The sequence below is a fragment of the Coregonus clupeaformis genome, chromosome 34, assembly GCF_020615455.1.
Source record: "Coregonus clupeaformis isolate EN_2021a chromosome 34, ASM2061545v1, whole genome shotgun sequence".
In the NCBI taxonomy this organism is placed as follows: Eukaryota; Metazoa; Chordata; class Actinopteri; order Salmoniformes; family Salmonidae; genus Coregonus; species Coregonus clupeaformis.
In genome coordinates this window covers 35,432,852-35,721,209 of record NC_059225.1, presented here as the reverse complement: position 1 = coordinate 35,721,209, position 288,358 = coordinate 35,432,852, and the positions used below count along the sequence as shown (strand labels likewise).

The window sequence follows — 288,358 nt, the reverse complement described above, 5'->3', positions numbered from 1 at the left end:
TTTTATAGGGTAGGGAAGCTCTAACCAACATCTCCAATCTCGTCTCATTGATTGGACTCCAGGTTAGCTAACTCCTGACTCCAATTAGCTTATGGAGAAGTCATTAGCCTAGGGTTTCACATACTTTTTCCAACCTAGACTGTGAATATTTAAATTATGTATTCAATATAGACAAGAAAAATAAAATAATGTGTGTGTTATTAGTTTAAGCACACTGTGTTTGATTATTGTTGTGACCAAAGACACGGCGGTTGGAACCAAAAATCTCAAATTTGGACTCATCAGACCAAAGGACAGATTTCCACCAGTCTAATGTCCATTGGCCGTGTTTTTTGGCCCAAGCAAGTCTCTTCTTATTATTGGTGTCCTTTAGTAGTGGTTTCATTGCAGCAATTGGACCATGAAGGTCTGATTCACGCTGTCTCCTCTGAACAGTTGATGTTGAGATGCGTCTGTTACTTGAACTCTGTGAAGCACTTATTTGGGCTGCAATCTGAGGTGCAGTTAACTCTAATGAACTTAACCTCTGCAGCAGAGATAACTCTGGGTCTTCCTTTCCTGTGGTCATCCTCATGAGAACCAGTTTCATCATAGCACTTGATGGTTTTTGCGACTGCACTTTGTCTTGACACACAGTTCTTGACATTTTCCGGATTGACTGACCTTCATGTCTTAAAGTAATGATGGACTGTTGTTTCGCTTTGCTTATTTGAGCTGTTCTTGCCATTAAATATGGACTTAGTCTTTTACCAAATAGGGCTATCTTCTGTGTACCACCCCTACCATGTCACAACACAACTGATTGGCTCAAACGCATTAAGAAGGAAAGAAATTCCACAAATTAACTTTTAACAAGGCACACCTGTTAATTGAAATGCATTCCAGGTGACTACCTCATGAAGCTGGTTGAGAGAATTTCAAGCGTGTGCAAAGCTATCATCAAGGCAAAGGGTGGCTACTTTGAAGAATCTCAGATATAAAATATATTTTGATTTGTTTAACACTTTTTTGGTTACTACATGATTCCATATGTGTTATTTCATAGTTCCGATGTCTTCACTATTATTCTACAATGTAGAAAATAGTAAAAATAAAGAAAAACCCTTGAATGAGTAGGTGTGTCCAAAGTTTTGACTGGTACTGTATATATATATATATACACTGCTCAAAAAAATAAAGTGAACACTAAAATAACACATCCTAGATCTGAATGAATGAAATAATCTTATTAAATACTTTTTTCTTTACATAGTTGAATGTGCTGACAACAAAATCACACAAAAATTATCAATGGAAATCAAATGTATCAACCCATGGAGGTCTGGATTTGGAGTCACCCTCAAAATTAAAGTGGAAAACCACACTACAGGCTGATCCAACTTTGATGTAATGTCCTTAAAACAAGTCAAAATGAGGCTCAGTAGTGTGTGTGGCCTCCACGTGCCTGTATGACCTCCCTACAACGCCTGGGCCTGTTCCTGATGAGGTGGCGGATGGTCTCCTGAGGGATCTCCTCCCAGACCTGGACTAAAGCATCCGCCAACTCCTGGACAGTCTGTGGTGCAACGTGGCGTTGGTGGATGGAGCGAGACATGATGTCCCAGATGTGCTCAATTGGATTCAGGTCTGGGGAACGGGCGGCCAGTCCATAGCATCAATGCCTTCCTCTTGCAGGAACTGCTGACACACTCCAGCCACATGAGGTCTAGCATTGTCTTGCATTAGGAGGAACCCAGGGCCAACCGCACCAGCATATGGTCTCACAAGGGGTCTGAGGATCTCATCTCGGTACCTAATGGCAGTCAGGCTACCTCTGGAGAGCACATGGAGGGCTGTGCGGCCCCCCAAAGAAATGCCACCCCACACCATGACTGACCCACCGCCAAACCGGTCATGCTGGAGGATGTTGCAGGCAGCAGAACGTTCTCCACGGCGTCTCCAGACTCTGTCACGTCTGTCACGTGCTCAGTGTGAACCTGCTTTCATCTGTGAAGAGCACAGGACGCCAGTGGCGAATTTGCCAATCTTGGTGTTCTCTGGCAAATGCCAAACGTCCTGCACGGTGTTGGGCTGTAAGCACAACCCCCACCTGTGGACGTCGGGCCCTCATACCACCCTCACGGAGTCTGTTTCTGACAGTTTGAGCAGACACATGCACATTTGTGGCCTGCTGGAGGTCATTTTGCAGGGCTCTGGCAGTGCTCCTCCTGCTCCTCCTTGCACAAAGGCGGAGGTAGCAGTCCTGCTGCTGGGTTGTTGCCCTCCTACGGCCTCCTCCACGTCTCCTGATGTACTGGCCTGTCTCCTGGTAGCGCCTCCATGCTCTGGACACTACACTGACAGACACAGCAAACCTTCTTGCCACAGCTCGCATTGATGTGCCATCCTGGATGAGCTGCACTACCTGAGCCACTTGTGTGGGTTGTAGACTCCGTCTCATGCTACCACTAGAGTGAAAGCACCGCCAGCATTCAAAAGTGACCAAAACATCAGCCAGGAAGCATAGGAACTGAGAAGTGGTCTGTGGTCACCACCTGCAAAACCAGTCCTTTATTGGGGGTGTCTTGCTAATTGCCTATAATTTCCACCTGTTGTCTATTCCATTTTCGCAACAGCATGTGAAATGTATTGTCAATCAGTGTTGCTTCCTAAGTGGACAGTTTGATTTCACAGAAGTGTGATTGACTTGGAGTTACATTGTGTTGTTTAAGTGTTCCCTTAATTTTTTTGAGCAGTGTATATATGTATATATATATATATATATATATATATATATATATACACATATATATAATAATAATAATAATAATATGCCATTTAGCAGACTCTTTTATCCAAAGCGACTTACAGTCATGCGTGCATACATTTTTGTGTATGGGTGGTCCCGGGGATCGAACCCACTACCTTGGTGTTACAAGCGCCGTACTCTACCAGCTGAGCTACAGAGGACCACCATATGTATGTATGTATGTATGTGTTTGTGTGTGTGATGGGATGTGTAGACATTATGGACACTGTTGATAGAATATGTAGTATATATGTAGAATACATAGGATAGAGTAGTATATGCACAGCAATAGTTGAATAGGATGGCCTTGACTACAATACAGTATTATTCATATGAAATGAGTAATACAGTATGTAACATTATTAAAGTGACCAGTTGTCACGATCGTCTTGAGAAGAAGCGGGCCAAGGCGCAGCGTGATATGCGTACATAATATTTATTGAATGTACAACACAACGAACAAAACAACAAACGATACGAAACGTAAAGTCCTACGGTTACACAAACCAAACGGAACAAGATACCACACCAAAACAATGCCAAACGGCTACCTAAGTATGGCTCCCAATCAGAGACAACGAGCTACAGCCGTCTCTGATTGGAACCACCCTGGCCAACATAGAAATACCAAACTAGAAAACAAAACAATGAAAACTCACACCCTGGCTCAACATACAAGAGTCCCCAGAGCCAGGGCGTGACAGTACCCCTCCCCAAAGGCGCGGACTCCGACCGCGCCAACCACACACAACAGGGGAGGGGCCGGGTGGGCACTCCGCCTCGGCGGAGGATCCGGCTCCGGGCATGACCCCCACTCCCTCTCTAACCCCCCAAAGCGTCCCTGGTCCGGTCTGGCCCTGCTGGCCGGAGCTGGACTGAACACTGGTGGAGCGGATTGCTCTAGCTCCGGAGTGGAGCAGCTGACCGGTGCCGGACCAGGCACCGGTGGAACAGGCACGGGCTGTGCCAGACTGAAGACGCGCACCACAGGCTTGGTGCGGGGAGCAGGGACGGGCCAGACCGGGCTGACGATGCGCACCATTGGCTTGGTGCGGGGAGCAGGGACGGGCCGAACTGGGCTGACAAAGCGCACCCCTGGCTTGGTGCAGGGAGCAGGAACAGGCCGGACCGGGCTGACGACGCGCACCATTGGCTTGGTGTGGGGAGCAGGGACGGGCCGAACCGGGCTGACGAAGCGCACCACTGGCTTGGTGCGGGGAGCAGGAACAGGCCGGACCGGGCTGACGACGCGCACCACAGGCTTGGTGCGGGGAGCAGGGACGGGCCGAGCCGGGCTGACGAAGCGCACCACTGGCTTGGTGCGGGGAGCAGGAACGGACCAAAACGGGCTGACGACGCGCACCACTGGCTTGGTGCGGGAAGCAGGAACGGGCCGGACCGGGCTGGCGACGCGCACCACTGGTTTGGTGCGAGGGGCAGGAACATGCCGGACCGGGCTGGCGATGCGCACCACAGGCTCGGTGCGAGGGACAGGAACAAGCCGGACCGTACTGGGGACACACACCATGGGCCCTACGCGGGGATCAGGAACGGGCCGGACCGGACTGGCAACACACCCCAGTACCTCTCGCCGTGCCTCTACATTCTCCTTCCCCCTGGTGACCAGTGACTCCCGTAACCTGGCGGCCTCCTTTGCCAACCCGCTGAACCACTCTATCCCGGCCTCATGCTGCCCCGTTGTCCACGGCGTGAGCCCCCCCCCCCTAAAACATTTCTGGGCGTCTCACCTCCCTGTAGGCCAGGCCTCCATGGCTCTCGCCAGACTCTCGCTCCTCTGCCCCCAAGTCCAGCCTCTCTCCTCCTCACGCTGCTTGACCCAGTCGAGGTGGTATCTTCTGTCACGATCGTCTTGAGAAGAAGCGGGCCAAGGCGCAGCGTGATATGCGTACATAATATTTATTGAATGTACAACACAACGAACAAAACAACAAACGATACGAAACGTGAAGTCCTACGGTTACACAAACCAAACGGAACAAGATATCACACCAAAACAATGCCAAACGGCTACCTAAGTATGACTCCCAATCAGAGACAACGAGCTACAGCCGTCTCTGATTGGGAACCGCCCTGGCCAACATAGAAATACCAAACTAGAACACAAAACAATGAAAACTCACACCTTGGCTCAACATACAAGAGTCCTCAGAGCCAGGGCGTGACACCAGTGTTCCATGTCTATGTACATAGGGCAGCAGCATCTAAGGTGCAGGGTTGAGTAACCGGGTGGTAGCTGGCTAGTGACAGTGACTAAGTTCAGGGCAGGGAAATGGGTGGAGGCCGGCTAGTGACGGCTATTTAACAGTCTGATGGCCTTGAGATAGAAGCTGTTTTTCAGTCTCTCGGTCCCAGCGTTGATGCACTTGTACTGACCTCGCTTTCTGGATGATAGCAGAGTGAACAGGCCGTGGCTCGGGTGGCTGCAGTCCTTGATTATCTTTTTGGCGTTCCTGTGAAATTGGGTGCTGTAGATGTACTGGAGGGCAGGCAATGTGCCCACGTTGATGCGTTAGGCAGACTGCACCACCCTCTGGAGAGCCCTGCGGTTGCGGACGGTGCAGTTGCTGTACCAGGTGGTGATACAGCCCGACAGGATGCACTCAATGGTGCGTCTGTAATAGTTTGTTAGGGTCTTAAGGGCCAAGCAACATTTCTTCAGCCTCCTGAGGTTGAAAAGGCACTGTTGCACCTTCTTCACCACACTGTCTGTGTGGGTGGACCATTTCAGATTGTCAGTGATGTGTGTGGCGAGATATTTGAAGCCTTTCACCTTATCAACTGTCGCCCCGTCGATATGGATGGGGGCGTGCTCCCTCTGCTGTCTCCTGAAGTCCATGATCAGCTCTTTAGTTTAGTTTTGTTGATGTTGAGGGAGAGGTTATTTTCCTGGCACCACTCCGCCAGGGCCCTCACCTCCTCCCTGTAGGCTGTTTCGTCATTGTTGGTAATCAGGCCTACTACTGTTGTGTCGTCTGCAAACTTGATGATTGAGTTGGAGGCGTGCGTGGCCACGCAGTCATCGGTGAACAGGGAGTACATGAGGGGGCTGAGCACGCACCCTTGTGGGGTCCCTGTGTTGAGGATCAGCGTAGTGGAGGTGTTGTTTCCAAACTTGACCAACTGGGGGCGGCACGTCAGAAAGTCCAGGACCCAGTTGCACAGGTCGGGATTCAGACCCAGGGCCCCGAGCTTAATGATGAGCTTGGAGGGTACTATTGTATTGAAGGCTGAGCTGTAGTCAATGAACAGCATTCTTACATAGGTATTCTTCTTGTGCAGATGGGATAGGGCAGTGTGCAGTGCTATGCAAATTGCAGTGGGTCTAGGGTGTCGGGTAAGGTGGAGTTGATGTGATCCTTAACTAGCATCTCAAAGCACTTCATGATGACAGAAGTGAGTGCAACGGGGCAATAGTAATTTAGTTCAGTTACCTTTGCTTTCTTTGGTACAGGAACAATGGTGGACATATTGAAGCAAGTGGGGACAGCAGACTGGGATAGGGAGAGATTGAATATGTCCGAAAAACACACCAGCCAGCTGGTCTGTGTACGTGCTCTGAGGACACGGTTAGGGATGCCGTCTGGGCTGGCAGCCTTGCAAGGCCACGGAGAATGAGAGCCCACAGTCCTCGGGAGTGGCCCTCGTCGGTGGCACTGTGTTATTCTCAAAGCGGGCGAAGAAGGTGTTTAGCTTGTCTGGGAGCAAGACGTCGGTGTCCGCAACGTGGCTGGTTTTCCTTTTGTAATCCGTGATTGTCTGGACTCCCTGCCACATACGTCTCATGTCTGAGCCGTTGAATTGCGTCTCCAATTTGTCTCTGTACTGACGTTTTTCCTATTTGATTGCCTTACGTAGGGAATAACTACACTGTTTGTATTCAACCATATTCCTAGTCACCTTTCCATGGTTAAATGCGGTGATTCACGCTTTCAGTTTTGCACGAATGCTTTCATCAATCCACAGTTTTTGGTTTGGGTAGGTTTTAATCGTCACAGTGGGAACAACATCCCCCCTGAATTCAGTCACCATGTCAGTGTATACGTCAATGTTATTCTCAGAGGCAACCCGGAACATATCCCAGTCCGCGTGATCAAAATAATCTTGAAGCATGGATTCCGATTGGTCAGACCAGTGTTGAATAGACCTTAGCACAGGTACTTCCTGTTTAAGTTTCTGCCTATAGGAAGGGAGGAGCAGAAATGAGTTGTGATCTGATTTGCCGAAGGGAGAGCGGGGGAGGGCCTTGTAGCCATCCCGGAAGGGAGAGTAACAATGGTCGAGAGTTTTTGAAGGGCGAGTACTACAGGCAATGTGTTGATAGAACTTCGGTAGCGTTTTCCTCAGATTTGCTTTGTTAAAGTCCCCAGCTACAATACATGCGGCCTCAGGATATGCGGTTTCCAGTTTGCACAACGTCCAGCGTAGTTCCTTGACAGCCGTTGTGGTGTCGGCTTGAGGGGGAATATACACGGCTGTGACGATAACTGAAGAGAATTCTCTTGAGAGGTAATGTGGTCGGCATTTGGTTGTGAGGTATTCTAGGTTGGGTGAACGAAAGGACTTGAATTCCTGTACGTTACCACAATCACAAAATGAGTAGTTTATCATGAAACATACTCCTCCGCCTTTCTTCTTCTGGAGAGTTCTTTATTCCTGTCTTTTTTAAATTTTATTTAACCTTTATTTAACCAGGAAGGGCTCATTGAGATTTAAAATCTCTTTTTCAAGAGCGTCCTGGCCAAGATAGGCAGCACCAAGTCATTACAAAAAATTACAGACAGACAACATGAAAAACTACAAGTAATCTAGTAAAAACCATTCATGAATTCACAAGAGTATAACAATATCAAAAACAGCAAATTAAAGACATTGACAGGTCAGGGAATCAGCCTCAAAATCCTTCATCAGAGATTTAAAAACACCAATCGGGACAAGTTCTTCCAGTTTAAAATTATTTTGTAAGGTGTTCCAAGACGATGGCGCAGAGTACATAAAAGACCTTTTACCAAATTCAGTTCGGACATTTGGAACAGTTAGCAGGATAAAGTCCAGTGAACGAAGAGAGAACCCACCACATTTCTGAACAATAAAAATGCCCAAATAAAAGGTAGTAAACCCAAAATGGCTTTGTAAATAAAAGTATACCAGTGACTGAGCCTACGAGTGACTAGAGAAGGCCAGCCAACCCTGGTATACAAAGTACAGTGGTGCGTAAGGGTTTTGCAGTTTAAAATAAATCTCAAAGTACCATGATAAAGAGTGTCAATTGACCTCAAACACTGAGCGGAAGCATTCATATATAAAATATCCCCATAGTCTAGTAAAGGCATAAATGTAGCTGATACTAGCCTCCTTCTGGCTTCAAAAGAAAAACAGGCCTTATTCCTAAAATAAAATCCCAATTTCAGCTTCAATTTTTTTGTAAGTTGTTGAATATGCAATTTAAAAGAGAGGCCGTCATCAATTAGAATTCCAAGATATTTATATGAGGTTACAACCTCAATCTCCTTGCCCTGACAGGTAGTAACAGGTGAAAGGTTCAGAGGTCTATTTCTTGCATTATGTACTGTCTGCACAATGTACTGAGAACCCAGCTGGCTGTATGGATGGGAACAGTATATCTGGAGAGAGCCATGATTACGTGAAACAGAGTATGTTATAGTCCCTGATGTCTCTCTCGAAGGAGTTTACTTTATTGTCCAGGGACTGAACATAAGTGAGTAATATACTCGGAAGCGGTGGATGGTGTGCACGCCTCCTGAGTCAGACTAAAATTCAGCTCCGAATACCTCTTCTCCGCCGGCATCTTGGAACAGCCTCTGGGATAAGTTCAATCGCCTTGGGGGGCACAAACAAAGGATTCAATTCAGGAAAGTCGTATTTCTGGTCGAAATGCTGGTGAGTTACCGCCGCTCTGATATCCAAAAGTGTTTGTAATAACGCAAAAAAATATTCTGGGATAATAATGTGAGAAATAAAATAAAAAATACTGCAAAGTTGCTTAGGAGCTATAAACAGAGCTGGCATGTCTATCGGTGCTATCTTCTTAAAATGTACACACACATTTTAGCATGTAGAGGGACCCCCCTTCAAGCTAATGAGCAGTCCTTCTGACTGCAACATTCTAAAAGTGTAATTAATACATTTCATACATGCTATCAGTAAAATAATAATTTGGTTATGTTCATGAAGGTGTTAGGTAACATTAGAATATGTTTTTTTAAATGTTTTATAACAAAATAGCATTTTCATTAGTTTATGTTACTGTATCCTATATTTAAAAGTGTTCAATAAATTGTATTCATGCAGTGCCTTTGTTACAACTATGAAACAGAAATCAAATGTGTTGGAACACAGTAACAGCTTCTTTTTATAATGATTTTTTATCAAATACAAAATACCCTAACCACAAAGACAGCAAGACGCGGTCAAATGATGAAAACCGTAGCCTAAACATCTTTATAAGTGCCAAGTGTGCTTGATAAATAGAGTCTCCTCCCTGGGAGCTGTGCACAATTTGGCTTGGGCAAAGGCTCGCGTGGAATCTTTGCTGCTGCCTTGGCCCTCATATGTCTCTCACATAGCCCCGTATGCCAGACTCATGATGAAGTCTCTCCTGGGCATGGTTTTGTTCATGCACTGCTTGAACAACACATGTGCGTTGATAGCAGCCAAGTCAAGCATGTTGTAGAATACAGCAACAGGCCAGCGTTACATCTGATCCAAAACATCCACACCAACCTATGGAACAGAATAGAGTAAAAACCATTATGATTATTTTCCCATAGGAAAAACAACACGTGTTATACAGAAGAGCATAATGCATTGCATAAGATTATCTATACTGAACAAAAATATAAATGCAACATGCAACAATTTCAAGATTTGACTGAGTTACAGCTCATATGAGGAAATCATAAATTCATTAGGCCCTAATCTATGGATTTCACATGACTGGGAATACAGATATGCCTCTGTTGGTCAATGATACTTTACAAAAAATGGGCCTCACAATGGGCCTCAGGATCTCGTCACAGTGTTTCTGTGCATTCAAATTGCCCATACCATAACCTCACCGCCACCATGGGGCACTCTGTTCACAATGTTGACATCAGCAAACCGATCGCCGACAAGACGCCATACACGTGGTCTGCTGTTGTGAGGCCGGTTGGACATACTGACAAATTCTCTGAAATGACGTTGGAGGCGGCTAATGGTAGAGAAATTAACATTCAATTATCTGGCAACAGCTCTGGTGGACATTCCTGAAGTCAGCATGCCAACTGCACACTCCCTAAAAACTTGAGACATCTGTGGCATTGTGTTGTGTGACAAAACTGCACATTTTAGAGTGGCCTTTTATTGTCACCTGCACAAGGTGCACATGTGTAATGATCATGCTGTTTAATCAGCTTCTTGATATGCCACACCTGTCAGGTGGATGGATTATCTTGGCAAAGGATAAATGCTCACTAATAGGAATGTAAACAAATTTGTGCACAAAATTTGAGAGAAATACGCTTTTTGTGCATATGGAAGATTTCTGGGATCTTTTATTTCAGCTCATGAAACATGGGACTAGCACTTTACATGTTGCGTGTATATTTCTGTTCAGTGTATATATGGCAATGCGTATTATGTAATATTGACATACCTTTATTTTGTTGTAGTGTGTAATACTATCTGTTTTTCTTTTTATTGTGTCCCCTTCGATGGCAACTGTCGGATGCGTGGTGCTCATGACAGAAACATAATTTCTTGCCTTGCATTGGTGTAGTGTGAGTGTTGTCTTGTCATTCTTCAACACCATTGTGGAGTACAACGACTGTGCAGGTGCCTTATTTTACGCATGGGGATGGAGCTCCCGTCTCGTTTTGTACATGGTGCCAACTATTTTTTTTATTTGCAAGCAACTTGTTCGCCAATGACAGTGAAGTGAAGAAGTTGTCCATGGTGACATCTCTCCCCTTGCCAACATAAGTTTCATCACCACATTCTCCAGCTCTCGCTCACCTGCTGCCCGATGTGGATATTTTCCCAGATATGGAAAGCAGTTCAGCATGTACTTGCAACCTGTACTTGGTGTCGACATCAGCGGCTAATGACAACCTAATTCCAAACTTGTCGGGTTTCCTCACAATATATTGCGTAAAGCCGTGATGAGCTTTTGTTGGGAACAATTGTTCATCAACAGGGATGTTCTCTCCTGGTTTGTAACGTGCAATGCTATTCTGTACAAACTTGTTCCAAATGTCTTCTTTGCCACCAAAACAGAGGTAACGCATGATCTCTCTGAAGCGATCTCGTGACATGGTTTCTCCAAAGAAAGTTATCCCATACGTCTGACCAGAAGATCTCCATATACACGCTCTTTCCACTGAATGCTCCACTGACATACAGAATTGAAATGAATGCTTCCAGCTCATCAACAAACAGATCCCAGGCAGTGTCTCCTTGCTTCCTGTGCGCCTCAGCCACAATACAGTCCCCGATGTGCTATAGCATGTCCATGTCACATAAACAATGAAAGCTGGTGAGTACGTTGCTGATGTAGATTTTTGCCTGAGATGTAGGGCCTGCTCTCTCAGTGATGACATTTTGTGCTGATAATTGACCCGTAGCATTGTCGCCGGCTTGTTCTATCCAAACGGTGCCTTCCCTTCCACTCTCCTGTCTCACCATTTCATTTGGTGGTGTCGCATGCACCTTCTCGGTGCGCATCGTTCTGGCTTTTTTTAGCTAAGGCCTTGGAGGTGTAGGTTCAGTCTGAGGCTCAGAATCAGAAGAATAATCATCAGAGATGTCATGATTAATTTCTTCCCCACCATCTGAGTCTTTTTCATTCAGATCGTGTAGCAGCGCTAACGCAGCATGTACATCCATTTGTCTTGGTCTTCTTGCCATTGTAAATTATGCACGCTCTCACTGTGTACTCCAGGTAGGCCAGAGTAGACTGATAAAACTGCTTGGATTTGGTGGACTGATATAGGGTACATACCATTTTGAGATTATAATTAGAATATACCAATACAATAGAATGGCCCGCCCTGTTCTTCATTCACAATCGGTGATTACATAATTATATTTCGTTTGCTGCCCCTCGCTCATCAACTCACCCATTCTCCCCCATCATACTTTACTTCATTTATTTAATCTGTTGTTATATGTGTGAAATTGGTTTCGGTATAGTTTAGGTTCAGTTTCGAGACAATTATCGGGGTGATTATCAACTGGGCACTGCACCTTCCAATGTTGGGAGAATGAGCGGAGCAGGCCCTACTGTCAGGAGAAAGAGGGGCAACAGGGGGGAAAACCATTCAAATAATGACATTCCCTCCTAAAACTGATTGCAACTCCAATTCTGTTTGTGATATTATGATTCTAACAATGGCATGCGTTTTAAATACTTATTTAGGAAAAGTAAAGGACGGAGGGGTGCATGACTTTAAAAGTGACTGCGCTTCCGGATTTTCGTGAACCCGAAAGTTCTGTGGCTAAACATACAGAGATTTCTGCGCATGTGAGAGATTTATTTTTACGTAGCTGCTGCTCACTCCAATACCTACGTAGCTGCTGCTCAGTGCTCTGCTGCTGCTTGCACCCTCTCCTTGATCAGCAATTAATGTTGTACACAAAAGACATGGTCGACATGTTCAAACTATTGCATTCCATGCCTCAGCAGGCTATTAAGCATAAGTGCAATTTCATGTTCTTTTTTCAGTAGGGGAGTTAGGCTTCACACAGCTATTTACATGTTATACACAAAAGACATGATCAACATTTTTATACAAACTTTGATGTCTGTTGTAATAGTATTGCAACGACACAAACAGTCTAGCAAGTTCATGTTCTTCTTAGCTGCAGAATTACATGCAACTGTTTAGGCAAGCATATCAAACATATGCGAGTGGCGCAGCAGTCTAAGACACTGCATCTCAGTACTTGAGGCGTCACTACAGACCCCTGGTTCGATTCCAGGCTGTATCACAACCGGCCGTGATTGGGAGTCCCATAGGGCGGCGCACAATTGGCCCAGCATCGTCCGGGTTTGGCCGGTGTAGGCCGTCATTGTAAATGAGAATTTGTTCTTAACTGACTTGCATAGTTAAATATAGGTTAAAAAAACATAAAATAAAAACATAAACAAGACACAGACAGTGTCACGACTTCCGCCAAGGCTGCCTCCCCTCCTTGTTTGGGCAGGTTTCGTCGTCACCGGCTTACTAGCTACTGCCGCTCCCATTCTCATCACTCCACTTGACTTGTCTTGTCAATCACATACACCTGGTGCTCATCCCCTAATTAGTCCTTCTTCCCCCTTGTCTTTGTGAGTGATTGTTCTATGTGGGAGGAGAGTAGCTCGGTTGAGATACTCTCGCATTCATTTTGCCAGGGTTGATTTTCCCCGGTGTCATTACATTTATTGTATTTTCTGAGACTGTGTTTGGTCAGGGAGGATTGTTTCCCCTGTACCTGTTTCAATTGCCGTTGTAGGCGCATTGTAAGTCTGGAAGGAAACAATCTGCATCTGGTTATTTTACCCCTGCGCTTGACTCCGTCCATCATTCACCACAGAATCACTCACCCGCTGATATGGAGTCAGCAGAAGAAGGCCGCATGCCTGGAGTCGAGGCAAGGGTCCAGGAGCATTCCACGATGCTGGCCAGCTTGGGGGAAGCGATGGATCGGGTTCTTCAGGTCGTCCAACGCCTGGAGAGGAGAGGACCCGATCTGTCGAGACCAGCTGGCCAACCGGATCCAGCCACCTACACCCCAGCACCCGGAGGGATCCAGATATCCCGGCCACCAGCGTTTGATGGGACGGCAGCGCGCTGTAAAGGATCCCTTCTCCAACTGGAGCTGTATTTCTCCAGCATCAGGCCGGCGCCATTGGAGCGTGAGAAGGTATCCGTCGTTTCCTGCCTCTGTGGGAAAGCCTCTTTCAGGTGGTTTTCGATCACCCGCCCGAGGGTCGAGAGGCGGGCAAGCGGCTGGTCCAGCTGAGGCAGGGGACGAGGACCGCACAGGACTACACGCTGGTGTTCCGGACGCTGGCAGCGGGGTCCACCTACAGGAAGACGTCCGACGGGAGCTAGTCTGCCGGGATGCATGCTATCGTTCTCCCAAATGGTGGACATGGCCATCCGGCTGGACAATCTGCTGGCAGCCAGAGGACTTCCTGGTAGGGGTCTGCCCGTTCCCACCCCGGACGACTCGGATCCCGAGCAGATGGAGCTGGGTGGAGCCGCCGGTCGAGAGAGCGGAGGAGGACAGTGACAGGGCAATTCTGGTGGCACGAAGGCACAATACACCTCACATCGCAGTCAACGTTCTTTTGGGTCTGGAGGCGGTAGGCAGGGCACTCACGCATCACCCCAGGTATCGAACACCCACACTTGTTTAGAGCCCTTTGCGGCGCACTGTACCCTATCTATCTCCTTTCCCGATCACATGGTAGTTCCCCAGTGTAAGGCGCTAGTCGATTCAGGCGCAGCTGGGAACTTTATGGACAGGGCATTTGCACGCCGTCAAGGCATTTCATTGGTTCCCCTATCCATTCCACTCCCCATCAGAGCCCTTGATAGTCGACCACTAGGGTCCGGGTTAGTTAAGGAGGTTACTGTACCAGTCACCATGATCACCCAGGAGACTCATTTTGTGCAGATCAGCATTTTGATTATTGAATCTCCTGCTTACCCTGTAGTATTAGGTATCCCGTGGTTAGCTCTTCACAACCCCAATTTCTCATGGCCGCAGAGGGTTCTTACGGGGTGGTCGTGAGAGTGTCCGGGTAGGTGCCTAGGTGTTTCCGTTGGTGCAACCACGGTGGAAAGTCCAGACGGTACCCCCACCGTGCGCATTCCCCCCGAATACCATGATCTGGCGCTCGCATTTTCCAAGACGCAGGCAACTAAATTACCACCTCACTGGGAGGGGGATTGCGCAATAAACCTTCGGGTAGACGCTGCACCTCCCAGGAGTCATGTGTATCCCCTGTCGCAGGCTGAAACGGAGGCTATGGAGACATACGTCCCCGAGTCCCTGGGCCAGGGGTATATACGTCTCTCCACTTCACCTGCTTCCTCAAGTTTCTTCTTTGTGAAGAAGAAAGATGGCGGTTTACGCCTGTGCATTGATTATCAAACACTGAACAAGGTGACGATACGATTGAGTTATCCTCTTCCCCTCATTCCTTCAGTGATTGAGTCAATGCATGGGGCCCGCTTCTTCACCAAATTAGATCTCAGGAGTGCCTACAACCTGGTGTGTATTCGGGAAGGGGATGAGTGGAAAACAACATTCAGCACAACCTCGGGGCATTATGAATACCTGGTGATGCCCTACGGTTTGATGAATGCTCCATCCGTCTTCCAGGCCATTGTGAATGAGGTGTTTCGGGACATGCTTGGTCGCAGTGTGGTTGTCTACATCGATGACATCCTGGTGTATTCCACTACACGCACCGAGCATGTGTCCCTGGTTCACAAGGTACTGGTCCGACTGCTGGAGAATGACCTTTATGCCAAGGCAGAAAAGTGTGAGTTTTTCCAGCAGTCAGTCTCCTTCCTCAGATACCGCAATACTACCTCAGGTGTGGAGATGGAGGGAGATCGCATTTCAGCCGTGCGTAATTGGCCGACTCCAACCACGGTTAAGGAGGTGCAGCGCTTCCTTGGCTTTGCCAACTACTATCGGAGGTTTATCCGGGGCTTTACATTTACATTTACATTTTAGTCATTTAGCAGACGCTCTTATCCAGAGTGACTTACAGTTAGTGAATACATTTTTTTATTATTATTATTTTTTTATATACTGGCCCCCCGTGGGAATCGGACCCACAACCCTGGCGTTGCAAATGCCATGCTCTATCAACTGAGCTACATCCCTGCCGGCCATTCCCTCCCCTACCCTGGACGACGCTGGGCCAATTGTGCGCCGCCCATGAGTCTGCCGGTCGCGGCCGGCTGCGACAGAGCCTGGATTCCAACCAGGATCTCTAGTGGCACACTTAGCACTGCGATGCAGTGCCTTAGACCACTGCGCCACTCAGGAGGCAGCTTTGGCAAGGTCGCAGCTCCCATTACCTCCTTGTTGAAGGGTGAGCTGTCCCAGCTCCGCTGGTCTGCTGAGGCTGACCTGGCCTTCAGTAGACTGCGGGGTCTGTTCACCTCAGCCCCGGTACTGGCTTACCCCGATCCATCACTACCGTTCGTAGTGGAGGTGGATGCGTCCAAGGTAGGGATAGGCGCTGTCCTGTCTCAACACTCAGGCACGCCACCCAAGCTCCGCCCCTTTGCCTTCTTTTCTAAGAAGCTCAGCTCGGAGGAGCAGAACTACGGCGTTGGTGATCGGGAGCTGCTGGCTGTTGTCCGAGCTTTGACCGTGTGGAGGCATTGGCTCGAAGGGGCGAAACACCCTTTCCTCGTCTGGACAGACCACCGTAACCTGAAGTACATCCGGGCAGCGAGAAGGCTGAATCCTCGCCAGGCCAGGTGGGCCCTCTTCTTCACCCGGTTTGATTTCACACTATCATACATTCTGGGTACGAAGACCATGAAGGCAGACGCACTGTCCCGGCTGTATGACACAGAGGAGAGGCCCAGAGACAACACCCCCATACTCCCGGCCTCCTGCATCGTGGCGCCGGTAGTGTGGGCGATGGACGCGGATATAGAGCGGGCATTACGCACAGATCCATTTCCACCTCAGTGTCCAGCTGGGCTGCGGTACGTGCCTGCTCTTATCCGTGATCGTTTGATCTACTGGGCACACACGTCACCCTCCTCTGGTCACCCAGGTATCGGTCGTACAGTGCGCTGCCTGACCGATAAATACTGGTAGCCTACCTTGGCTAAGGACGTGAGGGTATACGTCTCCTCCTGCTCGGTGTGCGCCCAGAGTAAGGCACCTAGGCACCTCCCAGCGGGTAAGTTGCAACCATTACCAGTTCCACAACGACCATGGTCTCATCTAAGTATTGATTTTCTTACTGATCTTCCCCTCTCCCAAGGTAACACCACCATCCTGGTCGTTGTGGACCGGTTTTTTAAGTCCTGCCGCCTCCTTCCTCTGCCCGGTCTCCCCACGGCCCTACAAACTGTGGAGGCCCTGTTTACTCACGTCTTCCGGCACTACGGGGTACCAGAGGATATAGTGTCCGACCGAGGTCCCCAGTTCACGTCTAGGGTCTGGGGACCTCGGTCAGCCTGACCTCTGGATTCCACCCCGAGAGTAATGGGCAGGTGGAAAGGGTTAATTCATCAAGATGGGGTAGGTTCCTGCGGACCTACTGCCAGGACCGGCCGGGGAAGTGGTTGGTGTTCTTGCCATGGGCAGAATATGCCCAGATCTCTCTCCGCCACTCCTCCACTAACCTAACGTGTTTTAGGTTACCAACCGGTTCTGGCACCGTGGCACCAGAGCCAGACCGAGGCACCTGCGGTGGATGACTGGTTTCAGCACGCGGAGGAGACTTGGGACGCTGCCCACGTTCACCTCCAGCGTGCCATGCGTCGTCAGAAGGCCAACGCTGACCGCCACTGCAGGGAGGCCACGGTCTTCGGGGATCGGGTCTGGCCCTCGACCCGAGTTCAAACAGGTGTAGTTAATACAGGTAATGAGTGGAGAACAGGAGGGCTTCTTAAAGAAAAACTAACAGCTCTGTGAGAGACAGAATTCTTACTCGTTGGTAGGTGATCAAATACTTATGTCATGCAATAAAATGCAAACTAATTACTTAAAAATCATACAATGTGATTTTCTGGATTTTTGTTTTAGATTCCGTCTCTCACAGTTGAAGTGTACCTATGATAAAAATTACAGACCTGCTTTGTAAGTAGGAAAACCTGCAAAATCGGCATTGTATCAAATACTTGTTCTCCTCACTTCATTGGCCACATATCTAAAATACATGGAAGAAATATTCAAAAGCACACAAAATAAATAGTAATTAGACACAGTGCCTGAGGAAGGCCCGCAGCATCATCAAGGAACCAGCACACCCCAGCCATGTTCACTCCCTTACCGGCGAAAACATATTTACATAAGTATTCAGACCCTTTGCTATGAGACTTGAAATTGAGCTCATGTGCATCCTGTTTCCATTGATCATCTTTGAGATGTTTCTACAACTTGATTGGAGTCCACCTGTGATATATTCAATCGCTTGGACATGATTTGGAAAGGCACACACCTGTCTATATAAGGTCCCACAGTTGTCAGAGCAAAAACCAAGCCATGAGGTTGAAGGAATTGTCCGTAGAGCTTCTAGACAGGATTGTGTCGAGGCACAAAGGTACCAAATAATTATTCAGCACTGGAGGTCCCCGAGAACACAGTGACCTTCATCATTCTTAAATGGAAGAAGTTTGGAACCACCAAGAATCTTCCTAGAGCTGGCCACCAGGCCAAACTGAGCAATCAGGGGAGAAGAGCCTTGGTCAGAGGTGACCAAGAACCCGATGGTCACTCTGACAGAGCTCCAGTGTTCCTCTGTGGAGATGGGAGAGCCTTCCAGAAGGACAACCATCTCTGCAGCACTCCACCATTCAGGCCTTTATGGTAGAGTGGCCAGACGGATGCCACTCCTCAGTAAAAAACACATGACAGCCTGCTTGGAGTTTGCCAAAAGGCACCTAAAGGACTCTCAGACCATGAGAAACAAGATTCTCTGGTCTGATGAAACCAAGATTGAACTCTTTGGCCTGAATGCCAAGCGTAACGTTCCCTACGGTGAAGCATCGTGGTGGCAGCATCATGCTGTGGGGATTTTTTAGCGGCAGGGACTGGGAGACTAGTCAGGATCGAGGGAAAGATGAACGGAGCAAAGTACAGAGAGATCCTTGATGAAAACCTGCTCCAGAGCACTCAGGACCTCAGACTGTGGGTTCACCTTCCAACAGGACAACGACCCTAATGCCACAGCCAAGACAACACAGGAGTGGCTTCGGAACAAGTCTCTGAATGTCCTTGGTGGCCCAACCAGAGCCCGGACTTGAACCCAATTGAACATCTCTGGAGAGACCTGAAAATAGCTGTGCAGCGACGCTCCCCATCCAACCTGACAGAGCTTGAGAGGATCTTTAGAGAAGAATGGGAGAAACCACCCAAATACAGGTGTGCCAAGCTTGTAGCGTCATACCCAAGAAGACTCAAGGCTGTAATCGCTGCCAAAGGTGCTTCAACAAAGTATTGAGTAAAGGGTCTGAATACTTATGTAAATGTAATATTTCCATTTTGTATTTTTTATAAATACTTTTTTTTTAAACGTCTTACTAATCCATTTTAGAATAAGGCTGTAAAGTAACAAAATGTCGAAAAAGTCTGAGGGTGTGAATGCACTGTATACCATATAACCACTTTTTGTTCAGTGGGCACTGCATATACTCACTTCTTAATCCACACAATGGTACAGTTGAAGTCGGAAGTTTACATACACCTTAGCCAAATACTTTTAAACTCAGTTTTTTACAATTCCTGACATTTAATCCTAGTAAAAATTCCCTGTCTTAGGTCAGTTAGGATCACCACTTTATTTTAAGAATGTGAAATGTCAGAATAATAGTAGAGAGAATTATTTATTTCAGCTTTTATTTATTTCATCACATTCCCAGTGGGTCAGAAGTTTACATACACTCAATTATTATTTGGTAACATTGCCTTTAAAATGTTTAACTTGGGTCAAATGTTTCGGGAAGCCTTTCACAAGCTTCCCACAATAAGTTGGGTGAATTTTGGCCCATTCCTCCTGACAGAGCTGGTGTAATTGAATCAGGTTTGTGGGCCTCTTTGCTCGCACACGCTTTTTCAGTTCTGCCCACAAATCTTCTATAGAATTGAGGTCAGGGCTTTGTGATGGCCACTCCAATATCTTGACTTTGTTGTCCTTAAGCCATTTTGCCACAACTTTGGAAGTATGCTTGGGGTCATTGTCCATTTGGAAGACCCATTTGCGAACAAGCTTTAACTTCCTGACTGATTTCTTGAGATGTTGCTTCAATATATCCACATCATTTTCCTTCCTCATGATGCCATCTATTTTGTGAAGTGCACCAGTCCCTCCTGAGGACATTTCTCCAAAAAGTACAATCTTTGTCCCCATGTGCAGTTGCAAACCGTAGTCTGGCTTTTTTATGGCGGTTTTGGAGCAGTGGCTTCCTTGCTGAGCGGCCTTTCAGGTTATGTCGAAATAGGACTTGTTTTACTGTGGATATAGATACTTTTGTACCCGTTTCCTCCAGCATCTTCACAAGGTCCTTTGCTGTTGTTCTGGGATTGATTTGCACTTTTCGCACCAAAGTACGTTCATATCTAGGAGACAGAACGCGTCTCCTTCCTGAGCGTTATGACGGCTGTGTGGTCCCATGGTGTTTATACTTGCATACTATTGTTTGTACAGATGAACGTGGAACCTTCAGGCATTTGGAAATTGCTCCCAAGGATGAACCAAACTTGCGGAGGTCTACAATTATTCTTCTAAGGTATTGGCTGATTTCTTTTGATTTTCCCATGATGTCAAGCAAAGAGGCACTGAGTTTGAAGGTAGGCCTTGAAATACATCCACAGGTACACCTCCAATTGACTCAAATGATGTCAATTAGCCTATCAGAAGCTTCTAAAGCCATGACATCATTTTCTGGAATTTTCCAAGTAGTATAAAGGCACAGTCAACTTAGTGTATGTAAACTTCTGACCCACTGGAATTGTGATACAGTGAATTATAAGTGAAATAATCTGTCTGTAAACAATTGTTGGAAAAATTACTTGTGTCATGCACAAAGTAGATGTCCTAACCGACTTGCCAAAACGATAGTTTGTTAAAAATACATTTGTGGAGTGGTTGAAAAACAGGTTTTAATGACTCCAACCTAAGTGTATGTAAACTTCCGACTTCAACTGTATATAGGCCTACGCCATATCAATTAATAAGGCTGAATAGATCAGAATATTTAGCTTAAAATATCGATAAACTACAATTTTCACATTTTAAGCGCAGCAATGTGCACACGGCGGTAGGCCTACGCGCGAATGTTCCAAAATGCAATTTGCCAGAAAACACTGTTCTAAAATGCGCACTGCACATGCGAGCGGTTTCAGGGACAGAGATGGAAATATCCGTTAGAAATTTAGAAAGAGGGGAGATCTAAATATGCAACAACTTTCATGGGTTGCTAATATGACTAGGATAATGCCTTTGGCTGCTAGACAATGAAACAAAGTTAAAAGAAAACCAATAGAACAGGAGAGCACATACACACACACACACGTTCCGTTATTCTATCCTCGTGGGGACCTAAAATGTATTTCCATTCAAAATCCTATTTCCCTAACCGCTAATCCTTACCATAACCCTAACCTTTACCCTAGCCCTAACCCTGCAACCCAAACCCTAAACCTAACCCATAAGTAGACCCAAACGGAATCCACGCCAGCAGAATTCTGACGAAAATGTCAAATATAATGCATAGGATTCTAAAGCTAAAAATAATCTACCAGCTGATAGCAAAGTTAAATCAAATTAACTTGTTATTGAATTTAAGTTTTCCCTCTGTTTTCATTTATGTATTTCAATCACCGAAAAGTGTAGCCAGAGGTGTAGCCCACTCTCCCCACCATAGCCCCTCCCCTGTGTGAGTGAGAGGTGCAGGGTGCAGACAGCTCCGTGAATTAATGACAGCTGTCTGAGGAGAGAAGCATCTAACAAAAAATGCCCCAATTTACAGCAGAGGAGCTACATACAGTGAGGGAAAAAAGTATTTGATCCTCTGCTGATTTTGTACGTTTGCCCACTGACAAAGAAATGATCAGTCTATAATTTTTATGGTAGGTTTATTTGAACAGTGAGAGACAGAATAACAACCAAAAAATCCAGAAAAGCGCATGTCAAAAATGTTATAAATTGATTTGCATTTTAATGAGGGAAATAAGTATTTGACCCCCTCTCAATCAGAAAGATTTCTGGCTCCCATGTGTATTTTATACAGGTAACGAGCTGAGATTAGGAGCACACTCTTAAAGGGAGTGCTCCTAATCTCAGCTTGTTACCTGTATGAAAGAAACCTGTCCACAGAAGCAATCAGTCAATCAGATTCCAAACTCTCCACCATGGCCAAGACCAAAGAGCTCTCCAAGGATGTCAGTGACAAGATTGTAGACCTACACAAGGCTGGAATGGGCTACAAGACCATCGCCAAGCAGCTTGGTGAGAAGGTGACAACAGTTGGTGCGATTATTCGCATATGGAAGAAACTGTTAATCTCCCTTGGCCTGGGGCTCCATGCAAGATCTCACCTCGTGGAGTTGCAATGATCATGAGAACGGTGAGGAATCAGCCCAGAACTACACAGGAGGATCTTGTCAATGATCTCAAGGCAGCTGGGACCATAGTCACCAAGAATAAAATTGGTAACACACTACGCCGTGAAGGACTGAAATCCTGCAGCGCCCGCAAGGTCCCCCTGCTCAAGAAAGCACATATACAGGCCCGTCTGAAGTTTGCCAATGAACATCTGAATGATTCAGAGGAGAACTGGGTGAAAGTGTTGTGGTCAGACGAGACCAAAATCGAGGTCTTTGGCATCAACTCAACTCGCCGTGTTTGGAGGAGTAGGCATGCTGCCTATGACCCCAAGAACACCATCCCCACCATCAAACATGGAGGTGGAAACATTATGCTTTGGGGGTGTTTTTCTGCTAAGGGGACAGGACAACTTCACCGCATCAAAGGGACGATGGACGGGGCCATGTACCGTCAAATCTTGGGTGAGAACCTCCTTCCCTCAGCCAGGACATTGAAAATGGGTCGTGGATGGGTATTCCAGCATGACAATGACCCAAAACACACGGCCAAGGCAACAAAGGAGTGGCTCAAGAAGAAGCACATTAAGGTCCTGGAGTGGCCTAGCCAGCCTACATACCTTAATCCCATAGAAAATCTGTGGAGGGAGCTGAAGGTTCGAGTTGCCAAACGTCAGCCTCGAAACCATAATGACTTGGAGAAGATCTGCAAAGAGGAGTGGGACAAAATCCCTCCTGAGATGTGTGCAAACCTGGTGGCCAACTACAAGAAACATCTGACCTCTGTGATTGCAAGTACTAAGTCATGTTTTGCAGAGGGGTCAAATACTTATTTCCCTCATTAAAATGCAAATCAATTAATACCATTTTTAACATGCGATTTTCTGGATTTTGTTGTTGTTATTCTGTCTCTCACTGTTCAAATAAACCTACCATTAAAATTATAGACTGATCATGTCTTTGTCAGTGGGCAAACGTACAAAATCAGCAGGGGATCAAATACTTTTTTCCCTCACTGTATATATATATATATATATATATATATATATATATATATATATATATATAAACATGGGGGATTGGAAGTGATGCAGACAATTATATTGATGGAAGTTACAAACCATCTGTAATATTAAGCTGATCAACCCCCCAAAAAAAAAAATATATATATAGATATATATTTATTAAGCACATTGTTTATCTTTACAACAGGAGTATAGCCTACCTGGCCGGTATGAAAATGAACCACGGGAAAAGCGTCCTGCATTCGCTATTTAAGTGCATAGATTACATGTATTTTTTCATTCTAAATCAAAACAAATCTCACACATATATTATTTAGTATATGTAAAGACAAGATTAAATCAAGAGTAGTCTGATGGGTGACAATATTAGCCTTTAACTTGTGAATGATGCCCACCATAAGAAACAGCCTTTTTATTGTGCGACTTTTTCGAATCATAGTCGCACACCTCATGTAGGCTAGCCCATAGGCCTATATGTTTTGATAAGGTTAGTATCACAACTAAAGTTGCCAAATAACTTCTTAAAATTAAGCACATTAATGCACTTTACAAGGGCTTTAGAGCCTAACTGGCATACATAAGAGTTTCAAGTTTGGGGAAGATAATTTTCACCATAAAAATGCACCTTTATAATAATAGCATTACATGCATAATCACATGTGGTCACTTTTGATAATGGTGTTTTCCCGCTAATGGAACATTCGTGCTTATAGCCTACTGCAATGTGCGCATTGCTGTGCTTATAATTTGAAGAAATAGCATAATAGTTTATCAACATTTTAAACTAAATGTTCTGATCTGTTGCGTCTGCCACATTGCGTAAAAAAGTTGTTTTGATGCTAGTGGTTGTATTAATTTGCGATCTATTGCATCCCACAACTATGTTTGGAATATTTATTTCTTGCACAGAATATAATAGGTTGACTGTTGTACTATGGGGGATAGTAGATTGACATAGGCTACAGCTTTTGCTGTTCGTTAGGCCTATTTATCTTGTTGGCTGACGAAAAGTAAACGTGGACAGTTCTTCCAATATCTTCAATATGCACCTTGGAATTGGATAAGGACGTGTGCAGTTGTGTCCCTGATGTGTCTGTCTTCACTTGTAGCCTGTGAGAAAGACCCGATCATGTGATGGAGAGCCATGTGAGTAAGAGCTGCTTAGGAGCGCACAACATTCAGGGAGAAGGGCACAACGCAGCACTCCGGGCCAAGGGCACAACGGCCACTGGCCGCAAAAGTTACATTAATAACTCTAAATTAAGCATATAGGAGTACCTATTTCTTTGTTAACCTCTCAACACAGAATAGCCGTATGTGCGCACTCCCTCAAATCGTTTGGAGAAAATATTTATATTTTATTCAGCTTTGTTCAACTGTATTCTTCATACTGTAAAATAATATAAAATAATGCCACGGAATTCTAAGCAAATGTTGTCTGCTAAATGAACTAATGTAGCCCACAGCCATTTGGCATAGCCAGATCAGGACCTAACATATGGACAACTCAGAGCATGCTATTCTGTTCTTCTGAAATAGACTACATTTTCTTCATATCATGCTTCTTTAGACCTGTATAAAATAAATAATGGATTTATTGTGAATGTGTAGACTACATTACGTGGTCCTCTGTAGCTCAGCTGGTAGAGCACGGCGCTTGTAACGCCAAGGTAGTGGGTTCGATCCCCGGGACCACCCATACACAAAAATGTATGCACGCATGACTGTAAGTCGCTTTGGATAAAAGCGTCTGCTAAATGGCATATTATATTATTATTATATTATATTACATGGATTTATTAGACTTTTTTAAATGTAGATGTTCCAATGGTCTGCATCAGTGACTTGTAGGCTATGTGACGACCGGAGATGGTAAATGTTTATGTTAATTAGTGGTCAATTACCGTGAGACCTTCAGTTATTTGCTTGACAATCACCGGCTGACCACCACAGCCCTAGCCTCTTTCCCAACTCCGGACACGTCACCTGCTTTGCCCATCTCCTAAGCCTGGTGCTGGAGGTTTTTCCAGAGGTGTTTGAGGACGTGAACAGGCTGTGTGCTCTGGTGAATAAGGTGTTTTGTCAGGCACCCCAGCATCGTCTGGAGCGGAGATCATTCATGCTGGAAAATGGCCATTGTCCTATACTGTGCAGACCAGGTGGGGCTCCTGGACACGTGCTGAGCAGTACCTGGCAGAGTACATGAATGTGCTCACCGATTTCACTACATCCTTACCAACAAAGGCAAACTGTGTGCAGGACCTTAGTGAGCTGCTGAGGGAACACAAGGCCTAGCTGAAGGCCCAGGCAGTGTTCATAGTGTGGAGATAGTGGCTAAACTGACAAAGCTGGAGGAGACCTCTGTGCCGACAGCCCACAACATCGGCAGCAAGCTGGAGGACCTACAAATGCAGTTTGAGTATGGCAGAACAGCTGGGGCTGACGACTGGCGCCCTCATACAACTGAGCTGCTGGGGCAGCTTCTAGAGGAAGACAGGCTCTCCTCCACTGAGTTGTTCAAGTCTGCCATGGCAGCATGCTCAATCAAGCTGCAGACTGTGCTAGAGAAGCACCCCTGCCTTCACCTGTTAAAGTCACTAACTGTTCTAGATCCAACCCAGGTGGTAGGCATAAGAAAGGACATTAAGGACTATGTCCATGCCATCCCTACTCTGAGCCAGGTGTCTGCAGAGGAGTGGCGCAGATACATGGGCATTGACAAGGCAGACGCTATGGAAGTGAGTGCAATCGACTGGTGGGCAGCTAGGCAGGACAGGATGGCAGCCTTAGCTCACATTGTGGCGATACATCTGTGCCTCCACACTACCTCAGTGGATGTAGAGAGACTTTTCTCAAGTTATCAGATGCTACTTAATCAGCGTAGAAGGAGCCTCACAGAGAACATTTTTTAAAATGTTGTTGATTGCAAAGTATAATAGCATTGAGCACTAAAAAGCATGTCAGTCACACACACCCCCACACCCACCAACTCTACCACTCTTTCTGTGTTTTGGTTTGAAGCAATTTGATAATAGTTCATGAATAGTTACATGGTGAACGGAATGAAGAGACATAATTGTTAATCTAATCTATTTGGTGTTTATGAACAGTACCAGTTAAAAGTTTGGACACACCTGCTCATTCGTAATTTTTTAATTTTTTATTTTTTTTATTTTTTCTACATTGTAGAATAATAGTGAAGACATAAAAACTATGAAATCATCAGAGTCATGTAGTAACCAAAAAAGTATTAAACAAATCAAAATGTGTTTTAGATTCTTCAAAGTAGCCACCCTTTGCCTTGATGACAGCTTTGCACAATCTTGGCATTTTCTCAACCAGCTTCATGAGGAATGCTTTTCAAACAGTCTTGAAGGAGTTCCCACATATGCTGAGCACTTGTTGGCTGCTTTTCCTTCACTCTGCGGTCCAACTCATCCCATACCATCTCAATTGGGTTGAGGTCGGGTGATTATGGAGGCCAGGTCATCTGATGCAGTACCATCACTCTCCTTCTTGGTTAAATAGCCCTTACACAGCCTGGAAGGGTGTTTTGGGTCATTGTCCTGTTGAAAAACAAATGTAAGTCACACTAAGTGCAAACCAGATGGGATGGCGTATCGCTGCAGAATGCTGTGGTAGCCATGCTGGTTAAGTGTGCCTTAAATTCTAAATAAATCACTGACAGTGTCACAAGCAAAGCACCCGCACACCATGACACCTCCTCCTCGATGCTTCACGGTGGGAACCACACATGCAGAGATCATCCGTTCACCTACTCTGCATCTCACAAAGACACAGCAGTTGGAACCAAAAATCTCAAATTTGGACTCATCAGACCAAAGGATAGATTTCCACCGGTCTAACGTCTAATGTTCGTGTTTCTTGGCCCAAGTAAGTCTCTTCTTCTTATTGGTGTTTCTTTGCAGCAATTCTACCACGAAGGCCTGATTCACACAGTCTCCTCTGAACAGTTGATGTTGAGATTAGTCTGTTACTTGAACTCTGTGAAGCATTTATTTGGGCTGTAATCTGAGGTGCAGTTAATTGCCAATTTCTGAGGCTGGTAACTCTAATGAACTTATCCTCTGCAGCAGAGGTAACTCTGGGTCTTCCTGTCCTGTGGCGGTCCTCATGAGAGCCAGTTTCATCATAGCGCTTGATGGTTTTTGCTGCTGCACTTGAAGAAACTTAAAAAATTCTTGAAATGTTCCAGATTGACTGACCTTCATGTCTTCAAGTAATGATGGACTGTCGTTTCTCTTTGCTTATTTGAGCTGTTCTTGCCATAATATGGACTTGGTATTTTACCAAAAAGGGCTATCTTCTGTATACCCCCCCTACCTTGTCACAACACAACTGATTGGCTCAAACGCATTAAGAAGGAATGAAATTCCACAAATTAACTTTTAACAAGGCACACCTGTTAATTGAAATGCATTCCAGGTGACTATCTCATGAAGCTGGTTGAGAGATTGCCAAGAGTGTGCAAAGCTGTTGTCACGACTTCCTCCGAAGCTGCCTCCTCTCCTTGTTCGGACAGGCTTCGGCGTTCATCGTCACCGATCTTCTAGCCACTGCCGCTCCTCATCTCATCATTCCATTTGTTTAGTCTTGTTTATTACACACACCTGGTTCATATCCCCTCATCAGTACCTGTATAAGTATTCCCTCTGCCCCCTTGTCTTTGTGTGTGATTGTTTATTATAGAGGATATTATAGCTCGGTGGAGCTAGATTATATTGTGTATCGCCGGGATATTCACCCATGTGCCTTGTTTTCCCCAGTGCTCTGTTTTACCGCACTGGTGTGTATTACGCATTGCTGCGTACCGCTGTTTATCGCCTGACTCCGTCCTAAACACCCGCTACAGCTGTCATCAAGGCAAAGGGTGGCTACTTTGAAGAATCTAAAATATAACATATATTTTGATTTGTTTAACACTTTTTTGGTTACTACATGATTCTATATGTATTATTTCATAGTTTTGATGTCTTCACTATTATTCTACAATGTAGAAAATAGTACAAATCAAGAAAAAACGTTGAATGAGTAGGTGTGTCCAAACTTTTGACTGGTACTGTATTTAAAGATGGATTCATCAATGTATTATTTGTATTTATATCACTTTGTTGATGACACTCTATTTATTTATCTATCATGTTTTTCCATAAGGAAACGTTTACGATAAAAGGACCATATAAAGGTTGAGTCTGTGTAGAAGTTATCTTTGACTGAGCTTTAGTAGAAGGATAACCGTAGGTTCATTGTCATCTAATACACAGAATTAAGCATTTATTTACATAAAACCATGTTCCCAATGTTATTAAATTATGTTACTACACTAGAGGCAGATTTTCAGCAGAAATCGCTGCAGAAAATATAAAAAATCCCTGCAGATTCCGTTTGGGTTTGCCCATAAACTTAAAATAGCCTTTGTCCTCATGGGGACGTGAGAAATGTCCCCACAAGGGAGAATTTCTTCAAAGCTATATGGAAATATTTTAAGATTTTGAATTTTAAGACCCCTTGAAGTATCAAAAAAATATAAAAACAAATATTAGATTAAACATTTTATTTGGCTTTGCTGCTTCTGAGATATTTAAGAACGCAAATATTTTTGGCACTAAAGTCTCCATATATACTTTTATTCATTTTTTCAACTGGTAAAGGGACCTTCAGACGAGTGTTGTGAGGCCTGTGGGCATGTACGTGTTTGTGAGAGTCTCACCTTTCCACAGATGGGTCATATGAGTGTTTATCCCAAACTGTTTGGACGCTACAGACGAGTCCCAAGATGCTTGTTGGAGTCGTAGATCAAAATGGAGAACACCATCGTGTTCGTGAGAGTCTCATCTTTCCATAGAGGGGTCATAACAGTTTTGACGCTACAGACGATTTAGTGAGAAGACCGATTTTCGGGATGTCTCATGGTCTGACAAACAGCGCTCTAGCTCTGTCACCTTTCACCGCAGATGCGGTGGATTGAGACGCATCCAACACATCCAATATCTCTATCTTAAACTGACAGATTTTTATTGGGATTTTTTTATTCCGCTAATTTGATCTGCGTGTGCTCGGAGTTCTGTCACTATTGTCACGTTACCAAGAGATTTGCAAGCTTGTCGAAAGTTGTGTGCGTTTGTAGAAAGAGATTCACATGTAAAAAGTGGTTTGAGCAGCACTGGGGGCAGGACCTTTTACTGTTGACCAATCAGCCAAAACCACAGCCGCCTATTACTGTAACCATTGGCTGGATCGTTCCATCAATCAAATCTCAGGAAGTAGCTTGAAGAGGAGACGATAATTCATTTCTATAAAGGTCAGCGCTATTCTGGATCCTTGGGACATCCCTACCCCTAACTTTAACCCCTACCCTTACCCTAATCCTAACCTTAACCATGACCCTTACCTAACCCTAACCTTAACCATTTTACATTTCAACTTCAATGGGGTAGGGATGTCCCAAGGATACTGGATTGCACTGACCTTTCTACAAAGTAACGTTATTAACGTTACTCCTCGGCCTGATGTACTAGAATAAAATGATCTACTTGAAGGTAATCGTCTTTTTTATGTGTACATTGCTCTTTTTTTGTAATAAGGCATGACAGTAGTTTGTTAAATAATGTTAAACATTTCAGATGAACTCAACTGACAGCAGCTAACGTTAGCTAGCTAGCTGTCTTCTCAAATTCATCCTAGATTTACTATCAACTGGCTAGCTTCATCAGGCAGCTTTAGATGTAAGGGGAAAACAAATATACTATTTTCTAAAGTAACACAATAAAGTTGAACATAACAGCATGCCAGTGGAGGCAGTATCAGGTGACCCAACTGTGGTTTGTGACTACTATGATTTCCCATTTTATCCAATTCAATTACAGAAATTCCGTTTCTGATTTGTTGGGTTTTCAAGACACAAGCAATGTTTCTTAAACTTACAAACTTACACAAATGTATTTTAAACTAAATATGTGTTGATATGAGTTGTTACTTCAACATGAATGTGTTTTGATGTATTTGTAATATCTTTGAAGACTTTTGCTGCTAGATGTCTTCTAAGACCCCTTTTCCATCTGTTTGACAAGATATCAAAGCCATTGTTTATTCCTCATTTTTAGGATGGAAAATGTTTGAAAGATGAATATATGCCTTAATTTCCCAAAAATATAGACTCTTTGCTTTTATTTTAAACCTAATTTGACATGCTCTTATGAACTTCACATGCTCAAAGGGATATTCAAGGTCTGTTTTTTTTTACCCATTTACCAATAGGTGCCCTTCTTTGCAAGGCATTCGAAAACATCCCTGGTCGTTGTGGTTGAATCGGTGTTTGAAATTCACTGCACGACTGAGGGACCTTACAGATAATTGTATGTGTGGGGTTCAGAGATGAGGTAGTCATTCAAAAATCATGTTAAACAGTATTATTGCACACAGAGTGAGTTCATGCAACTTATTATGTGAGTTGTTAAGCACGTTTCTCCTGAACTTAATTAGGCTTGCCATAACAAAGGGGTTGAATACTTATTGACTCAAGACATTTCAGCTTTTCATTTTTATTTTATTTGTTAAAAAAATCGAAAAACATAATTCCACTTTGACAATATGGGGTATTGTGTGTAGTGACATAAAAATCTTTATTTAATCTATTTTAAATTCAGGCTGTAACACAACAAAATGTGGAAAAGGTCAAGTGTGAATAGTTTCTGAAGCCGCTGTATGTTGATGTTGGGGTGGTGCTGGAGATGATGAAAATGAAGTTGAAAAGAGTTTCCTTTAACATAACCTAGATTGGGTAATCTCTCCCTCTCTCCCTGTGTGTGTGTGTTTATGTCTTTAACCTGTTTGTGGATGCTGAGTTTCTCACAGCATCCAAACTCTCTACAAATGAACTGGCAGGATAAGACATGCAGGGACAAAAGGAATTAGGATGAATATAGATGGTGAGAGAGTGTATCGTGGGTTTAAATGAGGACTAACATTTCTCAATATTGAAATTAGCTAGCTGAAGTTAGCTAACATTACAGTAACTTTAACTAGCTAGCTAAATTTAGCTAAAACGTACCAATAATTACCAGCTAACATTACAGGCTATGTAGCTTGGCTAGCTGATGTAAAACGAAGAGTACATTACATTATGTATAAAAAAATTTAAATAAATTATTAGTAGTTTGATGAATTATTATCTTAGCTAGCGAATAGCTAACGTTTACTCACTTTTCACGTCGATCCGTTGCAAGTCATCTCTCACCTGTCACATCTCTAACCATCTGCATGCATCCCGCTTCCAGTGGATCTTTGACCAACGGTCTCATTAGAATTTTACACACACATTACTTTTACTTACTGGTTCCAAAGTTGTGCTTTAATGTCAACGGCATCATGAACTTTACCAAGAACCAGGACATGTTAGTCAAAAACTTGGTTGCTTCTGCCAGCAGGCTGAAACTTGGCCGCAACTGGATCATCCAGCAAGACAATGACCTCATTCAAATCTACAAATAAATGTGTAACGATCCCGGCAGTCTGAGTCGGGTCCTGTCTATGGACTAGTTTTTCTGCTTGTGATCTCCAGTTTCCCGAGGGTTCTGGAACGCTCCGGGGAGCTCTCTTGATTTCCGCACCTGCATCCCATCAGCAATCTGCACACCTGGTCCTGATCATCACCCTTCTTAGGCTCTGGCCTAACATCCATTCCCTGCCGGATCGTTAGCCATGACCATCACTCGTCCGGAACCTTCATCCAACCTCTGCCTGGTGGTCGGCGGCTGCCGAGCCATGATCGGATCAACCACTGCACCCCCAACAACTAATCAACGCCGCCCGCTCTGTTCCCTGGATTACTCAGCATCACTCTTGAATTTGTAAATAAACACTCACCTTCGGTTCAACTTACCTTGTCCTGGTCTGCTTCTGGGTTCTGGCTTTGTAACTCGTGACAGAACGATCCGGCCAGTAATGAACCCAGCGGACCTGGACTCTGTTCGCCATGCCATTACCCATCAGGAGAAGATGTTGGGCCATCATAGCACGGAGCTACAGGAGATCGCGTTGGCAGTTCGGAACCTTTCTACCGGTCTGACGGAGGTCCAGAACCAGCGCCAGTTTCCGGTGGAGGATCCACTACCGGTTTCACCCATCTCGCCTGCCGCGTCTGGAGCGGTGTCCTTCCGTGAGCCCAAGGTTCCGACGCCGGATAAATATGAGGGGAGCTGGGAAGATGCCGTTCTTTCCTTATGCAGTGTGGGTTAGTGTTCGATCTACAGCCCTACTCTTATGCCACAGACAAGGCTAGGATAGCCTTTGTGATTGAGTTGCTGCGTGGTCGAGCGCTGGAGTGGGCTTCAGCCGTTTGGGAACGACAAGACCCCTGCATGGCTTCATACCAGGGGTTCACGGCCGAGCTGAGGAAGCTTTTCGACCATTCCGTCCGAGGGAGGGACGCAGCTAGGCGCCTGTTTTCGCTTCACCAAGGAACTCGCAGCGTGGCCGACTTCGTGATCGAGTTCAAGACGTTGGTTGTGGAGAGTGGGTGGAATGAGGAGTCTCTGCAAGCGGCCTTTTACCAGGGTCTGTCGGAGCAGCTCAAGGATGAGTTGATCTCCTATCCGGAGCCTAGTGACCTGGACAGCTTGGTAGCCTTGTCTATTCGGGTGGATAATCGAGTCCGAGAGCGAAGGAGGGAGAAGCAATGGGGTCCGTCCAATCGATCAGCTTCTCAGGTTCCAGTCGGGTCGGGATTGGACCAGAATACGTCGATCATCGTCCACCACACAGGATTAGTGGAGAGGTCCTGTCTCCGATTCGGAACCAATGCAAGTAGGGCGGCACGGGTTAACCAAGGAGGAACGCCAACTCAGACGTAGGACTAACTGTTGCCTCTACTGTGGTGGTTCGGGACATTACCTCGCCACCTGTTCCCGGCGGTCGTCAAACTGCGCGGCTCGCTAAAGTTGGGAGGACTTTTAGCGAGCCAGTTTCGACCTCTCAATACCTCTGTCAGACCCCGTTTCCCGGCTACCCTTGTGAACAGGAATCAGAGCTTAGCGATTAACGCTTTTATCGATTCAGGTGCCGATGGAAGCTTTCTTGATGCCGAGTTGGTGGAACAGCTGGGGCTTTCCAAGGAGCAATTGCCGGAAGCCATTGAAGCGACCACTCTGAACGGCAGTAGTCTGGCACGTATCACGATGAGGACTGAACCGGTTAAGATGCTGTTGTCGGGGAATCATTCGGAGATGATTTCATTCTTCATTCTGCCGTCTTCCCATGTTCCTCTGGTCCTTGGATACCCCTGGCTGAAGGAACACAATCCCACGTTCGATTGGGTGACGGGCAAGGTAACGAGTTGGAGCCTTGATTGTCATGCTAACTGTCTCAAGACTGCCTGTCCCCATTCGGTTCCCAGTCAGGTGATTGAGGCTAAACCCCCAGATTTGTCCCTGGTTCCCGAGACATATCACGATTTGGGGAAGTGTTCAGTAAGCAGAAGGCTCTGTCACTCCCTCCCCACCGACCATATGATTGTGCCATCAACCTGTTCCCTGGAGCTGTCTACCCCAAGGGAAGGTTATACAGTATCTCCCGCCCTGAACGTGAGGCTTTGGAGACCTACATCAAGGAGTCCCTAGCTGCTGGTCTCGTTCGTCCCTCGTCATCACCCCTGGGGGCAGGATTCTTCTTTGTGGGTAAGAAGGATGGCTCTCTTCGACCGTGTATTGATTATCGGGGGTTGAATGACATCACGGTCAAGAACAAGTATCCCCTGCCCTTGATGAGTTCTGCCTTCGACTCCTTACAGGGTGCTACGGTGTTCACCAAGCTAGACCTACGCAATGCGTATCACATGGTCCGGATCAGAGAGGGAGACGAGTGGTTGACGGGTTTCAATACACCGATGGGTCACTTCGAGTATCAGGTGATGCCGTTTGGACTGACCAATGCTCCAGCGGTATTCCAGAGTATGGTGAACGACGTCCTGAGAGATATGATCGGTCTCTTTGTGTTTGTTTATCTGGATGACATTCTGATCTTCTCGAAGGAACCTTCCGACCACGTCCAGCATGTCCGGCAGGTTCTGCAGCGATTGTTGGAGAATCGCCTGTTCGTGAAGGCCGAGAAGTGCGAGTTTCACGCCCACACGACATCCTTTCTCGGGTACATCATCTCCAGGGGAGAGATTAGGATGGACCAGGAGAAGGTTAGAGCGGTCCTGGAATGGGCCCAGCCCGGTACGAGATTGCAGCTCCAGAGATTTTTGGGGTTTGCGAATTTCTACCGCAGATTCATCCGGGATTACAGCCGTGTGGCCGCTCCGTTAACTGCCTTGACTTCCAGTATCAGGAGCTTCAAGTGGAATCCGGAGGCGGATCGAGCGTTTCTGGATTTGAAGAGGCGATTCACCAACGCACCGATTCTCTCTCAACCGGACACGGCCCGTCAGTTCGTCGTTGAAGTGGACGCGTCTGATGTGGGAGTTGGCGCCATCCTGTCGCAGCGATGCTCCACGGACAGTAAACTCCATCCCTGCGCCTACTACTCTCGTCGCCTTTCGCCTGCGGAGAGGAATTACGATGTGGGTAACCGGGAGCTTCTCGCGGTGAAACTTGCCTTGGAGGAGTGGCGCCACTGGTTGGAGGGGGCGGAGCAACCGTTTATTGTCTGGACTGACCACAAGAATCTTGCTTACGTGCAATCGGCTAGACGTCTCAACTCCCGTCAGGCCAGGTGGTCGTTGTTTTTCGGACGATTCAATTTTTTCCCTGACGTTCCGACCTGGATCTAAGAACGGCAAGGCGGACGCCTTGTCTCGGATGTTCTCCAAGACGGAGGAGAGTGGGTCCAAGACCGAGACTATTCTCCCCGGAACTGCGTCGTGGGAGCTGTTAGGTGGAAGATTGAGGAGGAGGTGATGGCGGCCCTTCGGACGCAGCCCGGTCCCGGTAACGGTCCACCCGGTCGGTTGTTTGTGCCTGAGTCGGTTCGTCCTGCGGTCCTCAAATGGTCCCACGCCAGCAAGATGGCTTGTCACCCTGGCGTGGCTCGGACGATGGCGTTTCTTCGCAGACGTTTTTGGTGGCCTGCCATGGCCGAGGATACTCGGGGTTATGTTGCTGCCTGTCCAGTGTGTGCGCAGAATAAGAGTACCAATCGGCCCAGCTCTGGACTACTTCACCCCCTTCCTATTCCCCGGCGACCATGGTCGCATCTGGCCCTGGACTTTGTCACTGGGTTGCCCGCTTCTGAGGGGAACACGGTCGTTCTGACTATCGTGGACAGATTCAGCAAGTTCGCCCACTTTGTGCCAATTGCCAAGCTTCCCTCTGCCTCGGAGACGTCCGAGATCCTGGTTAGGGAGGTTTTCAGGGTCCACGGTTTGCCCAGTGATATCGTTTCCGACCGTGGCCCTCAGTTTACCTCTGCTGTCTGGAAGTCCTTCTGTTTGGCCATTGGAGCTACAGTCAGTCTCACATCTGGTTTTCACCCCCAATCTAATGGTCAGGCGGAGAGAGCCAACCAGAAGATGGAATCCACGCTACGCTGCCTGGCCTCTTCCAACCCCACCTCCTGGGTCTCTCAGTTGCCTTGGGTTGAGTATGCCCACAATACTCTCCCTACATCTGCCACTGGGATGTCTCCCTTCCAGTGCCTGTATGGCTACCAACCTCCCTTGTTCCCTTCTCAGGAGAAGGAGCTCTCAGTGCCTTCTGTTCAGGCCCATATTCGTCGTTGCCACCGGACCTGGCATCGGGCCAGAAAGGCACTCCTTAGAGTTTCGGACCGGTATCAGCTCCAGGCGAATCGTCGCCGGATCCCCGCTCCCACCTATACCATCGGAGATAGGGTCTGGTTGGCCACACGGGATCTTCCTTTACGGACTGAGTCTAGGAAGTTGTTACCGAAGTTCATTGGCCCGTTTGTGGTGGAGAGGGTGATCAATCCGGTGGCAGTTCGACTCAAACTCCCGAGGACGCTCAGAGTCCATCCCACCTTTCATGTCTCCTGCCTCAAGCCTGTTTTCCTCAGTCCTCTGTTGCCTCCTCCGCCTCCTCCTCCTCCTCCTCGGATGATCGGAGGTGGTCCTGCCTACACGGTGCGACGCATCATGGATTCCAGACGGCGGGGCCGGGGTTTCCAGTATCTCGTGGACTGGGAGGGGTATGGTCCTGAAGAGAGGAGTTGGATTCCGCGGCGACAGATCCTAGATGCTGACCTCATCCGTGACTTCTACCGCCTCCATCCTGGCGCTCCGGGAGTCCGCCCGGTGGCGTTCGTCGGAGGGGGGTACTGTAACGATCCCGGCAGTCTGAGTCGGGTCCTGTCTATGGACTAGTTTTTCTGCTCGTGATCTCCAGTTTCCCGAGGGTTCTGGAACGCTCCGGGGAGCTCTCTTGATTTCCGCACCTGCATCCCATCAGCAATCTGCACACCTGGTCCTGATCATCACCCTTCTTAGGCTCTGGCCTAACATCCATTCCCTGCCGGATCGTTAGCCATGACCATCACTCGTCCGGAACCTTCATCCAACCTCTGCCTGGTGGTCGGCGGCTGCCGAGCCATGATCGGATCAACCACTGCACCCCCAACAACTAATCAACGCCGCCCGCTCTGTTCCCTGGATTACTCAGCATCACTCTTGAATTTGTAAATAAACACTCACCTTCGGTTCAACTTACCTTGTCCTGGTCTGCTTCTGGGTTCTGGCTTTGTAACTCGTGACAAAATGTTTAATTGACCACAAAATCAACATTTTGCAATGGCGAACTCAGTCTCCGGACCCCATTGAAAAGCTGTGGTTTGAATTGAGGAGGGAAGTCCATAAGCACAGACCGAAGGATATCAATTGGTCTATTTGTCAATAACAGCTGCTGCATGATGTCTAATATTGAGGTAGTCTCGAGGTATTGAAAAACTATATATACTTTATGTTTTTTTACCCCATATGTAACTCTGTGTTGTTTTTATCGCACTGCTTTGCTTTATCTTGGCCAGGTCGCAGTTGTAAATGAGAACTTGTTCTCAACTGGCTTACCTGGTTAAATAAAGGTGAAATAAAATAGAAAATAAAAATAAAAATAAAAATTGCTCGCCTGAGGTAGAGTACGTCATCATAAGCTGTAGACCACACTATCTACCAAGAGAGTTTTCATCTATATTTTTCGTAGCCGTCTATTTACCACCACAAATTGACGCTGGCACTAAGACCTCACTCAACGAGCTGTATAAGGCCATAAGCAAATAAGAAAATGCTCATCCAGAAGCGGCGCTCCTAGTGGCCGGGGACTTTAACGCAGGCAAACCTCAATCCATTTTACCTCATTTCTACCAGCATGTCACATGTGCAACCAGAGGAAAAAAAACTCTAGACCACCTTTACTCCACACACAGTGATGCATACTAAGCTCTCCCCAGCCCTCCATTTGGAAAATCTGACCATAATTCTATCCTCCTGATTCCTACTTACAAGCAAAAATTAAAGCAGGAAGTGCCAGTGACTCGCGCAATACGGAAGTGATCAGATGACGCGGATGGTACGCTACAGGACTGTTTTGCTAGCACAGACTGGAATATGTTCCGGGATTCATCCAATGGCATTGAGGAGTATATCACCTCAGTCACCGGCTTCATCAATAAGTGCATCGATGACGTCGTCCCAACAGTGACCGTATGTACATATCCCAACCAGAAGCCATGGATTACAGGCAACATCCAACACCGAGCTAAAGAGCTGCCGCTTTCAAGGACCAAGACACTAATCCAGATGCTTATAGGAAATCCCGCTATGCCCTCAGATGAACCATCAAACAGGCAAAGCGTCAAAACAGGACTAAGATTGAATCTTACTACACTGGCTCTGATGCTTGTCGGATGTGGCAGGGCTTGCAAACTATTACGGACTACAAAGGGAAACCCAGCCATGAGCTGCCCAGTGATGCGAAACTACCAGACGGGCTAATTGCCTTTTATGCTTGCTTCGAGGCAAGCAACACTGAAGCATGCATGAGAGCACCAGCTGTTCCGGACGACTGTGTGATCACGCTCTCCGTAGCCGATGTGAGCAAGACCTTTAAACAGGTCAACATTCACAAGTCTGCGGGGCCAGACGGATTACCAGGATGTGCACTCAGAGCATGCACGGACGAAATGGCAAGTGTCTTAACTGACATTTTCAACCTCTCCCTGACAGAATCTGTCATACCTACATGTTTCAAGCAGACCACCATAGTCCCTGTGCCCAAGAAAGCGAAGGCAACCTGCCTAAATTACTACTGCCCCATAGCACTCACATCGGTAGCGATGAAGTGCTTTGAAAGGCTGGTCATGGCTCACATCAACACCATCATCCCAGAAACCCTAGACCCACTCCAATCGCATACCGCCCCAACACATCCACAGATGACGCAATCTTAATCACACTTCACACTGCCCTTTCCCACCTGGACAAAACAAACACCTATGTGAGAATGCTGTTCATTGTCTACAGCTCAGAATTCAACACCATAGTGCCCAAAAAGCTCATCACTAAGCTAAGGACCCTGGGACTAAACACCTCCCTCTGCAACTCGATCCTGGACTTCCTGTCGGGCTGTCCCCAGGTGGTAAGGGTAGGCAACAACACATCTCCACGCTGATCCTCAACACGGGGGCCCCTCAGGGGTGGTGCTTAGTCCTCTCCTGTACTCCCTGTTCACCCACGACTGCGTGGCCAAGCACGACTCCAACACCATCATAAGTTTGCTAACGACACAACGGTGGTAGGCCTGATCACCGACAACGATGTGACAGCCTATAGGGATGAGGTCAGAGACCTGGCAGTGTGATGCCAGCACAAACAACTTCTCCCTCAACGTGAGCAAGACAAAGGAGATGATCATGGACTACAGGAAAAGGAGGGCTGAACACGATGGGGCTGTAGTGGAGTTGGTCGAGAGTTTCAAGTTCCTTGGTGTCCACATCACCAACAAACTATCATGGTCCAAAAGGCTCCTTAACAGCTTCTACCCCCAAGCCATAAGACTGCTGAACAATTTATCAAATCGCCACCCAGACTATTTGCATTGACCCCCCCCTTTGTTTTTACACTGCTGCTACTCACTGTTTATTATCCATGCATAGTCACTTCACCCCTACCTACATGTACAAATTAACTTGACTAACCTGTACCCCCGCACATTGACTCGGTACCGGTACCCCCTGTACATAGCCTCATCATTGTTATTTTATTGTGTTACTTTATTATTTTTAAATGTTTTAGTAAAATGTTCTTAACTCTATTTTCTTAAAACTGCATTGTTGGTTAAGGGCTTGTAAGTAAGCATTTCATGGTAAGGTCTACCTACACCTGTTGTATTCGGCGCATGTGACAAATAACATTTTTCCCAACCTTTTTCGGTTACTGTACCACCAACTTAATTTTGCTCTGCCCAGAGTACCCCTGAAGTACCTATGTTGAATGCACCAATTTGTAAGTCGCTCTGGATAAGAGCATCTGCTAAATGACTTAAATGTAAATGTAAAGTACCCCCTTGTGCATTTTACCAGTAGGCCTATGATCTAATGAGTCTTCTCAAGTACCCCCTGTGGATAGGCCAAGTACCCCTGGTTGGGAACCACTGGTCTAAGATGCTTCCCAATGTGTTCTTAAATCTCATAAAACATTTTAGAAAAAGTCTAAGTGCTGTTATCCTCGCAAGGGGAGGGTGCTCAAAGTATTGAAAACAGGGTTGCCAATAATTTTGACACCTGGGCAATTCCACGATAACAGAGTGATGCTGAGACTCAGATTTTTCACTTTAAAATGTATACCAAACAAACCATACAACTCTATGCACAAGGACTACTTTTAACAATGTCCACAGAACATTTTATAAAAACACATTTACTTGAAGAACAGTGCTGATGAAAGTTTGGTAACAGAATGATGGTTTGTGCTGTTTACCAAACTTTGCATCTGCACTGTTCTTCAAGTAAATGTGTTTTTGACCCTTCGCTAAGTCCCGCCCCCTTTGGCTACTGTTGCAACCTCATACAACATTTTCCCAGGAAGCCCAATTCCCCATTCAACCACTTATTAGGCTTGGTGGGGACTCAGGTGCAGAGACGGACACACGGACAACAGAGGGTGAATTAGGATGTCGTTTATTCAGCGTGAATTGGCAGAGAGAAACAGTTCAGGGTGGAATAGCTTCAGACCGGGGTAGGAGCTGAGTGGGGGGGAGAGCCAGTAGTCCGGAGAGCTGGAGGACGAGGATAACAGACAACAGATGAGCAGGTTGCGGCGTGGGAATGGCAGGTAGGCAGGCAGCAGGAACAGACGGGATCTGGTCGAAGGAGAGACAGGTTACAAAACGTGGCAGAAACAACTATAATGCTGAGATAGTAACAACTAGACTGAGATTGCTGTACGGGGCCAAGTTACCACAGGTAGTGTAGGAACGAACTGGCGCTGGAGAGGTGTCCAGCCCGGGTAGATGACTGCTGGTTGATTGGTGACAATGAGCCGCAGCTGGAGGTAACTGAGCATGAGAGAGAATGGCCACGCCCCCCTGACCTAGATCCTCTGCCTGGGCTGCACAGCAGGGGGAGACAGACACAGACAACACACACAGGGGAAAAAAGGAAAAGGGAAACAAGCGGGGCAGGACCAACAGTGCCGGATCGTAACAGTACCCCCCCCCCTCAACGGGCGCCACCCGGCGACCCACCCGGCTTGTCAGGGTGGTCCCTATGGAAATCCGCCACCAGCTGAGGATCCAGTATAAATCGTCGGGGAATCCAGGACCTCTCCTCGGGACCGTATCCCTCCCAGTCCACCAGGTACTGAAGCCCTCTACCACGCCTCCGGACGTCCAGCAGTCTCCGCACCGTGTAGGCTGGATGGTCGTCACAATACGCGGTGGCGGAGGGGGATCCACAGGCGGACACAAAGGGCTGGAGGAGACCAGCTTCAGCTGGGACACGTGAAATGTAGGATGGACTCTCATGGCCTGGGGAAGCTTCAACCGAACAGCCGAAGGGTTGATGATGGAATCGATCTTGAAAGGACCCAAATACCGGGGCGACAGCTTACGGGAGTCAGTGCGCAGGGGGATGTTGCTGGAGGAGAGCCAGACTCGCTGACCAGGCTGGAACTGGGGAGCGACTACCCTGTGCCTGTCCGCCACTCTCTTGTTCCGCTCTGCTGTCCGTAGAAGGGCCTCACGGGTGTCCACCCACACCTTGCGGCAGCGACGAAGGTTATCCTGAACTGACGGGATGGCTAACTCCCTTTCCTGAGACGGGAACAATGGCGGTTGGTACCCCAAAGCCGCCTCAAATGGTGAGAGGCCGGTGGCAGAGGAGGTGAGGGAATTGTGGGCATATTCGACCCACGGGAGATGTTTGGCCCAGGTGGACGGGTTCTGGGATGTCACACAGCGTAGAGCAGCCTCCAGGTCCTGATTGGTCCTCTCAGTCTGGCCATTGGACTGGGGATGAAAACCTGATGAGAGACTGACAGAGGCACCCAGAGCAGAACAAAACTCCTTCCATACCCGAGAAATGAACTGTGGGCCTCTATCGGACACTATGTCCACAGGTATTCCATGGGGACGGAATACATGTAGGACAAAAAGGTCGGCTGTCTCACTGGCAGATGGTAATTTTGGTAATGCAACAAAATGGGCAGATTTAGAGAATCTGTCCACGATGGTGAGTATGGTGTCATTACCCTCAGACATAGGAAGTCCAGTGACGAAGTCCAAGCCCACGTGAGACCAAGGACGACTCGGGACTGGGAGAGGCCGCAGCAGGCCCGAAGGAGCCCTGTGGGACGCCTTGTTTTGGGCACAGATGGAACAGGCCGCCACGTACTCCCGGACGTCTGCCTCGGCGGATGGCCACCAAAAGTGCCTCTTAAGTAGCGACAGTGTACGGTTCATACCAGGGTGGCAGGAGAATCGTGAGGTGTGGATCCAGTTGAGCACTTGCGGCCGCACGGCTGCGGGAACATAGAGAAGGTCGGGGGGGCCATCGGCCGGTCCAGGTTCCAACTCTTGTGCCGATCGGACGAGGGACTCGATTTCCCAGTGAACAGCCGCCACCAAACAGGAAGCGGGCAGAACAGGTTCAGGATTGCTGAAGTCTTCATTGTCTGTAAACTGGCGAGAGAGAGCATCAGGCTTGACATTACGTGTACCAGGACGATATGTTAAAATAAACTTGAACCTGCTGAAGAACAGAGCCCATCTGGCCTGACGGGAGTTCAGCCTCTTGGATGACTGGATGTAAGCCAGGTTCTTGTGGTCTGTCCAGACTATGAAGGGTTGCTCTGCTCCGTCTAGCCAGTGCCTCCACTCCTCCAACGCCAACTTGACAGCAAGCAACTCCCGGTTACCCACGTCGTAGTTCTTCTCAGCAGGGGTCAATCTCCTGGAGAAAAAGGCCACAGGATGGAGCTTCTGGTCCGTGGGGGAACGTTGTGACAGGACTGCCCCCACCCCCGAATCAGAGGCGTCCACTTCCACAATAAACTGCAAACTAGTGTCTGGATGAATAAGAACAGGTGAGGTGGTGAACAGTTCCTTCAATGTACTCACAGCTGACTCGGCCTCAGGCGTCCACAGGAATGGCACCTTAGGGGAGGTGAGCTTGGTCAGGGGGCAACCACTCGGCTGAAACCCCTGATGAAGCGGCGGTAGAAGTTGGCGAAGCCCAGGAAGCGTTGTAGCTGCTTCCGAGACGTGGGTGTGGGCCACTCCACAACCGCTCTGATCTTGTCAGGGTCTGGTGACACTTGTCCCCGCTCGATAATAAAGCCCAAAAAGGGGACGGACTGCCGGTGGAACTCACATTTTTCTGCTTTCACATACAGTTTATTTTCCATGAGGCGTTGGAGAACCAGACGGACGTGGGAGACGTGTTCATCCTGTGACTTAGAGAATATTAGAATGTCATCCAAATAGACAAACACAAAACGGTGTAGAAAATCCCTCAACACATCGTTAATCATGGCCTGAAACACTGCTGGGGCGTTAGTGAGACCGAATGGCATGACTAGGTATTCAAAGTGTCCGAGAGGGGTATTGAACCCAGTCTTCCATTCGTCTCCCGGCCTGATCCTAACGAGGTGGTAAGCGTTACGTAGGTCGAGTTTGGTAAACACGGTGGCACCATGAAGGGGTTCAAATGCTGAGTTGATGAGAGGCAGGGGGTACGTATTTCTGACTGTGATGTTATTAAGTCCTCTGTAGTCAATGCAGGGGCGTAATGTTTTGTCCTTCTTCTCTACAAAAAAGAACCCAGCACCAACAGCGGAAGATGAGGGACGAATGATGCCAGAGGCTAGGGAGTCGCCTATGTAGGTTTCCATAGCTTCTCTCTCAGGACGGGACAGATTGAAAAGCCGACTGGACGGCAAAGGAGCTCCAGGCAGTAACTCAATAGCGCAATCGTATGGCCTATGAGGTGGTAATGAAAGTGCCTTGGATTTACTGAATACCTCGGCCAGGTCCAGGTACTCCTCAGGGACTGAAGAGAGGTCTGGGGTTTTGACAGGGGAAGCAGGGGAACCTACCGAGGGCGGAATAGCCGACCCAAGGCAAACAGAATGGCAGTGAGTGCTCCAACTGTGTATTTTGTGGTTTTGCCAGTCAATATGGGGGTTGTGAATGCTAAGCCAAGGGAAACCGAGGATAAGGGGGAGGCCGAGGAGGAGACTACTTTAAACTGGATGGTTTCCTTGTGATTGCCGGACAGCATGAGAGAAACGGGGACCGTTTGATGGGTGATGTTGGCAAACTGATGGCCGTCAATAGCGGTTACTGTTATAGGCTTAGGCAGGGGCTTAACAGGGATCTCAGCCTGAGTGACCAGGTTAACGTCAAGGAAACTATCCTCAGCACCAGAGTCGATGAGAGCAGCTAGTGGGAGAGATAGATTCCTGAACTGGACAGTAGCTGGGATAACTAGACGGGGTGCTGTGGGCATTGAGTCAGGTGTAGCACTCGCAAGTATGCCCACTTTTACCTGCGAGCTTGGTCTTTTGGGCGAACCGGACAGTTAACCAGGAAATGAGTGCGGTCCCCACAGTACATGCACTCACCAGCCCGCATGCGCCGTTCCTTTTCGGCAGGGGACAGACGAGCACGACCCAGCTGCATGGGCTCGTCTAGTTCCGTGGAGGGATCCGCTGCGGTGTGGACTCGACCGCCCCTCTCCTGTCTCCTCTCCCGTAGCCTGTTGTCTATTCGTGTAGCAAGGGAAACGAGAACATGAAGGTTAGCAGGCTCATCACGAACAGCTAGTTCATTCTTAATCGTGTCACTTAGACCGTTAACAAACGCTCCCTGAAGAGCTTCGTCATTCCACTTGGAATCGGCTGCCAAGGTCCAAAAATCAATGGCGTATTCAGCCACGCTACCCGTGCCCTGTCGTAGCTTCAATAGTCTCTTTGTGGCGGTCCCGGCATGGTCCGGGTGATCAAACACAACTTTCAATTGAGAGGAAAAATCGTCAAACGACAGGCTGGCAATCTGCTGAGTAGAACAAGCCGCTTCTGCCCAAATCAAAGCTTTGCCCCTCATTAACCCCAGTGCGTAATGTACCTTTGAGGATTCCGTGGAGAAAGACAGGGGCTTCTGTTGGAACACCAAGCGGCACTGAAGCAGGAAACCACGGCATTTGTTCAGGTCCCCGGTGAAAGGTTCGGGTGAGGTTGTAGGGGGTTCCCGAAGGGCAGGAGCGGAAGCCGAGCCTGGAGCCACTGTAGGAAGAACAGGCGGAGGAGAAGCAGAGGGAGGAAGGGTAGTGAGTGTTACCAGGTTAGCTACCTGAGAGGTGAGATGAGATACTTGATCCAACAACTGCTGGTTGTTATCCACAAGAGTCCGGATGAGTTGGTCGTGTTGTCCCAATAACATTCCCTGTGAATGGAGGGCGCGTTGTACGCCATCACCCGTTGTTTCATGTGGCATCTCTGCTGAGTCCATGTTTGGCCAGTTCGTTCTATTAGGCTTGGTGGGGACTCAGGTGCAGAGACGGACACACGGACAACAGAGGGTGAATTAGGATGTCGTTTATTCAGCGTGAATTGGCAGAGAGAAACAGTTCAGGGTGGAATAGCTTCAGACCGGGGTAGGAGCTGAGTGGGGGGGAGAGCCAGTAGTCCGGAGAGCTGGAGGACGAGGATAACAGACAACAGATGAGCAGGTTGCGGCGTGGGAATGGCAGGTAGGCAGGCAGCAGGAACAGACGGGATCTGGTCGAAGGAGAGACAGGTTACAAAACGTGGCAGAAACAACTATAATGCTGAGATAGTAACAACTAGACTGAGATTGCTGTACGGGGCCAAGTTACCACAGGTAGTGTAGGAACGAACTGGCGCTGGAGAGGTGTCCAGCCCGGGTAGATGACTGCTGGTTGATTGGTGACAATGAGCCGCAGCTGGAGGTAACTGAGCATGAGAGAGAATGGCCACGCCCCCTGACCTAGATCCTCTGCCTGGGCTGCACAGCAGGGGGAGACAGACACAGACAACACACACAGGGGAAAAAAGGAAAAGGGAAACAAGCGGGGCAGGACCAACAGTGCCGGATCGTAACACCACTGGCGAAATCCCCTCACAATGATTTCCAACTGTGTTTCTAATACACAATTAAATTAAACACAGACTCTCCCTTGCTAATCAGGAAACTCTTGGGTAAGTTTTGGTGGACTGTCGTTACAATTGCTTCATGGGAACGTGGTAAAATTATGTTTGTAGTGTAGCTAGCCATTGAATGGCTCTGAATTCACTGTCAGCATGCAGTCAAAGCTATAACCACATTTGGAGCTAACTAGTGTTCTCAAATCGTATCCTGATGTAGACAGCAGATGGGAGTTGTAATTCAGTTTTGCCATTGCCATCACTGGCTTTCATGCGATTTGTCCGAGGTGTCGGACTCGATGACAGTTACTATCCATTAGAGCGCTGTGATTGGTTGCCCAAAATTCTGGGGCGGGGCTTAGCAAAGGGTAAATTTGCTAATTTGCTAATTTGCTAATATAATTTCCCTTTTTTTTTGGAGCATACAATCTAGCTCAGTATTTGTATTGTTTAATTTATTGTATTTTTTGCTCATCTTTATCAAGAGTGCCAATAATTTCAGAGGTGGCTATGTGTGTGAGTGTGTGTGCGTGCGTGCGCCTACATACGAGAGAGAGAAAGAAAAAGAGAGAGTGAAGAGAGACAGTGAGAAAGAAGCATAGGCGTTGGCTTTGTCATTACAGTGTCTTCTCCCGTGGGGAAAAGATGTGTGTGTGTTCACATGCTCCAGTGATCAGGCTGAAAAACGCTGCAGAGGTCTGTTGCATTTAATCTCACAGAGGGATGGTCCTCATGGTTGCCTGCTTGGCAAAGAGCATGTCACCCCCCTTATCCCCTCATCTACCTTCCCCTCCGTCTCCTCCCTCCTCCCTCCTTCCTCCTTCCTCCTTCCTCCCAAAGCATCCCCAGCAACTGTGCACTGTTTGCTTGAACAAATTGGAGTGATTCTGGCCACCATGTTGCAGGGAAACAAAAAAGGCCTCTCATTCTAATTGTAAGAGAAGCTGGAACAAAAATACATTTACCAACCGGAGCCAACAACGCAGGTGGAGTCATCCACACAAAAGCCCTGTGGGATTGGGATTTGACCTTCCTGTGGTTCCAGAATCAACACCCCCTGAAATAAGTGGAGAAAGGAAGTGAATAAGTGTTTGGGAGATCACTCTGAGAGGCCCAATTAACCGATGACAAAACCTGAACGGAGAGGGATCCTGTCTCACATAGACATAGCGGACATAGAGTCCTCAGGAATTACCACACAGGAATTATCAGGAAATATTACAGACACACGCACACACAGACAGACAGACACACACACACAGTACGGTACAAACAAGGCATATACAAGAGGATCATTCCAAATGAAACATGGCTGCTCATTAATTCTGAGGTCTTCTGTTTTCATTTACATGTTTTTTTTCTGAATCAATCAGAGAGAGAGAGATCGAGACGGGGGGATTTTTACATCCAATTTTCTTTTATCCTTTAGCCTGGTTAGTCATCTAAATTGGTTATATGATCATAAAGGAAGAAACAATTTCCAAAAGTAATAAACAACAAGAAAACAGAGAATACGCTGAAAGTGATTGATAATTTTATATTGAGGCTAAGCGATAATATAAATAGACATAATTGGAATAATGGACATGTTTATAGTCGACTGTGGAAACATTTATTATATTTAGATTGCTTTATATTATAGTTTTGCCTCTGGTTCAATTGTGAAGGAAAAATTAAGCTTAATGACAATTTTGTTAGACAACTGTACTGTGTGCTTTACACCTATTATCCAAGTTGGACTATAACAAGACAAATCTGGATTTGAGGAAGGGGAGTATGAAACGTGGCAATCACAGTGCATTCGGAAAGTATTCAGACCCCTTCACTTTTTCCACATTTTGTTACATTACAGCCTTATTCTAAAATGGATTAAATTGTTTTTTTCCTCTCATCAATCTACACACAATACCCCATAATGACAAAGGAAAAAGGTTTGTGAGAGTGTCGTGAGAGTCTATGAAGATATAAGAAAGCTCATGAACTATATATACACTATATATATTTTTGTACACATATTTAACCCCTTAATTTTGTTGGCACAAAACTACCTCCATACTTCCATTCATTTGTATGGGTTACATTTAGACGAGTCCCGTGACATTTGTGGGGGTTGTAGAGCAAAACGGAGAACACCATTGTGTTCGTGAGAGTCATATTAATTTGCAGCCCAAATGGTCCGGAGAGCGTTACCGACTTCAGACGAGTCCTTGAGAAGACCAATTGTTCGGGACTTCTCCTTGACTGAGAAGCAGATGCGGAAGGGTGACAGAGGCAGATGCGGTGGATTGAGACACAGCCCATGCAAAATAACATATCTCTTGCTTAAACTGACAGATTTGATGGGGTGCGTCAATAGACTCTAGGGAGTTTGACAAGAAATCAAAGCATTTGCTTATTCCTCATTTTTGTTGAAGCACCTTTGGCAGCGATTACAGCCTCAAATCTTCTTGGGTATGACGCTACAAGCTTGGCACACCTGTATTTGGGGAGTTTCTCCCATTCTTCTCTGCAGATCCTCTCAAGCTCTGTCAGGTTGGATGGGGAGCGTCGCTGCACAGCTATTTTCAGGTCTCTACAGAGATGTTCGATCGGGTTAATGTTCGGGCTCTGGCTGGGCCACTCAAGGACATTCAGAGACCTGTCCCGAAGCCACTCCTGCGTTGTCTTCAACTCAAATCAAATGTTATTGGTCACATACACGTGTTTTAGCAGATGTTATTGCGGGTGTAGCGAAATGCTTGTGCTTCTAGCTCCAACAGTGCAGTAATATCTAACAAGTAATATCTAACCATTTCACAACATATACCCCATACACACAAATCTAAGTAAGGAATGAATTAAGAATTTATACATATATGGACGAGCGATGTCAGAGCGGCATGGACTAAGATACAGTAGAATAGTATAGAATACAGGATATACATATGAGATGAGTAATGCAAGATATGTAAACATGATTAAAGTGGCTAGTGTTCCACTTCTTAAATTGGCCAGTGATTTCTAGTCTGGGCTGTGTGTTTAGGGTCGTTGTCCTGTTGGAAGGTGAACCTTCGCACCAGTCTGAGGTCCTGAGCGCTCTGGAGCAGGTTTTCATCAAGGATCTCTCTGTACTTTGCTCTGTGAATCTTTTCCTCGACCCTGACTAGTCTCCCAGTCCCTGCCGCTGAAAAACATCCCCACAGCATGATGCTGCCACCACCATGCTTCACCGTAGGGATGGTGCCAGGTTTCCTCCAGAAGTGACGCTTGGCATTCAGGCCAAAGAGTTCAATCTTGGTTTCATCAGACCAGAGAATCTTGTTTCTCATGGTCTGAGAGTACTTTAGGTGCCTTTTAGGCAAACTCCAAGTGGGCTGTCGTGCCTTTTACTGAGGAGTGGCTTCTGTCTGGCCACTGCCATAATGGCCTGATTGGTGGAGTGCTGCAGAGATGGTTGTGCTTCTGGATGGTTCTCCCATCTCCACATCTATAGCTCTGTCAGAGTGACCATCGGGTTCTTGGTCACCTCCCTGACCAAGGCCCTTCTCTCCCGATTGCTCAGTTTGGCCTGACGGCCAGCTCTAGGAAGAGTGGTTCCAAACTTCTTCCATTTAAGAATGATGGAAGCCACTGTGTTCTTGGGGACCTTCAATGCTGCAGACATTTTTTGGCACCTTTCCCCAGATCTGCGCCTCGACACAATCCTGTCTCGGAGCTAAACGGACAATTCCTTCGACCTCATGGCTTGGTTTTTGCTTTGACATGCCCTGTCAACTGTGGGACCTTATATAGACAGGTGTGTGTCTTTGCAAATCATGTCCAATCAATTGAATTTACCACAGGTGGACATCGCTAGGGTAACAGGATGCACCTGAGCTGATAGCAAAAAGTCTCATAGCAAAGGAATTTCAGTTTTTTATTTGTAACAAATTGGCAACATTTTCTAAAAAACTGTATTCGCTTTTTGTCATTATGGGGTATTGTGTGTAAATTGCTGAGGAAAATATCTTATTTATTCAATTTTAGAATAAGGCTGTAACCTAATAAATAACGGAAAAGTGGTGCGTGCATATGTATTCACCCCCTTTGCTATGAAGCCCCTAAATAAGATCTGGTGCAACCAATTACCTTCAGAAGTCACATAATTAGTTAAATTAAGTCCATCTGTGTGCAATCTAAGTGTCACATGATCTCATTATATATACACCTGTTCTGAAAGGCCCCAGAGTCTGCAACACCATTAAGCAAGGGGCACCACCAAGCAAGCGGCACCATGAAGAGCAAGGAGCTCTCCAAACAGGTCAGGAACAAAGTTGTGGAGAAGTACAGATCAGGGTTGGGTATTAAAAAAATATCAGAAACTTTGAACATCCCACAGAGCACCATTAAATCCATTATTAAAAAATGGAAAGAAAATGGCACCACAACAAACCTGCCAAGAGAGGGCCGCCCACCAAAACTCACTGACCAGGCAAGGAGGGCATTAATCAGAGAGGCAACAAAGAGACCAAAGATAACCCTGAAGGAGCTGTAAAGCTCCACAGCAGAGATTGGAGTATTTGTCCATAGGACTGCTTTAAGCCGTACACTCCACAGAGCTTGGCTTTACGGAGGAGTGGCCAGAAAAAAGCCATTGCTTAAAGAAAAAAATAAGCAAGCACATTTGGTGTTCACCAAAAGGCATGTGGGAGACTCCCCAAACATATGGAAGAAGGCACTCTGGTCAGATGAGACTAACATTGAGCTTTTTGGCCATCAAGGAAAACACTATGTCTGGCGCAAACTCAACACCTCTCATCACCCCGAGAACAACATCCCCACAGTGAAGCATGGTGGTGGCAGCATCATGCTGTGGGGATGTTTTTCATCGGCAGGGACTGGGAAACAGGTCAGAATTGAAGGAATGATGGATGGTGCTAAATACAGGGAAATTCTTGAGTGAAACTTGTTTCAGTCTTCCAGAGATTAGTGACTGGGACGGAGGTTCACCTTCCAGCAGGACAATGACCCTAAGCATACTGCTAATGCAACACTCTAGTGGTTTAAGGGGAAACATTTAAATGTCTTGGAATGGCCTAATCAAAACCCAGACCTCAATCCAATTGAGAATCTGTGGTATGACTTAAAGATTGCTATACACCAGCGGAACCTATCCAACTTGAAGGAGCTGGAGCAGTTTTGCCTTGAAGAATGGGCAAAAATCCCAGTGGCTAGATGTGCCAAGCTTATAGAGACATACCCCAAGAGACTTGCAGCTGTAATTGCTGCAAAAGGTGGCTCTACAAAGTATTGACTTTGGGGGGGGTGAATAGTTATGCATGCTCAAGTTTTCTGTTCTTTTGTCTTATTTCTTGTTTGTTTCACAAGAAAAAATATTTTGCATCTTCAAAGTGGTAGGCATGTTGTGTAAATCAAATGAAACAAACCCCCCCAAAATCAATTTTAATTCCAGGTTGTAAGGCAACAAAATAGGAAAAATGCCAAGGGGAGTGAATACTTTCGCAAGCCACTGTATATTAATTAACTTGTTCATTAGGTAGGAAGCCTAAGGTCAATTGACTCCTGAATTGGAATCTAAGGAAATTGATTCTGGATTATTGGAACATAAGGACATTTGTTCCAGGGTTAGGAAGCATAACGTTTATTGGCTGCTACATTGGAATCTAAGGAAATTGATTCTGGATTATGACATTTGAAGGTTATAGTAAGTAGGCTGATAGCAGAGAGTTAGAATGGGTAAAACAAAGGGAATAATGTATATGTTCTGAAAGAAAGTGAATAACTGTATTCAATAGTAATATTCCCATATGGACTGATAATCCATTCCTATACTTGATAGTTAGGAATAATGGGAAATAAAAATTGTTCCTCCAGGATACCACCCGACACCCCAGTGGGAAAAATACAGGCTGCGTTAGGAAACCCCAGTATAGATGTAATACGGTGGTCCAAGCGCATGCATAAAAAATGTCCTGCATGGCCAGCTGAAGGGTCTGTAAGAGAGGGAGATATAAAGCCTTAGAGAAACACAACTCAGATTTGAAAGGCTTCACATCTCTGGACTACTTATTAGTAGATATATTCAGTGCAAAATGTGAAGAAAATAAACGTAAGCGTAGGGAAGAGGAACTCAGACAGGAACTAAACCTACAGAAAAAGAAAGACTCTGTGCCAAAAATGTATCAGGCTGTCAACTCCCCCCCCCCCCCCCACAGCACCCCCTGACTATTCTCCCCCAGCAACAGAGGATCTTATGGCAAGCCAGTGATCTTGTTCCAATAGGGATCCCAGACTACAGCAAACCATTGTTGTTATACTGTCATGAGCAGAAGGGTTTTGCAAAAGCAGTGTTAGTTTAGGATCATGGTGGTAGGAATCGCCCCATGGCATACTACTCTCACAAGTTGGACCCAGTTGCGATGGCTCTACCAGGCTGTTTAAAAGCCTGTGTAGTAGCATCCTTTGCAGTGAAAGCCTCGGCTGCATTGGTGATAGGTAACCCTTTAACGGTGCTCGTTCCCCACGCTGTCGACGCTCTCATCACCAGACATAAGACGCAACTGGTAACTTCTGCTAGAATACAACCTGGGAAATCAATCTCATGTACAGCGATATTGTCATTAAACGATGCTCCTCTCTGAAACCCGCCACGTTACTACCGACGGGTGAGGGTAACCCACATGAGTTAGCCTTAAGTGTAGTAAGTCTGCTACGACAGGATTTAAAAGAGGCTGAAATCCATAATGCAGACTTAGTGTTGTATACAGACGGCTCTGTAACTGTAGTAGATGGCAAACGTTTCTCTGGCTATGCTGTTTGCACTGATTTTGGTATAATTGAAACTGAACCCTTAGGTGAACACTGCTCTGCACAAGTTGCTAAGCTAGTTACTCTCACTAAAGCCTGTACTCACTCCCAAGACAAAATTACAAACATTAATACTGACTCCTGCAATGCTTGGGGAGTCTGTAAAGATTTTGGTATGATTTGGAAGGAGAGAGGTTTCCTTACCAGTTCAGGGTCAAAATTAGCAAACGCACAGTGTATTATGCAATTACTAGAAAGCATTCAGTTACCCAGAGAACTAGCTATAATCAAATGTAAAGCTCACACATCTGGTCAGGATGTTTTTTCATTAGGTAACGCATGTGTGGATGCAGCGGCCAAAGCTGCTGCCCTGATTTCCTCTGAGGGTTTCCCTGCCCAGATGGTCTGTAACTCTCCTCCTGAGCTGCCCACTCTTGACCTGAGCTGCCCACTCTTGATGACGTTGCACACATGCAATCTGACACCCCTGAAAAGGTACAGTGGTGGTGGATGGAGGCGGGTTGCAAACTACATGATGATGGTCTCTGGCATCACCAGAGCGGCCGCCTGGTTGCGCCACCACACCTATCTTGGACGCATGTTTCATGGAATTACTCGTGTCCAAAACAGGGATGGTAAGATTATGCAATCAAGAATGGTTCGCACCAAAATGTTCATCATTAGCAACACAAATTTGTGCAAACTGTTTAATATGCCAAAAACATAATACTGGAAAACCTGTGCCAACCACTCGATCAACCTTACAAACCCCATGGGGCCCATTTGTAAATATTCAGATTGATTTTGTACATATGTCTCCTACATGAAAATGAAATAGAGTGCATTCGGAAAGTATTCAGATCCCTTCACTTTTTCCACATTTTGCTACGTTACAGCCTTGTTCTATTTTTTTTTTTTTTTATCCTCATCAATCTACACACTATACCCCATAATGACAAAGAGAAAACAGGTTTTTATAAATGTTTGCTAATTTAAAAAATGTACAAAACAGAAATACCTTATTTACATAAGTATTCAGACTCTTTGCTATGACTCGAAATTGAGCTCAGGTGCATCCTGTTTCCATTGATCATCCTTGAGATGTTTCTACAACTTGATTGGAGTTCACCTGTGGTACATTCAATTGATTAGACATGATTTGGAAAGGCACACACCGGTCTATATAAGGTCCCACAGTTGACAGTGCATGTCAGAGCAAAAACCAAGTCAAAGGAATTGTCCATAGAGCTCCGAGACAGGATTGTGTCGAGGCACAGATCAGGGGAAGGGTACCAAAACATTTCTACAGCATTGAAGGTCCCCAATAACACAGTGGCCTCCATCATTCATAAAATGGAAGAAGTTTGGAACCACCAAGACTCTTGCTAGAGCTGGCCGCCTGGCCAAACTGAGCAATCGGGGGAGAAGGGCCTTGGTCAGGGAGGTGACCAAGAACCCAAAGGTCACTGACAGAGCTCCACATTTCCTCTGTGGAGATGGGAGAACCTTCCAGAAGGACAACAATCTCTGCAGCACTCCACCAATCAGGCCTTTATGGTAGAGTGGCCAGACGGAAGCCACTCCTCAGTAAAAGGCACATAACAGCCCGTTTGGAGTTTGCCTATAGGCACCTAAAGGACTCTCAGACCATGAGAAACAAGATTCTCTGGTCTGACGAAACCAAGATTGAACTCTTTGGCCAGGCACCGCTCATCACCTGGCCAATACCATCCCTACAGTGAAGCATGGTGGTGGCAGCATCATGCTGTGGGGATGTTTTTCAGCAGCAGGGACTTGGAAACTAGTCAGGATCGAGGGAAAGATTAATGGCATAAAGTACAGAGATATCCTTGATGAAAACCTGCTCCAGAGCACTCAGGACCTCAGACTTGGGTGAAGGTTCACCTTCTCTAAATTATTCAAACTACAGGTAGTAGCAGCCCAGATCCCTCCAGGAGACCAGCCACACCATTCCTTGGAACCGGGTGACTGGGTCTTGATCAAGCAGCACGTTTGAGACGGGCCCTTGGACACCAGGTGGAAGGGACCGTTCCAGATCCTCCTGACCACCTACTGCAGTGAAGTACCAGGGCCAAAATGCTTGGATCCATGTCTCGCACTGCAAGAAAGTCCCAGAGCTGGAGGAACCCGAGACGACTGCTGCTGGAAGACGGTAAAGGCACTGCAGTAATTCTGTGCCTGGTATCATGCCTGGCCCTGTTTATATTACTGGAGTCTTAGCCACTCCTCCGGTGGGAAATTGTGGGCTCCCCAGGGAAGGGAGCTCAGAAGAAGGCGATTATGTACCCATCCCCACAGCTACACACTCGTTTTTCACTTACGCTGATACAGCTTTTTCTCCACCAATCCAAAACAGTTCACGAGAGAGAGCAAGCACCACAGAAGAAGAGACATTGATGCTCACCTGCATCAAGATGGACATTATTGCATAAATAACTTTTTGTCCCTTTCTTTAAAATATGCCAAAGCGTAAATCAGTCTTCCTGCACACACATTCCTTTCACTACAAAAGGGGGAATACCTTTGGTTGTTGTACCATTTGGTAGGGTAGATTATTTGGATATGTGTGACTGGATGAGTGAATGGCTGAAACAGACAAAAGGTGGAAAGATTGACCTATATTTGGACTTGGTCTGTGCATATGCTGATGTAATTTTCAAAAACGGCAAGTTAGAGAATACAGCTATGACATTTAACAATAGTTATTTCCCAGTTTTCAATAGCTCCTGTAACCCTCCTACGTTAATAATGACCAACCCCCGTATAGGAGCATTGTGCATGTTAAGGGAGAGACAGTCTGATTATTTTATGGGACACAGCATGTGTAAGTACATCATTAACATGACACAGCCATATTCCTATTATAGTAATAACTTTACGCAGCGTATTGGTGCAATAAATGGCACCTGGTTCATCTGTGGTTACCACAACAATGGACAGGATCTTGTTATATTGGGTATGTAATTCCCCACATGAGATGGTTAAAAACTTCCCCATTTGCTCCTAGAAGCAAGAGAGCTATTACTGAGGCTGAGGTTCTTTGCAATTGCATTTCCAGGGTATGGGGTGGCAAAATCGGCCAGAGAATCTATAAATATGGCAGCCTCCATGGAACAACTGGCTAATGAAACTGCGGAAGGCCTTACTAGTCTCAACTCTGAAATGGTAGCAATCAGAACTGTGGCTATGCAGAATCGTGTCACTCTGGACTACCTTTTGGCTGCCTAGGGAGGTACATGTGCTGTCATTGGAACTCAGTGCTGCACATACATACCTGATGAATCAGAACATGTTGACAAAGGCTTTAATGCCTTTCTCCTCCTCCCCTAACCATGACCTACCAGAAGGGAGACTTCCCTGTCCGTTCGTATGTTTCTATAGAGGATATAAATGCTTATGGTGTAGCAATAGTTTTTCCAAGACAACGAATGGTCATTACTACCATGTTGACCCATATGATTGTGCCCTTTGCAAAGGTAAACCCTGTACTCCCTTATTTATTTTTTATTTTATTTTATTTCACCTTTATTTAACCAGGTAAGCCAGTTGAGAACAAGTTCTCATTTACAACGGCGACCTGGCCAAGATAAAGCAAAGCAGTGCGATAAAAACAACAACAACACAGAGTTACATATGGGATAAAACAAAACATACAGTCAATAACATAATAGAAAATCTATATACAGTGTGTGCAAATGTAGTAAGTTATGGAGGTAAGGCAATAAATAGGCCATAGTGCAAAATAATTACAATTTAGTATTAACACTGGAGTGATAGATGTGCAGAAGATGATGTGCAAATAGAGATACTGGGGTGCAAATGAGGAAAATAAATAACAATGTAAATAACAATATGGGGATGAGGTAGTTGGGTGGGCTAATTACAGATGGGCTGTGTACAGGTGCAGTGATCGGTAAGCTGCTCTGACAACTGATGCTTAAAGTTAGTGAGGGAGATAAGTGTCTCCAGCTTCAGAGATTTTTTGCAGTTCGTTCCAGTCATTTGTAGCAGAGAACTGGAAGGAATGGTGGCCAAAGGAGGTGTTGGCTTTGGGGATGACCAGTGACATATACCTGCTGGAACGCATACTACGGGTGGGTGTTGCTATGGTGACCAATAATCTAAGATAAGGCGGGGATTTGCCTAGAAGTGATTTATAGATGACCTGGAGCCAGTGGGTTTGGCGACGAATATGTAGTGAGGGCCAGCCAACAAGAGAGTACAGGTCACAATGGTGGGTAGTATATGGGGCTTTGGTGACAAAACGGATGGCACTGTGATATACTATATCCAATTTGCTGAGTAGAGTGTTGGAAGCTATTTTGTAAATGTCATCGCCGAAGTCAAGGATCGGTAGGATAGTCAGTTTTACGAGGGCATGTTTAGCAGCATGAGTGAAGGAGGCTTTGTTGCGAAATAGGAAGCCGATTCTATATTTAACTTTGGATTGGAGATGCTTAAGTCTGGAAGGAGAGTTTACGGTCTAACCAGACACCTAGGTATTTGTAGTTGTCCACATATTCTAAGTCAGACTCGCCGAGAGTAGTGATTCTAGTCGGGCAGGCGGGTGCCAGCAGCGTTTGATTGAAGAGCATGCATTTAGTTTTACTAGCATTTAAGAGCAGTTGGAGGCCACGGAAGGAGTGTTGTATGGCATTGAAGCTCGTTTGGAGGTTTGTTAACACAGTGTCCAATGAAGGGCCAGATGTATACAAAATGGTGTTGTCTGCGTAGAGGTGGATCTGAGAACACCAGCAGCAAGAGCGACATCATTGATATACACAGAGAATAGAGTCGGCCTGAGAATTGAACTCTGTGGCACTCGCATAGAGACTGCCAGAGGTCCAGACAACAGGCCCTCCGATTTGACACATTGAACTCTATCTGAAAAGTAGTTGGTGAACCAGGCGAGGCAGTCATTTGAGAAACCAAGGCTATTTAGTCTGCCAATAAGAATGCGGTGATTGACCGAGTCGAAAGCCTCGGCCAGGTCAATGAAGACGGCTGCACAGTACTGTCTTTTATCAATCGCGGTTATTTTATCGTTTAGGACCTTGAGCGTGGCTGAGGTGCACCCATGACCAGCTCGGAAACCAGATTGCATAGCGGAGAAGGTACGGTGGGATTCGAAATGGTCGGTGATCTGTTTGTTAACTTGGCTTTCAAATACTTTCAAAAGGCAGGGCAGGGTGGATATAGGTCTGTAACAGTTTGGATCTAGAGTGTCACCCCCTTTCAAGAGGGGGATGACTGCGGCAGCTTTCCAATCTCTGGGGATCTCAGACGATACGAAAGAGAGGTTGAACAGGCTAGTAATATGGGTTGCGACAATTTCGGCGGCTAATTTTAGAAAGAAAGGGTCCAGGTTGTCTAGCCCAGTTGATTTGTAGGGGTCCAGATTTAGCAGCTCTTTCAGGACATCAGCTATCTGAATTTGGGTGAAGGAGAAGCGGGGGGCATGGGCAAGTTGCAGCGGAGGGTGCAGAACTGGTGGCCGGGGTAGGGGTAGCCAGGTGGAAAGCATGACCAGCCGTAGCAAAATGCTTATTGAAATTCTCGATTATCGTAGATTTATCAGTGGTGACAGTGTTTCCTAGCCTTAATGCAGTTGGTAGCTGGGTTGAGGTGCTATTATTCCCCCTCCTTGGAGTTAGTGCTACAGGATGCACATTTCTGTTTGTAAAAGCGAGCCTTTGCTTTCCTAACTGATTGTGTATATTGGTTCTTGACTTCCCTGAAAAGTTGCATATCGCGGGGTCTGTTCAATGCTAATGCAGTATGCCACAGGATGTTTTTGTGCTGGTCAAGGGCAGTCAAGTCTGGGGTGAACCAGAGGCTATATCTGTTCTTAGTTCTGAATTTTTTGAATGGGGCATGCTTATTTAAGATGGAGAGGAAAGCACTTTTGAAGAACATCCAGGCATCCTCTACTGACGGAATGAGGTCAATATCCATCCAGGATACCCGTGCCAGGTCAATTAGAAAGGCCTGCTCACTGAAGTGTTTTAGGGAGCGTTTGACAGTGATGAGGGGTGGTCGTTTGACCGCGGACCCATTACGGACACAGGCAATGAGGCAGTGATTGCTGAGATCCTGGTTGAAGACAGCGGAGGTATATTTAGAGGGTAAATTAGTCAGGATGATATCTATGAGGGTGCCCATGTTTACGGATTTAGGGTTGTACCTGGTAGGTTCCTTGATAATTTGTATGTGATTGAGGGCATCTAGTTTAGATTGTAGGATGGCCAGGCTGTTAACCATATCCCAGTTTAGGTCACCAAGCAGTACGAACTCTGAGGATAGATGGGGGGCAAGCAATTCATATATGGTGTCCAGGGCACAACTGGGGGTTGAGGGGGGTCTGTAGCAAGCGGCAACAGTGAGAGACTTATTTCTGGAAAGGTGGATTTTTAGAAGTAGAAGCTCAAACTGTTTGGGCACAGACCTGGATAGTATGATAGAGCTCTACAGTAGATTGCAACTCCGCCCCCTTTGGTAGATCTAGACGGAAAATGTTGTAGTTGGGGATGGACATTTCTGAATTTTTGGTGGCCTTCCTAAGACAAGATTCAGACACTGCTAGAACATCAGGGTTGGCAGAGTGTGCTAACGCAGTGAATAACTCAAACTTGGGGAGGAGGCTTCTGATGTTAACATGCAAGAAACCAAGGCTTTTACGGTTACAGAAGTCAACAAATGATAGCGCCTGGGGGGTAGGAGTGATAGTGGGGGCTACAGTGCCTGGATTAACCTCTACATCACCAGAGGAACAGAGGAGGAATAGAATAAGGATACGGCTAAAGTCTTTAAGAACTGGTCTTCTATTGCGTTGGGTACAGAAAATAAAAGGGGCAGATTTCCGGGCATTGTAAAATAGATTCAGGGCATTACGTACAGACAAGGATATGGAAAGATATGAGTACAGTGGAGGTACACCTAAGCATTGAGTAACTATGAAAGAGATAGCATCACTGGAGGTACCGATTGAGCGTGTATGGGGGGTGGGACAAAGGAGCTCTCTGAGGCTAGTTGAGTGTAACTTGGGGCTCTACAGTGAAATTGTATAATAAGAACTAACCCAAACAGCAATAGGCTAGGCATATTGACATGGGAGAGAGGCATAATGCAATCACAGGTGTTATTCGAGAGGGCTAAGACAACAACTGGTAATTACGACGAAAGTTTGGTCTGAGGCTAAACAGATAAACAGGATGGGGTACCGTGTAAAGGAAAGGTCCAGCAGGCATTAGCTGTGTAGCTGAGTGATCATAAGGTCCAGTGAACAGCACTAAGTACGTCCGGTAGCAGATCGTAGGCTGCTACAGCACAGGCGAGCAGGAGGCACGGCTGTTGATTGTGCATGCTAGCGGGCTGGGGCTAGCAGATGGATCTTTGTGGTCATCACAACAGGAAGCTGTTGAAACCACATCAGATGATTACGTCGGCAGACCAGTCGTGATGGATCGGCGGGGCTCCGTGTCGACACTAGGAGGTCCCGTCCGGTTGACAGAGAGGTAGATAGCCGGGAGATGGGCCTGGCTCGAGGCTAGCTCAAGGCTAACTGGTACGCCAGGAAGTGGTGATTAGCCAACAACAGCCATTCGGTTGCAGCTAGCTAGTTGCGATGGTCCGGTGTTAAGGTCCAGTGATTCAGTGATTCCGGCAGAAAATCCGATATGCTCTGGGTCGATAGCACGCTGGAGCAGGCCACGGACAGTGGTGAAGACCGCTAACGGTGGCTAATAGCAAGTAGCTAGTTAGCTGTCTAGCTGGCTAGTTTCAACCATAGGTTCTTGATAAAAATAAAGAAATAATAGAATCCGTTCCACATTGGGTGAGGTGGGTCGCAAGAAAGTATATTTAGTTAAAGGATGGAAAGTGAGATAGAGAAATATATACAAATAAGTAAGTAAGTAAGTAGCCAACACGCTCTCACACACACACACACACACACACACACACACACACACACACACACACACACACACACACCATAGCACAAAAGGGGGAATTGTGAAGGAAAAATGTATCTTATCTTTTTTTGACAACTGTAGTGTGTACTTTAAAGCTATTATCCAAGTTGATCATCTGGATTTGAGGAAGTGGAGTATGAAACGTGGCAATCCCACATGTGTTATACATTGAAGAGATGGGGGTGGTGGTTGTATATCACTTGGATACCTATATGTATGTCTTATATAAATAGATAAGCTTGTCAAGAAAACTCAGCAGAAAAGAGAATTCTGATCTAAACCAGATGTTCCTTGCCTATATTAGCTAAAATGTATTTGTGTTTAAGGGAGTCCAATGCTGGCTGCGTCCAGAAAAGGTCTCCACTGCGCAGGTCACTATTGAATAAACCCTGGGTGAATGCTTAACAGTTTTCTTGACTACAAGAGCAGATTTTTCTACAACACAGTCATGGTTCTTCAGAGGTAATGGCTTTAAAAAGCTTATTCATCTTGAGGGGAAAAGACTGTTAAAAAAATATTTTCAATTACTTTGGCTCTTTGGACCATTTGGCATATTTATTTAATACATTTACTTTTGTTCGATGATGGAATGGGTGAGGTAAAATAGTGATATAGCCATATAACTACCAAATTTGTTAAAACGGAACTGATGGCATTGCAGGATAGCGAAAAGCACAACATGTGTTTCTCATGTATTGGATATCAGATTCACACATTAGTTTGTGTGTGTGTGTGTGTGTGTGTGTGTGTGTGTGTGTGTGTGTGTGTGGGGGGTGTGTGTGTGTGTGTGTGTGTGTGTGTGTGTGTGTGTGTGTGTGTGTGTGTGTGTGTGTGTGTGTGTGTGTGTGTGTGTGTTTGTGTGTGTGCATGAGTGTGTGTGTGCCAAAAAGGTACATACCACTCTGAAGAATATTCTGAAGGAGGATTGTGACAACAAATCATTAGTGCACATTCCTTGATGAATGGATGCAATCAGAGCATAAAAACAAGATTGGTCATTGCCATGTAAAAGGACCCATGAGCACCAACATGTGAAGTTCATAGGATCATGTGAAATTGGGTGTCAAATGAAAGCTGAGTCTATATTTTTGAGAAATTAAGGCATATATACATATTTCAAAAATGTTCCCGCAAAAAGATCAAAACCAATGTGCCTGATATGATTCGGGTCCGTAGCGCTCATGAAAAGTGCCAATGTGAAGTGCCACTATGACACAAAACACAGTCATTTCAAGCAAATGTATCCCGAAAACACAGAGGTGAGAACGAGAAAAATAAATCAGCTCAAAGCCCAATATGCGAGGTCCACCAAAGTTCTTGTGCATTCCCTGACAGCTCAAGAACGTGCAATGGAGTGCTCACTGAGAATAGCTTGGGTTTTGGGAAAATGCAAAAAGCCATTTACTGATACAGAGATGGTTAAAGAATGCATGAGTGAAGTTGCTGAGACCTTGCTTGATGGTAAACAAAAAAGATGAGCTGAAGGAAAAGATCCAACAGATCCCACTGTCAGATTCCACAGCATTGAGAAGAACTGAATTATTAGATGTGATTTCACAACTTTTTTGGTAAGTCGCTTTGGATAAAAGTGTCTGCTAAATGGCATTATTATTATTATTATTATTATTATTACATGATTCCATATGTAGAAAATAGTAAAAATAAAGAAAAACCCTTGAATGAGTAGGTGTGTCCAAGTTTTTCACTGGTACTCTATATATATATTTCATGAGCTTTCTTAAATCTTCATAGACTCTCACGAGACTCTCACGAACACGTACATGTCGGTTGTTTTGCTCAAGGCATCACAAAACTCGTCTGAAGGTCCCCCGGTACCAGTTGAAAAAATGAATGGAAATATACAGTGCATTAGGAAAGTATTCAGACCCCTTGACTTTTTCCGCATTTTGTTACGTTACAGCCTTATTCTAAAATGTATTACATTCATTTTTCCGTCATCAATCTACACACAATACACCATAATGACAAAGCGAAAACAGGTTGTAAGACATTTTTGCCAATGAGCTCCAGAGTTCCTCTGTGAAGATGTGATAGCCTTCCAGAAGGACAACCATCTCTGCAGCACTCCACCAATCAGGCCTTTATGGTAGAGTGGCCAGAAGGAAGCCACTCCTCAGTAAAAGGCACATGACAGCCCGCTTGGAGTTTGCCAAAAGGCACCTATGGACTGAATGCCAAGCGTCACGTCTGGAGGAAACCTGGCACCATCCCTACGGTGAAGCATGGTGGTGGCAGCATCATGCTGTGGGGATGTTTTTCAGCGGCAGGGACTGGGAGACTAGTCCGGATCGAGGGAAAGATGAACAGAGCAAAGTACAGAGAGATCCTTAATGAAAACCTGTTCCAGAGTGCTTAGGACCTCAGACTGGGGCAAAGGTTCACCTTCCAACAGGACAACAACCCTAAGCACACAGGCAAGATAATGCAGGAGTGGCTTCGGGAGAAGTCTCTGAATGTCCTTGAGTTGCCCAGCCAGAGCCCGGACTTGAACCCGATCGAACATCTCTGGAGAGACCTGAAAATAGCTGTGCAGCGACGCTCCCCATCCAACCTGACAGAGCTTGAGAGGATCTGCAGAGAAGAATGGGAGAAACTCCCCAAATACAGGTGTGCCAAGCTTATAGCGTCATACCCAAGAAGACTCAAGGCTGTAATCGCTGCCAAAGGTGCTTCAACAAAGTACTAAGTAAAGGGTCTGAATACTTTATTTTATCATATTTCCGTTTTTTATTTGTAATACATTTGCAAACATTTCTAAAAACCTATTTTTGCTTTGTCATTATGGGGTATTGTGTGTAGATTGATGAGGGGGAAAAAAACAATTTAATCCATTTTAGAATAGGGCTGTAATGTAACAAAATGTGGAAAAAGTGAAGGGGTCTGAATATTTTCCGAATGCACTGTATATGGAGTGTGTTTAGTGCCAAAAATAAGGGGTTATATATATTTCTCAGATATAGGACAGACACTTCAGAACAAAATCATTCATTTAGATTTTTTTGGGTGTAGCTGTTCCATATAGTGAATCTGTTATTCAATGCATTTGGCTAATAGTCCCCCCTCCTCCAGCTTAGACAGGGCTTAGACTCTTATGGGTTAAGAATTCATTACACTTTGGATGGTGGATCAATACACCCAGTCACTACAAAGATACAGGCGTCCTTCCTAACTCAGTTAGTGGAGAGGAAGGAAACCGCTCAGGGATTTCACCATGAGGCAATAGTGACTGTAAAACAGTTACAGAGTTTAATGGCTGTGATAGGACAAACTGATTTACTCCACAATACTAACTGACAGAGTGAAAAGAAGGGAGCCTGTACATATTTATTTCTTCTCCAAAACTTGCATCCTGTTTGCAACAAGGTACTAAAGTAATACTGCAAATACAAAGTGTTATGTTTGGGTCAAATCCAATATAACACATTAGTGAGTACCACTCTCCATATTTTCAAGCATAGTGGTGGATGCATCATGTTATGGGTATGCTTGTAATCGTTAAGGACTGGGGAGTTTTTCAGGATAAAAAATTAACGGAATGGAGTTAAGCACAGGCAAATCCTAGATGAAAACCTGGTTCAGTCTGCTTTCCACCAACCACTGAGAGATTAATTCACCCCTCTGCAGGACAATAACCTAAAACAGGCCAAATCTACACTGGAGTTACTTACCAAGAAGACAGTGAATGTTCCTGAGTGGCCAAGTTTTATGCATGGATAAAAGTGATAATGCCCTCGAAGCCGGTGTTTGGAGGATATATTGGCACGACTTTGTCTGGGGCCTAACAACACCCGTGCCAATATATCCTCTAAACACCGGCTTCTCGGGCACTATCACTTAAATATCACTTTGATACTGACAGACGTGGTCAGCAGTCATGTATGGGACTAAAACATTAGTTTGCAACCATGGTCTTTGGGTGATGAATACAGTGTGATGCAGTAACTCATCTAAAAAGTATGTTTAATTCTAAATTGGAGGAAATCAAGTGGGGGCCCTAAGCGAGATTTGGTTGGCCCCAAATTTCATGCAATTCTACTCATTTTGCCATGGGGCAGAGAGTCAAATGTTGCAGTTTGACAGTTTTAATGATATCTGAGAGAGAGTGACTAACAAAATCAATGGGGGCCCCCTGGAGGTCAGGGCCCCTGGGCACGTGCCCTGAGGGCCTGGTTGGTATTCGGCAAGTTTAGATAGCTGGATAGACTAATATACCAATCAGAAAATTGTTAGCTGACATGACTAATTGAGTGACTGTCAGTGACTGACATAACAAGTGAAAAATTGCTGCTGCACAACCAAATTTCGAACTTGCACCTTGTGTATTCTACTATTCTAATTCTCAACACTAAGTTGGGACCCCAACTGAGTTTCTACTATTTTAACTCTCAACACTAAGTTGGGACCCCAAATGAGTTTCTACTATTCTAACTCTCAACAGTAAGTTGAGACTCCGACTGAGTTCCTTAAAAAAATGATATATACACTACATGACCAATAGTATGTGGACACCTGCTCGTCGAACATCTCATTCCAAAATCATCAAATCAAATCGGCTAGTTGAGGTAGTTGAGGTAATATGTACATGTGGGTAGAGTTGAAGTGACTATGCATAAATAATTAACAGAGTAGCAGCAGCGTAAAAAGATGGGGTGGGGGTGCAAATAGGGCATTAATATGGAGTTGGTCCCCCCTTTGCTGTTATAACAGCCTCCTCTCTTCTGGGAAGGCTTTCCACTAGATGTTGGAACATTGCTGCGGGGACTTGCTTCCATTCAGCCACAAGAGCATTAGTGAAGTTGGATGATTAGGCCTGGCATGCAGTCAGCGTTCCAATTTATTCCAAAGGTGTTCGATGGGGTTGAGGTCAGGGCTCTGTGCAGGCCAGTCAAGTTCTTCCACACCGATCTCGACAAACCATTTCTGTATGGACCCCGCTTTGTGCACAGGGGCATTGTCATGCTGAAACAGGAAAGGGCTTTCCCCAAACTGTTGCCACAAAGTTGGAAGCACAGAATCGTCTAGAATGTCATTTTATTTTATGCTGAGCTTGTGTGGCCTACCACTTCACGGCTGAGCCGTTGTTGCTCCTAGACGTGTCCACTTCACAACAACAGCACTTACAGTTGACTGGGGCATCTCTAGCAGGGCAGAAATTTGACAAACTGACTTGTTGGAAAGGTGGCATCCTATGAAGGGCCCACGTTGAAAGTCACTGAGCTCTTCAGTAAGGCCATTCTACTGCCAATGTTTGTGTATGGAGATTGCATGGCTGTGTGCTTGATTGTATACACCTGTCAGCAACTAGTGTTGCTGAAATAGCCGAATCCACTAATTTGAAGTGGTGTCCACATAATTTTGTATATATAGTGTATTTTATTTGGGGGGTGGGCTTATCCCTGGAGCTGACCCTGCACAGTGTTCTCCTGGACCAGCTGACTAGGGCTTACAAACCGTGCCCAAATTGTTCAAAGTCCTAGCACTCTGGAAACCAAGTCCGGAGTTTGCAATTCAGCAGGTTTTCCAGCTCTCTCGCTCTCTTCATATTTAATGTACTACCCCCAGGGAAAAGGAGAGAGGGAGGCGAAATTAGTTTAATCTGAATGAGGAATGCCTGAATATGGTGGTTCGGGGAGTGTTATTGTATCTGTCTGTAACTACTGTCTTTGCTCCCAATGACAGTGAGGATATGACCACCCTAATCAATATGCTGAATCCACAGTGATTAGGTCAACTTGTTCACTTGATCCTTTACTCCTCATACATTGCGTCTGATGAAAAATGAGGTCAGCGTTCAACACTCGCCCTATGATGATTAGTTGAGGTAATTGTAATGCAATTTTATGTAAATCGGTTTGCTCTCTGTTTTTGTCATGGTGGCGCATATCTTCTACAGGGGAGAAGAGTCGCTGGCCTTGTCTCTAGAAGATCAAGGCCCCAGTTCCCCTCTGAGTCATTCATGCACATGAGCTCTGTGCGATGAGACGCTTGTGAGATGCTAGAACGCTCAGATAGAGTAACATGGAGTCACAGTGGGCAAGGCCCCTCTGCAGCCTTATTAGCCTGACACAAAGCCTCCTCTGACGTGTCCCTTTCTGAATAAAAAAAACAATTAGGTGCTCTTTGGTTCATCTGTGCACTGGCATCTGTGCAATTAGAACAGAGAAGGATTCCTTCATGAATAACCATGAGTTGGTCTTGAGTTGGTTCAGATCAATCACTAGCATGGTGGGTGGGAAATGTAATGGTTTCTGGATTGATGGAGGACTTTTCTTTAACTGTGTTGACTACTAGTATTGAGGCCGATATTTTTTACACGAGTGATGGAAAAAGTAGAAGTCAATAATCTTTTCAGTGCATCTTAGATTTTCTGTCCAAGTATCTCAAAATCATCTCCTATGATGGTTGCCAATGACAACTTGCGCTTCCCTTTGTGCTATCTGTTTACTCTTTGTGACAATCGAAAGGATAGCATAAATAAACAACTGGCAGTTATTACGTTGTACAGCACAGCCAAATGTTGATGTGACCCTTACAGAAAAAACACATGAAATTTGATTTTAATCATGAGAATCATTTACATTTTAGTAGAGGCTCTTATCCAGAGCAACTTACAGGAGCAATTAGAGTTAAATGCCTTGCTCAAGGGCACATCGGGGATTCAAACCAGCAACCTTTCGGTTACTGGCCCAACACTCTTGACCGCTAGGCTAACTGCCGCCCATGTGGTTTTGGAACACTTCACATATTTTTTATTTTAACCTTATTTTACCTGGTAAGTTGACTGAGAATGGAGTATTTAGGCCAGAGGAAAGAGTGCCTTATACTGGCCCTCCAACACCACTTCCAGCAGCATCTGGTCTCCCGTCCAGGGACCGACCAGGACCAACCCTGCTTAGCTTCAGAGGTGGGATGCAGGGCGGTATTTCGCATGAAGTTTCACATGTGAAATCATGTAGTTTTGTAACACTTCATGTGATGATATTTCAACTGAAGTTTCACGTGGATATTTCACAGATGATGTCCTGAGAACAGAAATGAGTCATTAGGATGTCCCCGGAACATCATGCAGTCACAGTGTTTTCAGCTTACATATTTGATACAATTGGACATACATGATTACATTGTGTATGTATATTTATACAGTAACTATTATTTAACATGTCCTCACCTGGGATTTGAACACACAACCTCTTGGTTCACAGCGTTCTGATCTTCCTGCTACGCCACCATGTCTGTGTCAATAACTACCTTCACATGTATTCCTACACTTTGTAGTTCAAAGTAAAGTTGATAACGCTTCCTTTTAAGGGGTCCTTATCACAGTGTATTTACATGTATAATTACATTGTAAGAAGTATTGTAGTTAACTGTAATGACTCATAGTTACAAATTAATAACATTAAGTACCTGGTAGTAATTGCGGTGTGTAATTACAGAAGTGTAACAACAAATGCTTGTTACCATGCTTGTTACAAATGGGCAAGTTTCCACTAAATTTACCAACTTATAGTTTTGTTTCTTCTCAGCTGCATACGATTCATTAACAACTGTGACAAAGGTTGGGATCCCTTGTGGATGCGCTGGGTGTCTGAGAGATAATAGCCTATGCTCAATAGGCTCTAATTACTTAACCATGAATGTGCACTGTTCAAAATATATCTCCAGTCAATGTTGTTGCTAGCACATGCCCCCAAAATAAAACGTACCATCTGGGTTAACTTGGTTGATCTTATGAAAACAGATTTAATACAAGTGTCATCCCAGATGAGGAATAAGACACTATTTCAAAGCACATGTAATATGTACAATGTAATTACTAGTTGTTACATAGGATTTAGCTAGTTAAAATGAAGTGTATCTTGAGGGGTACTTACTTGTAACTAATGTGTGCTTATACAGTACATTACCCATCCTGACAACCTGGCCCTCATTTTAAAGCTTCTGGAAGTGCGATCCAAGTTGGATAATAAACACACTAGTACATCATAGAGTACATGTAATATTCACATAAGTACAATGTATTTAACTACTACAGGCCTCCTGTAGCTCAGTTGATAGAGCATGGCGCTTGTAACGCCAGGGTTGTGGGTTCGATTCCCACGGGGGGCCAGTATGAAAAAATGTATGAAAAATGTATTAAAAATGTATGCACTCACTAACTGTAAGTCGCTCTGGATAAGATAAAATTTTTTGGGATGTTACACAGCTTTTTGCTAATTCAAATGAAGTGTATCTTGTGGAGTATTTACTTGTAACTAATGTGTACTTATACAGTATATTACCCATCCTGACAATCTGGCCCTCAATTTAAAGGTTGGGAGAATAAATACACTAGTACACCACAGAGTACATGTAATATCTGGATAAGTACAGTATAATTACTAGGTGTTACTAGGTGTTACACAGGATTTGGCTAGTTATAGTGAAGTTGATAATGAGGGGTACTTGTAATTACAGTGTACCGATAACCAGTGGTGGAAAAAGTACCCAATTGTCATACAGTACTTGAGTAAAAATACCTTAATAGAAAATGACTGAAGTAAAAGTGAAAGTCACCCAGTAAAATACTCCTTGAGTAAAACTCTAAAAGTATTTGGTTTAAAATATACTTAAGAATCAAAAGTAAAAATATAATTAATTTCACATTCCTTATATAAAAAAAAACAAGATGGCACAATATTATGGATAGCCAGCGGCACACTCCAACACTCAGACATCATTTACAAACAAAGCCTTTGTGTTTAGTGAGTCCGCCAGGTCTGAGGCAGTAGGGATGACCAGGGATGTTCTCTTGATAAGTATGTGTATTTGACCATTTTCCTGTCCTGCTAAGCATTTGAAATCTTGTGTGTCAGGGAAAATGTATTGAGTAAAAAGTACATTATATTAATTAGAACTGTAGTGGAGGAAAAGTAGTAAAGTACAGATACCCCAAAAAACTACTTAAGTAGTACTTTAAAGTATTCATACTTAAAGATGCACTCTCAAACTTTTGTATAATTTCAGCCAGTAGTTTCATTAAATTGTGTACTACATCATCCATTTCGTATGATATGTTACGTCCTGCAAAAAAATGTGTTCAATTCCTATGATATGTTACGAATCCAATTCGTACTATATGTTACAAATTTGTTGTGCTTAACATCTTGAAGTGCATCTTTAAGTACCGGTACTATAGTTTACACCACTGCCAATAGCATCCCAACACACCATATTTTAGCCTGCACAAACCCTGTGATATGTGTTAGCCAACTGAGAAACGATCTCCTCATTGACACAATTCTGTTTAGATCGCCAGGTAGTAACTTTGGTTGTTTTGTTTAGTAGTTTAACGAGCTGGCTAACGCTGTTGCTGCTGGCAATTACTGAGCTAGCCTAGCTAGCTAGTTGGCTAATAATGTTAAGTATACATACCTTCGTAATCGGTTAAATAGTATGACACCTTAAAGCCCTTCTCTAATTTGCTTTTCGGCACTGACGTTGTAGCCAGGGCAATTCTGTGGACATTGTTTATGGTCAACTTCGGCAACTCCTGAAGGCACCGAGAGAAAACCGCACTGAGCAACAACTTCCGGCTGCGCCAGAAATAGTGGGTACAGTTTACTAAATACGGAAGTAACGTTCCCTATAAAGGGCACTGTAGTCTGATTCCCAGACCCAGGTCAACCTTTTGTTTCAAATTCATGGAAGCTTATGGGTGCAATGGCAAAAGTGGGTTCACAAACGGTTCACATAAAACATTTTTTAATTGTTAAATCATTTAATGGTGACAATGGTTCAATTGCTTTAACCATCAATTAAACATTTTTAGACACATTAATAAACAGTTATGGTTAAAATTAGTCATTTGTGCTTGCCAAATTGTAAGCTGGGTTGAATAATGGTTTATAAATGCACTTAAAATGGTCATAAGACAAACTCGTATTCCCTCATGTAACCTTCCACTGTTAAATAACATTCTCACTTTGGATGTGATGCATTGGTGCAATAATTTATTTATCCAAGGAGTTAAGGCATGTCAAGGAATTAAGGCTTAATGTCTGCCCATTTACGCAACATACTCAAAATAACGATGACCTCGAACGTGTCCCTTTGTAAAAGAACGGGGTCAAGAAGGTCAGTGTGCAAAATCCAGACATGATAGATTGCCGCAAAAAAATAATGATAATCTAGACGAGACAAAAACGTCAAGACAGGAGAGAGAAAGTACGTTTTCCATGCAACTTGTTTATTTTAGGGATACATTAATTCTGCTGGACGATTTAGCTATCTAGCTAGCTTTTACCAGCTACCCAACCACGTCGTGTTGGCTAGCTATCTAGCTAATTGCAGAGCCATATATGGCTCTGGCTAACTGTAGCTAGCTACCAACTGTTACACCTACCAACTAGATAACTAGTTAGCATAGCACATTCTACAGAACGCAATATGTTGAGTTTTGTTTTTATTAGCTTTCACGCCAGCTAGCTAATTTCTTTAGTAATTTAGCAGATGCCCTTATCCAGAGCGACTTACAGTTAGTGAGTGCATACATTTTTCATACTGCCCCCCCCCGTGGGAATCGAACCCACAGCCCTGGCGTTGCAAGCGCCATGCTCTACCAACTGAGCTACAGGAGGCCCTTGACTAGCTAGCTAAGTTATCTAATCTAAAGCTGGCAAATAGCTATGCTATGGTCGCTACTTGCTAGCAAGCTAGCTGGGCTCACCTTTGTGTGAAGCTAGCCACAATAACAATTAGCTACAACAGTGGAATATACGGTTCGCCTTCATAATAAAAGTCCCCCATTGAAAGTGATGCAAACGGAGCACACCCAGCATGTTTACATTTACATTTACATTTAAGTCATTTAGCAGACGCTCTTATCCAGAGCGACTTACAAATTGGTGCATTCACCCTATAGCCAGTGGGTTAACCACTTTACAACCCTTTTTTTTTTTTTGGGGGCGCTAGAAGGATTACTTCATCCTATCCCAGGTATTCCTTAAAGAGGTGGGGTTTCAAATGTCTCCGGAAGGTGGTGAGTGACTCCGCTGTCCTGGCGTCGTGAGGGAGCTTGTTCCACCATTGGGGTGCCAGAGCAGCGAACAGTTTTGACTGGGCTGAGCGGGAACTATGCTTCCGCAGAGGAAGGGGAGCCAGCAGGCCAGAGGTGGATGAACGCAATGCCCTCGTTTGGGTGTAGGGACTGATCAGAGCCTGAAGGTACGGAGGTGCCGTTCCCCTCACTGCTCCATAGGCAAGCACCATGGTCTTGTAACGGATGCGAGCTTCAACTGGAAGCCAGTGGAGTGTGCGGAGGAGGGGGGTGACGTGAGAGAACTTGGGAAGGTTGAACACCAGACGGGCTGCGGCATTCTGGATGAGTTGTAGGGGTTTAATGGCACAGGCAGGGAGCCCAGCCAACAGCGAGTTGCAGTAATCCAGACGGGAGATGACAAGTGCCTGGATTAGGACCTGTGCCGCTTCCTGTGTAAGGCAGGGTCGTACTCTCCGAATGTTGTAGAGCATGAACCTGCAGGATCGGGTCACCGCCTTGATGTTAGCGGAGAATGACAGGGTGTTGTCCAGGGTCACGCCAAGGCTCTTCGCACTCTGGGAGGAGGACACAACGGAGTTGTCAACCGTGATGGCGAGATCATGGAACGGGCAGTCCTTCCCCGGGAGGAAAAGCAGCTCCGTCTTGCCAGGGTTCAGCTTGAGGTGGTGATCCGTCATCCATACTGATATGTCGGCCAGACATGCAGAGATGCGATTCGCCACCTGGTTATCAGAAGGGGGAAAGGAGAAGATTAGTTGTGATGTTAACGTTAGCTAACTACGTGTGTCAACCCACACTATGAGTAACATTAGATCCTTTTCAATGTAGCTAGCTAATCACTATCTAACTTATTAATGTTAGCACAGATGGCCCAGATGTTTCACCGGAAGTATAAATATGAAGCATCCGGTTGGCGTTTCCTCTCGTCGACTGCCGAAGCTGAACTGAACACAGCTGCGCATGGCCACCCGGGTCGAGAAGATGGCGGAGGCGGATGTTTTGTTTGAAACTGATGGCGTGTCAAGAGGAGACGAGAGTGAGAAGGAATGGATTACAGGGGCGAATAAAAAAGGAAACAAGAGAAGTAAAGTGGTCATGGAGTCTAGTAAATACAAGCCTAGTTCTGACTCTTCTTTAGTCAGAGTGAGGGTTTTGGATCGATTGAGATACCTGGGAGATCCGTTTGAAGTCTCGATGAAAATCATAGATGCGTTAGATGAGGTGGCATCAGTGAAAATAACAAGAAATGGGTTTCATTTGTTTTTTTGTATGTCCGAGGAGTAGAAGGAGCGTGCTTTGCATCTGAGAAAGATATCAGATTGGAATGTGTCATGTGTGAATCTGCGAAGTAGGGCACCTATCAAGGGGGTTATCTCTGGAGTGGCGCTAGAAGTGAGTGCAAAGGATGTAACTGAAGAAGTAGATGTAGTGGTTGGTGCACGCCGACTGACATGTGTCAAGTGTATGTAGAAGGGACGAGTATCGTATGCCAGTTGAGGTGAAATGCTGCAATTGGGGTGGCGAGCATGCACCAGAATTCATGAAGTGCCCTGTTAGGGTGAAGGAAACCGAGGTGGCAAGAATAAGGGCTGTCCAGCATGTCTCCTATCCGGAGGCGGTGAGAATAGTGGAAGAAGGGAGTAATGTTGAAGAAACCATGGTAGTTGGATTAGCGATATCAGTAAATGTTACTCGCCAACAGGATCCTGACATGTTGCATGTTAAAAAGGTGTACTTTGTATTGTTTATTGCATTTGTTATAAACAGCGCAAACAAAGAAGAAATCTGAGAAAATAGGCATCGTTGTGAGTACGGCTGAACGTTTTTTGGGATTCAGGGATTTTACAGCAGAGGCATTACAACGAATCCTGTCGATGAATCTTCCGTCCACCAAGGCACTTGAACCTGTGTAGGGATGTGATTTGGATTATCACGGAAGGAGTGGGGTGGAGATTTTTATTTTTTATTATTGTATACGATTATTTTATGAACAGAGTGGACTTCCTTTGCCAAATGCCAAAAAATTGCGATGTTTAGAACAAGAGCGAATTGAGTTATTGCACATGCACACTTCACAGACTAGGCGTTACCTCACGGAACTATGCAAATACATGCTAGAACGAGCCAATAGGATCTTGCTAGCTCTTGCTTGGCTCTGCCCACCTCCCTGCTTGTTCTGCCCACTCAACTCACTAGCTTCCAATTGGAAACAAAAGGGTGTGGTCTATCTTGAGTTAGTTATAAAAATATTTGGTGTTAGCATGCACTTTTATAACTAGCTTGATAACAAAATAACTAGCTAGGTAGATAGCTAGGCCTAGCTAGCTATAGGCCTAAACTATAGAAAGCATGTTGATGATAACTAGTATAGGGTATCGTAGTGTCTAATGCTAAATTGTCATACATTCTTCTTCTCTACCACAGATTTCCACAAGGTTTCAGGCTCCAGGATGGGAAAATGCTTACAAGAAAGAAACATATGAAGACAGAGTTGTTGATTTCCATTGTTACTTGTAATGTTAAAAATGGGTGAAAAAGACAATCCCATTTTTCTAAATTAGCTATCTAGTCTACAGATTTGAGTCACCACTAGAATCTTTGTTTGATCTAATTAATCAAATGATTAATCTATCAATACAAATCCTTATTATTTTGTCAGAAATGTAAGGTATTTTTACTTGTTGCAATTGACTAAAGTAGAAGCTCATTATTGTTTGTAGATATTTTCACTTGGTAATGAGTAGTAGGCCTAAATAATTATATAGAAATGGCTAAATCCTGTGTAACACCTAGTAACTACATTGTACTTATGCAGATATTACATGTACTCTGTGCTGTACTAGTGTGTTTATTCTCCCACTTGAATGGCACTTCCAGAAACAAAAAATATGAGGGTCAGGATGGGTAATATACATTAGTTACAAGTAAGTACCACGCAAGGTACACTTCATTTTAACTAGCTAAATCCTGTGTTACAACTAGTAATTACATTGTACTTAGGCAAACATTACATGTACTATGCTTTGAAATAGTGTCTTATTCCTCATCTGTGATGACAATTGTATTAGATCTGTTTGTAAACTCAACTAAGTTAACACAGATGGTATGTTTTATTTTGGGGGCAAGCGCTAGCAACAACGTTGACTGGAGATATTTTGAACAGTGCACATTCATGGTTAAATAATTAGAGCCTATTGAGCATAGACTTTTATCTCTCAGACACCCAGCGCATCCGCAAGGGATCCCAACCTTTGTCACAACCCCCTAGAGTCGTTGTCCATGCCCCAGCGGAAATCGAATTAGCATAATAATAAAATCCCCATAACAATCTGTCAGTTTAAGCTAGAGATATCTGTTTTTTTGCATTAGATGCTACTCAATCCACCACATCCGCCTTGTGACGGCAGGCCGCCCAACAACCTGCCCGCTTGACCCTATCCCCTCCTCTCTTCTCCAGACCATCTCCGGTGACCTTCTCCCTTACCTCACCTCGCTGATCAACTCATCCTTGACCGCTGGCTATGTCCCTTCCATCTTCAAGAGAGCGAGAGTTGCACCCCTTCTCAAAAAACCAACACTCGATCCCTCTGATGTCAACAACTACAGACCAGTATCCCTTCTTTCTTTTCTCTCCAGAACTATTGAGCGTGCCGTCTTTAGCCAACTCTCTTGCTATCTCTCTCAGAATGACCTTCTTGATCCAAACCAGTCAGGTTTCAAGACTGGTCATTCAACTGAGATTGCTCTTCTCTGTGTCACGGAGGCTCTCCGCACTGCTAAAGCTAACTCTCTCTCCTCTGCTCTTGTCCTTCTAGACCTGTCTGCTGCCTTTATACTGTGAACCATCAGATCCTCCTCTCCACCCTCTCCGAGCTGGGCATCTCCGGCGCGGCTCACTCTTGGATTGCGTCCTACCTGACCGGTCGCTCCTACCAAGTGGCGTGGCGAGAAGCTGTCTCCGCACCACATGCTCTCACCACTGGTGTCCCCCAGGGCTCAGTTCTAGGCCCTCTCCTATTCTCGCTATATACCAAGTCACTTGGCTCTGTCATATCCTCACATGGCCTCTCCTATCATTGCTACGCTGACGACACACAACTAATCTTCTCCTTTCCCCCTTCTGATAACCAGGTGGCGAATCGCATCTCTGCATGTCTGGCAGACATATCAGTATGGATGACGGATCACCACCTCAAGCTGAACCTTGGCAAGACGTAGCTGCTCTTCCTCCCGGGGAAGGACTGCCTGTTCCATGATCTCGCCATCACGGTTGACAACTCCGTTGTGTCCTCCTCCCAGAGTGCGAAGAGCCTTGGCGTGACCCTGGACAACACCCTGTCGTTCTCCGCTAACATCAAGGCGGTGACCCGATCCTGGAAGGTTCATGCTCTACAACATTCGGAGAGTACGACCCTGCCTTACACAGGAAGCGGCACAGGTCCTAATCCAGGCACTTGTCATCTCCCGTCTGGATTACTGCAACTCGCTGTTGGCTGGGCTCCCTGCCTGTGCCATTAAACCCCTACAACTCATCCAGAATGCCGCAGCCCGTCTGGTGTTCAACCTTCCCAAGTTCTCTCACGTCACCCCGCTCCTCCGCACACTCCACTGGCTTCCAGTTGAAGCTCGCATCTGCTACAAGACCATGGTGCTTGCCTACGGAGCTGTGAGGGGAACGGCACCTCCGTACCTTCAGGCTCTGATCAGTCCCTACACCCAAACGAGGGCACTGCGTTCATCCACCTCTGGCCTGCTGGCTCCCCTACCTCTGCGGAAGCATAGTTCCCGCTCAGCCCAGTCAAAACTGTTCGCTGCTCTGGCACCCCAATGGTGGAACAAGCTCCCTCACGACGCCAGGACAGCGGAGTCACTCACCACCTTCTGGAGACATTTGAAACCCCACCTCTTTAAGGAATACCTGGGATAGGATAAAGTAATCCTTCAATGTACCCAGAGGATGACGGAAGCTAGCTGTCTTCCAGCTACAACATGGTGCTACCCCACAGAGTGCTGCTGAGGCTACTGTAGATCTTCATTGCAAAACAGTGTGTTTTAATCAATTATTTGGTGACAATAATATATTTAGTATCATTCTATCTAAAAAGGCTAACTTTTTAATGTATTTAAAAAAATCTGAAATTCACTGAGGAGGATGGTTCTCCCCTTCCTCCCCCGAGGAGCTTCCACTGATGGAAAATTGTGTTATTTCTATCTAAAATAAATAAGTAGATTATTTTTCTACTTGGAACCGATAGGTTTGTTAGAACTTATTTATGGTTTCCTCGCGTGTAAAGTTGGTGGAATTGTTAGGGAATTAAGTCAATGTCAGAATAAGGCGTATCTGTAGACACACCTCCGCCACACCTTCATTTATTCAATCTCCACCCAAAACGAATAACAGGTGAATAGCACGCTATTCTTATGCTTAAATTCAAGGTCAGAATATGAGAGAGAAAAATGTATAAAATAGGAATAACGTTCCATTTACACGCTGAACTTGGGTTGGAAACGGAGCCTATATGGTCATGTCAAATGTAATCATATTGATTAAACAAGAGAGGATGGGAGGATGTATGCGTCAGAGTGGTGGAAAAATATCATCTGGGGAGGGGAAGACAGGAAAAGAAGGTTGAGTGGAAGAGAGGGATGGGGAGAAAAAGTTGAGGGGTTGGGGGCCGCCTGGAGGTCGCCCCCATATAATTAAGAATTAGAATACTAGAATGGACTTTAACCTTCTGATGGGATAAAGGACAGCCATTTTGGTCAGGGAGTTGGTCAACCATGGTTTGCCAGTGCTGTAATAAGATATTGTGTAAAATAATACATTTGAATAATTTATATGCACTGTAAGTATGTTTGTTAGCTAGCTAGCCAGACAGTTATAGAGGAATGATTCCATAAATGTTACAAATTTAATGCCAAAATGCACACATTCCATTCAAACAATACAGTCAATCCACAGCCATACATACAGTGAATGAAATCAGTAGATGATAGGGCTTAGACAAGTTGTAAATGCAACAAGTACTGATATTGTATCACATAATAACGCTCTCAGCTTTCCAAAAAAACTAAACATTCAGACATTTATGGTCTGTTTACATATATTTTAGAGGCTACTTTTACAGAACATTTTATAAAACCCGTATAAACTGTATTTATGTTTATATGACAATATTTTAGGTTGACAAAAATTCTGTTACACTATTTCTGATATATCACATGCCTTTGTTTAATTTTCATGCATAAGTAAAATAAGGATTATGCCTCTACTGCCATTAATTCCAATTAGACTGGTCTGGATTTCTCCCTGACCAATATGGCTGCCATTTTCACCCCATTCTGGAACTTCGAGGGTTTATGACACAGCCCCTCTAGTAATTTCATAGGCATTCTATGTTCGTCCCCCCTCCCCAGAAAGGATATGAACACGTTATAAGTTTAACACGTCAATTGTTTAGAATTACAGGAAATTAGCTGTAAAACTGCAAAGTTTTCTCTCAGCCTCATGGCAAGATGTGTAGAATAGCAGGAAATTAGCTTTAAAAATGCATGGGGGGGCGGGGGGGGCGTGACACTGCGGTACGCCACTGAACAATGGAGTTAGCTAGAGCAAGAGAGGGAGGATGCATTGATAGTAGGAGAGAATCCAAGTAGGAAAGAGAGGGATAGCGCAAGAGATAGAGGAGGAGGGTGATCAGGAGAGAGGGAGGCAGTAGTTCAGGGTTGAGAGTTATTTAATTGGAGAGTGACATTAGGAGCTCTGCTAGTCCGCTCTCCCTCATCAATCACACACGGTCAGGAGGCGTTGGAGGTGATGTGACGGCTTCCCCTGGATCCTGCAGCCCTCATCCGCCCATGTCTTCTCCTGTGATTATCTGTTATGGATATGAATAAAAACAGATAGAAAGGTTATTTAGAGAAATAGATGTGGCTAATCAACATGTTTGCTCATCGTTGTATCTATTTTCTCTACTTCACATGTCCATAATCCATTTATGCATTTGTTAATTTGGCCTTTATTTACCACAGAAGACGTTATGTCATCAGGTATGGCATAGTAATGTCAACATGGACATTTGAAAATACACAATCGATCTATAGCTAGTTAAATTAAGGGTGACATAATTTTTTTAAATAGCTGCCATTCACTGTCACTGCAAACAGATGGTTGTTACATTGATTGGACAGCTTCAACTGTAACGAATAGGCTATTGATTTCCCTGATGGATAGTTCCCCTTACCTAAAAAACACATTAATTTCACATGTGATTTGATGTGAAGTTAATGTGATAACATGAGACAACATGTAAAAGCAACGTGATAACATGGGGATGCAACATTTCAACATGTGGTGCCATGAAATTACACATAACAATATTTTAAAGTTTTTCACATGTAAAACTGCAAACTCGATTTTCACATGTGATTGTTTTTCACATTTGAAAATGCAATTCCACATTTGAGAGTTAGGTTTTCACATGTGAAAAGGCTAATTTTACATGTGAATCTCCAATTTACATGTGAGGTGAAAACATGTTATTCTCCTCACATGTGAAAAGGTGATGCTAACATGTGAACTTTAAATTGAATACATGTGAATAAATGGTGACCTCAAATGTGTCTCTTTTGTGTTCACATGTGAAAACACGTGAAAACCGCTACAGTTTATTTCACATGTGAAAATGCACATTTCATGTGGTTTTTGTTGTTGTTGTAGGATAAGTAATGAAATGGTAGGCTATGGGGTTTTAAGGTAAGTAATACACTGTTCAGCTAAAATAGTGTAAACATCTTTAAGCTCTCTACCCTGCTTTTCCAGGTCTGACAGACAGAGGCTGCTCTTTCTATTGGTTTGGGTCACTTCTTCCACTCTGTGCATTACTGTACACTTCAGAGGAGACAAGGATGGAGAGAATATCTAGGTTCTAGGACAGGGGTGGGCAAACCTTTTGGCTCAAGGGCCACATTGAGTTTTTGAAACCAAGTGAAGGGCCACATACTATATGTGTGACAAAACATGTGAAGCCTTTATTCATTTTCACATTGACACGCAACTACTAGTGTACTGTAGGTGTACATATGCTTGCAGAACAATTCTACCCTTGTACCATCTCTACCCTTGTTTTTTGTGAACATTTTCCACAAAATTGATATAATTTATAACATCAAAGACACAGTCAAACACACACACAGATCCTGCATCTCTACCCTTGTAAAGTACAATCAAACTTACAGTCACAATATCCAAACTTAAAAATAAATATATATTATATGACTGGAGACATGCAAAATGTAACAGCAGATGTGTAAAAAAAAATATTCTAAAATTTGAAGGATGACCATTTGGAGTGGTCTGTTTTTCAAAGCATATTAAGGAACAATTATCATCTCCATTGTGAGCCATATTTACAGTTATCCAATCACCTCAGCCCAAATCTGACTAATTAGCTATTACCTGTATCCAAGTGCATTGCTGGATAATTCTCACTGTATAACCATCATCATGAAAAAGCATTATCCTTGCCTACCCCAGTCACGGTTATTCAAGTCTTAATGTGAACAATGGGTCTGGTCACCTCTCTTGGCAAGGGCATCAAAGTCTGGTGTCATCTTTGATGTAGAGATTCTCAGAACAGCTGACAAGTGGTCATATGTTAAACACAGCTTGCAGGTCGATCAAAGTGTTACTGTATGTCTCCGTGCGGCACTGCGATGTGGGAGCGTTCAGTGCGGCCAGTGTCGGAAAATGAGCGAGAGACCGGCTGCTCTTTTGTCTGGAGAACAACAGAAGTTTGGCATTGAATGCTTTCACGTTGGAGTACAGTTCATGCACAAAACAACATTTCTCTGCGGATTCACATTTAGATCGTTCAGATGCCCCAATATGTTCACACCGAAAGCAAAGTCGCCCAGCCAGTCTGTGTCTTTCAACTCGGAGAAGTCGTCAGCTTTACCAACCGTATCAAGGAACATACCTATCTCATCCTCTTAGTTCCCACACACGGCAAAATACTTTTCCCAGGCTTAGCCAGCGCACATTTGAATGGTACAACAAGTCCTGGTGCTCTGCCTCTGTGTCATTGAGCAGCTGAATGAACTGACGATGGTTAAGCCCCCTTGCCCGTATAAAGTTGACAAGTTTTACAACCACTTTGACAACATTTTCCAGCTTTAACACACTTTTAGCATGTTTGCTTGAAAAATTACGATTGAGATTATATTCCTTAAAAACGGCAACACTTTCTTGGCAAAACGGCAACATTTATGTCCAATATTAGTCAAAAACTATTTTGCTGTCCATTCTTCTTTAAACACACAACATTCAGAGTCCACTTTTCTCATTTTGCAGCACTAATTTTTCACGTCAAAAGTCGTCAAGCAATGAAGTGGCTATGATGACTGAGCGCATTCTGAATCTAACTGTAGGCCCAAATACAGAGCGCGATGCCAGGCTACAGCGCCATCTATTGGAGGTTGTTTGTATATCATGGAATGAGTAATTTTAGGCCAGAAATTGTAACTCAAATAGAATAATTTTTAATACATTTAAAAAATGTCTCGCGGGCGGGATTGAAGTGCCCGGTGGGCCGGATATGGCCCGCAGCCCGTACTTTGCCCCACCTTGTTCTAGTATGACGAAGGTCTAAGGGCCCGGGCTGGGTTTCTACTAAGCTAACATATGGAAATGTTTTAAGATGGTCATACTAAGGATCAATTAGCTATTTGATTTTGATTATTAGGACCCCTATAGGTATCACATTTAAAAAAAAAGATTTCTTATTTGATGAAACATTGAATTTGTCCAATCTGCTATTAGCCCATAGAAACTCATTCAATAACATATTTATACAAGATTTTTGCAGGGGCACGGACATCGACTCTATGGGAAAAATAATGCAAGACGTAAAGAACAATATGCACAGAACAAGAGATACGGCCATATAAGTACATATAAGTAAGTAAGTACATAAGTATATATACACGTCCTCTTTATCAGGTTTCTCTTTCTCAGGTTTTTGTCTTCAACGACTCTAAAAGGGGAACCATCTTGTTGTATGTAAGTACACATAACTTTACATATTCCTTACTAACTTCCTCTCAGTTACAGTGTTAGTCTCTACTTGTACAAGTGACACTAAAAATCACTAACATGAACATGTTCAGTCCTCCCCTCCCTTAATTGGACATGGTATATACACATGTATACAGTAGCTGGATAATTTCTACAATCCGGTGCCTTTTAGACCTCATAACAAAAATAAAAAATAAAAGTATATACACTACCGGTCAAAAGTTTTAGAACACCTACTCATTCAAGGGTTTTTCTTTATTTTTTTACTATTTTCTACATTGTAGAATAATAGTGAAGACATCAAAACTATGAAATAACACATATGGAATCATGTAGTAACCAAAAAAGTGTTAAACAAATCAAAATATATTTTATACTTGAGATTGTTCATAGTAACCACCCTTTGCCTTGATACGGAACATTTCCAGAACTTTGAAAATGTATTTAAGTGCAGTCGCAAAAACCATCAAGCGCTATGATGAAACTGGCTCTCATGAGGACCGCCACAGGAATGGAAGACCCAGAGTTACCTCTGCTGCAGAGGATAATGTGATGGGTGATTTGAAGGAGTCAGTCACAGGAGGGTAAATCACAGAATAACAGGATTTATTCCGGAATACAGAGTTACGCAGTAAAGCTTCAAAACAGTCCAGTGCGCAAAACAGGCGCATTGGAACCAACAAGGCACACAGGGAAAATAAACCTGGCGATAAAAAATACAAGGAGCTCCACAGAGCTTCACTAACCTCACAATAAACAATCACACACAAAGACAAGGGGGCAGAGGGAACACTTATACAGGTACTGTTGAGGGGATAAGAACCAGGTGTGTGTAATCAACAAGACAAAACAAATGGAATGATGAGATGAGGAGCGGCAGTGGCTAGAAGGCCGGTGACGATGAACGCCGAAGCCTGCCCGAACAAGGAGAGGAGGCAGCCTCGGAGGAAGTCGTGACAGATAAGTTCATTAGAGTTACCAGCCTCAGAAATTGCAGCCCAAATAAATGCTTCACAGAGCTCAAGTAACAGACACATCTCAACATCAACTGTTCAGAGGGGACTGTGTGAATCAGGCCTTAATGGTCGAATTGCTGCAAAGAAACCACTACTAAAGGACACCAATAAGAAGAAGAGACCTGCTTGGGCCAAGAAACTTGAGGAATGGACATTAGACCAGTGGAAATTTGTCCTTTGGTCTGGAATCCAAATTGAAGATTTTTGGTTCCAACCCTGTGTCTTTGTGAGACGCGGTGTGGGAGAACGGATGATCTCCGCATGTGTATTTCCCACCGTAAAGCATGGAGGAGGTGGTGTTATGGTGTGGGTGGGTGCTCTGCTGGTGACACTGTCTGTGATTTATTTAGAATTCAAGGCACACTTAACCAGCATGCTTCCACAGCATTCTGCAGCGATACGCCATCCCATCTGGTTTGGGCTTAGTGGGACTATAATTTGTTTTTCAACAGGACAATGACCCAACACACCTCCAGGCTGTGTAAGGGCTATTCTACCAAGAAGGAGAGTGATTGAGTGCTGCATCAGATGACCTGGCCTCCACAATCCCCTGACCTCAACCCAATTGAGATGGTTTGGGATGAGTCGGACGGCAGAGTGAAGGAAAAGCAGCCAACAAGTGCTCAGCATATGTGGGAACTCCTTCAAGACTGTTGGAACAGCATTCCAGGTGAAGCTGGTTGAGAGAATGCCAAGAGTGTGAAAAGCTGTCATCAAGGCAAAGGGTGGCTATTTGAAGAATCTCAAATATAAAATATGTTTTGATTTGTTTAACAATTTTTGGTTACTACATGATTTCATATGTGTTATTTCATAGTTTTGATGTCTTCACTATTATTATACAATGTAGAAAATAGTAAAAATATAGAAAAACCCTTGAATGAGTAGGTGTGTCCAAACTTTTGACCGGTAGTATATATTTAAATGTTTTTGTATTCTATCAGAAAAATGACATTTTACATTCAGAAAAATATATTGGTGAAGCTCAGGCAAATTTTGGGGGTGCAATTTCCAACCTGCATTTCCTAACAGGGTGGGCATTTGGAGCTTAAATTAGCCATAGCTCTGTGACTGGGCAAGATTGAGATAGCATACACACTTGAATATGATATTAACTCCTCTGTCAAACATATTTTGAAATTTTGTAAATTAACAGGTTTGGATTTTATGAGTGGGCCATACAGACTAACAACATGAAAAATGGAAAAATAGATCAAACTGAGTGTTTATATTTATTTAGCTTTGCACCATTGTTTTCCCACCAAAGAAATGACACTTCCTGAATTTTACATATTTTATTATTTTATGGCTTATATTTCTCGTGGAAGTTGGTGAATAAGACCCGGGAACAAAAAACACCAACATCCACTGAAAGAAATTCATAAAATTCCCTTTCAACGTCCATATTTTTGTGTTTTTAAGGTAAAGGACACCTGACCTTATATTTAAAGCCTTTTGGAATCCACATTTTACACTATTTTACACTAAAAAGGAAGTGATATTTCCTGGGGACAGAAAGGGCACTGCAGAGTAGGAATGACCCAGCTGCCCTCTCTGAGACAGAACAATGTGTGTGTGTGTGAAGAGAGAGAGAGAGAGAGAGAGAGAGAGAGAGAGAGAGAGAGAGAGAGAGAGAGAGAGAGAGAGAGAGAGAGAGAGCGCGAGCGCATTCGTCGATCGGAGTTGTAAGGAGTGCCTGCGCCGCATCCCTTCCACTGTTCACCAGTGCGTTATGGTACATGTATTATATGCACCTGTGCGCGACCAGGAATACGTTTGTACTACAAACTTTTTACATATAGCAAACAAATCACCTGTGATAAATCGGGTTTCTGGAGTGATAGCCTTCACGGAAAGAGCTAAACTTTTATAACTTACGACCTGCCAATACCAGGTGCGTCTTATCGAATTATTGAAGTTGATCCACTGGATTGGTGAGTAAATTCAAACCGACATTTACACCAGTTTTTTGCTTGCAGCAGTTGTGTTCTTGCGAAAGATTGATTCCACTGGGACTCGAAGTTGGTTTATGGTTCATGCATGAAATGAAGTGATGGGTTGCTAATTTTGTAATCAGTATGCAGCGGACACAGCTTTCCTGCGGCGGCTGTTCGCTGAGATGTTGACCAAGGTTTTTGTGGTGTATGGAGCGCATCATTGACATGTTTTAATGCCAGACATTTTCACCATTTGATTGAGATATCTCGCTTCCCCCTTTCCAGTCCCATTTCCTTCAACACACTTGCAGGTGAGCGCTATAGATGTCAGATAGGCTATGGGATGTTGTTGGTCTGTATCTTACATAAGTTCAATGTTGGTTCAATGTAGCCTAGTTATGAGTGATGCAACTCTGTCTATATCCCACTGGGAACACCACATCATTTCAATGTGGATAACTGGGTAATATTTGGTTGGGACGTTGATCAATGAGATTGCAACCTATATTCACCCACACTCAAAAATACAGCCAAAAGTTAGTTGAATTTCCAATGTGTTATCACTATGCTTTCAACCATCTAAAAGCATAACCAAAAGTAAAAGACACAAAAACAAACCTTAAGAACAGGAATCATAGAAATAGCCCCACAGAACAGATTGGAATTCCAATTCTCATTGAAAGCAAGTCTAAGAAGCGGTAGATCTGTTCTGTGGGCTATTTCTATGCTTCCTGTTCTTAAGGTTTGTTTTTGTGTCTTTTGCTTTTGGCTTTGTACACCTGGTTCAAACAGCTGAAAATATAATATTTTCGGTTATCGAAAATATATTTCACAGTGGTTTGGATGGTACAATGATTCTCTACCCTATACTTGCTTGTTTTGTCACATAAACTGAAAATAAGCAAATTATTAGAATTTTAGCAACCATGAAATGGCGAAGCGATTTCTAGTACATCTTTAACAGCATAGCAAAGTTCAAAGGGGAATACAATGTCAGATATTTTGTTTATTTATACAACAGATTAATGTATTATCACTTTGCTTCATCTAATAGCATAACCAAATGACCTGGATTGCAGTTGCAATTACATTAAAAGTAGGCGGTGCAAGTGATTAATGCCATTTGAGACTGTGCAGGGGCGCGTTCAGCAGGATTTAACTTTTTTGGACCTTTCAGATAGAAATAGGCAAAGTAGATCAAACATGCCTCTGATATGTCGAATTAGGAATCACATCGGCTCTATTAATGGCATTTCTATCTGTAACATTTGAGAACATTTGGCAACTGAACATGGCCCAGATTATTACAGCAATTGACCCTTCGCTAAACTCCGCTCCAGGATTTTGGGCAACCAATCGCAGCACTCCAATGGATAGCAACTGCTGTGGAATCCGACACCTCAGACAGCTATTTTGAGGAAGTTTTAAGATGCTGTCATCATGAAATGTAAATGACGATGGAGGAGACCTAGTTGATGACTGTGGCACGTTTTGGGAGCATTGAGAGGCCATAGATAGATGGACTTGTAAATTGGGCTAAGGAACAGAAGGTGGGTATTGGAGAAAGGTCATCAGTGCGTGTTCTGCAAGCAGCACAGCGGACGAAGGCGCGGCATGAGCGTGGTGAACGGTTAGACGTGGTTATGGACAGTGAGGAAGAAGGGGAAGAGCTGGGTGTAGTGGGAAGATGTGTATTGAGGAAGAATGGTGCCAAGTACAAACCGTATTCTGCTGTCTCTGATGGCTCAGAAATTGAACCTGATGAGAGTGAGGATTAATTATCTGTGGTGGCAGGTGTGGTGAAGACTGAGTCCGAGCCTCGCCCAAATGGTCATGCAAAGGATGATTCGGGCCCAGTCGGAGTGAAGTATTTGGAGAAAGTGGATCCCTGCCTTTTGGCTGATCCATATGTAGTCTCAGGCTGGGTAGAAAAAAAGTTGCACTGTAAAACCTTTCCCTGTAAATGTACAGCATTATACTGGCACCACAGTGGCCAGCTTAATACTATAATTTTGCTTTACAGCAGAGATGCTGTACATTTACAGGGATGCTGTAATACAAGGATAATGCTGTACATTTACAGTGAAATTCTACCTGAAACCTAAATTTAAGAAAAACAATACATTTGTACATAGAATACATTTATTCAAATTGGTAAAATTAAAAACGAATTAACAACAGAATTGACAATAGTAGTAGCAAGAAGTGAACACATTTGTAACCAAATAAGAGAATCATTACAACACTAATGTAAAAACTATAGTGTGTGCCTGTGCGTGTGGGCTGTGGGGGAGAGAGAGACAAAGAGAGAGAGGGAGACGGAGTTAATATTGGGATTGGGTACAATCCTAGATCTTCCGATTCAGAGCTCCGAGCTCCAACATGCAGGACTAAGTGAAATAAAACAATGAGAATGGTAATAAGAAAAATTGAAATAGTACTATATACATAATAACAACTGTAGCAGTGATGAATAAATATATGTCCATTGGGGTGGACATTGACAATAGCGGGAGCAGCAGTGAGACTAAATGACCATTGGGGGGGTGAGACAAAGTAAAATAAAACTATACAAATAATAATAATACAAAAACAAATTATAATGTATACATACTGAATTAACAACTGCAGCAGTGATGAATGTCATTGGGGTGGTGGCAGAGTAAAAGTAAGTTGAGGGGGTGGGAGGAAATGTCCATAGGGGGAGCAGTAGGTAAAGTAAGTAACCGTTGGGGAGGGGGGTAGTAGTGGCTATTCAGCAGCATGATGGTCTGGGGTACAAATTATTGGCCAGTCTTCCAGTTTTCGCCATAATCCACCTGTGCCACCCGCGTCTGAGTAATTGAAACGGAGAGAACAGGCCATGGCTCGGGTGGCTGATGATCTTCTTGGCCTTCCTGCGACACCTGGTGTTGTAGGTGTCCTGGAGGGCAGGCAGTGTGCACCCAATGGTGCGTTCGGCTGTGTGTATCACCCTCTGAAGCGCCTTGCGGTCCTCGGCTGTAGAGTTGCCATACCAGGCTGTGATGCATCCTGATCTATGATCAGGGGCATCTCTGTTTGAGGTAAGAGGGTCCAGAGGAGGTGAAACACACAACAGGACAGTTTGGGCCAGAGAGCATCCAGGAGAGAGAAGTCAGCGCAGCATCAGGTGTTCCTCATGGGGCTCCGTAAAAAACCTCCTAAATTCTGAATTGTCAGCTCTTCTCACCCCTAGGACAAGCATAGAAAAATTAAGAATATAATGAGAGACAGAGAGCACCAGGGCTGTTACTCTGTGGGTAAAAAGACAGTATGAAAAATGTATGCACTCACTAACTGTAAGTCGCTCTGGATAAGAGCGTCTGCTAAATGACTAAAATGAAATGAAAATGGGACAACTGAAATGGAAAATGTCCTGTGTCTGTGACTCCCGCCGTTTGGTGCGACACAGACCCGGTGGTGAGCGTGGTGAAACTGAGAAGACACTCTCTGTCCTTTTAAGTTTTGAAGCAGAGTCTTTACCTGATAAGGTCATGTTAGGATATGTCAGTTATCCAGTGAGAGCTTTTGTGGTGTTTCAGATGCCAAGCTTCTGGTCATGTTGCAGCAGTGTGTAGGAGGAGATTCCTAGATGTGAGAAGTGTGCAGGAGGGCATGGGACAAAGGAATGTGTAGTATCAGTTGAATAAATGGTGTGTGTCAATTGTGGGGGTGCCCATGTTGCTGGGGATCAGAAGTGTCATATGCTGAGGCAGTGAAGAGAGTAGAGGATAAAGGGTGAGTAGTAGGCCTAGGCCAATACAGAGTGATCCGAATTTGTGAATGTGTGCCTCAGTAAGGTTGGCTTCTTAGAATTCATTGCCATGGTTATCAACTGTACTGCAGAAATGGAACGTAAATCGTAGAAAATAGATGTTGTGGTGGCAGCTGCAAAGAAGTACTTGGGTGTACAAGGTTTTACTGCAGAACAGTTACAAGGTTTGTAGAATGAAAGAGTCCCGATTAGTTAGGGTCAAAGTAATGGAATGGGGTGGTGATACAGTGAGGGACAAAAGTATTTGATCCCCTGCTGATTTTGTACGTTTGCCCACTGACAAAGACATGATCATTATATAATTTTAATGGTAGGTTTATTTGAACAGTGCGAGACAGAATAACAACAAAAAAATCCAGAAAAACGCATGTCAAAAATGTTATAAATTGATTTGCATTTTAATGAGGGAAATAAGTATTTGACCCCTCTGCAAAACATGACTTAGTACTTGGTGGTAAAACCCTTGTTGGCAATCACAGAGGTCAGACGTTTCTTGTAGTTGGCCACCAGGTTTGCACACATCTCAGGAGGGATTTTGTCCCACTCCTCTTTGCAGACGTTCTCCAAGTCATTATGGTTTTGAGGCTGACATTTGGCAACTCGAACCTTCAGCTCCCTCCACATATGTTCTATGGGATTAAGGTCTGGAGACTGGCTAGGCCACTCCAGGACCTTAATGTGCTTCTTGAGCCACTACTTTGTTGCCTTGGCCATGTGTTTTGGGTCAATGTCATGCTGGAATACCCATCCACGACCCATTTTCAATGCCCTGGCTGAGGGAAGGAGGTTCTCACCCAAGATTTGACGGTACATGGCCCCGTCCATCCTCCCTTTGATGCGGTGAAGTTATCTTGTCCCCTTAGCAGAAAAACACCCCCAAAGCATAATGTTTCCACCTCCATGTTTGACGGTGGGGATGGTGTTCTTGGGGTCATAGGCAGCATTCCTCCTCCTCCAAACACGGTGAGTTGAGTTGATGCCAAAGAGCTCAATTTTGGTCTCATCTGACCACAACACTTTCACCCAGTTCTCCTCTGAATCATTCAGATGTCCATTGGCAAACTTCAGACGGGCCTGTATATGTGCTTTCTTGAGCAGGGGGACCTTGCGGGCGCTGCAGGATTTCAGTCCTTCACGGCGTAGTGTGTAACCAATTGTTTTCTTGGTGACTATGGTCCCAGCTGCCTTGAGATCATTGACAAGATCCTCCCGTGTAGTTCTGTGCTGATTCCTCACCGTTCTCATGATCATTGCAACTCCACGAGGTGAGATCTTGCATGGAGCCCCAGGCCAAGGGAGATTGACAGTTCTTTTGTGTTTCTTCCATTTGCGAATAATCGCACCAACTGTTGTCACCTTCTCACCAAGCTGCTTGGCGATGGTCTTGTAGCCTATTCCAGCCTTGTGTAGGTCTACAATCTTGTCCCTGACATCCTTGGAGAGCTATTTGGTCTTGGCCATGGTGGAGAGTTTGGAATCTGATTGATTGATTGCTTCTGTGGACAGGTGTCTTTTATACAGGTAACAAGCTGAGATTAGGAGCACTCCCTTTAAGAGTGTGCTCCTAAAAGCAGCTCGTTACCTGTATAAAAGACACCTGGGAGCCAGAAATCTTTCTGATTGAGAGGGGGTCAAATACTTATTTCCCTCATTAAAATGGAAATCAATTTATAAAATGTTTGACATGCGTTTGTCTGGATTTTTTTGTTGTTATTCTGTCCCTCACTGTTCAAATAAACCTACCATTAAAATTATAGACTGATAATTTCTTTGTCAGTGGGCAAACGTACAAAATCAGCAGGGGATCAAATACATTTTTCCCCTCACTGTACATTTAAAAAAAGGAAATAGTAGTATATAGTTGTAGGGTTAATTGGTGGTGCAATTTTGTCCCTTTCCCCCTTCCTTTTGTATAATTTTTCGATCACAAAATGTAATGTGATTGACCACACACTACCGTATAGTAGGTGGCAACATGCACAAACAAAATGTGCGAATGCCATGATACCAAAGAAGAAGAAGAAGCCAGCTCAGACAGGCTCACGTGTAAATCGCATGAAAGAGTGTGAGGGCTATGGCAAAAACAGATTTGTCCTTAAAGAAAAAAATGAAATGGCTAAATAATTGAACAGTGCACCAGGAGTACTTGCTACTGTGATTCCTGAAATGCAGCCTGTTGTATTTTTCGAATCCGAAATTATACTTGTTACATTGTTTGCTAGCTCAGCTGGTTAGCTAGCTCTGTCTCAATGACTATCAAACGTTGCTTACGCTAGCTAGGTAGCTAACCACTTAATATCACTTGTTTTCTCAAAATATGTTAGTTATCTAAGATGGCAATGTTATGAATACAACTCCCATCTGCTGTCTACATCAGGATACGATTTGAGAGCACTAATGTTAGTTAGCTCCAAAAGTGGTTATAGCTTTGACTGTATGCTAACAGTGAATTCAGAGCCATTCAGCAGCATTGCATTAGTGGAAACCAAGACTATTCTCAAAGCAGGTTGTAGCTAGATATGTTCGAGTCACATCAGGGACAATTGTAGCATTTTAGCTAACCCTTTTCCTAACCTTAACCTAATTATCCTAACCTGCCATGTTAATTCTTCTAACCTGCTGCTTTAGTTCACGTAACCTGCTACGAAAAGTAACTGTTTGCAAGGATTTCCTTTATCTTGTATTAGGAATTCAGCATTCTCTGCATTATCTTACCAACCCCCTCTTGTCACACTTCTGGGTAGCAGAGGTTCTGTTATCTTTACAGGTCTGTAGGTCTGATATCTGATTGGAGGTTAACTTTACAGTAATGCTATTGATCAACAACTCAGATTTTGAATCCAAACAACTCAGATGTTATAAAAGGGTCTTAGCTTAATTGTCTCTTTCTCTTTTTTGTTCCTGACCTGCACTGGTGAGATACCTACACTCTCTCTCTCTCCCATGAGCTATGGGCCATGGCACAAGCCATGAATTCTTTGTCTCTCTCTCCCTCTCTGATCATGCTTAGAATAATGCCTTGTAATGCTTGTTAACCTCTACGGGATCGGTGTCCTGTATACCGGACGGTTGAGCTAACGTGTGCTAATGTGATTAGCATGACTGTTTTAAGTCACAGCAAACTTTCCAGGACGTAGACAGGTCTTAAATGGGCAGAAAGATTAACTTATTGTTATTCTAACTGCACTGTCCAATTTACTGTAGCTATTACAGTGAAAAAATACCATGCTATTGTTTGAGGAGAGTGCACAACAACAAAAAATGTATCACGGCAACTGGTTTGATACATTCACCTCTGAAGGTAAATAATGTATTTACATTCAGTAATCTTGCTCTGATTTGTCATCCTAAGGGTCCCAGAGATAAAATGTAACATAGTTTTGTTTAATAAAATCAATTTTTATATTCAAATGTAGGAACTGGGTTCTACAGTTTGAACCCCTGCTGTGTCTGGCTCCACACCCACCCCGCCCGGCCATCTAGATGTGTGAAAATTTGTGTATAAGCTAATAATCCATCAAAATTTGTGTATAAGCTAATAATCCATCAAAATTGTAAAGTGGTTATCCCACTGGCTATAGGGTGAATGCACCAATTTGTAAGTCGCTCTGGATAAAAGCGTCTGCTAAATGACGTAAATGTGCCCTTGAGCAAGGCACTTAACCCTAATTGCTCCTGTAAGTCGCTCTGGATAAGAGCGTCTGCTAAATGACTAAAATGTAAATGTAAATGTATGACATTCCTGGGAGTGTGTAAACTTACATTTTGTATTACCATATCATTTTTGTATGTTCTCTATAGTTATTTACTTGAAAATGTATAAATTGTCCAATTCGGCACATTTGGGCAGACTTGATACAAAATAGGCCATTATTGCAATGCTTCACTGGATCAATCTGAAACTTTGCGCGCACACTATTGCCACCTGGTGGCCAAAATCAAAATTGCGCCTAAACTGCAATATTATATTGTGGCCTTTCTATTGCATTTCAAAGATGATGGAACAACAACAAAAAAACTGCATGTTTTTTTTGTTTGTATTATATTTTACCAGATCTAATGTGTTATATTCTCCTACATTCATTTCACATTTCCACAAACTTCAAAGTGTTTCCTTTGCTCAGGTCCTGAGGTACAGGCAGTTAGATTTGGGTATGTCATTTTAGGTGAAAATTGAAAAAAAGGGTCCGATCCTTAAGAGGTTAATGCTTTGTAACTTAAGTTTTATGCCTTGTATGTGATTTAATTCATTTTACAAAGTAATTAAATACACTTGTATTTAGAATTCCATTCTCAGACATTTCTTGACTGCTTATTACTGTAACTCAACTGTAGTCAAATATTGCAAAATAATATTTATGGGGTCAGAAAAGCATTTTAATAGGCTAATTGCCTAGTCTTATTACAGGTTGCATGTGAGGTATAAGGTGAATGCACCAATTTGTAAGTCGCTCTGGATAAGAGTGTCTGCTAAATGACGTAAATGCAAATATATGATAAATATTACCACACCACACTAGTCAAAACCCTGAGAACAGTCTTGGTTTCCACTAATGCGATACAGCAGCCATTCAGTGGCTAGTTACACTACAAACATGATTTTACCAGGTTCCTGTGAAGCAATTGCAATGACAGTCCAACACAACATACCCAAGAGTTTCCTTATTAGCAAGCAGTCGTCTGTGTTTAATTTCATTGTGTATTAGAAACACAGTTTGAGGTCATTGTGAGGGGATTTTGCCAGTGGTTGAATGGGGAATTGGGCTTCTGGGGAAAATGTTGTCCGATGCTGCAACAGTAACCAAGGAGGGTGGGGCTTAGTGAATTGTGAAGATCTCCACAGACCTGCGACAACCTATGCATGCTATCTTGAACATTCTAAATGATTGCTTAAGAATACATTTATAGTTACAGTAATCTCAAAATGTGGCCATGGATGTGTTACTCATTTTAAGGTTGAATGTTAAATTAGTTTATAAGAGCCTTAACTTGAGGCTATTTACTGTATTACAAAAGTTATATTGAATTGTGTCTGGTTGAAAACGCAACAAAATATCAACATTTAATGGAGATGCTTGGATAGTTCCATCTGAGCCACTGGCTTATTCCCATTCTTTAACTTTTATTTTTGGTTGAGTTGGAGACATGAATCCAACATATAATTTGTTAACCTGTCAATAATGTTAATAGACTATTTATTGTATTACAAAAGTGATATTGAATTGTGTTTGGTTGTGAACGCAACCACATATGAACATTTGAAGGTGATGTATCTTCTAATTGGATAGTTCCATCCGCACCACTGACTTAGGTTCTTTAATTCCTGTTTGTCTACAAATTAATAATTGATATGTTGGATTCACGTCTCCATCTCAACCAACAATCTAAGTTAAAGAATAGGACTAAATCAAATCAAACTATAAATGCACAGTTTGTCTACAAACTTAGATTTTTGGTTGAGATGGAGACGTGAATCCAACATATCAATTATTAGTTTGTAGACAAACTGAAATTTAAGCCAGCCAGAAGTCAGTGGCACAGATGAAACTAAACAAGCAGAAGATACTTTTCAACCAAACATAATTCAATATTACTAAATATTATTACATTTGATATCAACCAGAGCTTGAAACCCTAGGCCTATCTTATTGTCTATTTTTTGTTGAATTCTGGGTTGAATTGAAACAATACCTGTTGATGACTGCAAATGCTATATAGGCCTAAATAACATCATTGATATGAGTGATAAAGTATGGTCACATTTCATTTGCTCTGTTAAACCTACCCTTTGAAATGACTTGAAACAGTGAATCTATTTAGTTTTTAAGTGGAGATCTCTCAACAATCACTCTCACGATAGCACATTGGTAATAGTCAGTGACAAATATCATAGCTAAGCAGGGCTGGGATTAGTTAAAATCAAATCATATTTTATTTCGTAAACACCAGGTGTAGACTAACAGTGAAATGTTTACTTACGGGCCCTTCCCAACAATGAAGAGAGAAACATCTAGAAAAATTATAACACAAGGAATAAATACACAATGAGTAACGATAACTTGGCTATATACAGTGGGGAGAACAAGTATTTGATACACTGCCAATTTTGCAGGTTTTCCTACTTACAAAGCATGTAGAGGTCTGTAATTTTCATCATAGGTACACTTCAACTGTGAGAGACGGAATCTAAAACAAAAATCCAGAAAATCACATTGCATGATTTTTAAGTAATTCATTTGCATTTTATTGCATGACATAAGTATTTGATACATCAGAAAAGCAGAGCTTAATATTTGGTACAGAAACCTTTGTTTGCAATTACAGAGATCATACGTTTCCTGTAGGTCTTGACCAGGTTTTCACACACTGCAACAGGGATTTTGGCCCACTCCTCCATACAGACCTTCTCGAGATCCTTTAGGTTTCGGGGCTGTCGCTGGGCAATACAGACTTTCAGCGCCCTCCAAAGATTTTCTATTGGGTTCAGGTCTGGAGACTGGCTAGGCCACTGCTTCTTACAGAGCCACTCCTTAGTTGCCCTGGCTGTGTGTTTCGGGTCGTTGTCATGTTGGAAGACCCAGCCACGACCCATCTTCAATGCTCTTACTGAGGGAAGGAGGTTGTTGGCCAAGATCTCGCGATACATGGCCCCATCCATCCTCCCCTCAATACGGTGCAGTCATCCTGTCCCCTTTGCAGAAAAGCATCCCCAAAGAATGATGTTTCCACCTCCATGCTTCACGGTTGGGATGGTGTTCTTGGGGTTGTACTCATCCTTCTTCTTCCTCCAAACACGGCGAGTGGAGTTTAGACCAAAAAGCTCTATTTTTGTCTCATCAGACCACATGACCTTCTCCCATTCCTCCTCTGGATCATCCAGATGGTCATTGGCAAACTTCAGATGGGCCTGGACATGCGCTGGCTTGTGCAGGGGGACCTTGCGTGCGCTGCAGGATTTTAATCCATGACGGTGTTGTGTGTTACTAATGGTTTTCTTTGAGACTGTGGTCCCAGCTCTCTTCAGGTCATTGACCAGGTCCTGCCGTGTAGTTCTGGGCTGATCCCTCACCTTCCTCATGATCATTGATGCCCCACGAGGTGAGATCTTGCATGGAGCCCCAGACCGAGGGTGATTGACTGTCATCTTGAACTTCTTCCATTTTCTAATAATTATGCCAACAGTTGTTGCCTTCTCACCAAGCTGCTTGCCTATTGTCCTGTAGCCCACCTGATTTCAATTTCGAGTCTCATAGCAAAGGGTCTGAATACTTATGTAAATAAGGTATCTGTTTTTTGTTTTTATGAATTTGCACAAATTTCTAAAAAACGGTTTTTGCTTTGTCATTATGGGGTATTGTGTGTAGATTGATGAGGACATTTTTTTTATTTAATCCGTTTTAGAATTAGGCTGTAACGTAACAAAATATGGAAAAAAGTAAAGGGGTCTGAATACTTTCCGAATGCACTGTACATTTTTTACATCTTCAACAAAAGAGTCCTAAGAAAACATTTAGTATGATCTCTTATAAATAACTTTGGCCCTGCCTTTGGTACTTTGGCTTTCCTTCTTATTGCCACAATGTTATTGTCATTACAGCCAATGGGAACTGATATTGCTTTTGAGCAAAGCTCTGCAGCATTCGTGATGATATGATCAATACAAGTGGATGTCACTGATCCAACACTATTGGTATACACTAATTCAGTGGTCACCAACTTTTTCTGAGTCAAGATCCCTTTCTGAGTCAAAATGCAAGCCAAGATCTACCGCTCTGATTTTTTATTAGCATGACTTGCCTATGCAACATTAATCTATAAAAAATATAACGGTATTGTAGAAATGAGGTTTGTGCAGTAGGCTATACGCATAATACATTCTCACCGCATAATGGCATAGTCTAAACTGCCCTGCCAATACATTGTTGTTTGGACCATTTTTAAAATTATATTTCAAAATTTGAGGTAGGCTATATGATCACACCGGTAATAGATCAGTTGTTTTTTTCCTTGTGAGGCACAGCTGAGTGAGCATTCATTAAAATAATTTGCTCTTTATTTTTATTTTACTGGGCTGATGATGCCTCAATCTGATCAGTCTTAGCGGATGGAGAGAGCAGCAGACTGAAGGTCCACCACTCAACGTCCCTCCGCTCTCCCTTTCCTCCACTGACACTGACCAAAAAGGGACACTGTCTTCCAGCTGATGGCGAAACTTGAGTCGCACCGCATTATTTCTGCCTCATGCACAAATTCATGTTGTTACTCCTATGAACAGAGGTAGTGAAATATTCCTCAATATTAAAAAGACCCAAGGCACTAATAATAACAACGTAAACCTACCGATACACTTTCCTACTCATTCATTACAGCTGCAGTGCTGGTTGTAGCGCGAGTGGAAGTAGGAAGAATGCGCATTTTATGGCTTATAAAAGTGTTGACAGTGCTGAGTAAGAACTTAAACATGAACTAACTCATTAAACTAATTCGTTAACAGTCTCTCTCTAGTCATGGTTTTAAAAGTATTTAAATCTCACAGTATCAACTTTGCTATAGCTTTCTTTTGTGCCTGCTACGTTACCGATTGGCCAGCGGTAGGCCTATAGTGCACTGGATTTGCTCTCTGGGCCCTCTGGGAAGGCAGAGTTTGTACCTTCATACATATTAAATGGTTTCAAATGGGAACACTTCGCCTACCCAGCGCACAGGGCAGCTGAATCGGGGGCACCTACCACCAACAGCGCAAAACTAATAAAAAAAAATAGGAACGCAAGGATTTATTGTTGGGTTTTTTACAGAAATGATTGTCGATCAACTAGGAATGCCTTGGAGATCAACCAGTTGATCGCGATTGACCGGTTGGTGACCACCGCTCTAGTTGATTGAGTGATAACCTGGGTCATGTTACAAGCATTAGTCACAGTAAGAAGCTTCCTCTTGAGAGGACAACTAGATGATAACCAGTCAATGTTCAGGTCACCAGGAAAATATATTTCTCTGTTAGCATCAGAGACCTTAACTAACATCACACACATATTCTCCAGATACTGACAGTTTGCACTTGGTGACCTATAGCAGCACCCTAAAAGAAGAGGCTTCAGATGAGGCAGGTGAACCTGCAACCACAGCACTTCTACTTCATTTGTCACAAGATCCTCTCTGAGCTTTACAGGAATATGGCTCTGAATATATACAGCAACACCTCCCCCATAGAGATTCCTGTATTTTCTATAGATTTTATATCCTTGTATTCCTACTGCTGTACCATCAAAGGTGCTGTCTAAGTGAGTCTCAGAAATTGGCAAATATATTAATATTATTTAAGATGAGCAAATTGCTAAACTCATGAATGTTGTTTCTGAGGCTACATATATTAATATGAGCTAATTTTAACCCTTTCCTGGGTAGCTTATCTAAAATGTTGTATTTCTAATAATTATATTTCTGAAAATAACAAAGGAATTAATGGATTTCTGAGCACATTATGTTCAGCAGTTGCCTTATCTGGTTTAGCTGCAGCAGGGTGCTCTATTCTTTGCACCACTTAAGCATAGCTTTCTTGCTGGACTTTTGGTTTCAATGGTGCAGGGGGGTGCTGTCCTGTCAGCATGAGGGGTAGTGGGGTGGGGTATGTTACAGGAAAGATAGAAAGGAGGATATGATGTGGTTTGCTTGTGTGGCACCTGAATACGGGGGCAAGCGGTTTGTGTATGATTTTATGGTTACGATAGTGATGTAACTTGCACTTTGTTTTCAGGTTTGAATGAGACAATGTATTCCCCTAACCTTATTCTTTCAATAAAGTTATTTTATGAATATTAAATTACTTGTGTATGTCTTTGCTTATTATATGTAGGACTCAATGTTATCTAATTTGTTTTGGTGCAGATTTTAATACACTATCCAGATAAGAAAGTGTCTGGTCACGGAAAATTCAAAGTACCATCAGTCACTAAAACAGGTGTTACTTATTTTGTAATATCAGAAAAGAAATACCTTTTTACTGTGAGTTATACCTACCAGAGATTGAGTTGTAAAACAATAACGTGAAAATATACTTACATGCCTTGATTTTGACTTTCATTATAACCTTGTTTACAATGTGTTTATTAAGTTATGTAAATAAATTACAAGAGACTTTATGAAGAATGACAACAGCCTTTCATTGCAGTCTAGTTTATTTATTTACTTTCAACAACAGAAAACATTCCAAGATGTGTAATTCAAGAGGGTTTACTCATTAGAATTTGAAATAAATTAAAATCTCCAGTATTATCACAATGATGAAATAGATTTTATGATGATACTGAAGATTATACCATGGGCCGCTGGTTCTCAGAGGCCTAACACAGCAAGTAATATAGCCCTGTAGATAATCTGCAATTAATAGACAGCAGACAAGGTATAAACCAGGATGGTCCACCATGCAAACAGGCTGTTCTGGTCATGCGTCTGATGCATCTTCTGGTGAACTACTGCATCTTCTGGTGACGGATTGAAAACAGTTTTATAGCAAATTAAGATGTCTGCCTTCGGAAAGTATTCAGACCCCTTGACTTTTTCCACATTTTGTTAGGTTACAGCCTTATTCTAAAATTAATTGTAAAAAAAAACCAATCTACACACAATACCCCATAATGACAAAGCAAAAACAGGTTTTAATACATTTTTGCTAATTTATTAAAAATACAAAACTGAAATATTACATTTACATAAGTATTCAGACCCTTTACTCAGTACTTTGTTGAAGCACCTTTGGCAGCGATTACAGCCTCAAGTCTTCTTGGGTATGATGCTACAAGCTTGGCACACCTGTATTTGGGGAGTTTCTCCCATTCTTCTCTGCAGATCCTCTGAAGCTCTGTCAGGTTGGATGGGGAGCGTTGCTGCACAGTTATTTTCAGGTCTCTCCAGAGATGTTAGATCAGGTTCAAGTCCGGGCTCTGGCTGGGCTGCTCAAGGACATTCAGAGACTTGTCCTGAAGCCACTCCTGCGTTGGCTTGTCCTGTTGGAAGTTGAACATTCGCCGCAGTCTGAGGTCCTGAGTGCTCTGGAGCAGGTTTTCATCTTTGCCTTGATCCTGACTAGTCTCCCAGTCCCTGCCGCTGAAAAACATCCCCACAGCATGATGCTGCCACCACCATGCTTCACTGTAGTGATGGTGCCATGTTTCCTCCAGATGTGGCGCTTTGCATTCAGGCCAAAGAGTTCAATCTTGGTTTCATCAGACCAGAGAATCTTGTTGCTCTTTAGGTGCCTTTTGGCAAACTCCAAGCCAGCTGTCATATGCCTTTTACGAAGGAGTGGCTTCTGTCTTGCCACTCTACCATAAAGGCCTGATTGATGGAGTGCCCTAGAGATGGTTGTCTCTAGAGCTCTCTAGATCTCTGTCAGAGTGACCATCGGGTTCTTGGTCACCTCCCTTACAAAGGCCCTTCTCCCCCGATTGCTCAGTTTGGCCGGGCGGCCAGCTCTAGGAAGAGTTTTGGTGGTTCCAAACTTATTTCATTTAAGAATGATGGAGGCCACTATGTTCTTGGGGACCTTCAATGCTGCAGAAATGTTTTGGTAACCATCCCCAGATCTGTGCCTCTACACAATCCTGTCTCGGAGTTCTACGGACAATTCCTTAGACCTCATGGCTTGGTTTTTGCCCTGACATGCACTGTCAACTGTGTGACCTTATATAGACAGGGGAGTGCCTTTCCAAATCATGTCCAATCAATTGAATTTACATTAACATTTACATTTACGTCATTTAGCAGACACTCTTATCCAGAGCGACTTACAAATTGGTGCATTCACCTTATGATAGCCAGTGGGACTATTTTTTATATATATAAAACAAATGAAAATGTAAAATATACTCTAAAAATTTTATTTAAAAAATAGTATATATATACAGTGGGGAGAACAAGTATTTGATACACTGCCGATTTTGCAGGTTTTCCTACTTACAAAGCATGTAGAGGTCTGTAATTTTTATCATAGGTACACTTCAACTGTTAGAGACGGAATCTAAACCAAAAATCCAGAAAATCACATTGTATTATTTTTAAGTAATTAATTTGCATTTTATTGCATGACATAAGTATTTGATCACCTACCAACCAGTAAGAATTCCGGCTCTCACAGACCTGTTAGTTTTTCTTTAAGAAGCCCTCCTGTTCTCCACTCATTACCTGTATTAACTGCACATGTTTGAACTCGTTACCTGTATAAAAGACACCTGTCCACACACTCAATCAAACAGACTCCAACCTCTCCACAATGGCCAAGACCAGAGGGCTGTGTAAGGACATCAGGGATACAATTGTAGACCCACACAAGGCTGGGATGGGCTACAGGACAATAGGCAAGCAGCTTGGTGAGAAGGCAACAACTGTTGGCGCAATTATTAGAAAATGGAAGAAGTTCAAGATGACGGTCAATCACCCTTGGTCTGGGGCTCCATGCAAGATCTCACCTCGTGGGGCATCAATGATCATGAGGAAGGTGAGGGATCAGCCCAGAACTACACGGCAGGACCTGGCCAATGACCTGAAGAGAGCTGGGACCACAGTCTCAAAGAAAACCATTAGTAACACACTACACCGTCATGGATTAAAATCCTGCAGCGCACGCAAGGTCCCCCTGCTCAAGCCAGCGCATGTCCAGGCCCATCTGAAGTTTGCCAATGACCATCTGGATGATCCAGAGGAGGAATGGGAGAAGGTCATGTGGTCTGATGAGACAAAAATATAGTTTTTTGGTCTAAACTCCACTCGCCGTGTTTGGAGGAAGAAGAAGGATGAGTACAACCCCAAGAACACCATCCCAACCGTGAAGCATGGAGGTGGAAACATCATTCTTTGGGGATGCTTTTCTGCAAAGGGGACAGGACGACTGCACCGTATTGAGGGGAGGATGGATGGGGCCATGTATCGCGAGATCTTGGCCAACAACCTCCTTCCCTCAGTAAGAGCATTGTAGATGGGTCGTGGCTAGGTCTTCCAGCATGACAACGACCCGAAACACACTGCCAGGTCAACTAAGGAGTGGCTCTGTAAGAAGCATCTCAATGTTCTGGAGTGGCCTAGCCAGTCTCCAGACCTGAACCCAATAGAAAATCTTTGGAGAGAGCTGAAAGTCCGTATTGCCCAGCGACAGCCCCGAAACCTGAAGGATCTGGAGAAGGTCTGTATGGAGGAGTGGGCCAAAATCCCTGCTACAGTGTGTGTAAACCTGGTCAAGACCTACAGGAAACGTATGATCTCTGTAATTGCAAACAAAGGTTTCTGTACCAAATATTAAGTTCTGCTTTTCTGATGTATCAAATACTTATGTCATGCAATAAAATGCAAATTAATTACTTAAAAATCATACAATGTGATTTTCTGGATTTTTGGTTTAGATTCCGTCTCTCACAGTTGAAGTGTACCTATGATAAAAATTACAGACCTCTACATGCTTTGTAAGTAGGAAAACCTGCAAAATCAGCAGTGTATCAAATACTTGTTCTCCCCACTGTATATATATATATATATTGAATATATTGAAATATATGTATTTATTTTTGTGGGGGTGGGGTAGAAGGATTACTTTTATACTATCCCAGGTATTCCTTAAGGAGGTAGGGTTTCAAGTGTCTCCGGAAGGTGGTCAGTGACTCCACTGTCCTGGCGTCGTGAGGGAGCTTGTTCCACCATTGGGTTGCCAGAGCAGCGAACAGTTTTGACTGGGCTGAGCGGGAACTCTGCTTCCGCAGAGGTAGGGGGACCAGCAGGCCAGAGGTGGAAGAACGCAATGCCCTCGTTTGGGTGTAGGGACTGATCAGAGCCTGAAGGTAAGGAGGTGCCGCTCCCCTCACAGCTCCGTAGGCAAGCACCATGGTCTTGTAGCAGATGCGAGCTTCAACTGGAAGCCAGTGGAGTGTGCGGAGGAGCGGGGTGACGTGAGAGAACTTGGGAAGGTTGAACACCAGACGGGCTGCAGCGTTCTGGATGAGTTGTAGGGGTTTAATGGCACAGGCAGGGAGCCCAGCCAACAGCGAGTTGCAGTAATCCAGACGGGAGATGACAAGTGCCTGGATTAGGACCTCTGCCGCTTTCTGTGCAATGTAGGGTCGTACTCTGCGAATGTTGTAGAGCATGAACCTACAGGATCGGGTCACTGCTTTGATGTTAGCGGAGAATGACAGGGTGTTGTCCAGGGTCACGCCAAGGTTCTTTGCACTCTGGGAGGAGGACACAACGGAGTTGTCAACTGTGATGGCGAGATCATGGAGTGGGCAGTCCTTCCCCGGGAGGAAGAGCAGCTTCGTCTTGCCGAGGTTCAGCTTGAGGTGGTGATCGGACATCCACACTGATATGTCTGCCAGACATGCAGAGATGCGATTCGCCACCTGTTCATCAGAAGGGGGAAAGGAGAAGATGATTTTTGTTGTCTGCGTAGCAATGATTGGAGAGACCATGTGAGAATATGACAGCCAAGTTACTTGGTGTATAGAGAGAATAGGAAAGGGCCTAGAACTGAGCCCTGGACTCCAATCAAGTTGTAGAAACATCTCAAAGATGAATAATGGAAACAGGATGCACCTGAGCTCAATTTCGAGTCTCATAGCAAAGGGTACTTATGTAAATAAGCTATTTCAGTTTTCATTTTTAATACATTTGCAAACATTTCTAAAAACCCGTTTTCGCTTTGTCATTATGGGGTATTGTGTGTAGATTGCTGAGGAATTTTTTTATTGCATCCATTTTAGAGTAAGGCTGTAACGTAACAAAATTTGGAAAAAGTCAAGGGGTCTGAATACTTTCCGAAGGCACTGTATGGCTTTTGTTTTGCTGACAAAATAGAGTAGCCTACACACCTGTGGACGTTTGTCTCTTTCAGGGTCCAACTCCAGATCCAACTGACAGGTTGAATACCATGTGCCTTTTTTTTTTTTTTTCGAAGGGGTAAGAAGGTGGGCTTTAGACGATTCTATCAGCCAATCAGGGCTGTGTATATAAATATATTCAAATTTCTATCCCCACATGCACATAGTAGGTCTAAGGAGGCACAGGGAAATACATTATTAAAAAAATATTTTTGAGTTTTATATAAAAAAAATAACCAACAGTGATTTATTAGACATAAAGTGATGATTTTAAAATACATTTCAAAAGAATGCATGGGGGCTTTAATAGAAACTGACTCAAGTAAAGTGAGTCACCCAGTAAAATACTACTTGAGTAAAAGTCTAAAAGTATTTGGTTTTAAATATACTTAAGTATCACACGTAAATGCTATAAATCATTTCAAATTCCTTATATTAAGCAAACCGGATGGCATGATTTTCTTGTTTTTCTTAAATATACTGATAGCCAGGGGCACACTCCAACACTCACACATCATTTACAAACAAAGCATTTGTGTGTAGTGGGTCTGCCAGATCAGAGGAAGTAGGGATGAACACCTGTTCTCTTGATAAGTGTGTGAATTGGACAATTTTCCTGTCCAAATAAGCACTGGAAATGTAGCAAGTACTTTTGGGTGTCAAAGAAACTGTATGGGAGTGAAAAGTACATATATTCTTTAGGAATGTAATGGAGTAAAAGTAAAAGTTGTCAAAAATATCAATAGTAGAGTAAAGAACTAATAACCCAAAACTACTTTAGTGGTACTTCAAAATATTTTACACATTGTGTACAGATCCTTGCAACATGGGACCATGCATTAACATACTAAAACTTGAGGTGATGGCGGCGGATAAATTTTCCTATGTTGAAATTTGGTTACCATGATCACAATCCTGTGGTCGAAATTTCACCCTCAAAACAACACTTGATGACTTTTTTTCAAATCCAATGTATTTTCCATGTAGATTCCACGTCACAATACGTTGATAAATTAAGTTGAAACCATGTTGATTCAACCAGTTTGTGCCTAGTGGGATGGTACTGATTTCGGAACAGGTGCATGCACCCTGCTGATAGAAAATAACTTTTTGTCTGCATTGCATTTGCACATTTTGCAAATAAGGTTATATGTTTTATTTGTGGACGTAGGCATTTTAATATGAATGGTACGTATAGGCTACGTCTTCTTGGAGAACTATGTTTACTGTGGTCACATGTGCGGGGTAGGCTATGTGTTACATAATTTTAATTATAATAAAAAAGGTTATTACAAGTATATGCCTTCTTGTTTTGATGGGCAGTGTTTAGAATAAGATAGATATACAGTACATCATGCAATAAACCTTTTTCAAGCATTAAATCCATCCTAATTGATAGAATGAAAAGTTATGATTGCTATGCATACCATAATGACAATAACATATGGGTCGTTTGTATGAAGTGTCACTGCACAGTTGAAACACCCATGTATGGTACTTTATAAAACGCTCGGTGGGCACAACCTGCATAACGCACAGATGATTCTGTCAGACGTCTCCTAGACCTTACTAAGGTGGGGATTGATCGTGAATATTTTTATGGTTGGTGTTCCACAGGGATTTCATAATTTAGTTTGAATACTCATTGTTATTATTTTCAAGTTCTCCACACTTTAATTGATTACATTATTATTCAATACAGGAGTGAATTAATAAGCAATACTTTCATAATTAGAAAATTAAATAATTGAATTGATGTCACGAATCAGCCATTTTCTTGCACAACACAAATCAATCAGCTGATTTTAATTGGAGTGATGCAATTAATATATTAGCTCTCTAATCAAATTGACTTTTGTAAAGTTTGCTTGCTTTTGCAGGTGGAAATATTTTGCAATGCAGAAGACTGATTAATTAATTAAATCCTCTGATTAGGTTTGCCTAGACAGTTTTCACAAAACAAGCCTATCCCACTAGGCACACCACGTCATTTTAACATGGATAATTGGGTAATATTTGGTTGAGACGTTGATCAATGACATTACAACCTTTATTCACCCACTCAAAAAGACAGCCAAAAGTTAGTTGAATTTCCAATGTGTTATCACTATGCTTTCAACTATCTAAAAGCACAACCAAATTCGGTAACACTTTATTTGGATATTTGGATTTCAACTATCTACTAACCATAACTCTCGCTCCAATCTTTATCCTAACCCTAACCCTAGACCTAACCGTTAGCCTAACCCTGATTCTAAACCTAACCTTAACCTTTGCAATTATTGGTTGAATTGAAACAATAACTTTTATGTGACCTGATCACTGATTCACCTACAGATCATCATAGCCCCATATTAGACCTACAGTATATTATTTCATTTTTTTAGGTGCTGCATCCTATACTAATAATTATCCAAATGCCCATCCCTGTTTAACCCTTCCTGTAGGTTTCCTCACTTGGGTAGGTACAGAGACAGGGGCATAATGCCATGTTCATTACCCGGCCCCTACTGTCCATTCTATGGTAATACATGATTTTGATTAGCCATTGTGTGATTGGAGTGCTACAGTGCAACTGGCTCTCCATAATTCACAGTGACTTGGTGTCACGAGTTACAAAGCCAGAACCCAGAAGCAGACCAGGACAAGGTAAGTAGAAACGAAGGTGAGTGTTTATTTACAAATTCAAGAGTGATGCTGAATAATCCAGGGAACAGAGCGGGCGGCGTTGATTAGTTGTTGGGGGTGCAGTGGTTGATCCAATCATGGCTCGGCAGCCGCCGACCACCAGGCAGAGGTTGGATGAAGGTTCCGGACGAGTGATGTTCATGGCTAACGATCCGGCAGGGAATGGATGTTAGGCCAGAGCCTAAGAAGGGTGATGATCAGGACCAGGTGTGCAGATTGCTGATGGGATGCAGGTGCGGAAATCAAGAGAGCTCCCCGGAGCGTTCCAGAACCCTCGGGAAACTGGAGATCCCGAGCAGAAAAACTAGTCCACAGACAGGACCCGACTCAGACTGCCGGGATCGTTACAGTACCCCCCCTCCGACGAACGCCACCGGGCGGACTCCCCGGAGCGCCAGGATGGAGGCGGTAGAAGTCACGGATGAGGTCAGCATCTAGGATCTGTCGCCGCGGAATCCAACTCCTCTCTTCAGGACCATACCCCTCCCAGTCCACGAGATACTGGAAACCCCGGCCCCGCCGTCTGGAATCCATGATGCGTCGCACCGTGTAGGCAGGACCACCTCCGATCATCCGAGGAGGAGGAGGAGGAGGCGGAGGAGGCAACAGAGGACTGAGGAAAACAGGCTTGAGGCAGGAGACATGAAAGGTGGGATGGACTCTGAGCGTCCTCGGGAGTTTGAGTCGAACTGCCACCGGATTGATCACCTTCTCCACCACAAACGGACCAATGAACTTCGGTAACAACTTCCTAGACTCAGTCCGTAAAGGAAGATCCCGTGTGGCCAACCAGACCCTATCTCCGATGGTGTAGGTGGGAGCGGGGATCCGGCGACGATTCGCCTGGAGCTGATACCGGTCCGAAACTCTAAGGAGTGCCTTTCTGGCCCGATGCCAGGTCCGGTGGCAACGACGAATATGGGCCTGAACAGAAGGCACTGAGAGCTCCTTCTCCTGAGAAGGGAACAAGGGAGGTTGGTAGCCATACAGGCACTGGAAGGGAGACATCCCAGTGGCAGATGTAGGGGAGAGTATTGTGGGCATACTCAACCCAAGGCAACTGAGAGACCCAGGAGGTGGGGTTGGAAGAGGCCAGGCAGCGTAGCGTGGATTCCATCTTCTGGTTGGCTCTCTCCGCCTGACCATTAGATTGGGGGTGAAAACCAGATGTGAGACTGACTGTAGCTCCAATGGCCAAACAGAAGGACTTCCAGACAGCAGAGGTAAACTGAGGGCCACGGTCGGAAACGATATCACTGGGCAACCCGTGGACCCTGAAAACCTCCCTAACCAGGATCTCGGACGTCTCCGAGGCAGAGGGAAGCTTGGCAATTGGCACAAAGTGGGCGAACTTGCTGAATCTGTCCACGATAGTCAGAACGACCGTGTTCCCCTCAGAAGCGGGCAACCCAGTGACAAAGTCCAGGGCCAGATGCGACCATGGTCGCGGGGAATAGGAAGGGGGTGAAGTAGTCCAGAGCTGGGCCGATTGGTACCCTTATTCTGCGCACACACTGGACAGGCAGCAACATAACCCCGAGTATCCTCGGCCATGGCAGGCCACCAAAAACGTCTGCGAAGAAACGCGCATCGTCCGAGCCACGCCAGGGTGACAAGCCATCTTGCTGGCGTGGGACCATTTGAGGACCGCAGGACGAACCGACTCAGGCACAAACAACCGACCCGGGTGGACCGTTACCGGGACCGGGCTGCGTCCGAAGAGCCGCCATCACCTCCTCCTCAATCTTCCACCTAACAGCTCCCACGACGCAGTTCCGGGGGAGAATTGTCTCGGTCTTGGACCCACTCTCCTCCGTCTTGGAGAACATCCGAGACAAGGCGTCCGCCTTGCCGTTCTTAGATCCAGGTCGGAACGTCAGGGAAAAATTGAATCGTCCGAAAAACAACGACCACCTGGCCTGACGCGGAGTTGAGACGTCTAGCCGATTGCACGTAAGCAAGATTCTTGTGGTCAGTCCAGACAATAAACGGTTGCTCCGCCCCCTCCAACCAGTGGCGCCACTCCTCCAAGGCAAGTTTCACCGCGAGAAGCTCCCGGTTACCCACATCGTAATTCCTCTCCGCAGGCGAAAGGCGACGAGAGTAGTAGGCGCAGGGATGGAGTTTACTGTCCGTGGAGCATCGCTGCGACAGGATGGCGCCAACTCCCACATCAGACGCGTCCACTTCAACGACGAACTGACGGGCCGTGTCCGGTTGAGAGAGAATCGGTGCTTTGGTGAATCGCCTCTTCAAATCCAGAAACGCTCGATCCGCCTCCGGATTCCACTTGAAGCTCCTGATACTGGAAGTCAAGGCAGTTAACGGAGCGGCCACACGGCTGTAATCCCGGATGAATCTGCGGTAGAAATTCGCAAACCCCAAAAATCTCTGGAGCTGCAATCTCGTACCGGGCTGGGCCCATTCCAGAACCGCTCTAACCTTCTCCTGGTCCATCCTAATCTCTCCCCTGGAGATGATGTACCCGAGAAAGGATGTCGTGTGGGCGTGAAACTCGCACTTCTCGGCCTTCACGAACAGGCGATTCTCCAACAATCGCTGCAGAACCTGCCGGACATGCTGGACGTGGTCGGAAGGTTCCTTCGAGAAGATCAGAATGTCATCCAGGTAAACAAACACAAAGAGACCGATCATATCTCTCAGGACGTCGTTCACCATACTCTGGAATACCGCTGGAGCATTGGTCAGTCCAAACGGCATCACCTGATACTCGAAGTGACCCATCGGTGTATTGAAACCCGTCAACCACTCGTCTCCCTCTCTGATCCGGACCATGTGATACGCATTGCGTAGGTCTAGCTTGGTGAACACCGTAGCACCCTGTAAGGAGTCGAAGGCAGAACTCATCAAGGGCAGGGGATACTTGTTCTTGACCGTGATGTCATTCAACCCCCGATAATCAATACACGGTCGAAGAGAGCCATCCTTCTTACCCACAAAGAAGAATCCTGCCCCCAGGGGTGATGACGAGGACGAACGAGACCAGCAGCTAGGGACTCCTTGATGTAGGTCTCCAAAGCCTCACGTTCAGGGCGGGAGATACTGTATAACCTTCCCTTGGGGTAGACAGCTCCAGGGAACAGGTTGATGGCACAATCATATGGTCGGTGGGGAGGGAGTGACAGAGCCTTCTGCTTACTGAACACTTCCCCCAAATCGTGATATGTCTCGGGAACCAGGGACAAATCTGGGGGTTTAGCCTCAATCACCTGACTGGGAACCGAATGGGGACAGGCAGTCTTGAGACAGTTAGCATGACAATCAAGGCTCCAACTCGTTACCTTGCCCGTCACCCAATCGAACGTGGGATTGTGTTCCTTCAGCCAGGGGTATCCAAGGACCAGAGGAACATGGGAAGACGGCAGAATGAAGAATGAAATCATCTCCGAATGATTCCCCGACAACAGCATCTTAACCGGTTCAGTCCTCATCGTGATACGTGCCAGACTACTGCCGTTCAGAGTGGTCGCTTCAATGGCTTCCGGCAATTGCTCCTTGGAAAGCCCCAGCTGTTCCACCAACTCGGCATCAAGAAAGCTTTCATCGGCACCTGAATCGATAAAAGCGTTAATCGCTAAGCTCTGATTCCTGTTCACAAGGGTAGCCGGGAAACGGGGTCTGACAGAGGTACTGAGAGGTTGAAACTGGCTCGCTAAAAGTCCTCCCAACTTTAGCGAGCCGGGCAGTTTGACGACCGCCGGGAACAAGTGGAGATGTAATGTCCCGAGCTACCACAGTAGAGGCAGCAGTTGGTCTTACGTCTATGTTGACGCTCCTCCTTGGTTAACCCGTGCCGCCCCACTTGCATGGGTTCAGAATCGGGAGAGAGGACCTCTCCACTAATCCTTTGTGGTGGAGAATGATCGACGTGTTCTGGTCCACCACCCGACCCGACTGGGAACTGAGAAGCTGATCGATTGGACGGACCCCATTGCTTCTCCCTCCTTCGCTCTCGGACTCGATTATCCACCCGAATAGACAAGGCTACCAAGCTGTCCAGGTCACTAGGCTCCGGATAGGAGATCAACTCATCCTTGAGCTGCTCCGACAGACCCTGGTAAAGGCCGCTTGCAGAGACTCCTCATTCCACCCACTCTCCACAGCCAACGTCTTGAACTCGATCACGAAGTCGGCCACGCTGCGAGTTCCTTGGTGAAGCGAAAACAGGCGCCTAGCTGCGTCCCTCCCTCGGACGGAATGGTCGAAGAGCTTCCTCATCTCGGCCGTGAACCCCTGGTATGAAGCCATGCAGGGGTCTTGTCGTTCCCAAACGGCTGAAGCCCACTCCAGCGCTCGACCACGCAGCAACTCAATCACAAAGGCTATCCTAGCCTTGTCTGTGGCATAAGAGTAGGGCTGTAGATCGAACACTAACCCACACTGCATAAGGAAAGAACGGCATCTTCCCAGCTCCCCCTCATATTTATCCGGCGTCGGAACCTTGGGCTCACGGAAGGACACAGCTCCAGACGCGGCAGGCGAGATGGGTGAAACCGGTAGTGGATCCTCCACCGGAAACTTGCGCTGGTTATGGACCTCCGTCAGACCGGTAGAAAGGTTCCGAACTGACAACGCTATCTCCTGTAGTGCCGTGCTATGTTGTCCCAACATCTTCTCCTGATGGGAAATGGCATGGCGAACAGAGTCCAGGTCCGCTGGGTTCATTACTGGCCGGATCGTTCTGTCACGAGTTACAAAGCCAGAACCCAGAAGCAGACCAGGACAAGGTAAGTAGAAACGAAGGTGAGTGTTTATTTACAAATTCAAGAGTGATGCTGAATAATCCAGGGAACAGAGCGGGCGGCGTTGATTAGTTGTTGGGGGTGCAGTGGTTGATCCAATCATGGCTCGGCAGCCGCCGACCACCAGGCAGAGGTTGGATGAAGGTTCCGGACGAGTGATGTTCATGGCTAACGATCCGGCAGGGAATGGATGTTAGGCCAGAGCCTAAGAAGGGTGATGATCAGGACCAGGTGTGCAGATTGCTGATGGGATGCAGGTGCGGAAATCAAGAGAGCTCCCCGGAGCGTTCCAGAACCCTCGGGAAACTGGAGATCCCGAGCAGAAAAACTAGTCCACAGACAGGACCCGACTCAGACTGCCGGGATCGTTACACTTGGTTGAAAATCGCTCCAAATCAGCTTTAGAAAACAAGCAGCTGTATTGAACTCCTTAGGGCTCCATCATTTCCAGTACAATATTATATTATTCGGTGAATAGGGAGTTGTCTCAGTTTGTATATTGGGAAGCCTTGTCCAATATTAACCTTACTGAGTTTATACGAGGCTATAGCCATCAGACGAGGGGTCCAATATGGAGTGGTGAAATGCAAATTGTATGGATTTTAACTACTTGTTAATTGTGTGGATTTTAACTACCCTGGGTATACAATGTACAAGCTGCTGGCAGAGTATATGAAAGGGCGGAAATTAGTGACTGGTTACTAAGCACTCGTAATCCCGTTGTGAGGAGGGCAAATGGGATTAGAGACCTCAGTGAGAAAAAGAGAGAGAGAGAGATGTGGAGGGAGAGAAAGCGGGAGAGAAAAGGAGAGTGGGGGAGAGAGAGAGCCTTGATACATGATGCAGATTCATATTTACTTAATCACTCTCTCCAACACTCTAATTTCTGTCTCTCACTACTGCTCTTGTAAAGCAGCTGAACACCTTCCAAGACAGTGATTTGTAAGGTGATGCTTTTGTTATATCCTTTTCCATCAAGTGCAAATGGTGGAAGTACAACTGCATTCTACAAGCAAAACAAAACAGAAATGTATCCAGGACACTGAAGGTTGTAAACAGCTGCTCTTCTTCCATCCCTCCCTCTCTCTCTCGCTTCTTATTGATGTGCATTGCATCTACGAGCCCCTGACTCTCACTACAACTCATTCCCAGTTCCCTACTGTGGGACTACTGCTGGGTAGATCCTCGCCGACACAATACCAAAGTCTAAACCAACCTGCCTCTGCCTCCATGGCTCTCTTGGCTCTTTCTGCCCTCCAGCCAGATCTGTTCCACTTTCCACTGCTGACTGCCATTCAATTGTCTTTGCTGAGGCAGGTCGATGCAGGAACTTTGCATTTACTTTTCGCCTGTGTCTGTGTATGTGTGTGTGTTTTTTGGTTTTACTATCCTTGTGGGGACCAGAAGTCCTTAATTAGGTTTCAGACATAATTATGCACTATACCTGTATTTTTTTATTTTTGCGGCGGGAGAGTTTGACCAATGACATCATTGGTTGATTGAGTCTGCTGTCTGATCTAAAAATGAATGCAGTCATGTTTTGTAGCAATTATTGTGGCCTTTGTGTTTTGCCGATTGCACGATCACGCTAGCAGCGATTAGCTATGGTTGTCCTTGTTCAATAGAGCCGTTGGACTTGAATAAACGATGTTCCTATCTGCCAGGACATTGCAGGATATCTAGGCTGACTTATTTTCCCGGGCTTTGTAAAAATTACAGCCTGACGGGTGCCATACTTCCTTGTTCACACCTTTGAAGGCAGGCTTTTCAAAACGGGGGTGGTAGTGGTTTACAGGTTCACAGGATATATGTTACTGAGATTGCTAAACACACAATGGCTGCTTCTGAAGATTCCTATTCCTCTGGATAACCATATTTTTTTATGTTCTTTTACATAGGAACATACAACCCTATTTATTTGAGCCGGAATACACTGAAGAGGAGTTGAGACAGCGAGAAAATAATTGCAAGACCAGCAATCAACGGCAGCAGCCTAGAGGGTAAATGACAAACAAGGAAGTTGTTTTGCAGTCGGTAGCTAGCTAGCAATTTAAGCTCTCTTTTTACATGAGGCAGTGTTGTACAGTACAATTTGGTGATCGATTCAGCCATTAGCTAGCTAGCTGTGTTTGCTATACCTAAAATGTACTGTAGTCTAACATTATAGCTAGCTAAGCTACCCTCTGTTCTACTTATTCAGAGCAAAACTGGATACATTTTTTGATGATGATGGCGGAGAGTAAAGGAATTACTTTGGCTTGATGACACATATTAGTCTTGGAGTAACTATTTCAGTGATAATGCCAGAGAAGCTGGTGTTTGGAGGATATATTGGCACAGGTGTTGTTAGGCCAAACACCAGCTTCGAGGGTATTATCACTTTTATACAACGGGTTACCAACATATTCAAATAATGTTTAACATATTTTCATTCATTTATTCATACTATTTCATCCTTCCACAAGATATAGTCCCGACACAAATCTATGTTTGCTACCCAAGCCGGCTGGTTGTTTGTTCTATCGGTTCGGTTGCCACAGATGCGACCCAGTTGTTAAGTCTTTTTGTTCTGTATCTATGGATGCAACCCAGTCGTTCGTTCTAAATGTTCTATTGCCATACTGGCTGGCAATGTTCTTATCCCTTGCTTGCTAGCTAGCTAACCAACTACGGCTAACTTACAGTCATGTCAAACAATGCAGCCAGAATAACAACAAAGTAGCTGCATTTGAATTTGTTTAAGATATTTTCTAGTAACATTTATGTGGATACATACATAACAATGAGCTAATGAGGCGCGATTTCACCTGGCATAGAAAATGTGCTCTCTCGTCAGGATACTGTTGTTCACAGGAGCTAACCAACAACACAGCTAACACAATCACTTCAAACTGAAAATGGAAAGACTGCTAGCAGCACTTCGTTTCATTTGACCTGTTTTCTATTGATATTTCATTGTATATATCCATAAAAATGATGCTGATTCATGATTTCGACTGGCTGAGAAAAGCTGCTTGCCTGTTTGTCTCATCCGGACTCCCGACACGTTCATTACTATGCGACAGCTGGAGATCGAATTTGAATATTGAAACAATGTGGTTTATACAAATCTCCACTGTTGAAAACTAAATGTTCGTCTGAAAGAAATGTGAGATAATATCTAGATGCTTTTTATAGTGGAGATCAAGTTTATAAATTGCCTGGCTGTGCTGATGAGACAGTGGATTGCGCAGTCAGATGTAACAGAGTAAATAGGCATTTTAACGTCATAGATTTAGCCGGTGATAACTTGTGGAATAGACAACGGCTGGAATGCAGTTTTAACCAATCAACATTCGGGATTAGACCCACACTTTGTATAAACCTAACTATACCTAACTATAATGTGTGTCTGTGAGATGTCTCATATTCTACACCATGCTGCTACAGTAGGAATACAGACAGTACACAACAATTGTCCATGATTAACAACAGGTTTATTAAAAGATAAACCAACTGAATCATTTGTTTTAGCAGTAAGACTGAATCTAGAATATCACAATGAATTGATCAAGAACTTGAAGTCAACACTTCATTGGTTTCTGATGCAGCTGGAATCATTTAGTTACTTGTCAGTACACTTGTAAATAATATTATATAAAACATAATTTTATACTGTACATACAGTACCAGTCAAACGTTAGGACACACCTACTCATTCAATGGTTGTTCTTTATTTTTACTATATTCTACATTTACATTTACATTTACGTCATTTAGCAGACGCTCTTATCCAGAGCGACTTACAAATAGGTGCACTCACCTTATAGCCAGTGGGATAACCACTTTACAATGGTTTTTTTTTTGTATTTTTTTTTAAATAAATTTTTTTGGGGTAAGGGGGGGGGGGGGTAGAATAATTACTTTATCCTATCCCAGGTATTCCTTAAAGAGGTGGGGTTTCAAATGTCTCCGGAAGGTGGTGAGTGACTCCGCTGTCCTGGCGTCGTGAGGGAGCTTGTTCCACCATTGGGGTGCCAGAGCAGCGAACAGTTTTGACTGGGCTGAGCGGGAACTATGCTTCCGCAGAGGTAGGGGAGCCAGCAGGCCAGAGGTGGATGAACGCAGTGCCCTCGTTTGGGTGTAGGGACTGATCAGAACCTGAAGGTACGGAGGTGCCGTTCCCCTCACAGCTCCGTAGGCAAGCACCATGGTCTTGTAGCAGATGCGAGCATCAACTGGAAGCCAGTGGAGTGTGCGGAGGAGCGGGGTGATGTGAGAGAACTTGGGAAGGTTGAACACCAGACGGGCTGCGGCATTCTGGATGAGTTGTAGGGGCTTAATGGCACAGGCAGGGAGCCCAGCCAACAGCGAGTTGCAGTAATCCAGACGGGAGATGACAAGTGCCTGGATTAGGACCTGTGCCGCTTCCTGTGTAAGGCAGGGTCGTACTCTCCGAATGTTGTAGAGCATGAACCTACAGGATCGGGTCACCACCTTGATGTTAGCGGAGAACGACAGGGTGTTGTCCAGGGTCACGCCAAGGCTCTTCGCACTCTGGGAGGAGGACACAACGGAGTTGTCAACCGTGATAGCGAGATCATGGAACAGGCAGTCCTTCCCCGGGAGGAAGAGCAGCTCTGTCTTGCCAAGGTTCAGCTTGAGGTGGTGATCCGTCATCCATACTGATATGTCTGCCAGACATGCAGAGATGCGATTCGCCACCTGGTTATCAGAACGGGGAAAGGAGAAGATTAGTTGTGTGTCGTCAGCGTAGCAATGATAGGAGAGGCCATGTGAGGATATGACAGAGCCAAGTGACTTGGTGTATAGCGAGAATAGGAGAGGGCCTAGAACTGAGCCCTGGGGACACCAGTGGTGAGAGCACGTGGTGCGGAGACAGCTTCTCGCCACGCCACTTGGTAGGAGCGACCAGTCAGGTAGGACACAATCCAAGAGTGAGCCGCGCCGGAGATGCCCAGCTCGGAGAGGGTGGAGAGGAGGATCTGATGGTTCACAGTATCAAAGGCAGCAGACAGGTCTAGAAGGACAAGAGCAGAGGAGAGAGAGTTAGCTTTAGCAGTGCAGAGAGCCTCCGTGACACAGAGAAGAGCAGTCTCAGTTGAATGACCAGTCTTGAAACCTGACTGGTTTGGATCAAGAAGGTCATTCTGAGAGAGATAGCAAGAGAGTTGGCTAAAGACGGCACGCTCAATAGTTTTGGAGAGAAAAGAAAGAAGGGATACTGGTCTGTAGTTGTTGACATCAGAGGGATCGAGTGTTGGTTTTTTGAGAAGGGGTGCAACTCTCGCTCTCTTGAAGACGGAAGGGACATAGCCAGCAGTCAAGGATGAGTTGATCAGCGAGGTGAGGTAAGGGAGAAGGTCACCGGAGATGGTCTGGAGAAGAGAGGAGGGGATAGGGTCAAGTGGGCAGGTTGTTGGGCGGCCTGCCGTCACAAGTCGCAAGATTTTATCTGGAGAGAGAGGGGAGAAAGAAGTCAAAGCATAGGGTAGGGCAGTGTGAGCAGGACCAGCAGTGTCATTTGACTTAACAAACGAGGATCGGATGTCGTCAACCTTCTTTTCAAAATGGTTGACGAATTCATCCACAGAGGGGGGATTCAGCAGGGAGGAGAATGTGGCAAAGAGCTTCCTAGGGTTAGAGTCAGATGCTTGGAATTTAGAGTGGTAGAAAGTGGCCATAGCAGCAGAAACAGATGAAGGAAATGTAGAGAGGAGGGAGTGAAAAGATGCCAGGTCCGCAGGGAGTATAGTTTTCTTCCATTTCCCCTCAGCTGCCCGGAGCTCTGTTCTGTGAGCTCGTAATGAGTCATCAAGCCATGGAGCTGGAGGGGAGGACCGAGCCGGCCGGGAGGATAGGGGACATAGAGAGTCAAAGGATGCAGAAAGGGAGGAGAGGAGGGTTGAGGAGGCAGAATCAGGAGATTGGAGGGAGAAGGATTGAGCAGAGGGAAGAGATGATAGGATGGAAGAGGAGAGAGTAACGGGAGAGAGAGAGCGAAGGTTGCGACGGCACATTACCATCTGTGTAGGGGCAGATTGAGTAGTGTTGGAGGAGAGGGAGAGAGAAAAGGATACAAAGTAGTGGTCGGAGACTTGGAGGGGAGTTGCAGTGAGATTAGTAGAACAACAGCATCTAGTAAAGATGAGGTCAAGCGTATTGCCTGCCTTGTGAGTAGGGGGGGACGGTGAGAGGGTGAGGTCAAAAGAGGAGAGGAGTGGAAAGAAGGAGGCAGAGAGAAATGAGTCAAATGTAGACGTAGGGAGGTTGAAATCCCCCAGAACTGTGATGGGTGAGCCATCCTCAGGAAAGGAACTTATCAAGGCGTCAAGCTCATTGATGAACTCTCCAAGGGAACCTGGAGGGCGATAGATGACAAGGATATTAAGCTTAAATGGGCTAGTGACTGTGACAGCATGGAATTCAAATGAGGAGATAGACAGATGGGTCAGGGGAAAAATTGAGAATGTCCACTTGGGAGAGATGAGGATTCCTGTGCCACCACCCCGCTGACCAGATGCTCTCAGGGTATGCGAGAACACATGGTCAGACGAGGAGAGAGCAGCAGGAGTAGCAGTGTTTTCAGTGGTAATCCATGTTTCCGTCAGCGCCAAGAAGTCGAGGGACTGGAGGGTAGTATAGGCTGAGATGAACTCTGCCTTGTTGGCAGCAGAACGGCAGTTCCAGAGGCTGCCTGAGACCTGGAACTCCACGTGGGTCGTACGTGCAGGGACCACCAGGTTAGAGAGGCAGCAGCCACGCGGTGTGAGGCGTTTGTGTAGCCTGTGCGGAGAGGAGAGAACAGGGATAGGCAGAGGCATAGTTGACAGGCTGTAGCAGATGGCTACAATAATGCAGAGGAGATCGGAATGAAATGAACTAAACATCTGGGAAAGGAGAGAGCGGGGCCTCCCTCACCACAACTCCCAAATATAACTCTCCCAACTTCCACCTCAGAAACTATAATTGTTGTAAACTACAGCGGTTCAATGTTTTCTAGGAATAGACTAACTTAGTTTATTCATCTAGCTAACTAGGTGCAGTATTATTCCGTGAAAAACGTCCGGGCATTGTAGAATAATTGTGAAGACATCAAAACTATAAAAGAACACATATGGAATCATGTAGTAACCAAAAAAGTGTTAAACAAATCAAAATAAAATTTACATTTGAGATTCTTCAAAAAGCCACCCTTTGCCTTGATGACAGCTTGAGATGGGCCGTTAGCAAAGGTGTGAAAAGTTTGAGGGGGCTTGATCTGTATACAGTCTAATCGTGTATTGTTGTGTATGAGCACCTACAGTTGTGCTGTTGAGCAGACAAGCATTGTCAACAATAGAGTGAATAGGCTAGAAGAGTATACAAACAGCCCCTTTCCCCCATGCCAAATAATTGACTGCAAGGGTTTGAACGTTTGATGAGCACTTGTCTTGTAGACATTTTAGTGTATTGGTGCTTTTTTTCATGTCAATAGATCATGCATACTAACCTTCACACACAATACCCACCCCCAACAGACACCAGCCAGTCATCCACACCATCCCCTCCTTTCTAATACCTCCCTTTCTCCAATTCAGACTTCAAGCCTTGCCTGAACAATCAACTAAGCCTCCAAAATACAGAGAAAACTACAGTAGAAGTTATAGCTAGCCTACTTTTAAAAATACCAACTATAACAGCAAGACACAGACCATGTTTATGCCTAGCTCCAGTATATGTATTTGCTCATCATGGACTCATGGAAAGATTTAGTCGATTTGAGTAAGATTTTAAAAGGTGACTTACACTAGTTCCTGGTGCTGAACTTCATGTGGATGCCTCTGCAGATGTTGATGGGATCGGACTCTAAATAGAACACAGTCACGTTAGCCTCTGTGGTAGTTAGCTAGCTAGCTAATGGTTAGCTAACGTAACCTAACGAAGCTAATGTTAGCTTGCAAAGTTACAAATTACATCGTCAGATAGCAGCTGGCTAATTATTTTGATATGCTTTGGAATGTCTAGCCAAAGTATTATGAAAGCTAGATAGCTAGATTTTGGTTTAGATAAACAAATGTAGTTCGCTAGCTAGCAAGTTAGCTAGGTAACATTAGCTACCTTACCTCAGCTTGTCCTCTTTTCTGCTGTGCTGATGTTCTGCTGTGCGGATGCTTTCCTGTTTGAAGTGAAAGGGAAAATCAATGGAATAGCATCACTTTTCAACGTCCGATGACATGGCAACCTGTTACAGGAGGGGGTCGCAGTTCCGGAGTGACCCACTAGGTGTCATCCTCCGACAACCTTAGGCACCTCCTCACTCACAGTCTGGACTAATCATTATCCTATTGGTGTCACCTGTGTCTACCTGTTCACCTGTGTATTGAAGCCCTCACTTCCCTGTGTTCCCTTGCTCTGTTTTCTCTGCTAGTTTCTCGATGCCAAACAGTACTAATCAGTGTCTGATCGCGAGATGTATGTACAGGTCCTTGAGAAGTGTTCTCCCTGTTTGATTGTTGTTTTCAGTCGTAGTTAGTATTTCGTATGTTTGCTGTCAGCCTGTTTTTGGAGACCAATTTGCTCCTCCTTTATTTTATCGTGACAAGTCTGTTATTTTGTATCCTGGTTTTGGGACCACCAGTAAAGATCCTTGTTTCACCATCTCTGCCTACTGCCTACTGTCTATCCTGCACCGCACCTGGGTCACACTTCACACCAACCCAATCAGTTCAGACTACAGTTCCGTTTCGAAATCCTCTGGCTGCAGGCTACAAACACAGACATTTTGATATTTCTCACATCAATTGGATGCACCTCCACGGGGTGGTCTTCCACGTCCTGAAATCGTGTGAATTCTGGATATTGTGGTTAGCTTACAACCAGGAAATGCAGCTGGCCCGTTTCTACCGGTGAGATGCAGAACTGCTCGTATTTGCATGTAGTGAGAAAATTCTAAATTTCTATGACACATATGATATGTTAATAACACATTAATGGACATATATAGTGAAATAGAGGTGAATTTCCCTTTAATTATCAGCACTTTATAATTACTTCGTTAAGGCACGAGTGGAGCAGAGAAAATGACTTCCAACAGGATGTGGTGTTAGCTGTTTTTACTTGGCTCCCGGGGAGGATGAGGAGAAAACCAATGAGTGCTAGAGAGACTGTGTGAGAAGAGAGAGGTCATTGCGTGCCAAGGCAATTATCTCTATTGGCCAAGGCACCTCCCAATAGTATACGTAGAGGAGAGAAAAAGACAGGTCAGGGTGGAAATGTACGTGCAGTAAAGACTCTAGACTCTAGGTTTCTGTTTCTTAAGAGCTTGCTTTCAGTTTTAGCAGGCCTCTTGGATATTATGGTGGGCTTTCTTCTGACTGACTTGAATTGTGAAGTCAAGTGATATCTGGTCATTCACGTGTGTTCCATTCTATACTGGTGAATGAACTGACTTTTGAGAGTTTTCACACTGTCATTAAATGCTATTACAGTATTTTGTGGCTAAGCCTGCTCAGCTCTTAACTAGATAACAACACAATAAAGTGATGAAGTCACAGTCACAGTATACTGCTCAGTTAATAATTCTCCAATGGTGGTGTCGCTGGGATAAGGCGTGATGAAGGCCTAGACAACAATTGGTCATAAGTCTATTTCACTACTTCCACTAGTTCCTAAATGCATTATTGGTTGTTGGTAGTCATTCCCATGCAGTAGCATGATGGCGGCTGAGATCCCATTGCATGTTCTTATGCGGCGCTCCGCAGTCCTCACACACACAAACAGACTGCTGGGTGTTCAGGTCAGAACTGGAGCCAGTCTGTCACGTTACTGACAGCTCAGATTTATTTTTAATCTTGTGGATGAGGGTTTGCCACACAGATCATGAGCCTTGTTACTGTCAGGCGGAGAGCCATTGTGCTATTACTTTGTACTCTTATACAAGATAACAACTTTGGAAAAGGTAAAACCTCGGTAATGGGAATTCAGCATGAAAGAAGGCTGAAACGACACTTAATTGTTATTCCGGCCAGCCATTATTGTTTCCGTGAATGTAGAAATTGCTTTGCTTGTGTAGATTGAAAAGCCAGGTAATTTAGCCTCATTCACATTCTTATTAACATTTGACCTCACTCAATTTGGTTTTGTCATAATGGGAATGTAGGTTAGTATGTAGAACTGAATGGGTCCCTGCAGGACGTTGTTGATGGTATTTACCATATTTTCATTTTTAGTCAATGTCCTTATCTGTGGTTGAAAAATGTAATTATCATTGTATTAGCAAGCACATTACTTGCTGTCTGTGTGACTGCGGTCACCGAGGCAATTTTGCTGACGGCTCTCTCTCTCTCTCTCTCTCTCTCTCTCTCTCTCTCTCTCTCTCTCTCTCTCTCTCTCTCTCTCTCTCTCTCTCTCTCTCTCTCTCTCTCTCTCTCTCTCTCTCTCTCTCTCTCTCTGATAGGTGCCAATTACTCCACCTCTGTGGTGAAGAAGCAAGCTTCCCTGTCACTATTGATCCCCCCTCTATCCACCTTCAGTGTCAAATCTCTGTCTCCAAAGTGGAGGGAATTACCCAGGCTTTTGTATACAATCAAGACCAAGGAACAGCAGCACTACTCCAATACACAGAGCTTGACTTTTTCCCTTTTCTACAATCAAAGCTCTCTTCTTCAAGGTTATATCCTCTTTGTCTTTTTTATTTTTATTTTTTGGAAAACATTGGGTCAAGAGGACAGTTGGGAGCAGGCTCTGAGGATTTTGACATTTTCTCCTCCGCTGTGTGATTTTATTCTCTCCTGTGCTTGTTGCTTGTTGGAGGGGGCCTAAATGTGGTGGTGTGGCTCACGAAGCTTGTGGAGAGCAGGAACTCTCCTTGCTCTGCTGCTTCCCCTCTGGGAGCTGGGCTGCTGGGGGTTGATCTCCGCCTCTGGGGGCCAGAACCAGGCCCAGCACACTGCTGTAGGCCCCTGGAATCTGCTTCGCCGGCACAAACGCAGCTGGGTATGGAACCAATTCTTTGTCCTGGAGGAGTACACAGGCGAAGAACCTCTGTATGTTGGCAAGGTAAGTGTTTGGACTTAATGTGTGTTTATAAACCAGTGTGGATGAAAAACAAACAAGAGCTAGTGTTTAACCTCACCATATTTTGAGAGAACAAATTACAAGATTTAAACACTCTGATAACATGTACAATATGTAAAGAACATTTGCTCTAATTGCTTATTTGTTTTGTTAAAACACATCCATATCTATTTACAGAATTGGTCAGTTAAGCTAATGTTCTCGGCAGTCCCATTCTGTGAGCTTGTGAGGCCTACCACTTCGCAGCTGAGCCGTTGTTGCTCCTAGACGTTTCCACTTCACAAACACAGCACTTACAGTTAACCGGGGCAGCTCTAGCACGACAGAAATTTGACGAAATGACTTGTTGGAAACGTGGCATCCTATGACAATGACACGTTGAAAGTCACTGAGCTCTTCAGTACGGGCCATTCTTCTACCAATGTTTGTCTATGGAGATTGCATGGCTGTGTGCTCAATTTTATACACCTCTCAGCAATGAGTGTGGCTGAAATAGTCAAATCCACTAATTGGAATGGGTGTCCACATACTTTTGTATATATAGTGTAGGAACCAAAGTGTTGGTCAGTGTTTCCTAGGGGACCCAATAATCTTTGGCTACATGAAATGCTTCTTCATGTAGCCAACATATTCATGCTTCGCCTATTCCTCTTTGATTTAGAAGATATTGTTGCACAAACAACATGCTGATTTAGGCCTACACCATCACTGGTATCAGGCTGTATTAGCCAGCTACTTTTGTTCTCTTCGGAAAGTATTCAGACCCCTTGACTAGTTCCACAATCTAAACACAATACCCCATAATGACAAAGCGAAAACAGGTTTTTATAAATCTTTGCAAATTTTATACAAAAAAAAACTGAAATATCTTATTTACATAAGTATTCAGACCCTTTGCTATGAGACTCGAAATTGAGCTCAGGTGCATCCTGTTTCCATTGATCATCCTTGAGATGTTTCTACAACTTGATTGGAGTCCACCTGTGGTAAATTCAATTGATTGGACATGATTTGGAAAGGCACACACCTGTCTATATAAGGTTCAACAGTTGACAGTGCATGCCAGAGCAAAAACCAAGCCATGAGGTCGAACGAATTGGCTGTAGAGCTCCAAGACAGGATTGTGTTGAGGCACAGATCTGGAGAAGGGTACCAAGAAATGTGGCCCAGCCAGAGCCTGGACTTGAAGCCGATCGAACATCTCTGGAGGGACCTGAAAATAGCTGTGCAGCAACACTCCCCATCCAACCTGACAGAACTTGAGAGGATCTGCAGAGAAGAATGGGAGAAACTCCCCAAATACAGGTGTGCCAAGCTTGTAGCGGTGCTTCAACAAAGTACTGAGTAAAGGGTCTGAATACTTATGGAACTGTGATATTTCCATTGAAGTCTCTAAAAACCTGTTTTTGCTTTGTCATTATGGGGTATTGTGTGTAGATTGATGAGGGAAAAAAACAATTTAATACATTTTAGAATAAGGCTGTAACGTAACAAAATGTGGAGAAAGTCAAGGGGTCTGAATACTTTCCGAAGGCACTGTATATTAGCTAGCCAGCTAACAAGCGAGTAGCATTAGCGGCTAACATAATTTAGCTAAACCTTGCTAAGAAAAGACAAACTAGCTGTTTGCAGATGTAAGAAACACAACCTTATAGTGTAATTATAGAACACTTTTGGATTTATATTAAGAAGCAAAGTGGAAACAACGTCGTTGTCATCAACATTGTTGCATGTGCTGCATTGACCATGCAGACTGAACTCAAGTTTCTCGTGGTCAAGCAACAACAAATGCGCTCTTTGAGGGACAGGGGGTGGGGCTAGGTCTATTTGGAAAGCGGCATGGAGAGAGGGAGAGAGAGAGTGGAGAGGGATGACTCAAGTCATGCTTAAACTATAAAAATGGACATTACACACGGCATATCACATTTAACAAACCAAACATTCAAATAGCGTTATAGGAGGTAAAATACAAACATCAATACCGGTAAATAGTAAAATACGGTATACCGCCCAGCCCTACCTGGTATCCCTCCCAAACCTCAACCTTTCACCCCCTCGCATGGCTGACCAATCAGATCTGTTGATTCCTAGAGGCGATTTATGTTTCCCAGGATCAAAAGGGTGTCCTTTAAAATCAACGTTGTCATAAAAAAAACAAAACATTTTAGTCATTTTAGCAGACACTCTTATCCAGAGCGACTTACAGTTAGTGAGTGCATACATTTTCATACTTTTTTCATACTGGCCCCCCGTGGGAAACGAACCCACAACCCTGGCGTTGCAAGCGCCATGCTCTACCAACTGAGCTACACGGGGTCATGACACTATGTCTGACATGGCAGGAAGTTCTGACCTCGTGGCTGAGCGTGAGAGACACGCTAGTCCTCCTAGTCATGTCATGAAGAAGAACTTACTGGCTCAATCCCAATACCCCCCCTTTGCCTTCCCACTTAGCCATCCCACTCCGTTTTGCGCAATCCCGTGAGCCACATTGAGTCGGAGTGGTGTTCCAATTCAACTTTGAGCGAGGGGTAGTGCTTTTTCAGCCCTCTAGTTGGCCCTCCAAATGAAGTGAATCGACATGCAGACTTCCTATCGCGTGGTTATCAAAACTCCCATAAAGCTCTGCGACCCCTAGGCTCTCAAGTTGCTTCAGGAAGATAGCTGACAAAAATACTAGGATAGAGGCAAATGTAAGGAATTATAACTTCATAACGAATCATGCAAAAAATGTACAGTGAAGAGGAATATATTAGCTAATGTAGAGAAAAACTATAATGAATATTTTTTGGTCATAAAGTTAATTTACAAAAATCTATATTTTAAAAGCTATCTGACTAGCTAACATTAGCCAACTACCTATACATGTAGCTTGCTATATGGGCGTATACATACATTTTGTATGAATTGTTATTCATCTTGTTTAATGTTTTAGGGACTCCTGAGCAAACCAGCAAACCAGGCTGTCATCTTGTGAAACCCAGTTGATGTAAAGACTAGCTAAGCTAGCTAAAGCATTTACTGCAAATTGAATGTACAATTTTGTAAGCTTGCCTTGCTGTTCATAAATCCATATTTCAAAGTCAATCACTTGTCATTGTTCTTTATTGTAGTACTGCTACCTAACGGTGTTCCGTACACATTTTGCATAACAGCGGCATTCAAACAAGACTGCAATGAAAACTAATGGGACTGTATCGACTGTTTTGGCATCAAAATCCGGGGTGTAAGCTACGTTTGTATTCAAGCGCTGATTGACATGGTAATGGACCAATAGTATTTGAGAAAATATGAAAAAACGGACTCCTCTGACGTGACACGTCACGACGTAACGTACGGCACGCATTATGAAACTCATTGTGTGCCTTACTGCGTCTTTCCACTGGGGTAGCGCTTCTCTCGCAAAAACATGCTTATCCATATACTTATAAGAAACCTTCATTATTCATGATTTTTGTTTAAATGAGTATTCATATTAATATTATTATGGCTAATATTAAACTCATTTTCTTGGGCTCTTTCCCTTTCCAGACATTTCCTGTCATAATACAATTACATTTGTTTATTTTTATAAATAAAGTTCCCTACTTTGTGTAACTCACATATTTAAAGGTATTTATTTATTTATTAAGACATTATCAATGGTGAGTGTAAAGTTAATTACTTGTGAGTTCATCAATAGATAATTCAATCAATAGTTCATTTTTCGCATCATCACTGCGAGCTATCATGACTATCAAAAGCCGTGACAGCCGCAGTTTACTTGTGAAGATAACGTTAGTGCCTCCCTAAAACCCCTATTCAAATTCAACACAAACCTTCAAATAGGTTGTAATGAGACATATAAACTCTTTATAGTGTTTACTGACATTTTAGAGGCGATAAGTTGGACAAATCAGGTGAAAAAAGCATTCCCCACACAACATATCTTCGCCTTTCACTATCGCTAAGTAGCCTTCGCTTCCCCCTCCACCATATTTTAAAAGACCCGGCGGAGCTCCATTGCCTTCTTCAATCATGCAGAGACGGTCAGTGTGGAGGTCTCATCGTTGATTTTGCTGGAAAGGTGTCACGCCCTGGCTCTGGGGACTCTTATATGTTGAGCCAGGGTGTTAGTTTCTATGTTTTGTGTTCTATGTTATTGTTCTAGTTCATGTGTTTCTATGTTGGCCGGGGTGGTTCCCAATCAGAGGCAGCTGTGGCTTGTTGTCTCTGATTGGGAACCATACTTAGGCAGCCTGTTTGGCACTTGTCATTTGTGGGATCTTGTTCTGTATAGGTTTGTGTTGGTGAACCTTTAGACTTCATGAATCGTTTTGTTGTTTTGTTTGATCGTGTAAAGTACTCATTAAAAGATGTACGCCTATCACGCTGCGCCTTGGTCCGGTTCTTACGACGATCGTGACAAAAGGGGAGAAATTGTGCTTTACAACGGTATTAATGTTACAGTTGACCTGGAAATATTCAAATGTTTTGGAGCTAAAATAAGGTCAAGTGTACGGAACACTGTGATGTACAGAACACCGTTAGGTAGCAGTAACGTAACATTAACGTTAGAGATTGAAGATATTTGCCAATGCAGGTAATGTAGCAGTAACTATTTTCTTACTTATTGTGTAGTGGAGAATAAAAATACCTGTATACTATGGATGTGTAGCTATGTACCGATCTGTGTATGGACCATAAAACGTTTTGTATAAATATTAGTTCAGAACAGTGGTTTTAATGGTTCTAGCTACAATGTTTACACTGGGAATGACTGAGTGAAGGAAATGTGACTATTACATGTCAAACTGCTATGAAATGAAAGTTCTGATTCAGTAGCCTACTACTCCACATTGAACCACAGCCAGGGGATGGATACATTACGGGCACATTGTTGTTCTGCTGTACTCATTTGTTGCTCAAATGGTAAGTACGTATTTGTTGCATGAGAAATATAAGAAAGGCTATTACTGCCACCAGTACAGGCATTGTGAAAAATACAAGGCTTCTCGTTGATGAATTGCGTGGTATCTGTTGGCAGTTTTTGATGTGTGTGAGTGATAGGCATGAGCTTCCAGACGAGCTAAATTACTTCTATGCTTGCTTCGAGGCAAGCAACACTGAAGCATGCATGAGAGCATCAGCTGTTCCGGACGACTGTGTGATCAGGCTCTCCGTAGCCGATGTGAGTAAGACCTTTAAACAGGTCAACATTCACAAGGCCACAGGGCCAGACAGATTACCAGGAAGTGTCTTCACTGACATTTTCAACCTGCCCCTGACTGAGTCTGTAATACCAACATGTTTCAAGCAGACTACCATATTCCCTGTGCCCAAGAACACTAAGTTAACCTGCCTAAATGACTACCGACCCGTAGCACTCACGTCTGTAGCCATGAAGTGCTTTGAAAGGTTGGTCATGGCTCACATCAACACCGTTATCCCAGAAACCCTAGACCCACTCCAATTTGCATACCACCCCAACAGATCCACAGATGGTCCAATCTCTTTTGCACTCCACACTGCCCTTTCCCACCTGAACAAAAGGAACACCTACGTGAGAATGCTGTTCATTGACTACAGCTCAGCGTTCAACACCATAGTGCCCTCAAAGCTCATCACTAAGCTAAGGACCCTGGGACTAAACACCTCCCTCTGCAACTGGATCCTGGACATCCTGACGGGCCGCCCCCAGGTGGTAAGGGCAGGTAACAACACATCTGCCACGCTGATCCTCAACACGGGGACCCCTCAGGGGTGCGTGCTCAGTCCCCTCCTGTACTCCCTGTTCACCCATGACTGCATGGCCAGGCACGACTCCAACACCATCATTAAGTTTGCCAACGACACAACAGTGGTAGGTCTGATCACAGACAACGATGAGACAGCCTATAGGGAGGAGGTCAGAGACCTTGCCGTGTGGTGCCAGGATAACAACCTCTCCCTCACCGTGATCAAGACAAAGGAGATGATTGTGGACAACAGGAAAAGAAGGACCGAGCACGCCCCCATTCTCATCGACGGGGCTGTAGTGTAGCAGGTTGAGAGCTTCAAGTTCCATGGTGTCCACATCACCAACAAACTATCATGGTCCAATCACACCAAGACAGTCGTGAAGAGGGCACGACAAAAACCTATTCCCCCTCAGAAGTCTGAAAAGATTTGGCATGGGTCTTCAGATCCTCAAAATGTTCTACAGCTGCACCATCGAGAGCATCCTGACTGGTTGCATCACTGCCTGGTATGGCAACTGCTCGGCCTCTGACCGCAAGGCACACAGAGGGTAGTGCATACGGCCCAGTACATCACTGGGGCCAAGCTTCCTGCCATCCAGGACCTCTATACCAGGCGGTGTCAGTGGAAGGCCTTAAAAATGGTCAAAGACTCCAGCCACCCTAGTCATAGACTGTTCTCTCTGCTAACGCACGGCAAGCGGTACCGGAGAGCCAAGTCTAGGTCCAAAAGCTTTCTTAACAGCTTCTACCCCCAAGCCATGAGACTCGTGAACCGCTAATCAAATGGCTACCCGGACTATTTGCATTGTTCCCCCCACCCCCTCTTTTACGCTGCTTCTACTCTCTGTTTATTATCTGTGCATAGTCACTTTAACTCTACCTACATGTACATATTACCTCAATTACCTCGACTAGCCGGTGCCCCCGCACATTGACTCTGTACCGGTACCCCCTGTATATAGCCTCGCTACTGTTATTTTACTGCTGCCCTTTATTTATATGTTATTTTTATTTTCTATTTATCCATTTTTTACTTAACCAACAATGCAGTTTTAAGAAAAATAAGTGTTAAGACTTGTACCACTAGTTACTCCGTTTTCGAGTGCCACTCCCCAACCGAGGGATTTTGATTGATTGTTGGAGTTGCATTGTATAAGTCTATATGTGAATTGACCAAATTAATGACTGCGATTATCCCAAAATAATGTTGTGTGATTTCTTGATCATCAACATTTTCGACACTTTTGTACCCGCAATTCTTGAGTAAGAAAATGTCTACACTTGTAGGCTGTTGGTTATTACACAGTAAGTCAGTCTTTATAATGACGTTTACTGAGTCAATAGTGCCACTGTGCTAGCCATGATAGCCATAATTTGACATCTGTGTGCAAACAATCCGAAAGACCCCCCTAGTGGGATTCGGTCATTTTTCTAAGCAGAAACAGGATGATATATGATATAATGAGAGGGAAATGGAAAGTCATCACTTTGGCTTGGCTGATTCCACTGCCACTGCATCTGCAGCCCTGCCTGGCTTTAATGCATTCTGTCAGATTGTGAAATTCAGAACCAAATTTCTCATTATGCCATGGCACTATGCCTGGGGTAAGTGCACTGGCCTGGAATCAGCTGCAGTCACAGCATGCCGGTGAAAACATACATTAAAACACTCAAAACTACACAGTGTCAACTGCAAATTGGTGACACGCATATTTAAGCAACTTGGAATGGCGTCGTCGGAGTAGTGCTTACGCTTAACAGACACTCGGCGGTAAACATTACGTAATTGCGTGGTGATTATCGTGTTGTGCACAGGGTGATCGAGTGACAAAATATTTGCACTACCAGTGTGGAGTCTGGGCTGAATTAGTGATCTAAGTAGGCATGCGATTCAGTATCACTTTTATGCCTAATTAGTTGAGTCAACTTTCATGTCTAAGCTTTAGTTTTGTGTCTCAGTTGCACTTCCCTGAATGTGTACAGAACTCATAATTTTAAAGCCATTTTACAAACTTTGAAAAACGTACCCTGTGTTATACTGACTTTGTTGATGAGAGCCTACCACGGCAGTGTCCTCCATTCCCTAAGGTCTTTTTCAGTGGCTGTTTCAGTGGCTACAGTGCTTTTCCTATCAACTCTCAGGGCAGGCAGAGCGCTCGCTCACATCAAATCAAATCAAATGGACTGTTGTAGTGCACAACAGACAGGACCCTTGTGCTGCAGCTCACTTATTTTTAGAGCCCGCTTCCAAAAACAGAAAGCCTGAATAACCATCCAATTAATAGATAGACTTATTTCCCTTTTCTTCCTTTAATGGCTGCTTTCAGGGCAGTATTATGCATGCTCTGCCAAATACACAACTATGGGCCTTTGTCAATGTGAATAGAGAAGCACAAGTAGAAGCAGGAGATCGGAAAACATATGTGGATGAGCAGCTGGAAAGTTGAGCTTAAAGTAGACTTGGACTGAGTTCACTACTAAGCAAAGTACACATCATTTTGTACTAACTCTATCAACAGGTAGTCTGTAACTTGAAAACAAGTGGATCTGCAGCTTGGGTTTTACTGATCACCATTTACATTTGACATTTTAGTCATTTAGCAGACACTCTTATCCAGAGCGACTTACAGTTAGTGAGTGTATACATTTTTATTTTTCATACTGGCCCCCCGTGGGAATCAAACCCATAACCCTGGCGTTGCAAACACCATGCTCTACCAACTGAGCTACATCCCTGCCGGCCATTCCCTCCCCTACCCTGGACGACGCTGGGCCAATTGTGCGCCGCCCCGTGGGTCTCCCGGTCGCGGCCGGCTACGACAGAGCCTGGATTTGAACCAGGATCTCTAGTGGCACAGCTAGCACTGCGATGCAGTGCCTTAGACCACTGCGCCACCAGTTGCAATATGTTTTCCACCCTTTAGTTCTTAGCTGAAGCATTCCTAGACTGGTGGCAAACATACTCTGCAAAAAGCCTATAACGACAGTCATTACATTTTGAAGATAACACACACACACACGCAATCACACACACACACACAATCACACACACAGACACACACACAGGAACATGTGTCAGGGAAATGAAGATCAGCCCTGTGGATGATGATATGAGATCAGACAGATCATGGAGCCACGCTAGCTCCCTCATTAGCATTCTGTTAGAGGTTCCTATTCAAATGGATTAGAGTCATACAGCCTGGCATGCTACAGTGTGCCTCCACTGAGGGGTCAGTCCCAATCGTATCTACTCACTCTCTCCACTCACTTACCACAAACCCATGAGATGGTGCCATACTGTATGGCTGCCGTCTTGAGAGTTCCAACCCAACTTTGCTATTTTGTGATTATTTTGGCGTTTATCTTTTTTTTGTTGTTGCATGAAATGTATCCGATGTCATTTCTTATGATCAACAACAACCTTTGAACATCAGATCAGCAGTTACTAACCTCAATTTCGGCTTCGACTTCGACTGATCCGGCCTGGGCTCTTTATGTACCTCCGATCCAATCTACGTGCTACCTAAGAGGAAACACCGGCGACAAAGAGGCAATAGATCGGGTGTCCTGTGTCCTGCGACTAAGGCGAAGGGAAAAATGGCCACCACTTCCCTCCATTCTATTGGCCAATAAGATGGATGACCTCCGGCACTCTTGTAACTGCAATATTATCCTTTTTTTTTTTTTACATTGCTTTCGGGCAAGATACCCCACATGGCTATCCAACTCGACGGATTCTCTATTCTTCAAGCGGACATGTCATTGGATTCAGAGAAATCCAGAGGGGGAGGGTTATGTCTCTTCCTCAACAACAGATGGTGTGCAGACTCTAGTGCAGTGGAAGTCTTGACCCATTGTTCACTCGTCTTGGAATACCTGATGGTCAAATTCTTCTACCTCCCGAGAGAGTTTATCTGTTATCATGACTGCTGTATATATTCCACCTCAGGACAACAATAACAAGCTGACACTTAGCTAACTGTATGAGGCTATAAAAAAGCAGGAAACCATGCACCCGGAGGCTGCTTTTCTTGTTACCGGTTATTTTAATTTCCGCGTCACTAAGACACGTGATGCCCAACTTCTATCAACACATCTCCTAGGCCACTGTTACTCAACACACAACCAAGCATACAAGGCCATCCCTCGTCCCTCCTTCGGCAAATCAGATCATGTCTCTATACTCCTGCTTCCTGTTAACAAACAGAAGCTCAAACAGCAAGTACCCGTTATGCGCTCCGTAGAGAAATGGTCCTCCAAATTGGAGGCAACAGTATAATGCAGGACTGCTTTGCTAGCGCTGACTGGAATATGTTGTGTGACTCCGCCGATAGCATCGACGACCTAACCACCACTGTCTCGGGCGTCATCAGGAAATGCATCATCAACGTTGTCCCCACAGTAAAGGTTTCCTGCTTCCCCAATCAAAAGCCCTGGATTAACAACGAGGAACGTGCTAAGCTAAAGGACAGAGCTACCGCACACAGGACTATCGCAGCCAACCCCAAAGCCACGGCTGAGGACACGAACAAGTACAAGAAGTCCCGCTACGACCTCCGCAGAGCCATCAAACAAGCAAAAGGACAATATAGGAACATGGTGGAATCTTATTACACCGGCTCCAATGCTCAATGCACATGTTCTCAGAGCATGCTCAGACCAGTTGGCAGGCATCTTCACTGTCATTTTCAACCTCTTCTTGTCCCAGTGTAATCCCCACATCTCAAGCTGACCACCATCATTCCTGTTCCCAAGAACTCTAAGGCTACCTTCCATAATGACTACCACCCTTTAGCACTAACATCTGTAATCATGAAGTGCTTTGAAAGGCTGGTAATGGCACATATCATAATGAAAGCGAGTTACAATTTTCTTTCTAGCTTTCTTCTCCTCTCCCATGCAACTCTTCCCTAGGTCCTTAGTATACAAGAGAAAGTAGTGCACTGTTTTCTGTAATATACCTGGGGGAAAAATGGTTAATAAAAAAACTACGTGATTTTTCCCTCAAATTATGTTGTATATTTTCCCAAATTTAGTTTTGTCCGTTTTATTTTTCCTGGTTTTAGAATTTTTTTGGGAGTTTTCAATCTCAAAATTACAATTGTTCATAGAGAAACAACGAAATTGGATGTTCTGAGTCGATGTCAATGCTTATATCACATTAGAATACAATTTTTTGGGGGTCTGGAAGAAAACTAACACATTTATATATATTTTTGTGTAATTCCGGTCTAGCGATGGTTCTGTACTGCTGCTGCTCATTTTATGGCAAAGTTTGCAAATAACCAAAAATAGATACAAATGATATACAGTGGGGAAAAAAAGTATTTAGTCAGCCACCAATTGTGCAAGTTCTCCCACTTAAAAAGATGAGAGAGGCCTGTAATTTTCATCATAGGTACACGTCAACTATGACAGACAAATTGAGAGAGAAAAAAATCAAAATCACATTGTAGGATTTTTAATGAATTTATTTGCAAATTATGGTGGAAAATAAGTATTTGGTCACCTACAAACAAGCAAGATTTCTGGCTCTCACAGACCTGTAACTTCTTCTTTAAGAGGCTCCTCTGTCCTCCACGCGTTACCTGTATTAATGGCACCTGTTTGAACTTGTTATCAGTATAAAAGACAACTGTCCACAACCTCAAACAGTCACACTCCAAACTCCACTATGGCCAAGACCAAAGAGCTGTCAAAGGACACCAGAAACAAAATTGTAGACCTGCACCAGGCTGGGAAGACTGAATCTGCAATAGGTAAGCAGCTTGGTTTGAAGAAATCAACAGTGGGAGCAATTATTAGGAAATGGAAGACATACAAGACCACTGATAATCTCCCTCGATCTGGGGCTCCACGCAAGATTTCACCCCGTGGGGTCAAAATGATCACAAGAACGGTGAGCAAAAATCCCAGAACCACACGGGGGACCTAGTGAATGACCTGCAGAGAGCTGGGACCAAAGTAACAAAGCCTACCATCAGTAACACACTACGCCGCCAGGGACTCAAATCCTGCAGTGCCAGACGTGTCCCCCTGCTTAAGCCAGTACATGTCCAGGCCTGTCTGAAGTTTGCTAGAGTGCATTTGGATGATCCAGAAGAGGATTGGGAGAATGTCATATGGTCAGATGAAACCAAAATAGAACTTTTTGGTAAAAACTCAACTCGTCGTGTTTGGAGGACAAAGAATGCTGAGTTGCATCCAAAGAACACCATACCTACTGTGAAGCATGGGGGTGGAAACATCATGCTTTGGGGCTGTTTTTCTGCAAAGGGACCAGGACGACTGATCCGTGTAAAGGAAAGAATGAATGGGGTCATGTATCGTGAGATTTTGAGTGAAAACCTCCTTCCATCAGCAAGGGCATTGCCAAGATGAAACGTGGCTGGGTCTTTCAGCATGACAATGATCCCAAACACACCGCCCGGGCAACGAATGAGTGGCTTCGTAAGAAGCATTTCAAGGTCCTGGAGTGGCCTAGCCAGTCTCCAGATCTCAACCCCATAGAAAATCTTTGGAGGGGGTTGAAAGTCCGTGTTGCCCAGTGACAGCCCCAAAACATCACTGCTCTAGAGGAGATCTGTATGGAGGAATGGGCTAAAATACCAGCAACAGTGTGTGAAAACCTTGTGAAGACTTACAGAAAACGTTTGACCTGTGTCATTACCAACAAAGGGTATATAACAAAGTATTGAGAAACTTTTGTTATTGACCAAATACTTATTTTCCACCATAATTTGTAAATAAAATCATAAAAAATCCTACAATGTGATTTTCTGGATATTTTTTTCTCACTTTGTCTGTCATAGTTGACGTGTACCTATGATGAAAATTACAGGCCTCTCTCATCTTTTTAAGTGGGAGAACTTGCACAATTGGTGGCTGACTAAATACTTTTTCCCCCACTGTACCTACTTATGATATACTTCTGCCATGTAAGCCTACTTTGCAGTTAACATTTAATTAAGAAGATTTTGGGGAAAGTATTTATTTCAAACCACAAGACGGTTATCACATCAACTGGCTACTAGTGATAGGCATTCCGAGTGTTTTCTGTGAGCCGGGAACATTTGGCTCCGTTCACCTAAAAGAGCCGTTAATTCGGCTGTCAGAAACGGCGACAGTGAAATGCGGTAGGCGAAGTCACACGCAGGACACGGAGCTACTGGAAATCGAACTTTAATAAAAGTCGCCAGTGAAATGAACAGTCTCCAAACAACGGAGAAAACTAACAACCGGTACACTGTCGATGACACAAAACAATAACACACAACACACAATGCACGACAGAGGGTTAAATAGGGAATACAATACAACATAATGGGGAACAGGTGTACACAATCAGACACAAGAAGTCAAACACTGAAACATAGATCGGTGGCAGCTAGTACTCCGGGGACGACGAACGCCGAAGCCTGCCCGAGCAGGGAGGAGGAGCAGCCTCGGCTGAATCCGTGACAGTACCCCCCCTTGACGCGCGGCTCCAGCCGTGCACCGACCCCGGCCTCGGGGACGGCCAGGAGGACGCGGAGCAGGGCGAGTCGGATGACTCCGGTGGAAGTCCCTCAACAAGGAGGGATCTAGAATGTCCCTCCTGGGGACCCAGCACCGTTCCTCCGGACCGTACCCCTCCCACTCCACGAGATACTGCAGGCCCCCCGTCCGACGCCTCGAATCCAAGATGGACCGGACTGAGTACACCGGAGCCCCCTCGATGTCCAGCGGGGGCGGAGGAGCCTCTCGTACCTCATTCTCCTGGAGTGGACCAGCTACCACTGGCCTGAGTAGAGACACATGGAACGAGGGGTTAATGCGATAATACCTGGGCAGTTGTAACCTATAACATACCTCGTTCAATCTCCTCAGGACTTTAAAGGGCCCCACAAACCGCCGACCCAGCTTCCGGCAGGGCAGGCGAAGTGGCAGGTTTCGGGTCGAGAGCCAGACCCGGTCTCCTGGTGCATACACCGGAGCCTCACTGCGGTGGCGATCGGCGCTCGCCTTTTGCCGCCTGATGGCACGCTGCAAATGAACGTGCACAGCATTCCACGTCTCCTCCGAGCGCCGAAACCACTCGTCCACCGCAGGGGCCTCAATCTGGCTCTGATGCCAAGGTGCCAGAACCGGCTGGTAACCTAACAGGTTAGTAGATGAATGACGGAGGGAGTTCTGGGCTATCTCTGCCCAGGGAATATATCCCGACCACTCCCCCTGCCGGTCCTGGCAATATGACCTCAGAAACCTACCCACATCCTGGTTAACTCTCTCCACCTGCCCATTACTTTCGGGGTGAAAACCTGAGGTAAGGCTAATCGAGACCCCCAGACGTTCCATAAATGCCCTCCAGACCCTAGAGGTGAACTGGGGACCCCGATCAGACACTATCCTCAGGCACCCCATAGTGCCGGAAGACGTGTGTAAACAGGGCCTCAGCAGTTTGTAGGGCAGTAGGGAGACCTGGCAGGGGAATGAGGCGGCAGGCCTTACAAAACCGATCCACAACGACCAATATCGTAGTGTTTCCCTGAGAGGGGGGAAGGTCCGTCACAAAATCCACCGATATGTGAGACCACGGCCGTTGTGGAATGGGTAGGGGTTGTAACTTCCCCCTGGGCAGATGTCCAGGCGCCTTACACTGGGCGCACACCGAGCAGGAGGAAACATAAACCCTCACGTCCTTGGCTAAGGTTGGCCACCAGTATTTCTCACTAAGGCAGTGCACTGTCCGACCAATACCTGGATGACCAGAGGAGGGTGGCGTGTGAGCCCAGTATATCAACCGGTCGCGAACCTCGAGCGGCACGTACCTCCAACCCTCTGGACACTGTGGAGGAGTAGGGTCGGAACTTAACGCCCGCTCGATTTCCGCATCCACCTCCCACACCACCGGTGCCACTAAACACGACTCCGGGAGTATGGGAGTGGGCTCAATGGACCTCTCCTCGGTGTCATATAGTCGGGACAGGGCATCTGCCTTAGCGTTCTGGGACCCTGGTATATATGTGAGCTTAAATACAAAGCGGGAAAGGAACATCGACCACCTTGCCTGGCGAGGATTCAACCTCCTCGCTGCCCGGATGTACTCCAGGTTACGATGGTCAGTCAGAATGAGAAAAGGGTGTTTAGCCCCCTCAAACCAATGTCTCCACACCTTCAGGGCTTGAACCACAGCCAGCAGCTCCCTATCCCCCACGTCATAATTGCGCTCCGCCGGACTGAGCTTCTTAGAATAGAAAGCACAGGGGCGGAGTTTAGGTGGCGTACCCGAGCGCTGAGACAGCACAGCGCCGATCCCAGCCTCTGAAGCGTCCACCTCCACCTGGAATGCCAAAGAGGGATCCGGATGCGCCAGCACCGGAGCCGAGGTAAACAGGTCCTTCAAGCGTTTAAACGCCATATCAGCCTCTGCTGACCACTGCAGGCTCACCGGACCACCCTTTAGCAGAGAGGTAATGGGAGCCGCTACCTGTCCAAAGCCCAGGATTAACCTCCGGTAGTAATTGGCAAAACCCAAGAAACGCTGCACTTCCTTTACTGTGGTCGGGGTCTGTCAATTATGCAGCGGCAGAAACGCGGTCAACCTCCATCTCTACCCCTGACGCGGACAACCGATGTCCCAGGAAGGAGATGGACTCCTGAAAGAACAGACATTTCTCCGCCTTCGCATACAGGTCATGTTCCAACAGTCTACCAAGCACTCGACGCACCAGGGACACTTGCTTGGCTCGTGTAGCGGAATATATTAGGATGTCATCAATATATACCACAACACCCTGTCCATGCAAGTCCCGAAAAATCTCGTCCACAAATGATTGGAAGACTGAAGGAGCATTCATTAACCCGTATGGCATGACGAGGTACTCATAGTGACCCGAGGTGGTACTAAATGCTGTCTTCCACTCATCTCCCTCCCTAATGCGCACCAGATTGTACGCGCTCCTGAGATCTAATTTTGTGAAGAATCGCGCCCAGTGTAATGACTCCGTCATGCTAGCAATCAGAGGAAGAGGGTAGCTGTATTTGATGGTGATCTGATTTAGACCACGGTAATTAATACACGGGCGTAAACCCCCATCCTTCTTCTTCACAAAAAAGAAACTCGAGGAAGCAGGGGAAGTAGACGGCCGTATGTAACTCTGTCTCAAAGATTCGGTGACGTAGGTTTCCATAGCGGCCGTCTCCTCCTGAGATAGAGGGTACACGTGACTACGTGGAAGCGCAGCGCCTACCTGTAGGTCTATCGCACAATCCCCCTGTCGATGAGGTGGTAATTGAGTCGCCTTCCTCTTACTGAAGGCGAGAGCCAAATCGGCGTACTCAGGTGGAATATGCAAGGCGGGAACTTGGTTCGGGCTTTCCACCGTCGTTGCCCCTACGGAAACGCCTAAACACCGCCCAGTACACTGATCAGACCATCCCTGGAGAGCTCTCTGCTGCCATGAAATGTTGGGGTCATGAGCGGTTAACCAGGGAAGCCCCAACACCATGGGAAACGCAGGAGAATCAATCAAATACAACCGTACTATCTCCTCATGACCCTCCTGCGTTCTCATCCGGAGAGGCGCCGTGACCTCCCTGATCAACCCAGACCCAAACGGGCGGCTATCTAGGGCATGAATGGGGAAGGGCACATCAACAGGCACGATAGGATTCCCTAACTTATAGGTGAACTGACGATCAATGAAATTCCCAGCTGCGCCTGAATCGACTAGCGCCTTATGCTGGGAGTGAGGAGAAACCTCGGGAAACACCACTTTAATACACATATGATCAGCAGAGAGCCCTGGGTGAGTTGAGTGCCTACTCACCGGGAAAGACTCATCAGTGCGTCGCCCACTGCCTCGATTCCTAGGAGACCTTCCCCAGCACCAACCAGCAGTGTGTCCTCTGCGGCCACAGTTGGTGCAGGGGACAGCCTTCCTCCTGGTCTCCCTACTAGACTCCCTAGCACCAGCACCCCCGAGCTCCATAGGGGTCGGCTCGGAAGTGCTGGGGGATGGAATGGACGGCCCCGAATACGGACGTCCGCGGGTAGCCAACAGGGTATCCAGGCAAATCGACATGTCCACCAGTTGGTCAAAGCTGAGGTTGGTGTCCCTGCAGGCTAATTCCCGACGCACGTCCTCCCTCAGGCTGCATCTGAAGTGGTTGATGAGGCCCTCTTATTCCATCCCGTGTTGGCGGCTAGCGTCTGGAAGTCCAGCGAGAACTCCTGCGCGCTCCTCCTCCCCTGTCTAAGGTGGAATAGACGCTCACCCGCCGCTTTACCCTCTGGGGGATGATCGAATACTGCCCGGAAGCGGCGGGTGAACTCCGCATAGCTGACCGTAGCTGCGTCTATCCCACCCCCTTCGATGTTGGCCCACTCCAGCGCCTTGCCGGACAGACAGGAGATGAGGGCGGACACGCTCTCGTATCCCGAGGGCGGCGGGTGAATGGTGGCGAGGTAGAGTTCCACCTGGAGTAGGAACCCCTGACACCCGGCCACGGTGCCATCATAAGCCCTCGGGAGCGAGAGCCGAATTCCACTGGACTCCGGAGATGGACTGCTGGGTATGGCTGATGGTGGTTGCATCGTAGGAGGAGGTGTGGGCAAACCTCCCCTCTCCCATCGCCTCAAAGTGTCCATCACTTCATGCATGGTGGTACCCAGGTGCTGGGTCCTGGCCTCTTGGAGGATTATGCGCTCCTCCAGTGATCCCCTAGGCACAACCGATCCTGCTGACTCCATGGTGGTGTGTTATTCTGTCAGAAACGGCGACAGTGAAATGCGATAGGCGAAGTCACACGCAGGATACGGAGCTACTAGAAATCGTACTTTAATAAAAGTCGCCAGTGAAATGAACAGTCTCCAAACAACGGAGAAAACTAACAACCGGTACACTGTCGATGACACAAAACAATAACACACAACACACAATGCACGACAGAGGGTTAAATAGGGAATACAATACAACATAATGGGGAACAGGTGTACACAATCAGACACAAGAAGTCAAACACCGAAACATAGATCGGTGGCAGCTAGTACTCCGGGGACGACGAATGCCGAAGCCTGCCCGAGCAGCCTCGGCTGAATCCGTGACATCGGCTCCCAAACGGCTCTTTGTTCAGTAATGCTTAGAAATTGACCTAAAACCATGAACAAATTGTCAAGCTCTAGTTTAAAGCCTAAAATGTTGCCTACCATTATGTCAGATCATGAAATTTGAGTTCAAATAATGTTTTTCCTTAAAAATGAGCGTGGACCAGAATGAGGCTCTCTCCTCACTATATGGTTCCTGCACTGAGGAATTACCATCTACAGAGAATGTTTTTTATAATTTATCTGCAGATAGTCACTGTCTGGAGCTCAAAAAAGAATAGTAAAGTATGCAAATCATGGAGCCAAAAGAACGTCTCTTTCACATATGCGATTCGCTTCCCGACGATGACCAAAAAGAGCCCTTCAGAAAGAGCTGTTCGTTCGCGAATGACCTATCACTACTGGCTACACACGGAGTGATAGACAAACGCCCGCACCACACAGACAGAAAGGAACAATATTTCAAGATTGGCAGATATGGTGTTAGGTTTGCCTTTTTAAACCAATAGTGGCTAACCAGGAGTGGGATAATGTCAATGTTGTGTTGTAGCTGGTAGCTTGCAGTGTCTGATACTTGTGAGATTTGTTCATGACAATTTGCATGTGGAACACATGAAAATTGCATGTACTTTCAGAATAATTTGGCGAGCTACTCATAGGTGGTCTGCGAGCTACTGGTAGCTCACGATCGACCTGTTGGAGACCCCTGCCCTAGACTCACTCCAATTTGCATATCGCCCCAACAGATATACAGATGATGCAATGTCAATTGCACTCCACACTGCCCTCTCCCACCTGGACAAGAGGAATACCTATGTGAGAATGCTGTTCAACGACTACAGTTCAGTGTTCAACACCATAGTGCCATCCAAGCTCGTCACCAAGCTCGGGAACCTGGGACTGAACACCTCCCTCTGCAACTGGATCCTGGACTTTCTGACAGGCTGACCCCAGGTGGTGAGAGTAGGCAACAACACCTCAGCTACGCTGACCCTCTACGTGGGGGCCCCCCAGGGGTGTGTGCTTAGCCCCCTCCTGTACTCGGTGAATCAAGGCTCAGACAAACAGACTCCGAAACAGCTTCTATTCCCTGACCATAAGACCATGTTAAATGGCTAACAACTACTGCTCTCTCTCCCACAGACTATCCACACTGACTCTATGCCCATCCACACGTCTCTACCCACTCAGATATAACCTATGCTGCTGCTAAAATGATTATTGATTAGATGTATTACTCCATTATACTGCTTTCCATTGATTATTGATTACCATTACCATTAGTATCTATCTATTTATCCTGCTACTGGTCACTATTACTCATAATAATAATAATAATATGCCATTTAGCAGACGCTTTTATCCAAAGCGACTTACAGTCATGCGTGCATACATTTTTTTTTTGTGTATGGGTGGTCCCGGGGATCGAACCCACTACCTTAGCGTTACAAGCGCCGTGCTCTACCAGCTGAGCTACAGAGGACCACACTACTCCTGTTTACATGTACAATACCTGTCAAAAGTTTGGACACACCTACTCATTCAAGTATTTTTCTTTATTTTGACTAGTTTTTACATTGTATAATAATAGTGAAGACATCAAAACTATGAAATAACACATATGGAATCATGTAGTAACCAGAAAAGTGTTAAACAAATCAAAATATATTTTATAGTTGAGATTCTTCAAATAGCCACCCTTTGCCTTGATGACAGTGTTGTACACTCTTGGCATTCTCTCAACCAGCTTCATGAGGTAGTCACCTGGAATGCATTTCAATTAACAGGTGTGCCTTCTTAAAAGTTATTTTGTGGAATGTATTTCCTTCTTAACGCGTTTGATCAAATCAGTTGTGTTGTGACAAGGTAGGGGGGTTATACAGAAGATAGCCCTATTTGGTAAAAGACCAAGTCCATATTATGGCAAAACCAGCTCAAATAAGCAAAGAGAAACGACAGTCCATCATTACTTTAAGACATGAAGGTCAGTCAATACTGAACATTTCAAGAACTTTTAAACATCAAGCGCTATGATGAAACTGGCTCTCATGAGGACCGCCACAGGAATGGAAGACCCAGAGTTACCTCTGCTGCAGAGGATAAGTTCATTAGAGTTACCAGCCTCAGAAATTGCAGCCCCAAAAAAATGCTTCACACAGTTCAAGTCACAGACACATCTCAAAATCAACTGTTCAGAGGGGACTGTGTGAATCAGGCCTTAATGGTCGAATTGCTGCAAAGAAACCACTACTAAAGGACACCAATAAGAAGAAGAGACCTGCTTGGGCCAAGAAACATGAGGAATGGACATTAGACCGGTGAAAATGTGTCCCAAATTGAAGATTTTTGGTTCCAACCGCTGTGTCTTTGTGAGACGTGGTGTGGGTGAAAGGATGATCTCTGCATGTGTATTTCCCACCGTAAAGCATGGAGGAGGAGGTGTTATGGTGTGGGTGGGTGCTCTGCTGGTGACACTGTCTGTGATTTATTTAGAATTCAAGGCACACTTAACCAGCATGGCTTCCACATCATTCTGCAGCGATACGCCATCCCATCTGGTTTGGGCTTAGTGGGACAATGACCCAACACACCTACAGGCTGTGTACGGGCTATTCTACCAAGAAGGAGAGTGATGGAGTGCTGCATCAGATGACCTGGCCTCCACAATCCCCCGACCTCAACCCAATTGAGATGGTTTGGGATGAGTCGGATGGCAGAGTGGAGGATAAGCAGCCAACAAGTGTTCAGCATATGTGGGAACTCCTTCAAGGCTGTTGGAAAATCATTCCAGGTGAAGCTGGTTGAGAGAATGCCAAGAGTGTGAAAAGCTGTCATCAAGGCAAAGGGTGGCTATTTGAAGAATCTCAAATATAAAATGTATTTGATTTGTTTAACACCTTTTTGGTTACTGCATGATTCCATATGTGTTATTTCATAGTTATGATGTCTTCACTATTATTCTACAATGTAAAAAATAGTAAAAATAAAGAAAAATCCTTGAATGACTAGGTGTGTCCAAACTTTTGACTGGTACTTTATATATTACCATTAGTATATTACCATAAGTATTTATATATTCTTGCTACCAGTCACTTTTCAGCCCTGTTTACATGTACACTTATTGGCCAGTTTATTAGGTACACCCATCTAGTACCGGGTGGGACCCCCCTTTGCCTCCATAATTTTTCAGGGCATGGATTCTACAAGGTGTGACGTTCAGACGTTGCTCAATTGGTATCAAGGGACCTAACGTGTGCCAGGAAAACATTCCCCACACCATTAACCCACCTCCACCAGCCTGTACCGTTGACACCAGACTCTGCCATCAGCATGACACAACAGGAACAGGGATTTGTCGGACCAGGCAATGTTTTTCCACTCCTCAATTGTCCTGTGCTGGTGATTGCATGCCCAGTGGAGCCGCTTCTTCTTGTTTTTAACTGATAGGAGTGGAACCCGGTGTCGTTGGCTCTGGAATCCAGGCTCTGTCGTAGCCGGCCGCGACCGGGAGACCCATGGGGCGGCGCACAATTGGCCCAGCGTCGTCTAGGGTAGGGGAGGGAATGGCCGGCAGGGGACGTAGCTCAGTTCGTAGTGCATGGCGTTTGCAACGCCAGGGTTGTGGGTTCGATTCCCACGGGGGGGTATGAAAAAAATAAAAGTAATGTATGCACTAACTGTAAGTTGCTCTGGATAAGAGCGTCTGCTAAATGACTAAAATGTAAATGTAAATGGTTGTCTGCTACAATAGCCCATCCGTGATGAGGACAGATGAGTTGTGCATTCTGAGATGCCGTTCTGTACACCACTGTACTGCTCCGTTATTTGCCTGTTTGTGGCCTGCTTGTTAGCTTACACGATTCTTGCAATTGTCCTCCGACCTCTCCCATCAACAAGCAGTTTTCGCCTACAGGACTGCCGCTGACTGGATGTTTTTTGCGTGTCGCACCATTCTTGGTAAACCCTAGACACTATCGTGTGTGAAAAGCCAAGGAGGCCGGTCGTTTCTGAGATACTGGAACTGGCGCGCCTGGCATCGATGATCATACCATGCTCAAAGTCGCTTAGGTCACTTGTTTTGCCCATTGTAACATTCAATCGAACAGTAACTGCATGCCTGCCTGCCTGCTTTATATAGCAAGCCACGGCCACATGACTCACTTTCTGTAGGAGTGAACCATTTTCGTGAATGGGATGGTGTACCTAATAAACTGCTCTCTGAGTGTATATCCTACTACCAGTCACTTTGTATGTATAAACCCACCTCAACCACTCCAGTAAGAATGTAACTGTACTGTTTACACCTGTTGTATCCTGTGCAAATGGCGAATAAACTTGAAAGGCACAGCTGGCTAGTGGAACGAGCAGCATGGGTTGGCTAAAGAGGAGGGGAGAGGAAGGGATTCAAGCTGACAGGGGGGTCAGCTCAGATCCCCTCCACTTTAGCCAACCCATGCTGCTCGTTTCAAGTTTCAAAGTTGATTTGCCATGCACAGGATATAACAGGTGTAAAACAGTACATCATACCCTAGAAACTACCCCAGGGAGAGGGGCTGGGAGTGGGTGAGCTCATCATAGAGCCTGGTGTTAGTGGTGGGGAAGGCAACACTAGCTCTGATCCAAGGAATCAAAATGGATGAAGACGTGGTGTATCTAGAGCAGGGGGTGGTAGGACACAAATAATATATTGTTAGGACTTGTTTAGAAAGTGTTCTTTCTGACTGTGCCACATACAGAATAACATGCAGACACTTTCACTTCACACTCTCTTTGTGACTGATGTTTCAGTGTACACACTATAGGAACCTGCCAAACTTCTCTTTTTTCTTGAGAGATGGGGCAGAAGACATAGGGGCTTTGGGGGGCTGAGGCAGGTGTGTCCCCTGGGCCCTGAGAGAGCGAGGTGCAGAGGATCATTGATGACATGTCACTCTCACCTATCACCTTGCCATGAGAAGCATCCTTTGGGGCTTGATTTTCCCACTTTATGGTACACAGTTGTTAGGGTTGCTAAGAAACAGAGGTAGCGAGAAGAGCTAAATCATTGCTGACTAGTTCAATTCTAGTTTGTTTGATGCCCCCTATTAAAACGGTATATTGCTCATATGAAGGGAGTACAAGAGGGATACATAGTGTGTCTTGGGAATTTTTGGAGGTTGTTTGTTTATCATAGGTACTATTATTGTTTGAGGTATGGTTAGAGGTAGGGGATTGAGATGTTAAAAATTGTTGTTGAAGTTCGGTATTGACTTTTAGGGATCCAAGTCAGACCTTTTTGATAAGGTGTCCTCAGCCTTTGTTGAAACTATTGTATAAATACAAAGTCTAAGGGAATGTATACATTTCCAAATCACACACACACAACCTGCCTTGTGGTCTCGTCTGTTTTCATACAACAAATGTACAATGTTGGCTCAGAAAAGACTTTCGATCAATCAGCATTGTACTCTATAGCTGTTGGGCCTCAGGAAAATACAAGTTATGATAGCCCTATTTTTATTCATTTTAATACATGATTAAAATATACCATTTGCTCTATAGCTTGAAATTAATAGGAGTCAATTTACCCTGTCAATTGCTTTTTTCTCTAAATCAAATGAGACAATGAATGTGAGGTGGTCATTTTTCATGAAATGACTAATCAGATTACAGTATCGACATTCATTATCAGAGAGTGTCTTTTTGTAATGAAACCAGTTTAATCTGAGTGTATCAAGGACTGGACCGGTTATCCATGTTGTCTAATGCACCAGTAGATAGAAACTATTTTGGAAATGTATCCAAGTCATCAGTGAGGCTTTCAGGTAATATATGCTGTCAGTAGCTAGGTTTATATCCAATTGACTGCAGATTTTCTTGCGAATATTCTAAAACCTGCATAAAGAAAATATGCACATTTTCCCACCAGTGGTGTGTTTCCAGCAAACGGACTTGTTGCGAATAAAAATCAGTGCGATGGTTTTCATGTACCGAATAAAAATCTAAAGTTCAATGTGTTTCCATCGCGTGTCCAACTCTACCGATAGTTTTGTCACAAACACTGTTGCTTTAAATAGCAAATGTGCCTACTCTGCTCTTGGCACGTGCACTCTATCCAATAGCTCGCAGATACGGTGCGGGTAGGCTAGTCTCATTATGAGATTATTGTGGATAAACACGAAAATATTTGTATTTGTCAAGCATCGATCATCATGTCACCAGAATAAGACCCTCAATATTTATTGGATAGGAGCATCAAGCGCATCACTGTGCACTTTCACCACCCTGTGAAGTTCATCATAACTTATTTCATCTGTAGCCTAATAAACTGCATCGTTTCCCGAGTCGTAGTGGGAGGACCACACACTATGTCAGCGTGTGATTACAAGTTTACTTCGATATGATGGTTATTATATCAATAATTCATTTTATGACACAGAAAGATTCCACCATTTCTAACGAACAAATTATCTGTCGGCATATGACTTTACTCTCATAAAAACTGTGGATGGAAACGTGGTTTGTCCCATAAAATAGTCTCTCCCAGAAATTCACATGTTGTGAATACTTCTTCTGTTCTGCATTGTTTTGATTTAATATTGCGGCGAAAGGTCAGACAATTTCTTCAATTTCAATGCCAATAGGTATTATTCTTGACTTTTCAGGCTGAATTCAGCTGTGTCCTGAATTGTCTTGTTGGAAAGAGTTTGTGTGAAGTCATCCTATTCTTGGAATGAGGCCCATTCATTTTCAGTGGAGGAGATGAGCCCATCGTTTGACAGTAGTAAATGATGCCATTGGCTGCAGCTAGCTATGCAAAGCAAAAACTGTTGGATGATTCAGAAATGGATTGGGCTATGATCTAAGGTTCTTGTTGAGTTCTGTGTGACTGTCCTTGATATCCCACAGAAGGGATGTTTAAGTCGGTATAAATATTTATTGTGTTTCTTGGGCAGGGGATAAATGAATTCACTTCTGCAGGGAATGTGTTTACACATCAAATGTGTTCCCTACCAAAGGCCCTCTGATGTTGAGGTTTAAGGTATCTTATTGTTTGAAGTGGTACTGCTTGTTTGAGTTGGTTTTAATCCCCTCTGATTATAGTGGTATGGTCGACTATGTGAATGAGAATGAGATTATTATCCCCCATGTTCTCTTCAGTCACTAACAAATATTTTTGTCACAGGAGTCATATTATCCACTATAATGCCACATCCACAGACAATTTTACTCAGTTATTTTGTGTATGCCGAATGGTTCTTTCCTTGAGCACTATTCATTCAAAACAGGTAACCGAGATAAAATAAATACCATTCTTCCCAACATTGAGAAGCAAGTTGGAATTGAAATGTGGTTGGCTTTCTAATTGTTTTACACTGCCATTATTCTGTTGAGAACATGATTTCAAACATGCACTCTTGAATCCCAAGAAAACATTTGTTTTCGACTTATGCCAAAAATCATGGGTACATGGTATGGGGATAGACTTCTGCCAAAACAATATGTGTACAACGTGTATTGGCATATATCTATCTATAGCAATATCTGTACAATATGTTTTGGCAGGTACAGTTGAAGTCGGTTGGAGTCATTAAAACTCGTCGTTCAACCACTCCACAAATTTCTTGTTAACAAACTATAGTTTTGGCAAGTCGGTTAGGACATCTACTTTGTGCATAACGCAAGTAATTTTTCCAACAATTGTTTACAGACAGATTATTTCAATTATAATTCACTGTATCACAATTCCAATGGGTCAGACGTTTACATACACTAAGTAGACTGTGCCTTTAAACAGCTTGACAATTCCAGAAAATGATGTCATGGCTTTAGAAGCTTCTGATAGGCTAATTGACATCATTTGAGCCAATTGGAGGTGTACCTGTTGATGTATTTCATGGCCTACCTTCAAACTCAGTGCCTCTTTGCTTGATATCATAGGAAAATCAAAAGAAATCAGCCAAGACCTCAGAAAAACAATTGTAGACCTCCACAAGTCTGGTTCATCCTTGGGAGCAATTTCCAAATGCCTGAAGGTACGACGTTCAGCTGTTCAAACAATAGTACGCAAGTATAAATACCATGGGACCACGCAGCTGTCATACCGCTCAGGAAGGAGACGCATTCTGTCTCCTAGAGATGAACGTACTTCTGTGCGAAAGTGCAAATCAATCCAAAAACAACAGCAAAGGACCTTGTGAAGATGCTGGAGGAAACAGGTACAACAGTATCTATATCCACAGTAAAACAAGTCCTATATTGACATAACCTGAAAGGCCGCTCAGCAAGGAAGAAGCCACTGCTCCAAAACCGCCATAAAAAAGCCAGACTACGGTTTGCAACTGCACATGGGGACAAAGATCATACTTTTTGGAGAAATGTCCTCTGGTCTGATGAAACAAAAATAGAACTGTTTGGCCATAATGTCCTTCGTTATGTTTGGAGGAAAAAGGGGGTGCTTGCAAGCCGAAGAACACCATCCCAACCGTGAAGCACATGGGTGGCATCATGCTGTGGGGGTGCTTTGCTGCAGGAGGGACTGGTGCACTTCACAAAAGAGATGGCATCATGAGGAAGGAAAAACATTTGGATATATTGAAGCAACATCTCAAGACATCAGTCAGGAAGTTAAAGCTTGGTCGCAAATGGGTCTTCCAAATGGACAATGACCCCAAGCATACTTCCAAAGTTGTGGCAAAATGGCTTAAGGACAACAAAGTCAAGGTATTGGAGTGGCCATCAGAAAGCCCTGACCTCAATCCTATAGAAAATGTGTGGGCAGAACTGAAAAAGCGTGTGCGAGCAAGGAGTCCTACAAAACTGACTCAGTTACACCAGCTCTGTCAGGAGGAATGGGCCAAAATTCACCCAACTTATTGTGGGAAGCTTGTGGAAGGCTACCCGAAATGTTTGACCCAAGTTAAACAATTTAAAGGCAATGCTACCATTTACTAATTGAGTGTATGTGAACTTCTGACTCACTGGGAATGTGATGAAATAAATAAAAGCTGAAATAAATCACTCTCTACTATTATTCGGACATTTCACATTCTTAAAATAAAGTGGTGATCCTAACTGTCAGCTTCCTGCCTCCTGTTTGTCTCCGGGCCTCTAGAGGTCATCTGTGTTCCCCTCTGCCTTAGTTCTTCCTCGTGTGTCCTAATTAGTTTGATCCAGGTCACCTGTGCCTTGTTTCCCCTTGTGTATTTTAGCTGTGTGTTTTCCCCTTGTTTCTCACTTGGTTATTGAGTCCTGGCTATGTGTCTCCTGCTTTGTTCCACCGTGTCTTTCCAAGTAAGGTTTTCTAAGTTATCTTTGGTTTGTTTTTCTCCCCTCGTGGAGTTATTTTGTTTTGCCTCCTGTTTTGTTAGTATACCTCTTTCTGAGAAGAACTTTTGTTGGACTATTTTTGAAGTGCTAAGAACTTTTGTTTTTACATTAAATCTACTTGCCTGGAGTATTGCCTTGGGTGTTTCATTTGGGTCCTACTACACCTCCTCTGTGGCTAAGGGGTATTACCCCCAGCTCTCCACATCTGAGACCGGAGTTCAAGCCCAGCTTGTGACACTAACTGACCTAAGACGGTGAAGTTTTACTAGGATTAAATGTCAGGAATTGTGAAAAACTGAGTTTAAATGTATTTTGCTAAGGTGGATGTAAACGTACGACTTCAACTGTATCTATCTACATATTAGGAAATAGGAAATTCAGAGACTTGTCCGGAAGCCACTCTTGCGTTGTCTTGGCTGTGTGCTTAGTGTCGTTGTCCTGTTGGAAGGTGAACCTTCGCCCCCAGTCTGAGGTCCTGAGCGCTCTGGAGCAGGTTGTCATCAAGGATCTCTCTGTACTTTGCTCCATTCATCTTTCCCTCGATCCTGACTAATCTCCCAGTCCCTGCCACTGAAAAATAACCCCACAGCATGATGCTGCCACCACCATGCTTCACCGTAGGGATGGTGCCAGGTTTCCTCCAAACTTGATGCTTGGCATTCAGGCCAAAGAGTTCAATCTTGGTTTCATCAGACCAGAGAATCTTTAGGTGCTTTTTGGCAAACTCTAAGCGGTCTGTCATATGCCTTTTACTGAGGAGTGGCTTCCGTCTGGCCACTCTAACATAAAGGCCTGATTGGTGGAGTGCTGCAGAGATGGTTGTCCTTCTGGAAGGCTCTCCCATCTCCACAGAGGAGCTCTGTCACAGTGACCGTAGGGTTCTTGGTCACCTCCCTGACCAAGGCCCTTTTTCCCTGAATGCTCAGTTTGACCGGGCGGCTAGCTCTAGGAAGAGTCTTGGTGGTTCCAAACTTCTTCCATTTAAGAATGATGGAGGACACTGTGTTCTTGGGGACCTTCAATGCTGCAGAAATGTTTTGGTACCCTTCCCTAGATCTGTGCCTCGACACAATCCTGTCTCAGAGCTCTACGGACAATTCCTTTGACCTCATGGCTTGTTTTATGCTCTGACATGCACTGCCAACTGTGGGACCTTATTTAGACAGATGTGTGCCTTTCCAAATCATGTCCAATCAATTGAATTTACCACAGGTGGACTCCAATCAAGTTGTAGAAACATCTCAAGGATGATCAATGGAAACAGGACGCACCTGAGCTCAATTTTGAGTCTCATAGCAAAGGGTCTGCATACTTATGTAAATAAGGTATTTCTCTTTTTTTATACATTTGCAAAAAATTCTAAATCCTGTTTTTGATTTGTCATTATGAGGTATTGTGTGTAGATTGAAATAATTTAATACATTTTAGAATAAGGCTGTAACGTAACAAAATGTGAAAAAGCCAAGGGGTCTGAATGCACTGTAAGAAGGAACCTTTTAGTCTAATGGGAGATGCGACTACTTCACAGCCTCATCACCAAAGCCATTCACGCCTCGGCTAAGACTTTCACTAAAGGCCACGTTCAACAAATGTCAGCCCCCAAACAGTTGGTAAACAGTTTTAACTCTGATCAAATTTCAGACTGGATGACATACATGTTAAGGTTGCCATTCCCCTAGAAATACCAAGGGTGCAAATTTGGAAAGTGTTTCAAACAAACGGAGCGTGTCCTTGTGACCCAATATGTTTATTCATTCGGGGCCTGGTTTTCTGTTGCAAGGATTTCTGTCTTGGGTTGTGTGTGTACATTTCTGGCCATGATAGTGTGCTATAGTGTGTGTACTGTGTTGACCTGACTTCATGATGAATTCTAGTATGATCAATCAATTATGACATTGCTGTGTTATAGACTGAACTTTCAGATTAATGTCAGTGACATAATGGGTATGTTTTGTCATTACCTACCTCAACTCCTTGTGACTCTGAGGCTGTCCTAATATGGACACCGTACAGAGGGCCTGTTTACCTACCTCGTGATAAGTCACAGTGCTTATTTCCATCCTTTGACTGGAATCAATAAGTATTTCAGGCTCTATGGCAGCTGCAGTCACATCACTGGGTATACTCTAGTCATAGCCTTCTCAGCTAAACAAATAGAGCCACTTAGCTTCACACTCTTCTGCACTGTTATTATAGTCTTATAGGTTTCTGTTGTGATGGGCTCTTGGTGGTCGAGGAGTGTGTGTGGATTTACATGTGGACAGTAGAAGTGTATCGTAATTCAAGCCTCTCTGTTGCACTTCATTTGCTGTTTGCCTCTTTAAATCCCTGATCTCAAATGGCACCCTAATTCCCAATGTATTCCCAATGGGCCCTAGTCAAACTTAGTGCACTATATAGGGAATGTGGTGCCAGTCTTCTGCGGACCTCTCTCACCAAGGCCTCTTTGACAGTCTCCATTCAAGTATATTACGTGGGTATGGCCTAAGGAGGAACTATTGATATCATCTTTGTGACCACTTGAAAGTCCTTGAAGTGATTAGCATCCTTAAACCAACAGGTTTTTAATCAAAATAATGTGTCAAGCTCTACTTTTTAAACACGTTAGCATTCGAGGGGGCTCGAGTGTGTTTGTAACAACAAGTGTAAACAAACTCAAGCAATTATTTTTTCCAGTTTAACCCCTAGTAATAGCGATTGTTGTCTGCATTCATTTTCGGGGTTGGTGGTGGTGGTGGTATTTGAGGTAGAATGAGAGAAGACTCAGGAAAAGGCCCAGAGAAGACCCACAGTATTGCAAAGATTGGTTGCAATTTCTCAATTACAAAGTGCCATGTTTTTCAATTGACATCAATGTGGAAGACTTGCTGTTGTAGCCCTGCATCGCTTCCTAATTGGAATGGATAGAGTCATTAGACTACATGAACACAAACAGTACACTGGACCAGGCACGTGCACATATAGCACAGATTAGCACTTGATAACACTTGATTTACATCATCATCAATATTCGGTCTGGTTGGCTGATATGTGCAGCAGAGGCAGGCAGAAAGACAGAGAGGAGCGGCTGCATCAATGACCCTCGCACCGATCCATCTCCATCCCTTCCTCAATCAGCAGCAGCAACACAGGTAGTCTATACTCTAGCTAACCACCAGATGCTAAAATATCCACACAAGCCACTAGCCAGCCAGCCATATATCTTGAGTTAGAAGATTATGAATATTATATTCTGAAGTTATTATTTAAGAACATTGAAGATAAATCCCAATCAGTAAAAAAAAAATCAAGCTAGGTACAGTTGAAGTTGGAAGTTTACATACACCTTAGCCAAATACATTTAAACTCAGTTTTTCACAATTCCTGACATTCCTGAATTTAAAAATTCCCTGTCTTAGGTCAGTTAGGATCACCACTTTATTTTAAGAATGTGAAATGTCAGAATAATAGTAGAGAGTGATTTATTTCAGCTTAATTCTTTCACCGCCGACCCATCACGACTGGTCTACCGACGTAATCGTCTGATGTGGTTTCAACAGGCTTCCTGTTGCGACGACCACGAAGATCCATCTGCTAGCCCCGGCCCGCTAGCACATGCAATCAACAGCCGTGCCTCCTGCTCGCCTGTGCCGTAGCAGCCACCGAACTGCTCCCGGACTCACCTATTGCTGTTCACTGGACCTTATGATCACTCAGCTATACAGCTGATGCCTGCTGGACTGTTCCTTTATATGGTACCCCATCCTGTTTATCTGTTTAGCCTCAGCCCAAACTTTCGTCGCCATTACCAGCTGTTGTCTTAGCTCGAATAACACCTGTGATTGCTTTATGCCTCTCTCCCATGTCAATATGCCTTGCCTATTGCTGTTTCGGATAAGTTGTTATTGTACTATTTCACTGTAGAGCCAGTCCCGCTCAACCTGCCTCAGATAGCTCCTTTGTCCTACCCCCCATACACGCAGAGACCAGCTCAATCGGTGCCTCCAGTGATGCTATCTCTTTCATTGTTACACAACGCTTAGGTTTACCTCCACTGTACTCATATCCTTCCATATCCTTGTCTGTACATAATGTCTTGAATCTATTCTACAACGCCCGGAAATCTGCCCCTTTTATTCTCTGTACCCAATGCACTAGAAGACCAGTTCTTAAAGCCTTTAGCCGTATCCTTATTATATTCCTCCTCTGTTCCTCTGGTGATGTAGAGGTTAACCCAGGCCTTGTAGCCCCCAGTATCACTCCTACTCCCCAGGCGCTATCATTTGTTGACTTCTGTAACCGTAAAAGCCTTGGTTTCTTGCATGTTAACATCAGAAGCCTCCTTCCTAAGTTTGAGTTATTCACTGCGTTAGCACACTCCGCCAACCCTGATGTTCTAGCAGTGTCTGAATCCTGGCTTAGGAAGGCCACCAAAAATTCAGAAATGTCCATCCCCAACTACAACATTTTCCGTCTAGATAGAACTGCCAAAGGGGGCTAGCTTTTTTAAACAGAAATTTGCATCCTGTAGCACTAACTCCAAAAAGTTTTGGGACACTGTAAAGTCCATGGAGAATAAGAGCACCTCCTCCCAGCTGCCCACTGCACTGAGGCTAGGAAACATTGTCACCACCGATAAATCTACGATAATCAAGCATTTCAACAAGCATTTTGCTACGGCTGGCCATGCTTTCCACCTGGCTACCCCTACCCCGGCCACCAGCTCTGCACCCTCCGCTGCAACTTGCCCATGCCCCCCCCGCTTCTCCTTCACCCAAATTCAGATAGCTGATGTTCTGAAAGAGCTGCAAAATCTGGACCCCTACAAATCAGCTGGGCTAGACAATCTGGACCCTTCCTAAAATTAGCCGCCAAAATTGTCGCAACCCTCTTTCGTATCGTCTGAGATCCCCAGAGATTGGAAAGCTGCTGCGGTCATCCCCCTCTTCAAAGGGGGTGACACTCTAGATTCAAACTGTTACAGACCTATATCCATCCTGCCCTGCCCTTCAAAAGCTTTTGAAAGCCAAGTTAACAAACAGATCACCGACCATTTCGAATCCTACCGTACCTTCTCCGCTATGCAATCTAGTTTCCGAGCTGGTCATGGGTGCACGTCAGCTACGCTCAAGGTCCTAAACGATATTATAACCGCGATCAATAAAAGACAGTACTGTGCAGCCGTCTTCATCGACCTGGCCAAGGCTTTCGACTCTGTCAATCACTGCATTTTTATTGGCAGACTAAATAGCCTTGGTTTCACAAATGACTGCTTCACCAACTACTTCTCAGATAGATTTCAATGTGTCAAATCGGAGGGCCTGTTGTATGGACCTCTGGCAGTCTCTGTGGGGGTGCCACAGGGTTCAAATCTCGGGCCGACTCTATTCTCTGTGTATATACATTTACATTTTTACATTTTAGTCATTTAGCAGACACTCTTATCCAGAGCGACTTACAGTTAGTGAGTGCATACATTATTTTTTTATTTTTCATACTGCCCCCCCGTGGGAATCGAACCCACAACCCTGGCATTTCAAACGCCATGCTCTACCTACTGAGCTACATCCCTGCCGGCCATTCCCTCCCCTACCCTGGACGACGCTGGGCCAATTGTGCGCCTCCCCATGGGTCTCCTGGTCACGGCCGGCTACGACAGAGCCTGGATTCAAACCAGGATCTCTAGTGGCACAGCTAACACTGCGATGCAGTGCTTTCGACCACTGCGCCACTCGGGACATCAATGATGTTGCTCTTGCTGCTGGTGACTCTCAGATCCACTTCTATGCAGACGACACCATTTTGTATACATCTGGTCCTTCATTGGACACTGTGTTAACAAACCTCCAAACGAGCATCAATGCCATACAACACTCCTTCCATTGCCTCCAACTGCTCTTAAACGCTAGTAAAACTAAATGCATGCTCTTCAATCGAACGCTGCTTGCACCGCCCACCCGACTAGAATCACTACTCTTGGCGGGTCTGACTTAGAATATGTGGACAACTACAAATACCTAGGTGTCTGGTTTACCGTAAACTCTCCTTCCAGACTCACATTAAGCATCTCCAATCCAAAATTAAATCTAGAATCGGCTTCCTATTTCGCAACAAAGTCTCCTTCACTCATGCTGCCAAACATGCCCTCGTAAAACGGACTATCCTACCGATCCTTGACTTCGGCGATGTCATTTACAAAATAGCCTCCAACACTCTACTCAGCAAATTGGATGTAGTCTATCACAGTGCCATCAATTTTGTCACCAAAGCCCCATATGCAGGGTCCCCTGTTGCTCAGTTGGTAGAGCATGGTGCTTGCAATGCCAGGATTGTGGGTTTGTTTCCCACGGGGGGCCAGTATGGAAATGTATGCACTCACTAACTGTAAGTCGCTCTGGATAAGAGTGTCTGCTAAATGACTAAAATGTAAATGTATACTACCCACCATTGTGACCTGTATGCTCTCGTTGGCTGGCCTACACTACATATTCGTATCTTAGCTCATTGGTCACCATAGCAACACCCACCTGTAGTATGCGCTCTAGCAGGTACAGTGGGGGAAAAAAGTATTTAGTCAGCCACCAATTGTGCAAGTTCTCCCACTTAAAAAGATGAGAGAGGCCTGTAATTTTCATCATAGGTACACGTCAACTATGACAGACAAATTGAGAGAAAAAATATCCAGAAAATCACATTGTAGGATTTTTAATGAATTTATTTGCAAATTATGGTGGAAAATAAGTATTTGGTCACCTACAAACAAGCAAGATTTCTGGCTCTCACAGACCTGTAACGTCTTCTTTAAGAGGCTCCTCTGTCCTCCACTCGTTACCTGTATTAATGGCACCTGTTTGATCTTGTTATCAGTATAAAAGACACCTGTCCACAACCTCAAACAGTCACACTCCAAACTCCACTATGGCCAAGACCAAAGAGCTGTCAAAGGACACCAGAAACAAAATTGTAGACCTGCACCAGGCTGGGAAGACTGAATCTGCAATAGGTAAGCAGCTTGGTTTGAAGAAATCAACTGTGGGAGCAATTATTAGGAAATGGAAGACATACAAGACCACTGATAAACTCCCTCGATCTGGGGCTCCACGCAAGATCTCACCCCGTGGGGTCAAAATGATCACAAGAACGGTGAGCAAAAATCCCAGATCCACACGGGGGGACCTAGTGAATGACCTGCAGAGAGCTGGGACCAAAGTAACAAAGCCTACCATCAGTAACACACTACGCCGCAGTGCCAGACGTGTCCCCCTGCTTAAGCCAGTACATGTCCAGGCCCGTCTGAAGTTTGCTAGAGTGCATTTGGATGATCCAGAAGACGATTGGGAGAATGTCATATGGTCAGATGAAACCAAAATAGAACTTTTTGGTAAAAACTCAACTCGTCGTGTTTGGAGGACAAAGAATGCTGAGTTGCATCCAAAGAACACCATACCTACTGTGAAGCATGGGGGTGGAAACATCATGCTTTGGGGCTGTTTTTCTGCAAAGGGACCAGGACGACTGATCCGTGTAAAGGAAAGAATGAATGGGGCCATGTATCGTGAGATTTTGAGTGAAAACCTCCTTCCATCAGCAAGGACATTGAAGATGAAACGTGGCTGGGTCTTTCAGCATGACAATGATCCCAAACACACCGCCCGGGCAACGAAGGAGTGGCTTCGTAAGAAGCATTTCAAGGTCCTGGAGTGGCCTAGCCAGTCTCCAGATCTCAACCCCATAGAAAATCTTTGGAGGGAGTTGAAAGTCCGTGTTGCCCAGCGACAGCCCCAAAACATCACTGCTCTAGAGGAGATCTGCATGGAGGAATGGGCCAAAATACCAGCAACAGTGTGTGAAAACCTTGTGAAGACTTACAGAAAACATTTGACCTGTGTCAATGCCAACAAAGGGTATATAACAAAGTATTGAGAAACTTTTGTTATTGACCAAATACTTATTTTCCACCATAATTTGCAAATAAATTCATAAAAAATCCTACAATGTGATTTTCTGGATATCTTTTTCTCATTTTGTCTGTCATAGTTGACCTGTACCTATGATGAAAATTACAGGCCTCTCTCATCTTTTTAAGTGGGATAACTTGCACAATTGGTGGCTGACTAAATACTTTTCCCCCCCACTGTATATCTCACTGATCATCCCCAAAGACAACACCTCCTTTGGCCGCCATTCCTTCCAGTTCTCTGCTGCCAATAACTGGAACGAACTGCAAAAATCTCTGAAGCTGGAGACTCTTACTCCCTCACTAACTTTTAGCATCAGTTGTCAGAGCAGCTTACCGATCACTGCACCTGTACACAGCCCATTTGTAATTAGCCCACCCAACTACCTCATCCCCATATTGTTATTTATTTTGCTCAAATATCACCCCAGTATCTCTATTTGCACATCATCTTTTGCACATCTGTCTCTCCAGTGTTAATACTAAATTGTAATCATTTGCACTATGGCATATTTATTGCCTTACCTCCATAACTTACTACATTTGCACACACTGTATATAGATTTTCAATTGTGTTTTTGACTGTACGTTTTGTTTGTCCCATATGTAACTCTGTGTTGTTGTTGTTTTTATCACACTGCTAAGCTTTATCTTGGCCAGGTCACAGTTGTAAATGAGAACTTGTTCTCAACTGGCTTACCTGGTTAAATAAAGTTGAAATAAATAAAAATCCAAGTGGGTCAGAAGTTTACATACACTCAATTAGTATTTGGTAGTATTGCCTTTAAATGGTTTAACTTGGGTCAAACGTTTTGGGTAGCATTCCACAAGCTTCCCACAATAAGTTGGGTTAATTTTGGCCCATTCCTCCTGACAGAGCTTGTGTAACTGAGTCAGGTTGGTAGGCCTCCTTGCTCTCACACGTTTTTTCAGTTCTGCCCACACATTTTCTATAGGATTGAGGTCAGGGCTTTGTGATGGCCACTCCAATACCTTGACTTTGTTGTTCTTAAGCCATTTTGCCACAACTTTGGAAGTATGTATTGGGGTCATTGTCCATTTGGAAGACCCATTTGCGACCAAGCTTTAACTTCCTGACTGATTTCTTGAGATGTTGCTTCAATATATCGACATAATTTTCCTTCCTCATGATGGCATCTATTTTGTGAAGTGCACCAGTCCCTCCTGCAGCAAAGCACCCCCACAGCATGATGCTGCCACCCCCGTGCTTCATGATTGGGATGGTGTTCTTTGGTTTGCAAGCACCCTCTTTTTCCTCCAAACTTAACAATGGTCATTATGGCCAAACAGTTCTATTTTTGTTTCATCAGACCAGAGGAAATTTCTCCAAAAAGTACGATCTTTGTCCCCATGTGCAGTTGCAAACCGTAGTCTGGCTTTTTTATGGCGGTGTTGGAGCAGTGACTTCTTCCTTGCTGAGCGGCCTTTCAGGTTATGTCGACATAGGACTCGTTTTACTGTGGATATAGATACTTTTGTACCTGTTTCCTCCAGCATCTTCACAAGGTCCTTTGCTGTTGTTCTGTAATTGATTTGCACTTTTCGCACCACAGTACGTTCATCTCTAGGAGACAGAACGCGTCTCCTTCCTGAGCGTTATGATGGCTGCGTGGTCCCATGGTGTTTATACTTGCATACTATTGTTTGTACAGATGAACGTGGTACATTCAGGCATTTGGAAATTGCTCCCAAGGATGAACCAGACTTGTGGAGGTCTACAATTATTCTTCTGAGGTCTTGGCTTTATTCTATTGATTTTCCAATGATGTCAAGCAAAGAGGCACTGAGTTTGAAGGTAGGTCTTGAAATACATCCACAGGTACACCTCCAATTTACTCAAATTATGTCAATTAGCCTATCAGAAGCTTCTAAAGCTATTACATAATTTTCTGGAATTTCCCAAGCTATTTAAAGGCACAGTCAACTTAGTGTATGTAAACTTCTGACCCACTGGAATTGTGATAAATGTTAGCTCACAGCTCACTGACAAACACTTTGGCCCAAAATAAATCCTGCACCAGAACATGTACACTGCTCAAACAAATAAAGGGAACACTTAAACAACACAATGTAACTCCAAGTCAATCACACTTCTGTGAAATCAAACTGTCCACTTAGGAAGCAACAGTGATTGACAATAAATTTCACATGCTGTTGTGCAAATGGAATAGACAACAGGTGGAAATTATAGGCAATTAGCAAGACACCCCCAATAAAGGACTGGTTTTGCAGGTGTTGACCACAGACCACTTCTCAGTCCCTATGCTTCCTGGCTGATGTTTTGGTCACTTTTGAATGCTGGCGGTGCTTTCACTCTAGTGGTAGCATGAGACGGAGTCTACAACCCACACAAGTGGCTCAGGTAGTGCAGCTCATCCAGGATTGCACATCAATGCGAGCTGTGGCAAGAAGGTTTGCTGTGTCTGTCAGCGTAGTGTCCAGAGCATAGAGGCACTACCAGGAGACAGGCCAGTACATCAGGAGACGTGGAGGAGGCCGTAGGAGGGCAACAACCCAGCAGCAGGACTGCTACCTCCGCCTTTGTGCAAGGAGGAGCAGGAGGAGCACTGCCAGAGCCCTGCTAAATGACCTCCAGCAGGCCACAAATGTGCATGTGTCTGCTCAAACGGTCAGAAACAGACTCCATGAGGGTGGTATGAGGGCCCGACGTCCACAGGTGGGGGTTGTGCTTACAGCCCTACACCGTGCAGGACGTTTGGCATTTGCCTGAGAACACCAAGATTGGCAAATTCACCACTGGCGCCCTGTACTCTTCACAGATGAAAGCAGGTTCACACTGAGCACGTGACAGACGTGACAGAGTCTGGAGACGCCGTGGAGAACGTTCTGCTGCCTGCAACATCCTCCAGCATGACCGGTTTGGCGGTGGGTCAGTCATGGTGTGGGGTGGCATTTCTTTGGGGGGCCGCACAGCCCTCCATGTGCTCGCCAGAGGTAGCCTGACTGCCATTAGGTACCGAGATGAGATCCTCAGACCCCTTGTGAGACCATATGCTGGTGCGGTTGGCCCTGGGTTCCTCCTAATGCAAGACAATGCTAGACCTCATGTGGCTGGAGTGTGTCAGCAGTTCCTGCAAGAGGAAGGCATTGATGCTATGGACTGGCCCGCCCGTTCCCCAGACCTGAATCCAATTGAGCACATCTGGGACATCATGTCTCGCTCCATCCACCAACGCCACGTTGCACCACAGACTGTCCAGGAGTTGGCGGATGCTTTAGTCCAGGTCTGGGAGGAGATCCCTCAGGAGACCATCTGCCACCTCATCAGGAGCATGCCCAGGCATTGTAGGGAGGTTATACAGGCACGTGGAGGCCACACACACTACTGAGCCTCATTTTGACTTGTTTTAAGGACATTACATCAAAGTTGGATCAGCCTGTAGTGTGATTTTCCACTTTAATTTTGAGGGTGACTCCAAATCCAGACCTCCATGGGTTGATACATTTGATTTCCATTGATAATTTGTGTGTGATTTTGTTGTCAGCACATTCAACTATGTAAAGAAAAAAGTATTTAATAAGATTATTTCATTCATTCTGATCTAGGATGTGTTATTTTAGCGTTCCCTTTATTTTTTTGAGCAGTGTATTTTCCATGAGTCGGAAATACAATACAAGAAGACAGAATTTTCATTTATATTATTTCCTTCCATTCACAAGCCTCCATGCTAGCCCCAACAGCAGCAGTGTGGTGTCATAGAGTTGAAGTGGATTGGGTAGAAATTAGTTGAGCCAAACAGTGAGCTGACACACACCAACAACATCCAACAAACCATTAATACTAATGAGATTAAACGCGAGACCTGGAGACATATGGCTAATTCAAACCCCTGGGATTTGTTTTCATGGCGGTAATCTCTGTCACAAACCATTTAGCTGATTCATATGGTGTTGTAACCAACAATGCAGTTTTAAGAAAAATAGGTGTTAAGTAAACAATAGAGAAGTAAAAATAAAATCAGTAAAATAACAGTAAAAATAACAGTAGCGAGGCTATATACAGGGTGTAATGCAAATAGTCCGGGTAACCATTTGATTAGCTGTTCAGGAGTCTTATGGCTTGGGGGTAGAAGCTGTTAAGAAACCTTTTGGACCTAGACTTGGCGCTCCGGTACCGCTTGCTATGCGTAGCCAGAGAGAACAGTCTATGACTAGGGTGGCTGGAGTCTTTGACCATTTTTAGGGCCTTCCTTTGACACCGCCTTGTATAGAGGTCCTGGATGGCAGGAAAATTGGCCCCAGTGATGTACTGGGCCGTACTCACTACCCTCTGTAGTGCCTTGCGGTCGGAGGCCGAGCAGTTGCCATACCAGGCAGTGATGCAACCAGTCAGGATGCTCTCGATGGTGCAGCTGTATAACTTTTTGAGGATCTGAGGACCCATCTTTTCAGTCTCCTGTGGGGGAATAGGCTTTGTCGTGCCCTCTTCACGACTGTCTTGGTGTGTTTGGACCATGTTAGTTTGTTGGTACTTTATGCGCTTATCCTGCAACACTACAGCCCCGTCGATGAAAATGGGGGCGTGCTCGGTCCTTCTTTTCCTGTTGTCCACAATCATCTACTTTTTTCTTGATCACGTTGAGTTAGAGGTTGTTATCCTGGCACCACACGGCCAGGTCTCTGACCTCCTCCCTATAGGCTCTCCAATCGTTGTCGGTGATCAGGCCTACCAATGTTGTGTCGTCGGCAAATTTAATGATGGTGTTAGAGTCGTGCCTGGCCATGCAGTCATGGGTGAACAGGGAGTACAGGAGGGGACTGAGCACGCACAACTGAGGGGTCCCCGTGTTGAGGATCAGGGTGGCAGATGTGTTGTTACCTACCCTTACCACCTGGGGGCGGCCCGTCAGGAAGTCCAGGATCCAGTTGCAGAGGAAGGTTGTTAGCCCCAGGGTCCTTAGCTTAGTGATGAGCTTTGAGGGCTTAGTGCCAGTATCGGTTTGTGGCGGTAAATAGACAGCTACTCATGAGATACTCTACATCAGGCAAGCAAAACCTAGAGACTTCCTTAATATTAGATTTTGTGCACCGGCGTTTGTTTACAAATATACACAGACCGCCACCCCTTGTCTTACCGGAGGCGGTTGTTCTATATTGCCAAGGCAGTGTAAACCCCGCCAGCTGTATGTTATCCATGTCGTTGTTCAGCCACGAGTCAGTGAAACATTTCGATATTACAGTTTTTAATGTCCCGTTGGTAGGATATTTGTGATCATAGCTCGTCAATTTTGTTATCCATTGATTGTACGTTGGCTAATAGGATTGATGGAAGAGGCAGATTACCCACTCGCCGTCGGATCCTTACCAGGCACCCCGACCTATGTCCCTGATATCTCCGTCTCTTTCTCCTGCGAATGATGGGGATTTGGGCCTTGTCGGGTGTCTGAAGTAAATCTTTCGCGTCCGATTCGTTGAAGAAAACATCTTTGGCCAGTACGAGTTGAGTAATTGCTGTCCTGATATCCAGAAGCTCTTTTCGGTCGTAAGAGACGGTGGCAGAAACATTATGTACAAAATAAGTTACAAATAATGCAAAAAACACACATAATAGCACAATTGGTTAGGAGCCCGTAAAACGGCAGCCATCTCCTCCAGTGCCATTGTCTAACTCTTCTCATACTACCGACTCTTTTAATCAGGCTAATGTTAATGGGTTGGTAGAGTAAGATGTAGGTGCTCTAATAAAGGTGGAGCTTTTGGAATGTTCTAGTTACTCTCATCCATTTTTCCTCCCTTGTGGTAATTGGGATTGATTTGCGAGGCATTAAGATGAATCAGCGGGCAGACACAGAAATAGCAAACGGAATTCCGAAAAAATCATTTCTGACTTTTATGGAAAGCTGATTCGCTCATGTGCGCAGCCAGAGAGCAGCGAGGCTTGCTTTATCCTCGCCGAGGCTGTCTCTGTGTATTGTCCCTATTTAGCCTCTCTGAAAGGAGCCATCTCCTGATGCTCTGTAGCTTCTGTCAAGCCATTATATAAATGGCATGCAAGGCTCAAAGTCAGGAATACACATTTCAAAACAATACATATTATAGACCTGCTAAATTACTCACATCTGGCATAAATAACAATTTGAAACAAAATGAACAGAATTTATTCTGTATTTATTTTAGAAGATACAACAATTGTTCATGAAGCAAACATTTGATGACTAGTTAAGGTGTGGTAGAGAGAAGCTGTCTGTTTTCCTCCCCCTCCTTCATACGTGGTGCTCATTGAACATAGCATTGGAGATTCCTGTGAACATGAACATGTCATTCTGAACAGCACCATCTTCCTAATTGATAACTTTGACATATTGGCATAATATATTACATCTGATGGGCAACAGCATCACACCCATTACCTCCATAAAGTCTATAGACATGTTTACTGATTTTCATTCAAGCATGTTCCCATGATGTGTAGAAGCTGTTATTGACAAAAGGGAATATTAATCATAAATACATAGAAACTTTGTTGATCCATATACAATATGCTGATTGAGTGGGTGTTCATTAGAAAAGTGGTGGTGGATTGTGGATGGTAGTCATCCTAGCGAATAATTTAAATTCAAATGTAGTCCAGATCAGCTAAACATTATTTAATTTTTATTTATTTTTTACATAAAACCCCAACACAACACTCACTGTTCTTGTGACAAATGCATGACTATTGTTATTGGTTCATGATGACACTTGAATAAACGCATGGTGGTAGGTACTTACAATCATGAGAGGCTGGCAAGATGTGGGCAGCTTATACAGGTCCATGGTGCACAGAGAAAAGCTCCTGGGCCCCCCACCAAGCTGCAACAACCGAGATGTGAAACTCACATTAATCATGACAGGTATACGTGGTACTTAGGCCTACAAACACTGTGTACATGTTTTGTGAACTAGTTTTAGTCAATGGGGTTTCATTATCAATCAAATGTATTTTTATAAAGTCATTTTTTCATCAGCAGTTGTCACAACGGGTGTTATAGATACCCAGCCTAAAACCACAAAGAGCAAGCAATGCAGAGGCAGAAGCCCAGTGACTACCTGGCTGAGCTCAATCAGCAGGGGTCCAGGACAAGGTAGCACCAAAGCTGCAGTTGGTCCAGCAGCACGGGATCAGCAGCACAACCAGGGGCTCAGGTCATCCGGGAGGGGAGACACCAAGGGAGGGGGATTAGTGGAAACCACGGCAGCTCTCATGGGCACTGTCCATCGGTGGTCAGCACGGGGATAAGCTGTCAGAGGCAGAGGTGTGCTTGGCAGTGGTGTGCTTGGCGACTGAAAGAGAGGCACAATGATATTTTAATCAGAGTTTATTCCACTTGACATTTCAACAGAATTCAATCTTCTTCATGCTGATGGTCTGTAGATCATGAGACAGATAGCTATACAGTACAAATAGATTAAAACATCATATGTAATATAATACAGACACAGATTATGCTCATGTGGTGGTTTCAAATAATGTTACTACTATTAGCTTGCTCTATCCTTGCTTTTCCTGAAAATGTCGATCTGATATAACTAGCTAGTTGTTATTGTTCTATAGGCTTTCCTCCTCCATTAGTTACAGGCTAGTCAGAAGGCTCTAATGCTACTGTAGCTAGTTAACCAGCCATGTTATTTCAATTAAAAATAAGCTAACTAGCTAGCAACAGCTTTGTAGCAGTAATGCTATGTCGAAACACTTGTTTAAAAATGTTCCTCCAATTTTCTCACCGACTCTTTGCTGTAGCTTACAAATTCTGCGAATGTAATTTAGTAATTTTAACACATTTGATCCATATTTAGCCGAATTGAAACGGAAATGAAACCCCCATATAAAGTGGAATGGAATGTGGTAGGTGATAGAATGCATTGACCGTATTGGTCACAATCGAAAAAAGAAAATGCCATCTCCTATTCGCCTTATTCTGGAACGTCACTGTGATCGCGGCGAGTTAGTTGCAATTGTGTTTCTATTTCTGGCAGCATTTGCGCAACGCTAGCCCATGCAAAAGTGGTACTTTTAGTTGAGAGCTTGATAGTTTTACACTGACAGAATGGCACAAAATCCTAAAATTGATCAACATGACAAGCATTATATGTTCAGTACGAGGCTGTCACAATAATTATATGAAGAGGAGGCAGTTTTTACAACAGCAATGTTTTGAACACCAACCTCTACGTCGATCTGAATGTACCTGTGGAGCCCCATACAACCTGCAAACCACCAAAACGTTTGTGTGCTCCTACCACTTCTTTGACAAGAAGCCTACAGTGGAGCATCCTTACCCAGAAAAATGGCTTGGCTACCATGCTCCACTCGTGAAGAAGCGTTGGGTGTTGGTCAGGCAGTCATCAGTGACAGGTAAGCCAAACGCTTGAGCAGTTTGCCTGCTGTCATTTTGTGTCTCCGTCTTGCTCTTGTATCTAAGCACAGTCTCATAATAGCACAATTGACTTCCTCTACAACTCAATAAAAATTCCCATTTTATATATACTTAATTATTATGATTATTAAATATTATTAGGAGCGTCCATGCAGTATGGGGTTTTATTGTACGGTTTTGTTGTTAATTGTCCATTGACTTGTTTAACAAGCCATACTGATTTCTTAAAAGATGACACAACAGGCTCAAGTGTTCACCAAATTGAAAAAGGAGATTGGCCAACACAGATAGAAGGAATGGATATGCCTTCAGAGAAGGATGCCCAAACCCAATGGGAAGACCCATCTCTAAGTGATCACAACTATAGCTCAGGTGATCATGTAAAGCTCACTACCTGTGAGGCAGGGACACAGTGCCCAGGAGCACCTCTCTACAAAACCCTGCTGAGGAACGAAGCACTCTGTCGACTGCATACAGGCTTGTCTCTTGCTGCCTTTTCTACCCTGGCGGAACATATTCTACCCCTCTACAAAGGCAGCTTTCAGTTAGACCTGACAGACCAACTCCTGATGATACTGATGAAGCTGAAGCTCAACTTGCTGCAGCAGTATCTTCCCAGAGTATTGTCAGTCGAGTGATTCGTTATTGGATTGACATGATGGAAGAGAATCTGAGGGAGTACATTCCATGGCTGCCAAGGGAGACCATCCGTGCTACAATGCCACAATGTTTTAAGGACCACTACCCAGGAACAACCTGCATTATTGACTGCTCAGAAACTGCTTTACAGAAGTACAAGAATCAGGATTCAAGGGGGGAGTCATTCAGCCATTACTACGCCCAGAACACTATCAAGTACCTGGTGGCCATTGCACCTTGTGGTCTAGTGATGTTCATCTCCTCAGCATATGGAGATAGATGTAACGACAAATATATAACATCAGATTCTGGGTTCCTGGAGTACCTCTGTCCAGGTGATGAGGTCATGGCTGATCGGGGCTTCACAATTAGTGATCTGCTACACGAGAGGAAGGTCAAATTAACAATTCCAGCCTTCACAAAAAGAGGCGCACAGCTGTCAGTGGAGGACAACACATGTACAAAACGGACAGCTAACGTGACGGTTCATGTGGAACGCGTAATTCAAAGGCTCAAACGGTTTAGAATCATCTCACAGACAGTGCCAATCAACCTCTCATCTAAAATAATCATTCTATAACAACTCAACTTAATTATTTGTTTTACATACTCATTAATATTAATAAAAAACAAAGCCATAAAAACAATTTCCACAGTACTGTGACTGTTGATGCATTAAATCAGGCTTTTAAATTGCCTTCAACCTCAGGACAGCCTCTGTACAGAACTGTGCATCACAGGGAACAGGGACGACAACTTGCTGGGACGGAGTCCAGATGAGTACCTTACTTTCTCTCAGTCCTGTGCAAAACATACCAAGTTGCACCTGCTAGTAGTAGCCACGTGGCCCATGTGGTTGCAGTTGGGGTGTGCCCTCCACCACCTTCATATTACAGGCTTTCCAATTGAAGACATCATCCAGAGAATCACAGCCCTTCCCCATGACAGGACACTTGATCTCCAACAGCTCCTTGGAGTTCAGCACTCCGTCAGGGCTTGCTGATTGCCGTGGCTCTTCAACACTGACAACAGTGCCTCTGTGGTCCACAGAGTATCCACAGTCTTCCAGCCACTAGGAATCCATCAGCTCATTATCTTTCCTGTAGCGTGTGGCTGCATTCCCTCGAAACCTGGGATACAGATGCTCCTGGAGAAACTTACCAGGGTTGGTGGATTCCCTGACAGGGACCTTCTTGGCTGAGCTTGCAGTAACTCAAAGCTTCCTTGAGTCACGCCACAAGTGTGAGGCACTCTGCTCCTTTGTGATCTCTTCCAAAGCAGTCGACTAGGTTGGGTCAAGTTTCACAAATTCATTGTAGAAGGTCAGGCACTTCTGGCAGTTGTAATTGAGATGCTCTCCATGTGGCTGGGAAAGAGTAGAGAATCTATATTAAGTTATTATATGGAGTTAGAAAGCATTGAACAGAAGAGACACACATCAGTTCAAATACATTAAAATGGTACAGCCACAAATAAATATTCCTTTCAGTCCAATTTTACCTGGGATGCTACTGACTGTGATATTATTGTCGGTACAGCATTAACACACTTATAGAGCAGACTCCCCACAGGCAGATTCAGGTGTCTCAGGCTCCTATTCAATTCCTCCTGTGAGTGCAATGCAGGAGTGGAAGGCAGGGGTGGACATTCTGGACGCTTTTCTGCATATTGGTCATGGCCTTATGGTGTGTGAAGTCAATGCTGTGTAACCGCTTTGGCTCAAGGTTCCTCCGAGTCCCTGCATTCCATTGTCGCTGCTCATCTGTGCAGGCTACGCCAGTTAGCCCACTGGACACTGCATTTTGCACCTGTGATAGAATGTTTGTTACAAAAAAAGACATTCAGAGAAAATCCCATTATTAACAATTGTGTGACTGAGGACTATGTGATCAACTTAATCAAAACACATGCAAGTTTCATCATAAACTTACCTTGCTATTGTTCCCAATGAGATGAGACCATTTATACATACCATACTTTAGGCATTACCCCCAACCACAAGGATATTTTACAAACCTTATTCATCCAGAAAAACAATAACACTAAAGAAATGCATGTGATGCTGACATGTTTAAATACATTTTATACCCTACTCACCTGGACTCCATAAACCTACCTTGCTTCACCAACATGAGATTTGACAGGATACTTACATATTCCCCACATTAATACAGCAGTTCTGTTGATTCACAAATACATGTTAACATAACCAATAAATCATGACATTCTCAATTCAGCTTTCATCCAACAAAACGTTTCGTCTAACTGCTATGTTAAGCCTGACTCTTTTATCATTCTGTGTCTAGATAAGGCAGTATTGCACACTTTCATCTATAAAAGGAACAAAGAAAAATAGGGTATAAACATCAATTACAAGACCAAGTGATGCGGAGATTGATCATAGATATCATCTGAGAACTCTATCATAACGTTAGCCTATGGATTATAGTAACTGTCAGCACAACACATGTAGGCTGCTTGTATGCTGTAATCGCTTATGTTAAGTAATGTTAGACATAGAAATGCAAGTGACTGCTTATTAGCCTACCTTCCGCAGAATTGAGGCTGCATGGCTGCATGACTTTCCAAGACCACCGATGCAAGCGCTTCCAGACGTCTCTACTGATCCGTTGTTGGATACAAGTACCCAAGCAGAGTGGTAAGAGCTGCATGATTGGCTGGGCTGAACATCGGCCTTCAGAAATACCAATCCTTTTCCCTCCTCCTGGTGAAGAAGAACTCGGCCCACCTTACCACTGTGGAGGTACTGATAGGCCTCTGTACTCTTGTAATTTTTCATAGTGGAACCATCCACTCCCAAGGAGAGCACGAAGTAATAAAAAATGTCCCCATACGTAATTTCAGGCCATTTTTCATGTCATCCACCCAATTATTAATAATGGACGGACGGGGTATGGTGATACCATCCGACCTCCAAAGAGCCATTTGTGTGTGTTCCCAAATGTGAGCCATGGTTTACATTTACGTCATTTAGCAGACGCTCTTATCCAGAGCGACTTACATGAGCAATTAGGGTTAAGTGCCTTGCTCAAGGGCACATCGGCAGATTTTTCACCTAGTCGGCTCGGGGATTAGAACCAGCGACCTTTCGATTACTGGCACAATGCTCTTAGCCACTAAGCTACCTGCCGCCCCAGTTTGTTTTTGTTTATTTGTCAAGATGTGTTAATGATGCAATTTTTTATTATTATTAGCTAGCCACCGCTCTGAGGTAATTCGCTAGCGTTGACGGAAGTTGTGAACGGAAACACAAACACAATCGCGTTCGAATGGAACAGGGTCAAGTGGGCGGGGCTACATAAGGCGAATAAATGGGTGGCAGTTGCGTCACACATCACCTAGCAACCACACCAGGCGCCATGTTGGAAGATCAGAGTTTGTCTGGTGGAAGCTCAGTGGGTGGAAGTCCTCCAATTGTCCACATGGCCGGCTACGTTTTTTTTACCACCGGAAACATAGCGAAGATTGATTCAGGATTATCCATAATAATGGTAGCATCCGCAGTAATGTAGAAGTGTTTGGAAAATGTTATATTCTTATTTACAATAAAACTGACTCTAAAATGACACAATACATTATTTACCATTAATTTCTATTGGGCACAACATAATCAAAACAAACAGGAATGCTGGTGTTTGACCAGATACAATGCTTTTTTACAGTAAACAAATTGACAACAAACTTTCAGCATGCTTATAGGGAAGGACATTCAACAAGCACATCACTTACACAAATGACTGATGATTGGCTGAGAGAAATTGATGATAAAAAGATTGTGGGGGCTGTTTTCTTAGACTTCAGTGCGGCTTTTGACATTATCGATCATAGTCTGCTGCTGGAAAAACGCATGTGTTATGGTTTTACACCCCCTGCTATATTGTGGATAAAGAGTTACCTGTCTAACAGAACACAGAGGGTGTTCTTTAACCTCTACGGGATCGGTGTTCCGTATACGGGACGGTTGAGCTAACGTGCGCTAATGTGATTAGCATGACTGTTGTAAGTAATAGCAAACTCTCCAGGACATAGACATGTCTTATATAGGCATAAAGCTTAAATTCTTGTTAATCTAACTACACTGTCCAATTTTACAGTAGCTATTACTGTGAAAAAATACCATGCTATTGTTTGAGGAGAGTGCACAACAACACATAACTTATCACGGCAACTGGTTTGATACATTCACCTCTGAAGGTAAATAATGTACTTACATTCTGTAATCTTGCTCTGATTTGTCATCCTAAGGGTCCCAGAGATAAAATGTAGCATAATTTTGTTTGATCAAATCAATTTTTATATTCAAATGTAGGAACTGGGTTCTACAGTTTGAATCCCTGCTGTCTCTGGCTCCACACCCACCCCGCACGGTCTTTTCGATGTGTGAAAGTTAGTGTATAAGCTAATGATCCATAATGTATGACATTCCTGGGAGTGTGTAAACTTACATTTTGTATTACCATATCATTTATGCATGTTCTCTATAGTTATGTACTTGAAAATGTATCAATTGACCAATTCGGCACATTTGGGCAGACTTGATACAAAATAGTCCAATATTGCAATGCTTCACTGGATCAATCTGAAACTTTGCACACACACTGCTTCCATCTAGTGACCAAAATCTAAATTGCCCCTAAACTGCAATATTATATTGTAGCCTTTCTATTGCATTTCAAAGATGATGGAACAAAAACAATAATAGAAAACGCATCTTTTTTTGTTTGTATTATCTTTTACCAGATCTAATGTGTTATATGCTCCTACATTGATTTCACATTTCCACAAACTTCAAAGTGTTTCCTTTCAAATGGTATCAATAATATGCAAATCCTTGCTTCAGGTCCTGAGCTACAGGCAGTTAAATGTCATTTTAGGCAAAAAAAAAAAAAAAAGGGTCCGATCCTTAAGATGGCGTAGTAGTGCAGTTGTGTACTCTGTAGTGTGTCCGTGTTTTTTTGTATTTTTTGTATTTTCCGTATATATTTCCCTATCACTCTTTTCATCCTTCTACTAAATATACTTTCCTGCAACCCGCCTCACTCAATGTGGAATGGATTCTATTATTTACTTACCTTTTATCTAGAATCTCCAGTTGAAACTAGCTAGCCAGCTAACTAGCTACTTGCTATTAGACACCGTTAGCGGTTTTCACCCAGAACATCGGATTTTCTACCGGAATAACTGAATCACTGGACCTTAACACCGGAACCACATTGCAACTAGCTAGCTGCAACCGAATGGATGTTGCTATTGGCTAATCACCACTGCCCCCGAAGCAAGCACCAGTTAGCCTTGAGCTAGCCTCGAGCCAGGCCCATATCCCGGCTATCTACCTCTCCGTCTACTGGACGGGAGTAGCCAGCTAACTAGCTACTTGCTATTAGCCACCGTTAGCGGTTTTTCACCATTGTCCGTGACCTGCACTACCTACCAGCCATCTCTAGCCTGGACTATTTTCGGCCAGTCTGCACTGTCTGCACAGCGCGTTATCGACCCAGAACATATCGGATTTTCTGCCGGAATCACTGAATCACTGGACCTTAACACCGGATCGCAACTAGCTAGCCGCAACCGAATGGATGTTGCTATTGGCTAATCACCACTGCCTCCGAAGCAAGCACCAGTTAGCCTTGAGCTAGCCTCGAGCGAGGCCCATCTCCCGGCTATCTACCTCTCTGTCAACCGGACGGGACCTCCTAGTGTCGACACGGAGCCCCACCGATCCATCACGACTGGTCTGCCGACGTAATCGTCTGTGGTTTCAACAGGCTTCCCGCTATGCAGCGACCACGAAGATCCATCTGCTAGCCCCGGCCCGCTAGCACACGCAATTCAACAGCCGTGCTTCCTGCTCGCCTGTGCTGTAGCACCAATTCAAACTGCTCTCGGACTCACATATTGCTGTTCACTGGACCTTATGATCACTCAGCTGCACAGCTGATGCCTGCTGGACTGTTCCTTTACACGGTACCCTGTCCTGTTTAGCCCAAACTTTCATCGCCATTACCAGTTGTTGTCTTAGCTCTCTCGAATAACACCTGTGATTGCTTTATGCCTTTCTCCCATGTCAATATGCCTTGCCTATTGCTGTTCCAGTTAGTTCTTATTATACAATTTCACTGTAGAGCCCCGTCCCTCACAAACTGCCTCAAATAGCTCCTTTGTTCCACCCCCCAAACACGGAGACAGGCTCAATCGGTGCCTCCAGTGATGCTATCTCTTTCATTGTTACCCAACGCTTAGGTTTACCTCCACTGTACTCATATCCTTCCATATCCTTGTCTGTACATACTGCCCTGAATCTATTCTACAATGCCCGGAAATCTGTCCCTTTTTATTCTCTGTACCCAACGCACTAGAAGACCAGTTCTTAAAGCCTTTAGCTGTATCCTTATTCTATTCCTCCTCTATTCCTCTGGGGCCCTGCAGCCCCCAGTATCACTCCTACTCCCCAGGCACTATCATTTGTTGACTTCTGTAACCGTAAAACCTTGGTTTTTTGGATGTTAACATCAGAAGCCTCCTCCCTAAGTTTGAGTTATTCACTGCGTTAGCACACTCCGCCAACCCTGATGTTCTAGCATTGTCTGTATCCTGGCTTAGGAAGGCCACTAAAATTTCAGAAATGTCCATCCCGAACTACAACATTTTCCATCTAGATAAAACTGCCAAAGGGGGTGGAGTTGCAATCTACTGTAGAGATAGCCTGCAGAGCTCTATCATACTATCCAGGTCTGTGCCCAAACAGTTTGAGCTCCTACTTCTAAAAATCCACCTTTCCAGAAATAAGTCTCTCACTGTTGCCGCTTGCTACAGCCCCCAGCTGTGCCCTGGACACCAGATGTGAATTGATTGCCCCCCATCTATCCTCAGAGTTCGTACTGCTTGGTGACCTAAACTGGGATATGCTCAACACCCCGGCCATCCTACAATCCAAACTAGATGCCCTCAATCTCACACAAATTATCAAGGAACCTACCAGGTACAACCCTAAATCCGTAAACATGGGCACCCTTATAGATATCATCCTGACTAACTTACCCTCTAAATACACCTCCGCTGTCTTCAACCAGGATCTCAGCGATCACTGCCTTATTGCCTGTGTCCGTAACGGGTCTGCGGTCAAACGACCACCCCTCATCCCTGTCAAACGCTCCCTAAAACACTTTAGCGAGCAGGCCTTCCTAATTGACCTGGTCCAGGTATCCTGGATGGATATCGATCTCATTCCGTCAGTAGATGCCTGGTTGTTCTTTAAAAGTGCTTTCCTCTCAATCTTAAATAAGCATTCTCCATTCAAAAAATGCACAACTAAGAACAGATATAGACCCTGGTTCACCTCAGACTTGACTGCCCTTGACCAGCACAAAATCATCCTGTGGCGTACTGCATTAGCATCGAATAGCCCCCGCGATATACAACTTTTCAGGGAAGTTAGGAACCAATATACACAAGCAGTTAGGAAAGCAAAGGCTAGATTTTTCAAACGGAAATTTGCATCCTGCAGCACTAACTCCAAAAAGTTTTAGGAGACTGTAAAGTCCATGGAGAATAAGAGCACCTCCTCCCAGCTGCCCACTGCAGTTAGACTAGGAAACACTATCACCACCGATAAATCTACAATAATTGGGAATTTCAACAAGCATTTTGCTACGGCTGGCCATGCTTTCCACCTGGCTACCACTACCCTGGCCACCAGCTCTGCACCCTCCGCTGCAACTTGCCCATGACCCCCCCGCTTCTCCTTCACCCAAATTCAGACAGCTGATGTTCGGAAAGAGCTGCAAAATCTGGACCCCTACAAATCATCTAGGGCTAGACAATCAGGACCCTTTCTTTCTAAAATTAGCCGCCGAAATTGTCGCAACCCCTATTACTAGCCTGTTCAACCTTTCTTTCATAACGTCTGAGATCCCCAGAGATTGGAAAGCTGCCGCGGTCATCCCCCTCTTCAACGGGGGTGACACTCTAGATCCAAACTGTGACAGACCTATATCCATCCTGCCCTGCCTTTCGAAAGTTTTTGAAAGCCAAGTTAACAAACAGATCACCGACCATTTCGAATCCAACCGTACCTTCTCCGCTATGCAATCCGGTTTCCGAGCTGGTCATGGGTGCACCTCAGCCACGCCCAAGTTCCTAAACGATATTATAACCGCGATCGATAATAGACAGTGCTGTGCAGCCGTCTTCATCGACCTGGCCAAGGCTTTCGACTCTGTCAACCACTGCATTCTTATTGGCAGACTAAATAGCCTTGGTTTCTCAAATGACTGCCTCGCCTGGTTCACCAACTACTTCTCAGATAGAGTTCAATGTGTCAAATCAGAGGTTCTGTTGTCTGGACCTCTGGCAGTCTCTATGGGGGTGCCACAGGGTTCAAATCTCGGGCCGACTCTTTTCTCTGTGTATATCAATGATGTCGCTCTTGCTGCTGGTGACTCTCAGATCCACCTCTACGCAGACGACACCATTTTGTATACATCTGGCCCTTCAGTGGACACTGTGTTAACAAACCTCCAAACGAGCTTCAATACCATACAACACTCCTTCCGTAGCCTCCAACTGCTCTTAAACACTAGTAAAACTAAATGCATGCTCTTCAATCGAACACTGCTGGCACCCGCCCACCCGACTAAAATCACTACTCTCGGCGGGTCTGACCTAGAGTATGTGGACAACTACAAATACCTAGGTGTCTGGTTAGACTGTAAACTCTCCTTCCAGACTCACATTAAGCATCTCCAATCCAAAGTTAAATCTAGAATCGTCTCCTATTTCGCAACAAAGCCTCCTTCACTCATGCTGCCAAACATGCCCTCGTAAAACTGACTATCCTACAAATCCTTGATTTCGACGATGTCATTTACAAAATAGCCTCCAACACTCTACTCAGCAAATTGGATGTAGTCTATCACAGTGCCATCCGTTTTGTCACCAAAGCCCCATATACTACCAACCACTGTGACCTGTACACTCTTGTTGGCTGGTCCTCACTACATATTTGTCGCCAAACCCACTGGCTCCAGGTCATCTATAAATCACTGCTAGGCAAATCCCCGCCTTATCTTAGCTCATTGGTCACCATAGCAACACCCACCCGTAGTATGCGTTCCAGCAGGTATATCTCACTGGTCATCCCCAAAGCCAACACCTCCTTTGGCCGCCATTCCTTCCTGTTCTCTGCTGCCAATGACTGGAACGAACTGCAAAAATCTCTGAAGCTGGAGACTCTTATCTCCCTCACTAACTTTAAGCATCAGTTGTCAGAGCACCTTACCGATCACTGCATCTGTACACAGCCCATCTGAAATTAGCCCACCCAACTACCTCATCCCCATATTGTTATTTACATTGTTATTTATTTTTCTCATTTGCACCCCAGTATCTCTATTTGTACATCATCTCTTGCACATCTATCATTCCAGTGTTAATACTAAATTGTAATTATTTTGCACTATGGCCTATTTATTGCCTTACCTCCATAACTTGCTACATTTGCACACACTGTATATATATTTTCTGTTGTATTTTTGACTTTATGTTTTGTTTACCCCATATGTAACTCTGTGTTGTTGTTTTTATTGCACTGCTTTGCTTTATCTTGGCCAGGCTTACCTGGTTAAATAAAGGTGAAATAAAAAAATATATAAAGCCTCTCCAACATAATCCAGGTAGAATCAGGGATTCCCCATGGCAGCTGTCTAGACCCATTACTTGTTTCAATCTTTACTAATGACATGCCACTGGTTTTGAGTAAAGCCAGTGTGTCTATGTATGCGGATGACTCAACACTATACATGTCAGCTACTACAGCGACTGAAATGACTGTAACACTTAACAAAGAGTTGCAGTTAGTTTCAGAGTGGGTGGCAAGGAATAAGTTAGTCCTAAATATTTCTAAAACTAAAAGCATTGTATTTGGGACAAATAATTTACTAAACCCTAAACCTCAACTAAATCTTGTAATAAATAATGTGGAAATTGAGCAAGTTGAGGTGACTAAACTGCTTGGAGTAACCCTGGATTGTAAACTGTCATGGTCAAAACATATTGATACAACAGTAGCTAAAATGGGGAGAAGTATGTCCATAACGAAGCGCTGCTCTACCTTCTTAACGTCACTATCAACAAGGCAGGTCCTACAGGCCCTAGTTTTGTCGCATCTGGACTACTGTTCAGTCGTGTGGTCAGGTGCCACAAAAAGGGACTTGGGAAAATTGCAATTGGCTCAGAACAGAGCAGCACGGCTGTCCTTTGGACGTACACATAGAGCTAATATTAATAATATGCATGTCAATCTCTCCTGGCTCAAAGTGGAGGAGCGATTGACTTCATCACTACTAGGTATTGACATGTTGAATGCACCGAGCTGTCTGTTTGAACTACTGGCGCACAGCTCGGACACCCATGCATACGCCACAAGACATGCCACAAGAGGTCTCTTCACAGTGCCCAAGTCCAGAACAGACTATGGGAGGCGCACAGTACTACATGGATCCATGACTACATGGAACTCTATTCCACATCGAGTAACTGATTCAAGCAGTAAAATTAGATTTAAAAACAGATTAAAATACACCTTATGGAACAGCGGGGACTGTGAAGCAACACAAACATAGGCACAGACACATGCATACGCACACACACACGATAACATACGCACTATACACACACGTACACATGGATGTTGTACTGTAGATATGTGGTAATGGTGTATTAGGGGCCTGAGGGCACACAGTGTGTTGTGAAATCTGTGAATGTATTGTAATGTTAAAACAATTGTATAAACTGCCTTGGCATCAGCTAATGGGGATCCATAATAAATACAAATACAAATGAAAGCAGGATGCACCTGAGCTCAATTTCGAATCTCATAGCAAAGGTCTGAATACTTATGTAAACAAGGTATTTCAGTTTTTTTATTTTTAATACATTTACAAAAAAATCTAAAAACCAGTTTTCACTTTGTCATTATTGGGTATTGTGTGTAGATTGCTGAGTGTTTTTATTTATTTAATCAATTTTAGAATAAGGCTGTAACGTAATCAAATGTGGAAAAAGTCAAGGGCTCTGAATACTCACTCACACACACTACATACACAAACACACTCATAACACACAGACACATACAGACACAACACAAACAATCACACATATATACACACACACGCACACGCACACTCATCATTTGCTGCTGCTACTCTGTTCTTTATTTTACTCGTATTATTATCTATCCGGATGCCTAGTCACTTTACCCTGCCTTCATGTACATATCTACCTGAAGTACCTCGTCCCTCTTCACATTGATCTGCTACAAGTACTCCCTGTATATAGCTCCATTCTTATGTATTTTATTTTATTCATCTTGTGTTAGTAATTTTTTTTTTATCTTTCTATTTTTTTCTGCATCGTTGGGAAAGGTTTGTAAGCAAGCATTTCACTGTACAGTTTACACCAGTTGTATTCGACTCATGTGACAAATACAATTTTATTTGATACACAATCCATGTCTCAGTTGTCTTAAGGCTTAAAAATCCTTCTTTAACCTGTCTCCTCCCCTTCAGCTATACGGATTGAAGTGGATTTAACAAGTGGCTTCAATAAGGGATCATAGCTTTCACCTGGATTCACCTGGTCAGTCTATGTCATGGAAAGAGCAGGTGTTCTTAATGATTTGTATACTCAGTGTCTATACACACAGTACAAAGATTTAAACAATAAACCAGATTGCACAATAAAGTCTGGGATTTTTGTGGATCCATTGTGGTCCCTATTTTTTACATAAATACACGTACAATTACATAGATACAGACACATTACATACAGAGAAAAATAAAGCTTAACCACCAGATGCGTATGAGGGGGGAGTTTGAGTATAATTCTTACAAGCTTGTTTTGGCTGGTCTGTAACTTATTCTTTAGATGTTTGGGACTGCTGGTGAACCATGGTGTGCAGGCATAATCAAAGTGAAAATGGACTAGCGCACTTGCATGAGTCTTTAAGGTGTCTATAGCTAGGTTTCCTTCCAATTGGCGACCAATTTTTCTTGTGAATATTCTAAAATCTGCATAAAAACAATATGTACATTTTCCCATCAGAGTTGTGTTTCCATCAAATTGACTTGTTGCTGATAAAAGTCTGTGCGTAAATACGTAGTGCACATAAAAATAACTTTTGCGGTTAAATTCAGCCTAACAAACTGCATGCTTTCCCATGATGCCATGACATTTTTTTATCCAACATACTTGACTCACATAAAAAGGTTGAATGGAAAACTAGTTAATGTAATTTTGAGGATGCTGTAATTATATTTTGGACAAACGTGCGCATGCCTACAGGAGACTTTGAAGTAGCCTAATCAGATAAAATGTGTGACTGGTTGTGTTGATGACACATACAGTGGCTTGGGATAGTATTCACCACCCTTGGCATTTTTCCTATTTTGCTGCCTTACAAATTAAAATAGATTTTTTGGTGGGTTTGTATCATTTGATTTACACAACATGAATACCACTTTGAAGATGCTAAATATGTTTTATTGTGAAACAAACAAGAAATAAGACCAAAAAAACTGAAAACTTTAGTGTGCATAACTATTCACCCCCCCAAAGTCAATACTTTGTAGAGCCACCTTTTGCAGCAATTACAGCTGCAAGTCTCTTGGGGGTATGTCTCTATAAGCTTGGCACATCTAGCCACTGGGATATTTGCCCATTCTTCAAGGCAAAACTGCTCCAGCTCCTTCAAGTTGGATGGGTTCCACTGGTGTACAGCAATCTGTAAGGTCTGGGCTTTGACTAGGCCATTCCAAGACGTTTAAATGTTTCCCTTAAACCACTCGAGTGTTGCATTAGCAGTATACTTAGGGTCATTGTCCTGCTGGAAGGTGAACCTCCGTCCCAGTCTCAAATCTCTGGAAGACTGAAACAGGTTTCCCTCAAGACTTTCCCTGTATTTATCGCCATCCATCATTCCTTCAATTCTGACCAGTTTCCCAGTCCCTGCCGATGAAAAACATCCCCACAGCATGATGCTGCCACCACCATGCTTCACTGTGGGGATGGTGTTCTCGGGGTGATGAGAGGTGTTGGGTTTGCGCCAGACATAGCGTTTTCCATGATGGCCAAAAAGCTCAATTTTAGTCTCATCTGACCAGAGTACCTTCTTCCATATGTTTGGGGAGTCTCCCACATGCCTTTTGGCGAGCACCAAACATGTTAGCTTTTTTTTTTCATCAAGCAATGGCTTTTTTTCTGGCCACTCTTCCGTAAAGCCCAGCTCTGTGGAGTGTACGGCTTAAAGTGGTCCTATGGACAGATACTCCAATCTCCACTGTGGAGCTTTGCAGCTCCTTCAGGGTTATCTTTGGTCTCTTTGTTGCCTCTCTGATTAATGCCCTCCTTGCCTGGTCCGTGAGTTTTGGTGGGCGGCCCTCTCTTGGCAGGTTTGTTGTGGTGCCATATTCTTTCCATTTTTTAATAATGAATTTAATGGTGCTCCGTGGGATGTTCAAAGTTTCAAATATTTTTTTATAACCCAACACTGATCTGTACTTCTCCACAACTTTGTCCCTGACCTGTTTGGAGAGCTCCTTGGTCTTCATGGTGCCACTGGCTTGGTGGTGCCGCCTTCTTAGTGGTGTTGCAGACTCTGGGGCCTTTCAAAACATGTGTATATATACTCAGATCATGTGACACTTAGATTGTACTCAGGTGGACTTTATTTATTAATTAATTTTTTCACTTCACCAATTTTGACTATTTTGTGTATGTCCATTACATGAAATACAAATAAGAATACATTTAAATGACAGGTTGTAATGCAACAAAATAGGAAAAACGCCAAGTGGGATGAATACTTTTGCAAGGCACTGTATAAAAGGTAATACATTTTCAAAGTTAAATTATAAATATTTAGGCTATATTGAAGCGGTAGGTTTTAGGCACGGGAGGAATAACCACTCGGATTGGAGAGGCAGAGCCCATGTTAAACTATCCTGAATAACAGGGCCTGCTGGGAGCATATGGGGCAACATTATTATAGGAGACTTGGGAGAATGATGATCTACAAAATCTCAGTATCAGAAGTAAAAATACAGCCAGACTGGCCTGCTACTGTGGCTTTCTAGACCTTATAAACTGTCGAGAGTAGACCCACAACTGATCCAAATGGAATGAAACTGTCACGAGTTGCAAAGCCAGAACCCAGAAGCAGACCAGGACAAGGTAAGTTGAAACGAAGGTGAGTGTTTATTTACAATTCAAGAGTGATGCTGAATAATCCAGGGAACAGAGCGGAAGGCGTTGATTAGTTGTTGGGGGTGCAGTGGTTGATCCCATCATGGGTCGGCAGCCGCCGACCACCAGGCAGAGGTTGGATGAAGGTTCCGGACGGGTGACTGCAGATGGAACAAAACGGAGGTAAGTAAACAACAAGGTGCAAAAACAACAAAACTAACGCTAGGCTCTAAGACTGATACTCTGGTAAACCTACTGTTCATGGCTAACGATCCGGCAGGGAATGGATGTTAGGCCAGAGCCTAAGAAGGGTGATGATCAGGACCAGGTGTGCAGATTGCTGATGGGATGCAGGTGCGGAAATCAAGAGAGCTCCCCGGAGCGTTCCAGAACCCTCGGGAAACTGGAGATCACGAGCAGAAAAAACTAGTCCACAGACAGGACCCGACTCAGACTGCCGGGATCGTTACAGAAACGTTCAAATTACAGGGCTTTTGCGCAGGGATTCAAATGACATTTTCACGTAATTTTGTACTCACTTGAAAACAATAATGCAATTATTCATTGCATTGTGGTTTTGTAGGCTAGTCTAGGTAGGATAATTGTATTCTCACTAAGCAAGATCAATAGGGAAGCTTTTTGAGCGGCGTGTCTCATGACTTCACTGTTCTTTCACGCACAATCATGTACCTGGCCTCTCCGCTGCCTATGAGCTATTCTAATGTGTTCTTGCGGATTCATATTGAACATTTATGCAGCTTTGAATGCTTTTATGTATGATATGATTGCTAGTTAACGTATTGCAGATCTGGACAAACGATCCACCTACCACTATTGTCACTATGCATGGTGGACAGAGGGCAGGATCAGTTACACCGGTAGACTATATTGACCTGTGGTATAGAAAAAGTTAGCGTAGGGAAAAGTGTAGTGCATAAGGGAAGTACCAAAACACCTTGATATAGGGGAGGCACATGCAAGCAGATAAGGAAATTTGGCTAGAATGGAATAAATTCTATGGTAAAACCTGCAAAAGAGCGAATATAAACCAGGGAAAAAATGCACTACCCTCCCCTGTGCCCAATAAAAAACCACACAACCCCTCCCAAAGAATCATCAAATAACCCTTTCTTCCTAAAATTATTCTTAGGATGTTAAAGGTTCCAGTTAGAACCATTTTTTACAAAGAACCCTTGTCTTCCAAAAAGGGATCTTCAGATTAAAACGGTTCTTGGTAGAACCCTATCCCTCCGCAAAGAACACTTTTAGTACCCATTTTTTCTAAGAGTGTAGTGTTGGCGGCAGACCTGGTTTCAAATACTATTTGACATTTTTAAATATGTTTATTGTTTGCTCTAGTCTGCCTGCAGTGACAGATAAGCAGAGTTTGCACTTTTGTGACTATTCATTGGTTCCATTGCGCCAGGCAAGCTCAATCAAGCCCAGATGAAGTATGTGAAATTATTTCAAATAGTATTTGAACCCAGGTTTGGTTGGTAGACGTCTCAAAGAGCTTAAGACAAATGACACGTCTCTGAAACAGGGACCTAATAGCACTTACTTTAATTTGCTTTGTATATCACGAGGCAATATGTTGCCCATGATAACCTTGATGTTACCACCGAGATGGATATGGCCGGCACCTCGCCCTACCATCCTGGCACATTGTGGCATCTCGTATAACCTAACCTGATCTGATTGTCTCCTATGACAGGCCCTTTTATTATGGTATTAAGCTAATTTACCGTGAGATTCAATCGGATGATCAGTCAACCTTATAGAGAAAGGCTGCGTTTCTCACTGGCACCTGGATATTGATGTGTAAATACGGTCACACCGTCACCGTGGTATGCTCCATGCTGTTTATTTACAATTTACACCAGCTTGCTGTTGTTAGAAGATGCTCTAACTAACCCATTACCCCTAGTTGATAGCTTTCTTTTTCTAGGGTTTTTGAGTAGCTTTTTATGTTGTAGTTTTTTTAACACGGTTAAAGCTAATTAGTGCCACATCTATTGCACAAACAATGCAATGTGTACTTACACATGAATGACAATTACATCTAACGATTTGGCACAGAGTAAATAAGAAATTAGAATGAAAACACTAATTTCAGTATCGGCTTCCCTTTTCCCAGAGATCATTGGTGCGCTCAGTGCTCCTTCATTACACATTCAAGTCTAAAGACCCAGAATGGTACCTAAATGAATGCATAGTCTATCTTTTAAATCAATGCTAGTGTGACAAGCTACATTAATTACATTCCATACACTCTTAGAAAAAAAAGGTGCTAAGTAGAACAATATAGGGTTCTTCGGCTTGTCCCAATAGGGGAACCCTTTTTGGTGCTAGGTAGAACCATTTAAAGAGGGTTCTACCTAGAACCCTCTATGAAGGGTTCTTCCTAGAACCCTCTGGAAATGGTTCTACCTAGAACCCTCTATGAATGGTTCGTCCTAGAACCCTCTATACTGTAAATGGTTCTACCAAGAAACGTTTTGTAATCTAAAGCAGGGGCATTCAACTCTTACCCTACGAGGTCAGGAGCCTGCTGGTTTTCTGTTTTACCTGATAAGTAATTGCATCCACCTGGTGTCCCAGGTCTAAATCAGTCCCTGATTAGAGGGGAACAATAAAAAAACAAACAGTGGAACTGGCTTGGAGGTCCAGGGTCAATTTTGAGGGACCTAAAGGTTCTTCGTAGAATCCTCTATGAACAGTTTTACAAAGAACCCTTTATCTTATGTTTTTATTTTATGACAATACATTACATATATCATAAGGCCTTTCTGAGGGCCTAGTTACAGTGGGGAAAAAAAGTATTTAGTCAGCCACCAATTGTGCAAGTTCTCCCACTTAAAAAGATGAGAGAGGCCTGTAATGTTCATCATAGGTACATGTCAACTATGACAGACAAATTGAGGGAAAGAAATCCAGAAAATCACATTGTAGGAATTTTAATGAATTTATTTGCAAATTATGGTGGAAAATAACTATTTGGTCATCTACAAACAAGCAAGATTTCTGGCTCTCACAGACCTGTAACTTCTTCTTTAAGAGGCTCCTCTGTCCTCCACTCATTACCTGTATTAATGGCACCTGTTTGAACTTGTTATCAGTATAAAAGACACCTGTCCACAACCTCAAACAGTCACACTCCAAACTCCACTATGGCCAAGACCAAAGAGCTGTCAAAGGACACCAGAAACAAAATTGTAGACCTGCACCAGGCTGGGAAGACTGAATCTGCAATAGGTAAGCAGCTTGGTTTAAAGAAATCAACTGTGGGAGCAATTATTAGGAAATGGAAGACATACAAGACCACTGATAATCTCCCTCGATCTGGGGCTCCACGCAAGATCTCACCCCGTGGGGTCAAAATGATCACAAGAACGGTGAGCAAAAATCCCAGAACCACACGGGGGGACCTAGTGAATGACCTGCAGAGAGCTGGGACCAAAGTAACAAAGCCTACCATCAGTAACACACTACGCCGCCAGGGACTCAAATCCTGCAGTGCAAGACGTGTTCCCCTGCTTAAGCCAGTACATGTCCAGGCCCGTCTGAAGTTTGCTAGAGTGCATTTGGATGATCCAGAAGAGGATTGGGAGAATGTCATATGGTCAGATGAAACCAAAATATAACTTTTTGGTAAAAACTCAACTCGTCATGTTTGGAGGACAAAGAATGTTGAGTTGCATCCAAAGAACACCATACCTACTGTGAATCATGGGGGTGGAAACATCATGCTTTGGGGCTGTTTTTCTGCAAAGGGACCAGGACGACTGATCTGTGTAAAGGAAAGAATGAATGAGGCCATGTATCGTGAGATTTTGAGTGAAAACCTCCTTCCATCAGCAAGGGCATTGAAGATGAAACGTGGCTGGGTCTTTCAGCATGACAACAATCCCAAACACACCGCCCGGGAAACGAAGGAGTGGCTTCGTAAGTAGCATTTCAAGGTCCTGGAGTGGCCTAGCCAGTCTCCAGATCTCAACCCCATAGAAAATCTTTGGAGGGAGTTGAAAGTCCATGTTGCCCAGCGACAGCCCCAAAACATCACTGCTTTAGAGGAGATCTGCATGGAGGAATGGGCCAAAATACCAGCAACAGTGTGTGAAAACCTTGTGAAGACTTACAGAAAACGTTTGACCTGTGTCATTGCCAACAAAGGGTATATAACAATGTATTGAGAAACTTTTGTTATTGACCAAATACTTATTTTCCAACATAATTTGCAAATAAATTCATTAAAAATCCTACAATGTGATTTTCTGGATTTTTTTTCCTCATTTTGTCTGTCATTGTTGACGTGTACCTATGATGAAAATTACAGGCCTCTCTCATCTTTTTAAGTGGGAGAACTTGCACAATTGGTGGCTGACTAAATACTTTTTTCCCCACTGTATACCCTAACACAGTTGTTAGAAAACTCCTGGTTTGCAGGTAACATCAGGCCTGCAGGTCACATTATGCTGGCTTGCAAAGTGATGTGTAGTTCCTATTGGAATCCAGACAAAGTGAGGATAGCAATTGGAACTTTTAATCACCCGCAACCTCCATTCAGAATGACTGCCAGGTTAGTGAAGATTAGACTACCTAAATCATCAAAACTGGAACAATCATATCAGTAAGGGGTGCAATAAATCCTACAGATTGGATTAGTTCAGAAAAATGTTTGTTATTTATCTTTGTGTAGCATAAGATTAATCAACCATTCAAAGTTGATGCAAAAATGCAGATATTGAAACAAATAATTCTTAAAATCAACATGCAATAGAGCAAATCAAATCAAATCAAATTGTATATGTCACATGTGCCGAATAAATAATAAGCCATTTAGCAGACGCTTTTATCCAAAGCGACTTACAGTCATGCGTGCATTTTTTTTTTTGTGTATGGGTGGTCCTGGGGATCGAACCCACTACCTTGGCGTTACAAGCGCCGTGCTCTACCAGCTGAGCTACAGAATACAACAGTGAAATGCTTACTTAAAAGCCCTTAACCAACAATTCAGTTTTAAGAAAGAATACCAAAACAAAAAGACAAAAAGATAAAAGAAATCACAAAAAAATACAATATAAAATAATACGAAATAAAAGTAACAAATAATTAAAGAGCAGCAGTAAAAATAACAATAGCGAGGCTATATACAGGGGGTACCGGTACCGAGTCAATGTGCGGGGGCACCAGTTAGCCGAGGTAATTGTGGTAATATGTAAAGTAATGTACTGGGCCGTACGCACTACCCTATGTAGTGCCTTGCGGTTGGAGCCTGAGCAGTTGCCATACCAGGCAGTGATGCAACCAGTCAGGATGCTCTCGATGGTGCAGCTGTAGAACCTTTTGAAGATCTGAGTACCCATGCCAAATCTTTTCAGTCTCCTTAGGGGGAATAGGTTTTGTCTTGCACTCTTCACGACTGCCTTGGTGTGCTTGGACCATGTTAGTTTGTTGGTGATGTGGACACCAAGGAACTTGAAGCTCTCAACCTGCTCCACTACAGCCCCGTCGATGAGAATGGGGGCATGCTCGGTCCTCTTCTTTTTCCTGTAGTCCACAATCATCTCCTTTGTCTTGATCACGTTGAGGGAGAGGTTGTTGTCCTGGCACCCCACGGCCAGGTCTCTGACCTCCTCCCTATAGGCTGTCTCGTCGTTGTCTGTGATCAGGCCTACCACTGTTGTGTCATCGGCAAACTTAATGATGGTGTTGGAGTCGTGCCTGGCCATGCAGCCATGAGTGAACAGGGAGTACAGGAGGGGACTGAGCACGCATCCCTGATGGGCCCCCGTGTTGAGGATCAGCATGGCGGATGTGTTGTTACCTACCCTTACCACCTGGGGGCGGCCCGTCAGGAAGTCCAGGATCCAGTTGCAGAGGGAGGTGTTTAGTCCCAGGATCCTTAGCTTAGTGATGAGCTTTGAGGGCACTATGGTGTTGAACGCTGAGCTGTAGTCAATGAATAGCATTCTCACATACTGTAGGTGTTCCTTTTGGCCAGGTGTGAAAGGGCAGTGTGGAGCGCAATAGAGATTGCATCATCTGTGGATCTGTTGGGGCGATTAACAAATTGGAGTGGGTCTAGTGTTTCTGGGATAATGGTGTTGATGTGAGCCATTACCAGCCTTTGAAAACATTTCATGGCTACAAACGTGAGTGCTACGGGTCGGTAGTCATTTAGGCAGGTTACCTTAGTTTTCTTGGGCACAGGGACTATGGTGGTCTGCTTGAAACATGTTGGTATTACAGACTCAGACAGGGAGAGGTTGAAAATGTCAGTGTAGACACTTGCCAGTTGGTCAGCACATGCTCGGAGTACACGTCCTGGTAATCCGTCTGAATGTTGACCTGTTTAAAGGTCTTACTCACATCGGCTACGAAAAGCGTGATCACACAGTCTGTCACAATAGCTGATGTGGATGCGGTGTAGGAGTCAGGCGCAGGACACAGAGGCTCAGTCAAAACGACTTTACTCAGACTGAATAGAGAACAAAATCAAACGGCCTCGAAAACACAGGAGGCAAAACGATTACGCAACACAGTGCGTAAAATACTTGTTCCACAATAAGAACGTACAGAGACACCAACGGACAGGCGGACAATCACTCACAACTGCAAACAGAACTAAAGGAAACTTATAGGTGACCTAATCAATACATAACATGAAACAGGTGCACTAACAAGACAAGACCAAACAAACATCGAGACATCAAGCGGTAGTAGCTAGTACTCCGGGGACGACGAACGACGAAGCCTGCCCGAACAAGGAGGAGGAGCAGTCTCGGCGGAATTCGTGACACAGTCATCCAGAACAGCTGATGCTCTCATCCATGTTTCAGTGTTACTTACCTCGAAGCGAGCATAGAAGTAATTTAGCTCGTCTGGTAGGCTGGTGTCACTGGGCAGCTCGCGGCTCTGCTTCCCTTTGTAGTCTGTAATAGTTTGCAAGCTCTGCCACATCCGACGAGCGTCGGAGCCGGTGTAGTAGGATTCGATCTTAGTTCTGTATTGACGCTTTGCCTGTTTGATGGTTCGTCGGAGGGCATAGCTGGATTTCTTATAAGCTTCCAGGTTAGAGTCCCGCTCCTTGAAGCTCTCAAGCTGGGAAATGTGATAATGATGGGTGTGGTCTTGAGTTTCTTACTCTATTTAGAGTAAAAATGACAAAACCACACTAATCACACTGGTTATTAACACCAACACTGGGGTTCTTTAACACCACTCAGTTACTGAGTGTTAATTTAACTCCTGAATGAAAACTAGAAATGTTACACTGAAAAACACTAGGTAACTCTGGCCAATTTGCTGTGTACCATACAATACACTGCTGGTTCACTCAGACTCTCTTCTATTCTCCTGCTAATTTGACAGACAGAAATCATGGCAAAGATATCAACTATGTCAGTACTGTATATGTACAATTATTAAGAGAATAACAGATACATGCGCAAATATTCCCTTAATATAGGTACAGTTTAAAACATAATCACACCTATTGTCAAAGAACCCTTTCTTCTAAAAACGGTTCTTAGGATGAAAAAGAGTTGGTAGGTAGAACCCTATCCCTCTGTAAAAAGTCTAACTCTTCACTGGCTAATATAAATGTTTCATATACAGTACAATGCTAATGAGAGAACTGGGCCAATGTGTGGCTGGTCAAGCTTAACCCACTAAAGACCAGTGCGTCCTCTTCTCCATGCACCCCATAAGTAGCAGGCAAGGGAACCTGGAGCTTTATGGGCCCTCCAGACAACCCCGACAGCCAAGTTCCTTGGAGTCACATTCCAGGAGAACATGTCCTGGAGTGCCCATACAGCGTGTTTGGAGAAGGAACCACCTGAGAGTACTATGCAGAAGAAAAAGGGGAAGCCTCCCCAGGAACAACCATCCGAGTGTACCAGAGCTACATCCGGCCACTCTTTGAGTACGTGACACCGGCCTGGTGTAATGTGAGGAAGTCTCACATCAAGAAACTTCAGACCATCCAGAATCTGGCCATCAAGATGGCATACAGACTCCCCACGTCCACAAACACACAATATGTACACAAACTGTCAGAACTGAGGACAATAGAGGAGAGGATGGCTGTTCTGGGGTGCAGGTTTACCCTCAGGTCAGTGGACAATCCATCTCTGAAGCCCATGATTCAGGAGGAACAAGCTGACCCACACAGATTTTATCCAGCACCCCTGTCTCTGTGTTTCTTAAATATTTAGCATTTTAACCCTTTTAAACCGCAATTTCAACCATGGAAGTCTTGTATTTTAACCAGATTTTATCCACTTTTTCTCCCGCTGATATTTTAACTTTGGTTAATCATGGTTTTAACCCCAAATCATTTGAAAAACATGTACAACCTTTTTAACCCACCTATGCAGAGTGGGGCACTACACCGGAGGCCACCCTTTTTTAGCCATTGACAATTTTTAAACTGCACTGAAAGCTGACATTTTTTGCCATTGTTTTTTTAATGCGCTGGATGCTCACATTTTACTTGCTCATACTGTATCTGTTTTAAACCATTGTTTCTTTCCTATGGAGGAACAGCATGGCTGAGGCAGATTTTAGGACATTTTAACATGGAAACGGATACACACCTTTTTTTAACCCTTAACCAATCCCTTTAAAAACAGTTACTTACCTTATACTTATCCAGAGTGGCATTTTAAAGACATGCTTGACTTTTCAACATGTATACTTACCTGCAATGAACTTTTAGAAACATTAAAGGCTTTTAAAATATAAATACTGAACAAAAATATAAATGCCACATGCAACAATTTCAAAGATTTTACTGAGTTACAGTTCATATAAGGAAATCAGTAAATTGAAATAAATTCAGATATGCATCTGTTGGTCACAGATACAGTACCTTAAAAAAAAGGTAGGGATGTGATCAGAAAACCAGTAAGTGTCTGGTGTGACCTCCATTTGCCTCATGCAGCGCTACACTCCTCCTTCGAAGTTGCTGGTTATTGGCGGGAACTGGAACATGCTGTCATACACGTCGATCCAAAGCATCCCAAACTGCTGAGTATGTAGGCCACGGAAGAACAGCAACATTTTCAGCTTCCAGGAATTATGTACAGATCCTTGCGACATGGGGCCATGCATTCTCATGTTGAAACATGAGGTGATGGCGGCGAATGAATAGCACGACAATGGGCCACAGGATCTCATCACGCTATCTCTGTGCAATCAAATTGCCATTGATAAAATGCAATTGTGTTCGTTGTCCGTAGCTTATGCCTGCCCATACCAGCAAACCACTCACCCACATGACGCCATACAAGCTAATTGCCATCTGCCCGGTACAGTTGAAACGGGGATTCATCCGTGAAGAGCACACTTCTCCAGCGTGCCAGTGGCCATCGAAGGTGAGCATTTGCCCACTGAAGTCGGTTACGACGCCGAACTGCAGTCAGGTTAAGACCCTGGTGAGGACTACGAGCACGCAGATGAGCTTCCCTGAGACGATTTCTGACAGTTCTTCGGTTGTGCACACCCACAGTTTCATCAGATGTCCGGGTGGCTTGTCTCAGACAATCCCGCAGGTGAAGAAGCCGGATGTAGAGGTCCTGGGCTGGTGTGGTTACACGTGGTCTGCGGTTGTGAGGCCGGTTGGACGTACTGCCAAATTCTCTAAAACGACGTTGGAGGCGGCTTATGGTAGAGAAAAAAACATTCTGGCAACAGCTCTGACATTCATGCCAATTGCATGCACCCTCAAAACTTGAGACATCGGTGGCATTGTGTTGTGTGACAAAACTGCACCTTTTAGAGTGGCCTTTTATTGTCCCCAGCACAATGTACACCTGTGTAATGACCATGCTGTTTAATGAGCTGCTTGATATGCCACACCTGTCAGATGGATGGATTATCTTGGCAAAGGACAAATGTTCACTAACAGGGATGTAAGCAAATTTGTGCATATGGACCATTTCTGGGATCTTTTATTTCAGCTTATGAAACATGGGACCAACACTTTACAAGTTGTGTTTATATTTTTGTTCAGTAAACTTACCTGGAATGGTCTTAACCTCAACCAATACTTACCTGTTCTGGAAAAGACCTGACCTGTGCAGTGCATAATCCTACCTTCCCGCTCCTGCTGGACAAAAAAGAAAATAAGCTCATTACAACAATAACCACTCATACAACATTTCACTCACAGCCACAAAGCACTCCCCCCGTTCTGCATCTAGAAGAGCAGAGTCATCCATACCTTTTCTTTCTATTTTTAATTAAGTTGTTTATCCCCTCCCCCAACCAAAAACCCTGACCCTAAATCGGGTCCATATCCCATCCCCAACCCTCCCCACAAACCAAATCCTTACCATAAACCAGGTTCATATTCTATACCCATCCATTTACATTTACGTCATTTAGCAGACCCTCTTATCCAGAGAGCGAGAGCGAAGGTTGCGACGGCACATTACCATCTGAGTAGGGGCAGAGTGAGTAGTGTTGGAGGAGAGCGAGAGAGAAAAGGATACAATGTAGTGGTCAGAGACTTGGAGGGGAGTTGCAGTGAGATTAGTAGAAGAACAGCATCTAGTAAAGATGAGGTCAAGCATATTGCCTGCCTTGTGAGTGGGGGGGGTGAGAGGGTGAGGTCAAAAGAGGAAAGGAGTGGAAAGAAGGAGGCAGAGAGAAATTAGTCAAAGGCAGACGTAGGGAGGTTGAAGTCACCCATAACTGTAAGGGGTGAGCCATCCTCAGGAAAGGAACTTATCAAGGCGTCAAGCTCATTGATGAACTCTCCAAGGGAACCTGGAGGGCGATAAATTATAAGGATGTTAAGCTTGAATGGGCTAGTGACTGTGACAGCATGGAATTCAAATGAGGAGATAGACAGATGGGTCAGGGGGAAAAGAGTTAAAAGTTTAGTTTAAAAAATAAAGTTTGTTTTAATGAAGTCAAGCAAAGCTCCACAGCGGAGATTGGAGTAATTGTCCATAGAACCACTTTAAGTCGTACCCTCCACAGTGCTGGGCTTTACGGAAGAGTGGCCAGAAAAAAGCAATTGCTTAAAGAAAAAAATAAGCAAACACGTTTGTTGTTCGCCAAAAGGCATATGGGAGACTTCCCAAACATATGGAAGCAGGTACTCTGGTCAGATGAGACTAAAATTGAGCTTTTTGGCCATCAAGGAAAACGCTATGTCTGGTGCAAACACAACACCTCTCATCACCCCAAGAACACCATCCCCACAGTGAAGCATGGTGGTGGCAGCATCATGCTGTGGGGATGTTTTTCATCGGCAGGGACTGGGAAACTGGTCAGAATTGAAGGAATGATGGATGGCACTAAATACAGGGAAATTCTTGAGGGAAACCTGTTTCAGTCTTCCAGAGATTTGAGACTGGGACGGAGGTTCACCTTCCAGCAGGACAATGACCGTAAGCATACTGCTAAAGCAACACTTGAGTGGTTTAAGGGGAAACATTTAAATGTCTTGGATTGGCCTAGTCAAAGCCCAGACCTCAATCGAATTGAGAATCGGTGGTATGACTTAAAGATTGCTGTACACCAGCGGAACCTATCCAACTTGAAGGAGCTGGAGCAGTTTTGCCTTGAAGATTGGGCAAAAATCCCAGTAGCTAGATGTGCCAAGCTTATAGAGACATACCCCAAGAGACTTACAGCTGTAATTGCTGCAAAAGGTGTCTCTACAAAGTATTGGGGGGTGGGGTGAATAGTTATAGTTTTTTTGTCTTATTTCTTGTTTGTTTCATAATAAATAATATTTGGCATCTTCAAAGTGGTAGGCATGTTGTGTAAATCAAATGATACAAACCCCCCAAAAATCCATTTTAATTCCAGGTTGTAATGCAACAAAATAGGAAAAATGCCAAGGGGGGTGCATACTTTCGCAAAGCAACTGTAGCTACGAACAAAGGGAACTGGAGAGGATGGTGATCAATAATGCTCCAAATAAGGACTGCCCCCTGATAATTATACAGTATCTATTTTGGTTCCAAAACAGTTCTTAGGCTGTCCCAAAAGGATAACCCTTGTTGGTTCCAGATATAACCCTTTTTGGTTTCAGGTAAAACCCATTTGGGTTCCATTAGAACCATCTGTGGAAAGGGTTGTACACTTAACCCAAAACTGTTCTACCTGGAACCAAAACGGTTCTACCTGGAACCAAAAAGGGTTCTTCAAAGGGTTATCCTATGGGGACAGCCGAAGAACCCTTTTAGGTTATAGAAAGCACCTTTATTTCTAAGTGTAGTCATTCCAGTACCTAGTTTGACTTAATGGTCTATAACTAAGGCAGAATTTCTTCACAGCATATAGTTCCTTTTATTTTCCCAACAACATAAAGAAGTGTATTACAGTACCCCACAAGTACAAAACACAGTCAGATCAACCAATGCTGTTTCTTTAAGGATTTTATTTTGAATTGTTTGTGAACCATGTCATCAACCTCGTGGAAAACCCATTACACTCAAGCGTTCAAACCGCAGTGCTCTGCGAAACGTTTCTGCAGGGCGATTGTTGATTAAGGCGCTCCTGAGCAGTAGCTGTAGCCAATAGGCTGTTTGAGTGTACCAGAGCCAGTGTTGCTCACAGGACGCTTCTGGGTATGGACTTTATATTTGCGCTTGGCTCAAAACTGTGTGTACACAGTCCATTGAATAGAAGAAAACTCTCTCTCTCTCTCTCTTTCTCTCTCTCCTCCTAAGAGATTAGGGGAAATACAAAGCTTGAAACATGCATCTCTGATTGTATATATTTATTGATAATTTATTTTAAAAATCTCATTGTTTGCTTCCAAGGCCTCCAGTCGTCTTTGCCGTTTTCTACAAAGTATGTCAGCCAAACAGGGAGGAGGAAAAGAGACATGGACAGTGCAGCAATAACAGCAATAATAACAGCGCTAACACACTGTGACTGAACATTACATCAAAGATTAAAACCCCATTAAGCGACTCCAGAACCATTAAAAACCGAACGGCCTCTCAGTGATTGTGATGGAAATGTGCCATACATCGTAATGTGGATAATAACAGCTGAGAGATGGCCTTGGTGACGCTGTTTCTCCTTAAAGTTTTACCGTTCGCAGTCTTTTCACACTCTTGAGGTAAACAAGTAAACACAAAGCAAACATGATTGTCCCAGGAGGACTGTCTGCATACAAAGTGGCGATACGTGTCAGCATTGATTTCACTGGAGCTTTTCTGTTCTGTTCCACTCACCCATTCGTACTCTCGCTGCGTCGCTGCCGGCAGTATCTTTAAGTTACGATGATGTGCTGGGCTGTGCTGGGCTCACATCAAGGGAGGCAAAGAGAATAATTATAAAAGCTGTATTATGGTGCTTGATGAAAGAGAAGCAACTATGGTGCTTGATGAAAGTTGCACATAATAACAGTAGAAGTTTGAAATAGCACCTGAAAATGAGCAGTGACGGTTTAAAAACGAGTTAGATTAACTGAAGGAGGCGGTATTCTACAGGGATACACTTCTTAATAGGACCTACTGTGGCACACATATTTTATGTAATATACTAACTTCTGAATAGATTTAAAGTGAAACACTTGAAGCCCATAGGGTCCTTTCCACTTCTACAGTAGGTATTGAAGAAAGTGTGAAAAAAAAACAAGCGTAAAGCTAACAACTCAAGTTTGGAGAGAGAGAGATTACATACTGCATTCAGTTGACCCCTGACCTCCAGTTGCATGCTTTGTGGGCTGTCAGCTTTGTCCTCCCTGTCCGTGGTATTTACCCGAACACACTGCCATGGATGGCTTTCTCAAGATTAAATGTTGACTCTCCACTGCGGTTGACAATTTACCTCAAGTTTGCCCCTGACAGCAGGGGATGGTGAATAAACATATGGCCTCCCTATTGGAGTGTCAGGAGACGCACGCTGAGGCATGCCCATGCAACCAATACCATCAATATTCCCCCTACATGCCATTCATCAACAGCCTGATGGAATCCATGAATAAAATACATTTGGTGTCCGGCTGAGGCTCTATTGGATATATAAAACATACACTAAGCCCGCAGCGATAACCAGGCAATCATTTGATACACCTACTGACTTGGAAACAAAAATGATACTGCCAGAAGCCCGCTTGGTTGCATCCCAAATGGCACCATTATTCGTAACATTGTGCATTACTTTCGACATGGCCCTATCAGTCATGGTCAAAAGTAGTGCACTATATAGGGAATAATGTTGCCATTTTCGACACAGCCCTTGGTTTTCTGAAAGTGAAGTGGTTGAGAAATAACCCTGCTTCAAATGTAGCACACTGTAATCCCTGGGCAGCTCTGGGCTTCACATCCTACAGAATTGTGTTAACACTCAACGCAACGCTCCTTATTCCTGCCAGACTGCTTATAAGAATGCATTTTTATAGCAGACATACAGCCATGCTCACAGAGCTTTGAGACATCTGGTCTCCTGTTTTACAAACAATGTGCATTTTGTTCACTTGTTCAAAGAGTTGTTAATTTTTTCGGCACCATGTTTCTGCACATGAAAACCCAACCTTGAACCTATGTTAAAATAATACAGATGAACATAATGGATCGATCATAATGGTAAAGTATATAATTGGATATGTTATTATAAGTCACCAATCCTTCTGAATGTCTCCTATCCACTGACTGGTCTCTGGTCTCTGGTCTCCAATAACAGCTCCACTCGGACGTGGACAAAGGGGACGGCAAGGTGAAATACGTGCTCTCAGGGGAGGGCTCCACCTCCATCTTCACCATCGACGAGAACACGGGGGACATCCACGCCACCAAGCGTCTGGACCGGGAGGAGCAGGCCTACTACACGCTTCAGGCCCAGGCCGTGGACCGGCTCACCAACATCCCTGTGGAGCCCAGGTCAGAGTTTGTGGTCAAGGTCCAGGACATCAATGATAATGAGCCCAAGTTCCTGGACGGGCCCTACAAGGCCGGGGTACCGGAGATGTCAGCAATGGGTAAGCCTCTTTCTCTACTTCTCTCTCTTTGTTTGTTTGTCCTCTGTCCTCGTCTCTTTATGTTGTCGGTCTGTCTGTCTGTCTGTCGGCTGTCTCTTTATCTCGCTCTATACCTCTTGCATCTACCCACCACAATCTTCAATATCCTTAATTTATCTCTCTCCCGCTCTCTCTTCAGATATTAATGAACACAGCCTATGCTTTATTATAAACATGAAACTGAATCTGTGGCATTCATTTCTCTGTCAGGCTGTGCATGATATTCATAGACACAATTGTATTAGCAAGTTGTGAGGTAGATAAGTGCTGAAGAGGGTCCTTATTCACACACAGAGGTTGTCTCTCCAGTGTTTTTATTAACTGTTGTGGTTTCAAAACACTGTGGTTTGAAAAGCTCCAATATCTAATCTGACCCTGCAGTTTGAACGCTGAAAGTGATGAAATACCTGCTTAGACAAACAAAGACCCGGAACCCCAATGTAGAGCAATGAATCTAGCGAGTTCAGAGATGGCATATTATTCAAATCCAACGGGACATGTAACGGAGCACCTCCCGAGGTGTTTTGCCACGGAAACAAAAGCTTACCACACGCCGCTTGGGGACACCATGAGCAAATCCTGTCTGAATGGAAAATATGGATTAAGCCTCCATTTAAAATTCATGTGACAATCTGCCAGGGAGAGGACTAACAGGCACCAAACACGAAGTGGCAGACAATGTCTTCCAATCTTCAGGGTTAAGTGATATGACAGCCGCAAGCACATCCAGCCGCAATATTCTCATCATGCAGATCCAGAAACAGGAGAACATTGCATCTACGTGTCTTATCTTCCTCAGGCTGATAGGCATAGATGCAAACAAGTGGAGACATGGAGGTATAGTACAATGTGGTGTGAATAAAATCAAATTGGAGCCTATGCTAGGAGTCTACTGGCAGTGGTAAGAGTATTTTCCAGGCCAATGCAGTGCTTTGCTCATAACATTCATAATATAGGCAGTGAGATCGCCTTAGGATTAGGCAGCCCTGAGTCAACGGGGGTAAAGTACGGGGCTCTGGCTTAAGGAAGTAGAGGGCTTACACTACAAGGGCTTGGTGTCTCGTGTCCAACGGGAAATAAGAGAGATAGAGCAGCTTAGCTGCATCATCATCATCATCTGCAGTAAAGGATGAGCTCCCAGTTCACACACACACACACACATTGAACACGAGCACACCAAGTCACACTCTCTGGTTTATTTATATTGCAGGGTCTCGCCAATGTCTTCATCTGAAGTTAGAACATCATATGAATAATGCATCCCGCTCTTTGTAAATAGCTGCTCATGGCAATTTACAGTGCAGTAAAATAATGGAGCGGGCCAAGCACCTCTTGTCCTCCATAACTCCTTTATAGATGAGTTTAAATCATTAATGGGCATAGACCGTCTACCCGTGATGAATGGGTTCAATTTAGAGGAAATCATGAATTTAATTAATTAAAGTAATTAGGCTGCGGTTGCTAGTCCTTACATATGGTAGACCTTATGGCCCGGGAATCTGGGAAGACTTTGTCTTAATCACGCCTCTGGGATGTCAAATAAAAGACAAGAGGGGCTTGAGAACAGTTGGCCATGTGACAAGGCACAGGTCCCAGGTCTACACGGCAGACAGAGGTGCCCAAGGAGCAGATGGAGAGCTCATTACAAGGCATAGGGAATGTAATGTCAGACCAAGGCTAACCTAACGTAGCAGGCGTAAAATAAATGCCTGAAACTAGATCCCCTACAAACTGTCGGGAGGTCCTCTTCTGCACTGTTCAACCAATCCAGTAAATGTGGGTTAAGATTGAGTGTCGCCTTGTTAACGTCGCAGGCTCTCCTTCCATTTCCCTTGTAAACCAAAACATCCGGTTGTTGGGGACATGGCAGAGGCTAGACCAAGGCCACCTCTTCGTAAAAATGTTATTAGGCTACAGATTAAATAAATTATAATGAACTTCACAGGGTGGTGAAAGTGCAAGGTTATGAGCTTGATGCTCCATTCCAATAAATATAGAGGGTCTTATTCAGGTGACGTGATGATTGATGCTTGGCTGCCGTTTGACAAATAAAAATAAATTTGCTTTTAATGTCCATAATAAACTCATCATTATTCAACTCTTACCCTATGAGGTCCGGAGCCTGCTGGTTTTCTGTTCTACCTGATAATTAATTGCACCCACCTGGTGTCCCAGTTCTAAATCAGAGGGGAACAATGAGTATACACACTAATAATTTGATATTAAACTGATTATGGCAGTAGGCAGAGTATGGAAATAGTCATTTAAACACCTTACTCTGCTTATCTTAATCGGTGTAAGGTCAAAATCTAAGTAAGCATACGGCGTTTAAAACACCTGGTTTTCTGAGCAATATCTACAGTTGAAGTCGGAAGTTTACATACACCTTAGCCAAATACATTTAAACTCTGTTTTTCACAATTCCTGACATTTAATCCTAGTAAAAATTCCCTGTCTTAGGTCAGTTAAGATCACCACTTTATTTTAAGAATGTGAAATGTCAGAATAATAGTAGAGAGAAAGATTTATTTCGGCTTTTATTTATTTCATCACATTCCCAGTGGGTCAGAAGTTTACATACACTCAATTAGAACTTGGTAGCATTGCCTTTAAATTGTTTAACTTGGGTCAAACATTTCGGGTAGACTTCCACAAGCTTCCCACAATAAGTTGGGTGAATTCTGGCCCATTCCTCCTGACAGAGCTGGTGTAACTGAGTCAGGTTTGTAGGCCTCCTTGCTCTCACACGCTTTTTCAGTTCTGCCCACACATTTTCTATAGGATTGAGGTCAGGGCTTTGTGATGGCCACTCCAATACCTTGTCTTTGTTGTCCTTAAGCCATTTTGCCACAACTTTGAAAGTATGCTTGGGGTCATTGTCCATTTGGAAGACCCATTTGCGACCAGGCTTTAACTTCCTGACTGATGTCTTGAGATGTTGCTTCAATATATCCACATAATTTTCCTTCCTCATGATGCCATCTATTTTGTGAAGTGCAGCAAAGCATCTCCACAGCATGATGCTGCCACCCCCGTGCTTCACGGTTGGGATGGTGTTCTTCGGCTTGCAAGACTCCCCTTTTTCCTCCAAACATAACGATGGTCATTATGGCCAAACAGTTCTATTTTTGTTTCATCAGACCAGAGGACATTTCTCCAAAAAGTACGATCTTTGTCCCCATGTGCAGTTGCAAACCTTAGTCTGGCTTTTTTATGGCGATTTTGGAGCAGTGGCTTCTTCCTTGCTGAGCGGCCTTTCAGGTTATGTCGATATAGGACTCGTTTTACTGTGGATATAGATACTTTTGTACCTGTTTCCTCCAGCATATTCACAAGGTCCTTTGCTGTTGTTCTGGGATTGATTTGCACTTTTCGCACCAAAGTACATTCATCTCTAGGAGACAGAATGCGTCTCCTTCCTGAGCAGTATGACGACTGCGTGGTCCCATGGTGTTTATACTTGCGTACCATTGTTTGTACAGATGAACGTGGTACGTTCAGGCGTTTGGAAATTGCTCCCAAGGATGAAACAGACTTGTGGAGGTCTACTATTGTTTTTCTGAGGTCTTCTTTTGATTTTCCCATGATGTCAAGCAAAGAGGCACTGAGTTTGAAGGTAGGCCTTGAAATACATCCCCAGGTACACCTCCAATTGACTCAAATGATGTCAATTAGCCTATCAGAAGCTTCTAAAGCCATGACATCATTTTCTGGAATTTTCCAAGCTGTTTAAAGGCACAGTCAACTTAGTGTATGTAAACTTCTGACCCACTGGAATTGTGATACAGTGAATTATAAGTGAAATAATCTGTCTGTAAACAATTGTTGGAAAAATTACTTGTGTCATGCACAAAGTAGATGTCCTAACCGACTTGCCAAAACTATAGTTTGTTAACAAGAAATGTGTGGAGTGGTTGAAAAATGAGTTTTAATGACTCCAACCTAAGTGTATGTAAACTTCAACTGTATAATTATTAGGACATGTAAACAGCTTAATCGGCATTCCAGTGGTGTATTTGATTTGTGCATGTGCCTGCACCAACAGCGCAAGCCTCCCTCTTATGCGCGAGTGAAGTGAGTTCAGAAAAACTGAAAGCATGCATCTTATAAATAGTTTTCACATACAAACTTTAAATGTCCTAACTCAGAATCAAATAGACTTCGCAACAATAACATAGTCACTGTGATAGAATGTTTATTTTCATTGCCGATTTTCTGCCTTCATCAAAAGTCCCATCAAGTAGCCTGATTTGATGTGTAAACAGGATTATTAGGGAAATTGTTCTTCTTGCAAAGCATTGCATTAATCTGACTATCCACCATAATCATATTATTGTGTGCATGTAACTGTGCGCAATGAAAAAATGCAGTGAAACTGGCTTCGAGGTCTAGAGTTGAGTTTGAGGGATGTAGGTAATACCCGCACTGTATATGCAAGCTTTTGGATAGAGCACATGTGCCAATACCAGAGTTGGAACATTCGCTATATAACATTCTTTGTGACAAAACCATCAGTAGAGTTGAAAATGTGATGGAAACCCATATTTTGTACATGGGAATTTAACCGCAAAAGTTATTTTTAAGTCAATTTGATGGAAACACATCTCTGGTGGGAAAATGTGCATATTGATTTTAAGCGGAATTCTGAACATTCACATGAAAATCTGTCGCCAATTGGATGGAAACCTAGCTAGTGTTCCTTTCTAATTCATTTCAGTTCATTCTGAAAGAGAAAAGGAAAGGGGTGCTTTGGTTTCAGGTGACTAGGATAACAACTCTAGGAAGACAATTGCTTTCAAATGATTATTTCCCTATGATTTGAGATGAGGGAACACCAAAGGGAATGTAAACTGAAACATTAATTACAGTACCAATGTGGCTCAGTGGGATTGTATAGCTCAGAGCATTGCCACCTACCTATGGGCCTCAAAGCACATCCTGGGCACAGCAGGGCAACTATGGGTTTGTCTTTGTTTGAATTTTGTCATTCATATTCACATGCCAATTACAAATAAAGTCAAACTCGTCTCCAAGCAATAATCCCTGCTTATCTCAAATGGAGGAGAGCAGGTGTGAACGTGCATGAATATTATCAACTTAATCATGTGTTCCAATGTTGAATGCAAAGTAGGTGAGCTTAAACGGCAGGTTTGAATATTGCGTTTTTTATGTGATCATCAGTGAGACCCACACTCAAATCCATTTTGTATAAGAGAGGAACAGAATTGCTACAAATGTTTCTTGCCACTGTCGTACTTTTCAATTTATGTTACATTTGTCAGCATGTTACACTGACGTACAATACGCTTACCTGTAGAACTTTTTTACTTTTTAATTTTCATACTCGTGAAAATTGGCCTGTATGGATAGGGCCAAATGTAAATGTTTCTAACAGTATAACTATAAAAAGCATATGCATTACCATGGCAGCAACTGAAAGACTGTGACACTCTGGCTCCACGGACCTTGATATTTGAGCCAGGGTTGTTTATTTTCATTGGTTGGGTGTATTGCTATGCTGGGGATTTCTGGTTGTGCATTTCTATGTTTGGGTTAATTGTTCTTTATGTTGATTAGTCATATGACTCCCAATCGGAGGTAACGAGTGTCAGCTGTCGGCTCGTTATCTCTGATTGGGAGCCATATTTATACGGTGTGGTTTCACCTTGGTTTTGTGGGTTTTTGTTTCCTTGTTGCTGTTAGTGTATATCAGTATTTGGACTTCACTTTCGTCCTATTTGGTTTGTTGTTTTTGATCGTGGTTTCTTTAATTAAATAAAGTCTACGATGTTCGCTCAACACGCTGCGCTTTGGTCTCCTCCTTTCGACGATCGTGACAAAGACAACACTTTGGAGATTATGGAGAAATTATCAGAACAAAGGTGAGGACACAACAGTTCACCTGACAAAAGACTGAATCCAAACATGTTGATTTTATGTGCATTTTACATTTACTGTACTTTTCACAGCATTTGTCAATAATGAAATCTGAAAATACTCTGGATACATTCAGTAACATAATAAGTATATACAAATGTTGAATTAGGTGCAAGATAAGAAAAAACGATTACAAGGGTTTGAGTGAGGTCTAACTGGTGTCTCCAAATGGACACACACCTTTCCAAACTGTGCACAGTTCCTAAGTAATTTCAATGCACTTTTATGACTCAAGGAAAGAGCCTTCCACTATAAGGTGCTTTTTTGAGCTCTCATAGCTTTGCCATTGAGGAACTGAAGCATGAACACTAGTTTTATGTTTGGAACATAGCCCTACGTCCCCACCATCACACAATTACTGTTGTTGTTACTGTGTCACGATTTAAACTGAATATGAACCCAAATGAAGACAACTACACCGAGCCAGAGAAGGTTTAACAGGTTTATTTCAAAGTTAAATTGTCCAGGTTTCCAAAAATAGGGGAAGAGCAAGTCCAGGTCTACAGGGAGGGTAACAGATCCAGGGTTCTGAGCAGGAGTGGTACCGTAACGTCCTAGTGTCCGTGGTGAGTCCAAATGTGAGGTCCAGTAGTGGAAAGCAGGATGGTGGTGGCAGGAGTGAAGCGGAGGCAGGAGTCAGGTTCCAATAATCTGTGGCACAGGAGAAATATAAATAGAACCGGCCAAAAACACAAAGAGCGAAAACAACCAGGTTGAGTCAGCAGCGAGACTAACATGGTCGTCTTGACTATGATCTGACGATGAGTGGCAAGTTTGACCGGGTCTTTAAGGCTGAGGTGATTATGGTGAATGAGCTGCAGCTGGAACCCTGACTCCCTTACACCAGACTTCACTCCTGCAATTAAGAACAGACAGAGGGGAGGGGGAGAGCAGAGAGAGAGAGCTACCTAGCAGCAGTAGGCCTAACATACTGTTGAATTTGAAAGCTTATTCTATTGCCAAAATGGCTAGGTAAGTTATAAAATATGATCTTACAGTGTTAGGCTTTCAAGAGGCACTTCAGACAAACAGATTGTACTTTTGGTGTGCATAGAATGGAGTCATGAGTCCATTCAAGTGCGTGTTCCGCTGCAAAATTTATTCACAATACGACAAACAGACTCATCAAAGACAGTACAGTATGAAGATAGGTAGAAACTGCTTCTCCAATAGAAATCCCTGGTCACACTTGTAGGCGATGTCATTTCAACGTTGGCTAGCTAAGCTCATGCGTAGAAACATGTAATTGGGTCTAATGGTCGTCTCGTGCCGAACTGCGCATGTGCAGGCCCTCAAATCAAAGGCACTCCTTCGATATAAAGTTGTTTTTGACAAAAATTAAAACGTGTCAGTTTGTCACTTTGATGAGGTTGGCGTAATAACATGTTCAACTACCTAAGGCTTTGCCTTGAATCTAGGTTGTGCCTTTAGATTTCGAGAAAATGAACAACTAAGGAAATATGTGTCACTTCCCTCGTTGACTTCTCAAACCCCGAACCTCGTCCTGGTCTGTTTGGGCTGTTTCACAAGCATTCCCAGAAGTCTGATGATGTTGCACCTATTTATAATAAATAGCGATGTTTATTATAACCCTCAACGTCTCATCTTTTAGAACACATCGACTCCTCTTGAGTTACAGTATTTCCCTCACTCAGACAACAACAAATGTGCAAAGTATCCCAATTAGCAGGAGGGATGGGGGTATCTTCTTGTTGCGCGCGGTGCTCAGGTTTATATCGGCTGTCAATCAAAACCCATACAGCGCTGTGAAGTGGGGAACCTGAGCTCTGACGTCATGTATAGCATGTTACCGTACAGCCACTGCATTCCAATGTAGGCCCTTATCAATGCCAAAATCTGCCATTTTCAACCTGTATAGGGGATGACAGGGGCTGTGGGTGGAAAGGGATACGCTTTGTTGGTTAAAGTTAGCTTTAATGGTAATTCCTCAGTATATGTTATGTTAAGTAGAGCCATCAGAGAAGTCAATACTTATCTTCTAAGTCTACAAGTTGCAAGCCAAGCCAAAGCAATGCAAAACAAAAAGCTTACAGTTTGAACATTGGAATCATGTTTACTTGGAGATGAGTATTCATGGTGGCAGTTGGATCCAGTCTTGTGTCTGTAAAGTTTTGATGAATACCTGTCGCCCATCCAAATTAGACATGCTATATTTATTTTCATTACTGTCAGATGACAATCGCTCACCCTGAAACGCAGAATTGATTAGGAAGCCCTGTTTTGTCTGGATTCACTGAAAATAAATGAAAATATGAGAATTTGATCAATCACACAAATGAAGACGGACAAATGGTGAAGTGACAGAAGACAGCTGCACCGAGTGGAACCATGTAATATATTCCGATGTGAAGTTGTGTATCCGTTTTGTACAACCACTCTTGAAGGCTAGCTGTTGTTATTTGTGACCTTGACAGCAGTAAATATTCATGTAAATACAGAGTTTCGCAACGAACTTCCTCTATCCTGGGTATCACTGAAGATACACCACAGAAAACACAAAATAGAAATCTGAGAGACCCCTTTTACACATTAGAACCATTATTGAAGGATAACCTAAATCAGTTTTAGCCTACTGCTATTGTGCAGTGATCAGAGTTTTGAATACCATATACCATAGCACAGAACTCTTTAACGTAGTGGCATTGATTGACCTTGGTTGTTTTAATGTTGTAATATAACCTGCCATGAATAAGAGGTGATGATATAATCTTGGGGGTCCTCATAGAACTTCTCAACATTTTCTATTATGTTGCTCAGATTCAGGGACAGCGCCTGTTAATTCTGGTTTATGACTGGAAATAGGGCGGTCTAATCTTCAATTTCCATGATCACTTCATTTAATAAGAGCCTGTAAAATACGGCTCATGCTAGAAAGTGGGCTTTTTATAAGGGCGTTTTGCTGCTAAGTAAAATATAACCTGCTTTGTAAGACACCACTTTCCTTTATGTGCTACAATATGGGCCTAAAATACCGCCAGAGCTGCGTGGCTATTAGAATTAAATATATAAACATAAAGCAGCCTATTCATCTGACCATGCTCAACGGCAACAGGGCACACTTGTAGAAGACAGTTGATAATTGTCAAGGCTGAAACGAGGCGTCAGCTTCAAGATCACCAATGACGCAAAGTCTGAGCCTTTATTTCCTTGATCCTCACACAAATAATTGAATTTAATGTACAATTTTATTCTGTGTGTATTATTATTTGTAATAAATGCAAAAATAAAGAATGGCAGTGGCTCTCCTAGTAGTTCTCAATTGAGGCCAAGTTGTTTAGATTACTGGCTCAGTACACTTGGTTTTGTATGTTACAGATAAAACTCTGGTCTCAATCAGGGGCCAGACCATAGTTCACAACAGAACAATAGAGGTAAATAATGATTACTGGTAGCGGAGATTACTGGACCTTCTTGTTTTGAAACTCAGGTGGCGTCCCTGCCTCTGGTCCCTTGACCAGTAAGGAAGAGGCAAACTGCTTTAGGAAATATGGAATATCAACATGCTAACAGTGTCATTACAATCACTTTAAAATCAAATGCATTGTGTTAGTTCTAAGAATGGCTATATGTATTTTTCAACCTCTATTGCAAGTTTATTCAAGCATTATTCATAGGTATTTTAATCATAGTCATCACAGTACATTCACATTCACATAAATAACCATGCGGTTTCTAACCAATACCTTTCGCAGGTTTCTACAAACAAAAGTTGCACGTTAAATGTAACAAACTATCCTGATAATGAGTAGCAACCATATGAACTTGTAGAATGGTACACATTTAAAAATGAAGGTGCAAGTTGGAACCAAAAAAGGTTATTGAGAGCGATGCCATAGGGGAGCCATTATAGGGTCTCTGACAACACAGAAATTGGATGATTCGTTGAAGAACCATACAAAAATCCCAAACCAGAAATGTCCCTTGAGGACCGGAATTGAATAGACATGCTGTAGGGCTTTAAGACTTATTTGCAAATGTGACCGAACACCTCAATTCGGTCTTATGTAGCAAAATTTGAAATTGTGTTTTTTACATTGGATAAAAGTAGAGACTCAGAGCTAGAACATTTTATATTATACACTGCAATTGAGGAACAATGGGAAAGTAATTCTGCTTTGAAAGATGATAAACTTGTAACCCAACTTTTGAGAAAATGACCCTTGAATGTTTTGGTACACCTACAGCAGCTTGCGAAAGTATTCACCCCCCTTGGCATTCTTACTATTTTGTTGCCTTACAACCTGGAATTGATTTTTGGGGGGTTTGTATAATTTGATTTACACAACATGCCTACCACTTTGAAGATGCAAAATATTTTTTATTGTGAAACAAACAAGAAATAAGACAAAAAAACAGAAAACTTGAGCGTGCATAACTATTCACCCCTCCAAAGTCAATACATTGTAGAGCCACCTTTTGCAGCAATTACAGCTGCAAGTCTCTTGGGGTATGTCTCTATAAGCTTGGCACATCTAGCCACTGGGATTTTTGCCCATTCTTCAAGGAAAAACTGCTCCAGCTCCTTCAAGTTGGATGGGTTCCGCTGGTGTACAGCAATCTTTAAGTCATACCACAGATTCTCAATTGGATTGAGGTCTGGGCTTTGACTAGGCCATTCTAAGACATTTAAATGTTTCCCCTTAAAACACTCAAGTGTTGCTTTAGCAATATGCTTAGGGTCATTGTCCTGCTGGAAGGTGAACCTCTGTCCCAGTCTCAAATCTCTGGAAGAGTGAAACAGGTTTCCCTCAAAAATGTCCCTATATTTAGCGCCATCCATCATTCCTTCAATTCTGACCAGTTTCCCAGTCCCTGCCGATGAAAAACATCCCCCAGCATGATGCTGCCACCACCATGCTTCACTGTGGGGATGGTGTTCTCGGTGTTGGGTTTGCGCCAGACATAGCGTTTTCCTTGATGGCCAAAAAGCTCAATTTTAGTCTCATCTGACCAGAGTACCTTCTTCCATATGTTTGGGGAGTCTCCCACATGCCTTTTGGCAAACACCAAACGTGTTTGCTTATTTTTTCTTTAAGCAATGGCTTTTTTCTGGCCACTCAAAGCCCTGCTCTGTGGAGTGTATGACTTAAAGTGGTCCTATGGACAGATGCTCCAATCTCCGCTGTGGAGCTTTGCAGCTCCTTCAGGGTTATCTTTGGTCTCTTTGTTGGCTCTCTGAATAATGCCCTCCTTGCCTGGTCCGTGAGTTTTGGTGGGCGGCCCTCTCTTGGCAGGTTTGTTATGGTGCCATATTCTTTACATTTTTTAATAATGGATTTAATGGTGCTCCGTGGGATGTTCAAAGTTACGGATATTTTTTGATAACCCAACCCTGATCTGTACTTCTCCACAACTTTGTCCCTGACCTGTTTGGAGATCTCCTTGGTCTTCATGGTGCCGCTTGCTTGGTGGTGCCCCTTGCTTAGTGGTGCTGCAGACTCTGGGGCCTTTCAGAACTGGTGTATATATACTGGATCATGTGACAGATCATGTGACAGACTTAGATTGCACACAGGTGGACTTTATTTAACTAATTATGTGACTTCTGAAGGTAATTGGTTGCACCAGATCTTATTTAGGGGCTTCATAGCATTGGGGGTGAATACATATTCATGCACCACTTTTCCGGTATTTATTTTTTTGAATTTTATGAAACAAGTAATTTTTTTCATTTCACTACACCAATTTGGACTATTTTGGTTATGTCCATTACATTAAATCCAAATAAAAATCCATTTAATTTACAGGTTGTAATGCAACAAAATAGGAAAAATGCCAAGGGGGGTGAATACTTTTGCAAGGCACTGTACTTGAGAGCTCTTTTTTGTCTACACCCATTCACACCCTCTTAAGCCTTAGCCCCACCCATCTCTTTACAGATTCACATGTGAGACCATGTGGTAAACACACACTATATCAAATAAAACCTAAGTGTATTTGTCACATGCACATGATACAGAAGGTGTAAACGGTTCTTTGAAATGGTTACTTGCAATATCAAAAACAGAAAGTGTCCAATTAAAAATATTGTATATATATTTTATAATTATTAGATGACACTTGTCTAAATTGATGGGTCATGTGAAGGAAATTATATAACCACCCCCCAGCCACATCTAGCTAAGTGGATGGGTCACTATTGTCTAGACATGTACACATGTTCATGAAACACAATAGATGGCCGTAATCACCATCAGGCACACATGGCTAATTTGATGGGTCATATAATAATCCGGCCGAAGTGGAGTGTTTTGTTTAGACATGTAGCTAGCTAGGTAGCTAGCTAGCTAAACAATGAACCGGCATAATTCCAACTCATACTACTACCAATACAAACATTGTCATCGCTGTAGTATGAATCTGCAGGTAGCTAAAGTTAATCAAACTAGGTTCAATGTTATCTAGCTAATATTAGGCTATAACTGGTAATGCAAATGGTTTTCTGATTCGAATAATATTACTACACAGATCATACATGTAACATTAGCTAGCGAGCCAGCAAGCTAAATTTTGCTAGCTAACTAACGGTATGTTTTAACTTGCAATAAAAACGACTTTCTGACAAAATTAGAAACTTATATCTGAAAGTGTAGCTAGACTCTTACCCTTATACATGTATTAATGCTTCACGGCAGACTGAAACCATTTAACTCAGTTTTGTTTGTAGCTAACTTACATCTTGTTTGGCCAGCGTTGTATCAAGTCACTTCGGTTCACACACTGACCGTGGGGTGTGCAGAAAGTAGCCCATCACTTTTTCCAACCGATCTGTCGATAGCGCCTGCTAAATTCGGGGCATCAATGTTGTTGAGAAAAGTAGGACAACTTTTGTAGTTCTTGATGGCTAACGTTATATCTTTCAAAAACGGCACGGTAGAAAGGACTATCAACACATACTAAACAGCTCACGTTACAGACAGAAGCATGCTACATGGCAGACCAATCCAAACTCTTCTCCCGGCATGTCCAGCCCATCCATTATCTCAGCCAATCATGGCTAGTGAGAAGGTTCCTGTCTTTTTCCGTGGCTAAACCAACTAGGCTCGTAATTTAACCATTTTATTCGTATTTATGGAAAGAATACAAGTTTGATATTAAGGCATTTGAAAGTTCACATGTTCCAGAAGGCATTTCTGCCAAAAAAAATGCATTTTGATAAAAAAATATATGTTTACGTTCAAATGCCTCTCCTGTGAAGTAGTGACCTGCGACATACGCCTAGTTTCCTGAAATGAGTCACATTTTTCCCAGGATGCCTTTCGAGTTATATTTTTTTGTTACAAGTACCACCCATGACTGTGTTTGCTAGTGACAGAGACATTCATTCATTTTCAGGCCTGTGGCCTTTAGCAAGTGACCTTTTAAGTTAATATGTTGTCATTAAATTATTTAAGACAATATGTAGGGCCTGGTTTTACCCTAATACAGTGGCCTGAAACTCATAGTTTACAGGCAACATCAGGCCTGCAAGTCACAGTATGCTGGCTCACAACGTTCTGTATAATTCCTATTGGTATCCAAAGTGGGGATATCCAACAATTGAATATTATTCACCCGCAACCTGCATTCAGAATTACTGCCAGGGTTGGGAAGACTAAGGAATGAGACTACCTTAAACATCTAAACTGGAACAACCATTTCAGTAATGGGTGCAATAAGTCCAAATAACAGATTGGAATTGTTTAGAAAAATGTATATTATTTATATTTGAGCAGCATAAGATTAATTAATCAAATCAAATCAATTTTTATCTAGACCTTACAGTGAAATGCTTACTTACAAGCCCTTAACCAACAATGCAGTTTTAAGAAAAATAAGTGTTCAGTAAAAAATGGATAAGTAAAAATAAAAAAAAGAAGAAAAATAACAAAATCACAAATAATTAAAGCGCAGCAGTAAAATAACAGTAGCGAAGCTATATACAGCGGTACCGGTACAGAGTCAATGTGCGGGGGCACAGGTTAGTCGACGTAATTTAGGTCATATGTACATGTAGGTAGAGTTAAAGTTACTATGCATAGAAAATAAACAGAGAGTAGCAGCAGCATAAAAGATGGGGGGTAGCCATTTGATTACCTGTTCAGGAGTCTTATGGCTTGGGGGTAGAAGCTGTTAAGAAACCTTTTGGACCTAGACTTGGCGCTCCGGTACCGCTTGCTGTGCGGTAGCAGAGAGAAAAGTCTATGACTAGGGTGGCTGGAGTCTTTGACAATTTTTAGGGCCTTCCTCTGACACCGCCTGGTATAGAGGTCCTGGATGGCAGGATGCTTGGCCCCAGGGATGTACTGGGTTGTACGCACTACCCTCTGTAGTGCCTTGCGGTCGGAGGTCAAGCAGTTGCCATACCAGGAGGTGATGCAACCAGTCAGGATGCTCTCGATGGTGCAGCTAAATAACTTTTTGAGGATCTGAGGACCCATGCCAAATCTTTTCAGTCTCCTGAGGGGAAATAGGCTTTGTCGTGCCCTCTTCACATCTTGATGTGTTTGTTGGTGATGTGGACACCAAGAAACTTGAAGCTCTCAACTTGCTCCACTACAGCCCCGTCAATGAGAATGGGGGCATCCTCTGTCCTCCTTTTCCTGTAGTCCACAAACATCTCCTTTGTCTTAATCACGTTGAGGGAGAGATTGTTATCCTGGCACCACATGGACAGGTCTCTGACCTCCTCCTTATATGCTGTCTCATCGTTGTTGGTGATCAGGCCTACCACTGTTGTGTTGTTGGAAAACTTAATGATGGTGTTGGAGTAGTGCCTGGCCATGCAGTCATGGGTGAACAGGGAGTACAGGAGGGGACTGAGCATGCACCCCTGAGGGGCACCCGTGTTGAAGATCATCATGGCAGATGTGTTGTTACCTACCCTTACCACCTGGGGGTGGCCCATCAGGAAGTCCAGGATCCAGTTGCAGAGGGAGGTGTTTAGTCCCAGGATCCTTAGCTTAGTGATGAGCTTTGAGGGCACTATGGTGTTGAACGCTGAGCTGTAGTCAATTAATAGCATTCTCACGTAGGTGTTCCTTTTGTCCAGGTGGGAAAGGGCAGTGTGGAGTGCAATAGAGATTGCATCATCTGTGGAACTGTTGGGGCAGTATGAAAATTGGAGTGGGTCTAGGGTTTCTGTGATAATGGTGTTGATGTGAGCCATTACCAGCCTTTCAAAGCACTTCATGGCTACAGACGTGAGTGCTATGGGTCGGTAGTCAAATTTTGGCAGGTTACCTTAGTGTTCTTTGGCACAGGGACTATGGTTGTCTGCTTGAAACATGTTGGTATTACACACAGTCAAGGACAGGTTGAAAAGGTCAGTGAAGACACTTGGTCAGCGCATGCTCGGAATACACATCCTGGTAATCCGTCTGGCCCTGCGGCCTTGTTAATGTTGACCTGTTTATTCACATCGGCTACGGAGAGCGTGATCACACAGTCGTCAGGAACAGCTGATGCTCTCATGCACTCTTCAGTGTTGCTTGCCTCGAATCGAGCATATAAGTAATTTAGCTCGTCTGGTAGGCTCGTGTCACTGGGCAGTTTGCGGCTGTATTTCCCTTTGTAGTCCGTAATAGTTTGCAAGCCCTGCCACATCCGACGAGCGTCGGAGCCGGTGTAGTACGATTCAATCTTAGTCCTATATTGACGCTTTGCCTGTTTGATGGTTCGTCGGAGGGCATAGCGGGATTTCTCATAAGCATCTGGGTTAGAGTCCCGCTCCTTGAAAGCGGCAGCTCTACCCTTTAGCTCAGTGCGGATGTTGCCTGTAATCCATGGCTTCTGGTTGGGGTATATACGTCAATCAATGTTAATGTAAAAACATAGATATTGCAACCTGCAATGGAGCATTCTGGGAAATATGATAACACCGGTGTTCTTTTACACCGCTGACTGTTAATTTAACTCTTGAATCAACACTAGAAATATTACACTAAAAAATCAACACTAGTTAACACTGGCCAATTTGATGTGTGCTATGAAAGGGACACATCATCAGGCTTCCATACATTTCAAGAACCTTTTAGAATTCTGAAGAACCGTAGATTAGAGCCCTGCACAGGCATGAATTTTAAGCCCGAGACCTACCCATGCCTGATTGCTTCTGCCTAATTTAAGGCCCAGCCCGGCTTTGCCCGAAACCCAATATCAGAAATAACTTCCTCCATTAATAAATCCATTAGCTGCTCCTCTCTGTCTGTCTCTCGCTCCCTGAGCGCTGCTCGCTCTGCATGGACTCTGCTCATGGTAGCTCTGTCTCTGTGAGTATCCATACCAATGACTCCGCTTGGGCTGCTCGGCTCAATGAGAAAGCAGTCAGGTGTTGGCTACTTTTTGTCACTCAAAACTCAAGGAACATTATTATTTTCTGTGAAATAATCTCTCCTGTTTTATATTTGACGAGGTTGAAGTACTTCTGACACCATGTTATGATCTTAGTCAGATATGACTGTACTGCTCAGCAAAGCACGAGCAAATGGCTCAGCTTCAACCATTTAAGAACCTTAATTTGTTTCAGTGTACAGTAGAAACACTAGTAACGGTATATGGTATTTATAGGTTAGAGTGTTGTGCAGCAGCGTCTGTGGAAGAAGTCAGAGCACAGTTTATGCTAGAACATTTGGCGCCTGGGAAGATTTAGATAAACACTTGAAATCAAAACTCTAAATGTTAAATGCCATGGGTAAGACATTTCCTCTGAACTCAAAAACAACCACCTAGGATACTGGGCAGGAATATAAATACATCAGAAATGTGTTATTACAGTATGTATTATTAGGAATGTATAGTACATCCCTGATTGTAGCCCATATAGAATAAGGTGTGATTTTTACTGAGAAGAACATTGACATTTGTAAGCTTTGTGGAAATGTTGTCACACATACTGTTGATTTGAGAGCTGTGTGTCTACAAATAGCTCTGGTGGACAAAAATGGCTGATGTTGTCTTGATAACTAATTGGATGTTGTCTGTCTACAGGAACAACGGTGGTCCAAGTGGCAGCCACAGACGCAGATGACCCCACATATGGGAACAGTGCCAGGGTGGTCTACAGCATCATCAGCGGACAGCCTTACTTCTCAGTGGACCCAAAAACAGGTAGGCTGCTGACTGTTGGGAAAATAATTGACCATGCAGTCTGGACCCCAGACATACTGTATGACTAAATGTTATTAACTAAAAGTCTAAGCCATTAGTCTAACAAATACCACTGTAGCTTGGCCACCTTCCACCGCAGATGCGGAAGACAGACATAGGCGGATGCAGTGGATTAAGATGCAGCCCATGCAAAAACTGATATCTCTATTTTAAACTGACAGATTTTATTATGTCACTTAGATTGACGCACATGTGCATAAATATACTCTTAAGGATTTTTTATGTATTTTTTCAAAAAACGTGCTATACTGTCAAACTGCTCAAATGCCTCACATGAAAATGTTGTAGCGGTTTGCTTGCTATGCCAAAGTCAGTTTAGATTGTATCAGATACACATTGTAGCAGTATGTATGCTATCATACACAGAAAATTGACCAGTGTTACGTAGTGTTGATTTTCCAGTGTAACATTTCTAGTGTTGATTCAGGTGTTAAATTAACTCTGTAAGAATATAAGCTGCAATATGTAACTTTTTTGGCGACCGACCATATTCACATGTTATAGATCTGTCATTCTCATTGAAGCAAGTCTAAGAAGCGGTAGAAATGTTCTATTGCGCTATATCTATGCCTCCCTTTCTTACGTTTCATTTTCTTGTCTTTTACTTTTGGTTTTGTACACCAGCTTCAAACAGCGAAAATGCTATATTTTTGGATACGATATTTCACAGCGATTTAGATGGTACAATGATTCTCTACACTAAACAGTGGCTTGCGAAAGTATTCACCCCCCTTGGCATTCTTCCTATTTTGTTGCCTTACATCCTGGAATTTAAATGGATTTTTGGGGGGGTTATATAATTTGATAAGTAATTCTTCCAACAATTGTTTACAGACAGATTATTTCACTTATAATTCACTGTATCACAATTCTAGTGGGTCAGAAGTTTACATACACTAAGTTGACTGTGCCTTTAAACAGCTTGGATAATTCCAGAAAACTATGTCATGGATTTAGAAGCTTCTGATAGGCTAATTGACATCATTTGAGTCAATTGGAGGTGTACCTGTGGATATATTTCAAGGCCTACCTTCAAACTCAGTGCCTCTTTGCTTGACATCATGGGAAAATCAAAAGAAATAAGCCAAGACCTCAGAAAAAAATGGTAGACCTCCACAAGTTTGGTTCATCCTTGGGAGCAATGGGACAAAGATCGTACTTTTTGGAGAAATGTCCTCTGGTCTGATGAAACAAAAATAGAACTGTTTGGCCATAATGACCATCGTTATGTTTGGAGGAAAAATAAGGTGGATTGCAAGCCGAAGAACACCATCCCAACCGTGAAGCACGGGGGTGGCAGCATCATGCAGTGGGGGTGCTTTGCTGCAGGAGGGACTGGTGCACTTCACAAAATAGATGGCATCATGAGGAAGGAAAATTAAGTGGATATATTGAAGCAACATCTCAAGACATCGGTCAGGAAGTTAAAGCTTGGTCGCAAATGGGTCTTCCAAATGGACAATGACCCCAAGCATACTTCCAAAGTTGTGGCAAAATGGCTTAAGGACAACAAAGTCAAGGTATTGGAGTGGCCATCACAAAGCCCTGACCTCAATCCTATAGAAAATCTGTGGGCAGAACTGAAAAAGCGTGTGCGAGCAAGGAGCCCTACAAACCTGACTCAGTTACACCAGCTCTGTCAGGAGGAATGGGCCAAAATTCACCCAACGTATGGTGGGAAGCTTGTGGAAGGCTACCCGAAACGTTTTACCCAAGTTAAACAATTTAAAGGCAATGTTACCAAATACTAATTGAGTGTACGTAAACTTCTGACCCACTGGGAATGTGATGAAAGAAATAAAAGCCAAATATAAATAATTCTCTCTACTATTATTCTGACATTTCACATTCTTAAAATAAAGTGGTGATCCTATCTGACCTAAGACAGGGTATTTTTACTAGGATTAAATGTCAGGAATTGTGAAAAGCTGAGTTTAAATGTATGTGTATGTAAACTTCCGACTTCAACTGTACATTTTTCTAAACTAATCCAATCAGTTAGTTAGATTTATTGCACCCATTACTGAAATGGTTGTTTCAGTTTAAATGGATTGGGTAGTCTCCTTTATCAATGTTTACAATCTTGACAGCCATTCTGAATGCAGGTTGTGGGTGAATGAAAATTCCAGCTGTTGGAGATCCTAACTCTGGCTGGATTCCATTAAGAACTACATTTCGCAAGTCAACATAATGTGACTTGCAGGCCTGATGTGGCTTAGTGGGGGCGTAGCTTTCAGATAGTTATTTTTGGCCTTTTGTGAGTGGATGTGTTGTACCAGTTTAAGTGGTCTATGCTTCTACATTGTTTGCTGTTTGGGGTTTTAGGTTGGGTTTTTGTATAGGACTTTGTGACATCTGCTGATGTAAAAAGGGCTTTATAAATACATTTGATTGATTATCAGGCGTTGTTGTATAACCCCATTGGGGCAAACTATACACACTTTCTAGCGTTAAAAAAACTTTATAGGGTTTTATTGCGTAACGCTAAAAGTGTTAATTCCCTAACACTGTTGAAGTGTAATAGCGTCAGCACTAAGCACAGTGTTAATTTAACACTGAAAAGTGTGGACCCATATATACACTGACCCAGTGTTAAATTTAATACTGGCAGTGTTGATTCAACTCTGGAGAATTTGCTGTGTACATTCTCTAAACTCAAGAATATATATTTGTTGTTGCATTCAATAAATATAAAGCAATGGAACTGCATAACAATGCTGGGATGTGAAATGGTTGTTCTGACTTTTGGGGTGCTACGTTGGAGGGGACAGCTGTTGTCCTCGGCTACAGCTAGCTAGTTGGCTCATTAGCCACCGCCCCGCTGTGGGGGATGCTGGCCTCATGCAAAGCACTCTGGGAAGAAAACAGAAAATTGTGTGTAGCTCCATAATTTTTGGCTTATCACCATCTTTTTCTTCCAGCAACACATCCAGGGGAGATCTGCTTACATGCTGAGGTTTTATTAGTCAGACATACTTATAGACAATAAGTGAACTCACAGACATATTAAAGTTAACTTATCTATGTCTTGAAAACAGAGTCATCTTATTACAGAGTCCATGTGACTGGGTGGGCAAGTAGCATCCAGCCAGTCCCCTGATTCAATACTATATGCGTTTCAGGAAGTGCAGACTAGCACATTAGTCTGTGTGGGGAACAAGATTGATGGAAATTTGGCTACTTGAATGCGTCCTCAAAATGAACTTTAACAAAGTTAGCGAGACTACTTCAGCCCCGCAATTAGTCTCAACTGAAACTTTGTGACATCAATACCAATCAGAGCGAGAGCCGACATTTGCTTAAGTGATGTTTAAGCAGCATGTCTACCCCATAAAGGCTCATTAATCTGTCTGCATAGTTATTTTTACTAAAGACCTATCCAATTCAAGGAATGGAGCCCACACGCAAACTATGACGTGTGTTTCATTACCTAAGAAGGCTCTTTAAATCATTAAATGTGATCTTTCTTATTGTTTTAAGAGGTTGTGATTACTGAAGTGGCTACATAGTGTACAAAGTGCAATGAAGAAAGAGTACTCTTTAGGAGGACTTCCTGGAAAGGCAGAACAGACTATGTTTTATGTTTTTGCTGTGGATTGTTCTGTGAAAATCTATTTTGAGTGGCACCTTAACTTTAGCATGTTTGAACAGATTTGTATGCACTTTACATGTGCAGACACAACATGGAGGAAATACAGTATATACTGCAAAGCTAAATCAAACAAATTGTGTCTGGCGCAGGAAACTAGAAAATTGATTTCCTTTCCAGGTTAAGAGAGGGCATATGGAATCACAGGAAATGTTCTCAGTTTTACCATAATATGAATACGTTTAAATGTTGCTACCTGTGAAGAAAAGACCAGAGGTGAATGCTGTTTCTATGTCTCTGCAAACTACTAATTAGACTAATTCATTAAAAAAGGCTGTGCCTTAGCGAAGGGGTGACTTTGACAAAGTGCTCATGCTGAAATGCACTCCTTAAGCTCGAGCTACACAGTAATATTGCATCATCAGCGATTAAGTGGTTGAAGAATAGTGGTCAGGGAGGTGGACAATGTCAAATGTGACTTGGTGGGTTTGAATCCTGGCTCACTTAGGTCCAGCAAGTCCCTTTGGGAAAAAAGTGCTTCATCCTGAATAGCTCCAATAATTTTCAAGCTGTAAATGTAATGCATAATGTCGTCAAAATACAGAAGTTGCTGTGGGTGACGGTGGCCTATTAAGCCTCCATTTTGTAATGTACTGTGCCTTGCAAAAGTATTCATCCCCCTTGGCGTTTTTCCTATTTTGTTGCATTACAACCTGTAATTTAAATGGATTTTTATTTGGATTTCATGTAATGGACATACACAAAATAGTCCAAATTGGTGAAGTGAAATGAAAAAAATAACTTGTTTAAAAAATATATATACAAAATAAAAAACAGAAAAGTGGTCCGTGCAAATGTATTCACCCCCTTTGCTATGAAGCCCCTAAATAAGATCTGGTGCAACCAATTACCTTCAGAAGTCACATAATTAATTAAATAAAGTCCACCTGTGTGCAATCTAACTGTCACATGATCTGTCACATGATCTCAGTATATATACACCTGTTCTGAAATGCCCCAGAGTCTGCAACACTACTAAGCAAGGGGCACCACCAAGCAAGCGGCACCATGAAGAACAAGGAGCTCTCCAAACAGGTCAGGTACAAGGTTTTGGAGAAGTACAGATCAGGGTTGGACATCCTACGGAGCACCATTAAGTCCATTATTAAAAAATGTAAAGAATATGGCACCATAACAAACCTGCCAAGAGAGGGCCGCCCACCAAAACTCACGGACCAGGCAAGGAGGGCATTAATCAGAGAGCCAACAAAGAGACCAAAGATAACCCTGAAGGAGCTGCAAAGCTCCACAGCGGAGATTGGAGCATCTGTCCATAGGACCACTTTAAGTCATACACTCCACAGAGCTGGGCTTTACGGAAGAGTGGCCAGAAAAAAGCCATTGCTTAAAGAAAAAATAAGCAAACACGGTTGGTGTTTGCCAAAAGGCATGTGGGAGACTCCCCAAACATATGGAAGAAGGTACTCTGGTCAGATGAGACTAAAATTGAGCTTTTTGGCCATCAAGGAAAATGCTATGTCTGGCGCAAACCCAACACCGAGAACACCATCCCCACAGTGAAGCATGGTGGTGGCAGCATCATGCTGGGGGATGTTTTTCATCGGCAGGGACTGGGAAACTGGTCAGAATTGAAGGAATGATGGATGGCGCTAAATATAGGGACATTTTTGAGGGAAACCTGTTTCACTCTTCCAGAGATTTGAGACTGGGACAGAGGTTCACCTTCCAGCAGGACAATGACCCTAAGCATATTGCTAAAGCAACACTTGAGTGGTTTAAGGGGAAACATTTAAATGTCTTAGAATGGCCTAGTCAAAGCCCAGACCTCAATCCAATTGAGAATCTGTGGTATGACTTAAAGATTGCTGTACACCAGCGGAACCCATCCAACTTGAAGGAGCTGGAGCAGTTTTGCCTTGAAGAATGGGCAAAAATCCCAGTGGCTAGATGTGCCAAGCTTATAGAGACATACCCCAAGAGACTTTCAGCTGTAATTGCTGCAAAAGGTGGCTCTACAAAGTATTGACTTTGGAGGGGTGAATAGTTATGCACGCTCAAGTTTTCTGTTTTTTTTGTCTTATTTCTTGCTTGTTTCACAATAAAAAGTATTTTGCATCTTCAAAGTGGTAGGCATGTTGTGTAAATCAAATGATACAAACCCCCAAAAAAATCATTTTTAATTCCAGGTTGTAAGGCAACAAAATAGGAAGAATGCCAAGGGGTGTGAATACTTTCGCAAGCCACTGTAGCTCAGGAAATAGGGCAATTGAGTTTGAAGGTGAAATCGAAATGTGGTGCGCTGCTATGAGTTAAGGCCTGCGTGTGAAAGACTCAATGTCTAAATATAGCTATGAATGAGTGTCTAGTCTGTCTACTGTTTGTTGTGATACTCATTAGGCATTTTCGAAAGGCATTAGTAGAAATGGACAATGACTAACAGGGATTAATAATGCACACCTCTCTGCAAAACACACACACACACACAAATGCACGCACAAACAAACACACACACACATACACACACACTCAGTTTTATACACCTTAGAGGCAGAGATGAGAATTCAAGCACATCGGCAATGCCAGACATGTCTGCTTGACCTCTGTCCTCTGTCCTAACGACGGGTGAGAGCGGAAAGGCCAGGTGTCTGTGCGAGGATTCATTATGTTTAAAGGGGGTATTTAAGAGGGGGCCTGCATGCATTACAATTTGATCTACGTGCTTCTTCTGCAATGACAGCGTTTAGAGCTTCACCGTCATCTTTTTCAGCTCCTCCGGTCATGAGGAAGGAGATAATTTAATTAAATGTAAAATGCTCAAATAAGGGAAAGGCCAGTCTAGCTGCTCCCCACCTGTTCTCTCAGCGCTAAGATATCAAATACAGAGCCTGGGAGATGGTTCCAAAACCCGGTAATTCCGTTCTGATTAAGATATTGGCATGGCCTTTTGGGAGCTTTCTACTGTGGGTGTTCTCTAATCTGTTCAAATCATGACTCTCACCCACGCACACACACAAAATTGTGCATCGCCTCTGAGGGAGATCCTTGTACTATCCACTCCAGTGACTGGAGGACATTACAGCTCAGGGTAGATATACATATGGCCTCCCATCGTTATGCCACGTAATGTGCAATACTATAGCTTGGCAAAAAATCCATTATCTCATCCCCCTCATCACATTTTGCATATACAGTAGCATTTCCTCCTGTATTTCAAATGTAATAGTAATGTTACTGAAGATGAGTCACAATTATCTACATCTTGTAATGTTACATAATCGTTTAATGTTCCACCACATCCAGAACACCAAGAGATGGGACATTTAACGTATCACGTAGAGTCAAGGTGGAGAATGAGGACCAGGAGACCTCAGCTGATACAAGTTCCGTCTGTGTATCTTTCACAGTTTGAGTGAGATCAATTGTTATTCAAATACGTATCTGTACTCTGGGTTGGAATCTTTCAAAAGATAAGTTAGATGTAGAGTATGCTTAGAAGGTAGCTTTTCATGGACAAACTAAAATTCAACCACCTGGCTTGGAGGTTGTACTATTCCCAGTGTACTGTATAAGGCCTGTTTTCATCTTACATGGATCAATTGGGTATAAGTGGACCGCCCGGAGGTTGAGGAAATCACACCACTCTTGTGTCCATCACCTTCTTCGTTACCTCTCATAGCCACACGGATGGTAGGCCAGAGGGGTTCCTATCCTAGCAAAGCGATCCTGTCCCCACACTTTTATTTCCTCTTCCCTAGACAAATATCAAGGATCCTAGGCTTTTTGCAGGGAGAGTGGCCTACCCCTCTGCCGCCAGCGCTGGGTAGAGGAAATGTGCGGCTGCTACAATGTGTATTTTCCAGCAGCACCGGCGAAAGAGGGACACACGGCGCGATGCCGATGCGGGGCCATGCCGTGATAGTGTCACGATCGTTGAGGAACGAGACGGACCAAGGCGCAGCGTGATATGCATTCATGTTTATTTATATTGAATAAACACCACGACAAAACAACAAATGAAACGAAACGTGAAGTCCAAGGTAGACAAACAACGTACCTCACACGGAACAAGATCCCACAACTAACTAGTGCCAAAAGGCTGCCTAAGTATGGTCCCCAATCAGAGACAACGAGCGACAGCTGCCTCTGATTGGGAACCACACTGGCCAACATAGAAATAGACATACTAGAACATCAACCTAGAAATATACAACATAGAACATACACACCCTGATTCAACATATACGAGTCCCTTGAGTCAGGGCGTGACAGATAGCCATAGAAGGATTTTAATCATCGCCTCTCCCCAGGAATGACACGGTTGTGGCGCGGGGGTAACAGAGATGTGAAGCCTTTCTTTGCTTAGTAAGATCATTCACTTGGTTTACTGCCGGCTGCACACACTTAACATATTTTCTTATGGGCTTCATTTCAAGTATTTTGGGAAGACATTGTTTTTGTTGTTGTTTTATTTATATTTTTTGTTAGCCATTAGCCAACTTTTTCAAACAGCCAACTTCTTCTTCTCCAGAATGCTTTAAGACTGTTTTGTTCTTTCAAGTTAGAACTATTGTTTTTTTGTCCCTGTAGTGGCAGTGCTGGATAGAGTTGAGAGAACATTTTGTACCTCGCCTGGTTTGAGGGACCTCTGTTGGATTGATGGCTTGAAGCTAGCTCTCTCATGCATGTCAGCAAACAGGGTTCACAGGTGTCACAACAGCTGACACTGGAGCGATGTTGATGCTCTTTAATTGGCTACAAGGTTACACAGTGGGAGAAACTAGCAGCAAACCTGATGAATCGATGAATGGATGGATGGAGGAAAGGGGGATACAGCTAGGATACAGGAGCAAATGGATGGATCCGATCCACACATACACACATACAGTAGATCCATAGACAGATACTTTGATGAACATGAAGGCATCAGGCGTTAAAAATAAACCAGCTTCTCGAATGACATGTTCTGACTCCTCGTCCCTTAAACATGGAACCAAAGCATTGAAGAAGAGCATTTCTCCCAGTAGGAAAACTTCACCCACTATTCATTAGTTTGTTCTGTATGGCAATTGACGCTTTATTGACCAATCATTATGGCGTAGCGAGAGTATGCTTGTGGGTAGTCAGCGTCAATGTTCCCTCTAATTTCTTTCGGCACTGAGCAAATTTCAGGTCTGCTGAGCGCAAACTTGAACGTTGTGAAAATTCTGTGCAACTTCCAGCGTGCGTTTACTGTGAACACTTAGGCTGTAGCCGCTTTAAATTACAGTTTTAATAGTGGCCATGTAGGCTGCTGTGGCTTTTTGATTATAATGTAGGCCACTCTTGCCTACCAGAGTGGCCTACCATCAAAAACAATGGAGAAAATGCATCACATAACATTTTAACATGGAAATAGCTGTTCTATCTTTCAGCCTACAGTAGCAGCCAATGTGTGGTGTTCAATGTAGGCCTACATTCTATAAGACTCCTTCATACAAGGAGGCGACTGAAAATGTTTTTGTGTTGTTTGATTCAAGAAACCACTCTACAAAATAAAATGCATTATTATTCCCATACCATTATTACAGAGAATCAGACAAATGATGCTACCTCATGCTGTCAACACAGTGAAGTTCAAAGTTAATGGCACAGATCCATATATGGCAATGGTCTATTTGCATATAGGCCTACTGCAGCTGTGACTGTTTATGCAGCACCGGTCTGTGTAGAGTACGGGCTGAGTAGTGCATGTCAATGCAATAGAATCCAACTCCGATGCGTTCTGCCTACAATAAAATCTCTTGCATAGTTTGTTTTGTTTCGGTATGTTGCATTAAAAGTGGCTAATATTGCATTGATTCGATCACAATTGCCAGAGTAAAGGGAAATGTTGATAGTGTTAACAGGGAAAACTCTAGAACAGTGGCCATTAACCTTTTCTGAGTCAAGATCACTTTCTGAGTCAAAATGCAAGCCGAGATCTACCGCTCAGATTTTTTTTTTTACACAACTTAATAAACATAAGCCTATGCAACATTAACCAATTAAAAACAGTACTGTAGCAATGTGGTTTGTGCAATAAGCTTCTAAAGCATTTTTTTTCAAAGACAATGGCAATAATTTCCTATTCTTTACATTAGAGACAAGTGGACCTCTATGCATGTCTTCTAACCAATGCATACATACTTAGCCTACTTAACCTCATTGATTGCTGTTGTATTTTTTTTTTACTTCAAAAGAGAGATTAGAAAGTTTAGTTTCCAAATAAGTAAAATACCAATTTATTAGCATTATTTAACCAAATCAATGTCCGGACCATACATGTCAAAATCCACTACAATAGCTTGCTGTAGAGTTCTTGAGTAGTTATAATAAAATTTGGTCCAGAACACACAGCAACAGTTTTTTCAACATTGTCATCCTCTGGTCCTTTATTTTATGAATGTCTCTTAAGGTCAAGTCCCGACCTGAGATATGCTTGTGTTAATTTGAGTTTTCTCGCTAATCTCCCATTGATATCAATGTTGGATTAAGTGGGAGATTGATTCAGCCCATAACCAATCCGTTTGATTATTCAATATTCACCAAAGTAATTAAAAACTCATGTTTTGGGAATGAAAACTGAAGAGGGGTTGAAAAGGGTACCCAGTTTTTCTTCTTTTATGTGAGAGTGTATCACACTTACTGTCATGAGCCCTCTCACTCCACCGGGTTACCACCTTAATTGGTTTCCACTATCTTCCACTCTGCTCACCTCCCTCTCTCTACTCAGCCTAACTAGCTCCACCTGTCCCTGCTCTGCTCGGCTCTAATTACTCTGCCAGCTGCGCTGCATTACCCACTAACCTCTCCCAGTATTTAAGGCCCTGTCTTTCAGCTCTCCGGTGTCAGATCGTCTGCAAAGCTCACACCCGGAACCTGTTTGCTCGCGCTTCTGGCTCACCCTGGTTTTGTGACCCCGGACCTGCCTGTTTATTGGATACTCTTCTGCCTTAGGAGATCCAGACCTGCTTCTGCCATTACGACTCCTGACTACTCTTCAATCCCCGGTAACTCTGACCAGCCTTCTGCCTTGCTACTACGTATTTTGGATTCCCTTGAACTGTACTGCTGCCTGGTTTCATTCCGCCCTGTTGTGTCTGTGTCTCCCCCCAGGACTTCTGGACCACCCACCACCGGCTTCATAGGACGCATCGCTGCCACTGGGGGGGCACAGACCCAGCGCATTGGACGGGATCCCTGTTACCCCTGGAGCCTTCATTCACTCCCTACTTCCCTTTTCCCTTAAGTTTAATAAACTTTCTGGTGTGACGCAATTGTGGTCCTCTGGTCGTCTGTCTGAATCGTGACAGTACGATCTGACCATTATGGACTCAGCGCACACTTTCCCCGACATGGAAACCGATGAGCATGAGCAGCAGTTCCAGCAGCAGCAACAACAACTCGCCATGCTCATTCAACTCCTCACCAACCTTACCCCAGCCAGTCTGCCCACCAGCCCAGCCCCCGAGTTACCTGCCCCGGTCATTGCAGCCGCTGCTCCGGAACCCAAGATTGGAAACCCCGAGCGGTTCAACGGCGATTCAACCCAGGTCCGGCCATTCCTGACTAGCTGCCGACTTCAGTTCTCCTTGCAGCCAAGGACCTTCGCCACGGAGGGGGCTAAAGTTGGGTATGCCATCACTCACCTGACGGGCCGAGCTCGACTCTGGGGAACAGCAGAGTTCGAACGTCAAACCCCCGCATGTGCAACCTTCGACCTGTTTGCTGAGGAGATGCTGAAGGTGTTTGACCTGGATTCACCCACCGCAGAGGCGTCTCGTGAACTGTTCAGTATTCGACAAGGCAGACGTACAGTCGCAGACCATTCCATCGACTTCCGAACCCTGGCTAGACGAAGTTCTTGGAACACACCACCGTTGGTGGACGCGTTCTTCCATAGTTTGGCTGACTATATCAAGGACGAGTTGGTCTCCCATGAACTGCCTTCCACTCTTGATGAAGCCATCGCACTGACTGTCAGGATCGACAGAAGGATACAGACCCGTCGTCGTGAGAGGGGGCGCCAAGGTCCACCTACTACCGGCATTCGGAGAGATCCGACTGGGCTCCTGTCATCTACTGCCACTCACCCAGGTCAGCTTGATCAGTCTGAGCCTATGGAGATTGGGCGAGCCTCCCTCACTCCTGCAGAGCGCCAGCGCCGCTTCACCTCAAACCTCTGCCTCTATTGTGGAGGTGATGGACATCGTGTGGTAACCTGCCCTTTAAAGGGCCGAAGCTCACCGGGCGTAGGGGGAGTCCGGTCGAGTTCAATGACCATCCAGTCCTCCGACCGCAAACCCCTGCTGCAAGTTCACCTCCGCCTCTCTGACTCAACTCACACCCTGGCTGCTCTGGTGGATTCTGGCGCCGAAGCCAACATAATGGACGTCAAGCTGGCACGCCAACTGGGACTGGAGAACCTCCGTTTGACACCTCCTATTCCTGCCCGGGCACTGGACGGACACTTACTCGGATCGGTCACTCATGTCACGGCCCCGGTCTCGATGGGTCTGTCCGGAAACCATCAAGAAACTATCCAGTTTCACCTGCTCCCCTCTCCAGGCCAACCCCTCATCCTGGGTTACCCATGGCTCCGCCCGGCACAACCCTCAGCTCGACTGGGTGACCGGGGTGATCAGGGAGTGGGGAGAGGACTGCCACCGAACCTGCCTGCTTGCTGCCGCACTACCCCCTCGGCCAGTACCTACTAACTCCGCTCCGGACCTCTCCAATGTCCCAGAATGCTACCATGGTCTCAGAGAGGTGTTTAACAAAGCAAGAGCCACATCTCTGCCCCTCACCGACCGTACGACTGTGCCATCGACCTCCTCCCTGGAACAGCTCCTCCAAGGGGTCGTCTTTATTCGTTGTCTGCTCCCGAAAGAAAGTCCATGGAGGACTACATCAATGGCTCTCTGTCCGCAGGATTAATCCGTTCATCTTCATCTCCTGCTGGTGCTGGCTTCTTCTTTGTGGGGAAGAAGGACGGATCTCTTCGCCCCTGCATCGACTACAGGGGACTCAACGACATCACAGTGAAAAACCGTTACCCTCTGCCTCTGCTCACCTCTGCTTTTGAGTTGCTCCAGGGAGCCACTGTTTTTACCAAGTTGGATCTCAGAAACGCTTACCACCTAGTGCGGATCCGGGAGGGAGATGAATGGAAAACCGCATTCAATACACCAACAGGCCACTACGAGTATCTGGTTATGCCTTTTGGCCTCACCAATGCTCCTGCTGTGTTCCAGGCTCTAGTGAATGATGTACTGCGGGACATGTTAAACAAGTTTGTCTTCGTTTACCTGGATGACATCTTAATTTACTCCAGAAACCTGTCTGAACACACCCGCCATGTCCAGCAAGTCCTTCATCGTCTTCTGGAGAATTCCCTCTACGCCAAGGCAGAGAAATGTGAGTTTCACGTCAAGACAGTGGCCTTCCTGGGGTACATAGTGGCAGAAGGAAGTATCCAAATGGATCCTGCCAAAGTATCAGCAGTCACTTCGTGGCCAGTTCCGGAGAACAGAAAGAAGCTGCAACAGTTTCTGGGGTTTGCTAACTTCTATAGGAAGTTTATCCGGAACTACAGTACCGTTGCTGCCCCTCTCACTGCTCTAACCAGCACCAAGCAACCCTTCACCTGGACCCCAGCAGCCGACAAAGCCTTCAGTACCCTCAAGGTGAGGTTCACCTCCGCTCCCATCCTCCAGATGCCTGATGTGGACCGGCAATTCATTGTGGAGGTGGACGCCTCGGATGTGGGAGTTGGTGCTGTGATTTCTCAGTGGGCTGCGGAGGATAGGAAGCTCCATCCCTGTGCCTTTTTCTCACGTCGGTTGTCCCCCTCTGAGTGCAATTACGACATAGGGAACCGTGAGCTGCTGGCTGTGAAGCTTGCCTTGGAGGAGTGGCGTCACTGGCTGGAGGGGTCCACCATTCCATTTCTCGTTTGGACCGATCATAAGAACTTGGAGTACATCCGCACGGCCAAACGGTTGAACTCCAGGCAGTCCCGCTGGGCCCTGTTCTTCACCAGGTTTAATTTCACTCTGTCATACCGGCCTGGATCACGCAACACCAAGCCAGACGCCCTCTCCCGTCAATTCCAGAAGGATGACACCCCCTCCAAGGACCCTGTGTCGATTCTGCCAAGTCCCTGCATCGTTGCAGCTCTGACCTGGGCTGTTGAGGAACAGGTGCTGGAGGCTCTCCGTAACCAGCCAGGTCCCAGCACTTGCCCAGCTGACCGCCTTTTTGTCCCCGAAGACCTGAGGTCCCAGGTCATTCAGTGGGGACATGACTCCCGCCTAGCTTGTCACCCTGGCTCCACCCGCACTTACAACCTGCTCGCCCAGAGGTTCTGGTGGCCCTCTCTGAGGAAGGATGTACGGGAATTCGTCCAAGCCTGCCCCATCTGCAACCAACACAAGTCGTCCTGCCAGCCCCCAGCCGGATTGCTGCAGCCCCTGCCTGTGCCCAGACGTCCCTGGTCTCACATCGCCCTTGACTTTGTCACGGGGCTGCCCCCTTCAGGTGGCATGACCGTCATTCTCACCATCGTTGACCGTTTCAGCAAGATGGCACACTTCATTCCCCTCCCCAAGCTCCCAACCGCCAAGGAGACCGCCCAGGTGGTCCTGGAACACGTCTTCCGGATCCACGGACTGCCAAGGGATGTTGTTTCTGACCGTGGTCCACAATTCTCCTCCGCTTTTTGGAAGGAGTTCTGTCACCTGCTGGGAGCCACAGTCAGTCTGACTTCCGGATTCCATCCCCAATCCAATGGGCAGTCAGAGCGGGCTAATCAGGAGCTCGAGAAGGCACTGCGATGCATGACTTCACGCAACCCCCCACTCCTGGTCGCAGCAATTGACATGGGTGGAGTACGCACACAATTCTCTGACCTGCTCTGCCATCGGTATGTCCCCTTTCCAATGTGTTTATGGATACCAGCCTCCTCTTTTTGCCAGCCAGGAGGAGGAGGTTACTTGCCCATCTGCACTTGCTTTTGCCCGTCGATGTCGCCGCACCTGGTCACAAGCCCGAGCCACACTCCTCAGGTCCGTTGCCAGCTACACTACCGGGGCCAACCGTCGGAGAATTCCTGCTCCCACCTACCATGTTGGTCAAAGGGTGTGGTTGTCATCGAAGAACCTGCCACTCAGGGTGGAGTCGCAGAAGCTGGCACCTCGGTTCATTGGCCCATTCCCTATCATAAGAGTGATTAGCCCAACTGCTGTCCGGCTCCAACTGCCTAATTCCCTGAGGGTGCACCCCACTTTCCATGTGTCTAAGATTAAGCCCATCCATGAGAGTCCGCTGGTCCCTGCTGCGCCTGGTCCTCCTCCTCCACGGCTCGTCGATGGTGGTCTGGTTTACACCGTCCGCCGCCTGCTTCGGTCCAGACGGAGGGGTAGGGGTCTCCAGTACCTCATTGACTGGGAGGGCTATGGACCTGAGGAAAGGACCTGGGTGCCAGCTAGTCGGATTGTGGATAGGACTCTCATCACCGCTTTCCACCAACGGCATCCTGATCAACCTGCAATCCGTAGGGGCCGCCCCAGAGGGGTCCCTAACCGTCCGGCCCGCTCGGCTTCCTGTCCTGTGCCTGATCCTGTCTCGGGACCTGTCCCATCTCCCGACCACGGCCCTCCGGCTTCCTCCGAGGATGAGGACGTTCACTCGGACCGTTCGGAGGAGTTCTAGCCCTCCTCCGGCTCCCCTCCTCCCGCCCGGCGTGGTGTTGCTCTTGGGACTTCTGGGGCCGTCCCTTGGGGGGTTCTGTCATGAGCCCTCTCACTCCACCGGGTTACCACCTTAATTGGTTTCCACTATCTTCCACTCTGCTCACCTCCCTCTCTCTACTCAGCCTAACTAGCTCCACCTGTCCCTGCTCTGCTCGGCTCTAATTACTCTGCCAGCTGCGCTGCATTACCCACTAACCTCTCCCAGTATTTAAGGCCCTGTCTTTCAGCTCTCCGGTGTCAGATCGTCTGCAAAGCTCACACCCGGAACCTGTTTGCTCGCGCTTCTGGCTCACCCTGGTTTTGTGACCCCGGACCTGCCTGTTTATTGGATACTCTTCTGCCTTAGGAGATCCAGACCTGCTTCTGCCATTACGACTCCTGACTACTCTTCAATCCCGGTAACTCTGACCAGCCTTCTGCCTTGCTACTACGTATTTTGGATTCCCTTGAACTGTACTGCTGCCTGGTTTCATTCCGCCCTGTTGTGTCTGTGTCTCCCCCCCCCCAGGACTTCTGGACCACCCACCACCGGCTTCATAGGACGCATCGCTGCCACTGGGGGGGGCACAGACCCAGCGCATTGGACGGGATCCCTGTTACCCCTGGAGCCTTCATTCACTCCCTACTTCCCTTTTCCCTTAAGTTTAATAAACTTTCTGGTGTGACGCAATTGTGGTCCTCTGGTCGTCTGTCTGAATCGTGACACTTACATGACAAATGCTATGTATTTTCAATTAAAGTATTACAATAAACCAACCTTAACTCAGGCTGACTTCAGCCCTGTGATTAATCTTTGATCGGTTCATTCTGTAGCAAGCTCGAAGAAAGAGAGTTAGAGCAAGCAAACGTACATGATCCAATTTTTCAGGAAGCGTGTTTCTCGGGTTCCTGAGCTACTTAATGAGTAATCTTCCATGTTCCGTCGGAATCCACAATAAGTGCCTCTTAATAAATGAAACTGAGTTGCGTGCTGTAAGTCATTAACTATGAATGCAACAGTAATTGCCTTAGAAGGATTAGGACTTTTTTTCCATGAAAGATTTGTGGTAATTTTGTGGGATTATTCCGATTTTCATCTTTACAGTCAGGAGATAAAATGCTGATTTCAATTTCATTAGTTGGTGTATTCGTTCAAAAGAAAAGCAACTGCACAGGGCCACGGGCCTTTGCTGCAGACTACATTTTACTCAGCACCTTGCAGAAATACTGTATAAAGTTGACCACAGTAGTGTTTTCACTCTAGTGTCAGGATTGTTTGACACTTTGAGTCCATGTACTTTCTGTATGATTAATATATTATGAGAGAGTAGAACAGACAGGTAATACATTCCTTGACAACACAGGAACAGGTGAGCAAACTATGCTTTCAGCCCTCAGCTCTCTGTACAAAAATGTCCCATCATCCCCTCTCTCTATCCTCTCTTGTCACCCCTCTCTCTATCCGCTCCTGTCCTCCCCCTCTCTCTCTCCACTCTTATCATCCCTTTCTCTTCTTTCCTGTCATTCCTCTCTCTATCTCTGAATCTCCCTCTTTCTCCTCTCCAGGCGTCATCCGGACGGCGCTGCCCAACATGGACCGAGAGGTGAAAGACCAGTACATTTTGGTCATCCAGGCCAAAGACATGGTGGGCCAGATGGGTGGCCTCTCAGGCACCACCTCTGTCACGATCACTCTTACCGACGTCAACGACAACCCGCCACGCTTCTCTCGTAGTAAGACTGAGTCCTTTATGCTCTGTGCGTCACTGACACTGACAACATGCAATCTACTGTGTCTCTCTCCCTCTCAGACAAAGCCCTGAACCCCTCCATTCACTGTCATCTCAGTCTCACTATAGTGGAGGTTTGACATGAATCTCTAAAATCACTCTCATTCACAATGACAGTTTAGGGGAGAAAGTTTTGAGTGAAAATGTAGGCTATACTTGATATTGCAGATTCATTTAACCACAGTACCCCTTTCATGTGTATGTGTAATTTTGCTCAACATTGTGTATCTCTCCATCTGTTCATCAGGCTGTTCACAGCACATGTATGACTTTTATGGTCAAAGGCTTCAAATGAAGGTTGCCCTAGGAGGTATAAACCTTTTTCCTTCTCCCCTCACTCCACATCAGAGCAGGGAATGAGGGGAGAACGTGGATACCAGGATCAGGCTAACATTGTTTTGTTGTCATCAGCCTATTTCACGGCCCGCTAATTAGTTCCAGGCCAGGCGTTGGGATTCAAAGGCGTGAGGTGCTTCTCATGATAATCTGTGGCCTCCGCAATTGCTTTACCGCTGATAGTCCTACGACCGGCCGTTTTAACCCACCACTGTTGTGCTAGGAAGAAAGATGCTTTGGGACCAGGCATGGGTCAGAATTAATAGAGTATTACACAGCACCACAGCTTATAGAGTCTAGAAACACTAGCCCTTGGAGGATAGGAAGGAAGAGGAGGCTGGAGGGAGGCACAAGGACAGAGGGGAGAGGCGGTTGCCAGGGGGCAAAGAGGAGCGTACACAGTATGAGGGGAGGGGAGGAAATCATTTTTATTTTTTATTTTATGGAGCCGCTATTCCATGGCGAATTAAAAAGCCATTGTGTAGCAAACAATGTCAGGAGCGCAATGTCGGGAACCACTGGGGTGAGGAACACAGAAAGGTCTGGTAATAAGCTCTGCCATAGTGATTGGGAAGATTATGATTATGAAGTTGATTCCCTCCTTTTATTCTTATGCTTTAAGTCAGGGAAGTTCAGACAAATACTTTGGGAACACAATGGGAGGGTTTGCATGTAATAGAATCTTCCAGTGGACATTTCATCCCACCAAAACATATTACGCAGGGATCGGGACTCTTCCATTCACTTTGGTCAAGAGATATTATGTTTCATGTAGCGTGGAGTGGTCAGAATGTGTAATACATTGTCATGTGAATACAAACAACTCCATTGTTTTAAAAGTTGTAAGGTTCAAGAAAAAAATATTTGCCCATTCGATCATAAATTTATTAAAATGTAAAACTACTCATTAAATATAAATTGTCACTATTTCCTCTTTAAAAATGAAGAAAAAAAACGAATCCATGAATTTGCTGTTTGACCAGTCATTGTGAGAGAGGGAAATCACAAGCAGCTGGGGGGTACTATAAATCTGAGCTGCTAAGGAGTAAGGAAACCACCTCATCTCTAACCTCTACTCTCTCCACCAGAGAACTATCAGTACACGGTGCTGGAGTCCTTGCCTGTGGCATCCGTGGTGGCCAGGGTCAAGGCTGCGGATGCAGACATAGGCCCTAACGCAGAGATGGAGTATAGGATCATGGAGGATGGACCTGGGGTGTTCAACATCACTACAGACGAGGACACGCAAGATGGCGTCATCATCCTTCAAAAGGTACACATGCAGAGATTTTGTATCCGTCCAAAATGGATGAGACAAATCTTTTTCTATGGAGCTCATACATTGATGGACACTATTGTTTTTACGCATGCAACACTTCCGACTTTGTCCGTCAAACTTTTGGCCGTCAAAAACAAATAGTGACGAATGCATATTTTTCATCCGTTTCCATCCATCTCTGTCTGGCCATGGCCTTACACTGTCCAAAGCTGATGATGACTCACTCTGAGAATATGATGGGATGCTATGGTGAAGTAGAGTTGTGTAATATTAATGCTTTGATGTCTTGCTTCAATTGCATTATAGGCATGCTTTTTTTCAGCCTATAGCACTCATAAACTTTACTTACTTTTTACTTAGTGGTCAAAATATAGAACGTTATTGCTATGTCAATAGTTTATTTACTTGTAGGCTATTTTAGTGTTTTTTTTGGGTTTAAAAGGGTATCCCCAGGCCACTCAAGAATTTGAGACAGTCTCTGGACGCCATGATACTTTGTAGCTATGAGAGCTATTGTTGGCCCCAAGCCAGTTTTGTCACAGGGTCCAATCTGATCTTTTGTTTGTTTTCACCATCAGCAGTCATAGACGAGTACCACAGAGTGGAAAGTCATACCGACAATAAACACAGACAATAAATGTGTCACATCAATGTCCTATGTTATAGGGCTACAACTGTGAGTCCAATAAGCCAAACATATGACAACATATCTTCTAAACACTCACATTTTGAAATGTCTTTCACCGTGATGTGTTGTATGCCTTTTCTCGCAATCAATAGTTTGCTTCACACTACATAGTAAGTCAATATAAAAATGTCTGGATGAAAGATGTATTTGTGAGAGTCTGATTATGTGCAAGGTTGCATAGGGTCATTGGACTCTAGCACCTGCATTTCTTCAGTATACTGGTGTACTACGAGGCCATGTTGGCATGAGCGATGCACATACAAATACAGTATCTTTATGGCTTTGCCCTCACCATTTACAGAAAATGTGGCCAGTGTTTATAAATCAGGACATGCTTTACCTTGATTGGAAGGTCACTCTGTCGATTTCTGGGATCCGGCTGACCTATACTCTCAAGCTCTGTTTTGTAAAGAAATATGAAATAGCTTTTTATTTTCTTCCTTTTAATCTTTATTTGTCTGTCTTTATTTGTCTGTCTTTATTTGTCTTTATTGGTCTTACTTGTTCAGTCGTTAGACTTTGAGACCAAGAACAGCTTTAATGTGCGAATCGAAGCCACCAATCGGAACATTGACCCTGCGTTCGTGCACCTGGGTTCGTTCAGCGACACAACGTCGGTCAAGGTGGCGGTGGAGGACGTGAACGAACCGCCTGTGTTCTCCACTCAGCTCAGCAGGATGGTGGTCTCTGAGGACGCCAGAGTGGGCACCTCCATTGGGAGGGTCTCTGCGCACGATCCTGACTCCTCCAACAGTGCCATCAGGTAGAGCCCAGCTCTCCAGTTATTACACACCATTACAGCCAATCTCTCTGTTGTCCCAGCCATTTTCTGATGTGGCACCTGTTTCTTAAAACAACTTCACCCAGCTTGGCCCTATTCAACAGAGTGGTGAATTCCAAGCGATTTCACCTGTTTCTTTCAACATGTTGCTACACCGTCAGGTTGACAGGAGGTCCAAACACCTTTAGAGTAGGACTGTAAATACCTTCTAACATCTCAGTAGTGACACATTTAAGCACCACCTACACAACACACTTAAACCACTAACACCATGAGTTCTAAACTCCCTCTGTGACTGTGTGACATGCACTGAAGCCAGATGGTGTTGTGCTTTTCGAGGGAACGCAACATTTGCAAAAGTGAAATGTCATCTTCAACAAGCGAAGGGCAATCCCCCAGAAGGGTCAACAGTCTGTACCAGCTCCATGGCCTTTTTTTTGTTCTATTTTATTTTTTATGGCAACCACAGAAACGCAATCTGCCCCATGTCACTCATGAGACTCCCTCCCATTATGCATTAATTGAAAATAAAAAGTGTTGTGTGGTGGTATTCATGCTCGGGCGGTTAGGATTGTTAGTAATGTTAAACAGAAAATCTAATTACTCAGCCATTGTGGGTGTGGCGGCTCTCAGCGTCTTTAATAATATGGCATAATATGGCCCTACTTCTGGTGAAATTAGAATTATTGTGGAACTAATGCAACCAATTACATTGAGTCAAATTACATTGAATAATTCCCTTTGGATATAGGCTTATTGAAGTTGTCATTTTGTCCAGAAATATGAGCTGCTGTACAGGACTTCATAGTGTTTGTTCTGTGTTCAGAGTTAACCCATCGCTGTCCAGCTTCTAACTTCTTACTTAAAAAACTTTGATTGAGAGCAGTTCTCGTCAAAATCTAAAAGTTGAAGATGGACTGAAAAGCACTCAAAAAGTTCTTATTCCTCCAAAAGTGTTTCAGAGATAAATTATTACATGTAAAATCAATAAGAACTTTCTACAAAAGGAAAAGACATAGCTATGTCTGTCTGTCTGTCTGTCTGTCTGTCTGTCTGTCTGTCTGTCTGTCTGTCTGTCTGTCTGTGTCTGTCTGACTTACTGGCTGTGGATCGGTCTGTCTCCAGGTACTCCATAGACAGAAACACAGACCTGGAGCGTTTCTTCAATGTGGATGCTCTGAGTGGGGTCATCAGTACGGCCAAGTCCCTGGACAGAGAGGTCAACTCTGTCCACAACCTCACCATCCTCGCCATGGAGATCCGTAAGAGCACACATACACACACGTACATGCGCACACGCACGTATGCACACACACACTCAAACACACCCACACACAGGTTTCAACAACGACTCTCCACATCAGGTCTCAAAGTCAGACTAGTCAGTGTTTTATAAAGGCCCTGCATAAAGTATAGTAGTCCCTTCTGTCTTGTCATACTCACCTCATTGCCACTGCGTTGTGCCTCCTGCATTAACGTGACGAGGTGTGTGGGTTGCAGCGGGGCTGTCACTGAATGTTAATTCTGACGTATGGAGGTCACTGCGACCTCCGGGTCTCTGTGAGTCGTGGCGTGTGTGAGGGGCGAGCTGCTGACTAAGGGCAGGTGCAGGCAATGGTTCACCCGCTGGTGAACTATGCTAATGTGAGGAGAGGTGCTGTGATGCCTTTGACTCATCCCTCCACGGCTTCAAGGACAAAGTGGCTCACGCATTTCCCCTGGCCCACTCTGCCCACGCAGACACAATGGGCAGGAATCATCTCACAAGCTCCATTAAATGACATACTAGTTACTCTACTAAGTACCTATAATCAGTATGAGTTTAAAACCACTTAATGAAGATACAGTGACAATTTGATGTACATTTTATCAGTTTTGCACTCAATGCACAAATAGTCACAAACTCAAACATCGTAATCTTCATCGCTCAAGTAGATGCCTTGTGGTTCAACCACACATATAGGCCTAAGACGAATGCTCAAATGATTCCTCGTCCTCTTGTCTCAATGGAGTAACACATAGGGAGTTAACATCATTAATAATAACTGAACAATTTCACAACAGCCCTACACTGAGGAGACGTTGGCCTCTGACACACAGTCAGACTTCTATTCTCTTTACAGTGGAAAGCAGCAGCTGTAGAATCAGAAGTCCAGGCAGTCTCTCTCAGAGCCCAGGATGCCTTATTACGCTTTTTATAGTAAATGGGCTTTTTGTAACGAAAGAGGGCAGAGAAGCACTTCTTCAGGCATTTGAGCCATGGACGGACAGTGCTCACATTTCATCCGCGCCCAGACTTTGCTCTGAACACGCCAATGACAACAAGTCTGTGCCCCGGGGTGCCACGTGTCCTTTTTATTACCGTTAAATCAGCCGCCCCCGAATGTCAGCCAACACGTAATCTCTCCTGTCGGCGTGGCTGCTGACGCCAGGCTAAATCATTGTCCATCCAGGCTTTCAGAAGCCAGCCTTTTATTCAGTGCTGCATTGGTGTCAGAGCAGGGATTGAGCCTGTGGTACAGGATGGCCTGTGCTACTACACAGTCACTTAGGCTGTGTCTGGGGCTAGGTTGTAACAACCTCATGATGGGTATAGAGAAAATATAATGTAGTAACCTAAACCTATCAATGTTACATTGAGCATCCAATATGCTGTAATAGAAATAAGGCCATGCTCATTAAAAAAAATATCATCCTCCCTCATCTTAAACGGCACCGACCGCCACTGCTCTATATAGTGCACTATAAAGGGTATAGGATGCCATGTCGTACGCATCCCTTTACCACCTAAGCTCCGCTCCAATCGTAATTAGCTGCCTGATCATGTTGGCTGATCCCCACCAGAGCAACTAAGGCTGTCAGCTGATAGTGAATGCCTTGCATATGTCGTCATGCCGCATTTTGTTCATTTTGCTCGACCTTTGTGATTAATTAAAAAGACATGAGAAAGATCGATAGTAGGGTAAGTGGATGAGGGTAAACACAAAGTTAAGTCAGAGTAAAGAATTGACGGGAACCAGCTATGATTATAAAACCTTGTTTTCTCTCTCTCTCCTGTCTGTCTTCTTCTTCTCTCTCTCTCTCTCTCTCTCTCTCTCTCTCTCTCTCTCTCTCTCTCTCTCTCTCTCTCTCTCTCTCTCTCTCTATCCCTCATTCTCTCTCGTCCTCTTTCTCTTTCAGAGGATTCAACACAGATTGGAAAAGGTTTTGTGGCCATCACAGTTCTGGACATCAATGACAACGCTCCAGTGTTTGCCATCGAGTATGAGACCCTCCTATGCGAGAATGCAGCTCCTGGACAGGTGAGATAAATTATCTGATGGGGAAGGAAATTATTGGTACTGCATTCACCAACATTGTTGATTCAGTTCACATTCAGATTTACCCACTACTTATTTGCACTTAAGCATCCCATTAGATGAGATAACTTTTAACATTTAAGATATTGCCTCACCCACACACTGTTTGATTCCCAATGGCAACCTGAGAAACAAATATAAATAAAATCTGCATCAGCCTCAGACTGTGTGCATCATCCCTTTTCAAAGCTTGAGGTCAATCCAGGGAGACACATTTGTCAGATCCACACTTTTAGATCAAATTGCAGGTATTGTTCGTGTTTGTATCCTTCATTAGAGATGTTACAGTCATTTCCGCTGCTGCTGCCAGCTGAATAATGAAATTGTATGAATTTGCAGTGGCTTGGCTATACAATGATATCACACACTAACATGATATTTCATGCCGGGGCAGAGTGGGTGTCTGCCCGGGTCTGATTTCCCATTCGGCGTGTTTGTTTGTGTGTGTGTGTGTGTGTGTGTGTGTGTGTGTGTGTGTGTGTGTGTGTGTGTGTGTGTGTGTGTGTATGTGCGTGCGTGTATAATTATAGGATCAGTGTGGCAGGCACTAGAGCAAAAAATGAATCATAACATCATGTAAACGAAACGGGAAGGCTGGAATTTAGTTTGGCCACAATATTGCTAAATGACTTGTGCTTCGGTAATGGCGATTCGTCTACACCTGGCATTTGGAAAATACCATCAGATGGGGAGGGGGAGGAGAGCATGTAAAACTGAATAAGTACAGTTAATCAAAATGATGCATTGATTTGGGAATTGCTATTAGGCCCTTTTAAATATGTTATTTGCATTTACCTTTTTGTGTTGTTTGTCATCGTGTTCACAGGGGGGTGTACAAGAATAGCAAAATATGATTTGATCTGGAAAATGAAAACAGTTTTATGTAGCCTACACATTCGTCCTTTGTGCAGTCGGTATGACCACAGTATGGTATAAATATGTTCCGCAATGGGAGCCAGTAAAACTATTTGGTTTGGTGAAGACTTGCCTTTAACTCGGTAGGATCGCTAAGGGCTATTTTTGATATTGGTCGTTTGGTAGACCCTTTGGCTCCAAACTGAAGGAATAACTTGGAGTAAACGAGATCCTTAGACACTTCTGTCTTCTGTAGCAATTTCTTACACTGCAAGATTTCTCTTCCTCGAAGTCGCAGGTCCTCAAAGGCTTACCTGTTGTGGATTATAACTGCCTTGTGGAGTTCATGCTCTATTTTCTTTTCTATTTTCCTCTAACCTGAATGGTGCCATTCAATCAGCTGAATCGAAAACCTTGCATTATAATACTTGTTTTATCTGAGTACTAGTACTAGTACTTGGGGGGGTTGTATCATTTGATTTACACAACATGCCTACCACTTTGAAGATGCAAAATATTTTTTATTGTGAAACAAACAAGAAATAAGACAAAAAAACAGAAAACTTGAGCGTGCATAACTATTCACTACTTTGTAGAGCCACCTTTTGCAGCAATTACAGCTGCAAGTCTCTTGGGGTATGTCTCTATAAGCTTGGCATATCTAGCCACTGGGATTTTTGCCCATTCTTCAAGGCAAAACCGCTCCAGCTCCTTCAAGTTGGATGGGTTCCGCTGGTGTACAGCAATCTTTAAGTCATACCACAAATTCTCAATTGGGTTGAGGTCTGGGCTTTGACTAGGCCACTCCAAGACATTTAAATGTTTCTCCTTAAACCACTCAAGTGTTGCTTTAGTAGTATGCTTAGGGTCATTGTCCTGCTGGAAGGTGAACCTCCGTCCCAGTCTCAAATCTCTGGAAGACTGAAACAGGTTTCCCTCAAGAATTTCCCTGTATTTAGCGCCATCCATCATTCCTTCAATTCTGACCAGTTTCTCAGTCCCTGCGAATGAAAAATATCCCCACAGCATGATGTTGCCACCACCATGCTTCACTGTGGTGATGGTGTTCTCGGGGTGATGAGAGGTGTTGGGTTTGCGCCACACAGAGCGTTTTCCTTGATGGCCGAAAAGCTCAAGTTTAGTCTCATCTGACCAGAGTACCTTCTTCCATATGTTTGGGGAGTCTCCCACATGCCTTTTGGCGAACACCAAACGTGTTTGCTTATTTTTTTCTTTAAGCAATGGCTTTTTTCTGGCCACTCCTCCGTAAAGCCCAGCTCTTTGGAGTGTACGGCTTAAAGTGGTCCTATGGACAGATACTCCAATCTCTGCTGTGGAGCTTTGCAGCTCCTTTAGGGTTATCTTTGGTCTCTTTGTTGCCTCTCTGATTAATGCCCTCCTTGCCTGGTCCGTGAGTTTTAGTGGGCGGCCCTCTCTTGCCAGGTTTGTTGTGGTGCCATATTCTTCCCATTTTTGAATAATGGATTTAATGGTGCTCCGTGGGATGTTCAAAGTTTCTGATCTTTTTTGATAACCCAACCCTGATCTGTACTTCTCCACAACTTTGTCCCTGACCTGTTTGGAGAGCTCCTTGGTCTTCATGGTGCCGCTTGCTTGGTGGTGCCCCTTGCTTAGTGGTGTTGCAGACTCTGGGGCCTTTCAGAACTGGTGTATATATACTGAGATCATGTGACACTTAGATTGCACACATGTGGACTTTATTTAACTAATTATGTGACTTCTGAAGGTAATTGGTTGCACCAGATCTTATTTAGGGGCTTCATAGCAAAGGGGGTGAATACATATGCACGCACCACATCTCTGTTATATATTTTTTTGAATTATTTGAAACAAGTTATTTTTTTCATTTCACTTCACTAATTTGGACTATTTTGTGTATGGCCATTACATGAAATCCGAATAAAAATCAATTTAAATTAGACGTTGTAATGCAAGGGGAATTAATAATTTTGCAAGGCACTGTATATTTTTACATTTTACATTTTAGTCATTTAGCAGACGCTCTTATCCAGAGCGACTTACAGGAGCAATTAGGGTTAAGTGCCTTGCTCAAGGGCACATTTACGTCATTTAGCAGACGCTCTTATCCAGAGCGACTACAAATTGGTGCATTCACCCTATAGCCAGTGGGATAACCACTTTACAATTATACTTTTTTTGTTTGGGGGTAGAAGGATTACTTTATCCTATCCCAGGTGTTCCTTAAAGAGGTGGGGTTTCAAATGTCTCCGGAAGGTGGTGAGTGACTCCGCTGTCCTGGCGTCGTGAGGGAGCTTGTTCCACCATTGGGGTGCCAGAGCAGCGAACAGCTTTGACTGGGCTGAGCGGGAACTATGCTTCCGCAGAGGAAGGGGAGCCAGCAGGCCAGAGGTGGATGAACGCAATGCCCTCGCCTGGGTGTAGGGACTGATCAGAGCCTGAAGGTACGGAGGTGCCGTTCCCCTCACTGCTCCATAGGCAAGCACCATGGTCTTGTAACGGATGCGAGCTTCAACTGGAAGCCAGTGGAGTGTGCGGAGGAGGGGGGTGACGTGAGAGAACTTGGGAAGGTTGAACACCAGACGGGCTGCGGCATTCTGGATGAGTTGTAGGGGTTTAATGGCACAGGCAGGGAGCCCAGCCAACAGCGAGTTGCAGTAATCCAGACGGGAGATGACAAGTGCCTGGATTAGGACCTGTGCCGCTTCCTGTGTAAGGCAGGGTCGTACTCTCCGAATGTTGTAGAGCATGAACCTGCAAGATCGGGTCACCGCCTTGATGTTAGCGGAGAACGACAGGGTGTTGTCCAGGGTCACGCCAAGGCTCTTCGCACTCTGGGAGGAGGACACAACGGAGTTGTCAACCGTGATGGCGAGATCATGGAACGGGCAGTCCTTCCCCGGGAGGAAGAGCAGCTCCGTCTTGCCAGGGGTTCAGCTTGAGGTGGTGATCCGTCATCCATACTGATATGTCTGCCAGACATGCAGAGATGCGATTCGCCACCTGGTTATCAGAAGGGGGAAAGGAGAAGATTAGTTGTGTATCGTCAGCGTAGCAATGATAGGAGAGGCCATGTGAGGATATAACAGAGCCAAGTGACTTGGTGTATAGGGAGAAAAGGAGAGGGCCTAGAACTGAGCCCTGGGGGACACCAGTGGTGAGAGCACGTGGTGCGGAGACAGCTTCTCGCCACGCCACTTGGTAGGAGCGACCGGTCAGGTAGGACGCAATCCAAGAGTGAGCCGCGCCGGAGATGCCCAGCTCGGAGAGGGTGGAGAGGAGGATCTGATGGTTCACTGTATCAAAGGCAGCAGACAGGTCTAGAAGGACAAGAGCAGAGGAGAGAGAGTTAGCTTTAGCAGTGCGGAGAGCCTCCGTGACACAGAGAAGAGCAGTCTCAGTTGAATGACCAGTCCTGAAACCTGACTGGTTTGGATCAAGAAGGTCATTCTGAGAGAGATAGCAAGAGAGTTGGCTAAAGACGGCACGCTCAATAGTTTTGGAAAGAAAAAGAAAGAAGGGATACTGGTCTGTAGTTGTTGACATCAGTGGGATCGAGTGTTGGTTTTTTTGAGAAGGGGTGCAACTCTCGCTCTCTTGAAGACGGAAGGGACATGGCCAGCGGTCAAGGATGAGTTGATCAGCGAGGTGAGGTAGGGGAGAAGGTCACCGGAGATGGTCTGGAGAAGAGAGGAGGGGATGGGGTCAAGCGGGCAGGTTGTTGGGCGGCCTGCAGTCACTAGTCGCAAGATTTTATCTGGAGAGAGAGGGGAGAAAGAAGTCAAAGCATAGGGTAGGGCAGTGTGAGCAGGACCAGCAGTGTCATTAGACTTAACAAACGAGGATCGGATGTCGTCAACCTTCTTTTCAAAGTGGTTGACAAAGTCATCCACAGAGAGGGAGGAGGGGGGGAGGATTCAGCAGTGAGGAGAATGTGGCAAAGAGCTTCCTAGGGTTAGAGGCAGATGCTTGGAATTTAGAGTGGTAGAAAGTGCCCTTAGCAGCAGAGACAGATGAAGAAAATGTAGAGAGGAGGGAGTGAAAAGATGCCAGGTCGGCAGGGAGTTTAGTTTTCTTCCATTTCCGCTCAGCTGCCCGGAGCTCTGTTCTGTGAGCTCGCAATGAGTCATCAAGCCACAGAGCTGGAGGGGAGGACCGAGCCGGCCGGGAGGATAGGGGACACAGGGAGTCAAAGGATGCAGAAAGGGAGGAGAGGAGGGTTGAGGAGGCAGAATCAGGAGATTGGAGGGAGAAGGATTGAGCAGAGGGAAGAGATGATAGGATGGAAGAGGAGAGAGTAGTGGGAGAGAGAGAGCGAAGGTTGCGGCGTCGCGTTACCATCTGTGTAGGGGCAGAGTGAGTAGTGTTGGAGGAGAGCGAGAGAGAAAAGGATACAAAGTAGTGGTCGGAGACATGGAGGGGAGTTGCAGTGAGATTAGTAGAAGAGCAACATCTAGTAAAGATGAAGTCAAGCGTATTGCCTGCCTTGTGAGTGGGGGGATGGTGAGAGGGTGAGGTCAAAAGAGGAGAGGAGTGGAAAGAAGGAGGCAGAGAGAAATGAGTCAAATGTAGACGTGGGGAGGTTGAAATCCCCCAAGACTGTGAAGGGTGAGCCATCCTCAGGAAAGGAACTTATCAAGGCGTCAAGCTCATTGATGAACTCTCCAAGGGAACCTGGAGGGCGATAGATGACAAGGATATTAAGCTTAAATGGGCTAGTGACTGTGACAGCGTGGAATTCAAATGAGGAGATAGACAGATGGGTTAGGGGAAAAATTGAGAATGACCACTTGGGAGAGATGAGGATTCCTGTGCCACCACCCCTCTGACCAGATGCTCTCGGGGTATGCGAGAACACATGGTCAGACGAGGAGAGAGCAGTAGGAGTAGCAGTGTTTTCAGTGGTAATCCATGTTTCCGTCAGTGCCAGGAAGTCGAGGGACTGGAGGGTGGCATAGGCTGGGATGAAGTCAGCCTTGTTGGCGGCATAACGGCAGTTCCAGAGGCTGCCTGAGACCTGGAACTCCAGGTGTGTGGTGCGTGCAGGGACCACCAGGTTAGAGAGGCAGCAGCCACGCGGTGTGAGGCGTTTGTGTAGCCTGTGCGGAGAGGAGAGAACAGGGATAGGCAGAGGCATAGTTGACAGGCTGCAGCAGATGGCTAGAATAATGCAGAGGAGATCGGGATGAAATGAACTAAACATCAGGGAAAGGAGAGAGCAGGCCTCCCTCACCAAAAAAAATATATATATATAACTCTCCCAACTTCCACCTCAGAAACTATAATTGTTTCACTGAACCACCCGAGTAAAACTCTCCCAACTTCCACTTTAGAAATTAGAATTGTTGTAAACTACAGCAGACTGTTATCAGTAGCTGTAATTAAGTACAGCAGCTACCAACCACCTAACGTTAATGCCTCGGATGAGGTTAGAAAAACAGCTGAATGGTAGCAGCTAGCTGGCTCAATCACAGGTACTCTTAAGCATGAAATAACATTGGAAACAATTAACCATAGTTGCAAAAAGTTACCAGTAGCTACCCGCTAGCTAGCTAGCTTTGTTGGTCCACGTAGTGGGGTAGGCTAGCCTCGTGCTTCGCCGGAGTCCGCCGAATACAGTCCTTACCTACAATAATTACCTACAATAACCTTCAATAACTACCTGAGTAAGCTACCTATAATACCAAACTACAATACCTACCTACAATCTAAATACATGGTTTAAGCTTAACTCAACACCATATAAGAAGCCAAGCTTACCTTTCATAACGCAGCAACGATTAAACGTTGGGTAGCTAGCACAAAGATATTGTATTTAGCTACCACAGCCTGCTGGTAGTGTTGGCTGGCTAGCAATGGCTACTGTGTTGACTTTGTTTGAAAAACGGCGTCGCTGCGAACGAATGTAGCTGGCTAAAAGGATATTGTTTTTAGTTGCAACCGTTGCTAATAGCAACTCGCCAGCTAATCGTATGTATGGGTTTGGCCGGTGTAGGCCGTCATTGTAAATAAGAATTTGTTCTTAACTGACTTGCCTAGTTAAATAAAGGTAAAATAAAAAATATAAATAAATGTACTGTATACGATGGTGTGTATAGACATTATGGACAGTATATGAATAGAAAAGGTGTGTAAAGCTGTAGTTATATAGGATCAGCCTTGACTCGAATACAGTATACAGTATGCTGTACATATGAAGTGGGTAAAACAGTATGTAAACATTATGGCAGAAGACATTTAAAATAAAACCAATTCTATTTGAACCCAGGTTTGGTCAAAGGAATGGCCTGCCTTATATGCCCTCCCTAACTCCTGTAGAATGGCCAGCCCAATGTTTCATGGTTGACCTGTTGAAACACATGTACCACACGTGTTTTCCAGATAGAACTTGAAGTTCAGAAGCTCCATCTTGTTTTTGAGTGGTTACTGCCTGTGGTATTATGCAAATGTACACCTAAAAAAAAGAAAAGAAAAGAACGGGAAAAGGTTGACATTTGAACACTATTTGAATAACAAGGAGCAGTCAAGCTGTCTGTTTGCTATCAGGATGGGTGGACATCTCAGCTGTACAAGGCAAGGCAGAGCCTTCCTACATTTTAATTAACATGTTTCTCTCTATACGTCCACCCTTGGAGATGGAACAGCAGAGAGCACACAAAAAAACTCCTATAGACTCTATCTGCACATGAGCGGCCGCCTCCTTCCCAACAAGCTTAGTGTTTAGTTAAAAACCCACAGCCGCCCACTGGAAGACGTCTCCCCCATTGGCCTGAAAGACAGAATAATAACGTTTGGCAGTAGTTCAAGCACCGTGGCTCTTTAGCGCAGATTAGCCGGAAGCGTGGTGGTTGCAATAACCTGCCATTGTTCAGGCTTAATTAGGGAAAGTCTCATGGCACTAGCTCTCTCCAGAGACGCCACTTGTTACGGATCATCGGTGCGTCTGTCTTCTGCCATAAAATTTATTGATATTATGATGGAGCGGAGGGGGAAAGCGGGGAGGTCACACGCTTACAATCATCTCCATCAGTGTAGCCATTACATACATGAGTGGACTTTCTTGGCATTCCGCTGCCCCCAATCTTCCACCCTGCCCCCAATAGAACTAGTCCCATCAAGCATCCCCTTACTTGACAGTGTGTTCATTTTCGTTTTTTGTTGGGTTCCTCTGTTGATTAAAGAAGGAAAACTAACAGAAGTTACTCATAGCTACCATAGTGAGGTGGCAAATTTTTTTATGATTATTGAAATCTGTTGTTCATAAGTGTAAATATGTATTATTATTTTCTAAGGATCTCTGCTATTAATATATTAACTGTGTATCACATATTGTTCCTGTTCCAATTAGCAGTTCATTATAGGTGTTTCTTTCAGGTGAGAGTCAGGAACAACAAATGTAATTGAAGGTGGGAGTCGGAAACAACAATGTCATGGCACACGTGTCGGTAGAGAGAGAAACAGGGACTGAGTTCAGTCGAATCCCAATTTTTTTTTATTCTATACTTTCATTGAATCACTTAGACCCAGGTGTCTTTTTCAAATGAGGCGTGTAATATACAAAAATACACATATTAAATGCAAAATACACACAATCAAATAATCAAATCAGTCAAATAAAGTAATTTATCAGTCTTAAAATGACCGTAGGGGACTACATTTTCCAACTTAAGCCTTCATTCCATATGTGCTCATTCCATGTTTTTTGGCTGGACGACACCAGTTTTAATACACAACAGTCCAGAGTTGAGCTGGCTGATTTATAGAGATTAACGGAGATTGAAAGATGGCATTTGTTGAGCATTGTGAGTATCAATCAAACCCTAGCAGTCAGAAGTAGTGCCTCAGTTGGGGTGTTAGCACCAGCGGTGGGTAGGTGGATGGTGAGGCGGCGTGGGGTGCTGGAGGTCTTGTTAATTTTGGGGTGAGCTGTGTGTGCCACGTGTCACTGATATGGGTGTTGTTTTGGGTGTTGATTCAGTGGAGGGGGCAGAAGATAAACCACAATAAGAGAGGGGTGTGAAATCGACGGGCCCTGCCCCCTCCCGGTGTCATCACCACCCCATGGTGACAACCAGCCATCTACCCCCGTCTCCCATCGCCATGGTAACAGTCCGTGTCGTCGCCCATTTGAAGGCCGATTATTTATACTCTGGATTCAACTTTCAATTACCACCCGTTATCTTGTCGTGTGAAAACATCCTCATCATCTGTAAATGGAGAGCCTGAGTGATGTAAATGTGGGCCAATCAAATTAATGAGCCTGATTGTCTGTCCGTGCTGACGTGCTGCAAATGTGTAACTTCATTCACGTATAATAAAACTTTTGAAAGGGTCCTTTATGCTCTAGAGATGTGATGATAATGAAACCCTGACTAGAGCTATGTGTATAGTTGCTGTATGGCCTTTAAAAAATAGGCAGTAATCACGTTGTCTCAGTTAAAAGAACAAATGGTGAGATATATAATGTAGCTCTGCCTAATCCCAGACACATTTGTTAGTCTTTCTTTTGCCTTATCTTGTGTTGGCTCAGACAAGTTAGGAGCCCTTCTAACTTTATACAGGGACAATATATCTTTCATTTATCTCTAATTAGCTTGTGTAACAATAGGACCTGCAAGGGGGGTATATGTGTGTGTGTGCGAGCGCAAGCATGTGTGTGAGTGCATGCACGTTACTCTGAATGAGCAAACATTCCCTGCCTGCCTCTGTGTTTATCCGGCGTGCTGTAAAGGCACAAATGGATCTGACACCCAGCCGCGTGTAAACTAAAAATCTGACTCCTCAGTCTTGCCTCTGACAGGCACCGTTTGACTGAGGCTGATAAAGTCTCTCTGTGGGAATTTATGTCTACATCCATGTCTTTCCCCTTCGGTCTCCTACTTGAAACATTAGAGGATTCGTCGCTGAAGAGCCTCCAAAATGGTTTGCATCAGAGGCCCGCTAATGAAAGTCATTATTTATTACAAAATGGGTTGATATAACGTTGATTTACCGTCACTCTCCCGGCGGGCAAGGAGTGGAATTCATACCTTTCTCGAGATAAGCTCATTGCAATATTCAAAGAACATCAAAGAGTTCCCATCTGTTTAATCGTTGGGGAATAAGGCAAGTACCATAGAGAGATGTCTGTATTTGTATTGAAATGTATATTTCACTACACAGGCATGTTATATGAAAGAATATATATACAGTGGGGAGAACAAGTATTTGATACACTGCCGATTTTGCAGGTTTTCCTACTTATAAAGCATGTAGAGGTCTGTAATTTTTATCATAGGTACACTTCAACTGTGAGAGACGGAATCTAAAACAAAAATCAAGAAAATCACATTGTATGATTTTTAAGTAATTAATTTGCATTTTATTGCATGCCATAAGTATTTGATACATCAGAAAAGCAGAACATAATATTTGGTACAGAAACCTTTGTTTGCAATTACAGAGATCATAAGTTTCCTGTAGGTCTTGACCAGGTTTGCACACACTGCAGTAGGGATTTTGGCACACTCCTCCATACAGACCTTCTCCAGATCCTTCAGGTTTCGGGGCTGTCGCTGGGCAATACGGACTTTCAGCTCCCTCCAAAGATTTTCTATTGGGTTCAGGTCTGGAGACTGGCTAGGCCACTCCAGGACCTTGAGATGCTTCTTACGGAGCCACTCCTTAGTTGCTCTGGCTGTGTGTTTCGGGTCGTTGTCATGCTGGAAGACCCAGCCACGACCCATCTTCAATGCTCTTACTGAGGGAAGGAGGTTGTTGGCCAAGATCTCGTGATACATGGCCCCATCCATCCTCCCCTCAATACGGTGCAGTCGTCCTGTCCCCTTTGCAGAAAAGCATCCCCAAAGAATGATGTTTCCACCTCCATGCTTCACGGTTGGGATGGTGTTCTTGGGGTTGTACTCATCCTTCTTCTTCCTCCAAACACGGCGAGTGGAGTTTAGACCAAAAAGCTCTATTTTTTGTCTCATCAGACCACATGACCTTCTCCCATTCCTCCTCTGAATCATCCAGATGGTCATTAGCAAACTTCAGACGGGCCTGGACATGCGCTGGCTTGAGCAGGGGGACCTTGCGTGCGCTGCAGGATTTTAATCCATGACGGCGTAGTGTGTTACTAATGGTTTTCTTTGAGACTGTGGTCCCAGCTCTCTTCAGGTCATTGACCAGGTCCTGCCATCTAGTTCTGGGCTGATCCCTCACCTTCCTCATGATCATTGATGCCCCACGAGGTGAGATCTTCTAATTATTGCGCGAACAATTGTTGCCTTCTCACCAAGCTGCTTGCCTATTTTCCTGTAGCCCATCCCAGCCTTGTGCAGGTCTACAATTTTATCCCTGATGTCCTTACACAGCTCTCTGGTCTTGGCCATTGTGGAGAGGTTGGAGTCTGTTTGATTGAGTGTGTGGACAGGTGTCTTTTATACAGGTAACGAGTTCAAACAGGTGCAGTTAATAGAGGTAATGAGTGGAGAACAGGAGGGCTTCTTAAAGAAAAACTAACAGGTCTGTGAGAGCCGGAATTCTTACTGGTTGGTAGGTGATCAAATACTTATGTCATGCAATAAAATGCACATTAATTACTTAAAAATCATACAATGTGATTTTCTGGATTTTTGTTTTAGATTCCGTCTCTCACAGTTGAAGTGTATCTATGATAAAGATTACAGACCTCTACATGCTTTGTAAGTAGGAAAACCTGCAAAATCGGGAGTGCATCAAATACTTGTTCTCTCCACTGTATATTGTACCCTGTGAAGAATTTGTGTCTCATGTTGCACAGCTGTGCATATACAGTGCATCCATGTTCAGGCTATGAAGTGCTTTATTGTAGCTATTACTTACTGTAACCACACAAATCCAAAACCAATCAGTGAATTTGAGATTGTGAACATTCTGCCAATAGATCACCTTGATCAGCATGATTCCAGTTTCCACTGTAAAAACAATTTTTGAAATGAAACTCACAACTTCTGGGTATGAAACCAGACAGAAGAGACATGCTGTGCTTTTTATTTTCTTGTGTAGTTTTAATCTGAGCACCAGGGAGTAGTATAAATGTAATATTCATGAAATCACATTTAATTATGAAATCTCCCTGGGTCTGCCAGTCCTAACTGGCAGGGTGTATTTCTCCACCTCCTCTAGTTCCTTCAACCTGACAGCTTTTAACCACAAGCACGTAATCACAGATGACAACTGATATCCCATCAACAGCTGTATTCTAATTTTATAAACATTTTGGATATGCTTGGTTGGTCATTTTTAACATACTTCCCTGCCGCCTTAATCAACAAAGTACATCATACCTAAAAACACTTTCATTCTAAATATAAAAATGTTAGCATGAACAGATAGACTGTCGCATGGAATGTACGTCACGATTATCAGCCAAGGAGACGATTCCAACCTTAACTAGCTAGCTAACCCTGCTTTTAAGATGCCGATAAACTGCGTACCATTTTGTATGGACCAGGTTAGAAGAACCTCATGATTTTAGGCTATTATGCCGCGATGATGATGGAAAGCTGTGGGCTCCGCTTACTCTATAAATGTATGTGTGTTCGAAGCACTTAATCACCGGTAAGTCGCTAATACTCGTTTGTTTCTCACTAGCTATGTGTATTGCACAAAGCTTGCTAGTTAGCTTGTAGTAAGGACTAGTGAGCTGTATTCGTCTATTGGATATTTATGCAAAGCTGGAGACTCCATCAAGTTGGTGTAGATATCGCCATAGGTAGGTTACTTGGGCCATTTGGTAGGGTTGTCTCCTCAGCTGGTCACCGGCAAGTTGAAAGGACATATAGGTAAGCAAAGCAGAATAAACTGTTCTAAATACCTAGACCTTTCAAAGGCAGGCAAAGACTGGAAGTAGTTACGCGACATATCTAAGACTAGCGAATTTGATTGAGATTAACTTCTCACTAGCCAGCCAGATAATGTCAGTTAACCTGCAAAAAAGCTAGGGGTAAACAAACAGTGACGTAAGAATAATGTGACAGCTTTGCTAGCTTTACTGTCAGTGTTAGCAGGTTCGGGTAGCAAATTAGTGGTGGAATAAGTATCATGCAAATCATTTGTTGTTGTGACAGCCAAGTATGTTAACGATACGTGAGGCTGCTAAAAATGTTTATTGAAACGACAAAAAAGTGAGGATGCCGCCAAAGATTGGCTAATTACATGGGAGTAATGGGAGTACCCTACTGCTGTACTCTACTCGGGGGCATGGTCACATTAAGCCACGCCTCGCCATGTGTATCTATGGTCTACTTGAGTTGCGAGGTAATTTGCTAAATGAAGGGCTGCAAGCTCCGTTTGAGCCTCGACTCGCGCTACAGAAAACAGGTGTGTTTGTCTCATATCACTGTTTCAACAGGGTGTTATTCCCAAATGAGAGTTGAGACATACATTTAACAGCATTAAAAAGCAAAATGTCTTCCCTTTTTAACCAGTAGATACCTGCATTTGGCATTTGTTTTCTTTTGCCCTGTATTTGATTTGTGAGCTTAGACTCGGTGGGCAGGCTTTTGTTAAACATGAAACAAAGTAGGCCCCTAGACTAATAAATGCTATTTGCCTAGAAAAAAAGCCTAAATAGATGAGACACATCCATTATTCCAAAACTGCAGCTAGTACTTGGAAAGTATATAACGTCATACCACGCAATAGGATTTCATGTGGAATTCTATAAAATATTCTTATCGGTTTAAAGGGTAACTCTCAACCCCAATTTCAGCCTTTGCCCAACCCCTTCAAATAAAACGCAACATGTAAAGTGTTGGTCCCATGTTTCATGAGCTGAAATAAAAGAGCCCAGAAATGTTCCATATGCACAAAAAGCTTATTTCTCTCAAATTTTGTGCACAAATTTCTTTACATCCCTGTTAGTGAGCATTTCTCCTTTGCCAGATAATCCATCGACCTGACAGGTGTGGCATATCAAGAAGCTGATTAAAAAGCATGATCATTACACAGGTGCACATTGTGCTGGGGACAATAAAAGGCAACTAAAATGTGCGGTTTTGTCACACAACACAATGCCACAGATGTCTCAAGTTTTGAGGGAGCGTGCAATTGGCATGCTGACTGCAGGAATGCCACCAGAGCTATTGCCAGAGAATTGAATGTTAATTTCTCTACCATAAGCCGCCTCCGTCGTTTTAGAGAATTTGGCAGTATGTCCAACTGGCCTCACAACTGCAGACCACGTGTATGGCATCGTGTGGGCGAGCGGTTTGCTGACGTCAACGTTGTGAACAGAGTGCCCCATGGTGGCGGTGGGGTTATGGTATGGGCAGGCAAAAGCTACGGACAACAAACACAGTTGCATTTTATCGATGGCAATTTGAATGCACAGAAATTCCGTGACGAGATCCTGAGGCCCATTGTGAGGCCCATTCTTTGTACGGTATCTTTGACTAACATATGCATATCTGTATTCCCAGTCATGTGAAATCTATAGATAAGGGCCTAATGAATTTATTTCAATTGACAGATTTCCTCATATGAACTGTAACTCAGTAAAATCTTTGAAATTGTTGTATGTTGTGATTATATTTTTGTTCAGTATAGTTGTACCTGATCCCAACACTTTCTCACTAAAGCATACTTACCAGAAGTCCACTGGCACGCTCTGATAATAAAATTATGTGCATCACGAGCAAATACGGCTTTGGACAGTTAGTTCAGTGGTAAGGTGCTGAGTTCCTGATATCTATTGCCTCTTATGGTGTAATTTCGAAAAATCTTTTAAACGTCCAGTGCTATTGTGCTGGGATGAAAAGTGCAATCATCACCTTTCCAATTGTCAAATTAACTCACAGATTGGTCTTGGGAACTGTATTAAAAACCTACAACTACTACCTGGGCGACCCATCTCACAGGCATACTTTCACTTTTCAGAATTAGAAGTGTTGGCACGGGATGAATATTGTAAATAAAGGAAGGAAAAAATGTTGTCTACGCCATGTGGCATTACAGCTCACAACCATTGAACTATAAGCCAACTGTTTTAGTGGACTGCACCACCCATCAGTTGTAATGGTTGGGAAAAAATAGAACAAGTTGACATGACAACCATTGTCATCTATTTCGTGTTACGATGGATGTAGCTACGAATATAAACGTATATTCCTTATAGCCTACATGTTTTTTTTTCTTCGGAAAAGCACATAGATATGTATGAAACGGAAAACAAAAACTTTGAATTTGGTCAAATGCGGAAAGGTGCCTTACTGCCTTTAGAATTGTTTTAGCGTCAGTAGTCTAGTCAAGGAAACAAAATGTATTGGCACACTCCACTTACCAAGACCATTGCCAAATAAGGTGTGCTGTCACCTGCTTTTATGGTAAGCTTTGAAGTGGTACCACCCAGCACATCTAGAAGGGAGTGTATTTCATACCAAACCCCTCCCTTGAGATGACTTAGAGGCACCTTCTCTACATTACGATTTCAATGGTAGAGTTGCACCGTTAGTGGCAAAAAGAGCTAGATGTGTTACTAAGGGATGGTTCGAAATTTACAGAATGGTTACCTGGAGGAAAATGGGGAAGGGTCATGCTTTTTCAATTTCAGTCGAGGGGAGGGTTTAGTGCTTAAGGTGCCTCAAGATAAAAACGTAATGTTCCATTTCTGTAAGTTTGACTAAATATTAGCACTTCACTCCACATACTCGTGGGTAATAACCTTCAATCTTGATAACAACACAAAACAAATTATAAGGCTAGAGAAATGTATCGACCAATATTACCAAAACAATCAACACCCAAACATGACGGAGAGTAAACATGGAGAACCAATTTATTTATTTATTTATTGCCCTATCATGATGGAACGGTCCCAAACCCTTTACCCTAGACACCTACCTGAGCGACCCATACACTAAGGAGAAGTCCTTGTCTGTTTTATGGGCCTACTGTAAGTAGCCTATACACAGCCAAAACAGAAAGATAAATGCGGTCAGAGACCCACTAAAGCAGCACCGCCCCCTCAAGATTCTGAGCCTGCCTGGCAGGGTTGGTCCTACAAAGCCGAAGCCCCCTGATGGGGGAGCATAATATACAATATTTTTCTCAAAGCTGCTAATGAAAACCTTGACGACCTTGTACCTAGCCGGTGGGGATTCCGGTGGGGTGCCCCCACCCAGGTAGTGGCAATGCTGGCAACACTAGCTGCAGTAACCCATGGGGAGGGGGTCACACTCAGACAATCAGAGATGGGGCAAATTATTGTAGCCCTGGTGGCACAAAAAAAAAAAAAAAAGGATGCACAGAGATGCTTGGGAAAATGGTCACAAAGGGGAACCAGCATGTGTTTGTTTCAGGGGAAGGGGGTGTATCTGATCTCCATCAGCTAGGAATTGACATTGGTTAATAAAATCTCCCAATTTTTTGCTACATTTTGCATGCCTTCTCAAACAGCTGCAACTGCATATGCATTCGCACATCAAGTCCTTTCTTGAGTTGGGCTCGTGGATGAAACAACTGTTGAACATCTGAGCTTGTGGTTATTTGTGGGGGAAAGGGGTCGAGTGTGTATGAGTGTGTGTGTGTGTGTGTATGTATCCCACATCTGTTGCAATGGGGTAATGATGTTAGGGACAATATAGGATGAATCACAATAATTGTTTGCTGAAATAATATAATTGCTTGCCAAAAATGTAATTTTTGTAATGGCAATCCTAGTTATATAGTACCAGTCAAAAGTTTGGACAAACCTACTCATTCAAGGGTTTTTCTTTATTTTTACTATTTTTTACATTGTAAAATAATAGTGAAGTCATCAAAACTATGAAATAACACATATGGAATAATGTAGTAACCAAAAAGGTGTTAAACAAATGAAAAAATATTTTAGATTTTTGATTCTTCAAAGTGGAGTGATGGAGTGCTACATCAGATGACCTGGCCTCCACAATCCCCTGACCTCAACCCAATTGAGATGGTTTGGGATGAGTTGGACCGCAGAGTGAAGGAAAAGCAGCCAACAAGTGCTCAGCATATGTGGGAACTCCTTCCAGACTGTTGGAAAAGCATTCCATCTTAAGCTGGTTGAGAGAATGTCAAGAGTGTGCAAAGCTGTCATCAAGGCAAAGGGTGGCTACGTTGAAGAATCTCAAATATAAAATATGTTTTGATTTGTTTAACACTTTTTTGGTTACTACTAAATTCCATATGTGTTATTTCATAGTTTTTATATCTTCACTATTATGAAATTTCAACATTTCTCAATGTTTTAGAATTTGTTGCTAATTAGGCTACATATCGATATGTGCCCAATGTCGCCCCTCATCTCTGATTCTCTGCTTCTCCACAATATCAAGTGCTCCTATAGGCTATTTAGTGTGGTCTCAATCAAATGATCCATAGCCTATAGGCTATAAACTACGAAGTGCATGCTCGGAGAAGCACAGAGCAAAGTTATATTGCTAAGATAGCTGCTGGGATGGTGTAAATAAAACTAGGCTGCATTACACACTGCAATGGATATGCCAACCCTGAAAGTTTTAGATTTTGCTCATCAAAAAATGTTTTGTGTGCTGCCTAACCAATGGCTGTGCTGTGTAGGCCTATGGTGGCAGTTCAGGAAGAGAGTCAAAGGCTTCTTCCGTTTTTTGGGGGGGTTAGGCCTAGTCAATATATGCTGACTATCTTGCACACGTACTAGCCGCCAATGTTCTGTTCAGTTGGAGAAGGAGAACGCAAAGATGAGGAGGTCCGGATGTCAACTTTGATAGCTACTATAATTTATTTTATTAAAAACAATATTTTTCTTGCCCGTGATGTATTTACAGTGGCTTGCCGAAAGTATTCACCCCCCTTTGCATTTTTCCTATTTTGTTGCCTTACAACCTGGAATTAAAATTGTATCATTTGATTTACACAACATGCTTTGAAGATACAAAATATTTTTTATTGTGAAACAAACAAGAAACAAGACAAAAAAACAGAACTTGAGCGTGCATAACTATTCACCCCCCCAAAGTCAATACTTTGTAGAGCCACCTTTTGCAGCAATTACAGCTGCAAGTCTCTTGGGGTATGTCTCTATAAGCTTGGCATATCTAGCCACTGGGATATTTGCCCATTCATCAAGGCAAAACTGCTCCAGCTCCTTCAAGTTGGATGGGTTCTGCTGGTGTACAGCAATCTTTAAGTCATACCACAGATTCTCAATTGGATTGAGGTCTGGGCTTTGACTAGGCCACTCCAAGACATTTAAATGTTTCCCCTTAAACCACTCGAGTGTTGCTTTAGCAGTATGCTTTGGGTTCATTGTCCTGCTGGAAGGTGAACCTCAGTCCCAGTCTCAAATCTCTGGGAGACTGAAACAGGTTTCCCTCAAGAATATCCCGGTATTTGGTGCGATCCATCATTCTTTCAATTCTGACCAGTTTCCCAGTCCCTGCTGATGAAAAACTTCCCCACAGCATGGCTGCCACCATCATGCTTCACTGTGGTGACGGTGTTCTCGGGGTGATGAGAGGTGTTGGGTTTGCACCAGACATAGCATTTTCCTTGATGGCCAAAAAGCTCAATTTTGGTTTCATCTCACCAGAGTACCTTCTTCCACATGTTTGGGGGGTCTCCCAAACGTGTTTGCTTATTTTTTTCTTTAAACAATGGCTTTTTTCTGGCCACTCTTCCGTAAAGCCCAGCTTTGTGGAGTGTACGGCTTAAAGTGGTCCTATGGACAGATACTCCAATCTCCGCTGTGGAGCTTTGCAACTCCTTCAGGGTTATCTTTGGTCTCTTTGTTGCCTTTCTGATTAATGCCCTCCTTGCCTGGTCCGTGAGTTTTGGTGGGCGGCCCTCTCTTGGTAGGTTTGTTGTGGTGCCATATTCTTTCCATTTTTTTAAATAATGGATTTAATGGTGCTCCGTGGGATGTTCAAAGTTTCTGATATTTTTTTATAACCCAACCCTGATCTGTACTTCTCCACGACTTTGTCCCTGACCTGTTTGGAGAGCTCCTTGGTCTTCATGGTGCCGCTTGCTTGGTGGTGCCTCTTGCTTAGTGGTGTTGCAGACGCTGGGGCCTTTCAGAACAGTAAATATATATACTGAGATCATGTGACAGATCATGTGACACTTAGATTGCACACGGGTGGACTTTATTTAAGTAATTATGTGACTTCTGAAGGTAATTGGTTGCACCAGATCTTATTTAGGGGCTTCATAGCAAAGGGGGTGAATACATATTGTTAGCGTAAGATTTTGAAGACAATAAAACTGATCCGATTATATAAAGTGATCTATAATAGAACTTAGGTCCGAAATGGTTTTTGCTAGAAACAAGGTGTAAAATACCCGGGAAAGACGTGACTTCGATGGGATATCATTGTTTCATTTCTTTGACATTGAGACTGAGCCACAACCTTCGATAGCTGAGGAGACAAAAAAATAGACTTTGCTTGGGAAGTATTCTATTTATGTCGCTATCAATTGGTTAAGCTATTCACTTTCTGTACAATAGAATATGTTTAAACCCAGAGAGCTTTTAGGGAAACACTTGTGACCTTCTCTGGTTGGTTTAAGCTATGGAAGAAGAGTAGCCAGAAGTTAAAGCTTTCATTTTTCTGCATCGGTAGGCCTACTCTGTCTGGGGTGGAAAGGTAGGCCTATCTTTTAAAAGTACCATGCTCAGATTCCTAATTATGTCTCAGATTTAATTAATTGCAAACATGGACAGTTTCGTTGCAAACAAGACACTGATTTGGCATTGGAGAAATATGATACGATGAACACATAAGCATTTCTTTCTGTCTATTCCTAGCCTGTCATTTCAGTAATATTTGTGGTGTAAAAAAAATATTCTGCTAATATGTAAAATTATGTAGAATTGCATGAAATGTTTATAAAAGGGATTTTTTTCTCGGTCCTGCAAATATGATGATAGATTCCTGTAATGTTTTTACTATAAAGGAGATCTTTCCACCCCTACTCTTGTCCATGGTGGTCTGCGAACCCACAACCTTCTGGCCTGCAGCCCTGTGCACTATTAAAATGTGTGCGTTGCCATGTAATGCTTACAGGACGAAAAACTGTTTCTAAAACTGCATATCTAAGGCTCTAGTCTGTCCAAGTGAGGGTAAATGGTAGACATGTTCTCTGCTATCCACTTTGTTTAAATTATTATTTTGGGTATAGGGGAGGGTCACTTGTTTTTTTTAAGCGTTCAGGGAGGGTTTAGGTAAAATATATTTTGCTGAAGGGAGGGGCCACCATTTTCAGTTCAGAGAGGTCAGATGTCACTCCCTAAATATCAAAATATATCACTTTTGTTACAAGCTGTCAAAATGAAGACCATAATTGACGTGTTTCAATATAACTAAACCTAAAACATTTTGTTAACGATTTCTTTCATGAAAGTTACTCTTTAACAGAAAACGGATAAAAAATTGCCGTTTAAACGTTAAGAACAATTTTCAATTTGTCACATCCCTAATGGTAAGACAATCTTTTCACATTTGAGGAGAATAACATTATTTCAACCCCACATGTGAATCTACAATTACAAATGTGAAAAACAATGAAATGTACAAATCTTATTTGCAGTTTCATATGTGAAAACTTTCACGTGAATATCTCACTTTCACATGTGGAATTGCAAGTTCAACAATCACATGGAAGTTTTTCACATATGAAACTGCAAATTAGATTTTCACGTGATTTTTTTTCACGTGATCTTGCAATTCCACATGTAAAAGTGAGATTTTCACATTTGAATGTTTTTCACGTGAAACTGTATATCCAGTTTTCACATGTGAAAGTTTTTAACATGTGAAACTGTAAACTGCAGTTCACATGAGGTGAAAACATCTAATTCTCCTCACAAGTGAAAATTTGATGTTAACATGTAAACTAAACAGTTCAATTTAAGGTCAACATGTGAAAACAGCTATTTTGGATGTGGTCCATGGTTTTTGGGGGATGTCTTCAGGTTGAGGTTTTAATTATTCTAGCTGGCTCCAAATTTGGACGACTTGATTTGAAGCAGTGGTGACAGAACACTATGCTAGACTGTAGATGTATGAATGGCTGTGTATATCATTCACTATGATGGCCCTGGGATTGCAAAGTACTGAGTAAAGGGTCTGAAAATTATGTAAATGTCGTATTTCAGTTATATATTATTAATCCATTTGCAAACATTTCTAAAAACCTGTTTTTGCTTTGTCGTTATGGGTTATTGTGTGTAGATTGATGAGGGAAAAAAACTATTCAATCAATTTCAGAATAAGGCTGTAACGTAACAAAATGAGAAAAAAGTCAAGGGGTCTGAATACCTTCCAAATGCACTGTATAGGGGATATGAACAATAGGTTTTGCTTTATTTATAACATTCAGTGTACAGCAGATAATAACACCATTTCCCTATTAAGGTAAAGCAAAAGAGAGAGAGGATTAAACATACAAAGATGTTCCTTTAAAAGCTCCTAAAAGTAAGATCCAACTAAACAGTTGTTTTGTTTTGCCTCTAACATGCGAAATTACTGTCCTGGGAGGATCCAAATGGTCAGATCAGGTTTGCAGGGGGAGCTTCAACCAGACCCCCTCCCACCCGCAGAGGGGGGAGGAGGGAACTGTGGGGTTTTGACACCTCACGCCCTGTCGAAAATTAAAGCAGAAGACTCTCTCTCCCTCTCCAAATTCACAAAGGAATGTTCTTTGTCTCCACAGACTTTTCCAGCCGAAAATCTAACACGTTCTAAAGCGAATACTGTAACAACATTTCTAACATAGAACATGGGGAATGGTCAGAGGCGTCTATAGAACACTAATGTCAATTGGGTTGTTATTTTGTGATGTCATTAAAAATGTTATAAAGGAAATACTGTAACTTGGAAAGTATACGCCCTTTGTATGTGAAATGTCCATCCGATACGTTGTGAATAAAATTGAATATTATTAATGCCCGACTCTGTTGGACTTGGATTGGTTTGGATTTTAAAGTAAGCCTACATCCTCAGGGCAAGATCTGGATCCACATTGATTTGTTAGGTGTTATGAATTGGTTCTATGGATGTATATGTGGATTTACAGTATTTATGTTGGTTTCATGCTAATATTTATGTCATAGTGTAGGGCATTTCTAAGTTGTCATTGTAAATTGAGAAGAAACCCGACTATATATTATGTTTCAAAGAAAATCTCATCCCTAAAAGGCTGCAGTAGGCTCCTCTTGCCAAATAAGCACTTACTGCAAGTGATAAGTGATGTAAAATCATAGCCAATGTTATAAAATAAATGTTTCTTATAAATCTAAATCTGGTTTATTTGCACCATTTTAGTTACACTATTGCATTGGCGTTGTGTTAAGCGAGATTTATACTACTTTGTAAATTAATTCAAACCTGTGAAGGCAATGTAATTTTCCATGTTCAACCAGCACATTTAATTCTTATGGAGATGCCGGACTAAAACAAAGAAACTACGGATATGGATTCATGAACTCTTAGCCCCAACAAATTAGGCAATTGTATCAATCAATCAGCTTCACAATTTGGTTGTGTCATTAGAGGTCCAGCCAATCATAGTGGTTGTGTGTTTTAAGGTCCAGCCAATCAGAGTGGTTATGTGTTCCACAGGTCATCCAGACTATCAGCGCCGTGGACAAGGATGAGCCTGCCAGTGGTCATCGCTTCTACTTTGCCCTACCTGCGTCTGTGGCCGGCAACACCAACTTCACTCTCCGAGACAACAAAGGTAGGTGTCTCCTCCTCGTCAAATTGCACCAATTATCTCACAACAGTCCATTACTGAAAACAGAGAAGAAGGCGAGGAACATTTTTTATTACATTTTAGTCATTTAGCAGAGGTTCTTATCCAGAGCAATTAGGGTTAAGTGCCTTGCTCAAGGGCACACCGACAGATTTTTCAATTAGTCAGCTTGGGGATTAGAACCAGCAACCTTTTGGTTACTAGCACAACGCTCTTAACCACTAAGCTACCTGCCGCCCCTTATGTAAGGGATCAGGGTTTGTAAGGTATGTAAGATCAGGGTCAACGATGGCCATAACAGTACTGTATTTATGGATTGAGAAGTGTTCTTCATAAATGTTGGATTTTCAAACATTAAAAATTAAGACATTTTTGATTGAAAGTAGTTGCTGAAACAACGTTGTTGAGGATGATTCCAATGGCTTATTCATGTTTCTTTTTCCTTTAAATTCATTTCATGGATAAGAATATCTATGAATGTTAATTGCAGGTTTAGAAGTGTGGAGGCAAAAATGTAATGACCCAGTTTGAAAGTATCATTTAATTTCTAACGAACGGTATCATGGCCATTTGCACAAAATAAACTCAGCAAAAAAAGACACGTCCCTTTTTCAGGACCCTGTCTTTCAAAGATAATTCGTAAAATTCCAAATAACTTCACAGATCTTCATTGTTTCCCATGCTTGTTCAATGAACCATAAACAATTAATGAACATGCACCTGTGGAACGGTCGTTAAGACACTAACGGCTTTCAGACGGTAGGCAATTAAGGTCACAGTTATGAAAACTTAGGACACTAAAGAGGCCTTTCTACTGACTCTGAAAAACACCAAAAGAAAGATGCCCAGGGTCCCTGCTCATCTGCGTGAATGTGCCTTAGGCATGCTGCAAGGAGGCATGAGGACTGCAGATGTGGCCAGGGCAATAAATTGCAATGTCCGCACTGTGAGACGTCTAAGACAGCGCTACAGGGTGACAGGACGGACAGCTGATCATCCTCGCAGTGGCAGACCACGTGTAACAATACCTGCACAGGATCGGTACATCCGAACATCACACCTGCGGGACAGGTACAGGGAGCAACAACAACTGCCCGAGTTACACCAGGAACGCACAATCCCCCCATCAGTGCTTAGACTGTCCGCAATAGGCTGAGAGAGGCTGGGCTGAGGGCTTGTAGGCAGGTCCTCACCAGACATCACCGGCAACAACATCGCCTATGGGCACAAACCCACCTTCGCTGGACCAGACAGGACTGGCAAAAAGTGCTCTTCACTGACGAGTCGCGGTTTTGTCTCACCAGGGGTGATGGTCGGATTCGCGTTCATCGTCAAAGGAATGAGCGTTACACCGAGACCTGTACTCTGGAGCGGGATCGATTTGGAGGTGGAGGGTCCGTCATGGTCTGGGGCGGTGTGTCACAGCATCATCGGACTGAGCTTGTTGTCATTGCAGGCAATCTCAACGCAGTGCGTTACAGGGAAGACATCCTCCTCCCTCATGTGGTACCCTTCCTGCAGGCTCATCCTGACATGACCCTCCAGAATGACAATGCCACCAGCCATACTGCTCGTTCTGTGCGGGACTTCCTGCAAGACAGGAATGTCAGTGTTCTGCCATGGCCAGCAAAGAGCCCGGATCTCAATCTCATTGAGCACGTCTGGGACCTGTTGGATCTAAGGGCTAAGGCCATTCCCCCCAGAAATGTCAGGGAACTTGCAGGTGCCTTGGTGGAAGAGTGGGGTCACATCTCACAGCAAGAACTGGCAAATCTGGTGCAGTCCATTTGGAGAAGATGCACTGCAGTACGTAATGCAGCTGGTGGCTGTTACTTTTGATTTTGACCAAACCCCCCCTTTGTTCAGGGACACATTATTCAATTTCGGTTAGTCACATGTCTGTGGAACTTGTTCAGTTTATGTCTCAGTTGTTGAATCTTGTTATGTTCATACAAATATTTACACATGTTAAGTTTGCTGAAAATAAACGCAGTTGACAGTGAGAGGACGTTTCTTTTTTTGCTAAGTTTATTTTCCCCTTCTGTAAAACATTTCTGGTCTGGACTACCCTGACATTATGCCTCTGAGCTTTCTCTTCTATTACTCAGTTGTTACGATTCATAATTGAAAAAATACTATTGTGTATATATCCTATGGTAGGAATACTATAATATACTGTAGTATTTACAGTTTACTATAGTATAAATACTGGTGTAAAAGAAAGAGTAGTGTATATACTATAGTATTTACTGTAGTGTTTTCGCAGACTGTAGTACACTGTAGTATTTACTGTAGTGTTTTTGCGGACTGTTGTATACTGTAGTATTTACTGTGGTGTTTTTGCTGACTGTAGTATTTACTGTAGTGTTTTTGCGGACTGTAGTACAAAGCATCAAAAACAAAGCAAAAACAAAGCATAAAAACAAAACACAGTATAAAGTAGTCGCTGCAGCTATAGCATATGTGATTTGTGAGATACAGAAATCTCCTATATTAACAGTTGCTTTAAATTGTAGATGATATCAATCATTTAAGGGTTGATCCACAGTCTGTAGGGTCATCACAGACTATGCAGGATTTGATCTCTAAATACTCTTCCACTTCCTCCTGACTGATCATGTTCATGACCCTCCCTTCCAGACAACACGGCGTCTATCGTAACGAAACGTGGAGGGTTTCGTAGACGGGAGCAGATGCTGTACCGACTGCCCGTGTTGATTGTCGATAGTGGAAGCCCTGCCCTCAGTAGCACCAACACCCTATCAGTGAACGTGTGTGACTGTGACTCGGACGGTGTGGCCCAATCGTGTGCAGCCGTGGCATACACACTTCCTGCCGGCCTCAGTACAGGGGCCCTGGTCGCCATTCTGGGATGCATCATTACACTGCTGGGTAAGATCAACCATGATGTCATCTATGGGTAGTATTCTCATGTTGTCTCCATGTTCTTGAATGTCCGTTTTCACCGTTTTTAGAGAACTTACTAATGTGATTGTACAGTGCATTCGGAAAAGTATTCAGACCCCTTGACTTTTTCAACATTTTGTTACGTTACAGCCTTATTCTAAAATTGATTAAATTGTTTTTCCCACTCATCAATCTACACACAATACTCCTTAATGACAAAGCAAAAACAGGTCTGTAGACATTTTTGCAAAAAATTTATAAATAAATAAGAACTGGAAATATCACATTCAAATAAGTATTTAGACCCTTTACTCAGTACTTTTTTAAAAATTATTTTTAAATGTTTTATTTATTTCATACACACATACACATACATACATACATACATACACACATACATACACATACACATCCTTTAAAAAAATATATTTCCCTTTATTATCTTCCAACCCCACCACCCCTTCCCTAATTGGAGTAAACTAGTGAACAACAACGCTTAGGCCTCTACTTCCAGCTTATGCATACTATATACATTTTATGGACACAATAATAATTACAAAAATAATTCTATTTTGGTTTTTTTTACTCCTGAACTCCCTCAACCTCTCTGATAATTTTCATGATGTCCATCCGGTTTGCTTCTACAGTGGGGAAAAAAAGTATTTAGTCAACCACCAATTGTGCAAGTTCTCCCACTTAAAAAGATGAGAGAGGCCTGTAATGTTCATCATAGGTACATGTCAACTATGACAGACAAATTGAGGGAAAGAAATCCAGAAAATCACATTGTAGGAATTTTAATGAATTTATTTGCAAATTATGGTGGAAAATAAGTATTTGGTCACCTACAAACAAGCAAGATTTCTGGCTCTCACAGACCTGTAACTTCTTCTTTAAGAGGCTCCTCTGTCCTCCACTCGTTACCTGTATTAATGGCACCTGTTTGAACTTGTTATCAGTATAAAAGACACCTGTCCACAACCTCAAACAGTCACACTCCAAACTCCACTATGGCCAAGACCAAAGAGCTGTCAAAGGACACCAGAAACAAAATTGTAGACCTGCACCAGGCTGGGAAGACTGAATCTGCAATAGGTAAGCAGCTTGGTTTGAAGAAATCAACTGTGGGAGCAATTATCAGGAAATGGAAGACATACAAGACCACTGATAATCTCCCTCGATCTGGGGCTCCACGCAAGTTCTCACCCGGTGGGGTCAAAATGATCACAAGAACGGTGAGCAAAAATCCCAGAACCACACGGGGGGACCTAGTGAATGACCTGCAGAGAGCTGGGACCAAAGTAACAAAGCCTACCATCAGTAACACACTACGCCGCCAGGGACTCAAATCCTGCAGTGCCAGACGTGTCCCCCCTGCTTAAGCCAGTACATGTCCAGGCCCGTCTGAAGTTTGCTAGAGTGCATTTGGATGATCCAGAAGAGGATTGGGAGAATTTCATATGGTCAGATGAAACCAAAATAGAACTTTTTGGTAAAAACTCAACTCGTCGTGTTTGGAGGACAAAGAATGCTGAGTTGCATCCAAAGAACACCATACCTACTGTGAAGCATGGGGGTGGAAACATCATGCTTTGGGGCTGTTTTTCTGCAAAGGGACCAGGACGACTGATCTGTGTAAAGGAAAGAATGAATGGGGCCACGTATCGTGAGATTTTGAGTGAAAACCTCCTTCCATCAGCAAGGGCATTGAAGATGAAACGTGGCTGGGTCTTTCAGCATGACAATGATCCCAAACACACCGCCCGGGCAACAAAGGAGTGGCTTCGTAAGAAGCATTTCAGGGTCCTGGAGTGGCCTAGCCAGTCTCCAGATCTCAACCCCATAGAAAATCTTTGGAGGGAGTTGAAAGTCCGTGTTGCCCAGCGACAGCCCCAAAACATCACTGCTCTAGAGGAGATCTGCATGGAGGAATGGGCCAAAATACCAGCAACAGTGTGTGAAAACCTTGTGAAGACTTACAGAAAACGTTTGACCTGTGTCATTGCCAACAAAGGGTATATAACAAAGTATTGAGAAACTTTTGTTATTGACCAAATACTTATTTTCCACCATAATTTGCAAATAAAATCATTGAAAATCCTACAATGTGATTTTCTGGATTTTTTTTTCTCATTTTGTCTGTCATAGTTGACGTGTACCTATGATGAAAATTACAGGCCTCTCTCATCTTTTTAAGTGGGAGAACTTGCACAATTGGTTGCTGACTAAATACTTTATTCCCCCACTGTATATGCCATACCATATCTTTCTAACTGTGCTCTTTCACAAAAGCTCTCAACCTATAACCTATATACTTATTATGCTTATTATGGACACAGTATGCTTACATTATTAGTTATCTTGTAGTTATTGCTTGTTGTTAGATGTTATTAGTCCCATCCTTCAACTCCGTTCAACACCACCCATCTATCTCTTAATACCATCCATATTGGATTTCTATTTGCCATATATTTTTCAACTGTACTGTGATGTTAGCAGCATTCCTCCTCCTCCAAACACGGCGAGTTGAGTTGATGCCAAAGAGCTCCATTTTGGTCTCATCTGACCACAACACTTTCACACAGTTCTCCTCTAAATCATTCAGATGTTCATTGGCAAACTTCAGACGGGCATGTATATGTGCTTTCTTGAGCAGGGGGACCTTGCGGGCGCTGCAGGATTTCAGTCCTTCACGGCGTAGTGGGTTACCAATTGTTTTCTTGGTGACTATGGTCCCAGCTGCCTTGAGATCATTGACAAGATTCTCCCGTGTAGTTCTGGGCTGATTCTTCACCGTTCTCATGATCATTGCAACTCCACGAGGTGAGATCTTGCATGGATCCCCAGGCCGAGGGAGATTGACAGTTCTTTTGTGTTTCTTCCATTTGCGAATAATCGCACCAACTGTTGTCATCTTCTCACCAAGCTGCTTGGCGAGGATCTTGTAGCCCATTCCAGCCTTGTGTAGGTCTACAATCTTGTCCCTGACATCCTTGGAGAGCTCTTTGGTCTTGGCCATGGTGGAGAGTTTGGAATCTGATTGATTGATTGCTTCTGTGGACAGGTGTCCTTTATACAGGTAACAAGCTGAGATTAGGAGCACTCCCTTTAAGAGTGTGCTCCTAATCTCAGCTTGTTACCTGTATAAAAGACACCTGGGAGCCAGAACGCTTTCTGATTGAGAGGGGGTCAAATACTTATTTCCCTCATTAAAATGCATTTTGAGATGCATTTTTCTGGATTTTTTTGTGTTATTCTGTCTCTCACTGTTCAAATAAACCTACTATTAAAATTATAGACTAATCATTTCTTTGTCAGTGGGCAAACGTACAAAATCAGCAGGGGATCAAATATTTTTGTCCTTTACTGTACAAGCTTTATATGTCCGAACTCAGAATCAAATATGCTTTCCAAAGATTACATGGTCGCTGTGGTAAAACGTTTATTTTGATTGGCGATTTTCTGCATTTATCAGAGTGCCATCAGGTAGCCTGATTTCAGATGTGCCCATATAAACAGGATTATTACAGGAATCATTCTTCTTGCAAAGCATGTAAACGTTTTAATTGAACTATTATATTATGCTGACTATCCACAATAATCACATTATTGTGTGCATGTAACCGTACTCATTGATACGGACATGGTGGCGAAGATTAGAATGCTATGAACCAAGAGGTTGTGATTTCAAATTCCAGGTTAGGACATGTTAAATGATAATTACTGTATGAATACACATACACAGTGTAGTCATGTACTGTGTGTCAAATATGTCACTTGAAAACACAATGTTAAAAGCACTGTTTGTGTGTGGGTGTCTATCATTGCCAAAGAGCTGTAACTGGATCAGTGGTTCACCAATCCGGGCCTTGATGTACTTGGCAACAGTAACAAGGGGTGATGTGTAATGAAACTAGGGTGCACGTGCCCTGGTTAGATTGTCTTTCTTTGGGGGGAGAACGTTTCTTTGCGACCATCATGTGACGTCCCCGGGACAAACCGGGAAATAGACAAAAACCTTGAGGGGACCATGACCCAGCATCCCAAGAAAGTCCTAGAAATGTCCTCCGGGACGTCCCCGGGACAAACCGGGAACTAGACAAGACCTCCAGACCTTCAGGCAACCTTCAGGCAACCATTTCGTGACGTCCCGGGGACGTCCTAACGACTAATTGTTTGCAGGGTATGGGCATGCGTTTGTGGATATAGGGATAAGGTACAGTGTGTGTAAAGGATTCTCACTTTTTGGCAGGTTGTGACTGTGCCTGGGTTTATGACTTGTCTCTCACATGATGATAACGCTAGCCACATTTACAATGAGCTTTTTCTATTAATGATTGCATTTGTAAATGAGATTTTATAAACTAAGCCACAAAGAAAATGCAACAGTGAACCATCACAAATGTTCTTTATTATTGCCCATTAAATCCAGAGATAGGATTTTTACACCAACCCACAGCACAGTCAAAATAATAGTTTAATGCGCTGGTGAACTTTAGTGAACGTTGATATAGAGTCTTAATAGGATATACACTAACAAAATCATCGTTTTTTTTATATGGCCAGCCAAAACTCACTTTCATTTTAGTTCGCAAAAAGTTTAACTTATTTTTATTGCAAAGGAGATTTTGTAATAAATGAGAAGAGGAAAAGAGCAACAGGGGAAAGAGGTAGTGGTGGAGTTCTGAACCCAGCATTGCTAATGAAAAGCCACTGCATGGCCCCAGGCCAGAGGCTTAGAACTAATGGCTTCCAGTCCAAGCCAATGTCTGTGTGTGTGCGAATGCGTGTATATGTGTGCGTGTGCGTGAGCTGACCCATGGGTGCATGAGTCCTTATCTGCCTTCATCAGTCTGTGCTGCTAAACTTTGTCTCCTTATACTCCATTCTCTCTCTCCTCCACTTCTTCTTCTCTGCTCTCCCCTTCCCCTTCTCTCTGCGTGACCCTCCTCCATCCCTCCCTAACTCCCCCTCTTGCATTAACACCCTGTGCACAACCCTTTTCTCTCTCCTCTCCGTCCTGGCTCCCAGATCTTGCGCGTCTCCATCAACGCCTATTTCAATCTGTGGCACTGCAATTGGGGCCGTGATTGCGAATGATTGCATTGTTTGGGCTGAGAGGAGAGCCCCGAATTAGACTAGGGGTGTTGCAGCTGCTGCTGCGTCCTCAGGTGCTTTCAGCCCAGGTGTCCTCCATCCGTAGTAGAGTAGAACAGGGCCTCGTTTCCAAGAGCCTTCGTAGCGTTATGATCATCGTTAGAACCTTCTGACGATGTATCTTTAGTATATGAGGTGTTTCCCAGAGCCTTCGTTAGTAATGTGGCTCTTAAAAACCTTCGCATATCTACGACTGATCCATACCCTACGTAGAGCAGCCAAAGTGCATCATCAAATGCTTTTTTGCGTCACTTTATTCACAAAAGATCTCTGTTAAACATAGAATCAAGATGTTTAGGCTTTCTATCAGACTGTGGCTGCCGATAACTTCAGAACGAAGTCGACTACAAATACAAAGTTGCCGAAGTATTTGCAATTGTGACAAACACGTGAATGATAAAATTATGCTTAAAATGACTACATTACAAGATACATAGGCTACATGCAATGTTCCCTCGACACTGAGCAAATTTCATGTCTGCTGAGTGCAAACTTGAACGTTGTGGAAATTCTGTGCAACTTCCAGCGCACGTTTACTGTGAACACTGAGGCTGTACCCACATTAAGTTACAGTTTCAAGAGTCGCCTACCATCAAAAATAATGGAGAAAATGCATCCCATAACATTTTAACATGGAAATAGCTGTTCTATCATTCAGCCTACAGTAGCAGCCAATGTGTGGTGTTCAATGTAGGCCTACATTCCATGAGATACTTAACAAAAACATAAAGGGCTTGATATTAACCTGTTAATCCAATCAAATTTTATGTGTCACATGCGCCGAATACAACAGCTGTAGGCCTTACCGTGAAATGCTTAACCAACAATGCAGTTCAAGATATAGAGTTAAGAAAATATTTACTAAATAAAAAGTAACACAATAAAATAACAATAACAAGGCTATATACAGGGGGTACTGGTACCGAGTCAATGTGCGGGGGTACAGGTTAGTCGAGATAATTTGTACATGTAGGTAGGGGTAAAGTCACTATGCATTGATAATAAACAGTGAGTAGCAGCAGTGTAAAAACAAGGGGGGAGGGGGAGGGGGAGGGGGGGGATTGTCAATGTAAATAGAATGGGTGGCCATTTGATTAATTGTGCAGCAGTCTTATAGCTTGGGGGTAGAAGCTGTTAAGGAGCCTTTTGGACCTAGACTTCGCTCTCCGATACCACTTGCCGTGACTGGAGTCTTTGCCAATTTTTTGGGTCTTCCTCTGACACCGCCTAGTATAATGGTCCTGGATGGCAGGAAGCTTGGCCCCAGTGATGTACTGGGCTGTACGCACTACCCTCTGTAGCGCCTTACGGTCGGATGCCGAGCAGTTGCCATACCAGGCGGTGATGCAACTGCTCTCGATGGTGCAGCTGTAGAACTTTTTGAGGATCTGGGGACCCATGCCAAATCCTTTCAGTCTCCTGAGGGGGAAAAGACATTGTCGTGCCCTCTTCACAACTTTCTTGGTGGGTTTGGACCATGATAGTTTGTTGGTGATGTGGACACCAAGAAACTTGAAATTCTCAACCCACTCCACTACAGCCCCGTCGATGTGAACGAGGGCGTGTTCGGCCATCCTTTTCCTGTAGTCCACGATCATCTCCTTTGTCTTGCTCATGTTGAGGGAGAAGATGTTGTCCTGGCACCACACTGCCAGGTCTCTGACCTCCTCCCTATAGGCTGTCTCATCGTTGTCGGTGATCAGGCCCACCACCGTTGTATCGTCAGCAAAGTTAATGATGGTGTTGGAGTCGTGCTTGGCCATGCAGTCGTGGGTGAACAGGGAGTACAGGAGGGGCCCACGTGTTGAGGATCAGCGTGGCAGATGTGTTGTTGCCGACCCTTACCACCTGGGGGCGGCCCGTCAGGAAGTCCAGGATCCAGTTGCAGAGGGAGGTGTTTAGTCCCAGGGTCCTTAGCTTAGTGATGAGCTTTGTGGGCACTGTGGTGTTGAACGCTGAGCTGTAGTCAATGAACAGCATTCTCACATAGGTGTTCCTTTTGTACAGGTGGGAAAGGGCAGTGTGGAGTGCGATTGAGATTGCGTCTTCTGTGGATCTGTTGGGGCGGTATGCAAATTAGAGTGGGTCTAGGGTTTCCGGGATGATGGTGTTGATGTGAGCCATGACCAGCCTTTCAAAGCACTTCATGGCTACCGATGTGAGTGCTACGGGGTGGTAGTCATTTAGGCAGGTTACCTCCGCTTTCTCGGTCACAGGGACTATAGTGGTCTGCTTGAAACATGTAGGTATTACAGACTCAGTCAGGGAGAGTTTGGAAATGTCAGTGAAGACACTTGCCAGGGGGTCCGCGCATGCTCTGAGTACACGTCCTGGTAATCCATCTGGCCCTGCGGCCTTGTGACAGTTGACCTGTTTAAAGGTCTTTCTCACACAGTCGTCCGGAACAGCAGGTGCTCTCATGCATGCTTCAGTGTTGCTTGCCTCAAAGCGAGCATAAAAGGCATTTAGCCCATCTGGTAGGCACACGTCACTGGGCAGCTCGCGGATGGGTTTCCCTTTGTAGTCTGTAATAGTTTGCAAGCCCTGCCACATCCGATGAGCGTCATAGCCGGTGTAGTAGGTTTCAATCTTAGTCCTGTATTGACGCTTTGCCTGTTTGATGGTTCGTCTGAGGGCTTAGTGGGATTTCTTATAAGCGTCCGTATTAGTGTCCCGCTCCTTGAAAGCGGCAGCTCTAGCCTTTAGGTCGGTGTGGATGTTGCCTGTAATCCATGGCTTCTGGTTGGGATATGTACCTACGGTCACTGTGGGGACCTCGAACGCCGGAGAGGGAGTGTACGTGACATACAGCCCTCTAACCAATTGTACTATTATGTGTGTTTTTCCGCGTTATTTGAAATGTATTCTGTACATAATGTTTCTGCCATCGTCTCTTATAACCAAAAAGAGCTTCTGGATATCAGGACAGCGATTACTCACCTTGTATTGGACAAATCATTTTTCTTCAACAAGTCGGACGCGAAGGATATCCTACACCCGACAAGGCCCAAATCCCCGTCATTCGCATGAGAAAGAGACAGAGATATCGTGGACATAGGTCGGGGTGCCTTGTAAGGATCCGACGGCGAGCGAGTAAACTGCCTCTTCCATCAATCCTATTAGCCAATGTTCAATCATTTGAGAATAAATTGGATGACCTAAGATTATGGTTATCCTACCAACGGGACATAAAAAACTGTAATATCTTATGTTTCACCGAGTCGTGGCTGAACGAAGACATGGACAACATACAGCTAGCAGGCTATACGCTACATCGGCAGGATAGAACGGCTGACTCCGGTAAGACAAGGGTGGCGGTCTGTGTATATTTGTAAACAACAGCTGGTGCACAAAATCAAATACTAAGGAAGTCTCGAGGTTTTGCTCGCCTGAGGTAGAGTATCTTATGATAAGCTGTAGACCACACTATTTACCAAGATAGTTTTCATCTATATTTTTCATAGCTGTCTATTTACCAGCACAAACCAATGCTGGCATTAAGATTGCACTGAATGAGCTGTATAAGGACATAAGTGGACAGGAAAACGCTCATCCAGAGGTAGCACTCCTAGTGGCCATGGACTTTAATGAAGGGAAACTTAAATCCGTTCTACCTAATTTCTACCAGCATGTTAAATGTGCAACCAGAGGAGAAAAAAAACTCTAGACCACCTTTACTCCACACACAGAGACGCATACAAAGCTCTCCCTCGCCCTCCATTTGGCAAATCTGACCATAACTCTATCCTCCTGATTCCTGCTTATAAGCAAAAACTAAAGCAGGAAGCACCAGTGACTCGGTTAATAAAAAAGTGGTCAGATGACGCAGATGCTAAGCTACAGGACTGTTTTGCTAGCACAGACTGGAACATGTTCCGGGATTTTTCAGATAGCATTGAGGAGTACACCACATCAGTCACTGGCTTCATCAATAAGTGCATCAATGATGTCGTCCCCACAGTGAGCGTACGTACATACCCCAACCAGAAGCCATGGATTACAGGCAACATCCACACTGACCTAAAGGGTAGAGCTGCCGCTTTCAAGGAGCGGGACTCTAACCCGGACGCTTATAAGAAATCCCGCTATGCCCTCCGACGAACCATCAAACAGGCAAAGAGTCAATACAGGACTAAGATTGAATCGTACTACACCGGCTCTGATGCTCGTCGGATGTGGCAGGGCTTGAAAACTATTACAGACTACAAAGGGAAGCACAGCCGCGAGCTGCCCAGTGACACAAGACTTCCAGCCAAGCTAAACCACTTCTATGCTCGCTTCGAGGCAAGCAACACTGAAGCATGCATGAGAGCACCAGCTGTTCCGGATGACTATGTGATCACGCTCTACGTAGCCAATGGAAGTAAGACTTTTAAGCAGGTCAACATTCACAAGGCCGCAGGGCCAGACGGATTACCAGGACGTGTACTCCGAGCATGTGCTGACCAACTGGCAAGTGTCTTCACTGACATTTTCAACATGTCCCTGACTCAGTCTGTAATACCAACATGTTTCAAGCAGACCACCATAGTCCCCGTGCCCAAGGACACTAAGATAACCTGCCTAAATGACTACCGACCCGTAGCACTGACGTCTATAGCCATGAAGTGCTTTGAAAGGCTGGTCATGGCTCACATCAACACCATTATCCCAGAAACCCTAGACCCACTCCACGTTGCATACCGCCCCAACAGATCCACAGATGATGCAATCTCTATTGCACTCCACACTGCCCTTTCCCACCTGGACAAGAGGAACACCTACGTGAGAATGCTATTCATTGACTACAGCTCAGCATTCAACACCATAGTGCCCTCAAAGCTCACCACTAAGCTAAGGATTCTGGGACTAAACACCTCCCTCTGCAACTGGATCCTGGACTTCCTGACGGGCCGCCCCCAGGTGGTAAGGGTAGGTAATAACACATCTGCCACACTGATCCTCAACACGGGGGCCCCTCAGGGGTGCGTGCTCAGTTCCCTCCTGTACTCCCTGTTCACCCATGACTGCATGGCCAGGCACGACTCCAACATCATCATTAAGTTTGCCGATGACACAACAGTGGTAGGCCTGATCACCGACAACGATGAGACAGCCTATAGGGAGGAGGTCAGAGACCTGGCCGTGTGGTGCCAGGATAACAACCTCTCCCTCAACGTGACCAAGACAAAGGAGATGATTGTGGACTACAGGAGAAAAAAAAGAGGACTGAGCACGCCCCCATTCTCATCGACGGGGCTGTAGTGGAACAGGTTGAGAGCTTCAAGTTCCTTGGTGTCCACATCACCAATGAACTATCATGGTCCAAACACAGCAAGACAGTCGTGAAGAGGGCACGACAAAGCCTATTCCCCCTCAGGAGACTGAAAAGATTTGGCATGGGTCCTCAGATCCTCAAAAAATTCTACAGCTGCACCATCGAGAGCATCCTTACTCGTTGCATCACCACCTGGTATGGCAACTGCTCGGCCTCCGACCGCAAGGCACTACAGAGGGTAGTGCATACGGCCCAGTACATCACTGGGGCCAAGCTTCCTGCCATCCACCAGGCGGTGTCAGAGGAAGGCCCTCAAAATTGTCAAAGACTCCAGCCACCCTAGTCATAGACTGTTCTCTCTGCTACCGCACGGCAAGTGGTACCGGAGTGCAAAGTCTAGGTCCAAAAGACTTCTCAACAGCTTCTATCCCCAAGCCATAAGACTCCTGAACAGCTAATCATGGCTACGCAGACTATTTGCACTGCCCCCCCACCCCCACCCCCCACCCGATCTTTTTACGCTGCTGCTACTCTGTTAATTATTTATGCATAGTCACTTTAACTCTACCCACATGTACATATTACTTCAACTACCTCAACTAGCCGGTGCCCCTGCACATTGACTCTGCACTGGTACCCCCCTGTATATATAGCCTCTCTACTGTTAATTTATTTTTACTTCTGCTCTTTTTTTTCTCAACATTTTTTTGTTGTTGTTTTATTTTACTTTTTTATAAAAAAAATAAATGCACTGTTGGTTAAGGGCTGTAAGTAAGCATTTCACTGTAATGTCTGCACCTGTTGTAGTCAACGCATGTGGCCAATATAATTTGATTTGATTTGATGAAGCCGGTGACTGAGGTGGTAATCAGGAATGTGATTGAGTCCAGGTGTGCCTGATGATGACGTTCGCGTAATGATGAATCCCAGGACCGGTGACCTCGAACGCCGGAGAGGGAGTGTACGTGACATACAGGCTCAACATATTGTATTTTTCCCGATTTTTAGCTTTGATCAAAATCCTTTTTGGAGATACATATCCGCATGGTTCTAGCCACATTTGAAACTGTAAAGAAAGTTGACACCATTATTGGATAAGATTTAGCACCTTTTTATTTTTCGCTGTGCGTTTAAGGAGCAACCCCTCAACACCAGACTTCTGTTGCCATGACTATTGTCACTCAAACCAAATTATTGTCTCTCTACCCTGGCCCCTCTGTCTAGCTTTGTCTGAATGAGAAAAAGAAGAGGACCACAGTCCCAGCTACTACTAATGACTTATTGAGTGATTAATGATTATAAACACAACTACTGCGAAAGCAACATATGATGCTTATGTAACAGTTCATAGCAGTAGGCAACACAACAAATGTATCATTTTTGTGACATAAACATACACTGAGTGTACAAAACATTAAGAACACCTGCTCTTCCCATGACCTAGACTGACCAGGTGAATCCCGGTGAAAGCTATGATCCCTTATTGATGTAACTTGTTAAATCCACTTCAATCAGTGTACATGAAGGGGAGGAGACAGGTTAAATAAGGATTTTTATGCCTTGAGACAATTAAGACATGGATTGTGTATGTGTGCCATTCAGAGGGTTAATGGGCAAGACAACGGGGTATGATAGTAGGGCCTTTGAATGGGGTAGTAGGTGCCAGGCGCACTGGTTTGTGTCAAGAACTTTAACGCTGCTGGGTTTTTCACGCTCAAAAGTTTCAAGTGTGGGGAGTGCAAAATTGCTGACTTTGAGTGTGAGGTCATGGTGGACTCGAAGGCCATAGATTTCCATGGTTCACGAACAGGTATAGCAGAAATGCTACTGGATGTAATAATGGTACACTGCAACCATACCACAGAAAAGTAGCACATTTACAGTTTCTCTCAGTCCTGGGGAGCTGGTCCACGGTCATGAGCATTGATGGTCTGAATCTGATCTGGGACTTTGTTGTCGCTAGCAACGCAGACCAGTGTGCACTGATAGGGACAGACTTCCTGGTAAAATACAGGTCTGTACTGAATTTGCAAAAGAAAACATGAGAAACAGATTCTGTTGATTTTCAGGGGAGGGGCATGGGGAATGTGTAAAGTGGTGGTGATGAATGACACGATATCCCCTCCAGAAGTGAAATGTTTATAACTGGTTGAGGGCACAGTAAACAATGACAAACTGAGGGTCTTCCTGAGCCGTGTGCTAAAGTCACTGATATACAGTAAGTAACCTGTTGGTAGCATGTAGCGTTGGCATCTCAGTGAAGGGTAAACTGCCTGTGTGTGTGATGAATGTAACCCCTGAACAACAGTTACTGAGGGAGGGCACTGAACTGCGGGATTTCTCTATCTGGGAGAAGGGTAGTGAAGACACTATCCATGCTAGCCTACAGGATTCTAACCAGCCGACATACTCTCCCACCACAGCAAAGTGGGACGTAGAACAGTTAATGCAAAAGCTGGACATAGATTGTAGCCAGCTAACTGAGGTGCAGCTGAGAGCTGTAATAGAAAATGGTGAGGAGGTATGTGCGAGTGTTTAGCACTGGCAACTTTGACTTGGGCTGCACAAAATTAGTCCAGCATAGGATAAACACAAGGGATACCAGGCCTATCAAACAAGCATTGAGGCGGGTGCCTGTTCATCTGCAAGCAGAGTTTGACAAGCATTTGCAAGACATGTTAACCCATCCAGCAGTCCACGGGCAGCACCAGTGGTGTTAGTAAGAAATAAGTTTTGTGCGGAATACAGAAGGTTTAACGAGAATACTGTAAAAGATGCATTTCCACTTCATAGGATAGATGAGACCTTGCACTCGCTTGCCGGTGCCCAGTGGTTTTCCACTTTAGACTTGGGTACGGGCAAGTCGAGATGCACCCCGAGGATCGTTGCAAAACTGCTTAGATGGCTTTTCAAATTCCAGGTCATGGGGTTTGGGTTGACGAATGCTCTAAGCATCTTCCAGTGTCTCAAGGACCTGGTGTTGGCTGACTTACAGTGGACAACATGTCTGGTGTACTTTAGATGACATTATAGTGTTTGGTCATACATTCCAAGAGCATGTGAAGCTCCTAGACAAAGTTTTCAGCAGATTGGAACAGGCAGGACTTCATGTGAAACCATCTATGTGCCATTTGTTCAGGTCACAGGTGAGCAACCTGGGACACATCATCTCGGCTGAGGGAGTGTCCACTAACCCCATCAAAACAGAGACAGTCTGGCTCCAAGACACTGTAAGAGGCAAGAAGGTTTTTAGGCCTGGCGTCATACTATAGTATTCCGCAGCTATGGCTGAGCCTTTGTACAGAGTAAGCATGGTCACATGGATAGTCAGATTACTATAATAGTTTGTTTAAAATCAGATTACTATAATAGTTCGTTTAAAACTTTTACATGCTTTACAAGAAGAACGATTTTCCCTAATAATCCTGTTTACATGGACACATTTTAAATCAGGCTACCTGAAGGGACTTTTGTTAATGCAGAAAATCGGCAATCAAAATAAACCCTCTATCACAGTGACCATGTTATTTTTGCGAAGCTAATTTGATTCTGAGTTCGGACATATAAAGTTTGTATGTGAAAACTATTTGTAAGATGCATCACTTCACTCGCACATAAGACTACTACTGGTGCTGGCACATGCACAGATCAAATACACCGCTGTTTTAATAGGCATATGTTTACTTCGATTTTGACCTTAAGCCGATTAAGATAAGCAGAGTAAGGTGTTTACATTACTATTTCCATACTCGGCCTACTGCCATAATCAGTTTCATATCAAATTATTAGTGTGCATGTAAACATACTCATTGACAGATTAGGGGAAAACCTGTACCTCCTGTAGCTCAGTTGGTAGAGCATGGCACTTGCAACACCAGGGTTGTGGGTTTGATTCCCACGGGGGGCCAGTATGGAAAAAAGTGTATGCACTCACTAACTGTAAGTCGCTCTGGATAAGAGCGTCTGCTAAATGACTAAAATTTTAAATGTAAAACGTTTGAGTGGAACGCAGCATGTGAAGTGGCCTTTAATGAACTAAAGTCCAAACTTACCACATCCTGCATACTTGCTTTCCCTGACCCAAATATCAATTTCATTCTGGATACTGACACGTGACACAGGCATAAGTGCAATTCCTCTCCCAGAAACACGAGGGTAGAGAGAGAGTAGTAGCATATGCCAGTTGGGCGTTGTCAAAACAGGAGAGGAAGTACTCAGCTACCAAGAAGAAAGTTATTGCTGTGGTAGTGTTTCTTAAACATTTCAGACACTTTCTGCTGGGGAGGAAATTTCTACTGAGAACTGATCCCAGCTCACTGAGGTGGCTGAATAACTTCAAACAACCTGAGGGACAGTTACCTAGATGGCTAAAGAAGCTGGATCAGTTCGACTAGGATATTGTCCACAGGCCAGGAAAAATGCAGATGGTGCGTCAGGCCGACCCACAGAGAGTGTAGACACGGCCTGCAGTCAATCTGAGAGCCAGTGTCCACAAGCCTCAGGGTGTCGCTTTTGAGTCTGCAGTCAGAGCTCAAACAACCCAGTCAGTCCCCATAAATGCAGCATTCCTTTTGGAAGCACAGGATAGAGACCCAGTGGCTCCCAGTAAAATAAATTGAAAACTGAGGGTAGAGCAGAGCTCCCTGTTAAAATGCAAACTGAGACAAAATTCAAGCCATTCGAACAAGTGTGGGGGGCATTACATATGAAGAATGGGGTGTTATGCCTTGAGTCAAAATTATGACTACGACACTACCTGGAGAGGGGTTGTACCAGATGAGCTTGTACATGAGATACTTACTTTTATCCACAATGACAGAACAGGAGGCCATTTAGGATTTTACACACCAGTAAAATCAGAGCAAGATGTTATTGGCCAGGCTGGCAGAGAGCCATAAAGCAGTGGTGTAAGGGCTGTGTGGCATGCGCTGCGTACAAGTTACAGGGTCCAGCCTCCAGAGCACCCATGACAAGTTCAGTCACAGGCCGCCCTTTTGAGAGGATAGCTGTAGACTTAATTGGTCCTTTTACAGAGACTGGATGAGGTAACAAGCACATTATGGTAGTGTCAGATTACTTTATTAGGTGGCCAAGAAACTGGTAGAGGAATTTGTGTTGAAACATAGCGACCAGGGGAGAAATGTTGAATCCACTCTTTTTAGAGAAATGTGCAATCCGTTACAAATGAATAAAACAAGAACCACAACCCACAATCGGATGGTGTAGTGGAAATAATTAACAGAACTCTGATCAACATGCTGTCACTTTTTGTTGATGACAATCCCAAAAATTGGGATGAGATTCTCCCATATGTGATGATGGCATACAGGAGAAGTGTTCAATCTTCCACTGGGTTCACACCATACAAGGTGCTGTTCGGTACTGAAATTACTTTACCTGTGGATGTGCTTATGGGAAGACAACAAAACGAAAGGAGCAAGTATGTTTCTCAGTATGTGCAAAAGGTACAAGGGTATTTAAGCACTGTAAGGGAAGCTGTAATGAGAAATCATCTAAAAGCCACAGGTAAGCAAAAGCAATACTTTGATCTAAAGGCGACACCCCAGAGGTATGAGGAAAATTAATATGCGACCCACCACCTCGATTCGGTCTAATGTTGCAAAATTTGAAATTTTGTTTTTTACATTGGATAAAAGTAGAGACTCAGAGCTACAAAATAGTATACTTTGGTACACTTTATCTAGTCCTAGGCCTACATCCTAATCTGACTTTGGTGCAGGTCATGTTGTTCTTTACATTACCATCTCTGGTAAACACACACTATATCAAATAAAATCAACGTTTATTTGTCACAGACACAGGATACAGAAGGTGTAAACGGTACAGTGAAATGGTTACTTGCATATTTGCATAGTAGCAATATCAAAAGTAGAAAGTGTCCAGATAAAAATATTTTATAAATATTTTATAATTATTAGATGCTGCTTACCTTGACACACTTGTCTAAATTGATGGATCATGTGAAATAAATGCTATAACCATCACCCAGCCACATTTAGCTAAGTGGATGGGTCACTATTGTCTAGACATGTACACATGTTCATGAAATACAATAGATGGCCGTACTCACCCCCAGACACACCTGGCTAATTTGATAGGTCATGTAATCATCTGGCGAAGTGGAGTCTTTTGTTTAGACAACAAACCATAATCCCGACCCACGCAGTAGCAATACAAACGGATTGTCATAGTTAGCCACCATACATGAAAGGCTGTAATATGAATCTGCAGGTAGCTAAAGCTAACCAACTAGGTTCAATGTTAGCTAGCTAAATAACATTTGTCTATAACTAGCAATGTAAATGGCTTTCTGAGATATGAATAATATTACTACACAGATCATACACATTATGTTAACTAGCGAGCCAGCAAGCTAACGTTCGCTAGCTAGATAACAGTACGCTTTAACTTGCAATGAAAATGACTTTTTGACCAAATTTGAAATGTATAATATCTGAAAATTTAGCTAGACTCTTACCCATATACATGGATGAACACTTCATGGCAGACTGGAACCCCTTGAGCTAACTAAGTATGATGTCCTGTGTCGTTTCCGTTTTGTTTGTATAGCTTGTTTGGCCCGCGTTCTCTCGAGTTAGTCCAGTTCACACTGACCATGTGCAGAAAGTAGTCCACAACATTTTCCCACTGATCTTTGTTGATAGTGCCTGCTGAATTCAGGGCAGCAATGTTGTTGAGAAATGTAGCAACACTTTTGCAGTTCTCCATGGCTAACGTCATATCTTTCAAAAAGCGGTTGAAGCAAGGATTATCTACACATACTGAGCTGCTCATGTTATAGGCATGCTACATGGCAGACCAATCCAAACTCATCTCTCGGCATGTCCAGCCCAGCTATTATCTCAGCCAATCATGGCTAAAGGTTCCTGTCTTTTTCAGTGGCTAAATCAACTAGGCTTGTTATTTAACAATTTAATTTCTATTTACAGATGGCGTACAAGTTTGTTATTAAGGCACATGAAGGTTCACATGTTCCAGAAGGTGTCTGGCAAAAAACTATTTAGATTTTTTTTTTATAAGAAATTACGTTCAAATGCCTCTCCTGTGAGGTAGTGACGTGCGACATACGCCTACAAGGTCATCAAGGTTCTCATTAGCAGCTTTAAAAAATGTAATGTACACTACCGGTCAAAAGTTTTAGAACAGCTACTCATTCAAGGGTTTTCTTTATTTTTACTATTTTCTACATTGTAGAATACTAGTGAAGACATCAAAACTATGAAATAACACATGTGGAATCATGTAGTAACCAAAATATATTTTATATTTGAGATTCTTCAAATAGCCACCCATTGCCTTGATGACAGCTTTGCACACTCTTGGCATTCTCTCAACCAGCTTCACCTGGAATGCTTTTCCAACAGTCTTGAAGGAGTTCCCACATATGCTGAGTACTTGTTGGCTGCTTTTCGTTCACTCTGCGGTCCGACTCATCCCAAATCATCTCAATTTGGTTGAGGTCGGGGGATTGTGGAGACCAGGTCATCTAATGCAGCACTCCATCACTCTCCTTCTTGGTAAAATTGCCCTTACACAGCCTGGAGGTGTGTTGGGTCATTGTCCTGTTGAAAAACAAATGATAGTCCCACTAAGCCCAAACCAGATGGGATGGCGTGGTAGCCATGCTGGTTAAGTGTGCCTTGAATTATAAATAAATCACAGACAGTGTCACCAGCAAAGCACACCCACACCATTACACCTCTTCCTCCATGCATCCGTTCAACCACACCGCGTCTCACAAAGACACGGCGGTTGCAACCAAAAATCTCACAAGGACAAATTTCCACTGGTCTAATGTCCTTTGCTCGTGTTTCTTGACCCAAGCTGGTCTCTTCTTCTTATTGGTGTCCTTTAGTAGTGGTTTCATGGCAGCAATTCGACCATGAAGGCCGGATTCACACAGTCCCCTCTGAACAGTTAATGTTGAGATGTGTCTGTTACTTGAACTCTGTGATGCATTTATTTGGGCTGCAATTTCTGAGGCTGGTAACTCTATTGAACTTATCCTCTGCAGCAGAGGTAACTCCGGGTTTTCCATTCCTGTGGCGGTCCTCATGAGAGCCAGTTTCATCATAGCGCTTGATGGTTTTTGCTACTGCACTTGAAGAAACTTTCAAAGTTCTTGAAATTTTGAGTATTGACTGACCTTCATGTCTTAAAGTAATGATGACTGTCGTTTCTCTTTTCTTATTTGAGCTGTTCTTGCCATAATATGGACTTGGTCTTTTACTAAATAGAGCTATCTTCTGTATACCCTCCCTACCTTGTCACAACACAACTGATTGCCTCAAACGCATTAAGGAGGAAAGAAATTCCACAAATTAACTTTTATCAAGGCACACCTGTTAATTGAAATGCATTCCAGGTGACTACCTCATGAAGCTGGTTGAGAGATAGAATGCCAAGAGTGCGCAAAGCTGTCATCAAGGCAGAGGGTGGTTATTTGAAGAATCTCAAATATAAAATATATTTTGATTTGTTTAGCACTTTTATGGTTACTACATGATTCCAGATATGTTATTTCATAGTTTTGATGTCTTCACTATTATTCTACAATGTAAAATGTTTTAAAAATAAAGAAAATCCCTTGAATGAGTAGGTGTGTCCAAACTTGTATGTATATATATGTATATGTGTGTGTGTATGTATATATGTATATATATTTATTTATTTTTATCAGGGGGTGCTACATCACCCCTAATTCCCGTGGCTATGGATACTATAGGCCTCTATGTAGAAATAAAGAGGACGACAAGCACAGACAGATTCTTTTTTCAAAGAGAAAGAGAGAAAGTGACACAGAAACAAAAGGGGAGTCTGAAGTTGGATTTCATTTGATTTAATTTACCTTGAATATTGCAGCCCTTTTGTGTAGGCTATTATCTAGACAAAACCCGCTGAGTTCAATAATGAATAGTGGCTGAATTTTTCCTTAAGCCGACTACTTTTTTCCTCATTGTTAGGCTATTTAATGTGTAATTAACCAGTGAATGCAATCCATCTTCCTTCAGGATCTATTTTAACAGATTGCACCTCAAGATCTAGAACATATTTTGAACAGGATCATAATCCTTAGGGGGTTACTAAACTGTATGGAATTAACCAAAGATTATTTAGCTATTTGAGTTTGAATTTTAAAACACCCTTGAAGTATAAAAAATATAAATAAATAAATGGATGAAATGTTTTATTTGGCCTTACTGCTATTAGCCCATACAAACACATTGAATAACAGATTCACTACATGGAACAACAGATAGTCCCCCCCCCCAAAAAAAAAAAAATCGAAATGATGTTTGTTCTGAAGTGTCTATTTAACCCCTTATTTTTGCCACTAAACAGTCTCCATATATACTTCCATTAATTTTTTCAACTGGTACCGGGGGGACCTTCAGATGATTCTTGTGAGGCCTGTGGGCCAACATGTAGTGTTTAGCCCATGCTGTTCGGACGCTACAGAAAGAAGTTGGCTATAGCCGTAGAGCAAAACAGAGAACACCATCGTGTTCGTGAGAGTCTCATCTTTCCGTTCGGACGCTACAGACGATTTTGTGAGAAGACCGATTTTCGGGATGTCTCATGGTCTGACAAACAACGCTCTAGCTCTGTCACCTTTCACCGCAGATGCGAAAAAAAAACATATCTCTAGCTTAAACTGAAAGATTTGTGTTGGAATTTTTTCATTATACTAATTAGATTTCCCAGAGGGCATGGACATCGACCTTACAGGGTTAATAGAACACTTATCCATTAAGGTTATATAAAGTGTGGCACAAAAAAGGGTTGTAATGATAGCGGAACACTTTGTAGTGCTATATAGAACCTTTTTTAATAGTTTTATATAGAACCTTTGTAAAAAGGTTCTATATAGCACCATATTGGTTCCATTTAGAACCGTATGTGCATGGTTCTTTATAGAACCTTTAAAAGAGGGTTCTATATAGCACCAAAAAGGATCCACTATCGTTAAGAGACAAATATATTTGGTACTATATAGAATCATTTATTTTTAGTTTATACTACAATCAGAGGCAAACCAATGTACTGTTCTTCTCATAGATTCCAAGGGATGTCATCTTTCAACATAGAATTTTACAAAAGCTATACAATTACACAACATTCCAATGGATGGTCAGCACACTCTTAGAAAAAAGGGTTCCAAAAGGGTTCTTCCAGCTAGAACTCTTTTGGGTTCCATGTAGAACCCTCTGTGGAAAGGGTTTTACTTGGAACCAAAAAATATTATTCACAGGGTTCGCCTATGGGGACAACTGAAAAAACAGTTTAGGTTCTAGATAGCGCCTTCTTTTTTTAAGCGTGTAGTAGTAGTGAGGGCAACAGTCCAGTGGTATTGACAGATTGAACCATGATTGAGCAGTACCACTGGTGGAGTAGTAACACATTGCAGTGTAGTAGAGCCATGCAGTCAGAAAGTGGTCACCAAACAGCAGTCAGAAGGCTCTCCATTCATCTGCGTCTTCCCCACCCCTTCCACCCCTCCATCTTCTCCATTTTCTCTCTTATTACGAGGTGTGAAGCGGTGTTTGCCTTCACTTTCCCGGTACCTTCACTCTAGCCCGCGGAAGCCAGACGCAGTTAAGGGAAGAAATCTGGGCCCACGGAGCGATATTTCACTAGCACCAGTGCGACATTGATGGATGACGGATCATTAGACATTTGCCAGTTTGCTTGGGTTCTGAGAGTTATTTTCAGCAATAATATATGGGACCAGGGATTGGATGGGAAGTTCTGGGAAGTTCTGAAATTCCGGTTTTGGGACGTGGAAGTGGTGAGCAAAATGGAGGATAGAGGAGAGAAATGAAGGATATATTCAAATGAAATGTTAAAAAAATTCATTTTCACATTTATCACATATGGGCTATTATTTAATGTAGATGTATCATCCTAAATGTACTATGCCTTTATATTGAAGAACAGATCATTGCAAGTGTCCTAAACTGGTGATGAATAAACATTTACCCTGCCCCTCCCCCCTTTCTCTTCTCTTCCCTTGTTCAGTGATGGTGCTGCTGATCGTGTCGATGCGTCGGAGGAAGAAGGAGCCGTTGATTCTGGAGGAGGAGAGGGACGTGAGGGAGAACATCGTCCGTTACGATGACGAGGGTGGAGGAGAGGAAGACACGAAGGCCTTCGACATGGTAGCCCTCCGCAACCTCAACATTATTAGAGACCCCAAGGTCAGGCGAGACGTCACCCCTGACACCCCCACTTTCTTCCCCTACCCGACGTCCTCCTCATCGCGGCCTGTCTTCAAGACCCTGCCAGACAATGTGGTGTTCCAAGAGTTCATCTGGGACCGGCTGAAGGATGCAGATGTTGAGCCGTCAGCTCCGCCATACGACTCTTTGCAGACGTACGCCTTTGAAGGGAGTGGCTCGGTAGCTGAGTCGTTAAGCTCCTTGGAGTCACTAAGTACAGACTCGGAGCAGAACTACGACTATCTCAGCAACTGGGGGCCACGTTTCAAAAAGCTAGCCGACCTGTATGGCAACAGCGACGGCAATAGCAACGGCAACAGCGTGTTGTCATAGCCAAAACTTTCATGAACTTAGACAAAAAATGTATTGTGATAAAAAAAGAAAATTAACAACTGAACTACCAAAGTGCAGAGAAGGGGGTGAGAGTCTGTGAAAACAAAGTGAGATTGGAAAAATACAACATCTTGACTTCAAAGGTTGGGTTTGTTTACCTGCCTTGGATTTTGGATTTTCAAAAGGGATGACTTGGCAAGTTTTGACAAGTCACTTCAAAAGTGACTTGACTGAAGAGGAAACCTTGTGAGCAAAGGCATTAAAAGGTTTCAAAGTTGGGCTGAGGTCCAGAGACCGACTGCGTACATGATAGGCTACAGTATATTTATGTGGAGGCACCTGTTCTCTCATTCCTGCCATGGGCACAGACCCAGCAGTCTTGCTTTGATGCATTCCCTTGCTCTTTTTGTTTAAAAAAATACATTTCTCCTGAAGTGCTCGGTCCCTGGCTGCTAATCGTTAGAGTAGTCACTCAACTATTCATTTGAAAGTCATTAAGAGTGTCAATGTTTTGTTTTTGTTCAGTGTTTTTCACAGAGATTACGAAGGAAACGTATTAAGTCAGACTCGCAGAGAAAAACCAATAATATCTTTCATTGCTATTTGTGACAAGTAGTCAAGTGTACAGATCTGTTGAAAAGGAACCACTGCTGTTAATTTCCTGAGAGAGCTCTGAAATCTGCCTCTTCTTTACAAAGAAATGGTGTGTAAGCGTACACTTTCTCCTTTTAACATTGCATTTAACAGCTGTTAGAATGTGGTGTTTGCCTTTGAAGTCTGTTTTCCTTAGGCCTGACTCTTTCTATTGCCAAGTCCAATTTTATGTAATAATGATGTAATAACAATGATGTAACGTTATGGTTGAGATGGAAATCCATATTCACCTGGATTGAACCTTTAAGTATTTTTCATTATTTGCAAAGGAATTTGGAATTCACAGTACAACATTTACTCTTTAAAAGAGCTTTTCCCAAGGATTTCAGTTGATGTTGGACCTTGTAAGATACTTGCAACTTTGACTTGAATAAAGTGAAGGCTTGTTTGAATGGGTTTCAGTGCTGGGCTGAAATGGGTTACATAACTAAAATACATTGCTCTCCTGTAGCTCACAGTAAATGCAGCAAATCTGTTTGTCCAAAAATTACTCTGCAGAATGAAACATTTTGTTAATTGATAAGGGACACACACTGTATGGCGAGAAAACAGGAGGCAAAATAAGTATTTTCTTTCAAACAAAATGCCTTATGAACTGTTCCCATTGGAAGACAACATGTTAATCAAACATTATTCTTATTTATTTTGAAGAGGCATAAATATGTGATGTTTGCGGATGTTTTTATCATTTTTGTGGACAATAAAAAGGACATTCAGTTCCTCAAAAGACTGAGGGGACTTCTTTCAATTCTTTTGAACATAAAAAATTCTATGATATGTCAGTGTCTAATTATCTTATCAAGGTGAACCAGATAGGCTTTGAGAAGAAAAATAGGGCTGTTTTGAGGAGATGGCGATGCAGAGCTGCCTTTTTGCCTGCAATAAATATCAGCAGGCATAACACACACACACACACACACACACACACATTTTCTTTGCCTTTGCACAACTCCGGTATCCAGATGGGTGGGGTATAGAGGGAGGAGGAAATCGAGGGTAACAGAGGGAGGAGGAGAGAGAGTTTGCTGTTTGTTTTGTGTCTCCTCTCGATGAGGCTTTGTACTTGAAAGGCCCATCGGAGACAAAGCAGGCTTGGCGCTCTGCAGAGGCGTGTGTGATGAATGGCTTGCACGCTCTTGGACCTCTTAAAGAGCCTTTTTGCAAATTAGCCAGACGCTCCTCCTGTGGTGATCAGCCTCCTATCTATGTGGGCTAATAGTTCTGGTCAGATCATGTGAACAGTGGCATTTACACACACACATTTTTGCACTCCCTATGGTGTGTCTATGTGCATACAGTACATGCACATGTGCTTGCCTTGTGTGTGTGTCTGTGTGTTGAGAGAGAGAGAGAGAGAGCACGTGCCCTGGGATTGTATTCAGCCATTAGTTATATAGGCATTACATATAGTGCTTACCCCTTTTAAAGTAATTATTATTTATCATTCCATAAAGATTCGACCTCATCAACAATGACATTCTTCTAATTAAATATTTTCCTAAGAAGTAAGAATTCATCCAATTTACTTGCAGAAAAGATAATGAAGATTTTAGGGGATTTTCTTATCATAAACTACTGAATATGAGATGTCATATTTGGTTCTAAACCAGCTCTACAGTGAGAAATAGCAGTCTCATTTGCCCAGTGTCCCAAACCCAAACAATGAATAGTTAAATCAAACCTTAATAAAAAGTCTTACTGAGATCTTGTTGTTTTTACCCAATTTCGGTAATTGAAGATTATTTGACACAGGAAGACTTTTGTGTATGAATATCTCACCGCATGGTCTCCTCTGTTTTGATAAAGTTTTGTGATGCAATATGGAGAAGAGGCAGCTTCTCGGGCTCCTTCTCAACAGCTTGCCAAGGTGCATGAATACAATTGACAGTACTGTAACTCGCCGTGATGCAACAGCATGCAATGAGGTTGTTATGCATCTTTAAATATGCTCCGTCTCCTTACAGGTATTGATATAGTTTCCGAAGCTTTGAAGGGAGAACATCAAGAATATGAACCATGAGGAGCAAAGATAAGCATGTGTATTCATTTTGGCGCCACTACTGACAGTACTGTGCCGTATTGGCCACGCAAGAGTTGTAATGCGAAGAAACTGGAACAGTTATTGTAACTTGAGCCAACGATGGGTTAACTTTTTTTCACAATACAATGAACTAATTTAGAAAGATTTGTACAAAGACTCTACCTAACTGTTTGAGTTATAAGCAATCAAATCTGCCCTTGAATCCTGATTATGTTTTCTACAGTACTACATCATTTGACAGACAATACATCCTTTCAGGAATGTGTTATTCACATCAAAATTCTACTCCATCATATTGTAGTTGAATTTAAGATTATATTTGGATTCTTTCTACTGAATGCTTGAATTCATTGACTGAGGCAGTCTCATAGTCTATTCCTACCACACACCACACAAAAAGTACCATCCTAACAACTAGCCCGTTTGCATGTGGAAACAGGGATGATAAATTGTCATGTCACACAAGTTCATAATCAGGCTTTCGTGTCTTTCGTCTTTCAAAAAAAAACTCTGTCTCACAATGAAAAATTGTGTAATATCGTACTGTACATCAGTGACTTGGTGATCCATCCCCACCCAGTACATTTCTCATAATCCTGCCATTGTAATAAAACCTTACTCTTCGACATCCATACTTACTAATGACACAAGCATCCTAATGGTTTTTGACAAAGATGGTCTTGAGTTTTACAGTAGTTTCAAATATCAGCCTTGAAAGGTGTTGATGGTTGATATTGACCATACTGCACCTGTCAATCAAAATTAGGAGAAAGTATCTTCAGCACCCAGAGCCTGGGGGCACTTAGGAGCAATCAGGGATATGCTGTTATTAGGGACTCAACCTCTTGGCTGCCTGCAGTTGGAATCATTTTCTGTAATGGCCTTAATTTCACAGCCAGGCAGTGGGACCGAGAGGAGGCGAAGGTGTACAACAGGTTTCTCAATAATCATTCACTGTCAATTTTTTTCTAATACTCTATGTGGCAATCCTATGTACACTCTTGTATTTTCACCTTAACATTTCTCCAACAGTACAGTATGTATTTCCCAAGTCCTCTGAGGATGCTGTTTCTGGCTGGCTGTTGTTACTCTGTTGTCAGTCTCTCTCTGTAAGGATAAGCAAAGTGTCAATGCATGCCGCATTTATTTTCCTCCAGTGCCTCTCGCTCTACAATGTAATGAATGCAAAGGAAGCGAACCTAGGATTTGAGGCGAGGGAAAAAGTCGGGTAATATTTCCACAATCAAAACAAAACAACAATTGAGAGCGAGAAACTCTACACAGCATCTCACACCTTTTCATTATATACAGCCTAGAACACTTCCTGGCAGACAGTTTTTGACCATTCTAAATAACATAACAATCCAAAAGGTGTGCCAAGAGAGTTTACTCATCTGCAAACCTACTTTGAGGTCCATCTGCATGGCGAAGAGTCAGTATTATTTCACTAGAAGGGTATACAGTGCATTCGGAAAGTATTCAGACCACTTCACTTTTTCCACATTTTGTTACATTACAGACTTATTCTAAAATTGATTAAATTGTTTTTTCACCATTAAATCTACACACAATACCTCATAATGACAAAAAAACAACAGATTTTAACTTTTTAGAACATTTATTAAAAACAAAAATCTGAAATATTACATTTACAGTTGAAGTTGGAAGTTGACATACACTTAGGTTGGAGTCATAAAAACTTGTTTATCAACCACTGCACAAATTTCTTGTTAACAAACTATACTTTTGGCAAGTCGGTTAGGACATCTACTTTGTGCAAGTTTACAGTAATTTTCCAACAATTGTTTACAGACAGATTCACTTATAATTCACTGTATCACAATTCCAGTGGGTCAGAAGTTTACATACACTAAATTGACTGTGCCTTTAAACAGCTTGGAAAATTCCAGAAATTCATGGCTTTAGAAGCTTCTGATAGGCTAATTGACATCATTTCAGTCAATTGGATGTGTACCAGTGGATGTATTTCAAGGCATACTGTCACGAGTTACAAAGCCAGAACCCAGAAGCAGACCAGGACAAGGTAAGTTGAAACGAAGGAGAGTGTTTATTTACAAATTCAAGAGTGATGCTGAATAATCCAGGGAACAGAGCGGGCGGTGTTGGTTAGTTGTTGGGGGTGCAGTGGTTGATCCAATCATGGCTCGGCAGCCGCCGACCACCAGGCAGAGGTTGGATGAAGGTTCCGGACGAGTGACTGCAGATGGAACAAAACGGAGGTAAGTAAACAACAAACCAACAAGGTGCAAAACAACAAACTAACGCTAGAAGCTCTAAGACTGATACTCTGGTAAACCTACTGTTCATGG

At 44.0% G+C, this 288,358-nt stretch overlaps 1 protein-coding gene and 1 non-coding gene across 3 annotated transcripts; both read left to right on the top strand.

Annotated features, from left to right (window-relative positions):
- The first annotated feature begins 68,595 nt into the window (after positions 1-68,595).
- trnat-ugu lies at positions 68,596-68,671 on the top strand. The gene has a single exon. It is a non-coding gene; the product is annotated as a tRNA-Thr (tRNA).
- Positions 68,672-84,388: 15,717 nt separating this feature from the next.
- On the top strand, positions 84,389-284,692 carry LOC121550060 (cadherin-7-like). 2 transcript variants are annotated; one of them, XM_041862168.1, is made up of 12 exons: positions 84,389-84,627; positions 121,174-121,775; positions 194,808-195,102; positions 212,068-212,187; positions 229,174-229,341; positions 230,822-231,006; positions 232,210-232,463; positions 233,607-233,743; positions 235,662-235,783; positions 258,286-258,403; positions 261,059-261,310; positions 282,801-284,692. In XM_041862168.1, the coding sequence occupies exons 2-12, from the start codon at positions 121,539-121,541 to the stop codon at positions 283,331-283,333; spliced, it is 2,421 nt and encodes an 806-aa protein (XP_041718102.1). In that variant the 5' UTR covers positions 84,389-84,627; positions 121,174-121,538; the 3' UTR covers positions 283,334-284,692. The 2 variants fall into 2 exon arrangements, with proteins under 2 accessions (XP_041718102.1, XP_041718104.1); XM_041862170.1 differs by lacking the exons at positions 84,389-84,627; positions 121,174-121,775; positions 194,808-195,102; ... (4 more) ...; positions 233,607-233,743; positions 235,662-235,783 and adding an exon at positions 248,107-248,278.
- Positions 284,693-288,358: the final 3,666 nt, after the last annotated feature.

Excerpts from the sequence above, each read along its gene's own strand:
- LOC121550060 (XM_041862168.1), top strand. The coding sequence starts at position 121,539 with ATGTGGTGGTGTGGCTCACGAAGCTTGTGGAGAGCAGGAACTCTCCTT. Across the intron at positions 235,784-258,285 it reads AGAATGCAGCTCCTGGACAG|GTCATCCAGACTATCAGCGC; the intron begins GTGAGATAAATT and ends TGTGTTCCACAG. Across the intron at positions 261,311-282,800 it reads ATGCATCATTACACTGCTGG|TGATGGTGCTGCTGATCGTG; the intron begins GTAAGATCAACC and ends TCCCTTGTTCAG.